At 38.4% G+C, this 288,358-nt stretch overlaps 8 protein-coding genes across 26 annotated transcripts in view; 4 read left to right on the forward strand and 4 right to left on the reverse strand.

The window, feature by feature from the left end:
* Positions 1-22,271: 22,271 nt before the first annotated feature.
* Positions 22,272-149,877, reverse strand: LOC127417387 (zinc finger protein ZFPM1-like). 8 transcript variants are annotated; one of them, XM_051657395.1, is made up of 10 exons: positions 149,467-149,877; positions 83,248-83,391; positions 77,418-77,549; positions 61,619-61,684; positions 47,031-47,164; positions 29,916-30,018; positions 29,604-29,822; positions 27,757-27,987; positions 27,383-27,610; positions 22,272-26,770 (listed from the first exon to the last, which is right to left on the reverse strand). In XM_051657395.1, exons 1-10 carry the CDS (start codon positions 149,504-149,506, stop codon positions 24,381-24,383), a joined length of 3,687 nt encoding a protein of 1,228 aa, XP_051513355.1. In that variant the 5' UTR covers positions 149,507-149,877; the 3' UTR covers positions 22,272-24,380. The 8 variants fall into 8 exon arrangements, with proteins under 8 accessions (XP_051513355.1, XP_051513358.1, XP_051513359.1 ...); XM_051657398.1 differs by lacking the exon at positions 61,619-61,684 and adding an exon at positions 87,644-87,872; XM_051657399.1 differs by lacking the exons at positions 83,248-83,391; positions 149,467-149,877 and adding an exon at positions 58,957-60,553 and having other exon boundaries at positions 77,418-77,468.
* Positions 149,878-153,321: 3,444 nt separating this feature from the next.
* On the forward strand, positions 153,322-162,212 carry LOC127417393 (carboxylesterase 5A-like). The gene is made up of 13 exons (XM_051657419.1): positions 153,322-153,500; positions 153,779-153,974; positions 158,425-158,563; positions 158,768-158,901; positions 159,017-159,170; positions 159,332-159,436; positions 159,619-159,720; positions 159,851-159,991; positions 160,082-160,162; positions 160,408-160,549; positions 160,648-160,797; positions 161,258-161,330; positions 161,998-162,212. Exons 1-13 carry the CDS (start codon positions 153,431-153,433, stop codon positions 162,161-162,163), a joined length of 1,653 nt encoding a protein of 550 aa, XP_051513379.1. The 5' UTR covers positions 153,322-153,430; the 3' UTR covers positions 162,164-162,212.
* Positions 162,213-163,031: 819 nt separating this feature from the next.
* On the forward strand, positions 163,032-195,096 carry LOC127417396 (uncharacterized protein KIAA0513-like). 2 transcript variants are annotated; one of them, XM_051657425.1, is made up of 13 exons: positions 163,032-163,113; positions 180,217-180,709; positions 181,527-181,626; positions 181,812-181,885; positions 182,056-182,126; positions 182,876-183,080; positions 183,175-183,215; positions 183,576-183,654; positions 188,006-188,083; positions 188,574-188,603; positions 192,684-192,764; positions 193,166-193,260; positions 193,420-195,096. In XM_051657425.1, the coding sequence occupies exons 2-13, from the start codon at positions 180,333-180,335 to the stop codon at positions 193,467-193,469; spliced, it is 1,281 nt and encodes a 426-aa protein (XP_051513385.1). In that variant the 5' UTR covers positions 163,032-163,113; positions 180,217-180,332; the 3' UTR covers positions 193,470-195,096. The 2 variants fall into 2 exon arrangements, with proteins under 2 accessions (XP_051513385.1, XP_051513386.1); XM_051657426.1 differs by lacking the exon at positions 188,574-188,603.
* Positions 195,097-202,288: 7,192 nt separating this feature from the next.
* On the reverse strand, positions 202,289-206,352 carry LOC127417400 (forkhead box protein L1-like). Its single transcript, XM_051657431.1, has one exon. It carries the CDS (start codon positions 206,138-206,140, stop codon positions 205,016-205,018), a length of 1,125 nt encoding a protein of 374 aa, XP_051513391.1. The 5' UTR covers positions 206,141-206,352; the 3' UTR covers positions 202,289-205,015.
* Positions 206,353-213,817: 7,465 nt separating this feature from the next.
* LOC127417397 (phagosome assembly factor 1) lies at positions 213,818-232,699 on the forward strand. Of its 3 annotated transcripts, none has more exons than XM_051657429.1 (16): positions 213,818-214,833; positions 215,412-215,494; positions 217,698-217,781; positions 217,906-217,949; positions 219,217-219,296; positions 219,396-219,490; positions 220,207-220,304; positions 220,599-220,711; positions 226,881-227,014; positions 228,272-228,355; positions 228,532-228,614; positions 228,856-228,899; positions 229,026-229,075; positions 229,245-229,303; positions 230,559-230,631; positions 232,564-232,699. In XM_051657429.1, the coding sequence occupies exons 1-16, from the start codon at positions 214,770-214,772 to the stop codon at positions 232,597-232,599; spliced, it is 1,224 nt and encodes a 407-aa protein (XP_051513389.1). In that variant the 5' UTR covers positions 213,818-214,769; the 3' UTR covers positions 232,600-232,699. The 3 variants fall into 3 exon arrangements, with proteins under 3 accessions (XP_051513389.1, XP_051513387.1, XP_051513388.1); XM_051657427.1 differs by lacking the exon at positions 232,564-232,699 and adding an exon at positions 230,872-231,018; XM_051657428.1 differs by lacking the exon at positions 232,564-232,699 and adding an exon at positions 230,872-231,018 and having other exon boundaries at positions 220,240-220,304.
* A 2,170-nt stretch (positions 232,700-234,869) lies between these two features.
* LOC127417395 (UDP-GlcNAc:betaGal beta-1,3-N-acetylglucosaminyltransferase 9-like) lies at positions 234,870-239,076 on the reverse strand. 3 transcript variants are annotated; one of them, XM_051657423.1, is made up of 3 exons: positions 238,768-239,076; positions 237,867-237,958; positions 234,870-236,330 (listed from the first exon to the last, which is right to left on the reverse strand). In XM_051657423.1, exon 3 carries the CDS (start codon positions 236,252-236,254, stop codon positions 234,872-234,874), a length of 1,383 nt encoding a protein of 460 aa, XP_051513383.1. In that variant the 5' UTR covers positions 236,255-236,330; positions 237,867-237,958; positions 238,768-239,076; the 3' UTR covers positions 234,870-234,871. The 3 variants fall into 3 exon arrangements, with proteins under 3 accessions (XP_051513383.1, XP_051513382.1, XP_051513384.1); XM_051657422.1 differs by having other exon boundaries at positions 234,870-236,333; XM_051657424.1 differs by having other exon boundaries at positions 234,870-236,333; positions 237,867-239,076.
* Positions 239,077-239,325: 249 nt separating this feature from the next.
* On the reverse strand, positions 239,326-258,591 carry LOC127417391 (Bardet-Biedl syndrome 2 protein homolog). 6 transcript variants are annotated; one of them, XM_051657418.1, is made up of 18 exons: positions 248,181-248,303; positions 247,350-247,518; positions 246,026-246,253; positions 245,682-245,807; positions 245,528-245,590; positions 245,319-245,396; positions 245,115-245,219; positions 244,906-244,992; positions 244,172-244,307; positions 243,948-244,087; positions 243,716-243,854; positions 243,333-243,504; positions 242,570-242,699; positions 242,315-242,434; positions 240,385-240,522; positions 240,163-240,275; positions 239,926-240,074; positions 239,326-239,752 (listed from the first exon to the last, which is right to left on the reverse strand). In XM_051657418.1, exons 2-18 carry the CDS (start codon positions 247,464-247,466, stop codon positions 239,646-239,648), a joined length of 2,148 nt encoding a protein of 715 aa, XP_051513378.1. In that variant the 5' UTR covers positions 247,467-247,518; positions 248,181-248,303; the 3' UTR covers positions 239,326-239,645. The 6 variants fall into 6 exon arrangements, with proteins under 6 accessions (XP_051513378.1, XP_051513374.1, XP_051513376.1 ...); XM_051657414.1 differs by lacking the exon at positions 248,181-248,303 and adding an exon at positions 258,486-258,591 and having other exon boundaries at positions 243,716-244,087; XM_051657416.1 differs by lacking the exon at positions 248,181-248,303 and adding an exon at positions 248,895-248,956 and having other exon boundaries at positions 243,716-244,087.
* Positions 256,441-288,358, forward strand: part of LOC127417390 (nuclear pore complex protein Nup93) — a 45,663-nt gene continuing 13,745 nt past the window's right edge. Inside the window, exons 1-6 of one of the 2 annotated variants that reach the window (XM_051657412.1) lie at positions 256,441-256,573; positions 257,190-257,379; positions 258,507-258,624; positions 282,490-282,552; positions 285,757-285,885; positions 287,841-287,915. In XM_051657412.1, the coding sequence (XP_051513372.1) occupies positions 257,213-257,379; positions 258,507-258,624; positions 282,490-282,552; positions 285,757-285,885; positions 287,841-287,915 (552 nt within the window). In that variant the 5' untranslated portion in view covers positions 256,441-256,573; positions 257,190-257,212. Of the gene's footprint in view, positions 256,574-257,189; positions 257,388-258,506; positions 258,625-282,489; positions 282,553-285,756; positions 285,886-287,840; positions 287,916-288,358 lie in introns of both variants that reach the window. The other variant, XM_051657411.1, reaches the window with a different exon arrangement.

Raw genomic sequence — 288,358 nt, forward strand, 5'->3', positions numbered from 1 at the left:
GCAGCGTTTTTGTCCTTTACCAAGGTGAAATGGATACCGCTGAACCTGGGCGGACACCTGGTGAATTGAATCGCGTAGCCGAGTCGGACGGTCCGGACCAGCCACCGTGACGGATTGGAAAGCGCAAGCCATGCATACAAGTTCCACGTGAGGGGAACCAAAGGGACAACGCCGTCGGACATACCAGCAGGTGGGGCCTCGCGGAGGGGCCTCGCTCGAGGTGCCACACCCTGTTGTGGCCGTGCTGAGTCTAGGGACATCGAAGCACTCACTTGGCTCCTTGTGACCACCCCTGGAACAGCCTGGGACGGGGAGGAAGAGGCCTGTTCTCGCAACCCGTGGAGACTGTCACATCGCCGCTGGAGCGCCAATCCTGCAAGGGAAAAAAGGTGGACGGTGGTCGTGATGACAACCGTGCACACTGGGTATGTGACCCAGGGAAGGAGGAAACTGCTCTTTTGCTGAACTGTTGGGTACCACAGCCTCTTGGGCATGCGGCGAAATCAAATGAAAAGGCAACAAAAGATTCTCCACCCGGCCCTCCACCGGGGGATGGAGTGGTCTTCTTACCAGCTCCAAGGCAGAGAGTTTCGTCGACCCTGGGTCGCCCGTCTCAGGGGCGCTTTAAAGCCTTTCCTGGGTTCTTGGTGGCCGGCCGTGAGACGGGTGGCGTCTGCTTCCTGCGGTGGGCTTCACGCCGGTGCCGGGCCAAAGGGTGGGCTGCAGCAGAGCTGGTGCAGTCACTGCAGGGGGACGCCCTTGGCGACGAGCAGACGGGGTGTGGGATCTTGAGCCACACCGGGGCAGGATATGCCGGATAGCCTCCGTCTGCTGCTTCACCGTCGAGAACTGCTGGGCAAAGTCCTCGACGGTGTCGCCGAATAGGCCAGCCTGGGAGATAGGGGCAGCAACAAACCGTGTCTTGTGTGGCGCTCCTGGACCACTAATGTGGACATCATCCGATCGGAGACTGCACCATAACCTTCATCATTCGGTCGCCGAGTGCAGTTCCTGCATCAGATCTGGGGCGTAACTACCCTCGTGCAGTTCTTTTAGCGCCTTGGCTTGGTGGATCTGCAGGAGAGCCGTGGCATGCAGGGCAGAGGCGGCTTGTCCAGCAGCGCTGTAGGCTTTGGCCATCAGGGACGATGTGAACCTACAGGGCTTGGACGGGAGCTTTGGGCGTCTGCACCAGGTGGCGGTGCTCTGCGGGCATAGGTGCACCGCGGGCGCCTTATCCACTGGGGGAATCGCCGTATAGCCCCTGGCCGCCCCGCCATCGAGGGTAGTGAGGGAGGGGGAACTGAGAAATCGGGACCGGGCAGTAAAAGGTGCCTCCCACGATTTTGTCAGCTCCTTGTTCACTTCCGGGAAGAAAGGCACTGGAGTGGGGCGGCGCCACGAGCCCAGGAACCAAAAGGAGGAGCCCAGCTGAGGATTCTGCGTCTGACTGGACAAGCTCGCTCACTGATGCTGCGCTCGAGAGCTCATCAGCTTTGCGGGCTCCGAACAAGAGGTCGAACTTGCCGTGAGACGAGCCGGCGGACTCATCTGGAAGCCCGATCGGGGCAGACGAGCATGCTGGGGAATGGGAGGTCCGCGGGGGGATACCCAGCGGAGGCGGTCCCATTGGGATACCCAAATTGCCCCCAGTGCTTGCCGTGCTGGCCTCAAACCCGTAGGTAGAAGGACCGAGGCGGGGAGCTGCTGGGGTGGCTTCTTACGAAAGCAAACTGCGACCACAACGTTGCCATGGTCATGTTCTTGCAGTGAGAACATGAACCATCCACGAACGCTGCCTCCGTGTGGGTCGCGCCCAGACTCGAAAGACAGCGATCATGACCGTCTGAAGTTGAGAGGTAACGACCGCAACCAGGAATAACACACAATCGGAAAGGCATCGTTAAAAAGACGTTCCGTGTGTGCCGCTCTTTTAGAGAAATATACTCTTTCAGGAAAATATACTCTTATTTTTTCTGCCGAAGCGCCCAGGGGCATTCTCTGCAGTGCACCAGTGTAGAGGAGGGAGAAGCTGCTGAAATGCACCATCAGATCCAGCAGAGGTGAATGAACAGTCGTGAGAATTCAGCTCAGTGAGCATGACCGTTCGGCTCCGAAGAGAAAATCTGAATGAGTGGTTGCATTCCAGCTCCTTTTATACCCATATGTCCGGGGGAGTGGCATGCAAATACCACTCGCCAATTTTCATTGGCCTTTTATCAAAGACCAGAGGTGTCTCGGGCTCCCAAGAGTGACCCCTAGTGTCACTACATTGACACAACGTCAAGTGAGTGACAGATAGGGAACCAGTTATAATTTTACTGAAAAAATCATTGATTGGCAAAAGAAACAAGGTAACATCTAATTGATGTTCTCGCAGAGTGATAGAAAAATGAGTACAGGTGCATCTCAATAAATTAGAATGTCGTGGAAAAGTTCATTTATTTCAGTAATTCAACTCAAATTGTGAAACTCGTGTATTAAATAAATTCAATGCACACAGACTGAAGTAGTTTAAGTCTTTGGTTCTTTTAATTGTGATGATTTTGGCTCACATTTAACAAAAACCCACCAATTCACTATCTCAAAAAATTAGAATACATCATAAGACCAATAAAAAAAACATTTTTAGTGAATTGTTGGCCTTCTGGAAAGTATGTTAATTTACTGTATATGTACTCAATACTTGTTAGGGGCTCCTTTTGCTTTAATTACTTAATTATTAAATAGGTGATCAGTTTGTGGCACTGCTGTGGTGGTATGGAAGCCCAGGTTTCTTTGACAGTGACCTTCAGCTCATCTGCATTTTTTGGTCTCTTGTTTCTCATTTTCTTCTTGACAATACCCCATAGATTCTCTATGGGGTTCAGGTAAGGTGAGTTTGCTGGCCAGTCAAGCATACCAACACCATGGTCATTTAACCAACTTTTGGTGCTTTTGGCAGTGTGGGCAGGTGCCAAATCCTGCTGGAAAATGAAATCAGCATCTTTAAAAAGCTGGTCAGCAGAAGGAAGCATGAAGTGCTCCAAAATTTATTGGTAAACGGGTGCAGTGACTTTGCTTTTCAAAAAACACAATGGACCAACACCAGCAAATGACACTGCACCCCAAATCATCACAGACTGTGGAAACTTAACACTGGACTTCAAGCAACTTGCTATGAGCTTCTCCACCCTTCCTCCAGACTCTAGGACCTTGGTTTCCAAATGAAATACAAAACTTGCTCTCATCTGAAAAGAGGACTTTGGAACACTGGGCAACAGTCCAGTTCTTCTTCTCCTTAGCCCAGGTAAGACGCCTCTGACATTGTCTGTGGTTCAGGAGTGGCTTAACAAGAGGAATACGACAACTGTAGCCAAATTCCTTGACATGTCTGTGTGTGGTGGCTCTTGATGCCTTGACCCCAGCCTCAGTCCATTCCTTGTGAAGTTCACCCAAATTCTTGAATCGATTTTGCTTGACAATCACAAGGCTGTGGTTCTCTCGGTTGGTTGTGCATCTTTTTCTTCCACACTTTTTCCTTCCACTCAACTTTCTGTTAACATGCTTGGATACAGCACTCTGTGAACAGCCAGCTTCTTTGGCAATGAATGTTTGTGGCTTACCCTCCTTGTGAAGGGTGTCAATGATTGTCTTCTGGACAACTGTCAGATCAGCAGTCTTCCCCATGATTGTGTAGCCTAGTGAACCAAACTGAGAGACCATTTTGAAGGCTCAGGAAACCTTTGCAGGTGTTTTGAGTTGATTAGCTGATTGGCATGTCACCATATTCTAATTTTTTGAGATAGTGAATTGGTGGGTTTTTGTTAAATGTGAGCCAAAATCATCACAATTAAAAGAACCAAAGACTTAAACTACTTCAGTCTGTGTGCACTGAATTTATTTAATACACGAGTTTCACAATTTGAGTTGAATTACTGAAATAAATGAACTTTTCCACGACATTCTAATTTATTGAGATGCACCTGTACATTATTGTATCATACAATTGCAACATGATCTCATAGAATCATGTTGCTATTTCAACATTTTTGCAAAATAGTGGTGGCCTTTTTACCTTTAAAGGTGCAGTTTAGTATTTTTTTTTTTTTCTGTGAGTGTAGGCGAGCGCAGTGTGTCAAGATGTTGAATCTTCTTCCATTTTGTTTCACTGTTGACAGCCAGCCCAGCCTTTCAGGGAATAGTTCAACCAAACACGAAAATGTTATCATTTACTCACCCTTGTTTCATTCTAAACACATATCACTTTCTGTCTTCTGTGGAACACAAAAGGGGACATTTTGAAGAATGTGTACTGGTATATACTGTATATATACATGTACATTTCCATGCAATTCCAAAAAATGTATGTGGTTCACAAAACCAGTATGAATGAGTTACTCACAAGTTGGACATTGCTACTTTTGTTCTCTAGAAAAGCTAGAGTAGATGTCAAGATCTTCAGGGAATAACAACTTACGTTTAAGTCAGTTACTCACCAAAGCAATCGAAATTAATTAAAAAAAAATCAGAAGACATGTAATACAGTGCACTAGTCATATGGACGACTTTTGTGATACTTATATGGTGCTACTATGCCCTTTGGCATAGAATAGAGCTACCAGAACATTCTTCAAAATGTCTCCTTTTGTGTTCTACTGAAGAATTACAGTACATAAGAGTGTCAGTAAATTACAATTTTATTTATGGGTGAAATATTCTTTAAGCCTCTGCCAGAGGCCCAAAGACCAGCAAAAGCAGACTCATCTGACTGCCCCATTGTCTGAGGTTGACAAGATCTGGTTGTCTTTTGTCCCTTTATGCACTCTTTCAAGCAAACACATACGCTTGGACTGACAGCCAGACTGCAGTTTCTTGCAAATGCCTGACTCCATGTATAGCACATAAACTTACAGTGACCTTTAGAGTTCAGATAGTGGTAACTGAAGCAGTGAAGTATAACAGACAAAATGACCAGCCACCAGCAGCTGCCTGCAGGGCCACTGAGCTGTTACCACCAAGTCATTGGGGAAATATTGAATGACAAACCAGAGGGTTTAAACATAAAAACAAAACTTGAAACACGTCCGGATGATAACAAAACACATTAGTGATATTGCTGTCTTAGAGCATTCAACAGCGAGGATCAATAAAGCCAAGTCGAGAACAATTAGGGCATAAAGAGACTTTACTATCTAATAACTCATTAAGATCATTAATTACCACACAATTAGGATTTATAGTTATGCTGCTATAGATAGGTTTAATTTATTGTGTGTGCAAGGAATCCAAGACATGGACATTCAATATGCTTAGCTAATTTTGTTATTAATATGCTTTTGCATTATACTGTATAGCTGTTGATATATAATTGATATAAAACCTTTTATGGTATTTACTGTACATGACCACACACATCGTCTGCTTATTAGACATAATTGATTTTAAAAAGTGCAGGTAAATGCGCTCACCTTGAATGGGAACTACAGTTATAATCAGAATACAATAATCAAAACAAGCAAGTAAAACACCCCATTATTTATACCATGATCAATGGAAACATGCAAATGCTTCATGCTGCAAATCTACGCCCTTGTGTGTGATATTCTCAAATCGTCTCCTAATAATGTCTCGTAAGGCAGCGTTGATGGGCTGCAAATAGGCAGAAGATCAATAGAGAAATTCCAGAGATGGAAACAGGGATAAAACTTTCACACGGGTCCGTTCCCAGATTACATGTCACTCTGCGCCTAATGAAAATGAGTTTTTATCTGGTAAGAGCCTGGTCGCCATTAACTCTTTTTTCTCTCTCTCCTTTATGTTGTTAATTAGATATTCCACCGACAGACTGCGGAGATGTCATTCCTAACGCCCAGTTTAACATGCTGGTGAGATATTGCTCATGATTGTGACTCAATATATTGCAACTGTAAGGCTGCAGAATTAGACCGAAAAACATTAATTATGATATGAGTCTTTCAGTGAAAATCTAAGTCACTGATAAAATTTATTATCTGAGACCAGCCTGCTGGGCTGCCAGTGAGTTTTTAATAAATGCTGTATTTTAAAATAAAACTGTTTTAATTTAAAATGTACCAACCACTTCAATAAGGAGTATATAAAAACACACTACGGTCTTGACTTGGGAAGAGATATATGATTTTACAAAGAATTGCACCTGCTGATAGTGTTGTTTATGTGGACACGCTGTATGCATTGTTTTAAAAGTGTGCTCAAATGCACAGTATGAAAGCGTACTCAACTTCACGATGTGTCTTCTCTATCATTTGATTATTAATTAATACATTTCTGCTGCCATGTAAAGAGTAAAAAAATACAAATATCTTTTTTTATTAAAATTCAGTTTGCTGCATGCTTCTGGTGGAAGTATGGCAAGCAAATAGTGAAAAACATTTCTGTTAAAAACCTAATTTGAGTGCATTGAGCGCTATTTAAGTGCATTAAGCACCTGGTTACACTGAATTGGTGGTGGCTAATGAATAAGAGTTGTGAGATACTGTTTAGTGAATTTGTCCCATATAACTTCATAAATGTATGAAACCTATACTAAATGTTTTTCCTATATATATATATGATATATGATAAAGGCAATAACTTTGTGGAAACGTTTAATCTTTTCTGCACAGTTACCAGAACTGATAATTTCACTGTCTTCCAAAAGAACTTAGGAAGAGCATGGCAAAATCATGCCTGCTAACAAACAACTTCTGCATCTGACCTGAGGTCACTGTGAACAAATATAACTTAGAGGGGGGTGAGAGAGAGACTGTAGGGGAAAATGAAATACATTTCTAGAGAAAGAGAGGAGACATCTGTCACGTTTGTCAGCCAAAAATTTATTTTAATGCTAAGCTCCATTTTCAGGATTCCTGGTGAATTGCTCACCCGCCCAGAACTGACAGCACATAGTTTTCAAGCATCATCATCCTTGGAGGCCAGTGCAGTTTACCATCAGCAAAATCTACTGTTGAAGTACTGATGGCACTTATGGCTGACTCTTCTCTCCACAATCAATCTCACACATCTACACTCATCCAAGTTTCTCTTTAAACCAATTCCAGACAGTAAGGGTTCTTGTGGTGCAATTTAGCACTGATTTATGTCAAATTCACATCACATTCAGCGTTTTTCGGCTGGTGCATATAATGTAGATTCAGAACGAAGGAGACAAAATTGAGTCAGCAAGTGGATGAGTACTTTATTGCCCTTTGATGTCCAAAAAGGGCAATGGCCATTGGGGTCGTAATGGATTTTTTTTTTTTTTTTTTTTGAGGGGACACCAGAAGCAGTTCTGGCTCACTTGGGGCCATAGGTGAGATAAGGATGACTAAACAACACTTTTAACACAATATGTCCTGGGTTCAAATCCTCATCTATTTTTCATTTTTATTTTATATATATATATATATATATATATATATATATATATATATATATATTTTTTTTTTTTGTTTTTTTTTTGTAGTAGTAGTAGTAGAAAAACAAGCAAAATTACAACTGAACTTGACAGCCAGTGGTATCCATGCATTTCCAGTAACTCTTATTTAGAAAGTGCATACAAAAATACATACAGTTCCGTTCCAAATCCACATTGTTCAAAAATGCTTTGAATGAGTTTGAGTATTATGCCTCTGATAGCCATTCAGCACAACCTTGAATAGACTTTCATTTTTTAACTTTTTATGTTCTTTATGCCTTAATTATAAAAAAATAAAAAAAATAGTTTAAATATTGAAAAAAATCTCTACATACTTATGCTACATGGATATTGATACATTTATGAATGTTACATAAATAGTTAGTTTTTAGTAGCTATACGACATCAAATTAGAACAGTATTTGCATTGGTTCTGTTTGTCTAAACTGATAGACAACATTTACTAATGGCAAGAACAGGTTAAAAGCAAGTAGAGCTTCAAGGTATGTTACAGTTACTATACAACACATCTGAAGCACAACTGAACATACTGTCAAGGTATGGCGCATCATGAGTCACTGCCATGGCAACAAATAGAGGAGAGAGAAAGAGCAGATTTGATGACTGGTTACTCATTTTCTGTAATGGAAAGGGTAACTTACTGATGCTACCACAGGTGATCTCATCAGTTTCAGCACAGAGCAGTTAAAGCAGGTACTGGTTAATGAAAACAGACAATCCAGGTAATAAATGTAGGCACTGTGTGTAGGAGTTAGAGTTTATTCTGCCTTACCTCCCCAATAATGAGACATGCTATAACATGAGTCACAGCTGTCAAAGAACACAAATTTACAATGAAATCACTCTTAGATCAAACAATCTCTTTGAAAACTTCAGTGATATTGCTAAAGCACTTTTTGAAATATTGCGTGTACCAATGTTTGTCAGAGACACTCTACCCCAAGGATATTAAAATGTGTTTGTGTGTGCATGTGTTCGCATATTAGGGTTGTATTGCATAGCAAATGGTTAAAGAGGGAAAATCTAATTCCATCCAATTCCATTTCATTCTCCTCTCAATAAATGGTGTCCCCAGGAAACTTACTGTAACATCTGTTAACTCATAGTTGTTCTATCAGGAAGACTCGCAGACATGAGTGAAATTTAAGATGACATTTATTTGATGAATATAAAACAGAAATGTAATGTCTCTCTTTGGCGTAAGCCCCATCTGGCGGTCTGAAGAAGTTGTACTCGGAACCGTCATATCCTGCCGGAGATAGGAGGCAGGGGCTAGGAGCCTACCCCTGTGCAGGATGGGACTCAACTGGTGATGGTGGGGTGGTGGAGGTTGCCGTGTTTCCACACTGAAACAGCAATGTGATAGATCGTGAGCAAACTTATAAAGCAATGGCTTACATGTGATTGGCTAGGAGTTACCTAGCTAATGGTGCAATGATGTACAGCTGCTAGTCTTTCTGCTAGAACTATACTGCGCTTACATTTCCGTGCATGCAGTTTGTAATATCAAATAATGTTCACTTTTATTCATTCTGCACCTGCTTATATCCAAAGAGGCATACAAATGTAAAAACATACCAACACAAGCAATTAATCTTAATTTATAATTTTAAAGCAATATTTCACCCAAAAAGGAACATTTTGTCATCATTTACTTGTTCCAAAACTAAATAACTTTCTCTTCCAAAGGTCCACAAAAGGAGGTGTTAGGCAGAATGCCCTGGCCGCTCTTTTCCATACAGTGGAAAGGGATGGTTACAATCAAGCTACAAAAATGACAAAAACACCATACCAGTTTGACCATCAGTCACGAGACACACAAGGGCCAATCATGTCATTGATGTCAAACCTGGTACGATACATCTTGACACGCTGTATTTGAATGTACAGTACGCAAACTCAAATGAGATATGATGGCTACAGCAGAGGGGAACATTTTCAGTGAATAATGATTTAAATTTTGCTCTGTTCCTCACAAGAAGCTTTTGCATGGCTTCAGAAGACTTGGAATGTAGCACAAAAGTCTTATAGACCACTTTTTTGTCAATTGTTGGTGCTTGACAGCCCCATTCCCCCTCATTGTATGGCCATTTTAAGGAACTGCCATGACTTTCTGCAAAATAACTCATTTTGTGTTTCACAGAAGAAAGAAAATCATACAGGTTTAAAACAATATGAGGGTGACTAAATGATAACAGATTTTCCTTTAAAAACACAGCACTGTTAATTTTGAATGAAATACTGGAGGTGGGGTGCAAAGGGAAGTTGCTATGATCAGTGAGGTTCAACATACATTTTCAAATTCTGTATTTATAAGTGAAGACTGAACAAAGACTTCAGAGACTAGTCGTCATCATATTTCTAACCACTATGTTACTGAATATAGCATGTAAAAATGTAATATAAAGCGAGGAAATAAGATAAAACACAGCTAATTGCATTGTTCATGTAAGTTAATTGCGTTGTTCATTTTCAGTCACGGCCATTTTAGAGTATTGAGACAGCAACACTTCACTCTCCAGGCTGTGAGTTTGTATTTGACCCAGACCACTCGCTCTGAAGAGACTTCCTCTCTTTAAGACGCTCTCATCTAATGTACAGACCCCTGAGGTCTACAGAGTCCAGGAAGCTCAGTGGGTATTGCTTAAGGCTGATCATTTTCCAATCAAGCAGTTGAAAGTAAGCCATCTTCTGAAGCTCACAGCTCTATTTGGCTCAGGATATAACAATAGTTATATCCCCCAGCTTTCCCATGTTTCTATGGAGACGTTTAACCCCCCCCCCCCACCCCAAATCTATGCTCTTGTTAACAACCAACAGTAATTGCTTAAAAATGTCTTCACTCTTGCTATAACATTATAAACCAGATACATTTTGTTTAACTCTGTCTTGTAAAGAACACAATAAAGACTGTGCAAAGACATCTGTCAAAAATCGTCATTCTACCAGCTCTAACTAGTGTGGCTGCCATGATATAATTTATGTGCAATTATTAATCAGTTATGATTTTCATTAAGAAAAATAAGGAATGTGAATAATTTGTTAACCTTTCAAAAATCATCCTGCCAGCTATCAGATTTGGAAAGGCCCGTTCCTTCCCAAATCTGATGGATGGCAGGATGATTTTTGAAAGGTTAACGATACGCATAAATTAGATCAGGGGAGAAGCCTAGAGAACATCTTTCCCTTTACATAATAATTATATATATATTATAATAATATAATGTGTCTGAGTGCATCGTAAGATGTATCTTTTACTATTAAAAAATTTGGCCTTTTAAGGGTGCTGCCCCAGTGACAAGCACTTTGTACCTTATGAATGGCAAATTTGTACTCAATAAAACATATTAAAATCTGCCAACTTGATGTTTAATCACAGTTATTTATTAACAGGAAACATTCAACAATTTCAAATTTCTCACATTTTGTTCGCAGTGTTCGAGAATTAACACTTTATACATCTCAAAATCACAATTTGTCATCAAATACAGTAGGATACATACCACATTTTTTAGCCGTTTCGCTTTAAAAATATTACTACACATTTCATTTTAACTTAAGTACCCTTAAATACTCACCCAAAAATAAATTTTAGGAGCACATAAAAAGGAGAGGTTTCAATGTACGTCACAGGCTATGTTTTCAACACAATGGCAGTTGACATTACCACACTTTAAAGCTTAAAATATAAAAAAAGAACAAAACGAACATGTGAACACACAAACCACTTCGAAGGAGCTTCTCTCATTTCAGGTTGTTTCTCACGAAAAGAAACTATTATCGTATGCCTTCAGACGACTCGAAATTAGACCCACAAGTTACATGGACTATTTTATGACATCTCTTGGGTCCTCTAAGCTTTAAATTGAAAGGGTGGGCTGTGATATTCATTACAAATATCTCCTTTTTTGTCCCCACATAAGAAAAGTCATACAGGTTTGAAACATCATGAGGGTGAGTAAAATATAAAATTTTTGTGCTCATAGTCTCTTCTAGAACACAGGTCGTCTTTGAATGATTCTTTACTCATATCTTTGCAATAGCACGATGCAGGAAGTGAGCATATTTAAAAAAAAAAAAAAAAATACTGTTAAAAAAAGAAAGTATGCAGTTTTCAAATGTTTTGGATTGGAGATGACTTTATTAAAATTATTAATTCTTTATATTTAATGCCTACAGTGAGAGTTCAAATAAATGGTAGCATCTCTGATTGCATAATTTTGGAAAGGGGTTGCCAACAAGGATGCCCTTTAAGTCCTACTCTCTTCGCATTATTTATTGAACCACTGGCACAATTAATTAGAGATGACATGGAGATAAGAGGAATGGTAATAAAAGATACAGAACATAAAATGTTTATATGCTGACGATGTTTTGTTATTCCTCACACAGCCTGAATCTAGTCTTCCCAAAGTGATGTATTCCCTTGAAAAATTTGGATCACACTCAGGATATACATTAAATGTATATAAAACCCAAACTCTATTGTTTAATTATAGACCAAGTAATAACATTCTCAAAAATATAATTTTAAATGGTATTCAACTTCTGTTAAAGCTACACTATGTAACTTTTTTTTTGTTAAAATATAACAAAATGTTATTAATGAGAGAGTGCAACAAAAATCCATCTTCCAAACCATGTCTTTACCCAAATACACTTTGATAAACCTATAATAATGATATTATATTATAAATATTTTAGAGCAGTCAGGATGGATGTTGACGTCATTTCCATACACAGAGAAAATATGATCCAGCTACTGTAGTGCGTGTGTGGGAGTAGCTGAAGTTGAAATTTGTTGTCACAACAAAAGAGAAAAATTGACTATGGATCATTCAAAATGGCAAACCTCCAGGGAACCACTTTGTAAAAACAAAAACACCAAACAGAGTAAAGTATACATGCAAAAAGGGAAAGAGTCAGAGTCCGTAATAAAACCCGAATCAACATCGGCCTGGCTTTTCAGAGGTGCCGACAATTCCAAGATCTGAAAGGATTTAAAAGTGACCCAGAGATGGCTTTTTTCTTACTCAACATGTAAGATATTTTATTGATTTGATTTATGTGTGTAATCACACACACGTCTGTCTGTGTGTGTGTGTGTGTGTGTGTGTGTAGTGAAATACAATAATTGTACTGTAATTGGTGCAGAACTTTTCACTTGCTAGCACACATGTGTATTGTTCTTTATAATGGCAATAATTTAGTCCTAGGCTTGCCAAGGATATGTGAGTCTTGAAATGATGTTGACCACTGGTTGGTAACAATGACAATCTATAAATTAGTTACTACCGTGGTCCATTTGGCCAGAATATCCTGCAGTTATACAAACTTTACAACGTTTGACCTTATCATTCTAGCAATCATTGTGTCTCATGTTAACAAATGTTGCCTAACTTTTGTAATGTCATTTATTTCAAAACATCAATGTTTCCAATAAGTCAAAACAACAGCATAAGATGTGGCACACACTTACCTGCTCAGATGACAGGTTTTCGGATATCCGTCTTTTCCTTTCTTTTGTTATTTATTTGTCCATTCGCTCTGGTAAGATGCCCTGTATCCATGTGTACACCTCGAAACACATTCATCCGCGCAGAGGAGCAGAGCCGAACCACAACCAAACAACGTTCTTCTGCAAGACACATGCAGTTTTATTTTTAACTGCTAGAGGTCCAAAAGTTACATAGTGTAGCTTTAAATATCTAGGGGTCCAAATTCCTTCTGACCTAACTAACATTTACAAAAATAATTACAGTTCTATTACTGACTTATAAAAGCGGACCTGAACAGATGGTGTCTTTTGCCCTTAGATATGTATAATCGAATAGAGATAATAAAAATGAACATTTTACCAAGATTACTCTTTTTCAAGCGTTACCAGTAGAGGTACCAACATTTTTTTTGATGAGTAGCAAAGATTGACATCAGGTTTGTTTGAAAAGGCAAATAACCTAGAGTACAACTTAACACCTTACAACTCCCCAAGGATCAGTGTGGCAGATGTCTCCCATCATTGGAAGACTACTATAAGGCAGCGCAACTGACATTTAGTATGCTGGTGTAATGATGAATATGATGATAAATGAGTTTGAACAAACGCAACTTGAGATACCCCTCCAATCACTATTAGGAGATAGAACTTTTCAGCAGACACATTCAGAGATTAAATTGTTGGACAAAAGCCAACGCTTGTTAATGCTTACTGGAAAGCCATAAATGTAGAAATAAATGCAATAATGGGATTAAACATTGAGTGTAGTTTTAAAGCAATGTACTTTGGCATTTCCCCTACAAACATAACAAGGAATGACAGATACCTTTTTAACATTTTACTTGCAGCCAGTAAACAAGAATAACTAAGAAGTGGTTGAAGGAAGAACCTCCAACAAAATTCAAATGGCAAGCAATTGTAGACAATGTTTACAACATGGAAGCACTAACTTTTTCATTGAGACAGTGTACTGATAGAATTTCAACACATCCACAAGGGAAAATGGATGTTAAGAGACAAAAGGAGTAATTCAAGTGTATGATTTTATACAATACAGAGGAAGATGGAAATAATTTAAGTGATATCTGTTTTGTTTAATTTTTTTGGACCAAATGCAAAAAATGCTTTATTATGGGATCTGTGTGGCTTAAAAATGGAGGAACCATGGCTCTTTATGATCTATGCGATTAGTCTGATACCTGTATGTAACCCTTAACACAACTTGGACTGACACTGAATTCTAAACATACATGAATGTAAGATAAACAATGAATAAGGTATTTTTAGGGTGACCCTTTGTTCTTTGTTCGTTTTGTGTTTTTTTTTTTTTTTTTTTTGGTAATCTTGGTAATCATTATAAAAAATAAAGTATGCACCGAAGGCTGCAATTACCCCCCTCTTTGATTCTTATTCCCCTGCACACCATCCATTTGATCAGGACCTTAACCATCCTGGTGAAAGCCATTTTCATATGGTGAAACAGCATCACGCTGTAAGAGGAAAACATTATATTAGAACACTATTAAAACCGAGCAACATCTGTAGTGTTGGGTAAGTTACTCTAAAAAAGTAATTAATTACTAACTACTAATTACATCTTCTACAGTGTAATTAGATTAAACGTGAACGTGCGGGGAGCCAAAGACAGAATGAAATGAAGGACATTAAATGATACACAGTTCCCTCAAACGCAAATCTAAAAATCCGCCTGTAATGCAGTGTAATTGGTACATGAAGTAGGCGTCTTTCAGATCTATTGACGCAAATCAGTCCTGAGGACAGATGAGTGACAAGATCTGTTTCTGAGTTAACATTTGAATGGGCGTGTCGCGAGCATGCGATTCAAGCGTCTCAGAACTAGAATGGGCCAAAGCCTGCCAGCCTTCACCAGAACGAGGAATTAATGGCTGTAAATCCCGCTGTGTGTGTCGCAGTCTGTGCACACAACACCAGCATATTGTGTGATCAGACCACAGATTGTGCTCGATCGTTGTAAACACCAGCTATGACACATCCGTGAGGACTTGCCACGCTTTTGCATAGTGGGACAGCAGGCTTATTAATTCATACGTTATTAGAGGTATTAGGGAGTCCAGCAGGGGGTGCTCACCCTGTGGACTGTGTAGGTCCTAACGCCCCAGCATAGTGATGGGGACACTATACTGTATAAAGGCACCGTCCTTCAGATAAGACATTAAACTGAGGTCCTGACTCTCTGTGGTCATTAAAAATCCCAGGACACTTCTCGAAAAGAGGGGTGTAACCCCGGTGTCCTGGCCAAATTTCCCCCATTGGCCCTTATCAATCATGGTATTCTAATAATCCACATCCATTAATTGGCTGTATCACTCCACTCTCTCCTCTCCACCAATAGCTGGTGTGTGGTGAGTGTACTGGCGCACTATGGTTGCTGTCGCATCATCCATGTGGATACTGCACACTGATGGTGGTTGAGGAGAGTGCCCTGTTCACTGTGTAAAGCGCTTTGAGTGTGGTGTCAGATTAGCGCTATATAAATGTAACGTTCCTTCATTCATTCATATGAAACAACCTCCATTGCGTTCTTTGTGATAAGATTGTGTATTTTGGCTCATAACACCAGCGCGTCTTCGGACGGAACTGTGCAAACTGGATTATATAACCATGTTTGATCATTTTTTAGCACCCAGTCAGAATGCCAGTAAGAGCTCGCCATGCGTCCGCGTTACGGGACAGAGGGCAATTTGGTATGTTCATAACATGATATAATGCGCTGCTCACCATTGGGAAGTGGATGCGCATAAAGTGTGGGCTTTGAAGTGGGAAAGCGCTTTATTGAAAAAGTGTGAGCATCTCGTACATGCGCATGAGTGATGAGGCGGCTGCTTTTGCTTGGGCTACAACTTGCTTTAGCAGCGGCTCTGCGGCGACATTTGGCGGCGCTGAGGCAGCTGGTGTGGGGTTTTTAGCCGGGCGCTGGCCCGAGACAAAAGACTTTTTGGCATAAAATGTATCATAGCCTGTGAGTGTTGCTGAGTCGTGACGTAGGGCTAGGACTGTCACAATAACTACTTTTGTTGGACAATATATTGTCCCAGAAATAATTACGATAAACGATATAGTTGTCATTTTAGGACCATTTTATGCCACTGATATAATGATAATATAATAGTATAATAATGCAAGTACACCCTTTCAAAGACCAATGAACTTTTAATTCTTAAGAATATTCAGACATTGGGATTGGAATGTAAAACAAAATTAAAGTCAGGAAGGCCGACTGCTCCAACTGTGGTTTTTGTTCCCAGCTCGGAAAACTGGATGGGATGGTTATGTTTTATATTAGTTGTACTGCCACCTTTCATTGCCACTGTTTTTAAACAAAGTCGACATACCAGCTCGTTCACATTAATGGGCTCTCCTCTCTCATTCAGCTTAAAGCCAAAATGTTCCCACACCGGAGCTGTGGAATGCAGCTTTGAAACCAAGTCCATTTGGACTTATTCTTCCAAACTTTCTGACTGGAATTATGCAGTTGTTGGGAAAAACGTTATGACGCGACACATAGCGATGACACAGCAGAGCACTAATCCACTGTGAACCACCCAGCATGTGTAAAATATATATTTATTTAATTAAAATCACAGCATTTGCGCTTTAATCTCAACTCAGCTTTATTTATATCACATTTAAAACAACAGAGTTGACCAAAGTGCTTCACAGTAAAAATTTTCAGGAAAGTTTTGGAAAATAATACTAATTATTAAACTATAAGTATTAAAATAATTAAATAATTCTAAATAACTAAACTGGTGTGTTCAATAGCACATTATAATATTAGCATATTTTTGCTGTGGTATCGAACCGTCTAGTATCGGTACCGACTACTGAAATTTGGTACCGGACAACACTAGTGCCAAGTATGCAAACAAAAACAGAGACACAAAAGCATGATCAAGGATTACAGGCAACAAATGTTATAATACTTGGATTTATTGTTACAATACTATAGCTGGGGAAGCAAAAGTGTAATAAATCAACGTTTTTGTATATTTTAGGCATTCGGAATGAACGCTGGCATCTTTCCAACTGTAATTGCGCATATTAAAAATGATATTATTGCTCGTGGAAGGAGAACAATCATAGCCGATACACACTTGCTGTACACCGGCCCAAAGCGAGCCGGTTGCACCAGCTTTACGTAAGTTTCAGCTTAGCCTAGTTGTGGCGTAAATGGGCACTAAGTTACAATTTACGCACTACTAAATATGTGAGCGTTGCACCATTAAGCTTAGGTAGGACGTAACCCTACGAATAAACTAAATACACAGTAAACAGATTTTCAGTTGCATGTTTATTGAATTGTTGAGATCACGTTTGGGACAATGAAGTTAATTTCATGCACTTGAAGAGTTTGACTTTGGCAGCTATGAACCACCCCATACCCCAACAGGTAAATATTTGATCACAGTATTTTGTACCTCTTTTAGGGGAATGATGGACATAAATGTATTTGTACCTAATCTATCCCTAAAGGGTACATATTAATACCTAAAGGTGTAACTTTTGACTCAGTGAAGGTACAACCACATAAGCTGTACCCTGTGTGATCACAAATGGACACCGACCATACCCTTTTTTCTGACAATGTAATACTGTATATAATAAGCTTATTAATGTTAGAAAATATATCAGATGTCACAAACAAAAAAAGAGTAAATTCACTACAGGGATATTTTTTGCCCCTACATTTTGAACTTCAGGGGCATTTTTTGTCACATTCAGTGCATTTTTGCCCCAAGCCCCTATTCATTTCTGATCTTGCTTGCCAGTGACAAAATGCTCAATTGAACTGACATTTTCCCCTTTTAGACAGAATAAAAAATAAGCTTCAGAGTAGCATGTGCCAAACACATCTCAGCTTATTGTCACTTACAATGTGTTCAGTCTCAGACATGGTCAGTCAGCTAGATTTTGAGAAACTAGAGGAAGGCAAGAAAGACACCCATATAGGGCCTGGACATAAAAGTCAACATAAGAAGCAGGACTCTCCCTTCCTGATTGTCATTAGTGTTTTTCATTTTTATAATGACTCTAGAGCTGTCAACAATAGTGGTGATGAGCAGTCATGTCCATGCCAATGGACAAATGTAATGTTTTTTTCATATTACAACATGTGAACAGGTGCAGAACCTAGTGGCAGACCCCTTATCCTACAAGCAAAGGAAATGTGTGTTTTAGTGGGCTAACATTAGATAACTTCCTACATTAGGTAACTTGTAGCCTACAGAAATCTTAATCATGCAAATGTGGATGTTTGCTGTAATACTGTCATGGTTTTATGTGTTTTTGTTCATGTTTTGTGTTTATGTCTTTTATTTTGGAAGTTTAGTTCCTGTTTTATAGTCATGTGTTCCATGTCATGTTATTTCCTGTTTCCCTGCCAGGTCATGTGATTCCCAGTTTCATGTCATGTGGTCCCCTGGTCATGTGATTTCATGTTTCCCTTCATGTTCATGTGTCTTGCTTTCATTGGTTTATTGTCTTGTTACCTTGTTATTAGTTCTTTTATTAGTTATCATTGTCATGTTTCTCCCTTGCCCATGTATTTAAGCCTCATGTTTGCCATTGTTCATTGTCAGGTATTGTAATTGTAACATTGTTGGACTGGTCAAGTCAAGTCAAGTCAAGTTTTATGTTTTGTTTCACGTTTGGATTTACAGTTGTTGGATTTCACTTATGTAAATAAACTGCACCTGGGTTTTAACTTCATCATCGTCTTCGTCAGCCTGTCTTTGCCAGCAATGTTACAAATACACTGAACATTTAAAAAGAATTGACAAAAGTATTCTAAAACTCCCAGCCCTGACCTTTGATTTTAAAGGGATGTAAAATATGAGATGTAGGGTAACTCAAATATGTGCATGAAGTGATGGAACCAAGCCTTATACTTTAGTCCTATATATATATATATATATATATATATATATATATATATATTTCCCAGACCAGTCATTATGAAAACCAGTATGAGCTCAAAACCATCATATCTGCCACAGGCATTTTTTGTAATAAAACAAAATGGTGCCAAAGCAGGCAAAGATGAGCTCAGTGTAGATCAAGGGAGTCACAGGAAATCTGACACTTTATGTGTATTGAGGAAGCCAAAGTGGACAGCTATCTGTTTCAGATAATTCAGATAATACACCGCCTGACTTGGATCGTTGTTACTAAAACCACTCAAAACAGCACCTTCATTTTGATGTCATTTTTTGGAAGGTTTAGGATAAGCAACAGACAGGTGGTGGCAGACAGAGACACAGCAACATTATAACACACGATTGGAAAGCCATTCAGAAATGTTTTAAATATGCTAGAAAATACACAGCATCTGAAATTGCATTCATTGACTTTATCTGCGTTGCCAGCTGTCACAGTAAAGGCTGTGCCATTTTGCAGCATTCAGAGAACTCTTCTCTAAATCTGGTGGGAGGATAGAAAGAACCCAAACATAAGCAGTCAGATTCTAAAAGCGTAAATAATGACCACCTAAAGATAACCTGACCTTCATAAATCTGTTTAATTACATGTGACAGCCACACTTGATTATAATGATCACTGTCTATTACATGCTGTGCTAAATTCTGCTCTTGCACTACAGGTGAGAGCAGATAGTTTTTATTTTTATATTGATTGAATTCTGTTGTATTTTGCACTCTATTTTCCTATACATGGGAGATCTGCATGAGTCAGAATTATGATGCCTCTCTTATAAACGGCTAATACGTTAAATTAGTCTTAAAGAGGTACAAAGGAAAAGGTACAAAGAGAAATATGTCAGGCTTTGTTATTGTCCCTAAAGAGGAGACCTCTGGGTCACAGCTCTGTAACCCACTTGTCTTCAATTATTAGTTGCACTTGACCAAAGGTGAAATGAGTTCAGTATGTAATAGCAGTTGAAAATGGTTGAATTAATGATTGTATAGTGCAGCAAAGATTCACATGCGTGTTAATACCCACCTTTGGTGCATTCAGTCACTTTATTGACTGACATTAGGAAACAAGGGCTCACCTCGGCTTCAGACTAAAACACTCAGCAATTAGTGATTGGTAGCTTTACTGTAGCACATTTTAACCCATGAGAATGTGTGATTTTAGAGGTTGGGAGGTAAAGTGCCAAGCCCATCCCTTCTCAGATTTGGGAGCCAAGTGCAACTTCAAAAAACAAATTAGATTTTCAGGTTGCACAATTATTGAAGGTAAATAAATAAATAAATAAATAACTTTGTTTAAAGCAAGTCAACTATATTTAAGTCATTTGTAGGTTGATTTCACCTCAAAGTATAACTGTGGCTCTGTGGTGATTTCAAAACATGCCTGATTATTTGAATGGTTCATTCAGCTCGACACATCAACACTGGCTCGACAAAATGGTGTGAATTTGGCATGGGACTATTTGTTTGTGCAAAAAATAGAAGATGAAGAATTTGAAAACTGTGATTATTTTTTTGCAATTCCGTTTGGAGATGCTAGTGGCTCAGACATTGAACAATTCAGCTTTAAGTTGCATGATTATTGTAGGGGGAAAAATATTTTTTGCTTAAAGTGACATGGCAGAAATCACTTATTCACGTCAAAACTTGGCGAGTCCAATTAAGTCACAATTTCCACAGATCATTTACTATAAATTGAAAATGTTGTCAATATCTACCCACCTACCCCCATGTTGCTCAAAACCAGTGACTTTTCCATTTATTGTTAAGGGGAAAAATTATCAAAATGTAATTTTTCATACAATGAAAATGCATGGTGATCACTGGCTGTCAAGTTCAGGTGCAGTTTAATTGGTTTCAGGGTTAGGGCAGGATTTGAGGCCGGGTCTTGCACATTAAACAAAAACTTTACCACTAGACTAACACTTGTGCAGAACCAATGTTTTTAAAAAGTGTTTTTCTTATCTTATTATTTTATGTATTTTATTGTCCAGGGCATCAAGTGAGCCAAGATTGCCTCCCTTAAAAATAATAGGTGCATGATGCCCCTGGGTTCTCTCAGGACACAACCCACTGTATTATTTAAATCCAAAAGAAAGAGTTAAGCTGTTTATTGCCAAAACCTCATTTGATGTGAAACAGTGATTCATTTCATGAAATATAACTCTTTTTTTCCAAAACTTTCTTCCTTTCTCCCCACATATCATTATAAAAACCAGCTAAATAGCTTTCTTTGGTCTAAACTGATAATATAAAAGCATAAAGCCTTGAATTATTAAGAGATGTCAAAAGGACACAGAAAAACATTAGTTTTTTTAAGAATTATCATTAGCAATAAAGTATGGGTAACAAAGTCATGATGAAGAACACTTCACAGGTACAGGCACCCAACAGTGTTTTGAAAGAGTGGGGTGGAATAGCCTTGATACTTAAGGCAAGAAAGCTTCGCTTTATTACGATAATTACAGGTAAGGCTTAGCAAGTGTGCTGTAAAAGCAGGCTGTCTCTGAAAGGATGAGTGAGTAATACTTATATAACTCAAAAAGGCTTGAGGAAATGCACAATAACCACCAAAGAGGAGACACAAGTCACAACATAAACTTGATATTGAATGTAAATATCGATGTAAGCTTGTTTTTTTGAGTTGTCAGTACAGAACATGATTACAGCACTGATGAGAGGAATGAATACATCTGAAATTCCATAATTATCACATCTTTCCCTTACAAACAATCTTTTGTGAATGGAAAATCTTCATTAAAAAATTTGAGGTGGGATGTATGGAAACGTTTTATGTATTATTGATTTTTTTCTTCAGTGAAACAACATTTCATCAGAATGTCTAAGCTGCTCTTTTCCATAAAGAATGTAGATTTTACCTTCAAGCTCCAACAAGAATAAAAAAGCACCATGAAAGGCAAGTATAATTACTTAAATTTCAGTCTGTCCCTTACTAAAGGTGTCTTTATGTAAAGCTACATAATGTATTTTCAGAAGGCTTGGAATGAAGTAGCTATATGGACTACATTTGTAGTGCCTTTTTTGTCCTTTTTAGAACTTGACAGTATAAAATCAACCACTTTTGAAAACCAGATCTCCTTTTTTGATCCACTGAAGGAGAAAACAAAACATAAAAGTTTTCAAATGACATGTGAATGAGTAGATAATTTTTGGGCAAACTATCCCTTTAATTCTGCTTCTTACACACGAGCATAAAAGTAAACATATGCATCAAACAAAGTGTGTGAAACTGCAAGAGAAAAATAAATAATTTCAAAACAATGTTATGCAAAGTTCCTAGAACTCAGCATGTTGCATTGAAGTTTAAAAACTACTAGATAGAAGAGTAAGACAAGTTCTCTCGCACTTTGAATGTCCTTCTGGACTCTTTATTTCCCATGCATAGTTCAAACAAGTGTGTAGTGGAACTTTTTGTAGCTGAAAAAAAAGAAAAAAGAAAAAGAAAAAGTTTGACATTCATTATTTTCCATCAACATTTTAAATTATTCCACAAAGCATTTTAATTAACTTTTGTTAGAATGTTTTAAGTTCTTGAGTAAGTCCTTGGGGATAGGTATGATTAAGCAAAAGTGCTATAAAAACATAAATACATTACAAAAAACCTTCTAAAACTAAAACATTCACCATTTTTTGTACAACACAGTGCAATAGAAAAGGGATCTGGAAAGGTCAAAATTGGGGTTCAGCACAGGGCTTTTGGACTTAGGACAGTCTCTAATTGATAAAACGATTGTAAACGCCTCTGTGTGAATTTATGATGAGTACAGCACCATTTCAAACCCACAACAGCAGAGAGAATTTAAAACTGTTCTCATTTGCAGACAGTTTTATGTGTTCCTGTTTTTACCGCAGAGACGACTGAGGCTTTTTGTAACACAGGAAATGGGAAACACCACTGGTAACATATACAAAGTCCACTTGGCAGGGGAGAGTGAGGAGTATTGTGGAAGTGACCCATTGTTTCAGATATATTGACATATTGAGAGACATTGTTTAGGCTTTGACAAGGTAGCCTGCTTAGGACAGATTGCATGACGCTGTTCTTTTCAACATACACACACACACACGTACAGAGGATAATAAAACATCACTGAGTCAGAGAATACAAAATTCAAAGAAAGAGAGAAATCAAGTGAAAGAGAAAGAGAAGAGGGGCACTGAGTTGCCAGTGGAATTTAAGAAGCAATGCAAATTTATGAGTCAGTTATAAATTCTCTGCTTTTAGTGGCCTTCAACATCACTCACCAGTGTGCAAGACATTGATATGCATAATTTCTATGCTATACTTCATTTCCAGGTTTAAAAAAGGGGAACTAAAAAGAGCCGAACAAACATGACTTCCTAAGCATTTCCATGAATGTAAAGATTTGTAGAGTATCTTACAGATGACACGCTTTCAGCAGGTCAAAGGATATTCAGATTTTAAGTAATGAGTGAAAGTTTTGTGTTAGGAGCAGAGACAGAGTGAGCTGGTGACCAAAGAAAAAAAAAATCTTCTTACACTGTTCACAATCCAGTCCCTAAAACCCTATGACAGTCCTTTAAAAAGATCCATCCAAAGAGACACCTGATTTCTAGGAGCCATGACCAAATAGTAAGACAGTGCCTTCTCCTTATACTTGAACTACACTTACAGATCTATGTCCCAATTATCAATGTGAAAAGTCAAATATGACAAATTTTCATATTAAAGAACCAAGAAAACATATCACACCAAGATTGAAATGGTTCCTTTTGACAGTATGAAAAAAAAAACAACAAAAAAAACAACATTCTTTATAAAGACACTAGGTAGTATTTCTCAGACATGAAATGCATGGGGACTCAAATGATAAATAGCTTCAAATTTGTATCATTTTTTAATCTTTCATCTTGAACTAGTAACCTGCCGATACCAATTTCAACTGGGTTTTTTATTCTATTTTTGAGTCAGTGTTTTGACCAAAATTTGCAGGTCAAGTTATACAGTGACCTCCACTAAGGGTTTGAATTCACCCCAAATCAGTGATTTAAAACAAAATCAAAAAAAAATATGGCTCAGGAGAACAAACTTTTACCAATATACGATACCATTGATTATTAAAATCAAGGTCATACACATAGGAGTGATTAAAACAGCATTTTCAAAGCTAATTAAAGGGAAAAATGCAAAATAATTAGGTTCCATCATATGAAGGGTGAAAGAAGAACTTTGCAGGGATTATGGAAATAGGTCAGTTGGGCACGTTCTGTGTGCAGGTAGTCTCATCTCTTAGTGTAATACAAACTTGACCCATAACGTGTAATAAGTTACCATAGTAACAACACCAGAAACACTGGGGTCGGCACGGAGACCCTCCGTGTCTGGCTAGTAACAGTCCCGCTATCGTACTCTGTCCGGATCAGGTTGGGCAGTGCCGTGGTTGGCACTTCTATGCATGATTGGAATGGCAGAATTGACTAGTTAGAGGGTTCACTTGACATGTTCGGCACTGTGGGAGGAACAGTAGTATTTTTTGTGTGCAATGAAGGTGGAGAGGCTGCTAAATTTGATGTTGCACAGCCGGCAATAGCGCGTGTTCCCGTTCTGCACAGGGGAGGCGAGGGAAGTTTTGGGCATGGCTGGAGATGGATGGGCATGGCTAAGAACAAGGGCCACTTTTTCAGGGAGGGGTAAGGGCATGGGGGTGTAACCCATCTGCCCCACCTCTCTTACAGCTTCAGGCATAGGTGACACAGTTAGAGAATCTCCTGTGGGGGAGATGCTGCCATGGGGTGTGTTTTTTGGAGAACCAGCCCCTACAGATTGGGGTTCAAGTGGGCTTCCATTGAGCACAGGTGAGGATGGAGAGGTTGCCTCCAATTTGATACTCCGGCCATTGACACTGTCTCTACGTGGACAGGGGCTCGGTTTAGGAGGACTGAGTGGGGCTCCATCACGTGGACTAAGGCTAGGACTGGGACTGACTCCAGCTGACTGTGTCTCAGGATGTTGCTTTAGTGCAAGCACCAGACCATGAACTGTTTTGAAATGCTCCACCAGATCACAGGTCGGCAGTCTATTGGGAGGACAGTAGGGACACACCACTGGGGAGGTGCTGGGGGTCTTTGCTCCATGTGCAGAGTTAGGAGAGGTTGACTCTGGGCCTGGTAAGGCAGATGGGTGTGCAACAGCTTCAGTTATACCCGTCTGATGCCCCTTTACGTCAGGGTGCAGGTCCACAGCTCGGTTCTTGGGGGAGGTGGAGGCAGGTCTTTTCAGCCGGTTCAGCTGTTCTAGTGTATGAGGCTGCAGAGTAGTTGCAGGGCAGTAGTAGGTTTTGTGGGCCAAGTAGTTCTCAATGCTGTTGAAGCTAATGCTGCAGGCAGTACATTTGTGGTAGTCAGTAAGTGGCAGATCGGCAATGCTACTCCTTCTCTGATTTTCTCTTATTCGCGGTCTTTTGCTCAAGTCAATAGGGCCATCACCTTCAGGACTGGAGCCACGTGTTGGAGTGGACACCTGGGACAGCGAAGGAATGGAAGGGCCTCCAGTTCCCTCCTGCTTCACACCCAGACTTGTTGCCGATGTTAAAGCAGTAGCATTAGCAAGAGCCTCACTTTGAGCCATGTGGATCTCATACATTTTCTTGCGCTTGCGAGTGCGTATTGGTTGGGGCAAGAAGGCAGCCTTGCCAGAATGAGAGCGCTGGTTGGTGGGGTCATGTCTTGAAGCGCAGTAGAACCTCTTGTGCACGATATAGTTATCGTGACGGCTGAAGTGGATGTTGCAGGCCTGGCAGAAGGTACGATTGGGATCATCATCTGCATCTTCAGCTGAACCACTAGGACTCTGGCTACCCTCGCTGACTTGTCCTCCCCCAGCCCCCTCTCCCTCTGAGGAAGAGGAGCAAGTAGTCTCCTTCAGCCCTGGATCCTCGCTTTTCACTTCAACTAACTTGGGCTCTGAGGCTGTGCTTCCTGTTGCAGGATCAGAGTAGTTAGGAGATGCAGAGGCTGCACGGCTTACTGGCCTGGCCTGTGGTGAAGCAGCATGGGCAGCGGGGGGTGCAGCTGTAGCAGCTGCCCCTTCCTTCAACAGGCCTGCTGCCTCGCCTTGCTGATGCCTGCTAGAGCAGTAAAGCCTTTTATGAACATAGAAGTTATTGATGTTATTGAAGGTGATGTCACATTCAAAGCAAGTGGCTCCCTTGGGAACACTGGCAGAAGAACCAGGTGGGAAGAAACCCTGCTGTCCAGCTGCTGGTCCCTGTCCCTGTTTAAGCCTACTGTGAACCATCTCAGACATCTTAGCCAGAATCTCAGATGCTTGCGGCATTATGGCAGCCTCAGAATTGAACATGTACTGCGGCAAGAACAAAGCACCTCCAGGAAGAACTGAACCCCCTGTTTCTGGGTGTACGGGACTGGAACCTGGGGTGGGACTGGTCGGCTCTGCCTTAACTGCCACCACCAAGGGGCTTTTATGTGAAGTGGACTGAGACGAGCTCGCCTCCACTGCATGTCTTTGAGGGCTACCTACTTGTTTTTCTTCTTCCTTGGAGTCGTTTTCATAGTCGGAGCGTGGCTCCTCTTTGATGTTGAGTGGGTTAGAGGGACTGCAGCCATGAGAGGTGGCTGAGCTGCCATTGGCTCCAGGACTGGAAGAGTCAGGTCTGGGCACACAGGCAGCAGGCTCTCTGTTTTGCATCTCCGGGAGCTCAGTGGAGAAAGGACTGCTCTGGCGAGGTGTGGGGCTCCTTTCTGCTGGAACCCTCACTTCCAGGTGTGTGTGGACATGCTGCTGGAGTAGGGCAGGTGTATCTGCAGAGTAGCCACAAACCTGACATTTTAGAACAATGCCAGAGTCTCCTGGACTCAAGCCTGTCACAAAGAGAAGACAGACAAGATGACTCACTTAAGTCCCTCAAATTGGAATACTTCTGTAATTTATTATATAATAATTAGACATTAATAAATATAATCTCTCATATTTCTATTGCTACATCACTATATCTGAACTAAACTATATGCGAGTACAGAGAATATGATTAGATATATACAGTATATGAGTACACAAGTTATTTTACCATTTTGCCTAAAAAATTTGACTTATAAGAGTATTTAAAAGAAATTTCATAAACAATAAATTGTATTAGCAGATGTACCAAAATTCTTTTCTTCTTATGCCAATTCCATGTTTTTTTTTCTTCTTCAGAACTGATTGGTTTTATCATTAAAGCTAAAAATGAATTCTATTGGGGGGACATGCCAATATTTTAGCCTCTGATAGTGTTTTGAGCATTATATGTCAGAATATTACTTTGGAAAGCGAAAAGACCTATTCAAGTTTGGATACAGTTAGATTAGCATTGAAAGACTAACTAAAGTACTTAAGTATTAAATAGTAAATCAGCTTTGAGACTAATCTACACTGGGTAAAGTTTGATCTGGATTTGTCTGTGATCTACAGAACTCAGATAGCCAAGCAGTTACCTTTAGCCAGAGGGAGTTTGGGTGAGTACACTTCGCTGCGAGAGCCAGGTTGGCAAACCATGTGGCTGATGACCAGGTGGCTGTACAGTATGTCTCGCGTTGTGGAGATGAAACCACAGCCGTGACACACCCCATTGAGTGAGTCCGTGTGCACCTTTAAGTGTCGCTCACAGTTCGCCTTAGTGGTGAAAGCCGACAGGCAAATCAAACACACAAATGGACGCTCTCCTGGAATACAGACACAACCATCATAAGAAAAATGATTACTCACAATAAAGACATTACAGAGCACATCATTGAAACAATTAACAGAAGTGTGCTTGATAAGCATTTTTGCAAGAATGTAAAAAGAAACCTTCAGGGAAAATTCTCACCGCTGTGTGTTCTCATGTGGATTTCCAGGGAGCTTGCACTGGGGCAGCTTTTGTTGCAATGTGGGAAGTGACACAGCCTCTCATTAGGGTACGAGTCTTTGGGCTTGTCCTGTGGAGGTGAGGCTCCAGTCTGCTGCTTCTGTCGGCTTGCACAGTAGTACATAAGATGGGCCTGGAGATTTCGCTCACTTCTGTACCAGATCCCACAGTCTTTGCATGGGAAAATGTCTTCTGCAAACACAAAAACAAAATATGGCCATTTAGAACAAAGGCAACAACCACAACTAATTATCTTTCAAAATAAAAAGAGTTTTCTGTGAAAATGTTTAAAGGAGGATATCCGCTCATGGTGAGGGAACCATTTCTTGGTGCTGAGTGTTCTTTGTATGTGGTGGTAAGCAATGAAGCTTTGCAGCGTACAAAGGCCAAAACATGTATTATAAGAAGGATATTCAGAATCTAAATTCTAATTGGATGAGCCACCTTCGATGCTACTGAAATGATCACAAATGCGCACCTGTGACCACATTTGGTATCAATGTGCCAAGTTGCTATATGCCAAGTTGCTATGTCAAACTACAACAGACAGGATAATTAAGTACCGTATATTACTTGGCAGAATAATTGTTTATTTAGAATTATTAATAATACATCTGTTTACTGAACATTGGTGTCTTTTATCTTATTGCTGTTGCCCACATTTTATAAAATGCATGCTTTATCATAAGCTGCATAATCTTGTTTCTCATTTTCTTGTCCAAACTTTAGTTAGAAAAGTATGACTTGGACTTTAGACTTTTCTAACCATGACAAGTATGGCTTGCATAACCAAACACAATGTCTTTCTGATATGCTGTTTATCGCATTTAATCTACACATATAACTGATGTATTTCATGCATTTAATCATATGTGGGATGATGTATATATATATATATATAGTAATGTGCCTAAAGTAGATTTAAACACACTCACACACAATTATAAATAATTTCAAAAAAGCATCAGAATTGTTCCGTCATCTCCAAGGCAACGGGCACAGTGAGTTTGTGAGATGTGCAAGAGTGTGCTTGTAATCGGGCCGATCTGGTGTAAGGGCAAATGTTGAACAGGGCATATTTGATAACAACTGCTGCTTTCCTTGTATTCTTTTCCTCATTGCCCAGCTAATGCAGCTGGAACTGCGGAGTTGAGCTGGTCATGTTTTACCCTTATTTACAGTGAATATTCATGTGCTCATCGTTGCATGTCTGTCCATTCCCACTCTTCATACATTTTAACTGACATAGCCAGGTGAGGGAAAGAGAGCGCTGCACTGTACCAGCCAATTAACTCCAGGTTATTGTCTGAACTGATATAACACTGCCACCTACTGGTGGCATGAAAGGACAGGCAACTTGATGGGAAACATCATGGGCAGGGGGTTTGTGTGTGTGTGTGTGGGGGGGGATTACACACTTCAACTCTAAGAAACATACAGATCAACTGATTGTTCTGGTAGGGCCAAAAATATTGTGGTAATACCATGGCACTTTGATATATACTATGGTACTGAATGAACACCCTATTCATATACTATGGAATAACACGGTACTACCATGGTACATGTCCGAAATGCCATGGTACAGTACTTTCTGGTCCCTTTTTCATGGGATTAAGAGCTTTCCTTTTAAAACTCCTTTTAAAAAACAATTCCAACCATTGATTTTACTATATTACTCATTATGTTGCATGATATATATATATAGCACACACTATATACAGTATAAAATAAATGTGGCCCAACATCTTATATCACATGCAGGAAACTTCAAAACATGTTGTGTTTATCAGCAAGCTATGACTCACTATTAATGACAGCAGTTGCCAAGATGGCAGCCATGCCAGCCTGTTGTGGAAGGAGCTGGATCTCAGAGTGCAGAGCTGCGGGGTACTCAGGCTCCTCCTTCACAAGCACACTGGGGGTCTGAGTCGCCATCGACTGATCCACATTGGAGGAGGACAGCATTGCAAGAAGTGCATCTCCACTCGACAGCTCCTGTGTGAGCTTACAGAATAATGCTCCTTCTGTAAAATAAACAGCCATAGTTAGACCCTCCATTAAGCAGTTCTTAGACAGCTTTGTGAATCTGAGAGGTACATGTGGTGGTGTTTTGGTACCTTGAATGTAGATGGTGCAGTTTGAATCTGTGGCGCAAGAGGTCACAGGAACCTTTCTGAGCCAGCAGTCTGCATCCTCACACTCAAGAGAAATTACAGGGTTCTATAACACACACACACACACACACACACACACACACACACACACACACACACAAAGAAAAACAAGGTCAGCTTTACAATTTTAAAAGAACACAGACAGATTTGGGACAAGACTCAGTGGACACTTCTGGTAGGAACAAAACTTTAAATTGTATTAAAAAGAAAGACATTTATAATGTCATAAAAATTCTCATAAATTCACATAAACAAACAAATCTCCCATTGCCCTCAAAAAGTTTAAAATGGGTTCACTGATATGTCTATAATGACTTGGGGGCCGTTAACACCTAACATGTTTTTGCACCTGTCAGCGCTGTTTTTAAAATGTTTTTTTATGTAAATGTGTGCAAGATGTCTTTGGCCGTTCCGCCACATCTCATTCCGTTTTTTTTTCAGCATCTCGCCAGTAGCATTGTGTTTTTAGATGCCCTGTCAAGTGAAAAGTTAAAGTAAAAAACCCATCTCGATACTGTGTCTAGCTTTTTTTAATGGAAGGACCAATCAGTGTACCAAGTTAAATCCATTATATCTAAAATACACTACTTTCTAATCAAATATTTTTCACTTATATATCAAATAATTTCTCTTAAAATGGGCTAACAGCTAATTTTGTGAACGTAAAGGAGCAATTTACAGCAAAAAATACAAAAATAACACACCGGTTTCACGTTTTCGCCCATTAATCTAAACTCCTGAAGTACAAAAATATCACTTGCACGAGAAAATATGGGTCTATAAAATAACATCCCATAGAGCTGTTGAAACTTGACCTTAAAGCTGACATCTACACTTATATCTGAAATGTTTACTTCCTTGAAATACATTTGCTTTGCATGATATTAATTTTTTAAGTCATTCTTACTGGTCATATGAAGACCATTCCTGTAAGATAACCATTGCCCAGGTGAACTGACAGAACTAGCAATAGACTGGCTAAAACCTATTAAAAATGTTCCAAGCAACATTCTCACACTGTTTATTTATTACACTTAACTTGTTAAAATAGTCTACAGCATAGTGCCATGAAGAATACACTCCATTTCCCCTACCGCCCTTTTTTCAGCAGTCCATTCATAAAACTGTTTATATTTTTAACTGCTCTCAAATTGCACCCTCCAAGAAACAAGCACTTAATTCTGTGAGAGACAAATTTAGACAGTTCTGCTGAATTCATTGCTGCAGTTTCCTAAAACCACTATGACAGTTTTTTAGCCTGAGTCTTAAGAAATGTTATAATTAGGGAAATACAAAAGCACATTCACATGCCTTCTTGATAATAAGCCATTAAAATTCAGCATCTTCTGCCTCTTATGTTTTAATATCATACTGCACAACCTAATCTTGAACTACTGATGACCAATCAGTTGTTTAAAAATGTATAATGGTTTAACTTACAAAAAAGGCAAGTTTGTTTTCAAGTTTCATTTACTCCTTAAGGTTACATAGTAATTTAGAGGTCTGACAGACCAAAAACAGTCAAAACAGAAAATAAGTTTTAAGGGTGTCCTCTATACAGAGATAGCCCAAAAACACAAAAACATGGGGAAGGTGACACTAGGATCACAAAGATAAATTGCTACAGGGAAGTGAACAGGGATGCCATGACAAGTGAGAAGGGGATAAAAAGGAAAACAGTCCTAGGGAAAGCACAGCAGCAGTTGGAAAGGTGATACAATGCGAGTACACGACATCTGATTTAAGTAAACAGTCTTGTAAAGTAACCAGAGTATGCAAAGGTGTGCCAGCAACTGCCAAATAACACCTGGAGTCATCTACGCAATCATTTCTTTGTTCAGCTGAGGAAATGAACTTCTTTGGATCTAATAAAATTATGAAGAACACCATATCCACCCGAGCATACACACATTTATAACTTTAATGGGAAATGAAGCACTTTCAATGACACATTTTATGTTTCTTGATAAAAGGCTTGCCATAACGTTAAAAATGGTAAAACTGTTAAATGACTCGATCCCTATCCAACTTTGATAAAGGCATTATACAGTGATCATGGAGTATAGGATGTACATAAACTCTCTGAAATTCCCCAAAATGCACTAACATCTTGTTTTAGACCAGATTTTGCATCCTCTATTAAGTGAGACTGACCCATTCCACTAGGTGGCAGCATATCTACAGGGACAGTCAATTAATAGCCTCATATTTAAGAAAAGCTTCACAGGACTTCATTGACTCTACTACACTAAGACTTGCCCTCGGGGAGACTAGTCCTTATATCCCGACATGCTCCCAAATCAACTTTAAAGACAGAAGAAAATGAAAACACATTAGTTCAACAGTGTAATGGAGGATAAAAAGCCACCTGTCATGAGGCTGAGGGGAAGAGATGGGCAGCAGAGGACGACAACTGAAGGGTTTCTTTCTATTTCTGTCTGTTCTTGCCTGAAGATACGGTCCGTATTGTATTTCATGAGGAACTAGTGCTGATAAGGAGATAGGGCTCCTTTTGTTTTAATTTGAAACCCAATGCTGGAGCCGTCTGTGCCATAAGTGCTACGTGCTTCTGCTAATTTGTTTCAGACTCATTTAACATGACTCAACTTTAAGCTTCACAAAAGGAGAGGGCATCATGGTCAGCCCTCGCCTTTGACAAAACACTTCAAGACAAATGCGCTCTCTAATTAAACACACGCACACATATTGACACACAGTCATATTCGCACGTGCAGATGCGCACGGAGAGCAGGTGAAGATGTAAATTGTTATGACCCACTGTGAAAAATGAAAAAGAACAGGTTCATGGCCATTAATGTCCTCCAGTATTCTTCTGTACCTAATGGTATTCATTATTCTGTTATCTTTATGAGCTTTCCAGTTGTTGCTGTAGAGAAGCTAGATGCAGCACCATAGCAATTTACAGTGGGAATATTATCTTAGGCTTGCGCCAATAATAGTGCTTAGCATCGAGTCCCAAAATTCTGGTCACATCACAGCATAGAATATTCGTCTAAATTGTTTCTTACATTCACACCCAGGTCCAATGTAAATGTTTTTTTTTTTTGTCTTGTCGTTATGTACAAACCAAATATAGGCAGTCGGAGTGCTTGTGTTTCCCATGTAGTTTCCTACATCTCTATCATGGACTTTACAGATGTCATTGCCTCTTGGTGGTCTCATGCTTATTTCAGCATTTCTTTCTTACATACTCAATTTCGGTGGACAGCCAAGACTGAATTTTTAATTTGACGCTATAGAACACTTTGTATTTCTGAACACAAATTCTTAGTTAAATGCATCATGGTTTCACATTAATACAGAATGAACATTCAATTTACTGTATTTATCATAAAATACAATTTATAAATCTTGTTTGGGTTGAAACCAAGGATGTAACCACATGTTCAAGATTACTAATTGAAAAAGTGTATAAAAAAAATAGGACTTATGCAAAAATGTAAGAACTTGCCATTGATGAACCCATATTTTTCAACCACTAATCTGAACATGGGCGAGAGGCATATCTGTGGTGTTTAGGACCTGGTTGAAACCCTCTTCTGTGGGGATGAAACTGCCCTCCTTCCATGCCCGGTCATAAAAAAGGCAGAATGATCATCACTCTTAAAGATAAACTTGCATTTGTTTTGTGACAGGCCTAAAAATGTAGGTGACATATGATGCCAGTCCAATGTGGGTTGCTGAAAGAAAGACTGGTTTAAAGAGTTGAAAAAGAGACTTTTGTGGGTGAATATACCCCCAACCCCTCAAACATAGGGCACTGGGGCATTATGAGTACACTGCTTTGAGTCCCACAGAGTGCCGAGCTTTGAGGAACAGTCTAAGCCCCCTCGTCCAAGCCCTGCTCCCTCATGAATATTAATGATGACGGCCGTGCTTTAATCTGCCTGATCCCCGCACTGCTGCCGCCGCCCTGATAGCGAATCTAATTATTTGGTCTGATATTAACCAGCAGCCCCCCTTCACTTTCCTCCTACTTACATCCGCACGCCATCAGGAAAAGAGGTAGCTGCATCTTTCTAAATCAGACGTACACAAACACACACTTTTGCACAACTGTCATACCACCTTAAACACATTCCCACAAGCTTAGAATGCGTGCCACTGATGCTTTTATCGTTCATAAAAACACCCTCCTCTCACACTGATAAAAGTTGAATGCAAATTATTATTGGCCGATTTCATTTCTCATTTCGCACATCTCCTTTCTCCTTTGGCAGAGGTGGAGAAACTAGAAAAACATTCTTTCACTGTCTCCTTTGAAGGCCCTATCTTTCTGTGACCCTATAGTATGACCCCCAAGTCAAATACATACAGGTTTACAGAAACACTTAAAACCCATCAAACTGACTGAAGTCACTGGCTCATAGTCAAAGGACAGACCACTCTTTTTGACATTCTTAGAAATCATGTATGCGTTTGTGGAATGCACACTCCATATGCACTACATGTAAATGTTTAACACAGTGGAAAGCCATTAAACAGTGTGTGCAAATACAGTAAAACTGATGCTCATTATGATAGTGTGGAACAAGGTTTTAAAAGGTGTTTGCTCAAGATATGAGAGCATGTAGCTATCTCACGATGTCTAATCCTGCAGTGTTCCGGGAGGCAACACTTTTTGAATAGAAAAAAAAAGGTATGACATTATATACAGGGCAACGGTAGAAATGTGCCGATGCTGCTATACTGTTTATACTGTGGCATATCTGCAGCATGATTTAAAAATCCAAGACACAGTGTATGTTGTTTGGTTGTTTTTCCAGCAAAAATAGCTTTATTGTGATATAATGTATACCAGTGGCGAATTCTCAGTGCCAGCATGCCTAATAAATATTTTTTTTTCATCCTTTCATTCTCATTCATGTATTTTCAAATCGCTTTCCACTCCTAATTCATCTACAAATGAATAGCAAAAAATGAAAAGTTTATCCAATCAGAATTTATTCCTTGATGCTTACAAGCAAAGAATGATGGCTGTTTCACAAATCGCATGCCCGAAGCAGCACGTGAGTCTGAGCTCCACCCTGTTAGGCCTTCAGAATTTCTACAGAATCCCTCAACACTGCAAATGAATTGGCATCTAAATTCAGATTGTCAGATTCATCAGCCAATCAGATTGATTTATTTGTTCTTGGTGGGTGTGGTCTTTAGGAAGTGTCCTGGTCAAAACCTTCTAGCTGGCCTTGAGTGACACAATCACGCATTTAAGTGATATACATTATTCAAAAGCAAAGAGCGAGATCAAGCTTACCAGTCAGCTACCACTGCCGCTATCACCATTGAGAAAGAGATCCTTATGGTTTAAAAAAACCTAAGATGTTCTGCATGATCGTGTGATTATTTAATTTTTTAAACAGGAAAGGAGGACTGATTTTCACTTCAAGTAAATTGGTAAGTGGTTTTTGCATTGTTATAGCAACATCTGAAGTGTAAAGTGTGCTGCTTGAGCATTCAGTGTCGTTTCAAGTTTTGAAAAGTAATCGTGTACCCTGAAGAAACAAAATTTATTGCAAGCATCATTTAAATTGCAAATATTATTAGACAGCTTTTTCCAGGTATTATAGACCTCCTTGGTCTTTTTTGAATGTCAGTTTGGGAGACGTTCATTTTTGCAGTTAAAATTAGGCTTGCTTGAGCATTCAGTGTCGATTCAAGTTTTGGCTTTCATGTGTGGACGTGTTTTAAAAATGCCGATTGGTATTATTAGTTTGAATGTATGACGTCCATAGGCACAGGGTGTCTTATTCATTGTGAAACGGTATTTTCTTAAATGGCATCAATCGCACTGAAGTCCTAGACTTAAAATGCACAGGCTGCCACTGCTGTATACTGATACAGTGATATAAATTACTCATAATGTGACAAGACTTTAGTCAGACTAACCACCCCTTATAAGCAAGACATTTTTAGGTTGATTTCGATAAGAAGTGTTAAGCCCAAAGTATACTTCGATTTTAGTCGAACACACACCCTTTCAAAGTATACTTCATTTGACTGAGAGTGCATACACAAGCGGTTGCCGCATGCGCACTATGACTGCTACGAGATACTACTAGATACTAAGACTATTTCTCTTCAGGAGCTTAGGCCCACAAATGTCTAAATAGTCTTTTAAACTCAAGTTATACACATGCAGGTATCTCCTGACCCCCTCGCATATGCACTCTTGATGTGCACGTTGTTGTTTAGCGGCGATTACATGTTCTTCTAGAGCTTCTTCGTGACAGCAACGGCTCAACTGTGAGTGTTGTCACCTTGTGGACCACTAATTACTGCAACTAACTCCAGGTGCATGAGCATACTCCACGTTCAGAGTATGCATGGTTAGAAAACTCGGGCCACAGACCTTAAGCGCTCGAGCACTCTGCTAATGACAAAATTTGCGTCATGCGCAAGTTATTTATTTTTTACATTTATTGGTTATGCATTTGTGTCTGATTGAAGTATACTTTGGGCTTGAGGCTCTGTGGTGCTATCACAACATTTTTCTATCTGTGTGAGCATACTGACCAACCCAACACAGTAACACTGTCTCAACCAATGGTGTGAGTTTAACCCTGGCTCAACCTAGCATGTACGGACACCATGGATCATAAAAAAAACCTTTGTAAAGAGAGGCACCCCTTTGTGTGTTCCTTCAGTACTCTGTGTCCTCTCTCCCTCATTTTTCAGCATTTTACTCCACCGTTATCTTCTTCTATTCCTGCTTCTCCATCTCCTCCTTTATCCCTCTCCTCATCTGTCCATATCCCTCTTGTCATGCTCTGTCACACTCTTTGTCTCCATCTCCTTCTTGCTATCTATTCCTCTCCATATCTCTCCACACATCCCTTTCTCACTTTTCCATCCCCTTCTCCCAATCCTATCCCTGCGTCTGCCCCACTCTCTATCTCCTCACCACAGGAAATGGTTTCTTTCCCAAAAGGGGGTGGGGGGTGTAAAAGGGGTTCATACTGTCCCAAACAAAGAGGTCAGTGTGTGAATCCTCCAAAAATACAGCAAAGAAAAGGAAGGGCGATAACAATCAGAAACCTTCTCTCATCCGCCTCTCTCTCACACACATTCCCTTTTATCCCCTCTCCGTTACTCCATCGTTTTTTTTTTCTTCAGGTCTCGCTCCCTCAGAGAACCGGACACACCTACATTCATGTATGTGTATTTTAACAAGGCACAGTTCAGGATGGCGGATTAGACTAGTCAATTAGTTGAAGAGTTCCAAGAGTTTCTTGATTTTATTATTATTTTTCATTTTTGTCTTACCTTCAATATTTTTTAGTTAGTAGGTGCTTTAAAGGAATAATTCACCTTAAAATTTAAACTCTCTCATCATTTACTCACCCTCATGCCATGCCAGATGTGTATGACTTTGTTTCTTCTGCTGTGCACAAACCAAGGTTTTTAGAAGATTTCAGCTCTGTAGGTCCATACATTGCAAGTGAACACACATTTAAGCTCCAAAAAGGCACATAAAAGTAATCCATAAGACTCAAGGGTTTTAATCCATACCTTCAGAAGCAATATGATAAGTGTGGGTGAGAAAGAGATCAATATTTAAGTCATTTTTTACTATGAATCCTCCTCCCTGCCCAGTAGGTGGCGATATGCACAAAGAATGCAAATCGCCAAAAAACCAAAGAAGCAGCATGTGAGAAAAAAAAGGGGAGATTTATAGTAAAAAAGGACTTATATATTGATCTGATTCTCAAACACACTTATCCTATCGCTTCAAAAGACATGGATTTAACCATCGGAATCATATGGATTACTTTAATGCTGCCTTTACGTGCTACAAGCTTCAAAATGTTGGTACCCATTCACTTGCATTGTGAGGACCTACAGAGCTGAGATATTCTTCTAAAAATCTTCATTTGTGTTCTGCAGAGGAAAGAAAGTCATACAGATACATTCAATTTAGAGATGCAGGGTTTTAGTGTGCTGACAGTGTGCTGTGTTTAGACTACCAAATTAACCTTCTTTAGAGAAGTTGTGTATCCAAATTTATTCCCTTTTAAACACTGTCAAACAGCCATCAAAACATTGCATGTGTACCAAATTACCACATTCAAGAATACATTTCATGACAATTACTGTGTGATTTCAAATTTTACTGTCTACTATGATTGCGAGCAATGTTCCCTTATACATCGTTATACATAATCCAAAGATTTTGTTTTTTTCAAGGACTATTTAGTTTTGTGCAATAAAATATTATAGATATTTAGCCAGATGTTGGATACATGTGGCATGTGGACAGATGTCTTTGGCTGTTGTGCCACATCTAACAGTTTTTTCTTTTTTTTTTTTCTTTTTTTTCAGCATCTAGTGCCACAAGTGCTGTAATTTTAAGATGATGCATGAAGTTAAAACTATTCCTAGAGTATTTAGAAAACATGTCTCGAGACCCCCTGTGTATTATTCAACTCTGTTGAGCAGTTTTTGAATGCAAGAATGTGACTTGTGTGAATGGCCAATAAGAAACGTGTCTGATCGAACATGATCCTACATCATTCAAATTACACAGGGCTTCCTTAAAGGGATAGTTCACCCCCCAAAAATAAAATTTGTCATCATTTAGTCACCCTCGTGTTGTTCTGTTTAGCACAAAAGTTGTTAGGCAAAATGTTTGGAAATTAAAGCCTCAGTCACTGTCCACTTTCATTGCATCTTTTTTTCCATGCAATGAAAGTGAATGGTGACTGAGCCTGACCGTCCTTAACACTCTGCCTAACTTTTCCTTTTGTGTTCTACTGAAGAGAGAAAGTCATCATTTTGAAAGGGTGAGTAAATAACTAAATAATTTTCATTTTTGGGTGAACTAACCATTTAAGTCAGACTAGTCGACCGGTCGTCTGGACAACCCATCGCCTAGTCGATTATGAAAATATTTTGTTTTTGCACCTCCTTATACACATGAACCCAACGATGCGCACGCACACACGTGCACACACACACACACACACACACACACACGTGTGCAGATAGCAGCACATCTCTACATTCACATCCCTCCAAGAAAACAGTATTCAGGTGAGATGAGCGGCATGCAAATGACATGTAAAAACGGGAAACTGCGATACTTAAAACGTGCGAGATAAGAGATTTGAAAATGAAGCACTCTTGGAAAGTGTGCTTCTGATCTGCCGGTGATCGGGCTCAGAGATAGATGAAGGTTGCCTCTCTCTCCTCTCCCCACTCTTTCTCTCTGTCACTCTCACTTTGTCTTCCTCTCCACCATAAATGCTCCAAATCCAAGTATGAATGGCAAACAGATGTTCACCGCACGCCTACATATACACTACATGGCCAAAAGTTTGAGGGCACCCTATTATCACACCCAAGTGTGCTTGATGAACATTTAATTTTAAAACTATATCCATTAATAGGGAGTTGGTCCTCCCTTTGCTGCTATAACAACTTACACTATTCTGTGAAAGCTTTACACTAGATGTTGGAACATGGCTGAAGGGATTTGCTCCCATTCAGACACAAGAGGCCATCAGTGAGGATGGGCGATGAGGCCTGGCTTGCAATGGGTGTTTTATTTCATCCCAAAGAGTTATGATTTGGGTTTTGTGCAGACTAGTCAAGTTCTTCCACACCTCAGTAAATTATTTCTTTATATACATTGTTTTGTGCATAAAGGAATTGTCATGCTGGAACAGAAAAGTATGCTCTATTCTACTAAAAATGTGTGTCTAAAGAGATTGCTTGGCTATATGCTTGATTTTGGGTATGGCTAAAATAGACAAATGTGTTAAGGGGGTTTATACTTACTTTTGCCCATGTAGCTCAAGTGATCGAGTTTTAAGTCTCTTTGTCGTTTCTTGTTACTTTTACCCTATTGCCTTTTCATTGTGTTTGTTATTGACCCATTGCTCCACAACTGTTGTTTAATTTTGCATTATTTTCCACCAACACCTCCTTTTGATGTGTCAAACATGTCCCCAACATTTTAGTGCATCCATGGGCTGAGAGCAGAGTATAGTCCAAAGAGAGGCTACAGGTGCCAATGTGTGATGCTCCCAATTGGACTCCTATTTGAAGCTTGACTTGCTTCCCCTTTTATCATTCTGCAGATAATTGAGAGGGGCAATAATTAAATGTATTCATGCATTCCTTTCAGGGAAAAGCATGTGTAGCGAGGGGTGACTCTGTGAGATCACTCTACTGACAGATGTAGATAAACCAGAGATTGGAATAAGGGTAAACAAACCCTGTTGGAGCGAGAAAGAAGGATGAGTGTGAGAAAAAGAGAGAAGATGAAGAGCACTCACCTTCACGTGTCCTTTGTAGGGTGGTAGAGAGGGAAGGGGGGGCAGGGTACTACCCCCAAAAAAGTGTGATGGAGAGCACTGGGTGGCGGGGCTTATCGGAGCAGTTCTCCTGGAGAGATTATTGGGGGATTAGCTGGGACGCTTGTTTCTAAAACACGATGAAAAGGCACTTGGTGCATGATAACGCTTTGAACTCCCCACCCGCTCCCGCTACCATCGTGCCTTAAGGTAGCATTCCACGAAACTAAGTGGAAAGAACAATAGCAATGTAGAAGTGGGAGATTTTTGCACTTGCTCGTGTCTAGTGTACACTTTTTTTTTCCAGCACCAAAGTATGACTGACTGTTGTGCTCATATCAGTATGAAAACTAGGCTATTCATGGTATCAATGGCATGTATACATTCCAATGAATGGTCCATCAAGCTGTCAGATAGAAATATGCAAAATATCAATAGAAATTAGATTGCCTGCAAAGATCAATAATACGGGAGATGATATGAGATGATAATGTGCCTAACAAAATCTCACACCGTGTCTTCAAGGAATAGTTCACCTAAGAATGATAATTCTGTCATCATTTGCCCTGAGGTTTCGAAAGTAACCAAAGTTTCCAGCGACAAGCAATTTGTCAGTCCTCACTGAATGCTGCTATGCAAACTGACACAATTACAGCCAATGAGAACATGCAGTTGAAGTCAGAAGTTTACATACACCTTAGCCAAATACATTTAAACTCAGTTTTTCACAATTCCTGATATTTAATCGTAGAAAACATTCCCTGTCTTAGGTCAGTTAGGACCACTACTTTATTTTAAGAATGTGAAATGTCAGAATAATAGTAGAGAGAATGATTTATTTCAGTTTTTATTTCTTTCATCACATTCCCAGTAGGTCAGAAGTTGACATACACTTCGTTATTATTTGGTAGCATTCCCTTTATATTGTTTAACTTGGGTCAAATGTTTTGGGTAGCCTTCCACAAGCTTCTCACAACAAGTTGCTGGAATTTTGGCCAATTCCTCCAGACAGAACTGGTGTAACCAAGTCAGGTTTGTAGGCCTCCTTACTTGTACATGCTTTTTCAGTTCTGCCCACAAATTTTCTATCGGATTGAGGTCAGGGCTTTGTGATGGCCACTCCAATACCTTGACTTTGTTGTCCTTCAGCCATTTTGCAACAACTTGAGGTATTCTTGGGGTCATTGTCCATTTGGAACACCCATTTGCAACTGAGCTTTTACTTTCTGGCTGATGTCTTGAGATTTTGCTTCAATATATCCACATCAATTTCCTTCCTCATGATGCCATCTATTTTGTGAAGTGCACCAGTCCCTCCAGCAGCAAAGCACCCCCACAACATGATGCTGCCATCCCCATGCTTCACGGTTGGGATGGTGTTCTTCGGCTTGCAAGCCTCACCCTTTTTCTTCCAAACATAAGGATGGTCAAACAGTAAAATTTTTGTTTCATCAGACATTTCTCCAAAAAGTAAGATCTTTGTCCCCATGTGCACTTGCAAACTGTAGTCTGGTTATTTTATGGCGGTTTTGGAGCAGTGGTTTCTTCCTTGCTGAGCGGCCTTTCAGGTTATGTCGATATAGGACTTGTTTTATTGTGGATATAGATACTTGTCTACCTGTTTCCTCCAGCATCTTCACAAGACCCTTTGCTGCTGTTCTGGGATTGATTTGCACTTTTCACACCAAACTACATTCATCTCTAGGAGATAGAATGCGTCTCCTTCCTGAGTGGTATGATGATGCGTGGTCCCATGGTGTTTATACTTGTGTACTATTGTTTGTACAGATGAACGTGGTACCTTCAGTCATTTGGAAATTACTCCCAAGGATGAACCAGACTTGTGGAGGTCCACAATTGTTTTCTGAGGTCTTGGCTGATTTCTTTTGATTTTCCCATGATGTCAAGCAAAGAGGCGCTGAGTTTGAAGGTAGGCCTTAAAATACATCCACAGGTATACCTCCAATTGACTCTAATAAGCCTATCAGAAGCTAAATTAGGCTTGACATAATTTTCTGGATTTTCCAAGCTGCTTAAAGGCACAGTTAACTTTCTGGCCCACTGGAACTGTAATATAGCCAATTAAAAGTGAAACAATCTGTGTGTAAACAATTGTTGGAAAAATTACTGGTGTCATGCACAAATTAGATGTCCTAAACAACTTTAGTTTAGCCAAAACTATAGTTTGCTAATATGAAATCTGAAAATATGAAAATGAGTTTTAATGACTCCAACCTAAGTGTATGTAAACTTCTGACTTCAACTGTATTTGAGGTTTAATGTACAGTAGGGATGCACCAATATGAAATTTTTTGGCTGATAAAGATACAGATTTTAACAAAAAACGATATGCAAATACTGATATTTTGGCACTTACCTTGTATTGTCATTAGATCACTGTTTTGCTCAGGAATTATGCTTTAAAAATGTACAAATATATATATATATTTTTTTACTGCTCTAACAATAAATAATTCCCGCTGAACATGGATTGGATCTGTTGAACACATGACAGGAGACATTTTTAAAGACAGCCAGCCACAATGAAAGATAAAAATACGATAAAAAGATAAAAAAAAAAAAAAAAAAAAAAACTGTGGTTGTGTCTCGTTTGGAAGGATGCGTCCTCCGGAGGTCACATTTGTCGATCGCATACGTCATCAAGACTGTCTTTTTCTTATTTTTTATCTATTGTCAATGCCTTTTATGTATATGCACTTACATTTATACAACTGTTAACCTTTTTTGCATTCCCAATAAAAAAAAAATAAAAAAAATGAAACGAGACAGCCTCGATGACGTATGCGGCCGACAAATACGACCTCCGGAGCACGCATACTTCCAAACGAGACACAGCCACTGTAATGGATAATGGATATTGCCATCCAGACTGGTAGAGGGCACCACTTGCTCATACAGCGCTGACTGAAGCCCTGAATGAAGCACTGAAATGCATTCTATATTTTAAAACAAAGCCTTTTAAGGTTGAGTAATCGGGCAAGAAGACCATATTGCGATTTTAATCTTAACTAAATCAATTATGCAGCCTAAATGGATACCATACCAATATCTCAGAACTCAAAGGAAGCAAAAGCGTTTTGGATGGTTTCCCTCATTATGTATAGGTAAGTGCCACTTTCAAAACTGTCATGTCTCAATAATGTGAGAATGAGAAAGTATAAAAATTTAATATGACATGTTCTTAGGAGTGCCAATACTTCTAAATTTTTTAGCTATCATTATTTCTGGATTGTGCATTTGAATTTACAGAGTTTTTACAAAGTGTGCTGATAATTAATTATAATTAAACCATGAGTTTTTTATATTGGTGTTTTGATGCTTATAACCGATATGCCAGTGGTTTTAATTTGGTCAATAATTGTCTGATAAATATCAGCGGCCGATACATCGATGCATCCCAAATGTACAGTTATGAGGAGTGTGATTTTGGACCAGTGAGATTTCACACCCAGTGTGGCGCCACAGAAATATAATCCACGTGATCGACAAAATGTCTGGTCGCTCATCAAAATTTACGCCTGGTTAGAACACAGTACAGGGGCCATGAAAGGCCATTGGTAGTCTGTCCTCAGTAAAAGGGTTGTGTTAAGCACGGTACAACAAAATGCGAAAAATGCCTACAATAACAATAAGATAAACAACACCAAAGTTATGCCAAGAAATATAGCTTTAGTGTGACTGTAAACTGTTTACAGTAAATTAATCAAGGCTTGCATATGAATAACAGGCATGCATATATTGGCTATTTTACAACAGTTTCAAATATGGCTTGTCCAATCATATTACAGAGCTGGAACTATCCATTTTATCAAACAATAATCTGAGACTAAACCGAAGATTAACAAAGCAGCAAATTTAATGATGACACCTGGGCACACTGAGATGTGTGATCATACTGTATAACCATATGACATCTTTAGGTTATCAAGAAAGTATTCAAATAGATAGGACATGTTATGGGTTTTCAGTAAAAATGCAAATAGTATGATTTACATAAAACACAACCTGGTGAAAGTGATAATCAATACAAAAGGATCTGTGAAAACAAGGAAGTTTCATGATCAGGTTTTATTTCCCTAAACATCTTAACGCCTACGAAAACCTCATGGCCCATACATGCATTAAAGAATAAACAAATAATGAAACAGACTTGACATATGTACTTCTGGCCAAAACCGTTAAAACAGATTAGGTGGGGAAAACAAGTAATGTTGTGTCTCAGTGTGTTTCCATACATGCTCCAGTAGTCTCTGTGTTTTTGGCTTATCTAGGCAGGCCAATTTGCAGAGTGAGGACAAAGCATACATGTGTGGCAGGTGTGCCAGGCCTGCCTGTTGGGTATCTTATGCCACAAGATCAAAGAGCCAAAGAGTGGCAAACCTAAGGGGTGTTCAAACTAAAAACGATTTGCGACGGGAAATCCTTCATTTTCAGTGAAAGTTGGTGATTTCAGACGGTGGTTTGAGAAGCTTGCATAATCCATAACCTGACACAGATACAGCAGTCGAGTAGGAAAGCTTACCATAGAGCGGTTCAGCGACCTTCAGACTTTTTACTACTGTGCCTTAAGAAAAAGCTGCCTTGTATTTAAAGTATTTTTCCCATTCATTTCTTCCATAGGGACTTCAAAGCCAAGAACCAAAACAACCAACTCCAAGGTGAATCACTACATTAATGCAAACTTGATTTGAAGCAAAAAAGGTTTTGAAAATCAGACAAATAGACAAAGGTACAAGGCTGTACTTCATGTATTTCATGAGGGAATGAACTGCAATCCTATGAAGCATTGCAATGACAATCAAATTCAAAACTAAGTTTTTTGAAAACGTAAAAGACTCAAATGTTCACAAACATCCCAATCTGCCTTGACGCAACACATTTCAAACCTAAAAGCCTCTACGATCAAGTCCTTTAAAGTCTCTTTAGGACAGGGAGACTAAAACATACACAAGCACAGCCATGACAGGACGGACCCTGTTGCCCGGTGACCCCAGCAGCTCCAGACTCAGGAGGATGTAAAGGGATGGTGAGAGATGCCATAGGTATGTGAGATTCAACACACTATCTCCGTCAGATACATACTCCTTCGGTGAAGGGATAGCGGCACGAGAGCAAACGTGATAGAATGTGAATGTGAAAGTTCTGAGCCTAAAATCATCAACAAAGCCCAGTCTCGATAACAAGATTTATAAAAAAAAAATAAATAAATAAATTAAAAAAAAAAGAGGGAGAGAGAGAGAGAGAGAGAGAGAGGAAGGGAGAGAGATTAGGAGGAGGTGAAGGAAAGGTGCAGGGAGGGGAGGGAGCGCAGACAGCGCGGCCTTAGAAATTCTCATAATAAATGAAATCTTAGAAATGAGAGCCTATCAAGTAGAAATCAATCACTGGGGGTTTGTTGTCCAGGAGGATGGCGCCATGCTGATATAAAAGAGAAGTGTCCGTCTGGAGGGTTGGGGAAGCAGCCAATCTCATGCCGGAAAGGCTGAGCGCAGTTTAGGGGAAAAAGATGACACTTGCTCAAGACATGAACGGCCATTTGCATACACCCATACTCCCGTAGATTATTCCTCATTTTGAACAGACGAGAAGAGAGCAGACGTCCAGCCATTTATCCTCAATTTAATAGGTTAGCCAAGGGGGGTGAGTGATAAATGCTTGCGTTTCCATTTCCCTTCACACTAAACATGTATTTCATAAACTACACATGCTGTCTTGATCCCAATCGGTTTATAATGACTGGCAAAAAAATTTGGTTATTTACCCACCTTCATGTTTTTCTAAACCCATATGACTTTCTTTCTTCTGTGGAACACAAAAGAACAGATTAGGCACAATTTTTGATCTCAGACATAATTCACATTAATTGGATCTTTTTTTCATCACAATGAAAGTGAACGGTGATTGAAACTAAACATGCTGACTAACACCTTTTGTGTTCAAGTAAGTCAAGGTTTGGAACAACATGATGTTGCGTAAGTGATGGCAGAATATAATTTTATGGGTGAACTATCCCTTTAAAGCTTGCATTTGTTTTGAAAGTGTACCATGAGCAACATTTTGGACGCATCAATCTTCTGTGAAAATCAGCCAAGCTCTGATGGGTCTGTGTGTTAGCGAGTGTTATCTTTGAAATGTCCGAAAACATGGCCTTAGCCAGGAAACCTCTCCCAGAGCTCACATCACATGATCAGACTGACCTCCAGCACATGCCTGAAGGAAGAGCGTATGTCTTCCTGATGGACTTATACGATGATATAACACAAAGCTCTTTACACAAATACAGTGACCCTGGCAAAGTGATCACTACAACTCAAGAGTTATCAGTGTTACATTTAAAAAAACAGAACAAAGGAAAACAGAGTACCCTTACAAAAAAAATACTGTGGTGGTACCATGGTATAGTGATGGTATCAGATGGGAATACCATGGTACTTAGATATATAACTGAATATCATGGCACTACTGATTACTTCTATCACATCCATTCTCATATGAATGATATTCACATACGATGGTATTTGCATGGTACTTCAAAGAATACAATGGTATTGCCACAATGGTAGTATCCAAAATCCACTGTATTCCCATGGTACCATGTCTAAAAAAAAAGATGTTAATTCCGTAACAGCTTTTTGTAAGCGTAATGTAAGAACTAAGATAGGAATCTAAACCAAATGTCCCCATAACTTGATCACTGACCCCCATGTATTCTCCCGCTTACCTCACTGGCTAGTCCATCAGTGGGCTCCTCTGATTGGATGCTGCCAGAAAACGGACCCCACACAGTGTCAGCTGACAGGTCCCTGAGGGCCAGGACCTTGAGGTCATCAGCACCCTTACTCAGCATCAGATCATCTATTTACACACAGACACAAAGAGGGTGAAATGGTGTAAATATATCATAACATATCAGAAAAACAATGATATATTTCTTATAACTTCCAACCACAAGTATTAAACTCTGGCACGCAATCCACCCAGCACCATCTGTGCAGAGGAGGTTTGCTATTACTTTTCAAAGCATTTGAAATTATACATTTTGTTTAGTGGATGATAAAACAGGTAAAAAATAAATAAATAAATCAATCAATCAATCAATCAATCATCTAAAGTTTTCATCTATTAAACAAAGAAAAGCAAAACATATACAAACAGAATCAACATTTAACCCCCACTATAATAGATCCTTTTCTCGACGTCCGACACTCTTGTAACCAACTCCAACCTCCAAGTCAGTTACGACCTTCGCCAGCATAGCCGACATACTCGACAGTTGACGCTGAATCTCTCCCGCCGCACCATCCAAACTGAGTCCCTGGTCCACGGCCCCGTCAGGGGTATCAGCCTGAGCACGTAAGTGTCTCTTAATGTCTCCAGAGCCTGAGGATTTTGAATTCTTTGGCATATTGTCTTCATAGAACTGTTATGGAACAGGGTGTATAGAATCTCACCGGTTTATGACACAAAAAGTATTAAAAACTAGCAAAGTGCGCAGAGCTCGCCGTTCATACATCCAACCCTCGCATGGCGCCACGCAACTCCCATCTAAACTTACACTGAACAAGGGACCCAAGCCATATCTAGGGACCAGGACATCATAGAGATATAAAGGTGGACTCTTTTCAGTAAGCAACCAGCCAGAACACCCTGGCAACCACATAGCAACATGCTAAGACCACTCAGAATACCTAAGTATCCGCAAAGCAACACTCTGGCAACCATGCACACCATTCTAGCATTGTGGCGGCACTCACATTTTCTTTCGAAAATGTAAAAATCTAGTTCAGTCTAACAACAATTTGTTTCAACACCACTAGAGGGAGTTTGCTGCTGACTGAGCATTGACACTGAACTAAAACATGGAGAACTTTTGTACTTCCTATGAGAGATAAGTGCAGAACAGTGATGGGGGGTCAAGGCTTTGGAAAGTCGCAGGCCTGACACAGGAACAAACACAGGCTCCACAAATAAAGATATCACACAGCTGACACAGAACCCAGCCATTCACTAAACATAATGTGTAAGACATAGAGTACACGTGACTCTCACAATATTGTGAACCTATATTTGTGCATTTTGTGAATTTATGTTTTTTTATTAGAGATCTTAGTTAAGGTTAAAAAATTAGAATGAAAACAAGGTGGTGAGGGACAGACGTACAGTCTTTTCAATGGGATGTACTCTGTAATACCTTGGTGTTGATTGCTCAGCTGACAAAATATTAAAATTAAGCAATGACAAAAAAATTCCAGTAAACAAAAATCCTTCACGAGTCACAACCTTTTTTTTCCCAAATAAATAAATAAATCATGATATGCCATCTTCTGCACTTCTACATCCTCACAACAATAGGTAATTATCCCAGAAGGGGCTCTATTGGGGCTTTTCCACTGCACGGTACAGCTCGACTTGCTTTTTGGGGGTTTTCCACTGTGGATAGTACCTGGTACTGGTACTTTTTTTAGTACCACCTCGGTCGAGGTTCCAAGCGAGCCGAGCCGATACTAAATGAGATGTCAAAACCCTGCAGATCACTGATTGGTCACAGAGAATCATCACTACCAGCATCACTGGATTTGTGACACGGGACATCAACCCACCAGTTTTAAAGTTAGCAACATTGACAGCAATATCATTTGTTCACGTGACTTTCGAATTGTAAAAAGAAATGGCTGTGCGCAAAACCACGCCGTGGTCAATAAACGAGGTGCAGACATTCTTCTCGTTAGCGACGAATGAAACAACACAGAACGAAAAAGTCTTTCAGGAAGTGTCTTAGCTGTTGGCCGCACATGGCTACCACCGGACCTACCATCAGTGTAGGGAAAAGTTTTAAAAAACTTAAGTGACTACAGAACCATCGAGGACCACAACAGCCGGAGTGGTTCAAACAGAAGTGGAAGTGGTTCGACCAAATGGACGGTATCTATGGCAATAGACCGGCGAGCAATGGAAGGGAAAGTGCCCTGGACTCAGCGTTGTTGGAGGCCATGATGAAGGATGGTACGTTTTGTTACATTAACTTTATATTCTGCTTGAAAGCTTCACTTTATTTAGTTGACCAGCTACTGGAAAGCTTGCTTCCAAAACAACCAGGCCAATTTAACTGTTTCACTTGTGCAAAATCACCATGCAACAACTGCTTTATGCAGTGTTATTGTTTATGGTCAGTAATGTTTGTGTCGCGTTTAAGATGATGTCACCGCAGTAGAGGCGGCGAAACTATGACGATCAGCCTATAATCCCACCCACGTTGAGGCGGCACTAAAATGCAGTGGAAAAGCAAGCTCAGAAAAGTAATGCGAACAGAGTCGAGTCGAACCGTAACGTGCAGTGGAAAAGTGCCATATGTTGATGTTGACCTGCAGTGGAGCTCTAGTCAGTTCCTACATCTCCATCCCAATGCAGTTCTGCTTAACTACTCCCTTACTGCCCACCCCCCCAGCCTCGCTTTTGGGGGTCGGGCTTAAGTGCTGGGACAGTTAAGTGTTTGTCTAACACTCTCCATGTCAAAACACTCATCTATCTTCTCTATATCTATCCCCACCAGAGAACAAGAGACAGACGCTGATAAAATGGCTTTCCCACAGCCAAGACGCGGAGTGGGGGAGGGCGTGAGGGAGAAAGCGAGGGCAGAAAGAGAAGGGTACAAAGGTGCAATGGGAAAGCTCAACAAGGGGACATATACTGAATGGAAACCCGGCACAAAGACTGAAAGAGGCTCAACAGTAAACATTTTGAAATGGTCTTCATAGCTCCATGAAAGTATTAGTTATAAGCAAACAGGGAGAAAAAAATATTACTTTTTGCCACACCTACAAATTTTGCCGGTGTCATGATAAATTGAGTCTGCCTGCTAAATAGAGTCCCCATGGGGGTAACAGGTTGTAATGCCTGAGTAAAAACCTATCATGTTATTGTGATAGCATGTCTAGGCAAACTGAAAACCACAAACAACGACACATCTTTAATTTCACAATCTATAACTTCAGTTATATACTATTATGTGTAACTTAAGGTTTAAAAGACATTAAATGTAGTATTTACAAAGTATCGACATACATCATAAAACGATTTTAAAAGATTTTTACTCAAGCAGTGAATATAGTACCCATTAATAAGTCCATCAGCCAACAGAATTGCTGTGATGTCAGAGGGAGACCCGATTTTCAGGGGGGACTCGATTTCTCACGACATCGGCCATAAATATTTCTAAGCAGCCATTAAACAGTATTTTGCACTATAATTAATATTTTCTAATCCATTTTGTCTCTATGACAATGGAACTGTTTAGCTATTAAATATTTGCATATTGCATATATCCTTAGATATATGTGACAAACAGCGCTGGTCATTGTGTCACTCGCAGTATCATATATAAATGTATATCACATTTGAGTTTCAGTGCACCTGTCACAAATATAAAGAAACACTGTGATTTCTGTTTTGACTAAATGCAAGGAAAATGCCAAATACAGTGCATTCAGAAAGTATTCAGACCCTTCATTTTTTTTTTCACATTTTGTTATGTTGCAGCCTTATGCTAAAATGCTTTAAATTATCTTTTTTTTTCACATCAATCTACACAACAAAGCAAAAACCAGATTTTTATAACTTTAACATTTAAATATCACATTGACATGAACATTCAGACCCTTTACTGTGACACTTGAAATTTAGGTGCATCCCATTTCTCTGGATCATCTTTGAGATGTTTCTACACTTTAATTGGAGCTCACCAGTGGCAAATTCAATTGATTGGACATGATTTGGAAAGGCACATACCTGTCTATATAAGGTCTTCACAGCTGAAAATGCATATCAGAGCAAAAACCAAGCCATGAGGTCAAAGGAATTGCCTGCCTAGCTTAGAGACAGGATTGTGTCGAGGCACAGATCTGGGGAAGGCTACAAAAAATTAAGGCTGCATTGAAGGTTCCAAAGAGCACAGTGGCCTCTATAATTCTTAAATGGAAGAAGTCTGGAACAACCAGGACTCTACCTAGAGCTGGCCACCCGGCCAAACTGAGCAATCGGGAGAGAAGGGCCTTGTAAGAGAGGTGACTAAGAACCCGATGGGCACTCTGGTTGAGCTCCAGAGATCATGTGTGGAGATGGGAGAAACTTGCTGAAGGACAACCATCACTGCAACACTCCACCGATCTGGGCTTTATGGCAGAGTGGCCAGACAGAAGCCTCTCCTCAGTGCAAGACACAAAAAAAGCACCTAAAGGACCTCAATTCCAAGAATCATGTCTGGAGGAAACCAGGCACCGCTCATCATCTGCGCAATACCATCCCAACGGTGAAGCATGGTGGTGGTAGCATCATGCTGTGGGGGTGTTTTTCAGTGGCAGGGACTGGGGGACTGGTCAGGGTTGAAGGAAAGCTGAACGCAACAAAATATAGAGATATTCTTAATGAAAACCTGGTCCAGAGCACTCAGGACCTCAAACTTGGCCAAAGGTTCGCCTTCCAACAGGACAATGATCCTAACCACACAGCCAAGACAACGCAAGAGTGGCTTAGGGACAACTTTGTGAATGTCCCTGAGTGGCCCAGCCAGAGCCCGGACATGAACCCAATCGAACATCTCTGGAGAGACCTGAAAATGGCTGTCCACTGACGGTCCCCATCCAACCTGACAGAGCTTGAGAGGATCTGCAGAGAAGAATGGCAGAAAATCCCCAAATCCAGGTGTGCAAAGCTTGTCGTATCATACCCCAAAAGACATGAGGCTGTAATCGCTGTCGAAGGTGCTTCAACTACGTACCGAGTTAAGAGTCTGAATACTTATGTCAATGTGATATTTCAGTTTTTATTTTTAATAAATTATCAAAAATCTGGTTTTTGCTTTGTTATTAGTTCTAGTTCTAGAGAGAAAAAAAATATCAGAATAACTTTTTTCTTCCGTGTAAGATGTTAGACAGAATGTTAGCTTCAGTCACCATTTACTTTCATTGCTCTTTTTTTCCATACAATTCATATGGGTTTGAAACAAATGGCGTGAGTGTGAGTAAATGGTGTTTTTACACAGAATTTTCTTTTTTTGGGGGTGAACTATACCTTATATGTTGCAGTTCACAATAAATGTACTAATAAGTTTTAATTTACTCACCAAAGCCACATTTTGGACCCTGTAGTCCAATTTTGGACCCTGTAGTTAGTCAGTGATGGGTCAGATTTGTCATTAGTAAAAAGAAGCTGGGCTCCTATCAGTGGTCTGAAGTCCAGCGTGCGTTCTGCCTCTGTCTCTCCACAGCAAAGAGCCGATGACTCTGTGTCCCCTAATCTAAGCCAAACATCTGTACCCAGCCTGGCCCCTCACATGACCCAAACTTACCAATACAGCAGCCATTATTACCAATAAACAACTGTAAAATAGCATTGAAATAATTCCTACCTAAGCAATTCCATCTGCTGAGTAGTTATATTACTGTTAACAGGTAGATGTCTTCGAAAGTAAAATCTCAGATGTTTTGACAAGTTAACAATGAAATCTTAATGGGGAATCTTGTGAAAACATGTCTAATTTGCTTTTCACTCTAAAATCTAATTTTTTTTAATTGCTATTATTAAAAAAACAGTATTGTAACACAATGATTAAAAAGAAATCTGCATAAATTAAATGCAGTACTGCAAATACTACCATGATTTATAATTACTTAATTTAAATAATATATTTTTTCCTTTTTTTCTCTCTTTCATTCTGTTAATGAGAATGGGGTATTTTCTTATAAAGCATATCCTTCTTATTATTTCCCATTTTTCATAATGATTTTGGATGAAATTTGACCCAGACTTATTGTTTGAAAGTTTTGTGAGGTTTACCCAAATGTGGCCATTCCCAACATAAAGTGGTCAAAGTATGTAACTACTGACACATTTTACCTTACCAATGAGCTAAATTGTTTTCAGGGCCTCTGGCAGACAATTCACAATTCCGGCCCTCGCGAATGACCCAAAAACCTACTCTCCAAAAACCAACAAGTCTTATCTTTAAAATCCCACCATTTTCCCACACAATACACCAACAACAACTCTGACGCTGCCCTTGTGTTAGGCCACAGCAACTCCCCTACAATAAGGCCATCAGCGTTATAGATAGCACTGCGTGACTGGTTCCCAAAAATGTACGCCAGTCTTATCGATAGTGATGAGTCCACACAGCTCTTATCAATACCACTCCACACTGGCAATGTCTACACAGTGTCTTATCAATATGCCTGCCTCCGCAGACATCAATGCAGTCACCAGTCTGCTTTATAAAAAAGAAAATCACCCCATCATTAAAGCGGCACCATTAGCCAATACACAAGCATGAAGGAAGAAAGAAAGAAAAACCTGACTTGCAACTTGTCACAAATATGCAAGAAAACAAAAACAGCTAAACAATCACATTTTAAAAGGGACAAATTACATTTAAAAAATAATAATTTGAAATATATGGCCAGTAAATTTTTTCAATTCAACCACCATTTGCAGTTGTGGCAAAAAGTTAAATTTCCACCCTGTGGACATAAACTGTAAGAGAATAGAGAGAGTAGATGAGTAACATGGTAAGAGTAGAGAAACGGTAGGGAAGCTGTTTTCAACTGTATTTAAGATTTAAAGGAACAGTTAGGTAAACACCCTGAAGGCAACACAAATCACTTCCTGGTGGGAGTTGCGAGAAGTTATTTCCCCAATTCATGTCCACACGCTTGCCTCTGCGAAGGGATCTCCTCAACTCAGCTAAACCCAACAAAAAAACCTTGTGGGATCCAAAATTTCCATTTTATAACGGCCAGTTTTTTTATGATCGTATTTGTGCGTGCGTCACTTACTCCTTCATGCATCACTTAAATTATCTTCCACTTTGCATGATGGTATAAGGATGTTGTGGCTGAAAGAGGTTTTGGAATACTATGACAGGTCTGTTCGTTAGGCCTATGATGAGTGAGACAAAGGCATGTTGGTGGTTATAAAACCAGATTAGCTCTACTACCAAATTGCCAGATGAGAGAAAAATAAATAATTATATGCTGCTTCCAGTCAAAAGCAGTTTCAGTGATGGGTTGTTGCTCTTAAAATTTTCCTCAGGGAGAAGTGTCTATAATGCAGCCACACTCCGGAAAAAAGGAAATTTGCTAAACCAGGCACTGTGCACTTAGAGCTGTGCCATGTGTATTTAAAAAAAGGAATTGTCATACTTTTTACTACAAATACATTTAGTGCAAAAACATTTTATAGAATGTGCCAGATTGAAAAAAACTTCAGTGCTATTTGCATTGTTCTATTAAAGTGGGGCTATTGCTGTCCATGGTAAGTATAGCATACATTTTTTATTTATACACTGATATTATGCAAACTGCCTCGTGCTGCAGTCATGTTTAAGCCATTACCTAATTTGTATAATTCTTTGACTCTTTAACTTTTGTTAACGCAACAGTCCATGCAAATAAACAATGCAATTTGCCTCCCCAAATTATTATTAAATGTGACAGGTAACAGCCTCATACTTAATTACCCTTTTAGCTGTACAACCTTATCGGACACGTTTCTGAAAATACACTCAAAATCAGTTTAACATGATAATGGTTAACAATAATCTTTGTATTCTCATAACAACAAAACTTAGGAGTGATTGTCGTTTGAGGAAGAACTTCCTCCAGTGACAGCTCCTCACTGGCTAAGTGGAGCATGTAGTTACCTAGTTGGCCCCTCCCCAGGGTTCTGTGGCTCTTTGGGCTTCTCGATCAGGACTAATTGATTTTTAAAAAGACTATTGTTGATATCAAATGAGCAGATCGCTCTGCAGCCATTGATTTTTTGACACAGTACAACAGGAAATCTTTATCTGAGTCACACTCCGACCCTTCGCTAATAGGTGGGGTTTAACCTCTGCTGAATGACAAATCCCGCACTTTCCAAACACTTACACGGTGGAAATAGAGCGTCAGGGAGACGTGAATGTTTGTGAGGGGGCTGCAAACTTGGCTGGTTGTGATGTCTTCACCACAACATTCCGAGGTCAATATGGCCAGTTTATACCAAACCAGCTTCCAAGATTGTCAAAATCACAGCGACTGACTAGTTATTTATCTACAAAAATATTAGTCAAAAACGTCTCCTTACACAGTTCAAATGCTGACATAATCAAACTAAAGAGATTCAAATCTGCTTCCATGCCACTAGCACAGAGAGAGACTGGCTATACACTTGTCATTATATTCACAGTTCACACATACCTTTGATGAGGCAGTGGACTTCGGTTTTGGATACTTCTGGAACACTGGTTTATTGGTTTAACTGTATGTTCTTGTGTATGGGTCCCTCTAGTTAATGTGTATATTAAATCATTTGATAGTCTTTTATTGTTTGTGTCTGAATTCAACAATATTGCGCAAGCACAATATTCCCTGTGTTTTATACCGTTTTTAAAGCATTTAATTGCATTCAACACTGTGTGACTTGAAGATGCAAAGGATAAAGTTATGTCCTCATCCCCAATAATAGGATATAAAGCAATATTTTTTCATTATCCTACTTTGTTTAATGCTGATGACTTTATGACTGATCTTCGATATCAATCTTGTCTTACTGTGAATAAAGATAAATTTCACATAGAATATAAAACACTGCTTGATAAAATTTTGCAAACAGTTTAGCTTGATACCATTGTTCAAACAGTACATGGTGGTCATTCGACGACAATCACATAAGTCATTTCACGTAAGTTCTAACTACTTACATAAACATCTGGACTTGTGTATAATAAACATCTCCTTATGGTTCTACATGCATCTACAATCAACATAGAATGGCAGTGACTGCTTGCCAGCGCTCTCATCCACTTTCATTCATTTCTGGATTTTTTTCATTCATGGTCCAGGGCTTTTGTAGATCAGTGGTTAGATGGACTGATCAGACGTCTGCATTTATTTGGATTTTGTCACTTTTCTTAGTGCAAAGGGCAAAATGGCACATTTACCTATTTAAATGAATGTCAGCCTGGTGATACAATATTATATCGTCAAGACACAACATTATTATTAGTCTTTGTTAAGTGTATTGTGATTAAAAATTTGAAAACATTTACTCACTAAATGTTTCTCATTCATCTTTATTGAACTTCAGTGCTTTGCACAATAAGTGTGCAACTTCCTGCTTTAATTAATCATGGAACCATAAAGAAGCATAAAGCACAAGCATGTCAGAAAAAAAAAAACCTTTGTGTGGAAATAACGTACTTGGTTCCAGCGTGTTTATCATTCTATAAAAACCCTTGCAGTCTAGCTGTATGCAGGATCTATACGGACATTCTTACAAATAAAATAGGGGTGCTATTCGATCGATTGGCCACCAATCTAAATCGGCCGATCTTTGTCTTAAGTCTGTGATCTGCTGATCGTGCCTAGAATCAGGGCTGATATTTTTTGCAGCACAAGGGAATCACACATACACTGATACTCTAATGAATGCCCTTGATGCATGACAGAGTGGCCTTTGGAGGGTGCAATTCTAAGTATTGACGAATTTAAACTTTCAGACATGCTGTTATTCAGATGAATATGCAGGTTTGTTTTTTAAAATATGTATGAATTACAGGTGTATGAATATTAAGTTGCCCATTTTCTAGAGTCATTACGGTAGTAATTCTGACTTGCTGCACTGTGAGCACGGAGAGGATAAAGAGATGGCAAACGGGTAAAAAACAAATTAAACAACAAATAAACAGGTGTATACAAATCTGAGTATACGTGATGTATAATCTAGAGGTACGCGAGTCTTGACAATCAGACATTGTGTTGAGCGACAGAGACCGTTTGAGCGATCATGAGCACTTTCAGCTTCAATCCCTTCAATATGCTCACTTGCGGTGTCAATCAAACATGTACGATCTCCAGTTGCTCTCAATATCTCATCAGTCACTCATCTCAGTGCTATGCTGTGAGGATCCAATTTAAATCAGATTAATGTTGGTCACATTACCACTTATCACAGCAATTACATTTTAACCATAACGGCACCGCGTCTTCACGCATTTGCTTAATAATTAGTGATTTGTGTTACAACAAGACACCAAAGACAGTAAACAAATCATAGATATTAATGATTTCTCACTGGAGCAGTTTTAGAGCTTGTAATGGGATATACAGTATTTTCTTATTTTTGAATGGATCTCTGCTGTGTGTGATGCTCTCATGGTTTTTACTGCTTGCCAGTATGTCACAATGACCTTTTGATATTGACAACAGAACTATTCATAACTGTTTCAAAACAAACAAATGTTAGACAATCACAATTAAATGTAATTTTGGTAACTTTATAAAAAGGTTCCATTCGTTAACATTAGTTAATGCATTAGGTATCATGAACAAACAATGAACAATATATTTTTACAGCATTTATTAATCATAATGTTAGTTAATAAAATACAGTTGTTCATTGTTAGTTCACGTTAGTTCATAGTGCATTAACTAATGTTAACTAATACAACTTTTGATTTTAAAAATGTAATTGTATATGTTGTAACTAACATTAAATTAATTAGTTCATGTTAACTACAGTAATGTTGTTAAATAATGTTAACAAATGGAACCTTTTTTTAAAGTGTTCCCATAATTTGACTGTGTGGTGCATAAACATATAACTGCACAATATAACTTGCAAAAGTGTGGCAAAGGGCATTTAAAAAAAAAAAAATCGGTTCCTGACTGATCAGTAAAATAAAAAAATACAAATACAATCGGAGACTGGTATCGGCCTCAAATTTCCTGATCTGTGCATCACTAAAATAAAACTAATTTATTCTTAGCTCGTTCTGAGTTTGCCCGAGTTCTGATTTTGGTAGAATATAAATACTACAGATCTTATATTCCTAAAAATATTCATGTAAATTTTTTTTTAACTAAAAATAACAATTGTTGGCGTTAGAATATAAACATAGTATTATGAGGTAAAATACTGTGATACTTTGAAAAATAAAATTTCCCCCACCTCAAGCTTTTGTGTTAGTGAATGTGTGAGACTGTTTCTTTCAAATGAAACCTGTTGCAATGCTAGAAGCTTTCACTAATGGAGGAGTGGTTATTGTATAGTTCATCAGCAGTGATCAACTAATACGCATGCACACCAACACACATGGAGTCCCTGACAGCTAAACTCACCCAATCATCCATGGGTCAAAATAGTTAGTTTGAGAAGATACAAATTTCTGGGATATACGCATCACATTCAACACGGCATCATTTCCATTTTACCCTTCTTTTGCTGGGTAGAGATAAGACACCTGCGTCGCCACTCTCATCAGATGAGCTTCTACAGAACTTTATCATTGACATTTACTACTGTTTACACAGCTAATTTTTCTTAACTGTACTTCTGAACTTTTATCTGACCAACACAAGACCCGGAGAAGAGCAGATGCCGAACAGCAAATATGCAAAAGGGTAGAGAAGATGAACTATGCTCAAAAGTGTTCCACAGTGCTCCAAAGATGTGCCTTTGAAGAAACAAATAAAAGACTTAACATGCTGTATGTTTTATTTAAACACAGATATATATTTAAAGCATTTATTTTCTGGTATTAGGTTTTTAACAGGAATGAGAGAAATGCAGGTGAGATTGGCACAAAGGTTAACACATTTAAAGGGATAGCTCACCCATTTAATTCTGGCATCATCTAGATCAGTTAGACATCCCCAGTCCCTATTCATTTTCATTATGTGGAGGGAAAAAAAATCAGCAATCAATCAATCCTCTCCAAAATTTCTCCACAAAAGTCAATGTTTTGGAATGACAAGAGGGTGAATAAATTACAACAGAATTTTTTGTTTTGAGGTGGACTACCACTTTAAATGTAGGTAATCTTTAATCATGATAAAATAACAAGAAACCAAGGACTTGAGAAATAATTTGTGGAAAGTGAAGGGGATAACTACCGGCAGAACTAACTAAATAAACCATTTTATAATCAGATAATGAGCTGTACTAGATTATCCCACTTTTACCCATTAACTCAAACCGACAGGGGGTAATTTCAACAGGAAAAAATCGTACAGTAGGGTTTGTTTTTAGATTGTGACTATGAGATTTAAAAATAAGCTGCAGCAAAACTTACTCTGGGCCACAAACACTAAAATCCTTCTTACATTTATCTTAATGACAAGATTAATTAAAATAGACAATTTTTAAAGGAATATTCCAGGTTCAATTCAAGTTAAGCTCAAACGACCTCATTTGTGGCATAATGTTGATTACCACAAAAATTTATTTAAAAAAAAAACAAAAAAAAAAACCTGGGGTACAGAAAGGGGCCAATCCGTAAACATTACAATTAGGGCTGCAACAAACAATTATTTTGATAACTGACTAATCTAACGATTATTAGAACGATTATTCGACTATTCAGGTGATTATTGCAACGATTAATCGTTGGCTCTTAATCGACAATTCAGCTTCTGCCTTGACTTAAAATGTTGTATTAAACGTGCTTACTAATAATAAAGAGGATAAAATCATATTTTAAAAATACCTCTAAATGACATTCACTGAATTCACACACACACACATACAAAAAAAATCAAAAATCACTGCAAACAATTCTATGGTTAAAGTGTTTTTGTCTTGATTTCCATTTAAAAATAACTAAATCCTTAAAACAAGATACATTTACATGAGAAGCAACATATAAGATATTAAGAATTGCTTTCAGAGAATGTATGTTGAATATAAGTCTATTTCATATATAAGTATTATTTAACTTGTTTATACTTCTGTCAGTGCAGAAAAGTCAAAATATACTTATATTCAAGATATATATATGATGTTATGTAATATGTTGCTTCTTGGGTAAATGTATTTTGTTTTAAGGAATTTTAGATATTTTAAAATAATTAAATATTTAATATTAGGGGGCCTTTGTAGCTCAACGAGTATTGACACTGACTACCACCCCTGGAGTCGCGAGTTCGAATCCAGGGCGTGCTGAGTGACTCCAGCCAGGTCTCTTAAGCAACCAAATTGGCCCGGTTGCTAGGGAGGGTAGAGTCACATGAGGTAATATCCTCGTGGTTGCAATTAGGGGTTCTTGCTCTCAATGGGGTACGTGGTAAGTTGTGCGTGGATCGCGGAGAGTAGTATGAGCCTCCACATGCTGTGAGTCTCCAAGGTGTCATGCACAGTGAACCACGTGATAAGATGCACGGACTGACGGTCTCTGAAGCGGAGGCAACTGAGACTTGTCCTCCACCACCTGGACTGAGTTGAGTAACCACACCAACACGAGTGGGAATTGGGCATTCCAAATTGGGAGAAAAGGGGATAAAAAAACAAAACATTTAATATTATATTCTCAGTTAAAAAAAAAATGTATTCTGCAGTATAGCTCCTAAAGTAAATGTACATTGTTTTAAAAGGAGTTTTAAATATTTATATTGGTAAACAAGCCAAAACAAAAAAAATAAAATAAAAAAAAATATTTTGTTGCAGTGTATAATGAGGCGAAGACTACCCTCTCTCACTTTTTTGTTCACTTCGATCCATCTTTAACTCCAAAAAACAAACTCTCTATTCTTAATAAAACTGTGTATTGTCGATTTTCTTTATGATAAGATACACACTGTGACAGATATATTATGATTCAATAGGCTGCGAGCCATCACGTTTTCATCTAGCTGCATCAAGCGCGTGCGAGGAATAAGCGTCCCTGCGTCAAAGTGTGCATCAGCCGGGTGCAGTTTCAATTTCTCCCCCTTAGATTGAGTCACTTCACGCGACTCATAGAAGAGGCACTGACTGCACAGAGAAATGCCAGTTTCGGAGTTTGTACTTATTTACATGACCTGCTACCTTATTATTTGAACTTTAATAAAGGATGCATTAAAGATATAATGCAGACTCGCCGAGGTGTTTCCTTTAAAGACACTCTGAAGCACACAAGTTTTGCTTAAGTGGAACTGCAGCTCCGCTTTATTTCACAACAATAGTGCTTCTGTATTTACTTTTGTATTTTTTTTTTTTATAATTTCCTAATACTTTGCGATCTACATCACCTGAAGCTGTTTGGAAAGTCTGGACTGTGAGCTGTGTTTTCTTACTGTCCTCAATCAGGCGCAAGCTGTGGTTGGTGCTCCTCTCACATGCCCTTATTAGAGTTTAATGTGATCTCATTGGAATATAAATGAGATCAAACGACTATGGTGACAATTTTTTATTGTTATCGTTTCAGCCCTACTTAAAATACTCACTCTTTCAAAAGTAAAGCCACAAGATAAACAATATGCATGTTAATGTGATTTTAGTGTGATACAAATGCTTACTAACCTTTTCTGTGTAAAGTTATATCCAATTTTACAACTCTATTGCCATGATGATGCAACACTGTAAACCCTAAAATGACAGTTCAAACTATGATTTAAATAGCTTTACAGCACAAATAATACACAATTTTTAACAGAAGAAACAATGCAACTACTTTTATAACATTTTAAGCTTCACATTTCTGCCTTAAAACCCTCCAAAAATTGGCCACATTCATTTCCATTGCAAGTGCCTCACTGTATCCTTGATTTTCTTTTCTTTTTTCTTTTCTTTTTTTTAAAGAAAAGGACGGACAAGTCGAAATAATGTTTTGTGATAACCAATATTATGCTACAAATGCAGCCGATTGAGCTTAACAAATGAACCTGAAATATTCTTTTAAGGTATCCTTTTTTGTGAGCATTATAAAAATGTGAAATTGATTAATGATGCATTACTTTTGTTATGGTAATAAACAGGTGGTATGTTGCTTTGGGAGAATATTTTTGCATTTAATTCTGCCCCTTAATGCTGCTATTGTAGTTAATTCATATATTTGAATGTCTTTTGATGAACTATAATCTTTCATATAACTCCAGGCCTGAGCTTGTGTGTGTGTGCGTTCTGATTTCCTTGTCTTCCACCACCATTACCCTTTCACAAATTGAAAGTGAGGACCTTCCAGAAACTTGTCCTGATAATCACACATAAATTAATTAGAAAATGTTTCTTGACATTCTCGCTGCATAGACAGGGGAAAAGACTCCGGGAAAAGCCATCAAATTAATTGTACGGTATGTGACTTCGATAATTAATTCAGTAATTATTTCATGTCTACTTTAGCAACTCCTTCTGGTAGGAAAAAGGACATTTTTTATGATAGTGGCATAAAGATTCAGAACTGAAAAAAATATGAGAAATTAAATACGGGAGTGGGAGAATTTTAACACTAAAAACATAACGTGTTGTAACGTGTATTCAAATATATTTAGAAGTGGAAAATGTGTTTGCAGTTCTTTATATACAAACTGAAAATGGAAACTATGACTGCAAGAAATTGTCTAAACATTAAACCAAGCAATTATTTAATCAAATTATTAATCAAACATCAATCCACTGCAATCAGGCTGACATGACAAACAGCCCTTTGTTGCACTTTTCCTCAAATAAAATGGCAAAAAAAAAAAAAAAAATCTCACAATTCCTCTGAATGGCCCATCCACCACCAATCTAGACAAAGACTCAATATACAAATTACAGTATCTCCCACTCACACTTTGAAGTGCACAATTTCTACCCCACTAGCATCACCAAATGGAATTGCAAAATAATGGACACTTCCCCCATCAGCCATTTGTCAAAGAACTCACGGCATTGATTTAGCCAATGTTGCTATGTATGGCTGGTCAAGATACTCAAACAAACAGAGCAATGAATAAAAACTTTTCAGGGAAATCAGCCAAAGAATGGCCTTTTTTTAGTTGGCTCTGCATAATAAACTATAATAGGAGAAAGTATTTTAACAATGCAAATATTACACACTTCGTTTTTTTTTTTTTTTTACAGTTTTCAGTCTGCAAATTACATTTGTAAACAGCATATAGAAAGCACACAATGAGTGCAGGTCTGCGAGAGACACAGTGGAAGGCAGGCGAGAGCCTGGAGGAGGGAAGACAGACAGCAAGAGGGAGGAAAGACCAACCGAAATGCGAGTTAGTGAGAGAGACAGGAAGCGGCAGAAAAGCCCAGGCATCTGATAGGGCTGGTAATCGCCGTGCCAGTGTCCTGGCTGCAGCCACCAGTTTGTGGGCCTCATGGAACAGCTGGAGAGATATCAACGGGGACGGCAGTGAGAAATGTTACTCTAGATTAAAGCCCACACCTCTCAATCATCAGCAGAGGAAAAGAGTGACAGATAGAGAAGGAAGAGTATGTTCTTAATTACAGATAAATGGACTTTCCTACACAGTCAATCATCATTGTGTGGAATGGGAACGCTCGCTCCTTCACACGTCAATCATTCTAAACATAAATTGTTTCAGCCGGAGATACAAGCAAAAGCAGTTTTTCATGTGACGTACAGTATCACAGATTGCCGTTGAGCTCCGTTTAACCACAAGTGTGGGATGATTGTGCCGCAGCCCACTGTTCGAAATAAAGTTCCAGCATTATGCAGGTGTGTGTTGGACACATGCCAAGACAAAAAAAAAAAAAAAAAAAAACCCACAAGAGATACAACTCTCAGAATCAGTGAGAATGTGAACAGACAAACTAAGACTCTTTGGGGGGGGGGGGGGTTTGAATTATTTCAATTCAACCAGTTCAGAACAAGTTCTAACTTGTTACATTTGTAAGGATCTCTATCCATACAGTGTGATAGACCGCAAGGGTTTTCGTGTAATGATAAATATGCTGGAACCGAGGTGTGCTATCCCCTTATGTTGTTACTGTAGTGACACTACCACGCCTATCCTCTATGCTATTTCTGCGGCTCTACAATGAAGCTGAAAGTTCTCGTTGTGCAAAGTTCAATGTAAATGAATGGAAAACAAGCAAGTAAAAGATCACAATGTTCACATTTCACTAAACAAAGAATTATAATATTATCATATTGTGACCCAGTTATCAATTTAACAACGTAACGCAAGGTCCCTACTGATTCCCACCCCTACTCTTTTGTTGTAACCCATAAAGGGATAGTTCTTCTCTTTTTTTCCATACAGAGAAAGTGAAAGGAGACTGACACTGTCAGTCCTTAAAATTCATCTGAACTTCTCCTTTTGTTTTCCACTAGGGCAGAGTACTTGTTACAATGCAGATTTCCCAATTCCATTCCATTCACAAGTTCTCGTTTCGATTCCGATTTCGATTCAATATCAATTCAAATGGGTATATTTCAGTTATAATGTCTACTTTGCTTACATATGAAAGAAATTTCCCAGATAATGCTGTTAATTATACTTGGGACCAGGGTTGGGGAGTAACGAAATACAAGTAACGGGAATAAGTATTTAAAATACAAAATATAAGTAACTGTATTCCACTACAGTTACAATTTAAATCATTGGTAATTAGAATACAGTTACATTCAAAAAGTATTTTGATTACTGAAGAGATTACTTTGCATTTTATTGTCATTTGTTTCATTTAATATTTAGTCCTTTCAGATGGAAAAAGTTATTTGAACAGCAGTGAAACACTTTCTTATCATGTGTTACATTCCTACGAGCAGACAGAGAAGTAAGTTTGAAGTAAGTTTGGAGCACAAGAAATAGAAATAAACCTTGTGTAAATTGTCAGCTTTACGCTAAGCTAAAATGCTATTTCTAGCCATTTTACATGCACGTTACCAGGCACAATCATATTGTTTTATCAAGAAAATTCCCGCTAGATCATAATTTCTATTTTTCTAGTAAGACCTTTGATATTAGGGCAAAAATCATATTCTTGATAATAATTTTTGTATTGTTTTCTTGTAAACAATATCTAAAAATCCTTAAAACAAGATCAATTTGATTTATCTTGTTTTAGAAACAACACTGCATAATATATTTAGGTTTTTCAGAGAATGTAATTTTAACATGTGTATTTTGTCTTACTGTACTGGCAGAGTTTTTATAGTCAAAACAAGTGAAAAAATCTACCAGTGCTGAAGAAGTAATCCAAAGTGTTTAGAATACATTACTGACCTTGAGTAATCTAACGGAATATGTTACAAATTACATTTTACAGCATGTATTCTGTAATCTGTAGTGGAATACATTTCAAAAGTAACCCTCCCAACCCTGCTTGGGACCTTCTTACTAGGTAAATTATGAAAATATTAATTTTACTAATTATATTTTATTAGTTTTTCATCATTTTGGTTACATTTTAGCTTTTTAAAAAGGAAAAAATCCATGTATTCAATCAATAAATATATTGCTCATATTATATTTTGTTTTCATGCATAATTTGTACAATTTACAAGCATTTACACTGATTTGTTGAACATGTGATTAAAAACCTACCGTCTCTAAGAAAACCGGCATTTCTGTAAAGAGCGTCTGTAAATGAGTACGTTAACGAGAGAGGACTCATATGGCTTTACCTCATCCGTGCTATGCATGATTAGAATGAAATGTTTCTTTTTTGTTGTTTTTGATCAATAACTGACTGTAAAGAACAGAAACAGTATTAAAAGAGACATAATTCAATGACAAATGGATTGTGTGGATCTCATCTTTGGACATACATTACATGGAACGAGTCAAACTAAAATTTTACTCTCGACACGGTGATGAACTTCTTCCTCACTATACTACACAAATCACTGATTAGTAAAATCTGAACATTTACCAGCCATTGGCTGATAACAGACATATTAGTCGCACAGCATGAAATCTGGTAGCAAATGCAAGTGATTTTCACTAATTGTAATAGAGGGTTGCACATAGAGTAAAAGAACAAGGGATTTAAGGATCAATATCGAGATTGTTCAAATTAAGATTGCAATGCATTGGAAAAAAAAATCTATATTTTTACCCAGTCCTATTTTGCACAGATGAAAAAAAGAAAAAAGTCATAAAGGTTTAGAACAACATAAGGGTTTGTTAAAGATGAGAGAATTTTCATTTTGGGGTGAGCTATCCCTTTAAATGAACCTATAATAGTGCATCAGATAATTAGATTCTTGGAAACACAACAGAGCTGAATTGTGTTTCTATTCTCTTTTTGAAATTTTAAATAAGCATACATGCCGAAATAGTAGGGATCAAGATGACAACCAATGAGAGAGGCGAGAAAGAAGAAAGGTTGATTCCCACATGTCAGGTAAGGAATCTGGGGAACATGTTGTGCTGTTATAACAGGGTAGCGTGGGGAAGTAAGAGAGAGTGAGAATGGAAGTTAACGGTCTGACACTGGTGCCGCTCTGCTCAGCCTCAGATAACAGCTCCGCCTGAGTCCCTCATAGAGCAGAACAACCACAGCCTGATCTCAGGAAGAAATAATGAAAGATTGCAAAAGAAAGCAAGATAATCAGAATAACTGAAAACCATCGACTTTGCAGGGTGTCAGGCTGTCATTCTGACGTGTCTGTTCTGCCAAAACATTCTTGCTATATGAAAAAAATAAAATAAAATAAACATTCAAGTTTGGCACCTTGGCAAGATATCAGGTGCTATTTTTCAGTGCCACTTCCTGTAACATTCTCTATATTCTCAAAGCATCTGCTATAATGCTGCTTTTTCCCATGAACCTGTTACAACAAATAGCTTTTTGGGTTTTGCACAGTCTTCTCCCCCTATATATAGTATACTATTCTGAACGATAAAAAAAATACAATAAAATCAGAATTTCCTTTACTACGCAAAAGGGTTTGAAGAAGAAGTAATAGTAGCCAAAATGATTGCAGATCTGGGCTGTAAATGAAAAGGTTGCAGGTTCAGCTCCAAATCTATAGATTATCATCTTAAAATGACACTTTTATGTTTATTTACATTAATGCATTTGGCAAGCGCATTTAACAAAAGTTAGCTTTTTATATATATATATATATATATATATATATATCCCTGATAATCGAACCTAGCATCATGCTCTACCAGTTGAACTACTAATGAACTATACAGTATTTTATAACCAAAACAACACAGGATCAGCTTCACCACACTGACCACATAACTGATAAGTCTGACAGCATGTCAATATTATCAACACTTGGGCAGTCCCACCAGGATTTTGCGGCACTTTTTCCTGATTTTTGCGGCCCAAAATGACTGAATTTGCTGCGGCTTTTCTCAAATTTTCAAAGCAACCTGCAGCATTTTTTTGGGATTCTTTTGCAGCGATAACTCAAAAATCATCATTATATACCTCTGTAATTGTGTTGATTACATTGTAAATGCAATTTCATGTAAATATTTTAGTAAACAATAACTGAATATGCAGTCTTTGCAAAAAAACACAAATTACACACAAAAATACCATACATTTAGGTGGAACCTGTGGGTATTGGAAGACCATTAATTATTTACTATTACTTTATTACTTTGTCTGATATTGAAATTTGATATATGGCCATATACAAACAAATACAATTAGAGTTCATGTTTTTGAGCATTTATGTACAAATTTAAATTCCACAAGTGCTTTGAAAAATTATGTTACATATATGAAAATGGCAAATTTTGTCATTTTTAAATATACTGTATGTTGCATATACTCTATGAATACAAGTGACCTTTTTATATCATTAAAAAACTTTTATGAACATTTATTTTCAGCATTTAAGTGTTCTGCATAAATTGCCATTTTCATATTCGTAGCCTACTGTATTAAGAAATTCAAATTCTAATTACATTTTACTACACAACTAATTGGGATTTTAAGTGAATGCTAGGGATTCTTTGTATAAACGCAGGTTTTTGTGTCTCATTCGCAGCACTCAGGATGAAGATTAAATGCTAGAAGTGATGTATGTGTGCTGTCTGCAGTCACGCGAAATTTTAGACAAGGATTTTGATAGTGAACACACAACGAGGAGGAGACGAGGCAGAGACCTTTATACCGTTACTATGGAGATGATACATTGGCAGCTGTGCATTTGGATATGCTGCGACTACATCAAGCTTTTCAAGCATTTGTTTTGCTGCTGTCAAACAAAGGAAAGCGATGGGATTCCCTCAGAAAATTTGTGGAAATTATAAAAAAATTGCAAGCTACCGCAAATAATGCAGAGATTGGTTGAATTTGCAAGAATTCTTGCGATCGCAAGATTGCAAACTCCTGGAGGGACTGCTTGGGTAACAGGTTGAGCTGAATTTGTTTGGACAGATTCCACCATTTGTGATTGAAGGTCTCCACTAAATTATTAAGCATACACAGTAACAGCAGAGCTGTTACCAAAAGACATTCAAGAAATGAGAATGAGAAAGAAAAAGAGAACAAAAGAAAGAAGCTTTGTGCGGTAGGATATAGATAGATCATCAAAGTCTAGGAAAGCATCAGTGGCACCGATATCCTTGCAGTGAGAGTGACAGCAGATCAAAATAAACTTGTGAATGAATCTTTTTAATTCACTTTGAAATGTGAAGCAGAATTGGATATAATATCCATACACTGCGGCACTCTGATCTAAGGTTCCTCATTCAGTGGCGAAACAATGGGTCCAGTGCTGAGATTGAATGACTCGGCAGAGCATTTCACTCATGCAGTCGGGTGTTATAGACACGTCTGATAAAGCCAAAGACTGCAGGCGCTTTTATCTCCCTGAGAACAATATAAATATGTTCAACAAGGACTACCACATGCCACTCTGTGTAATAAAATTCAAAAGAACCTCAATTAATTGAGCAGTTATTTTCTTTCTTTTTTTTTCATTTAATTTAAAGCTGAAGTGTGTAATTGTTTTGCAGCATAAAAGCATTCCATAAGACTTCAGAGTCTTAAGAATAAGAAACATATTAAGAATAAGATAAGAATCCATGTCGTCAGAAGCAATCTAATACATTTTGGATGAGAACAGACTAAAATATAACTCCTTTTTCACTATAAATCTTGACATCGGCAGTCTCTTTGGCTATCATGATTTCGAGCTCGATTACACTTCCTAGCACTTCCTAGTGCTCTGCGCATGCATCAAGCACTAGGAAGTGTAAATGAGCTTGAAATTATGATCGTGCTTTGAGATTGCAATGGCAAGATGTACAGTGAAAAAAGGAGTTACATTTTTACGTTTGTTCTCACCCAAAACCAATTAGATTGCTTCGGTTCAACCACTGGAGTCTTACGGATCACTTTAATGTTGCCTTTTTCTCCTTTTTGGAGCTACAAAGGTCTGATCAACATTCACTTGCATTGTGTGGACCTGCAGAGCTGAAATATTCTTCTAAAAATCTTTGTTTGTTTTCTGCTGAAGAAAGAAAGTCATAAACATCTGGGATGGCATGAGGGTGAGTAAATGATGAGAGAATTTTACATTTTGTGAGAACTATCCCTTTAATATGCAGACAAATATAAATAAGTAAGCCATTTGTAGGTTGATTTTTACGAGAGGTGTTAACACTGTGGCACCTTCAAAACATGCATCCTCGACAGCCCGACACAGCAACATTGGCTCAGCCAATGGCCTGCGTTTAGGGCAGGACTATCTGCTTGTCCAACCAATTACAGACAGGGGAGTGTTTAGAAAATGTTTTTTTTTTTTTTTCAATTGAGTTTGGTGTTGCTTGAGGCTTAGAAATTGCACACTTCATTTTTAAAAACAATGTATAAATACACCATTAGCATAGGGGGAAAAAAAAAAAAAAGAAGAAAGAAATAGAAGATTTAGAAAAATTCCAGGTTCTAGGCCTAAAACTACCTGTATCCAAGGTTGGGAGGGTAACAGATTACTGATTACATAACAATAAATGTAATCAGTAATCAATTACAACAATATAAAAGTAATGTAATTGGATTACTTTTAATTACTTAAGGGCACATATGTAAACAAAGTCTAGATAAAATCAATATGATCTCTAAACGTTATGTCTTGAATGCAAACAGAACATATTTGATTAATATTATGAGTACTGTTGTAACTTATTATATCTAAGGAAAAGAAACATGGACACTGACCCTACCAAGAAAACAGAAAATGAGCTGTTAATGTAGAACGACTCAGTATTTTTTAAGAAATCAGGTGAGATCTCTTGTCTGCTACAGAAAAAGAAAATTCTCATAAAGCAGATATAATCAGAACGGATGCACTGAATTATGTCTTGGTTAACATTAAACTAAATCTGACAGGATATACCTCAGATTCAAAAACACTGTAATGTGTAATTCTACCATGTACTGCAGTTAGTGTGTATAGGCAATTGTAATTTGCACTATTCATTAATTTCAGACTGTATTCAATAGGTAGATCACACGTTATCATCATTATCATTATTGTCATAATGTCTCCCTCAGCCAGACATTTGAACTGCTCTCAACAATAATTTATCAAAATCAGATAAATTCTTCACTGAACTTTCTTTCCTAAGAACTTAAAACTCATTTTCAATTAATTTTGTATTTGTGTGTACAATCTGGTTTTGTTAATAATGATCAAGGATGCAAAATTTTGAGAGGTGATTAGGAGAGAAAGTCATAGCAGATTTTCCAGGGGTATTTTTTTTCAGTTGATTTTTGTATTGTTGTTGTATTCAAAAAATGTTCTTAAATGATGAAGGTTTAAGTACCGTTCACCTAGGGGAGGGGTCATTTTTTTCAGCTTCAATATGGAATGGAACAACATACAGGACGTCCCGGCTAATACAGTACAGTTCGCATTTGCAACCATGCAAACCAGGGGATTTTTATGCTGTACCTGCAATGATGCGCAAATCGTGCCAGTATTGGCAGCTATTCATGCTTCCACCGAACGATGAGGGCCACTGATTTCTTTTAGCACAAGGCTAACTCATTTTAACACATTTTAATATTAACTAATTTTAGCTAACCTAGCTAATGTGATTTCTGTGTGGCTCCTATTACCTTCAAATTCTCAGGTCCTTGGATAGTAAGAGCATCTTCACAGCTGGAAGGCATAAATTCCACTGAACTTAAATGTTGTTCCGCTTTTCCCTTTTAAAGAGCGAATAATGTCGAAATTTCCAAGAAAATAATGCATGTTCTTCCGTGGCCATTGCGATGAAGCAGCTGATTGCCTCGAGAGCAGAGTGCTGATGTGAGACAGGTGTTATTTGCGCATGCGACAGTAGGAGGCTCACCTGACTCAAATGAGTCATGAGAGAGAACCCGAAGAGAACGTGCATCTAAACCATCTCTCACTCTAAACTAACAGCTGTCTGTATCGTTTTATGTCAGGAAAATGCACTATTTCTTTTGTCAAAAATTAAAACTCGTAATCTGACAGTAATCCCATTTTTTATATAATTGTAATCTGATTACCATGGGTTTTTATGTAACTGTAACGGATTAGTTACAAGTTTTGTATCCTGATTACCTAATGCTGTTACAAGTAATATGTTACTCCCCAAGCCTGGCCGTGTCTAATTCGTCTTTTTCTCAAAAATAAAATAAAATCACATTTCAACAAATCATGACATTTAAATGTAGTTTTAGTTGAACATTTGTGGCACCACTTTTCTCTAGCTGAGCTGTGCTGATATGTTTTTAATTTTCCAGTGCTCAGGACTCTTCAGGAGGTATATGCATATTTTCATGCTTCTCTGCTGACGCTGTAAAACCTGGCCAACACCTCGGCACCTATCAAAAAAATATCATTTGACTCTCGATGGATGTACTGTTACATCGTCTTCTACAGCAAAGAACACAGATGTTATATTTGATACCAATCTGTCCTTTGAAAAACAAATTTCCAATGTTTGTAGAAAAGCATTCTTCCACCTCATAAATATTGCTAAGTTACACATGCTCTCTGTTGCAGATGCCGAAAAACTAATTAATGCATTCATGACCTCAAGACTAGATTATTGTAATGCATTACTGGGAGGATGTCCAGCAAGTTCAATAAATAAACTTCAATTGGTTCAAAATGCAGCAGACAAAGTGCTGACTAGAACCAAGAAATATGAACATATAAACATACAAAACTTTTGAATGGTCTATCTACGCAGTACTTAAGTGACCTTCCACCATGCACGTTCATTACGATCGCAAAATTCTGGCCTGTTAATAGTTCCTAGAATATCAAAATCCACAAAAGGAGGTAGATCCTTTTCCTATTTGGCTCCTAAACTATGGAATATTCTCCTTAACACTGTTCGGGATGCAGACACACTCACTCAGTTTAAGTCTAGACTAAAGACTCATCTGTTCAGCCAGGCATACACATAATTTATCCATCAACTTACAATTAGGTTGCTTTAGTTAGGTCTGCTGGAACCAGAAACATTTATCATGCTCTATAACTCTGCAAAAAATTTAAATGGCATCTACATTAATATTATTAAATTTGTTTCCCTGTCTCTACCTCTGGATTCTTATCCCGAGGTTACCAGAGCCGGCCAGATCCAGCTCCGTTCCTGCTTGGTGTCGGACTCCACTGCTACGTGTCTCTGAATGATGATGACTAACTGCTACAGGTGCCAGCCAGACATCACTTCAGTCTGTTACGATGGACTTCAGAGGATGAACTAATGCCAACTCCAACATAAAACTTGGACTTTAGGATGGACCCCACCGAACCTCACCGAAATTACCTGCCGGTTGAACTGTGATGCACCTCACTGATCTCTGCCTGCATCACCTTGGTCTAATGATGGATTACACTCTTGAAATGGAATACATAGAATATCAATTAATTGCCAACAAAAGCCTTCATCAGCAAACTAACAAAGGACAATGCATCAATGTGAACTTTTGCAGTTAATCCAGGCTGAACTTCAAAGACATTAGTCACTAACCTTACAGTTCATAAAAAATCTTTGTTTAAACACTGGCTCTTAACACTTACTCAGCTTACTAATTTTAAACCATGACTTGCACTGCACACAAATAACTAATATTGGCATTATATTCATGCTGCTAGCCAGAGGGTAACTGGCCCCCACAGTGAGCCGGGTTTCTCCCAAGGTTATTTTTCTCCATTAACCAACATCTTATGGAGTTTTGTGTTCCTTGCCACAGTCGCCTTCAGCTTGCTCACAGGGGTTCTAATACAATTATTATTAAATTATTTATTTTATACACAATTTGCAATCATTTTTTTCTCCCAATTTGGAATGACCAATTCCCACTACTTAGTATGTCCTCGTGGTGGCACGGTCACCTCAATCCGGGTGGCAGAGGACAAGTCTCAGTTGCCTCCGCTTCTGAGACAGTCAATCCGCGCATCTCATCACGTGGCTCGCTGTGCATGACACCGCGGAGACTCACAGCATGTGGAGGCTCATGCTATTCTCCGCGATCCACGCACAACTTACCATTGAGAGTGAGAACCCCTAATTGCGACCACGAGGAGGTTACACCATGTGACTCTACCTTCCCTAGCAAACGGGCTGGAGTCACTCAGCAGGAGACCTGGCTGGAGTCACTCGGCACACCCTGGATTCAAACTTGCGGCTCCAGGGGTGGTAGTCTGCGTCAATACTCGCTGAGCTACCCAGGCCCCATTTACAATCATTTTTAATCAAACTTTATAGATATTACAGTTTCATTTTCTGTAAATGCCTGATATTCTGTAAAGCTGCTTTAAAACTATGTGTGTGAAAAGCGCTACACAAATAAAAATGACTTGACTATCAGCGTCCCTGCAGCCCCCTCATCAATGCCAGCTCCTGCTCCCACAAATAATTTATCAGCATTTAAATGCCACTGATAATATGCACACAGTGCTCCCACCGATCCATTATAATTAAATATGATAAAATCCCACCACACCGGGTAAATAATAATAATCATCATTATCATTGCCATTATAATGTTTTATTGGAGTAATTTGAATAACTTGCATGGATAAGGAATGCTAGTGGGGAAAGAATGCTGGCTAGGCAATAACATTATAATGCGGGAGCTAGTTTAGTCAAGGTCTAATTCCATCCTGTTAAACTCTACAACAGAAAGAGAGAGAGCGCAGAAGAAAGAGGGGGAGAAGGGGAGAACGAAGGAGCAATGGTCCGCCAGCTAGAAAGGATTACTGTGACGGCCATTTGCATATCAAGAATTTTAAGCAGAGAGGAAAATATCAAACCCTCCAGCCAGCAAGGTCATTTTGAAGATAATTTTTTTTTCATGATAATTTATTTTGCATATCATGCAGCAGGACACGCTACAGATTAAAAGGCTGCTTCGCTATATCAACCCATTCCTGACACTTCAGCCACACCACTGCCTATCAATTCATTCAACAGAACCCCACCCTGAAAAATATTTTATAAAGCCATGGTAGCAATTAACAAACAACAAGCAATAGTTTTCCACAAATGTTAGACTTGGACGCTTCTGAGCATGGATAGACTATCCGTGCAATTTAAGCAGTGGAAAGTGTCGGATTGCGACATCCCCTATCCTTTGATGATAAAAAAAAAAGTTCAATTTTCAAAGAATCATTGTAGCCCTATTTTTGAGCAACAGTTCTAAATAGATATATATGGAGAAGGAAAGGCATTTTAAATTTACAATTGTACCTTTTCAAATGCTTTGTTCTTTTACATTTAGAATACAAAAGTAAATTGTACCTACTTTCATGCTAAACTAAATAACTATTTCTTAAAAATGTGAATTTTACAGCTTCATAACTGATAAAGGAATTTATAAGCAAGCATACTCTTTCATTTATTGCATGTGTTCTTTTTTTATGGCCTATATCACTTTATCTATGTGTTTGTGTATGCATGGACAGTAAATCTTTAAATAAACTGTTAAAAAATGCCTGAGCACTTGTCAGCTGAGAACAAAAACAATAGAGCATTTGGGCAACATTAGACTAACATTTTAGATGGACATAAGCACTCACAAACAGAAATATCTAGCCTTTAAATGAAACATTTGACAGCAGAACAAGTTAGAAAAAAATATGATTAATTATTAATTATATAATATTCACAAAAATTATTATTATTATTATTTTACTAATTTCTATGACTTTTTCAGGCCTGGAAATCACAATATGTACAATGTTGTGATATTTCCAGGTTCTCCCATGACTGTGGGAACCATGCATGTACAGAATGAGTAAAAACTGATATAGCAAATAAAGAACAAGAAAGACTGATAAATATGCAGACAGCCACAAGACCTCTATCGGATCATCCAAAGCCCTCAAGTAAGAAGAACCAAGGTAAAAGAGGATGTGACATCATATATTTCCCAAACCTCTCTGGATGGTCCTTAATAGAACTCTGCAAAGTGATAGTGAGAAATGAGTGGAATGAAAACACTAGCTGATAAAAAGCTTTTCCATACAGCCAAATTTAAAATGGCTAATAAACACCAATCGTACAAATGAATAAGCACTTGCCACTGCAACTCCACTTCTGACACTGAAAAGAAAAAGAAGAAAGGAAAAGTAAACATCTGCATTCGGTAGGGGCTGTGTTAGTAGTGATGGAGAGACCGGTGGTGGTGGGATGTGTGTGAGTGTGTTGGGGGTCATGATGATAAGGGGAAAATTCAGACCAGTCAAAGTTTCCCTTTTGCCAATCGTGCTCCTGATAAAGGCAGCGCCTGCTCCAGTACTGATAGAAGGCCTATCTCTCTCCTGCCACCCACACCCCCCCATTCTTTCTCTCTTTCTCTTCCTCTCTCCCTCATTCTCCTGGCAGTTAGTTTGCAAAAAATGCCTATCGCACTCACATCGTCAGTGCTGTCATCAAGCGGCAACCGCACAGCAATTAATATCACTCCAATTACTGTTAAAAGGACAGGCTGGAACAGAACGATAATAAACACATCCTTGACATGAAAAATTAAAACATACACACAGAGACACATATTTAGGCAATTTCTAAATATTCCAGATAAAGAAAATGCCTTGCATATTAAATCATGTCATACTCTACTAGATCTGCACTATCACTATGCTGTGTTGCTCAGGCGTGTGGTCCTGAGAGAAAAAGATTAGGAGAAAGATAGCGAAACCCCTATTATGTTATCCAGACAGATATAAAAGATTGCCAATTTGTTGTTTACCGAACGGCAGTCAGTAAAAACAGCATCTTTCTGTCGACACAAGTCCTTAGGGTGTTTTAGATTGTATACAACTGGTTTAGGGGCAGGAATGCAAACCTAACTAACACACAGTGATTGATGCATGCTTATTCCCATATGGAGTCTTTTCTACTGGGACTAGGGATGTTGTTGGGGGTGGGTGGGGGGTTTGAAACATTGTCCAGTTGCAAAAAATCATCAATTTTCTTTTTTCATACAGGTTCCCCAAACACTTCCCGCCATCTGCTATTGGTCGACAAACAGATATTCCCGCCAAAAAAAAAAAAAAAAAAAAAAACGGCATTGGTTGAGACAATGGTGCAGCGTTGGGTTAGTTGGGATGTGTATTGAGCAATATTTTGACAACGCCACTGTCAAAGTATTAATACTTTTCGGGAAATCAACTTACAAATTGCTTACCTACGGTTGTATCTACATATTAAGCTGGAACAGGTTAAAGTATTTTAATACAGAAAAAAAAAAAACAGATTTCAAATTTAAACTGGACTAATTGTGCCTCTGTGACGCTGTTAGCTCCTTTGTACCACAAATTGAAAAAAATTAAGTGATCAATGGTACAATGGCTAAGTGTGCATCCATTTGCACTGATTATCTTACTGCAGATCAGTCTCTTTTTCTGAGAGAATGTAAATGAAAAGACTTTCTGAGTCATTGTGTGGGCAATACATGCACTGGAGTCTTTTTCAGTTAACCATCAATTTACATGATAACTTTGTTATTTGACTCTGAAGTTAAGGTATTGTGTTCAACAAGGCACCATATCAGAAAGTTTATCTAAACTGGCTGAATTGTGCATGCCACAGACATGATGTCATAGGGTTGTGGTGGACCATCTCAGAAAGCATTTTTTTTTTTTTTTTTGTCTGATAACTGTGAAAAATTATGTGTCAGGAAGTGTAGCTTTACCAAGCAAAAGAGGTCCAGTAGATTCAATTTCTTCTTTACACGGCCTCATATGAGTAGGACAGTGCTTTCTTCGAAATGTATGAACAGCTGAGGCCTTATCGAGCATTACATTCAAAACAGAAATGATTAAGTCATGGCCTGTATTGTTTTATGGCTGGTAGCTGACCGTTTGGCTATTGCTGTTCCTTCCTGAGGAGCTAGTGACTCATGCATCAGTTAAACACTTGTAAAGGAGGGACAGATAGAGACTGACCTGGTCCGTTCCACTGGGGTTCCTCTTCCCTTTCTCCATCTTCCTCCTCCTCATCTTTAGTACAGCGTTTATGTCCTTTCTCATCTTCCTCAACCTCCTCCGGCCCTGCCAGAGACTCGTGCGTTCTTGGTTCTGTGGGAGGCCAGAGGAAGAATGCGACAGCTGGGAATTAATATTTAAATATTTTATATGTTTATTAATCATGTTTTGAGCCCATATTTGTAATATTTCTATTTCTGTGCTATATTATCTTGAATTGCACAGCTCTCTGGAATACTTAATTGGCTAATCGTGGCACTCTATGGTCAAATATTTACTGCTATAATTACTGCTTAACTAAATAATTGACTGTTGTCCCAGGCAACTGATTTCCTACATAGCTGTGCTAGTTTCAGGTCTCTCATAGCACGCCACAGTTTCTTCTCACATAATAAAATTATTTCAACTCAAATCAATATTTTATGTCAATTTCCTTATTTGTAAAACAGCTGTTTAATAACCAGAATACATTTACATTTATTCATATAGCAGACACTTATCCAAAGCGACTTACAAAATGAGGAAGAAATAAACGATTCATCTTAAGGAGACAGCAGTACAAAAAGCGCAGCATTACAAAGTTTCAATTACATCAGAAAAGTATTATCCAAGACAGAGATTAGAGTGCAAAAAGAATGTTTTATTTATCTATTTATTTTATGGTCAAGTGCTCACGAAAAAGATGTGTCTTTAGCCATTTGTTGAAGACAGAGAGGTAATCTGCTTCACAGATGGAGTTGGGAAGTTCATTCCACCACCGAGATACAGGGCGCGTGGTGAGTTGAGCGTGGATGCCGCGGTGGATGGCGTGGATGGCAACGCGCTCAACAAGCCACACTATAAGATGCGTGGGTTGATGGTCTCAGACGCGGAGGCAACTGGGATTCATCCTCTGCCACCCGGATTGAGGCAAATCACTACGCAACCACGAGGACTTAAAAGCACACTGGGAATTGGCCATTCCAAATTGGGTGAAAAAGGAGAAAAATCAATAAATCAGAAGTTGTTTGTTAACATTAATGCACTATAAACTTCTGTAAGATGAACGAACAATGAATGATTGTATTGTTATTAACTAACATTAACAAACATTAATAAATGCTGTAAAAAAATATATTTGTTATTGTTTGTTCATGATACCTAATGCATTTACTAATGTTAATGAATAGAAACTTATTGTAAAGTGTTTCTATGACTTTCATGTTACATTGCCACAGAAAAATTCTTTATATCAAGTTTGGGTTCTTCATGTAATTCTTATCACACAGGGATGGTTAATGTAAGCGGTGGTCCCACTCTGGCGATCAAAGGCAGTTGAAAGAGAGGCCCATGTACTTTAGCAACATACGCCCCTTTGATTTACCAAGCAGGAATTGGAAACAAAAAACCCTGCCAACAGATGGTGAGCATCTTCCTTTTATAAAGGCCGATCTGTTTCATCAGTGTGAAAGGCAGTGTGCAGATCTCCCAGGCACTGATGCCAATGATTAGCAATTCCCTTTGATCAAAGTTTTCACCTTGCTTTTAGCCATGTCTCTTTATCGCTCAGTTGGCTGAGTGACACTATAGCATGTAGATGAGTAAAGTGACAAATGTTTTTTTTTAAAGGGATAGTTTGCCCAAATATGAAACCTCTTGTTGTTCTAAATCCATATGACTTACTTTCTTCTGTGGAACACAAAAGATAATGTTAGGCAGAATGTTAGCCTCAGTCACCATTCACTTTTTCCATACAATGAAAGTGAATGGTGACTGAGTGAGTCTGTAACATTCTGTCTAACCTCTCCTTTTGGGTTCCATTGAAGAAAGAAGGTAAAATGAGTTTGAAACAACATGAAGGTCAGTAAATAATGACAGATTTTCATTTTTGGGTGAACTCTCCTTTTAAGATGGAATGGCGGGAACGGTCCCTCTTCATGTCCCCTACACTCCCACACTTTTCATAATTCTCCTTCTCCCCTTCCCCATCACCCCACCTAGATTACAACTCATCTGTGGTACACAAAGGGCATGTTTACCCTTGCATTCCCGTGGCGATAAACAGTGATAGCTGCCGATCAATACCAGCCATAAATCTCAGTCCGCATGATGCAGTCAGAGTTGCTGTTATTAATTTAACAGGTTGGAGATTAGATCTTAATCATCAAATAAATCACAAACGCACACACCCCTATCGTCAGCCCCACTTCCACCTAGGCTAAACCGCCATTCTCGGTCTGTCCCAGTGCATGCCGTCCTGTGATGCGCCCCCCTCCCTGCCGAAGAAGCCCTATTATTTTCAGCTATAAATCACATTGAATGGCACATTGATTTTATCCTGCAGCGCTCAGCGTGGGGAGAGGAGCTGGAGCCACAGTTATTGCATTTAATATTATCAATATAATCTCCCATATCATCTGAGCAGAGATGGCAGGTATCAGGATTGGAGGGCGGGGTGGGGTGGGGTGGGGGGGTTTTCCCACCAGCCTGGCTCCTCGGTAGTCTCTTTACTCTACAAGTGCACGTAAACACACATACACACTCACGCACACCCCTTCCCCAACCCAACAACCTCCCTTCATCTGATAACAGCAACTTCCCTTGTCACACCTGGAGGGCAAAGTCACCCAACTTGCTCCATTCTTCCTGGCTGGCCTCATTTTTTATAAAGTCATTTTCTTAGAATTTTTCTCTCTTTTTCGCATTCTCACAAATAAGTGGTTGTGGGAGGGTCAAGATCTTTTCTTGTAAGGTACACAAGGCTAAAGCGTATCATCTCTGATTGTGCCCCCGAGTGTCTGATGGACCACTAAGTCCAAAGTTGTGACTTAAATAGGTCACTTGAAACTTGCCAGTATTAAGGCCAAAGTATAATTCTGTTGTCCGCATTGGTGATTGCTCCATGACACAAATTTTGTCATCAGCACAGCCTGGACCATCCAAGACCCAGATTTTCTCGACACGCGGACTATCCCTCGACTGTCAGCATGCGCCTGTGGTTGAATGTACTAAAAGAGTATCGCAAAGCAGACGTAGCGTGCATGCGTTGAACGTGTTAGTATTTATTTGTGGTCAGAAAAGTATACTTTGAAAAGCAACGCGATCAAATGGGCGCAATTTGATCTGTAATGCACAAAAACGAAGTATACCCGAGCCTTTACATGCCAAGATATTTGCACTGATATGATATTTGAAAACCGAAAACAAAATACGTTTTTTGCAGAATGTTACCAAAAATGAGAACAAGTCATTTTCAAGTGTCCCAGAGTGAAAATGTTATTTTGTTAAATGCTGGTAATCGGTTAAACAAGTTAATTTTCATTCCGATAATTTTTTCCTAAGGCCAAAGGGTTTATCACAGTACATTTTTGGAATTACACCACTTCATGTAGCCTTAAAAAATGAAATGCGCTTTGATCCTGAAGGAAACTGCTGCATCACACATTTCTTTGTCTAATTGCCCATTGTGGATGTCGCATTCTGTGAATGAAGACCTTTTTAACAACTATGTATAATTACTACATATATACTTGCATGGCTAATCCAGATACAAGGAAAACATTATTAGAGGTAAAACGTATATTTCTTAGTTGTTTCCAAGTCTTCACTAAATTATTGTTAGATTAATACAGATTTGATGCTGCTGGGCTTTGACTGAGAAGCAGATCTTTAATTAAAATTATACTTGAATAAACTGTATGCTTGTTACGATTTCTATGCCGATAAATCCACCACACAGGGAAAAAATTTTAATTGCTTATTTTCACTTATTTTGAAGAGGCAAGTGGCTTATTTTTCCAGACCAGGTCGCTTGTTTCTCTTGCGAAATCTGGCAACACTGGCACTGGTATTTCACCCACCCCTTAGTGCAGAGTACAGTCATTTTAAAAAGAACTTTATTAACTGTTCTTTTATTTTGTTCTAACCGGTAATCATTCAGAAAAGGAGGCTGTGGAATGGCCGAACCAGAATGAAAAAAAAATACTGTTTCTGTTCAGAATGAACCGAAATAAAAACTGTTAGTGACTACGTTAGTATCAGTCACATTCACTTGCATTGCATCATCTTCTTATACAATGAAAGTGAAAGGTTAATGAGGATGCAATCTACCTAATATCCCAATCATACAGATTCAGAAAAACATAAGGGTGAGTAAATGATGACAGAATGTACATTTTTGGGTAAACTATCCCTTTAATCACATGTCGGCTAACTATTTTGGCCCTGGTTAAATCGTAAGCAAGATCAGGCCCAGATCAGACCTCCTCACCAGCTCTGCCATGGTGTGACGTGTTTGCTGATATGGACAAGGACTTCAATTCCAGGGTTTCACCATCAGATATTCCCTAAATCACTGAAAGATCTCACACTGTATACATGACTTCGGACTGACTTTTTAACATGGATTTCAGTGCTTTCTTTATAAAGTTATAAAGCATGGTATTTTAGTTTATATTTAGATTTTACAGGTGGTTATCAGTAGTGTGTGTCCTGTGACTGGTTGAGTGTTTTTCTGAGGCAGTTATCAGTTGGTTATCGCCTGTGTCTTTCTCTCCCAGATGGTGGATAAGGGGAGCTTGCCTTTATTAGCCAGTGCTGGCCTGATAAAGACCTGGTATTGATCGGAGGTTGAAAGAGCAGGTTCATCAAACATGGCTGATTTACAGAGGCTGATAATAGCAGCACCGGGCAACGGTGAAGCCCAAAGAGGTGGGGGTGAGAGAAATTGAGAGAAAAATACAGCTGACAAATGTTGACGTAGACCCTCTTTTCACATAGGAATATAGTATAATAAAACAATGACCAAAATCATACTCAAAAACGAACAAACACTCTAAACTAAGTATGTGAGGTAAATATGCATTCTCACATCTGTGTCTAGACACACACACACACACACACACACACACACACACACACGTACACACAAACAAACCAGGACAATCTCCAAACTAGTCACGATTAGCACCTGACAGAATTTCTGTGCATTTATCAAAACCAGCCAACAAACCCGCTCTTATCTCTTCAGTCCCAAAATTCACAAGAACAGGAATTTTCCAGATAAAAAAAAGGGGGAAAAACAAAGATGCTCTTTGGAACATTCAAAAATCATGTTGGGATAACATGGGTCATCCAGTTTTGCACAAATGTACATCCATACCAGCTTGAGTGCATGCATGAAGATTTTTATGAAATTGTTATGCTGTTATTATAATTTGTCATGAAAAACAAATTATGAATGCAAAATAGAACTGATATCTAACAATAGAAGTGGTCTCAGACTTTTGTACCCAACCGTATATACAGTAACACAATATATGCAAGAACCAAAAACAATTATTGCACCTTATTTAAATTAGCAAGAAAAATGAGCTCTCCCTCTTCATTAATCCCAATAAAAAAAACATAATGAAACTGTACAACTGGTCTGTTTATTGAAGTCTACAAAAGATATAAAAGATAATATATAACACTTCCAGGAACTAAACCAGGTATCAAAACAATCTAATCTTGAGTTATCTGGAATCTCTTCAGAGGACACCCGATTAAACAAAGCTTTATCCAGTGAGCATTTCCTTTCCCTGAACAGCACATATATTTCATTTAAGCCAAAGAGCAAAAGGAACCTATTTTACAGAAGTCAGATGATCACATGTGAGCGAGATGTCTAAGACTCCTGTTATCAACAGACATCAGTGTTAAAACTGTTTCATCACAAAACAATACAAGTTATTTCAGACTGCATACTGACTAAAGGGAATTTTCAGACAGTTTTAATATGACAGTCATGTTTTAGTGTGTGTCTTTTCACCTTCATTATAAAGTGGTGTGCATGAAGGCGGACTTGAACCGTCACACTCGGCAGAGTCTTCCTGGTCTGAAGCTCCGCCTTCCTCTCCTGATATGCTTACATCATCAGATGGATCTTCACTCCCATTAAGGTCCCCAATAGATCCTACACAGAAAGAGAGAAAGAGTTTCTGAGTATAAAACACACCACTTTATTAAATCTGACAGTTTACAAAAAAATTTGTATCTATTCAGATCTTTTCAAGTCTATACACAAAACAAAAGAAAAAACTAAAAAACAAAACAAAACCACTTTAAACAGATGTCATTATAATAAGAAAGAGAGAGAGAGGAGTCATTCAAATGGAATATGTTATTCTACATACCTGTAATAGATTACACTGTATAAGCATTAAAAAAAATAAAAGACTTCTAATATTAATGGCCTTTTTTAAAGATCTCATATCATGCTAAAGCCTCAATCTAGAAAGGCCACTATGAGGGATTCAGATTGTGTGAATATTCCCCGTTTTTTCTAAAAGGATTTGGGTGTTCTGTGAATACAGAATGATACAGTCTATTATTAAGAGGACATTTCAGATTCATTTCAAACATCTAGTTTTGCTACACGCTTTTGAAAGATTTAATTGGTTGGAAATCCCAGAGCTTCCAAACACAAGGAAGTAAATGAACAGCAGGGTGTATGTGTTGTATCAGTGAGCAGGGTGATTAACTCATTTGTATAACTCAATACATTCCCAGTTGGCAGGCGATGAACAAAACCGTACACTTTCCAACCATGAGGAGGAAACTAAGATAAGTTCCAGTGATGTTTAAAAAAAATCTCCAGAGGTTTAAGTTTTGAATTACATTGTAATAAAATGTTTAAAAATATTTCTTTTAATATAAAGTGATGTTTAGCTTACGTCTTGACATAAAAACAGACACTGCATCAACTAACAGTTATTTTGAAGTATGATGAGCCATTTTAATTTCATTACTTTTAAAGAAAACAAACATTACAATATTTTCCGAACAAGCTCTCTAAGAATATTGTCCTTTGTTTAACATCATAATGCAATGCGTGACAGAAAAGTCTGGGCTGTTGTGGACACCACTGTGGTTTGCATGTTAATTCAACCCTTGCCATCTGCATTGTTATTCTAATGAGGTTTAAGATGAAGAAAACTACAATGTGTTAAAGAGAGTCGAACAAATTCACCACATTACATTCTCACTGCGCTTAACTAAACGAGGAGACCCACTATTTTATGCATCTGCATCTAAGGCAAATTACCAGGGGTTGGAAAATCGGATTTTACCACAGTTTTTTCGTAAATTGATTTTCATTAAGTTGTGATGAACAGAGAGGCGATTGTTCGGAGCTAAAGCCGTGACTGGAGGCGTATATATTTACACTTCCTAGAACAAAGGGGCTTATAATCTATACAAAGCACACAACAATACCCATGAATAAAGAGCCTTGTAGAAAAAGGCAAAGGCAATTTTTCTAATTCTGTTAATTTCACTTCCAAAGCAATTAAAACGAGGCGGAGATAATGCTCGGAAACAATCGCTCCCTGACAAAGTGTTTCTGTCTTTGTAAATGAAACATCTTTAGGCTAATTTCGACTTCCACGGCTGCATGGTTCACTGTAATTTCAGATAAAATTAACACACTTAGATTTGGACCTTAGTAATAAAGGATGCGAGAGAAAAAAGTAAAAAGATCGATCACACATGCCATATTTTTAGAATGTAGACCGGGCCCTGCTAGATCTAATTTTCTATATCTGTGGCGACATTTTCATACAATTAATTTTCCTTTAATCATAATTGTACAAAAGGACTTCTCCGTTTAAAATTCCAATTACATTTCGCAAACTTGTTTAAATGCAAGTTTAAATTAATGATTTTCTTTCCTATTACAGCTCTGGTTAAATGAATAAATCACCGCATCACTGCTTTCAGACATCAAAAGTGCAGAAAAAAAAACTTTTTGCCCTCTTTCACTCACTTTCTCGTCATCTTATTGGAGGAATAATATATGCATTTCACAGAACTGAACATAGATAAAGAGTTATGTTCAAAATGTCAGCAGACAACTTGTTTGCCATAAATGGATGCATTTTTCCAAAATGTTTTAAACAACATATTACGAAATGTGAGAGTTTTCTGCTATATATTTGGAGTCAACTTTTTGCTTCCTTACCCAAGTTTAGAGACTAAAACACCTTCAACTTGCAAAAACTCTGTCTGTACAGACAGGTTTCACTATAAAAAAATCAAATAAAAAAAAAAAGAGGCAGAAGACGGACTGAAAGAAAGAGAGATGGACACTTTTGAGTCCTAACTGGCACTTGAACATGCAGAACAAAGTGAAAAGGCTGATGAAGGCGGAGGAGATAGGGCTTTATTAAGCAGACAAGTCCACATCAAACCAGTGTGCTTAGCGGCAGTGATTAAACTGAAGAGACAACACATCAAACCTGAGCCCTGATTAAACTAACAGACTCTCTCACCCTTACGTTAATCAGCCCCAATTCAGCAGAAGAAAGAACAGCACTTGTATCAGGAAATCAGGGACTTGAAGTAAGATACTTCGAGGAGAGCAGGGAGAACTTGGTGAGACTCTGCATGTGTGTGCATTCAGGCAACTGTGGTACCTGAATTGAACTGTGGTGAAAATTCATGCACAATAGGCTATACATATTGATCAGAGCTGAGGGCATTAAAACGCTCTTATTAATTTTAATTGGCAAGATCCAAGAAAAGCATAGCATCCCCATCACTCCAATCAAGTCGTACGAGTTTGTAACAACATGAGGGTGAGTAAATGATTACAGAATTTTCAGTTTGCATGAAGAATGTGAATCACCAAAAACACAAGAAGAAGAATGTGAAAGTCGACACCGAGTGAGCAGGGAGGAGAATTTATAATTAAAAAGGACTTAAATATTGATCTGTTTCTCACCCACACCTATCATTTCGCTTCTGAAGACATGGATTTAACCACTGAAGTCTTATGGATTACTTTTATGCTGACTCTTTGTGATTTTTGGAGCTTCAAAATGTTGCCACCCATTCACTTGCATTGTATGGACCTACAGAGCTGAAATATTCTTCTAAAAATCTTCATTTCAGTTCAGCAGAGGAAAGAAAGTCACACATCTGGGATGGCATGAGGGTGAGTAAATGATGAGAGAATTTTCAGTTTTGGGTGAACTATTCCTTTAAGGTGTTTTCTTTGCCACTGTTGCCTTTGGCTTGCTCACTGAGGGGAGTTTGTAAAGCACTGCTCTTTGTAAAGCCTCTCTGGAGCAATGTGCACTGTGAAAAGCACCGGACAAATACAATTGAAAATTAAAAAACAGTATTGATCTGAGAGCTGAAAATGTGCTGAAATGACTGATGAGCCAGTGTAGTGCTCAGACACAGGCCTGGATGTATGTCAGTATTTTGCTGGAGTTGCAGATAAGCTGGGAGCCTCAGGGCTTGTGCGATTCACTGGCAGAAAGGCACGACCTCTGCGGACACCGGCATACACAAGTGGACTTTCACTTGATTTGCCAATACTCACACCATCTTTGTTTCCACCATCCAGAGCAGGAGGCTTACAACGATGTACTGACTAGCATTCTTGTGTTCACTCGCAAAACTGGAGCACTATGACTTCACCTACATAGGGCTAAAGACTCTCTTCTTTTCTTTGCACTATTCACAATAAGAAACAGGCCTTTGAACAGTGTATGAAATTGAGGCAGAACTTAAAAAAAACAAATTGTAATAATTTTTCTTAATTTTACTGTGGAATCTCCAACCCATACAATATCAATCAACTGTAAAACAAACTTATTTAAAATGAAAAAGTAGAAAATAATAATGACTTATACCACAGTTTGTAAAAAGAAACATTAAATGTGTCGACAGTTATGCATTTACAATGGAATTCTATGGGGTGTGTGTACAGCGCATGCTTTTTACATTCGTTATTCTCTTGATAGAGCTTTGAGGTGAGCAATCTTTTCGTATTTTTATTAAACTACTGTCCCCTATCCTGGTTTAATGAGCAAATACAACTATAAGCAAGTAATTTGTAGGTTGATTCCCCTAGAAAAAGTATGAACACTTTGGGGGAATTCACTAAACAGTTGCAACACTTCAGCGTAAATACCTGCATCTTATTCACTAACCAATCCAAAATTTCACTGCGTCTTCAGTATTGAAATTAAGTCACTGTCATTCCTTTCTGCCTAAACATGCTTCCTTACTATGTATATTACTATGCTTATTACAGATTACGCGTCATTTGCAAAAAAATGCCCGCCACAATCAGATTGCACTATTACCGCCAAATGAAAGCAGTTCAGCAGTTATTCTTCAAATAATGATCAAATGATGGAGTAAAGCGCTATAACCTGGCATGTATCCTGATGTGTGGTGTAGTGAAGCGCACTTTCGCATGTTGAAGAAATGATTCAGGTGCCATCTTATATCACAATGATGCTGTACATTCCCAGCAGGGTGTTTCAGATCACGGTGGTTTGCTGCATCCTCCGCTATACTGTATAGTGCTCAGAACAGGCCCGTGACTTCAGAATTGTGCGTAGCAATGATTTTGTGGCTCCGTTTGCACTGTCGCCTGATCTGCATAAATAGTGAACAAGGGGCTAAATCAGCGGAGACAGTGTGTGCAAACATTTTCACTTTTACCAGGTGCAATTAATTCTAAGTGAATTCTCCCCGGTGGCACTATCAAATTGCAATCATATTTGTTTGATCATCCTGACCAGTCCAACATAGTGACATTATCTTAACCAATGGAAATGGGTTTAAGGTGGGACTATCTGCTTAACCAATGGCAGACCAGGAGAATGATTTCTGCAATCCTGTTAGGTGTTGCTAATGGCACAGAAATGCCACACTTTACATTCAATTTGTATTAAACCCAGAATATTCCTGTAGAATTATTATTATTATTATTATTATTATTATTTAGTTTTAAAATAAACTGCTGGGACCACAGTATATTTATTAAAAACCTTGAAAGCGTGAATGCAAAGAGTAAGAACTTCAGCCAAACAATGAAGCACAATTAATCAAAAACTCTTAAGACGTGAACACAGAACAAACAGTATAGTTATACTCGACAAGTCTTCTTAATAACGAAATAAAAAGAGTAAGCAGAGCAGGAAGACACTGTTCTAATTCTCATCAGTCAAATCACACGAGTCAGTGATTATAATACTTATGATAATGACTGATTATTGTAAGGTGATAATGTGTGGTGCTGATGATATTCACGTGTGCTGGGCATCCAAGCACTTCAAACAGGCCTGAGCCCAGGCCACTGCAACGAGGCACATTTTAAAGACATCCCTCTATTCCCTTATCTGCCTTTTTCTCTCTATCCTTCCTTTTCTGCTTTACCTTTTACCTCCCTCCATCACTTTACTGTCTGTTCGCTCTTTCCCCAGTACTCTCTGCTTTCTTTCACTCTTCCCTCTCTCTCTCTCTCTCTCTCTCTCTCTCTCTCTGACTGGGAACGTCACTCTGTGTGGATAGCTGCAAGCCGTTCCCGGTTATCGGCTTCTGCAGACTCTCTCTACCGGTCTGATCTGTCTCCTCTTCATTAAGCAAATACGCCGATGTGGAAATGAAAACATAATAGCTATTTGATTTCCAGCGAGATATTTTGCATATTGGTTCGGAGCTGATAGTGGAATTTCATCAAGTCGTTTTTTTTTTGTTTTTTTTTTTTCATGCTTTAAAAACTGAATTACTGAGCTGGGCGGCTTTTGCAGGATTTCTTTACATTGCTGGGAAGAGATGGGAGGGAAAAAAATAGAACGGCAGTTCCCCAGGAAGACTACTTAAATGATTAAATATCCCCCATTCCCCTTTTTCTCTTTTTGATAACAGTGAGGGAAAATTTAAGGAATTCACAGTGCTTTAGGTTCACTATACTAATCACAGATAGAGAGGAGAAAATTAACTCCTTAATGAGCAGGAGCTGTCTGCCAGATAATGGTCAAGGAGAGGCGATAAGCTTGGAGACAGAATGAGAGAGAAAGAAAGAACGAACGAATGAATAAAAACAGTGAGATGGATTCACCCGGAACAGGGAAAAATCAGATTTCCAGACCCCCGCTGGAAATTGTTCTTTGTGTCCACAGAGGACAGGTGCGATTGTTGGCAACGATATCTCTAAGGTTACAAGCTAGCCTGGTCGCCATAGAGATAAATGGAACATCTGAAGGTATTTCTCATGCCCATCTGAAAGAAAAACTACCCCGGCAAGTGCAGATCAACAAACCTGCTCCCACCCATTTATCAGACCCCTCCTTCAGAGAAAAAAGCCCAGCTAAAATACGTCTGATGACTATTTTCCCAGTTGGAACACTTGTACTGATAGGGACCTGCTGTCTATATCACAACACCATACACTTCACATTCTGTTAGAAAAAAAAAAAAAAAAAAGAATACTGTAGAGGAATGTTACAGGCTCAATACAAGTTAAGCTCAATCAACAGCATTCGTGGGATAATGTTGATTACTACAAAAACTTACTCCGACTTGTCCCTTGTTTACTAAAAAAAAAAAAAAAAAAAAGTGACAATTGCGGTTACACTAAGGCACTTACAATTGAACTGAATGTCCATAAATGTTCAAATACTCACTGTTTCAAAAGTGTAGCCACAAAATACAAACATAATACATGTTAACATAATTTAAGTGTGATGCATCAGGGATTTACTGGCATTACAGCGTTTACCAGATTACAGGGTTTACCAGATTACAGGGTTTACCAGCATTATGTCTTCAGGACAATGCAGTTGCACTTTATTAATCTTACACTGGACTGTCATAAATTATATTCTCTCTCAACAACACACTGGAAATTGACTATCAACCGACAGCCTGAATGTCAATTCAGCACAATACAACCTACTGTATATTTTATATATACTATTTTTATTGTATACTGTATATTCTATATTGTGTGTATTGTATACTGTACATTGTATATTATTATTTGTATATTGTGTTGTGTGTAATTATGTGTACATTAGATATGTAAATTGTGCTGTGTTAATCTGATGTTTATTGTAGATTGGTATATGTCTCATCACTGTCACAACTGCTATGTTGACTGGAACTGCACCCAAGAATTTCATACACTATTGCACTTGTGTATATGGTTGTGTGACAATAAAAGTGATTTGATTTTGATTTGATTTGCATAATTGGACATGCCTTTCCACGATTTTAACACACTCAAATTATGTCAACAACATGTATAATGCTTGTGGCAAAACTTTTAAAACTTTCAAGTGTGCGTTTTAGTGTTTATGTTCTGGCCCAATTCACTAATGCCTCACTGTATAATAAATAATAAACGAAGGATGAGCCAAAATTATTTTCGGTGGTAATCAACATTATGCCACAAATGCTGTCGATTGAGCTTACAGTAACTTGTGTTGAACCTGGAACATTTCTTTAAAGTTTTCGCATGACAATGTTGACACTTAAAACCTCCACATGACTACATGCAAGGTTCCCACAACTTTCAATATAATAAGGATTTTAGGAATTAAATGAATAGGAATTCAGTTATAGCATAGTTTGTATTTTTTATTTTTGCATCATTTTATAGAGATCACAGAGGAATTTCTGAAATTATAATTTTTCTTTTTTAGAGCAGAGCATAACTAGAAAAATGTGTATTCACTATAGAAATTACCACGACTTTATTAATTTACATTACTTTTTTCCAGGGTTGGAAATCACAATGATAAAATTCCCTGATATTTACAGGTTTTCCATGATGGTGGAAACTCTGTACATGACAAGCTCGTCTTTACTAATTTTTTTATTTGCCACTTTCATTCATAGATCAGTGAAGAGAAGCCAGGAAACCCAAAAGGGAATGGGATCGAGAATTGTTTTGAGCCAGATTCGAACTCCCATTGCCCACATGAGCATCATGGCTGAATTTGTCAGATCTCTGAAAGCATTACTATGATGATATTTACTTCATAAATCTCAATAATCTAATAATATGACAATAGATAGATCTTTCAAACCCAAAAGCCACTAGACGCCCCACAGCTCTCGCTCTCTCTCTCTGAGAAATATAAGGACCAATTGGCCCCTATTTTCTGAAGAGCTGAGAAGACACATTTTCCCTCTTGAGAGACAGCGCTCAACACCCTACAGCTGGCATCTCATCACACACATATGTCCTGTTGAAAGACTAACGTTCTGCACTAAGCCACATCATCCTTCCGTCACACCCTCCAACTAGAGGTCTGCAACCCGACCCGGGCCCAACGGGACTCGAGAACCTGGCAGGTTTCGGGCCGGTTTCAGGTCAGTTTTTCAAGTAGGACTTCAGGTTCGGGTTGGGTTCGGCTTTGTAATTAATTAAAAAATAAACAAGCATACCAAACTTGTTTCGTGCATGTGCTCTCACTCAGACAAGCGCGAACAGATGAGTTAGTGGCTGTTCACACCAAACGTGTTTTTGCACGTCTGTTCTGTTCTCCCATTGTTTTCCTACGTAAACACATGTTGGACGAATGTCTATGACTGTTGCTTCAGTGTCTCGTGCAGAACCGGCACTGTTTAAACAACGCGTCAAGTTAAAAATAACTTTTTCAAAAATGCATGTCGAGACACCAAAAAAAAAATCTAAATCACTTTTGTCACACAGCCATATACACAAGTGCAATGGTGTGTGAAATTCTTGGGTGCAGTTCCGATCAACATAGCAGTCGTGACAGTGATGAGACATATACCAATTTACAATAAACATCAAATTAACACAACACAATTTAAAGTCTAATATACACATAATTACACACACTGTACAATATACAATACACACAATATAGATACACATTATTCAATAAAAATAAAAAAAGTATATATAGTAGATATAGAATGTACAGTAGGTTGTATTGTACTGTATTGACATTCAGGCTGTCGGTTGATAGTAAGTTGTTAAGAGAGAATATAATATAATAATAATATAATTTATGACAGTCCGGTGTGAGATATAAGAGTAAGGAGTCTTTAACGAAGTTGTCACAAAGATTCAACATTCTGAACAAGTTCAGGCTGCATAGAGGGAACTGTTGCATTGTTTCATATTATTTCAGATTGTTCTGCTCCAAGCAAAGTTTCAGTGCATAAACGGTAAATCAATGCTTTTTTCTGTTCTGCTCTAGTGTACTGAGGTGCTGCCGTGCCTTGTTAAAACTGTATGTTTGCTGTTTCAAACCTGTTATGAATGTTGCCTAAATACTTTCATAAAATACAGCCTATTGCAACAGTACTTGCTAAGAGGAGAAATTATAAAGATAGTGAGCGATTTCGGGTCAGGTTCGGGCTTATAATCTGACGGTATCATTCGGGCCGGGTAGGGTCTCGGGTATGGGTCAGGTTTCACTTTAAGGCCTGTGCAGATTTCTACCTCCAACCTTCCTCCCACTACCAAGACAGCAAGAATAGACTAAACAGATCATATGTGTGAGTACATGGACTCATATCTGTACATGTGCGCCTATGTTTGTTTGCAGAGTGAGAAAGATACGATTAGAAGGGAGGAAAGTGTGAGAGAATGATAGAAAACTGAGCAGGTTTTATATGGTGCCCCCCATTTTTCAGATCATTCTTACACCTCTTGACAAAAAGAGCATCTGAGGCTGAATGAGAGAAATGGAGCAATAAAAGGAAGAAAAAAGGAAGCACGTAGTTGCATGTGCATTGCGAGAAACTTTGTGCGGAATTTGTGTGCAAGAAAAATGATTTCTTGTTCAGTATGGAATGCAGAGAAGCCTTTTCTCCTGAAGGTCAAGAAAGATGTTGGCAGTCTGGAACCGTGTGTATGCATTACGTATGAAATGCCCATCGTTGAAATTAAATGTGTGTGTATGTGTGCCGTCTCAATAGACTTGTAAGTTGTTTGTGGGGAGAGACAGATACAGATGGATGAAATAAGTAGTTGATTCAGCCACCCCTTCTCCCCATGGATCTTGGATAGTGGGAAAGTTGAAATCTGCTGCTATTTTCTATCTTTTATCAGACAGCTTATCTGCTGGCTCTTGTCTGCATGCCTGGCTTCGATAGTCCAGGGTCTCCACTCTGGCTGCCTGGCAACTTCGCTCCCCCCTAGTTCAATCTCTCCTCCTCTCTCCTCAAGCCACACTCACCCCACCCAACAGCAAGTGCAGCCCATAGGGAAAAAAAAAAAAAAAAAATCACTGGTACTGATACATTTGCGATGATTTTGCTGCCAATATATACTGTAACTAAGCAGCATTGTGAATATTGTAACGATTTTAATGCGCTTTAGGGCTGCAACTAGTCGATTATCAAAATAATTGTAAATCTAATGTTTATTAGAACGATTATTTAACTATTCGGTGATTATTGCAATGATTAATCATTAGCTCTTAACCGACTATTCAGCTTGTGCCTCGACTTAAAAGGTTGTATTAAATATGCTTGCTAACAATAAAGAGGACAAAATCATCTTTTAAAAATACCTCTAAATGGCATTCGCTGAATTAAAGGAAAAAAAAAAACTTGTTTAATTCAGTAAAAAAAAAATTCACTGCAAAAAATCCTATTGTTATCAAGTGTTTTTGTCTTGTTTCCCATTTAAAATGGTCTAAAAATCCTTAAAAGAAGATACATTTACTTGAGAAGCAACAAGAAAGATATTTAGACTTGTTTTAAGAGAATGTATCTTAAATATAAGTGTATTTTGTATGTAAGTGTATTCATTCCTCTGCAAGTGCAGTAGACAAAATATACTTATATTCAAGATCTATTCTCTAAAAGAAGTCTAAATATCTTATATGCTGCTTCTCAATCTTTTTTTCAGATACATTCTCAGATAACAATTTTTTCTTCTGCAGTATAGCCGCTAAAGTAAATGTACGTTGTTTTAAAGGGGTTTTAATATTATTTTTGGAAAACAAGCCAAAACAAAAACTTATTTTGTTGCAGTGTATAATGAGGTGAAGACTACCCTTTCTCACTTTTCTGTTTACTTAAATCCATCTTTAACTCACAAAAAAACAAACTCTCTCTTATTAATAAAGCTGCGTATTGCCAATTTTCTTCATGATAAGAAATGGACAGTGACACATATATTATCATGTCACGTTACAATCTAGCTGCAGCAAGTGTGCGCTCGAGGGATGAGAGTCCCCGCAACAGAGTGTGCATCAGCCGGGTGCAGTTTCAATCTCTCCCCCTTAGATCGGGACACTTCGCGCAACTCATAGAAAAGGTGCTGACCGCACAGAGAAATGCCAGTTTCAGAGTTTGTAGTTATTTACATGACCTGCTTCCTTATTTTAACTTTATTAAAGCTATAACGCATTAAATATAACTGCATTATAGATTTAACGCCAAGGTGTTTCCTTTAAAGAGGCCCTATTATGCTTTTTGGGATTTTACCTTTCCTTTAGTGTGTAATATAGCTGTTTGTGCATGTAAAAGGTCTGCAAAGTTACAAAGCACAAAGTCCACACCAAAGGGAGTTACTCTCTCCCACAGAAAACACTGCTCCTGAACTGCCAGAAATGCCTGTTTTGCAGTCCAGTCCAACAAATTCTCTCAGCGAAATCGTCAGGATTCGTACGACTTTTCTAAATTTGTCTAATTCGTATGATATCGTGCGACTGCACTCATTTGAATGATGTCGCTGGACATCGTTTCCATCTAATACGCGACAGTTACTTGCTTCTGTCACACACAACAGCTTCCTATCATGTTTACACACTCTACTGATTGGTTAAGTTTAGATAAGGGGTTTGGGTAAGGGCATAATATTAACAAGTATGTCCTTAACGCCTCGTGCACAAAACTCGCTTACTTCTGCATTAGACATCCGGGAATTTGCACATGAAAGTCTTAGGAGTTTGTGCAAACAAAATGGTGCGACATCACACGAAATAACCACCTCATAAATTATTTACGACTTTTCATGAGATCGGGTTGGTCCAGCCATTACTTCCGTGACTTAGCGATGTCACTATGTAAAACATTTGCATAATGCCAGCCTAACGGCTACTTTAAGCTGAAACTCGGTTATGGTAAGGGCCGTTACATTTCCGACACACGCTCTAAGCCAGGGGTGTCAAACTCAGTTCCTGGAGGGTCGCAGCCCTGCAGAGTTTATTTCCAGTCCTGCTCCAAAATGCCTCCTTGTAATCTTCAAGCACTCCTGAAGACCTTGATTAGCTGCTTCAGGTGTGTTTAATTAGGGTTGGAGCTAAACTCTGCTGGACTGTGGCCCTCCAGGAACCGAGTTTGACACCCCTGCTCTAAGCGGTTGACCAATCACAACAGACTGGGCCAGCTGACCAATCAGAGCAGACTGGGCTTTTTGGAAAGGGGGTCTTTAAAGAGACAGGCGCTAAAACAGAGCGTTTCAGACAGAGATTGAAAAGAGGTGCTGTAGCAATGTACAGTATGAGAAAAATAATGTGTTTTTTGAACATTAAAGCATGTAAACCTATTCTAGTAGACCCCCAAAATAAAATTATGAACCTGTAAATGAGCATAATATGGGCTTCAGCGGAGCAGCAGTTCCAGCTCCGCTTATTTCACAATGAGAGTGCTTCCGTATTTACTTATTATGTATTATTCCCTCATACTTTGCGATCTACATCACCTGAAGCAGTGAAAGTTTAGAGTGCATCTGGACTGTGAGCTGTGTTTTCTACCTCTCCTCAGTCAGGCGCGAGCTGCAGTGCTGCTCTCGCGCCATCATTAGAGTTTCATATGATCTCGTGTTACGTTACATGACATCAAACGACTATTTGATAAAGGAAATTGTCAATTTATTTTTTATTGTCGACGTTATCGATAATGCCAACTATTCATTTCAGCTCTAATGTGCTTAATATTTGACTATTAAGTTTCCTGAAGTTTTCATATATGTAGGTATATAATGCTGTTTATTACCATGTAAAGTTAAATAAATGCATAAATGAATAAAGGAAAATATCATAAATATCATTCTTCCTTCAATTCATGTCTTGAAAAACATGCCTTTAAATTATTTTTAAACAAAATTTTTACTTTATTTTACTTATTTAAATGTCTCTGTTTGGAGAAAAATAAACATAAGCCATCTCAGGGCAAATACGTTAATATTGAGATGTATATTAAATATCAGCTAAATGCTGACAAATAATGAGATACATTTATATTTGTTTTGCAATATCACCCTGTTTACCACGAAATTAGAAAATGTTCCTATGAACTGCAGAACAGAGAAAGAAACAGAGGAGAAAGTGTGCAAAATTGTGGTCATGTGACACTGACAAAAGAAATTACCATTAAAAAGAATCTGATAAGCATATTGACACAAAGCATTGTCATGTTTAATCATCTTGACACACATTTTGACAGTTCTTTTGACTGTTTTTTATGAAGTACCCCTTGTTCTTTTCCACCATCCTACCACTGAAATGTGGTCCAGTGTATGTGTGTTTAGATAACGTCTTTAAGCAGCATCAGGCTCTCCCTCTATGAAAAGGGGCGGGACAACAGCTGCTGAGATGCGTCTAACTGAATATTGAGCATCAGAGCAAACAGCAGTGTGGGGTTAAATGGGGGTCACAACCTGTTAATATACATACAAGTGTAATACACACAGGCTCACAGGCACTCTGGTCTGTAAATGCTAGCATACATTCATGTTTCAACTGAAATTTGCATCCATTTTAAGGGATAGTTCACCCAAAAATAAAAAATTCTCTCATCATTTACTCACCCTTATGCCGTCCCAGATGTGTATGACTTTCTTTCTTCTGAAGAACACAACTCTGTTGGTCCATTCAATGTAAGTGAATGGTGGCCAGAACTTCGAAGATCCAAAAAGCACTTCAAGGCATCATAAAAGTAATCCGTAAGACTCCATTGATTAAATCCATGTCTTCAGAAGCGATATGATAGGTTTTGGAGATAAAAAGATCAATATTTAAGTCCTTTTTTTTCCTATAAATCTCCACTTTCACATTATTCTTTTGTTTTTGACAATTTGCATTCTTTGTGCATATCGCCACCTACTGGGCAGGGAGGAGAATTTATAGTAAAAAAAAAAAAAAAAGGAATTAATTACTGATCCAAATTTGTCCTTTGTGGTCTACAAAAGAAAAAAAAAAGTCATACAGGTTTGGAGCGACATGAGGATGAATAAATGCTGACAAAATTTTCATTTTGGGGAGAAATATTCCTTAAATGACCTTATCAAATTCAGAACAAGGTAAAACAGCCTCCCAAAAGGACTGGCGAACAGCCTCTCAAAGTTGCATTTGCTATCAGGCCTTAACTTGATTGATATGAGCTGTCCTTGGATAAGCCTGAAGCAATATTCAGACACATTCTTTTCCCATGAAAACTTCTTCAATTAAAGGAGCGGAGCCAACAAAAGAAGCGAACACAGATTAAATTAATATCAAAAGTATACATTAATATCAAGGCAGCCGTAACCTCTAAGACACTTTTGCATGTTTGCACATACTCATCTCTTGCAATTTGTTTGTTTTATACAATATCTAATGACAAAAATGTGCCAGGGAGAGAATTCATCAGTGAATCGGAGGGGTTGAAAGAGTAGAGGAAGGATAAGAATGATCCCCCTGAAAATTCTGTCATCATTTACTCACCCTTTTGTTGCAAACCTGTATGACTTTCTTAGTTCCTTGGAATACAAAAGGAGATGTTAGGCAGAATGTTAAGGACTGACAGCTTCAGTCTCCATTCACTTTAATTGTATGGAAAAAGGAGCAATGAAAAAGTGAATGGTGACTAAGGCCGTCATTCCCTAACATCTCCATTTCTGTTTTATAGAAGAAAGCAAGTCATATGGGTTTGGAAAAATACTGAGTAATGAGCAAGTAAATTATATTTTTATTTTTGGATGAACTATCCCTTTAAGGACTCATCTTCACCCAGAACGGCTCTGAGATGCTTCAGAAGAAAGGGAGAGGTGGTCATCGGTACGGTATGTGGAGGAGAGGTCTCTCATCCTTCTTTACCTCCCTCTTTTCATCATTCCATCATGCCATTCACTTTCCACCCTGACAGAATTCAGCAGATCCATCGTCATCCACCTACTATAACTGATTCGCACACACACTCTCTCACACACACACACACACACACACACACACACACACACACACACACACGCATGCGGCCTTCATTGCTTATCCAGACTATGACCCTGAGATCAGAGCTTCATGAAGACAAAGGGTTGTGCAGATCTTCCAGCTCCCCCGTGCAGACATCCCCAGCTGTGCTTGCCCAGACTAAAGACTAAACACAGAAGATCACACAAACATGCCGACTGGGGCACTAGAGCACCAGGTGCCCCCTAGAAGCAGAGGGTGGTGCCTAGACTAAGGCCTTTTGGGACTTTAAAATATGGGCCGATTTGTTTTATTTGAATTGTTTTTTGCCACTTTTTAGTGATAGTACAGAGGGGATAAGACCCTCTGTCCTCCATATAAGCACCATGACTTAATGTACCTGGAATGCATGTGGTAACCGCACTGCCCTTTTACTTTATTGCATCATAATTGCAGATTCGAACCTGTGTTTTTCATATGATCGCCACAGCTCAGTGTGTCTGACACTAGGCCACAACTCTGTTGTGTAATTAGTTTTTTACTAAATTGTAATGTCAAATGTGTACAAAGAACTAATGTGCTAAAGACATTAATGCATGCATTTCTTTTCTCCTTGTCAAGAGGTAGTGAAAAGCCCTTTATGGCTCTAGTATAATTGTTATGACTTAATCACCATAAAAGCACATAAAATAGACAACACAGTGAGCTACTGCCCAGGAGCCGACTCAAATGCACAGAGGTTATACACACACACACACACTAAAACACTTCAGCTGTCTTCCTCAGCCAGCCCAGCACTGCCTCAAAACAATACAGTATGACAATATCATTCAGTCCTCTCCCTGATAAAATTTCCAGTAAACTATTACAAACATACAGTACTGAATATTCATTCACCTTACTTTTAAATTTCTAAAAACAAGCTAGATAAGATATCGGAGAGTATTAAATTAAATGGTCTCAGGAGAATGTCTAGAAAACCTCAATTCAATTATAACACAACCCTTGTAAAAAACGACTTATTTGCAGCCAATTTTGAGACAAATTTGTGACCATGTTCATCACAGTTTGCTAAATGATAATTTTGGAAGTCTATATTTTTGTTAGGGAAGAGATGCTACCAATTACAATTTAAAAATGGTGAATATTACTTATCTATGTATGGAATAAATTACTTTTTTATTATTTAAAATCATTTAAAAGGCTGTAGTTCAAGTCACCTCAGGTTGTTCACATCCACCACAACCATTGCTGACAGAAACCTTGTTCGAAAGAATTCACAAGCCAAAGAAAGAACTTATGTATGTGCCACATCTGAGGTACAGGCACACAAGAGAGGGAAAGAGAGGGAATAAGGCAGGAACTTGATGGGAAAATGGCGGTTGAAATGTTATCTGTCACCATTGTAGCACAGGCAAAAACATTATAAAGTAAGTAAAAATACAATCGATGTGTGAGAGTGAAAGAGATAAGTGTGGAGAACATAGGGTGGGGGTGGTGAGGGCAAATGGAGTAGGCATGTTAGCCACCATACAGCTGGCAGCGGGAAAGAAAGGGGGTATTTTCAAGAGGCAGGGCATCACCAGAGCCCTAACTGTTTCTGATAACATCCATGTTGAGAAGTAAAGAAGGTGAGTGAGAGTGCGTGAATAGGTGGGGGCAGGGGGTGAGAAAGAAGAAGAGGACTGGGGGGAGATGAGGGAACGCAGCCCGGAAAAGATACACACAGAGATGCCGTTTGCAAGGAAGTATCAGCACCCCTCGAACGCAAAAGTCACAGCAGGATTTCTGATGGGAAAAACGTGTTCTTTTCAGATGAGAGGAAGATAGGGAGAGCACAGCCAAATGTCAAAGATGATAAATGAAGGAGTGCATGGAAACACCAGCACACTCTGATGTGCATGTCTAAGATGCGAACAAACAGAACATGTCTGTTTGCTCTTTTTTACAAAAACGTACAACTGCAAGCTAGGATTAAAGGAATAGTTCACCCAAAATAGAAAATTCGGCCATCATTTATTTACCCTATATGTCATTCTGACCAGAGTTGATTCAGATCAGTCCGATTTGTAAATTAATCCTTTGACCATTTTTGTGAACTGGGTCAAAAGATTCATTGAAAGATCCGACTCAAAAGAAGGATTCGTTCACAGATCTGGCATCTCCAATTCTCTCATGAACATGCAAAGGAAAGCTATGGGTGGATGTTTATATTTTCAGTGAATAATATATCATATGTCTTCAGAAAGAAGAGTTGTATGGACCACTTTTGCTTTATGTCATTATGGAGGCCCCAGTTCTTATTCACTTTCATATATATGGAAAAAGTGGCCTGGATATTTTTTTTTAAAAAAATCATCTTTTGTGGTCAAAGGTAGAAAGTAAGTCAAACAGGTTTGGAATAAAATGAGGAGGAGTAAAGAATTTCAGACAGAATTTCCTTATTCAATTAACTAATCCTTTAAAGTTACACACAAAGAACAAAAGCACAAACAAAGACATCCGCATTGACACATTTAACATTATGTGTGCCAATGCACGTACACAAACACCTTCCATTAATTAGTGCTGTTATCTCCGCAGCCTCACTAAATCTAATTACAAATGGTTTGTCATTAAGGCGAATGATGCTAAGGAAACATTAGTGAGTCAACTCACTGCGGAGGAAGACCGGTGAACCAACTAAAAGAAACACTCTTGCTTTAGTTTGGGTCAATAGTTCAGTGGTTACAAAAGCCAGTTTAGTAGGCTGGGGAACAGAACATCTTGTCACTGGTGAACAGTATTCTGTTGTCAGGATGTTAGGTATTAGTTTTACAGCAATTATACTAATAAAGCAAATATTTGACAATGGTTTATTTGAACTGATAAAGGTTTTACCATTAGTGTGGGACATTAACAGTATCTATGTGAGGTCTTGTCATAAATCAAGACAATCTGTGTGATAACGTAAAGATTGAGCCATTGTCCAGCGAACAGAATTTGTTTAGGTAAGGGGTGGGGAAAAATTATATATCAAAGTATTGCGAAGTTTTATCTGATGATACTGTATTTACATTCTCAAGCCAAAAATCAATATTTTGTATAAAAAAATTTTTACATTGATATTTGAAGACCGACCATCACTCAGAATAAGTGTGTGTGCGTGCACGCAGAGGTAGTATTATTTCTAATACATTGCATCACACTCAAAAATTTGTGTTCGATAAAACTCAAAACGAGCAAAAAAATTATGTGCAAAGCACCAAAGTCCAATACAGATGAAAGACTAACCAGTGAGCAAAAGATCACAATAACTATACACAGAATGTAATGAATCATAATAATATTATAATTCTAATTTTATCATAATCGTATCGCTGCTGATTTCCAGCCCTAGCGTAAAATGTCATAGCAGTTTTTTAATTGGTAGTATTAACTGTAATTTGCGAGTTAGTTGTGTTAACTAACATTAGAGAAAGCTAAGGCCCACATCATCCAATGTGTGCCAGGATGAGGTGTGTCTGTGTGTGTGTGAATGTGGATGACTGTAGATAATTTTAATATCAGGCTGGTGTGGATTGCTGATAGTATTTTAAGGCAGGGCCCTGTGGACTGAGCACTGGTAGTACCTATCTGTAATTAGTAACCATACTCTATCGCTGATAAGATAAACTCACCCTGACCTTTTCCATTTGGTCGCCATGGTAACAGGCCCTCTACCCCCCTCTTGATATTATTTTAGTGATTAAACAGCAAATAGCAGGGAGATGGAAGAAACCGATAGGGATGATTAATAATGGTGTTTGGTTGAAGTGAATGTATGTGAGTGTTGGGGGGGCCTCAGTGTCAGAGAGGAATGTGAATAGGCTTGGCTTTTTTGCAGTGAATAATGGAAATTTAAGATGAGGCAATAGGAAATAAAAGCGCGGGGTGAGATGTCTCGTTTCTTTCTTTTCCCTTTTATCTGTGAAGGACTTTCAAGGGAGAGAGAATATTAATGCTTCTGTCTCTCTCTCCTCCCCCCAAGCCAAGCCCTCTACTCACAATCCCCTCATTCACCTCTTAAAGACTTATCGCTGTTCCGAATAATATGAACTCCAGCACTTCAGCACCCCAATGACTGTAATAGTTTTTCCTGCTAATATGAGAACATGGCATAATCATAACAGCAGTTTGGAACATACATGTGTAATTCATTTAGCATGTAACCCCATCATAAATGGATTTTGAACACATCTGCATGGCGACAGTAGGATGAGGGGCCTTTGGGTTCTTTTTGAAAGACATTTTATCAACAAGATTTTAGGTTATAATTTGAATTAATGTATTAGTGAAAGTATGTATTTTAGAGCCTGTAAGGGTTGGGGTTAGGTTAGGGTGGCGTTAGGTAAATTAAGCTCAAATGACAGAATTTGTGCCATAATGTTGATTACATTCAACTTGTCCCTCCTAAATCTAGCTGAAAGTGAGACACTTACAATGGAAGTGAATGGGGCCAATTTTTGGAAGGTTTAAAAGCAGAAATGTGAAGATTAATACTTTATTTAAAAGCACTTACATTAATTCTTCTGTTAAAAGTCATTGAGCTGTAAAGTTGTTTAAATTGTCATTTTTACAGTCACTTTAGGGTTGACATTGCATCGTCAGGCCAACAAAGTTTTAAAATTGGATATAACTTTATATAGTAAAGTGTAAGAAAAGTAAGTGATTTTATCACACTAAAATCAAGTTAACATGCATATTGTTTATGTCTTGTGGCTATACTTTTGAGTATTTTAAAGTTCAAAAATTGGCCCCCATTCACTCCCACTGTACCTTGATTTTTGACTTTTTTTATTTTTGTAATCAATATTATGCCACAAACGCTGTCAATTGAGCATAACTTGTGTTGAAAATGGAATATTCCTTTAAATATAAGTGCTTGCTTTGGTAATCTTAAATATATCAGCAGAAATGTGTGAGAATAAGAATAAAATATAGAATAGATGCAAGAGTAAGGTATGATTTAGTAGTTTGTTCTGCGATAAAGGCAGATGCAAATTTGTGAGGCCAATATCACTTTCAATTCTAATTGAGTTTCTGGTCAGTTAGCAGATAGTAATCAACAATGAACTTCACGAAAAGGAAAGGAAAACAAAAACATAGGCTTTCCAAAATGTATATTTTCATCTTCTGTGTTTTATTTGTCTTTATTGAGAAACTTAAATCTTCACCATTTAACTTCAGGTCCATTCTGAAACAAATACACCCTTCAGTTTCCATGCAGCAACCTCTGACAGTATATTTGCATAAAAAGGAAAAAGAGCAACAGTGCTTGCAAACTGGGCCCAGTTGACTGAAAGGTCACAGGTTGAACAAGAGCAGGGTTTGACAGCTGGTATCAGGCTGATCTTCGCTCTGACAGAGACATAGGGACACCTTCCCAAACTACGGCCAAGGGAGAGCTCCTGTCCACATGTGGACCTCACACAAACTCTGACAATCTCATGACATGTCGTAGATTAATATGATACCATGCATTTCTTCAGATACAAGTCTGGAAAATGACTACACAAAAAAACAAAGCAGGTCAGTGTAAGATTTAAAAAAAAATCAAATAAAAAATAAAAAGAGAGATGCTTTTGTCAAAACGTTTCCCCATTCACTAGGTTGCTACTCTTCTGAAAAGAAAGCAAAGGAGACCTGAACAAGTCTTTGAAATGTGGCTGCCATCAAGGATTTGGGCAATCTGATGAGGGTTAGCTATTCTAAGATATTTCAAAGATAGAAGTTCCCCCCATATGTATACAGAAAGGAATGCCCAGCATCTCCAAAGGGGTAATGAATCCCATACTTTAAATGATTTGAGATTTGGCAGGGGTGGGCAAAATAAAGACTCCACATGAATAAATGAAGATTTCTTTTAAAAAAATGCCCAAGGTGATGCATGTAATACAGTATTTTGGATGATAGAACACTTTCTCCTACCCAACCTAATCTGCAGAGACAACTAAAAGTAAACCATTTGTAGTCTGATTCCTCCAAAGACTGTAATTGCTGTGGCGATATAAAAAATTGCTACGTTTGAGCATCCCATTGCAACATTGGCTCAACCAATGGAGTTTGGGGTGGGACTATCTGTTTGTTCGATGCTAGTGGCGCAGAAATTAGACACTTACGCACCACATTGCACACTTTCAGACACTTTTAGTGTAAAGTCAGATGTCATACTACAGTGCTAGGGTAAGCATTTTGTAAGTCTGCTCTATTGCTTGAGTAAGCGAATTCGCTACAGTGATGGCTGAGGAGGCAATAAGGCGACAGAAAAAAAAGGATAATCTTTTATCTCTCAACACTCCCCAATGATTTTTATAGTCCATATCACGTCCCTGACAGTTGATGTTCCACTTTTCTTTTTCATTATTTATTTATCTATTTTTGCTTTGTGTGAATTCAGCTAAAATACTTCTAAAGCCCTTAATGATGCTATCGAAAGCTGAGATCTTCTGCCACACGCTGCTTTCAATTGGAGATATTTTGCCGGGCCAACCCTAAATAAACGGGACATTATCAAAAGTCTGACGAGACTGACATGGCCAATTATTGACAAATTATTCATTCAGAGCACTCCCGACTCCCTTGATGAGCAAAGAGTTCCTTGATGAACACGTGGTCCTCATTCTGTCCTCTGGGCCCGGGGACTGACGCCTATCAGATTCTATTAAAAGCTCTGCACTTCTGCGAACAAAGCTACCCGCGCTCTGCATCACATTAGCTGCCATTATACGCTCATGAACTCTGTCATGATCACAATGGTACTGACGTCTTTTAAGAGCTTTTAAGACTTATATTTATCAGAGAAGACCTAAAAATGACTGGGGAGCATGGGGAGCGGATGTGGGGGGGCTGTTCTTATGGGCTTGCTCCTAAGAAGGCCGGTCTAATTCAGAGGATTTTGGGGGTAATTCACGAAGGATTAATTGTGCCCACTGATTTGCATGTGTTGCCTGCGCTGTTTCTATATCTTTGTTTCTGATGAATCTATAATAAGCCAAATTAACACAGAAAGGAGGTGTTTGCACTAAAAAGAATGTCAGTGAGAGTTTACATACTCATGGTGCAGTGCATTTAGTGCTTGGTTAAACTGGATTGCAGGTGGTTAGTGAATAAGACACAGATTTACGCGCTGAAATACCATGCGCAAAAGTGACAAAGGTTTAGTGAATTCGACCCTGTGTGTATCACTCTCAAGACTGAGCTATTCTGGTTACACCACAACAAATCTTGAGTAAAGACTCAGAAAAGCTATCAGCCTGAAATTTGAACTCTAAGCACTTAATATCGGTCAGGAATATAATGCGTTATCGGCTATTTGCACTGTGCACTTCTGAGTACTGTTCTCTTATCAAAAGCATCGTCATCAGGGGACTCTGAGGCATGACACACAGGCTGATAGATTTGAGCAGCTGATGTGCTGGCTTCAGGCAGAGAGGTCACTGGAAAGATGGGACAGAGGACAGCAAATGGGCCAAGACACACTATATGCTTGGTCTGGGTGCAGTTCTGCAGTTTTCTAGGGGGATGCAGTCTGCAAGAAGCTGGGTCTTAACAAACACAGAATAATGACATAGAGGATAATACAGCTGTTATTATGGACAACACCCAACTGTCCCCTGTAAACTTTCTCCTGAGGAAAATTATTGCTTTATTAGATACTAGTTTATTAGAGATTCTACAAACTTCCTATCTTCAGCTGACAGCAAGATGGTAGAAATAAAGGGAACTTTATCATCAAGATAAAGTTTGGAGACACTTGACTGAACTGATGTTTCTCAAGATACTCAAAACCGTTTGATCTAAAGGCTTATGCTTAAATGCTTTAAATAAATTTTGTAGACAAATATAAATTGTGCCTATGTAAGAATTTCTATGCAAAACAAGTTTAGACCAGATAAAGAATGAAAGGCAGCCAACAAGTATCCAGCATACATGGGAATAGGGCTGAAATGATTAGTCGACATTATCGACATCGTCGACAATAAAGAAATTGTCCAAAAAAAATTATCTTTGTCAAATGGTCATTTGATCTCATTTAACTTATATATATTATATTCATACATACATACATACATACATACATACATACATACATACATACATATACATATAGGGTTACCACATCATTTAACCAATGAATTTCCATGACATTTGTTATTACTGGATAAGGATTGGGGACAAAAAAAATGTTTTTTTATCGAGATGGCACTCAAGCATTAGAGCATTAAAAATTCTAATAGAAATAGATATTGCTATACGTTTCCATGATTTTTTTTATATTTTACTGATTTCCATTACTTTTTTAGGCATAGAATTTATGTTTCCATTCAGTTTACAAAATGTTCATCATAGTTTTTGACATTAGATGAATTTTTACAATCTAAAATGTTGACCATAGTAAAAATAAGAATGACTGGGTGTGTCCAAGCTTATGACTGGCATTCTAGGTGATAAAGCTGAAGGTGTTTTTTTTTTTTTTTTTTTTTACCAAAATAGACAATTAAGAAGGTGAAATTGTCTGTGCAATAACAGGGTCTTGACCTTTGACCTGGTGACTGGTGCGGGTGCCAACCTTTTCTGTTCTCTCTGCTCTTTCATGTGCGGCCCCCTTCATGGTCCCTGCCAAGTCCACATCCTCTCTAACGAGGGTGTAGTTTCTTAACATTTATCATCGCTGAACTCTTGAAACTTTATCAGCTCGGAGCACGGCGCCATGGCCCCGGCCCGGCTCACTCCAGCTCTCAGATAGGGCTGATAACACACTGATAGATTACAGCAGATTGTTTTACTTCAGGGGACACTGCTGCCTCTAATACTAATACTTAGTCAAGACTCACTGTATATGGAGGCAGAACAGAGAGAGAGAATGAGCACAAAGAGGAAAGGGCAAAGGAGCCAAGTGTGTGTGTGTGTGTGTGTAAGGGATATTCAAGAAGAGATTGTTATCAAAATAGGCTTTAACAGTAGCACAGGTTTAAAATGACAGTTTTCTTAGAGATTATACATTCCTTTCACTTCACAATCTGATTTAATAATGCTCAGTATCACAGAAACTCAAAAGTTGCATATTGCCTTTGTTTGCGATTTATAAATCTCAACATTAAAAGTGTTGAAGCATGTTTCAGGTGTATAAGCTTAATCTAGCATACATTTTAAGTAAGTAAAGTACAGGCAAAAACTGTAGACTGCAATTACACAGCTTACAGTTATACTATAAAGATAAAGAGGCATAAACATTAGCTTAGAACAGGGGTCAGGAACCTTTCTTCCACTAAGGAGCCAATTTTTTTTATTTTTGGTTGATGCATTTTTTCGAAAGAGCCATACCACAAACTAATAATTTACTATTTTCAAAAACAAAGTTTTTCTATAAAATAAAATGTTTATATTGCCCATAGACTACTCAAAAACCAACAAATATGCAAAAAAATAATAGGTAACATGTTGCAATACGGAATTGAGTACACATGTTTGTGCGGGTCTCCATAAAATTACTTAATTTTACAATTGTTCATGAAAAATTTAACTTCCATTTTGGGCTGGGCGATATGTAAAAAATATTTTAATTATAATCACATTTAAAATATCACGATATCCGATTATATGGTCAACCCCCAAGGTCGGTGAATATTTTTGCTTTATTGATTTTGCTTTGCTTTTAAATAAATTTATTGAAACACGAAAAACGTAAAAAGACATTTCTAAATTCAAATTGCACTTTAAACTAAATTAAAAAAGCAATTAAAATAACGAAGTGATTAAAAAATCTTATATATAACCACCTCCCCAAATCCAAACATTTACCGTCTCCAACGGCCCCATTCGCAATCACGCAAGTATCAGTATGCGGCAACAGGTGAAAAATTATTGATAGCATACAAATTAAGAACTAAAAGACAATTATAAATGTAAAGATAATTATAATAATCATCATAACAAATTCCCTTGTGTTCCCAAAAAATGCTGCAAAATGTGTGTTCTTATCGAATGTGTTTGTAATACAGTTTATGCTGCCTAAAGAAAATATAACAAAATTTTAGGTTCAAGGTGAACGTGTCTTGTATCACTTTATGACTGAATCACTTTCGTCTTTGTTTCTTTAATACAAAGATACCTGTATATATTACTGAACCTGCAGGGTTGCGTTCACAATGTGTAAGAGTGAACTGCTCCGTGGAAATAAAGCGAAACTCACAGTTCCTCATGAGATGATCAGAGATCATTTGCAGCATTCTCATAGATGACATTATTCTTCCAAACAGTTTTCAGTCGAATGAAACAGAGAAAAAGGATTGATAACTTTTTACATGCGCTTGTTCCACGAGACAGGGTCCCGCTGCACGCCTCTGATCAAACAGCGAATCAGACACAAGCACTGACGGCTTTTCTTTTGTCTGTTCTTAAAAATATAATAAAGTGTGTTTCTTCAAGCACATCTTTTTGACTCGCAGCATTTCTTGTCATGTGTCACTCCATTACGTCTTACAGGTCACCCACCTGTTGCGGGTAGATGAGCAAAATTACTTGTGCATGAAATACATTTGGACGAGGAGCTTGCGAACTGGATTGAGCCTCGTCACATTTTGTGGGTGGCGGATGCCATATCACACCCTGGGTGCACATAAAAAATAACAAACGTTCATAAAATCTCTCATAGAAAATGCTCTTAACAGCTAAGATCAATAGTTATTGGGAAAATGAGGCCCAGAACTCTATGCATGTGCGTGTCTAGGAGAAGCGCTTTCATTGGACTTGTGAACAGTGGAGCTCACTGCGCACATATAAAATCAGACGCGCGTCGGCTGCTTTTCTTTCGTCTGTTCTTCAAAATAGAATCACGTTTCATCAAACACACGTCTTTGTGTCTAATTTCTTGTAATATATCACTCCGAGAAGTCTTACAGGTTGCCTTCCACAGTGGCTGGTACATCAGCAAAATACTCCGCATGAAAAATCCTCATTTGGCAGGTGTTCATTTCAAACCTTGTTCACCAGGAGTAGGCTGTACGACACATGACTGTGTGGCAACACATAACTCCAATGCCATCAAGTTTGCTGATGATACGGTGGTGGTAGGCCTGATCACTGACAGTGATGATACAGCCTACAGAGAGGAGGTGCACACTCTGACACACTGGTGTCAGGAGCACAACCTCTCCCTCAACGTCAGTAAGACAAAGGAGCTTGTGGTGGACTTCAGAAGAAAAGACAGAGAACACAGTCCCATCACCATCAATGGAGCACCAGTGGAGAGAGTCAGCAGCTTCAAGTTCCTGGGTGTCCACATCACTGAGGAACTCACATGGTCCATCCACACTGAAGTCGTTGTGAAGAAGGCTCATCAGCGCCTCTTCTTCCTGAGACGGCTGAGGAAGTTTGGATTGAACCGCCACATCCTCACACGGTTCTACACCTTCACTGTAGAGAGCATCCTGACTGGCTGCATCACTGCCTGGTACGGCAACAGCACCGCCCTCAAACGCAAAGCCCTGCAAAGGGTGGTGCGAACTGTCAGACACATCATTGGAGGTGAGCTTCCCTCCCTCCAGGACATATATACCAGGTGGTATGTGAAAAAAGCTCGGAGGATCAAAGACTCCAGCCACCCGACCCCATGGGCTGCTCTCACTGCTACCATCAGGCAGGTGGTATCGCAGCATCAGGACCCGCACCAGCCAACTTCATGACAGCTTCTTCCCCCAAGCAATCAGACTTAACTATTTTTTTTGTAATTAACATTTTTTATTGATTCAAAGAAAAAAACACAGAGAAAAACACAACATATACACACCGGATCATCATTTAACTTTTAACCCTCATTAAAATCCCTCCCCAAACACCAACCCCACCCTACCCCAAAGAACACCCCTGTGGTCACATAAATTAATACACACACACACACAGAAATACAAATAAATAAAAATTAAAATATATAATAAACATGCATAATTCAACTAAACGTCTCCCTCCTCATCCCTTCCCCTAGAGTCTTCCAAAACTGCCAAATACCTACCCCACTTCCTGAAAAACAAGTCCTCCAGCCTCAGCCTTCCATCTATCATCTTCTCATAAGCCGCCAACCTCCCCATCTCCGCACACCACTCTGGAAATGGTGGCGCTTCATCTGACTTCCATCCCCTTAAAATAATTTGTCTGCCAATCATCACGCCAGTCAGAACCCAATTTTTTATATATTTGTCCCCCGAATTTATAACTTCCCCATCGCCCAAAATGCAAAGTCTGGGGCCCAGAATGTCACGCAAATAATTCTGAATCTTTAACCAAAAATCTTGGATCTTAACGCATCCCCAAAAAACATGGGTTGTGTCTCCAATTTCTGATTGGCATCGCCAGCAGGTGGGTGTGTCTTTAAGACCAAGCCTATATAATCTAGAGGGGGTCCAATAAAATCTTTGTAAAATCTTAAATTGCATAAGGCGAACCCTTGAATCTCTAGATGCAGACTTGACATTTTTCAGAATCTTAGTCCACACTCCATCCTCCAATAGCAAATTAAAATCTTTCTCCCATAATCTCTTAATAGAAGTTAAAGCTCCATCCCACATACTCTGAAATAACAGGGAGTAGTACACTGATGCCTCATGACCTTTTCCAAAAGCCGCAATCACCTCTCCCAAAGCATCTGCCTCCTTAGGGGGGTGTGTGCTACTCCCAAAAATAGTACAAAGCAGGTGGCACTATTGTAAATACCTATAAAACTGAGGTCTGGGGATCTCAAAATGCTGGACCAAGTTTTCAAACGATCTCAACACTTCACTTTCATATAGATCACCGAGTGTAGCAACCCCCCTCACAATCCACTCTGGCCAGCAGAAAGGGGACTTGCCAATACATATTCTTGGGTTCTGCCATATGCTCGAGGCAACATTTAAATAAGTGTCCAATCTGAACAATCTGGACACTTTAGTCCATACTGAGTGTAAATGCGAAATAACGGGGTGTATCTTAACTTTTCCGATTAGTTTGATAGAGATGCTTTGTAATGGCGAAATAGGGGCAAGAACTGCCTGTTCAATAACAAACCAGGGAGGGGCTCTCTCAGGTGGAAGTGACCAATGAGCCAAATGTCTGAGACTGAAAGCATAGTAATAAAACAAAATCTTGGGTAGGCCTAGCCCTCCTTTGTCAATCGGCCCATGTAACTTATTAAAATGCAATCTGGGACATTTACCTCCAAATGAAGGACTTCGCTATGCTATCAAATTGCTTGAAATAAGAGAGGGGGACATCTACAGGGAGAGATTGTAGCAGGTAGTTAAATTTTGGAATACAATTCATTTTAATAACATTAACCTTCCCAATCATCGATAAATGTAATGAAGCCCACATCGCTCAAAAATCTTTTTATTAAAGGGTCAAAATGAACACTAACTAATAACAGACAAATTTGCTGGGAATAAAATCCCCAAATACTTCATGCCCTGTTTGGGCCATTGGAAGGCACCTGGCTGGAAAGCCATTACTGGGTAGTACACTGTCAGAGCCAAAGCTTTGGATTTAGACCAATTAACTTTGTATCCTGAGAACTTGGAAAAGGAATTAATAATTCTGTGGAGGCAAAGCATAGATTTAGTAGGTTCAGAGACAAATAATAAAATATAATCTGCATAAAGCAGAAGCTTATGCGCCACACCTCCTGCCACCACCCCTGGAAAATCATCCTCCTCCCTTATCGCGGCTGCTAATGGTTCCAGGGCAAGACAGAACAATAAAGGGGAAAGAGGGCAGCCCTGCCGAGTGCCCCTATCCAGAGTAAAATAATCTGAAATTAATCCATTTGTTTGTATCGCTGCTACAGGGTGTCTATAAAGTAACTTAATCCAACCAATAAATGTACTCCCGAACCCATATATTTCCAAAATCTTAAAAAGATAATCCCATTCTACCATATCAAACGCCTTTTCAGCGTCAAGTGAGATGGCAGCGACCGGAGATTGATCATTCGCTACTGACCACATGATATTGATGAGACACCTGATGTTATCAGAAGAGCTACGGCCCCAAATAAATCCCACCTGATCTATAAGAGATGTCATAACCTTGCTTAATCGGTTAGCCAAAATTTTTGACAATATTTTTACATCTAGATGGATCAGGGAGATTGGACGGTAACTTTTACACTTGCTTGGATCTTTGTCCTTTTTAAGAATCAGACTGATCCGGGCTTGTGTCATGGTTGGAGGAAGCTTTCCATTCTTTAATAATTTCGTTTAAACTTCTAACAAAAGTGGAGCCAGTTCTGTAGCATAGGATCTAAAAAATTCTGCGGCAAAACCATCTGGCCCCAAAGCCTTGCCAGTAGGTAGGGACTTTATTACCTCTTCAAGCTCCTCCAAGGTCATCTCATATCTTCATCAGTAGACGAAGATGTGGAACTATAAAGATCAAGATAGAACTCTTTAAAGGCATTATTAATATCAATGGCTGAGGTAAAAATTTCACCACCAGCAGATTTCACTGAGGGAATGATAGAAAGAGACTCTCTCTGCTTTATATATCTAGCCAAAAGCTTCCCTGCTTTGTCCCCCGACTCAAAGTATGACTGTCTTGCCCTGAATAACCACAACTCCACTTTCCGCGACAAAATAGTATTATATCTATATTTCAATCGGGTCAATTCTCTGAGGCCATCAGCTGACATACGGCGCTTCAGCTCTGCCTCCGCACTTTTAATATTCCCTTCCAACTCCACGAGTTCTCGTGCTTTGGATTTTTTTGATGAATGAGGCATACTGTGACCCCTAAGAACTGCCTTAAGTGCCTCCTAAGCCACACCCACAGAGGATACCGAGGAACAGTTGGTTTCCATATAAACATTGATTTCAGACTTTAACATTTGTTGGAAATCAGGATTTTGAAGGCACACATTAAGGCACCAACTATCTGATTTCTTTTTCTCTGTATATGGCAACACCTCTTAACTCACCAGGGCGTGATCTGAGACTAAGCTATTTCCAACTGGGCAATCAACAACAGATGAAATGAGGGATTTGGATATCAAAAAAAAAAAAAAAAAATCTATTCTAGAATAAATCTTATGGACTGATGAAAAAAAAAAAAATGTATAGTCCCTACCAGATGGGTTCAAATATCCATAAGACCAAGATTTTTACACATCCTGTGAAGCGTCAATGTTGCTCTAGGGGGTTTACACACTTTTGCTTCACTGTGATCAAGGACTGAGTCCATCAAAATATTAAAGTCTCCTCCCAATATTATATCATGAGGGATGCCAGCGGTTTGCAGAATCCCTTCAAGATCTATAAAAAAGTCCTGATCATCAGCGTTAGGTGTGTAAATATTAGCCAAAATCAACCTTTGCCCTTGAATTTCAGCTAAAACAATAATGACTCTCCCTTATTTATCTTTTGTCTGTTTGAGACATTTGAATTGTAGATGTTTATTAATCAATATAATGACTCCCTTGCTCTTACTTGAACCAGCACTAAAAAAAACATGTCAACCCCATATCTTCTCAAATTTTTCAGCTTCCTGTGGGGAGAGATGCGTTTCTTGAAGAAACACTACATCATATTTCTTATATTTAAGAAAAGTAATAACCTTCCTTCTTTTTATGGGGTGCCCCAACCCATTTACATTCCATGTGGAGAGAGATAGTACACTCATATTAACATTTGACATTTTGATATAGTAGAAAAAATTAATTGTGTGTCAAAAACAAAATTATACAGACCACATTCCATGACATCTTTGCCATTGGATTGCTAAATTTTGCCTCACAAATTTGTAACAGAAAATACTTTGTAAAATAAACCCCAGCCAATAGGAAGAATGAACACAAAGAATGTGTAGACTCATTCACAGAACTGTCTCAAAGGTGTGATCTTCCACAAAACAAATTCCAGCTGATAAAAAAACCATTCAGATTCCTCGGACAGACAAACGAATGTTCAGTGAGCCGGCTGTTATGAGTTCAGCGGATGACTTAATCATTCCAATGTCCTGTAAAAATACTAAACAAAACAAACTCCAGCCAGCAGAAGGAATAAGCACGAAGAACGAACAGATTAATCCACAGCTGTTACAAAGGAGTGTTATTCAATAGAACAAGCTCCAGCCGCTAGGCAGAACCAATACAAAAAGAAACAAAACCGGCATCCCGGTTCCCCGGATGGTCGAGTCAATTCACTCAGAGGCCGCATAAAAGTATATACCATGACTTACACAATCCGTCAACTTTATAAAAGGCATCCTTTGTGTGAGCATGTAGATATTTTGCGGTCATCCGTAGTGTCCACTCTCAAACTGGCCGGGAACTTCAATGCAAAAGTAAGCTTTCGTCAATGCAAAAGTTTCTTTAAGGAAAAGTGTTATATACAAAACAAACTCCAGCCGCTTGGCGGAACCAACGCAAAAAGAAAAAAAGAAACCAAAATGACGCTCAGCTTCCTCAAAAGCCAAAGTACAGCGAGTCGACCCACTCATATGAGAAACACCCCATGGTTTACTCACCCATTGATTCAATAAAAGTCATTGCCTGATTGGGACATTAAATACTTTGCGACCGTCCTTCGTTTCTATTCTCAGTTTGGCCGGAAACAGAGCAAAAGTGATCTTTCACTGATGTATGAGTTTCTTACATTCCTTGAACCAATCGTGTTTCTCTCTCGTCGAACTCGCAAAGTCCGGGAACAAGAAAATATTATGGTTCTTCCAAGAAAGCTTCCCTTTGCTCCTCGCCTGGCGCAACACAAGATCTATATCGGATGATCTCATAAATCTGGCCAGAATCGATCGGGCCTATCTCCCTCAGCAAATCTGTGAGCTGGGACTCTGCAAGCTCGCTCAATTTCCAGCTTGTGGCCTGTTATGTCGAGCAGACTTGGGAAAAGCTCGTCTAGTAATTTCACCATATCTCTGTCCTCCTCATGCTCAGGAATTCCAACAATTCGAACGTTATTCCTGCAGCTTCTATTCCCAAGATCTTCAAGCTTTTCAAGATGTTCCAAAGCAACTTTGGTTGCGGGCAGATTAGCGGTTAATTCCCTCTCCGAAGATTCCAGACAATCAATTCGTCTCTCAACATCTGTCACTCTTGTGACTAGCTCAGAGAATTTTATTTCCATCGCCGTAATCAATCGACGCATTACGGCGAGATCCTCCAAGTCAGCAAGAACCTTCATCAACATCACAGACATGTTGGGCAACTGACGCTGGATCTCCTCTGCCGCCGCACCATCCAAATCGAGTCCCCGGTCCGTAGGCCTGTCGGGGCTTTCATCCTGAACACGCAAGTGTCTTTTAATGTCTCCAGAGCCCTAGGATTTTGACTTCATTGCCATGTTTTGCCTCAAAGAGCAAATGTGTAACTGGGTGTATAAAATTTCACCAGATTATAACATGAAAATAATTAAAAATTATGCGCAGAGCTCATCGCTCACACTTCTGCTTCTTGCATAGCGTCACGTGACCTCCAGACTTTTGAACTCTTGATCGCTCACGATACATATATCAGTACCGCATTAGCCTCAGACTGGACTCACATTTTATACAACTGACAGCTGAATATCAACACAACACTTCATATTTATTTCCACTGATTACATAGGGGGAGGGGGGTACAGTGTATTTTTATTGTATACAGTCTTCTTATTTTGTGAATACTGTATATTGTATATTATTAGGTGTATATTGTGTTGTGTAACAAGATGTGTAAACTGTGTTATGTGTAAATCAGATATTTATTGTAACTGTCATACTGCTATGTTGCTTGGAACTGCACCCAAGACTTTCACCCACTTGGGATTTGATTTGATATGAAATTTAAGAATGATATTACTGTGAAAGAAGCACTTTGATTTTACTAAGAAAAGAGTGATCTACAACACATTAAATGAATATTCCAGGCTAATTATAACTTTTGCTTGATATAGCTAGGGCTGGGCGATATATCGAATATTAACGTTACAATCTAGATAATTTTGCTGATGATGTAAAACTGACCAATATCATCAATATCGCGATGATTTTAATGTGCTTTCATTTGGCCATTTAGTTTTATGAAGAGAGCATCAGTAGACTAATTTCATAATCCTTCAGGGCTGCACAATTAAACAAAATAACATCAATATGGCAAGTTGGTGATTCAGAACAAACCAGTGACGTGCTAATCTGTGTGCACATGCATGGGCGCCACCCTGCCATGCCATCTCAGATCAGTTTACGTGCATTGTGAAATCAAAGTAATGCTGGTTCAAGCACTCGTGCAATTACAAACATTAGTAACCGCTACAAGTTATTATACAAATCTACAAACGCGGCACAGAATAACAGAAAAGGAGGAGATTACAGTGTTTCAGGAAATGCAGAACATTGTAAACTGTCAAATACACATAGACCTTTTTCACAGACTATGATGATGTTTCCACCTTATTTAGCAGCATAAATCTTGCAAACGTTTTTATATGATAATTCTTTTAAATATTGAGAGTAAATTATGCTTTGTGTTATATTACCCTGGAATCAGTTTTAAAAAACAAATTATTACAGCTGCACTGGGGTATCGATTACAATTGCTGAGAGATGCTGCATCCGAATATCCATACTACCTTACTATATAGTATGCCCAAAACAGTATGTCAATGGAGTAGTATGTCCGAATCCACAGTATTCATGAAGCAGTAAGCAAGAAGTACCCGGAATGGATGACCTACTATTTCCGGTGAGATTCTGAAGTGCAGATCGACTGGACACTTTACGATTCCATAATCCCTCAGGAGCTGAGGCAACGTCACGTTCAAAACGCTGGATTTAAAAGAACGGCGGTGAATCGCAAGTCAAACAGCTCTTCTCAACTGTAAGTGCTACATATACCAAGATAACTGTTCCCTGTGCTTAAATGGTGCTTGTTTAACAAAACCTGATCAGATAGTTTGCACAGTTGTTGTTCTTACATCATATATGCAGGTTACGAGACAATGCCCACGTACCCAAATTAAGTATATCAAAAATCTATTCATACTACTTGCATGCATACCTAAAAGAACGTACTATTTTGCCAGCAGATAAGTGCGTCCTTCAAATACAGTACATACTGTGACAGTAAATGGTTTTGGATGCAGCAAGTGTGACAGTAAATTTGGCATCTTCTCCCGTCTTAACCCACCGCTCTCTATTTTTTTTTCTGGAAAGTCATTCAAATGCAATAGTGGATTTTTTCTTTTGTTCTTGGAGCAAATGGGTAAGTGAAAATAATATTTGCTATGGTCTCCCATTCACTGCTGTCGAAGTTTACCCTGCAATCATTTACTTATGCATTCCAAAACCTGGAGTGTGAAAAAGATCTATTGCCTTTTCTGTGTCAAAATAAAAGCTCCTTGTGAAGTTAATACAGCAGTACTTTCAATGTCAAAATAAAAGCCCCCAGGTGAAGATGAAGTAAACAGGACAGAAATATATTACTTTTGTATAACGCAAATCTAATAATCAGAATAATAATGATAATTCAGGAGCTTATGGCTTAACCCCAAACCATGCATTAACAAGTCCCCTTTCTGCTGGTCAGAGTGGATTGTGAGGGAGGTTAATACACTCGGTGACCTATATGAGAGTAGTATGTTGACATCTTCTGAAAATTTGGTTCAATATTTTGGGATCCCCAGATCTCAGTTTTTTTTAGGTATCTACAACTGCACCACTTGCTCTGTCTTATTTTTGAGAATAGCATACACCCCCCTAAAGCAGCAGATACTATGAGAGTGGTGATTATTGCTTTTGGAAAAGGTCATGAGGCATCAGTGTATTACTCCTTCTTAATTCAGAGTCTGGGGGACGGAGCCTCAACCACTCTCAAGAGAGTGTGGGAGAAAGATTTAAACTTGGAATTTGAGGAGGGAGAGTGGGCTAGGATTCTAAAAAAACATCAAAACTGCATCTAGAAACGCAAGGGTGCGCCTTATACAATTTAAGATTTCACATCGGTTCTATTGGACCCCCTCTAAATTGTATAGGCTTGGTCTTAAAGACACACCCACCTGCTGGCGATGCCAATTAGAGGACGGAGACATAACCCACGTCTTTTGGGGGTGTGTTGAGATACAGAAGTTTTGGTTAAGGGTTCAGAGTCTGGTGTGCGATGTGTTGGACACTCGGGTATCATTTTGCCCCAGACTCTATTTTGGGCGATGGGGCGGTCATCGATGTTGAAAATGGACACATCCTTTCAGGTGTGGTGCTCGGAGATGGGAAGGGTGGTGGCCTTTGAGGAAGGGGCATTTAGAAGAATGGGGCAGTACAACATGTTCGTGGAGAAATGGGGTGGGTATATGTTATTTATGGATATGTGATTATACATATATTATATATATATTATATATATAAATTTATTTTATTTTTTTTTGTGCGTGTTTGTGTCTATATCATTTGAGACCACTGTGATGTTGTTGGGGTAAGGGTGGGACTGGGAGGGGTAATAGTGGGGGTTAAGATTGATTCTGTGTATATATGTTTTGTTTTACAGTGTTCATTTATGTGAATAAAAAATTGTTAATCTGAAAAAATAATGATAACTCAGCATTATATTATATCAATCAACCTGACGTGCCCCACCATAATAATTTAGTATTATGCAATGTTCAACTGGGGTTTCAAAAATAAGTCAGTGAAGTAGCTTTGCACAGTAAAAACATTGAAGGTAAATAATGCTTTTTATTAAGCTACTATATATCATTATGTATGAAATATAAATATAAAAGTGTATATCAGTGAAAATTATTGAATTTCATTTTCCCTTGTGTTTATTTAATGAAAAATTAATTATTAAATTTTTATTTAATGTCTTTAAAATATTTAATCTACTTGGCTACAATGGCTGTTTGGATGAAATGATGGTTCCTCTGATTAAAAAAAACAAACAAAAAAAAACATTTTTGAGCCATTTTAAAGCAAATATATAATTATCGAGATATATATTGAATATTGTCAATAGGCTGAAAAATATCAAGATATAATTTAATACATATCACCCAGCCTTAGATATAGCATCTGTGACATGCTGTCGATTACCACTGAAAAAAACTGACTTGCCCCAAAGTTCATAAAAAAAGAAAAAAAAAAGAAAAAGGAAAAAAACACACATTTACAGTAATGACGGAAACTGAGGGACAAGTTGAAATTATTCTCTGTGGTAATCAACAGCAAACCTCAGATTCTGTTGAAAGAGCATAAGTTACAGTATATTTAAACTGTTTACATACACAGTCTAATTCTGAATTCAACTTTCAAACTCGTCAAGGAGATGTACAAAAACAATGTCAACACTGACAACACTCTCTAGCCTTTTTACCCTTCTGTTTCTTCTCTTCCTCTCCTTTCTGCTATCTTTAATCTCTGATTGGTTCATACATCCAACCTTCTGCTCTCTAAACTTCGCTCAAACAAAGTACAGTCTCCTAGAATCTAGCAAAATCAGTTTCCTCCCTGAAAATGTCTCTACGTGTACATACTGTATACAGTACATATACACTACCGGTCAAAAGTTTTGAAACACTTCACCGAAATGTTTCCCATGATCTTAAAAATCTTTTGATCTGAAGGCGTATGCTTAAATGTTTGAAATTAGTTTTGTAGACAAAAATATAATTGTGCCACCATATGAATTTATTTCATTATAAATCTAAAATGTATTTAAAAAAAAAAGTTTTTGAAATTGATGACTTGGACCGAATAATAAAGAAAAGCAGCCAATAAGTGCCCAACATAGATGGGAACTCCTTCAATACTGTTTAAAAAGCATCCCAGGGTGATATCTCAAGAAGCTGGTTGAGAAAATTTCAAGAGTACATGTCTGCAAATTCTAGGCAAAGGGTGAGTACTTTGAAGATGCTAAAATATAACACAGTTTTGATTTATTTTGGATTTTGTTTAGTCACAACATAATTCCCATAGTTCCATTTATGTTATTTCATAGTTTTAATGACTTTACTATTATTCTAAAATGTGAAAAAAAAAATTATAATAAAGAATGAGTAAGTGTTTCAAAACTTTTGACCGGTAGTGTACAAAAGCACGCAAACTCAGATACACAAATGCAGGTGTGTAAATATACAAGCACATTTTCAATCAGTTCTGTTCACATTTCATTATACACACATGTGCCTTCACACGGTCAAATAAACTAAAATACACATGAACTTTCTCATACACAGATCTCTCACTCTCACTCTCACACACACACACTCACTCTCACACACACACACTCACTCTCACTCTCACACACACACACTCACTCACTCTCTCACACACACACACTCACTCACTCTCTCACACACACACACTCACTCACTCTCTCACACACACACACTCACTCACTCTCTCACACACACACACTCACTCACTCTCTCACACACACACACTCACTCACTCTCTCACACACACACACTCACTCACTCTCTCACACACACACACTCACTCACTCTCTCACACACACACACTCACTCACTCTCTCACACACACACACTCACTCACTCTCTCACACACACACACACACACGCACACACACACACACACCAGCCCGAGGAACAAAAACAATAGGAAATCTGAAGTAGCGTCAGGGTGCAGGACTGGAGTGCCAGATGACCTTTGGCTAAAAAAAACAGGATCAAGTGTAAATCACAAGGAGTTAACAAATAATAAGCACCTGTCTGGATCACACTTACACAGAAATATTGAACCCATGGCATAAATGAATAACTTGTTGTTTTCAATTCTTTTACATTACATAACATTTACGCATTTGGCATACACTTTTATCCAAAGCGACTAATTATCCATAGTGCATTCATGGTATATAATTACTGTATATCAGTTTGTATGTTCCCTGGGAATCGAACCCATGACCTTAATGTTTCTAGTACCATGCTCTACCAGTTGAGCTATACAAAAATTGGACATAAAGAAATCTTAAAGTCTGTGATTGCAGAACACACAAACTGTGACAAACACAACAAACAGCCGATCAGAATGCTAGAAACACCCAGGTGCTTAATTTCTCTGAGCCATAATAATGCAACAGTCTATGTATTATAAGTTAATTATTAGTCAAGTAATATATTAAAATTAAGCCATTGAACTGAGCCCCCCAAAATGAGTTTAAATTGTAAAACGAGGTCAATTTTACATCCATTAACCCATTCCTTCTCTTTTTCTGCACCCTAACGATCATCCAATCAGCTGTCGTCAACAGCAACAGACTCCTGTCGACCACTGCAACATGCCTGTCCACTGTGTTCGGCCTCTTTATTTGGGTCAGTCTGAAGTTAGCCTTATCAGAGGCCAGCAGCTCTAAAAATGCCCTGAAGTGTGTGTGCGTGAGGATGTAGGGGAGGGTGAGGGAAATTAATGTCATTTGAGAAACACAGCAGAAAGGGTTAAGTCTGGCCCAGTCACTCACTCTTTGAGAGAGATAGAGAGAAAACAGCCAGACAAACTGATATTTCCACGCTTTTCCTTTCAAAAACAATAATCCTGCAAAACAACTGCCATCGGAAGAAGCCTAATAGCTTTGCATATTCTTAATTGCAGCATCACCTGCTTTATCAGCAGGCCCCATGAATAATCCGTACGGTAATTTCTTTTATTTCTCCCTTTTTGTTCCTGGCATTTTGGTAGCGTGAGATAAGGCATAAAAAAACAATAGAATGGCTAAGAGAGTGAAAAAGAGAGATGGATCAAATTGATATCAACTCCTACACAGAGCAGTCATTCTCTTATCAGGGCTTTCTATCATGCTTTCGTTTTATTTATTTTTTATTTTCTTCGCCTCCACTCCCTGTTCTTTGTAGCCCAACTGAAAAAGGTCTACTGCCCTTAAAAACCTAGGCAAGGTTTTGGGATCAAATTAACCTTATGCAGGGTTTTCACAGGCTGCTAATGTGAATAATTCAGCACGCGGGGACACGCGGCTGGAGAGATTGCGTGAGCATAGCTCAGTCAGAGGGAGTGTCAAGATTTTTGAGCAAATGCCTATTCACAAACATTTTAGAAGCAGAATACCATTCAAATAAAACATTGTTTCCTATTCCAAAAGCTGGTGGGAAAAAAAAACAAATGAGCTTCAGACGCAAACGAATAATTCCTGCCTTATGCACTCATACTCCCACAGAATGTAAAAAGGGCTTTGTAATCTATCAAGGTCAGTTACAGTGCCCCGAACAAATACTGCGTTGTTTAAGTAAGCTCTCTATGTAAGCAGAGAACCAACGCTTAGACAGAAAGATAGAAGGACAGATAGATGGTTTTATAACGGTAAAACAGACAGAGAGACAGAATTTCTCTGATGATCAGTCAAAAACTTCTGCCGCTGAAAGTGCTGAAACTAGCTATTGTTTTTGGAATACCACACATAAAATATCCCTATTACCAGATAGATCTCACTGAAATAGGTGTCATAACAAAATCATACCAATCATATTTTTTTAAAAATTATTGAAGAAGATAGAGCTAGGCAACATATCAAATATTCACAATATTTTTGCGATGACTGCCTGGCGATACAAAAATATTGTGAATATTGTGATGATGTTAATTTAATTTTTATTTGGCCACTATGTTTCCTAACCAGCACATCATTACACTAATTTCACTATCCTTCAGGGCTACAATTAACCTAAATAACATCCAAATGACTATATGGTCATACTGTATGTGATTATTAAATTTAAATTAGATTATTGTGCTTTTTTTATTTCTGTACTGTTCTATTTGTGCATATAAATCATATTTATTATATTATAAATTAAATACCATTCTTTCTTGTGTTCATTTAGTTAATTAAACATTTTTCAACTGAATCTACTTGGCTACAATTACTGTTTAGATGAATTAAAAGATTCTTATGTTTAAAAAAAAAGTTTGTTATTTCTGAGCAAACGCAATTATCGAGATTTGAGATTTCTGTAATAGATTTCAATAGTTTCTAAATAAAGTGGACTACCTCAGCTCAGTAAAGCAAATGGTGTGTACAGTGGATTATGTCGATAATGGCAGCTCAGTTATACTATATTGCATAATTATACTTCATTATATTATATAGAAAATGTCCTTTAAACTTAGTCAATATTTCATCAAGTCATATTCTTTATATTTTAGTACATTTTGACTAAAATGCCATTTTTAACTGAGCTGCCATTATCGACATGATCCACTGTACACACCATTTGCTTATAAAAAATAACATTTTAGTTGAGGATAATGCGCAAAATGACAAAAACATGCGTCAAACTTTAATGGATCCAATTTGAACCAAATATTAAAATATTCTGAAAAATGTATGAACTACTTAAAATTATTTAAACATGAATAAAACATATTTATGATAATATGTACGATTAAATAACATGAGTATACGGTCCTGAAAATCTGAGCTCCTGAAATAATAGAATATAATGAATATACTGAACTATTAGCTACTTTAAGAAGTTACTTGGTTGTGATTTGACATTTAGACAGTTTAAATACTGCATTTAAGGAATTAGTGTTTTCACAAGTTACGCATTCTGACTAGCATGTAACTTGGATAAAGTTGCCAAGTTTATTTGCATCATTGTCTGTGCAAATGTAAGTTGTAATATTAAGATTATGTTGTGGATATAGCAGATTAATCTTACATAGGATGTGTTTGAGTGAGGTAATAGTCTCTTAGTAAAAGTTCACTGTACAGATGTTTAGCTCTTTCAGCTAACACAGCTCAAGCGGGGAAATCCCCAATATACCATGACTAGATTATTTGAATCATCAATTATTGGAAAATTAAACCATAAATAAAAAAAAAATGTTAAAAAACACTGCCTCTGACATCAGCAATGTGATCCAGGAAGATCCATTCCAAACAGGAAATTCCCATTGGAAAGAAGTTTACGACTGGATGAAAGGAAGAAACAGGTGAGAAAAGAGAACACTAAGGAGGGAAAGAGAGAGAGAGAGAAGGTAGACATGGTTTATTGTACAAACAGGACTTGATTTGATCAGTACGGTATCACAATGGGGCCATCAGTGATAAAAAATGCACCCTGGAAGAGCGTGTTATTGCAGATGGGAGGTCATAGGCAGTGATAGGGCTGCCCACGCACTGCTCGGCTGCTTCCTCTGGTCTCTGTGGGAAATCACAGGTCAGATGGCTACTAGCGTTGCCAATCCCTGCCCGTTTCCAATAACACTAAACTTGTCTGAAATATCGCAATCAAACAATATCGGGTGATCCAGTGTTTCCACGAGAGAGATACAGAGAGGAAAGTAAGTGTTTAGGCAGTGCTTGTTTATGCAGATGGTGATGTGATTGCACGTAGTAAGAGTGTCAGTCGACATGATTTCAAATGTAATAGTCCCTGAGAGGCACTTAAATGGAGTCATTCCCCCATCTCACCCCGAGCACTCTCCCCCGCCCTCTTAAACTTTCTTATTAACTGCACCATCTCCCAATCTCTCCCACGTAACCCCCCCTCCATTCCTACTCTCTCCTTCTCAAATAAACTTAAAAAGAGATATTAATGGAGAACACGTTTTTCTCCCTGCCGCCCCTCTCTCCTTTCTAGATAGCAGAGGAAGGAGTGAAAGAAATAGAGGGAGAAGGAGAGGGAATGAGAGATAGAGACAGAGGAAAGGAGCAAAAGAGAAAGAAGAAAAAATAATAATTTATCTGTGTATTATCAAGAAAGGCATACACTTTAATCAGTCAGCTATGAAGTCAGTATTTCCATTCTTATCTGTTGCAGGAGTGGAAATGGAGAGCAGATAGTGTGCTGGGAGCCCATCGGTGGGCAGGAATGATAATGGGAGAGAGAGGGCTGGCTATTGGACCACTGTGTCAGCTCTATCTGCACCCATTATCAAGGGCTTTATCGGCTCTGCCATCAGCCAAGCTGTAATGGGGCCAGTTCAACTTTCCACATTATCATACCGCTAAGACCTGGTTCAGTGAGCCTAGAGGTCTGACCGGGGGGGAGGGGCTGTCCGCCGATATGGTACAGAGAGAGGAAGAGTGGATCGGGGGAGAAAAAGAGTGAGATAGCAGTGGATATCGGGGACGAGAAAGAGCTAGGGTAAATGGAAAGAGGACCAGAAATGGAGGGGATGAGAGCAGAAAACCAGAGTGGGACAATGAAAGGGAGGGGCTTAGAGAAAAGGGTGGGAGTAGGACAGGTTGTCAGGACTTTGACTGACAGAGTGAGAAGTACCCTGGACATTCAAGACCAGAGACTCAGAATGCATTCTAGGTAAGAAAAGAGATAAGCAAGGCCAAAAAGACTAAAGTCCAAATCACAACCATCAAACTATTACCGCCGCTGTTTTAATACTACCTGCCTTATCACAGTGTTTCCCATTAATTACCGCCACAGTCTTATTTGTCAGTCTAAAGCAACTGCCAGTTTTATTTTCTCTCTTCCAAATACATGTTTTCAATGTTTATTGTGCATATCTCCTGCTTTCTCATGTGGAAAACTCGTAAAATCGCCCCTCCATGACACTTTCAACAATGCTTGTCATGTGAAGGGCAATGTGGCGCTTGATGCTGGCGTTGAATGGAGCATTGACGCTTTGACTCAACTCATGTAAAATGTGCTTTACAATGACAAAAGAACATTACTGAAACACAAAATTATTATTATTTGGCTATTATTGTGGTCTTTTCTGATAAAAGTCATGCTCCGCAGTTTAAATACTATAGGAAAATGATACAGTACACCTGCTTTGTGATTATAATTCTTAAACATTCTACTGAAGTCAGTAGATTTGAAGTCATGCAAGTTTTAATGAAGGAGAAGCTAAGGTCGTTGTTAATACTCATTAATAGTATTAGACTATTATTGTTGTCTTTCTGGATGAAAATTCATACTTAATTCAATGCATGAACACTATAAAGTCTCATGGTAGATTTCAGTCGTGAACAACTCAAAATTATTCAATGACTCACTCTCTTATAGCATATAAGACGCTCATTTGTCGCCACCTAGTACAGAAGGGGTCACTGAACTAATCAGTTAATAAGGTTGAACAAATTTGTGAAACAGAAGCAAGCCACACCAAAATAAATAAAATAATTTTTGCAGCTAATTCTGAAAAATTGTGCCGTTAATTAGAAATATCTGAATCACTAAAATAGCTGGAATTGGTGCTTTTAGCTTAATCTTTAAATATAAAAAAAAATATCCCCAAGGAGTCACGTGACGCCATGCGAGGTTCAGATGTGTGAACGGTGAGCTCTGCACACTTTTTTGCTAGTTTTAACAATATTAATGTCATATCAGACCAGTGAGATTCGATACACTCTGTTCCATAACTGTTCTAGGAGGGCAATATGTCAAAGAATTCAAAATCCTCGAACTCTGGAGACATTAAAAAAAAACACGTAAGTGTCTACAGAGCCCGAGGATTTTGAATACTTTGACAAGGTGGATTTGGAGCGTGTCTGGGAGAAGTTGGAGACTTTGAGAACTGTAGCCAGAATAACTTCCATATTGTTGGAATTCCTGAGGCCGAAGAGGGTGAGGATATGGTGAAATTCCTGGACGGGCTCTTTCCGAGTCTCCTCGACATAACAGGCCATAAGCTTGAAATCGAGCGAGCTCACAGGGTTCTGGCTCGGCGATCTGCTGAGGGAGACAGGCCCCGATCAATTCTGGCCATTCTGAGATCATCCAATAAAGATCTCATGTTACTTGAGGCAAGGTGTAAAGGAAGGCTTTCTTGGAAGAACCACAGCATTTTCTTGTTCCCAGACTTTGCAAATTTGACAAGAGAGAAACGTGATCAATTCAAGGAATGCAAGAAACTCTTACATCAACTGAAGGTCACTTTTGCACTGATGTTCCTGGCCAAAAATGGCTAAGGATGGCCGTAAAACATTCACATGTCCCCAGCAAGCGATGTCTTTCATAAAGTCAAATGGAGTGAGTAAGTTATTTTGTGGTACTCACGTTGCAGCCGAGTGGACCGACTCACAGAACATTCACTTGACTGTCCGAGGAAACGGAGCGCCTTTTGTGTTTCTTTTTGTGCTGGTTCCACCTAGCGGCTGGAGTTTATTTTGTGAAGAAACACTCCTTCGGGACAGTTATGTGGATGAATCTACATGTTCTTTGTGCTTATGCCTCCTATTGGCTGGAGTTTGTTTTGTGGAGTATTTCTTGTAAGTTATTAGGTCATTTGTTGCACTCATGTAACAGCTGAATGGGCCGGCTCACTGAACATTCATTTGACTGTCCAAGGAACTGAGCACCTTTTTTTTGTGCTGGTTCCACCTAGCGGTTGGAGTTTGTTTTGTGGAGGAACACACCTTCGGGACAGTTATGAGGATGAATCTACACGTTCTTTGTGTTTATTTCGCCTATTGGCTGGACTTTGTTTTATAGATTATCTTTTGTTGTGTAATTCTGTCTCACAAATTTGTATAGAAACACCGGACTTGAGCAGTTCGACCGCAAAGTTGTCATGGGGGCTCTCGTAGGCATACATGGACTGTTTGTGTTTAGAGGGATGGACGCCAGTTGGCACTGCCGTGCGCGGGGTTAATGCGCACGTTTTTTTGGTTCAGGGGGAAGTTTGGGGTTTGATAGTTGCACCAATGTTGGAATGTGGTCTTTATCATTTTGTTTTTGACACACAATCTTTTTTTATTATGTCAAAATGTCAAATGTTAATATGAGTGGATTGTCTCTCTTCACGTGGAATGTGAATGGGTTGGGGCACCTCATAAAAAGAAGGAAGGTTATTTCTCTTCTTAAGCATAAGAAATATGATAGAGTGTTTCTTCAAGAAACGCATCTTTCCCCGCAGGAAGCTGAAAAATTTGGGAAGATATGGGGTGGACATGTTTTCTTTAGTGCTGGCTCAAATAAGAGCAGGGGAGTCATTACAATGATAAGTAAGCATCTACAATTCAAATGTCTCAAACAGATTAAAGATAAATTAGGAAGAATCATTATAGTTTTAGCAGAAATTCAGGGGCAAAGTCTTATTTTGGCTAATATTTACACACCTAACGCTGATGATCAGGGCTTTTTATAGATCTTGAAGGGATGTTGCAAGCCACAGGCACCCCTCATGATATAATATTGGGAGGAGACTTTAATCTTTTGATGGACTCAGTCCTTGATCATAGGGAAGCAAAAGTGTGTAAGCCCCCTAGAGCAACATTGACGCTTCACAGGATGTGTATAACTCTTGGTCTTACAGATATTTGGAGACTTCTGAGCCCATCTGGTAGGGACTATACATTTTTTTCATCACTCCATAAGATTTATTCTAGAATAGATTTTTTTTATATATATCCAAATCCCTCATTTCATCTGTTGTTGATTGCTCAATTGGAAACATTTAGTCTGGTGAGTTTAGAGGTGTTGCCACATATGGAGAAAAGGAAATCATATAGTTAGGCTTTAATGCATCTCTTTTGCAAAATCCTGATTTCCAACAAATGTTAAAGACTGAAATCAGTGTTTATATGGAGACCAACTTGTCCTCAGTATCCTCTGTGGGCATTGCTTGGGAGGCACTAAAGGTGGTTCTTAGGGGTCGGATCATACAGTATGCCTCATTCACCAAAAAATCCAAAGCACGAGAACTCGTGGAGTTGGAAGGGAATATTAAAAGTGCCGAGGCAGAGTTGAAGTGCCCAATGTTGTCTGATGGCCTCTGAATTTGGTTGTCTGAATTTAGATGAAATACAGCTATAATGCTATTTTGTCGCGGAAGGTGGAGTTTTGGCTATTCAAGGCAAGATAGTCATACTCTGAGTCGGGGGACAATCAGGAAAAATTCTGGCTAGATATATAAAACAGAGAGAGTCTTTTTCTACCATTCCCTCACTGAAATCTACTGGTGGTGAAATATTTACCTCATCCATTGATATTAATAATGTTTTTAAAGAATTCTATCTTGATCTCTATAGTTCCACATCTTCGTCTATTGATGAGGATATTAGAAACTTTGTGGAACCATTAGAACTTCCTAAACTGACGGCTGAGCAAAACAATTCTCTTGGAGGAGCTTGGCAAGGTAATTAAGGCCTTGCCTACAGGCAAGGCTCCGGTGCCAGATGGTTTGCCAGATGGAGTTTTTTTTCGATCTTATGCTACAGAACTGGCTCCACTTTTACTGAAGATTATACAGAATCATTCAAGAATGGAAAGCTTCCACCAACCATGACGCAAGCCAAGATCAGTCTGATTCTTAAAAAGGACAAAGATCCAAGCGAGTGTAAGAGTTACTGTCGAATTAACCTGATCCAGCTAGACATTAAAATATTGTCAAAAATATTGGCTAACCGATTAAGTTATGACATCTCTTATACATATAGATCAGGTGGGGTTTATTCAGGGTCGTAGCTCTTCTGATAACATTAGGCATTTCATCAATATCCTGTGGTCAGTGGCGAATGATCAGACTCCAGTCGCTGCCATCTCACTTGACACCGAAAAGGCATTTGATATGATAGAATGGTATTATCTTTTTAAGATTTTGGGTTTGGGAATACTTTTATTGGTTGGATTAAGTTACTTTATAGACACCCATTGATGGCGGTACAAACGACTGGATTAATTTCAGATTATTTTACTCTGGATAGGGGCACCCGGCAGGGTTGCCCTCTTTCCCCATTATTGTTCTGTCTTGCCCTGGAACCACAGCAGCCACGATAAGAAAGGAGGATGGATTTCCAGGGGTGGTGGCAGGAGGTGTGGCGCATAAGCTTTTGCTTTACGCAGATGATATTTTATTATTTGTCTCCGACCCTAACAGATCTATGCCTTGCCTCCACAGAATTATTAATTCCTTTTCTAAATTCTCATGATACAGAGTTAACTGGTCTAAATCCAAAGCTTTGGCTCTGACAGCGTACTACCCGGTAACGGCTTCTCAGCCAGGTGCCTTCCAGTGGCCCAAACAGGGCATTAAGTATTTGGGTATTTTATTCCCAGCAAATTTGTGTGATTTATTTAGAGTTAATTTTGACCCTTTAATAAAAAGGTTTGAGCGATGTGGGCAGGTGGGCTTCATTACATTTATCTATGATTGGGAAGGTTAATGTTATTAAAATGAATTGCATTCCAAAATTCAACTACCTGCTACAGTATCTCCCTATATATGTCCCCCTCTCTTATAGCAATTTGATAGCATAGCAAAGTCCTTCATTTGGAATGGTAAACATCCCAGATTACATTTCAGTAAATTGCATAGGCCGATTGACAAAAGGTGGGCTGGGCCTACCCAAGATTTTGTTTTATTATCATGCATTCTGACTCAGACATTTGGCTCATTGGTCACTTCCACCTGAAAGAGCCCCTCCCTGGTTTTGTATTGAACAGGAAGTTCTTGCCTCTATTTTGCCATTGCAAAGCCTATCAAACTAAACAGAGAAGTTAAGTTACACCCCGTTATTTCGCATTTGCACTCGGTATGGACAAAAGTGTTCAGAGTGTTTAATTCGGACATTTATTTAAAATGTTGCCTCGAGCATATGGCTGAACCGTTGAACCCAAAATTTTATATTAATAAGTCCTCTTTCTGCTGGTAAGAGTGGATTGTGTGGGAGGTTAATACACTCGGTGACCTATATGAGAGTGGATTGTTGAGATCTTTTGAAAATTTGGTTCAACATTTTAAGATTCCTAGATCTCAGTTTTTTAGGTATTTACAGCTGCGCCACCTGCGCTGTATTATTTTGGGGAGTAGCATACACCCCCCTAAAGTGACAGATACTCTGGGAGTGGTGATTACTGCTTTTTGAAAAGGTTATGAAGAATCAGTGTATTACTCCTTGTTAATTCAGAGTCTGGGGGACGGAGCTTTAACTTCTATCAAGAGATTATGGGAGAATTATTTAAATTTAGTATTGGAGGAGGAAGTGTGGGCTAGGATTAAAAAAAACATGAAGTCTGCATCTAGAGATGCAAGGGTGCGCCTTATGCAATTCAAGATTTTACATTGGTTCTATTGGACCACCTCTAGATTGTTTAGGCTTGGTCTTAAAGACATACCCAGCTGTTGGTGATGCCAATCAGAAGATGGAGACACAACCCATGCTTTTTTGGTGGTGTGTTAAGATCCAAGAATTTTGTTTGAAGGTTCAGAGTTTTATGTGTGAGGCATTGGGCATTCAAATTTCATATTGCCCCAGACTCTGTATTTTAGGTGATGGGGCGGTCATCAATATAGGGGATAAACACAAAAAATTAGGGTTCTGACCAGTGTAATGATCGGCAGGCAAATTATTTTAAGGGGATGGGGGTCGGCTGGGGTGCCCCCTTTCAGGAGTGGTGCACGGAGATGAAGAGGGTGGCGGCTTTTGAGGAAGTGTCATTTAGAAGACTGGGTAACTTAGATATATTTGTTGGGAAATGGGGCAACTATTTGGGGTTTTTGGAGGGCTCTCAGGGAGGGGCAGTGGAGAGAGATGTAGAGGTATAAATGTGTGTGATTATTATATATATATATATTTTTTTTTTTTTGCTTTTTTGTGTGCATATGTTTGTTGAGGGTCAGGGCGGGGTTGGGGATTGGGAGGGGGAGGGGTAATTGGGAGGTTTAAATGTTGATTCTATGTTTATATGTTTTATTTACTGTAGGAATCAATAAAAAAAATTTTAATTACAAAAAAAAAAAAAAAATACTGATTGACAGAGAATGGAGTACCTTCAACGTTCAAGACAAGAGACTCAGGAAGGCCAAAAATACAAGGCTAAATCATCCACAGTCATGAAATCACAACCATCAAACTTAGACCACTAATGATTTAATACCACCAGTCTTATTGTAAAATCATCTACAAAAAAATTTATATTTTCATTGTGATTTTCTAAGAAGATAACAACCTATGGATGATGACCTTTGATAGGCAAGATTTAATTCAAGATACTGTTAAGAGACTGATACTATGCACTGGAATTAGAGCAACACAAAGATTACACATGGAATAAAATGGATGGCAAGCTTAGGCCAAACAATACATTCCTAAACAACACAGCAATGTCCTCATTTACCCATTTCAATTCAGCAGATATATAAAGACAATCCTCATGACCTTCTTGTAGGTGTGTGACCGTATGCTTTTCTGGAAAAGGCATGACATTATTTTAGTCTCTCCACGCTAGGGCTGGGCAATATGGCCAAAAATATTATCACAATATACAGATATATATATATATATATATATATATATATATATATATATATATATATATATATATATATATATATATATATATATACAAAATACAGTACATTTCATAAAATTAATGGGAAAGGAAATGCATTCCACATGTTTGTTAGACCACAAGAATGAATGTAAACAACTTGTTTCTTTATAAGTAAACTCCACAGGGTAAGCTACCTTTTAATTTGAAGTTCAAGAAGTACACTCGGTGTAGGATTTAATCCTACATAAGGTGTGTGACCTGTTTTCACAACAATTTCTTCACCTTCAGCAGATTTATGTCTCTGCTCATGGTCATTAATTTTTACGTCTCCAACAATGTTCTTATTCCTGGTTTTGGCCCAAAATGTGTCAGCTATGTAACCTGTACATAATCAACCTAGTCTCATAGAATGAAAGTTACTATAACTACATTTTTGCAAACTGACCTTTATGCCAAATTCTACAGTTCATTGCAGTTTGCTGGTGAAATTAACACTAGAGGCCCAACGACAATTGTAAGCTTTCATCACTTTCACACAAATCACGAGTATAATGGCTTATTGTGACTTTACAAACAATTATTTTTCACTCTAATACTCACACACTGCTATGTTATGATATCAAAGCACTTTTACTATAACGCATCATTTGAAAAACAATACATTTTAACGCTTGTATTTCAGACTCACCACATTTACACATTTATTCCAATGTGATTAGCTTCCGTGGTAGCTCACCTCATGGAGTGTTAGACTTTGGACTCTGAAGAACGCAGTTCAAGGCCAGTCAAGCAAGCAAGCTGACACGTTAGATGAGAGTGTCATAGAAGCGACACGAGATGTCAATGAATATGTGCTTTTCATTTCTCATTTTGTTTCTCATTGTTGTTGGACAATTTTGGTTAAGTTTAAGCATTAGTTAAGGGTAAGGATGTCTGTTTTGTGTCAACCTCTCATTTGATTTTAGATCACTATTGGTTAGGTTTAGGTTAGGGAGATACGTTTTACTCATTAAAACCTCCATCTAATATTCACCTTAAAAACCTCATCTGATTCACTCACTTTTCGCCCCCCGCTGGACATTTCACTGGGAAACTGCAACCAAATGTGTAATAATGCACGCAATTTCATTTTGCAAAAAAGTTGCCATGGTAACATAATGTTTATGAGACCAGGTCGGATGTAACTGCTGTAGCTTAAAAGTCATTACATCCACTGAAGGATTAAAAATTAGCAGACGTGGAAGCGCTATAGATTATGAAAACACGTTTAACTAAATAGCACATAAATAAACAGCAATGACGCTGATGCCAGAGTTGCTGTTCTTTTTTAGTCCATAGCTGTATTACATTGTCAGTCCTGCCTTGTTCGGTACACAACGATATCATATTAGTGGGATAGCTAGTGGCTACCTTGCTTCATTACTGATTTACAAGACTGCAGGTCTAGGTAGCTGCTAGCCAGCTAACACTTCCTAACCTGCTGATTTCATGACTGTGATTCAGTAAGCTATTTGTCTGTATAAACTTTGCAAAACTGCTTATATTTTAGCAACACGCATCTGGTCGTCTAGATGTACAACATAGGCTAAATATCGAAAATTATTTTAGAGATTGTTTCATAGCCTAGCACTACTCCATGCTACCTACACCAATGTGGAAAATGCAAAATGAGTTTGCGTTTTAGTCTTAGGTGTTAGTTTTAGGTGTACCTGAAGCTCAACTGTTAGAGTATGGTACTAGCAATGCCAAGATCATGGGTTCTATTCCCAGGGAACAAACAAATTGATCAAATGTATAACTTGAATGCACTGTATGTCAATCCAAACATGAAACAATTTACACTTTCCCTACAAATACCTATGAATGAGATTAAGCAGGACAATTAGGTCAGCTACCAATCAATGATTTGCATGGCTTACACAAATGCTAACCAATCCCGAGGCTCATTTACACCACACACACACATCTCTCAGAAAGAGGGTGGAAGGGTTGATTTCTAGCAGTCTCCCTTGTCTTTCTAGAGCCGGCCAAGTGGAGTGTGTGAGAGCAGAGAGCAGAGAGCAGAGCCACTCTGGTCTTGACCACCTCTGTTCAGAGGTGGCTCCCTGGAGGCGGTCTAACCTCTCCTCTTTCTAAGGCCTTTGTCCCAGCTGCCCTTCTGTTCTTATCTCCTCTCTTTCCGCCTCTCCTTATGAAACATGCCCGGTGTTCCCTTCCCACAAGAGCCTCCTGTCTGCCATATAACACCCAAGACTGAGCTCTCTTAACTCAAAGAGAGTTAATTGTGTTCTTTAGTCTTATTATCTTTCACATTGTCATAGGTACAATGCAAGCTTATGGTATGGATGACTACATCCAAAACTACATATTTTACCTGACTAGTCAGCTGATGGACAAGTCGACCATCCTGATTCCTGACCCATCCCTAGTTTATATTGCTATGAGTGAAAATGTAGCACTAACATTAAAGAAATAAAAATAACCTGACTTTGTGCACTTGGATACAGTCAGCTAAGGATTTTGCTGTGAAGCAACTCCTGACAGCCATAACAAGTAAGCCAGTTGGGATGTAACGGTATATCGTGGCACAATACATTGTGGTTAAAAAATGTGACTATACGCATCGTGGAGACTGGACTTTTTTTTCTTTTTTTTTAATCATTTTACAAGCGTCTGTATCCAATACGTGCAATGTCCTAAGCATACATGGCACGGGCATTCACATGGAAATCGCTTCATGCACACAAGGATCTCTAAAATGCTATTTTTAGCTGAATCCATGAAAACTGAAAGTGAAACCATGTAAGCGAATGTAATACTGGGAGTGGGAGAGAAGCGCCTTTTTAGGCAGGAGGGATCTGAATATCCATTTGATGCACAAGAGTGACCTGCTCTGACTGCGCAAGAGAAAATGAAAGTTTACAGAGGTTTAATGATAGTACCATATTAATCTACTATATACATATTATGCTGAATATGTATAATAATGCTATGCTGTCAAATGTCTGATGTCATGTCTGATTTGATTTCATCAGTACATTTCAGCAGGGTTTTAAATAGGGACATTATTTAACTGGATAAGCATGCACTTCCATTAAATACGTATTTCTGAAAATAATATTTAGAAGTAATCAGAAACAATATTATTTTAGAAAAATACAGCTTTAATTTAAAATATTTTAAATGTAAACAGTGACAGTGTGTAAGCAGTAGAGGTCGACCGATAGTGGATTTTACAGATACCGATAACTAAGTTGGGCAGTACCTGCCGATAATCGACTAATCAACTTATTGTATTAAAATTGATACTGAATTAAAAAATAACACTCAAAATAAAATAGTGCTTTAACTTTATTACAAAAATAAACAGTACTGACTGAACCATGAAAATGTATTGTTCTTTTTTAAATAAAATAAACATAAAATATTAATATATATATTAACTAATATTCAAATTTTAAAGTCAGCTGATTTTTAAATTGAAGTTTTTTCCTTAGGCCACAAGAGGGTGCAATAAATATATAAACCATTCAGCACCATTATATTATTGCATAGAACATTCCTATCCTGGCTGTTAAAAAAAAAAAAAAAAAAAGAGCATTCCATTTTATTGCAACAACATTTTTTTATTGATTCTTATATACACAACAAAGAAAAACCCAACACATACAACAAATCAACATTTCACATTCAAACCCCACTAATATCCCTCCCCATTCACCAACCCCACCCTGATCCCCAACGAACACCCCTTTGGTACCATTTCCACACACCACTCCAAAAAGGAGGGTGCTCAATCCGACTTCCATCCCCTTAAAATTATTTGCCTGCCAATCATGAGACTGGTCAGAACCCAATTTTTTATATGATTATCCCCCAAATTTATGACCACCCCATCACCCAAAATACAGAGTCTGGGACAAAGTAAAATTTGAGTGCTCAAAACATCACACATACAACCAAAATTCCTGGATCTCAACACACCCCCAAAAAACATGGATTGTGTCTCCATCTTCTGATTGGCATTGCCAGCAGGTGGGTGTGTATTTTAGACCAAGCCTATACAATCTAGAGGGGGTCCAATAGAATTTATGTAATATCTTGAATTGCATAAGGCGCATGCTTGCATCTCTAGATGCAGACTTGACATTTTTTAGAATCCTATCCCACACTTCCTCCTCCAATACAAAGTTTTAATCTTTCTCCCATAATCTCTTGATAGAATTTAAAGCTCCGTCCCCCAGACTCTGAATTAGCAGGGAGTAATACACTGATGCCTCATAACCTTTTCCAAAAGCAGTAATCACCTCTCCTAGAGTATCAGCCATTTTAGGGGGGTGTGAGCTACTCCCAAAAATAGCACAGAGCAGGTGGCACAGCTGTAAATACCTACAGAACTGGGAATCTCAAAGTGTTGAACCAAATTTTCAAAAGATCTCAATACTCCACTCTCATATAGGTCACCGAGTGTAGTAACCCCCCCTCACAATCCACTCTGACCAGCAGAAAAGGGACCTTTCAATACATAATTTAGGGTTCAGCCATAGGCTCGAGGCAACATTTAAATAAATGTCCGAATTAAACACTCTGGGCACTTTTGTCCATACCGCATGCAAATGCGAGATAAAGGGGTGTGACTTAACTTCTCAGGTTAGTTTAATAGAAAGGCTTTTGTAATGGCAAAATAGGGGCAAGAACTTCCTATTCAATACAAAACCAGGAAGGGGCTCTCTCAGGTGGAAGCAACCAATGAGCCAAATGTCTGAGACCGAATACATAATAATAAAACAAAATCTTGCGTAGGCCTAGCCCACCTTTGTCAATGGGCCTATGTAACTTATTAAATTGTAATCTGGGACGTTTACCATTCCAAATGAAGGACCTCGCTATACTATCAAATTGCTTGAAATAAGAGAGGGTGACATCTACAGGGAGAGATGTAACAAGTAGACACATTTTGGAATACAATTCATTTTAATAAAATTAACCTTCCCAAACATAGATAAATGTAATGAAGCCCACCTGCCCACATCACTCGAAAACCTTTTTATCAATGGGTCAAAATTAACTAACTAAATCAGACAAATTTGCTGGGAATAAAATGCCCAAATACTTAATACCCTGTTTGGGCCACTGGAAAGCGCCCGGCTGGAAAGATGTTACTGGGCAGTACGCTGTCAGAGCCAAAGCTTCGGATTTACACCAAGTGACTCTGTATCCTGAGAACTTAGAAAAGGAATGAATAATTCTGTGGAGGCAAAGCATAGATCTAGCAGGGTCGGAGACAAATAATAAAATATCATCTGCGTAAAGCAAAAGCTTATGCGCCATACCTCCCGCCATCACCCCTGGAAAATCATCCTCCTTTCTTATCGTGGCTGCTAATTGTTCCAGGGCAAGACAGAACAATAATGGGGAAAGAGGACAGCCCTGCCGGGTGCTCCTATCCAGAGTAAAATAATCTGAAATTAATCCATTTTGTACCGCCGCTACCGGGTGTCTATAAAAGTAACTTAATCCATCCAATAAAAGTTTTCCCAAACCCGTATATTTCCAAAATCTTAAAAAGATAATCCCATTCTACCATATCAAATGCCTTTTCGGCGCCAAGTGAGATGGCAGTGACCAGAGTCTGATCATTCGCCATTTACCACATGATATTGATGAAACGCCTAATGTTGTCAGAAGAGCTACGACCCCGAATAAACCCCACCTGATCTATATATATATATAAGAGATGTTATAACTTTTCTTAATCGGTTAGCCAGAATTTTTGACAATATTTTTACGTCTAGCTGGATCAGGGAAATTACATTACACATCGCTTGGATCGTTGTCCTTTTTAATAATCAGACTTATCCGGGCTTGCGTCATGGTCGGCAGAAGCTTTCCATTCTTTAATGATTCTGTATAAACTTCTAACAAAAGTGGAGCCAGTTCTGTAGCATAAGAAATATGCTACAGAACTACAGAATTCAGCGGCAAAGCCATCTAGCCCCAGAGCCTTGCCTGTAGGTAAGGCCTTAATTACCTCGTCAAGCTCCTCCAAGTTTATCTCAGAATCAAGATAATTTTTTTTAGCTCAGTCGTCAATTTAGGGAGATCTAATGGTTCCACAAAGTTTCTAATATCTTCATCAGTAGACAAAGACGTGGAACTATAAAGATCAAGATAGAATTCTTTAAAAGCATTATTAATAACAAAGGTAAAAATTTCACCACCAGCAGATTTCACTGAGGGAATGGTAGAAAAGACTCCCTCTGCTTTATATATCTAGCCAAAAGCTTCCCTGCTGTGTCCTCCGACTCAAAATATGACTGTCTTGCCTTGAATAACCAAAACTCCACCTTCTGCGACAAAATAGTATTATATCTGTATTTCAATCGGGTCAATTCTCTAAGGCCATCAGATGACATTCGGCGCTTCAGCTCTGCCTCGGCACTTTTAATATTCCCTTCCAACTCCACGAGTTCTCGTGCTTTGGATTTTTTGATGAATAAGGCATACTGTATGATCTGACCCCTAAGAACCACCTTAAGTGCCTCCCAAGCCACGCCCACAGAGGATACCGAGGACCAGTTGGTCTCCATATAAACACTGATTTAGGCCTTTAACATTTATTGGAAATCAGGATTTTGCAAAAGGGATACATTAAAGCTCCAACTATATGATTTCTTTTTCTCTGTATATGGCATCACCTCTAAACTCACCAGGGCGTGGTCTGAGACTAAGATGTTTCCAACTGAGCAATCAACAACAGATGAAATGAGGGACATAAAAAATAAAAATCTATTCTAGAATAAATCTTATGGACTGATGAAAAAAAAGTATAGACTCTACAAGATGCATTTAAAAGTCTCCAAATATCTGTAAGACCAAGATTTTTACACATCCTGTGAAGCCTCAATGTTGCTTTGGGAGCTGTAGCACGGAGGAGGGCGGGGCGGGGCCGGGCCGGAATGACGTGCGCCCGGACCCCAATCAGCCTGATGAGGCAAGCGAGGGATAAAGGCAACCGGAGAGGGCAGCTTGAGAGAGAGATAACTATGGGCAGCTGCCCTGCATGTGTTTATGTTTGTGTGTTTTTGTTTAAGTTTATTATTAAACGGCATCCATCCCTCTAAACTCAAACAGTCCATGTACGCTTACGAGAGGCCCCGCGACAACTTTACCATCGGATTACTCAAGTCCATTGATTCTATACAAATTTTGTGAGACAGAATTACATAACAGAAAATAATCTGTAAAACAAACTCCAACCAACAGGCAGAATAAACACAAAGAACTTGTTGATTCATTCAGAAAACTGAAGAAAAATAAATAAATAAAAATAAAATGAAATAAAATAATATCATATAAAAACATTCAGTTTCCTCAGGCAGTCAAACGAATGTTCAGTGAGCCGGCTGTTCGTGAGTGCAGCAGATGACCTAATCCTTCCAATGTCCTGCAAAAAATACTCCACAAAACAAACTCCAGCCAATAGGAGGTATAAATACAAGGCACGTGTAGATTCATCCACAACTGTCCCGAAGGAGTGTTATTCCACAAAACAGACTCCAGCCGCTAGGCGGAACCAGCACAAAAAGAAACAAAACAGGCGCCCTGTTTCCTCAGACGGTCAAGTGAATGTTCAGTGAGTCAGGCCCACTTGGGAGCAACGTGAGAAACACACCATGACTTCCTCAGTCCATTGATTTTATGAAAGACCTCGCTTGTTGTTGGCATGTAAATATTTTGTGGCCATCCTTGGTATCTATTCTCAATTTGGCCTTGAACATCAGTGCAAAAGTGATCCATTAATGCAAAAGTTTCTTGAAGGAGTGTTATTCCACAAAACAAACTCCAGCCGCTAGGCGGAACCAACACAAAAAGAAACAAAAAGGCACCCAGCTTCCTCAGACAGTCAAGTGTATGTACAACGAGTCAAGTTCACTTGGGAGCAACATGAAAAATCACCAAATGGCTTACTCACCCCATTGTCTCTATGAAAGACATCACTTGCTGTGGACATGTAAATATTTTCTGGCCATCCTTAGTATCAATTCTCAATTTGGCTGGGAACATCAGTGCAAAAGCGACCTTCCGTTGATGTAAGAGTTTCTTGCATTCCTTGAATCGATCACCTTTCTCTAGTCGAATTTGCAAAGTCTGGGAACAAGAAAATGCTGTGGTTCTTCCAAGAACGCCTTCCTTTACTCCTCAAGAGCTCTTCTAGAAATTTCACCATATCTCGGCCTTCCTCATACTAAAGAATTCCAACAATTCAGACGTTGTTTCGCCGATTGCGATTCTCAAGGTCTTCCAACTTTTCCCAGACGTGCCCCAAGTTTGTCTTAGTCACTAGCGTATTAGCAGCTAAATCCCTCTCCGATGACTCCAGATAATCGATTAGTCTCTCGATATCCCTGATTCTTGTAACCAACTCAGAGAATTTCGCTTCCATGGCCGTAATCGATCAACGTATTGTAGCTAGATCCTCCAGGTCCGCTACAACCTTCACCAGCATCACAGACATGCTCACCAGTTGCCACTGAATTTTTCTCACCGCACCGTCCAAACTGAGTCCCTGGTCTGCGGCCCTGTCCAGGGTATCAGCTTGAGCACATAAGTGTCTTTTAATATCTCCAGAGCCCAAAGATTTTGAATTCTTTGACATGTTGACTTCTTAGAACGTTATGTAGCAGGATGTATAGAATCTCACCGGTTTAAGACACAAAAATAATTAAAAACTAGCAAAGTACTCAAAGTTCGCCATTCACACGTCTGACCCCAACATGGCGCCACGCAACTCAGAGCATTCCATTTTCAACTATTGTGCATAAAATAAATAAAGTTTTAGTTGGTCCATATTCTCAAATATTAAGTCAAAAGTCAAATGAGGGGGGAAAACACTTCATTAGACAGTTCAAATTGTGTTACACTTGCTACTACTCAAGACTCAAGCTTCATAATAACAGCGAAATACCACATTGTTTTTTATTCAGTACTGTTGTATGTAGAGTAGCAATATTTACAGATTGCAGTGGCATTCGGCTGAACTCGGTGGTGAAGCAGCTCAGACTATGAGCCCAGGCCAGGGGCTGTTCAAACAGATGGAACACAACAGACTGGAACCGAACGAGAGGATCTCGAGACACACATTTCCAAGTTGAACATATTTCCTAACAAAGCATTTAAACAACTCATTGCTTAATCTGAGAAACGCTTATAAGAGAGCAAGACGCAACAGCCAAAGACCTCCACCAACTGTAAGGGGCTGTTCACACCGAACACTTTTGCAATCATCCATTTGTTTTTCTATGTAAACGTGCACTAGACGAATGTCTTTGCTTCCCTTTGTTTTTGTTTATTCAGTGTCTCGTGCAGGAGCGCTGTTTTTTTAGATGCTGTGTCTAATTACAAATTTTTTTTTTAAAAGCATCTTGAGACAACTGCTTTCTGTTAAACTGTATTTGTTGAGCTGTGTCTAGCCTTTTTTAGCGCAAGAATGTGATCGATCTGAAGTCATCGTATTACAGTGAGGATAAATTTTTTTTTAATGGAAATCAGATGCATTTCTGATTTGTTTATACGTTTCTCTCATCTGCATGAAGATATTAATTTGCTTTCCCATGTCACTAGCTTTAAATATGCAACTTAGCTGGCTAACGAATGCATAAATGTGACCAGCTGGATATAGACTAACGCAAATAGATGGTAATAGATGGTAACAATCGTGACATTTAAACATTTGAGTAGGACTTGCGTGTATTTTTGTCACATTGTTCTAACCGCTTGAGGTTAGCTTTAATGTTAGCATCCTCTCAGCCTTGTCGGCAAACATACTGCTGTTCTCTACTGTTGCAGCATCTAGTCAACAAATTAATTACTTTATAATGATATGACAACATGTACTGTATTGTACTAATATATATATATATATATATATATATATATATATATATATATATATATATACACACACACACACAACTTTTCATTGTTGATGTTTTAAATCCGCATCTGAAGTGTTCCACTCCTTGCAGAGTGTAGTCTCACGTGTAAAAACAAACACCACAAGGCATCAGTGAAGTGATAGTTTTAATTTCACCTCTAGAGGCCACTCTCATACTGTATAATGACAGCAGACCCTTCCTAGGCGCTCCAGCACCAGACACAACGGGGAATAACTATTGGTGTGGATTTTTGCCGATAACCTATAGTTCCAGAAATCTGTTATCAGTGCATATTAATCAGCAAATCCGATATATCGGTCAACCTCTAGTAAGCAGCATATGTATCTAACATAATTATGTATTTTCAGTAAGCAGAATTATTAGCTAATATTTCCATTTGGTTTCACCATCACCATTGCCCTGTCCTGGTCTGATTGTTAATCCCAGTACATCTCTAATGGATCATTTAGCACTTTTAATAACAGTGCTAAATTTTGGGGGGCCTGGGTAGCTCAGTAGTAAAAGACGCTGGCTACCACCCCTGGAATTCACATCCCAGGGCGTGCTAAGTGACTCCAGCCAGGTCTCCTAAGCAACCAAATTGGCCCGGTTGCTAAGGAGGGTAGAGTCACATGGGGTAAACTCCTCATGGTCGCTATAACGTGGTTCGTTCTTGGTGGGGTGCGTAGTGAGTTGAGCGTTGATGCCGCGGTGGATGGCGTATAGCCTCCACACGCACTATGTCTCCGTGGCGACACGCTCAACAAGTCACGTGATAAGATACGCAGGTTGACGGTCTCAGATGCGGAGGCAGCTGGGATACGTCCTCTGCCACCCGGATTGAGGCGAATCACTACGCGACCACGAGGACTTTAAAAATAAAAAAAGCTTTGGGTACTGGGCATTCCAAATTGGGTAAAAAAGGTGGAAAAAAAAAAAAAGTGCTAAATTTTAAATATGTCTGTAAGGTAATAATAATAAAACTTTCAATCTTAACTTTTGTTGATTCAGGCTTAGTTTAAAGAATCGTAAACTGAACCGAACCGTGAGTTCAGTATCGTGAACTGAACCGAATCGTGAGATGAGTGAACCATTACCCTATAAGCCAGTGAAGGCTGTTTGTGCAGTTAGTTATATTTTACACTCTGTGAAAGAAACTTACCTTAATGCCATTGCAAAGTGTCCTAAAGATTTTATCTATGGCCTTATGGATAAGACAAGTGCACCCAGTTCAACTGTTTGCATAAAATCCCCCTTGAGATATTTCCCTCAAGATCCTTTTTAAGAAAAGAATAGAGTCTGAGCTGTGGCCTTATAGTCAGTGCAGATGCTCTGACATACCGAGCGGTCATGTGGGAGACCCGGGGTTTGAGTCTGTCCTGGGTCATGTTCTCATCCCATTCTCTATCCTCGATTTCCTTTACTATCTCAACTTGGTCTAACAAAATGTTTTGGCTAAAAGCCTAAAACAAGAAAGGAACATATTAAACACATCAAATATGGCTCCTTCACATCAGACAAATTATCATATCTCTATTCCCCTTAAGAAGCAACTCATTAACTCAAAAGCACAGAAAACTATTACAACAGCTTTCAAGGGGGGAAAAAAATCTCCCTCCTGCAATGGCAAATCTCACCTTCGTTCCAATCAGCACATAAGAATAAGTCCTCTCCATAAGATACTGTGATAACAGTGCATTAAAAGATTACTGCCTTGTTCCCATCTTGTTTTTAATTGCATTGGGCCAGAGGCTACAGGATCCTTAATAACATGTTAATATTTTATTCTCATCCACTACTGTACAATCACATACAGCTGCATTTAAGAGTGTCTGCCAGTCAACAATTGGCAGGGATGTGGTTGGTAGGGGTGAAAGAGTGTCTCACAACTTCTGTGGAAGTGATGTGAGATTTGAACATACAGACGTTTGGAACAGATAAACCCAGACAGCAGTTCAAGGTGAAATCATACTCAAAAGTGATTTACATACACACAACAGATGAACTTTAAAATAAATTGTGGTTTGCTTGATAGTTGCACAAGCGATGCAGAACTGCGATGACAAAAGATCATGATGATTTACTCCTTGATCAGTGGCATCACCTTTTAATCTGACTCAAAAGAATTTTGGCTGAATTTGTTGGCTGAGCTCAAACTAGTGTGATTTTAACAAAACTAATCAAATTAAATTTGCCTGGCAGATGATGAATGGGGTAAAACAAATCCCATAGACTTGCATTAAAGTTGGGACCCAAGCCATATCTAGGGCCATCCCGAATAACCTAGCAACCACTTAGCAACTCCCTAGCAAATAACCAGAATACCCTAGCAAGTTAGCAATCACAAAGCAACATTGTAAAATCTAATCAGAACACCTTAACATCATAGCAACGCCCTGGCAACCACCCACAACATCACTCACATGTTCTATAGAAAATATAAACATCTAGTTATACTTTTGTTTACAAATTAAAATAGGGGTTTATGATGTGGTTTAATCACCCCCCGCTATAAGTACATTTTTAAAAAGCAAAAAGCAATTTCTACACTGAATATATTTGTCTCTGCTTTTCATATTCATCTTAGATAAAACTTTATTAATGTAGTCTGTTTGTCACTCAAGCTTTTTATGGCCCTACATAACAAAGGAAGTGAGGATTTAGAAGTGCTAATGGGTCAATGAGGGTTCAGTCATCATTAGTCACTCTGACTTCCCTTTGCGCAAACATTAGGAAAGAGCAATAATTCATCAAAACAGCTAAAAGTTTTTCCGTTAACCCTAGCAACAAGCAGGCTCTTCCTACACAGTAATTCTAATCCACCGTTACAGCTTTATGACATCATTTCCAGCTCACACAGCCCAAGCTGTCTCATCCAATCTGGAGAGCTTTCTGACTGAACAACCAATCGGCCCTTCAACCAGCACTTCAACTTTTAATAAGAAAGAAATAACTGGACAAGGTGTACACCTAAACAGGTTTTAAATTTTAGAATAAAACTAAAACTTGTTTCAGCAAATTGATTGTCAGAGATTGACTGCAGAAAGCAACAAAACAAAAAGATATAAAAATCCTTACATCAACAGATTATGAGATGTCTGTTGGCTATACATAAACCATACAGTGCCATCAGAGCAGAGTCTATCCTGTTGAGTTATTGAGAGTTATTAACCACAACATATTAATTACAAGTTCTTGTTTAATAATATCAGATCATCATACACTTGTCTATTCAATGCTTTCACAAACAGTGTAGGTCAGATAAAAACTTACACCTCATCACCTCTTATACAACAATATAAAAATCTCAGAGATGGTGGATGACTACCTGTCAAATTCTGCAAAAATTATTTAAAATTTTGACTTCTCATTTTTTATTCTTATGTATAAGCACAATTATAAATCATAATTAAATAATTATTAAAATTAGGAAAGACTCTATTTTGAAGGCCTTAACAACCTTCCTTTAAAAATGATCAGATCCTAGAAAAATTCTCATTTTTTATCAAATTTACAAAAGCCGTCCTTGGCTTTGCAATAGGTTATAAAAAAAACGTAATAATTTTCTCACAGTGTTCAGTGCACGCACTATCACTCAGTATCTAATATCTCACTGCAAATCAACATTTCAGCCATACTGCTGACGTGACATTCTTGTTTCCTTTCGAAAGGCAAAGAGCTGAATGCTTTATTTCCACTGTTTTTTACCAAAATGCACTCCACAGATTATCATCAAGGAACAAAAAAACCTTGCATCTCAAAGCTATCTAACGCAAGATCTACAGTGAGTAATATGAGGAATTAGTTTTAATTAAATTAATCAACTACAATGGTTGTTAGAAGAAAAACAAGGGTGGGAAAAGGGAGCCGGGGGGAATAAGAGGAAAAAAATGCATTCACACCTATCATCTAATTATACAACAACATTAATCACATTAGGGCTGGAACTGATTGCCAGGGTCCAGGGCCCTGCTGTTCTTTCGTGTAGCTTTGTTATTGCAGCAAAGCCTCAGCTCCTGCCTGCTCTGTACTGATAACAACTCTTATCACACTTGGCAATCTCTATCTGTACCGGAGATCAGGCCCCAGGCTTTATCAGAAGTTCACATCGAGCTAAATGCAGAACAAAGAGGAAAAACACACAAGCGAAAACCACCAAGACGCAATGGTGTGAGTGTGTTTGTGCAAACGTGTGAAAATATGTGTGAGCAAGCCTGTGATCTCTAATTCTTTTCATTCTGTGCAATACTTTTGGCTGAGTATTAAACTATCCCTCAGGTCAAATGACCCTGAGAAGCTGAACCTGACAGCAGCAAACCTCTGAGAACAGTTTCAACAAAAACAGGAAGAGATCCCATCAGTTATCCACACTTTCAAAAGTGCAGCCCCAAGGTACAGGAGGTGGTAACTCAAACAAGTGCATTGTCTGGAGCGCAGTGGCCCCTGCTTCTCAAACATCCAAGGGCTGCTTTCGCCAAATTTTGGGACCTCGTGAATAATTCACGCTGACCTCTGAGTAGTTTGAATGATGTCACTCGCAGCAGAGCTACCGTTATCTCGGAGATCTCTTCTCTTGTTATCTACCAATCATCTCAACGGCTGCCTTATCAGCCTCCACTATCTCACTGAGGCTGCTGCTTTTAAAACGCAGAATACATCCATCTACCATTTCTGTATTCCTTTGCCTCTCTTCCCTAGCCCTTATCAGCCCTGCTATCCCTTATCTGCTTTTCTCTCTCTCTCTTTTAAACTTATCTAGAGATACACCCAGCCAGTCCCAAACAACAATGACACAAACATGACAAAGATGGGAATGCTTCTGCCAAATGTAATTATAATCCCAATCTCTCCCCCCAAACCCCACCCCTAATGCTGGCACTATCTGCAGAGCGATCACTACCTCTCACCTATCTTGTCTCCCATCTCAACCGCCAAAATTTAAGCTCTGGGATGTGGCCTCACTAGGCCATGAGCTAATCTCTACATCAGGGAGGGATGGATAATCTATCAGAGAGATCTTCACCATTGGGAGAGTGACGCACAAAAGACAAAAAAAATATTTCCTCCCAACACAGACTTCCATGATACCGGATCCTTCTTTTAGAGGGGCCAGGACTGTAATCCTTCCAGTAAGAGTGTAGCAAAACAATACAAGCACACCCATATTATACACAGTTGTCTGGACGTTTACATATGCAAGAGATAAGAGAGTGAGTTAACATTCCTACGCAAACATCTGAGAGCACCTCTAGGGACCTCCACTGTTTTACATGTTGGTGTAAGCAGAGGCTTTAACTAGTGCTGAATCTAAGATTCTTTTCCACCATCTTCATTAGTCTAATGGGGCATCAATGCCAGGTGACGTATTGTATGAAACTCTGAAGTTGTAACAACGTGTGCTTCAAAAGCCACCAGATATGACATCTTCACAGGGTTCAAAATTTTAAGGAAAGATAAGAAATGTTTATTCTGGACTGTTCAAAACATCAGCTATGAATGCAGTGTGTCCGGATGATTTGACAACACGTGGGCCTGAAGTAGTAATGCTGGTTCTCCCATCAACAGCTGACACTGGGTGAGAAAATGAGGAGCGCTACAGAAACAAGAGATTGATAACAGATAAGCCTTAAATATCTCAATTAAGAAGACGACTTCATGGGTCATCAGATCTCGGGCATTACTGCCCAATGTGCTCATATAACTCTGCAGTCACTTAAAACCTTGATAGGGCCCTTTTACACTCAGTGGTATATGCTAATACTGCCTTATCATTTCTCCTTTCTATTCAAGAGTCGCTTTCTGCCTTCGAAACGCATTAATATTTATTTTTTTGAGCAGCCCTTTCAAACTCAACCTCCAAGATATTGCTACTGCGCTTATCGGCTCAAAGCATCTCTTCTGGATGAAGAACTGAAACAGCGCCTGGCACCAGAGCAAAACGACTTTTCAGCACTGTTGGTTCTTTTGAGAGAGAGAGAGAGAGAGAGAGAGAGAGAGAGAGAGAGAGAGAGAGAGAGATGGGGGGTAAATGTTTTGTATTTTAATTAATTTGAACTACAACAGAATGTTAAAACGTCTAGTAGGGCGTGCATGTAGTCAGTAGAAATGTCATTTTTAAGTCAAACTAATATATGGATGCATAAGGTCTGCTTTGAGAGGTGCCTGAACATTCTAGAGATTATAAAGATCCAATTGTAATCCACTATCTTTCGGAGAGATCAGCTGGGCGCGCTATCTGACGCTCCATCTCTGGAAAGAGAACTGAAAAGCCGGAGGAAAATGCAACACCAGCCTCGGTGCAGCCACTGACAGAAAACAAATAAAAGATCCAATTTTAATCCTTATCTCGACTGGGATCGGATCGCTGTTTATCTGAACTCATATCGTCTTTTCAGAGAACAGTGACGTTTCCACAACAGTATTAAACAGGAAGCCACGGTTACACCTCAGTTAGCTTATGGAGCAGGCGAAAACACTTTTTTACAAATAAAAAGAAAAACTCAATAAAAGCAGTTTGAACAGCTCGTTTATCATACACAACTATCGCCATTGAATTAGAAAAAGGAAGCGCGCAAGTTTGAGACAGTGGTGCTTAAATGTGTCTCGCGTGCCATTACATTGTAACTGTTTAAATTAACTGCGCGTTCTAAAAGCTACTTGTTACTATGGCAACTGTAACAAAATGTAAAAAAGTATAACCATACTTAATCTTCTACTCGGAACTGCCTAATGATAATATTAATAATACAAAATAAAAAAACGGATAAAATGCAAGGATTGTTTTAACTGTGCGCACTCACACAACGCGTCATTTCTACGAAATCGTTCAATGGCATAATTACACTGCGTTTAAACGACACTTATATCCTGTCTTATGAATAATGTCACGAACTTTTTACAAGGTGTCACCATTCATTACAACAGCACTGTGACCAGTGAAACTTTAAACACTTACGCTTGATCTGGCGGGGTTTGCTCTGTTTTCTTCGGGACATAATTATTCCGTCGTTCCTGCTCAGCTCGCGGCAAAAGCGATCAGTCCACCGGGGCGACTAGCAGCAGCACTGGATCACAGTTCTCTTCCTGTCCGAACACACCCGCATGACCTGTACTTTGATGTTCAGGGTTGAGCTACCCGTGGCCGAGTGAGCCTTTTAAGTACTTTTCGTTGTCTTCCCAGATGAGCGATCTATCCTCTCCGTTTGCCACAATGTGCACGTGTCTCATAAACACTGTCGGCCTAAACCTGACAGCGCATATGCTGTTGAAGAAAACGAAATATTTAGCTTTTAATGATTTGTTTAAGTCTACTCCGTTGAAGCACAGAGACACACGGCAGTTATCAACAGAGCTCGATCGACACATGAAACAGCGGCGCTGATATGTTATGACACGCCTCCGTCACGCCCCTTGCGTATGATGCCATGCCGCACGCTCCTCATTGCGCCCGCGCTCTCAACAAGCTCCGAGATCCCTCCTGACGTCACATTTCCAATTATGCAAGGCATGAAATTTATACCTGGTTTGCATGTCCAATAATTTTCTCTGTGATGGGCATAAACGGGAAATTCTATAAGGTCTCAATTGAATATAATATAAATATTTATGCAGTTTTAATAATAATAATAATAATAATAATAATAACATAATAGTGATAATAATAATTATTATTATTGTTATTAATAATGATTATTATTGTTAATAATAATAATAATAATAATACAAGTAAATTACGTTAGTAGTTATATAATTAGTAAATGTAGTGTTTCATCTTGTATAGCCTACTGTATATATTTCTGCACATTGTATGTGCAAATTGTAATGTATCAATTTTACACCCTTATTAACCAGGATAAATAAAAGTTACTCTACTCTAGAGTGTTATTAATTAAAAAATATTTATATTTATTTAAATAAATATATTTAATTACATTAATTTATTTGATTTTTTTATTATGTTTTATTATTTATTCATTTCAACATTGAAATGTCTGTGTATGTGTTTATGTGTAAATTGTCATGGAAACTGGTAGGTGGTGTTTTTCTGAAATGCAGAAGTCATATAATTACAGCTATTAGTCAAAGTGTAATGATTACCAAACAATGGCGAGAGAATAGTGCCACGGTAACTCTTCTGTGGTATAAAAGTGCTGGGTCTGTGACCTTTCTAAAAAAACTCACTACTTCCATCTAGTGACAAATAAAATCACTCACAAAAGAGGCCGGCATGGTTATAATGAGATGACTTAATAGTGACATTCCTCTCAGACCACAAAAATTGAATATGAGTCAAGTAAATCGACCATGTCCAATACAGCAGCAAGTAAACAGGTTGTGGTGGAGCAACCGCAAATATCAGCAAAAATGGTGCTCTACACTTAGTGTTGTGTCCACATGATTTTGTCAACATTCATAGTCATAGAAGGTTCATAGCAAACTCTTGTGGTTGCTTTATCTGAATGTTTGATCTAGCTATTCTTGATGGTGGAGGAACAGTGTTCATCCTGTCATGATGAATGAATAAAATCAAGAATTAAAGCGAAAAAAGTGATGCACTAATACTGACAATAAATAATGAAATACTTTAATAAAACAATAAACATGGCCTACATGAAATTAACAGCCATCAGTAAAACACCTGTTCCCAAAATGCATGTTTACTCTATAGTGTACGCTGCATTTATAGAAGGTTATCCAGTTTTTACAGGAAAACATTTGCAGGAGAAAGTCCATGGTTTGTAATATTTTGCCTTTTGGATGCTGATCATGCTTATATTGAAAAACATTTTAGGACGTTGTCACCTCAGATTAGATTTTGTAGTCATTCTAGGAGTCAGTACCAAAACAAGCCTAGACTGTTCATGTTGACTGTATGCAGAATGACCACATCCAGTAGATTCACTGTAAAGCCCCTCAACAATGATAGCCACCCTGATAACACAAAAACAGAAATAAATTTGTGCTGCGCCAAATAAATAAATAAATAAATAAAATACAAAGAGTAAATAGTAATTAATATATAAGAAACAAAAAGGAATCTGCACACCTAATTAAAAATTACAGACATAATTTGATTTGATAAAAAAAAATGAAATAATTGGACTGAAACAGTGTAGATTAGCGGAAACATGAGCCATGGCTTTAAATTAAAAAAATTAAAAGTTTATTATTTTCACGAAAGGTGGAACTGTATAAGGGTCAAATATACTTAGATAGAAAAAAAAAGAGTGGTGGAAAGAATTGTGACTAAATAATATTTACAGCAATTTATGACATCAATATTGTTATTATTATTATCATTATTATTATAAATTGATAATATAATTATTAGAGTGAAGATTGTTTATGTGAGGCTTGGGTAGGATAAGTCAATTTATGTAATAAAGTGTGATGTAAAAACTAAAATTAAGTTCATATGTAAGTAAACTGACAGCATTTATTCTACTTATTCATTGGAAATGAAGTGGCATTTGAAAGACAAAAGCAATAGCCACATTTTTCCTCATAATTTTGAATTTCATGATGGGGAAAAAGAAAAGACTGGGATGTTAATACCACCGCTGTTTCTAGGCTACTCCCTCTTGACATTGAATTTGCAACCTTTGTATTAGCAACCTAGATCTTGTTAAACAAGTTCTTAAAGAGAATGGCTGCGAAGTGGGTTCATTCATTGGATACAGCTTTTAACTCTGCCTTGTAATCTTCAAGCTTTTCTTGCCAGCACTCTGTTCAATAAAACTGCCAATAGTGAAAGAGCATGAAATATTAACCTACCTGTAAAGAATCTGAGCCCCTAAGACACTCTTACTGTATATAAGCAGCATTGTGGGGGGGGGTTCAGTTTTGAGAAGAATTTACTGTGACGCCTTGTTAAATTTGTGTTAATTATACAGAAACACTGAGGATCAAATATCATTTTATTTGGGTTAGAGGAGCCGAACCCCAATTTAGAATTGGTGAACTTACTTTGAATCATTCAGAAAATAATTAGAGGTCTCAACATCTATAAAGTTTATGATTTTAGATGGCGTAATGATATTTTCATGTTTGATTCACTGTATTCGTATATTCTTGATAACAGTATCTTTAGTCCTCTTCAATCTATCACATTGTTTACAAAGATGCTATTAAAAATGACATCGCAGACCACAAATATACAATAAAACTAACGTAAAGCTCTGCACAATTTTGCAACAAAAGTGCTATATATTTGTTGGAATATATTATAAACTCTATCACAGTCATTTTTTATCTTAACATGTTGAGGTTCAAATGGCTGGAACCACATTGAAAATCTGGGTTTCAAAATCTAATTAAAAGCTTGAAATAAAAAGAAAATTTTAGGATTTTGAATAATAATAAAAATAAATATTATGATATGAAGGAATAAGAAATATTCAAGATTCTGCAGTTTTTCTGAGAAAATAATCAAGCAGATTTACCATATGAACACCTTACAGAAGGTGAGATTTATTTGCTTTCATTGAAGCACACAAGGCACTTGAAGCAACAAATAGGTTACTTAAAAATTCTGAAATTTCAATTGAAAATACATTTTCAATTCAATGTTACACTCTAACTGTTTTGCTGATGATATAATTTGTAATTTAAAAAAAGTAATTAAATTCGAAAAATGGTCTCGGGCTTTTAAGAATATATAACGAGTGGTTAACAGAATAAAAACAGAATGAGTTCAGTGTTTCAAAATACTCCCTTTCAGTATGGATTTTGCTCTTCTCTCTATAGGGATTGGACTGTGTACACAGATAACAACTGGTTTGCTTTTTGGGGCAGTGTAGGGTCAGACTAAAGGGCAATGCTTTGTAAGTGAGCCTGTGTGATTGATTTTGTGAGGTTTTATTGCGTTAGAATTTTGCTTTAGAATTCAGTCTATATGAGCCTTTTCCTGAAGAACAGCTATGATAAAAGGAGTTTTGCTCTGCCTTTGCTTGGTGCTGGCCCTGGTTTGGACAGCCCCCACACAGACAGGCAAGTATTTGTTCTTTTTACAAGGCTCTTTTACTTAATGGTTATAATGCTATTTTGTTCATTTTTGGAGTCGAGGGGTTTGATTGTTTTGTTTTACAGTTTTTCAGAATGAGCAATACAATAAGAATGCAATAGGTGATTTGTGATCAATTGACATGTAGCCCTCTTTTGACTGTTATGTGCAGTATATTTATAAATTCCATTATATAATGCTGTCATATGTCTGTTTCTGCATGAAAGTGCATGTTTTTAAGTCATTTTTCTCTTATTTCTCGTAGACTCTGGACCTGTGGTTGTTCTGAAGCATGGCAGTGTCCGTGGGCAATATATAAAAGTTAAAGGCTCAGACAAGGTGGTGGAGGAATACTTGGGGATCCCTTTTGCCCAGCCACCCATTGGCCCTCTCCGTCTAGCTGCACCCAATCCCATAGAGGGATGGGAGGGCATAAGAAATGCCACCCAACAGCCTGTCATGTGAGTATGGCAATATAGTCAAGTAGCTTTAATTTTGGGCACTTTTAGCACTGTGGACTTTTATACAGTAAAATCTCATTATAACTTTGTTCACACTGTCAATACTTCTTTTTTGTTTGTCTTCTAACAATGTCTAATAGTGTATGTACGGTAGATAGTAAATGCACCAAAGAAGATTTGTCATTTTTGCCATTTTTTCCATGAAAGTCATGAAAATTCCCACCACAGTGTCCTTTTCACCACATCTCAAATTCTTATTGTATTTAATAGAATTCTGTGATGTCATTGACTGTGATGGAAACGTCTCGGTTACTGTCGTAACCTCCGTTCCCTGATGGAGGGAATGAGACGTTGTGTCGATGTAGTGACACTAGGGCTTGATCTTGAGAGACCGAGACACCTTCAGATCTTTGAGAAAAGGCCACTGAGAATTGGCGAGTAGAATTTGCATGGCACTCCCCCTGACATATGGGTATAAAAGGGAGGCTGGAATGCGGATTCATTCAGGTTTTTGCACTGAGGAGCCGAGACAAGGTCCCAGCCATTACAGCGGTGTAGATCAGCCTGTGGCAAGAGGAACACAATGTCTCGTTCCCTCCATCAGGGAACGGAGGTTACGACAGTAACCGAGACATTCCCCTTCTGTCATTCACTCGACGTTGTGTCGATGTAGTGACACTAGGGGTCCCTATACGAAACGCCACAATGGCTGAACTGTGTTACGTGAACTGCCGATGCAGGTGTAGGCAAGCTACTGTGAGCGTAGGAACAGATGCACTCGGACTGCACGTAGCCTCCCCAGATGCCACAAAACGTCATGTAATTCCCAACAACCTTGAAGGAGATGTATCTAGTATGGAAGTATGGGAATTTTTCTCTCTAAGTTTTTCTCTCCACAGAAAATTTGATTCGGCTGGGGCCTTTAAATGCTCATAAAATGCACCAGGGAAGGCATTCTTTTCCGTTCCTATCCTTTCAGGGGGAAAAAGACCCTGCGGAGGCCACAACCTGCCCTGAAAGGGAGGGTAAAAAAGTGGGGAATACGTCATATGGGCCTAAGGCCACACATGGAAGAGGCGCGGCGGTAGGTCGTGCCCTTCATAGGGGAGGAGCTCTACAAACGCAGCAACCGGGGCAGAGAGGGCTCTGCCAAGAGAGACACAGGTCTACCAAAAAAGGGAGACCATACCGCGGAAGATACATCACAGGAGGTTACCGGGGTAACCGAGACCTGTGGAGCACTTACCCCAGTACAGGGCACGTTAGCACAGGTACTGGGTCTGACTACAAATTCCTCCGCTGAATTCGTGAGCCAGAAGGCTAGGAGGAAGGACATCCAGGGTTCACAGGTCGTGAACACGCATGGGAGAGAAGAACGCATGGCTTCACCTCGTGGAGGGGAAAGGCACTATACACAAGCGGTACACCCGGCCAGTTGCCCTGCGTAACGAAACTTACCTGTTCGTACCTGAAAGAATACGGGATGAAACGTGCTCAACCCGGAGATTGTAAAATCTCGCGAAGGTATTGGTTGTTGCCCAGCCCACTGCTCTACAGATGTCTGCTAGAGAGGTGCCATTGGCCAGTGCCCACGACGATGCCACACTCCTTGTGGAGTGTGCTCGAACCCTCAAGGGGGCGGGCACAGACTGAGTCTGGTAGGCCAAAGCGATGGCGTCCACGATCCAGTGGGCAAGCCTCTGTTTGGAGACAGCATTCCCTTTCTGCTGTCCGCCGAAGCAGACAAAGAGCTGTTCAGAGCGTCTAAAGCTCTGCGTGCAATCCAAGTATATCCGCAAAGCACGCACCAGACACAGCAACGATAAGGCTGGGTCTGCCTCCTCCGGGGGCAGCGCTTGCAGGCTCACCACCTGATCCCTAAAGAGGTCGTGGGAACCTTGGGCACATAACCCAGTCGGGGTCTCAGGATCACGTGAGAGTCATCCGGACCGAACTCTAGGCACTCTTCGCTGACAGAGAACTCTTGCAGGTCCCCGACCCTTTTGATGGAAGTGAGCGCAGTCAGGAGGGCAGTCTTCAATGAGACAGCCTTTAACTCGACTGACTCTAGGGGCTCAAACGGGGCTCTCCGTAGGCCTAAAAGGACCACGGAGAGGTCCCATGAGGGAAAGAGGCACGGCCTAGGAGGGTTAAACCTCCTGGTGCCTCTCAGGAACCTGATGATCAGGTCGTGCTTACCGAGCGACTTACCTTCAACAGCATTGTGGTGTGCTGCTATAGCAGCTACATAGACCTTGAGAGTGGAGGGGGACAGCCACCCATCCAACTTCTCTTGCAGGAAGGAAAGCACTGACCCGACTGTGCACCTCTGGGGGTCTTCACTATGGGAAGAACACCACTTAGTGAAGATACGCCACTTCAGGGAATACAGCTGCCTTGTAGAAGGAGCTCTGGCCTGAGTGATCGTGTTAACCACTGCGGGCGGTAGACAAGTTAGGTCTTTCGCGTCCCATCCAGGTACCAGACATGGAGATTCCAGAGGTCTGGGCGTGGTCGTCGTCCTACAGGCTTGGGAAGGGAGTGCCAGGCGACTCCGCCAGGTGGTGGCGCTCAGCGTGTACAGGTGTGCCGCGATCACCTTATCCACCTGGGGTATCACAGCATAACCCTCGGGCAGCGTAAGGTGCCCTCCACGATTGCGTCAGCTCGTCGTGCACTTCCGGGAAGAAGGGGACTGGAGGGGGTGTGGCCGCAAGTGGCGCGCCGAACCCAGAAACCAGTCGTCAAACCGCGAGTGCTCAGGGGCGTTTGGAGGGTTCCACTCAAGCCCAACACTCGCGGCCGCCCGGGCAAGCATGGCGGTCAGCTCCGCGTCGGCCTCAGACCAGGCTGCCGCCTTTGGTTGTGGGCTTGAGTGGAACCCTCCACCCGATGTCAAGTCCTCGGCGTCCGACATCACCAAGGCACTCTCCGATGCAGCGATCGACATCTCATCCGGCTCATGAGCTCCGACAGAGACATTAGGCTGGCACTGAGGCGAGCTGCCTGTCTCATCCTAGAACTGGATGGTTGCAAACGAGCGTACCGGGGAGTGGGCGGTCCGTGGGGGTTTACCCGACAGAAACGTACCCATTGAAGCCCCCGAATCGTCTTCAGCATCAACCAGGGCGGCCTCGTAACCATAGGTAGAAGGACCAGAGGGGGGGACAACTGAAGTGTCTTTCCCTCGAAAGAAGGAAAGCCGCGACTGCAACGTTGCCATGGTCATGTTCTCACAATGAGAACATGAACCATCCACGAATGCTTCCTCAACATGATTTTGGCCCAGGCACGTGAGGCAGTGATCGTGACCGTCAGAGGCAGAGAGGTAACGACCGCATCCAGGAACTGCACAGAGACGGAAGGGCATCTTTAAAAAGACGCATCTTAAAAAAACGTTCAACGTCACTGTGCCTGCTCTAATAGAGGAAATATACCCTCTAGAGGAAATAAACTCTTTTAAAGCACTTTCAAAGCGCCCAGGGGCATAGTCTGCAGTGGAGTGCAGAGTGGAGAGAAAGCCGCTGGAATGTATATCCAACAGCACACATTTCTGAAGAGGTGAATGGATCATTAGTAGTATTTAGCTTGCTGAAATACAACCACTCGGCTCCGAAGAAAAAATCTGAATGAATCTGCATTCCAGCCTCCCTTTTATACCCGTATGTCGGGGGGAGTGGCATGCAAATTCTACTCGCCAATTCTCATTGGCCTTTTCTCAAAGATCTGAAGGTGTCTCGGGCTCTCAAGATCGACCCCTAGTGTCACTACATCGACACAACTTCGAGTGAGTGACAGAAGCGGAACAAGAAGTGTACTTTTTTTTTTTTTTTTAAAGGCACACTCCTTTGTTTTTCTAAGACTAATTTAATAGCTAACATTTTATGTTTTCTAAATTCACACAAATAATATTTTCACACTTTTTGCTCAATTTGGCAAAATTGGCTTGATTGGAAATGACGACAAACTCTGCTTCTTTGTTTTCTTCAAACATCACGTGTCATATTTCATCTCAAGCATGGTATTCACTGACACTTTTGCGATAATTTTTATTTTTGTAAAGGATTTTCATAGTTTTATATGGAAAGTATGGGTCTTGGACTAGACTAAAACAACCAAATCTATACAAACAAGGCATTTGAAAAGTACCAAAAATAAATTATGAAGGCCTTTTCTATTCAGTTTTAATGAGATCTTCATATAACAAGCTGACATCTCGTTTTAATAAAAATCATCTCCTGGGACATGAAATTACACTAAGCTGAAGAAACATTACTATATGAATATCCTATATGTTTACCCTATATACACTCTAGTACTCAAGATCACCATTTCTATAGTCAGGTTTGGTCAGGTCCCTATAACACTTTGGGTTCAATGATTGCATGTTCACAAGAAATCTGTCTTATTTTAACCTATTAATGAATACACCTTTTCTTGTGGCGTATAGGTGCATTCAAGACCCAGACACTGTGGTTTTCATATCAAAAGCCCTGTCTTTGGATTTAACTGCCACTGGTGTCTCAGAAGACTGTTTGTATCTAAATGTTTACACCCCTTCTCAAAGATCAGAATCAGAAAATCTTCCAGTGAGTATATAATAATGGCTACTCTCCCTGCCTCTTTGATACTCTACACTTTGACATGCAAATTCAAGAAATTACTTAAACCAAATGATAATTTTCTTGTAAATTATTTATTCTATACTTTTAGGAGATAATCTATTATAGTTGATTTATTTAATCCCCAACTCCTTCTGACAAAACCATTTAGAAATCTTTGCAATCTAACAGGTCATGGTTTGGATTCATGGAGGTGGCCTAATCATAGGTGGAGCTTGCATGTTTGATGGATCCCCATTGGCGGCTTATGAGAACATAGTTGTGGTTGTTATACAATACCGACTTGGAATCTTAGGATACTTCAGGTATTCATTTATGGTGCAGAAAGACAATTATGTGCAATTATGTGCAATTTCACCCATCAGATTTGTAATTTACTGAAGACACTTCTTTTGCTTTAACTAGTGTTTCTGATTTTAGCACTGGAGATAAGCATGCCCAGGGAAACTGGGGCTTCCTGGACCAGATTGCAGCTTTACAATGGGTACAGCAAAACATTGAGGGTTTTGGAGGAGACCCTCAATCTGTCACCATAGCTGGGGAGTCTGCAGGTGGAATCAGTGCCTCTTTGCTGGTCAGTCCCAGTCAGAAATAGCTTATAATCTACTGTAGTGTAATTATAAGTGAACTGCTGAAACTCAAATATTTATACAACATACGATCTTATGCATTTATTAATCTGATTAGGTGGAATTAAATGATATTCTTATGCTATGAAATCTTATACTCTGCTAGACATTGTCACAAATGGCCAAGGGTTTGTTTCACCGGGCCATCTTTCAGAGTGGGGTTGCAACTGTGGCAAGTTTCTCCACCAAAGAACCTCTGGTGTATGCCAAGGTATTTAGACCAAATAAAACAAACTTTATTGTAAAACTACACTGTATACTCTTTTGAACTTCAAGAAGTGTGCATTTTATCAAGTGACTATTGCATCGTTTAACATCAATCAATGTTGAATATGCATAATTGGCGTAATTAAATTATCTGATGTATCATTATTTTGTATTATGTTTGACCAGATGGTGGCAAATTTTACTGAGTGTGACTTCAGCTCTACTGAAGTGCTGGTCAAATGCATGAAAGAACTGACTCAGGAACAGCTCATTAATGCATCTGTTAAGGTATAGGAGCAGATCATTTGTGGATGAAATTAGATGCTCTTCTGTAGTTAATATAAACAATCCAAAGATCTGTTGATGATATTTTTGTAAACAAAAATAATCAATTTCTTTGACTGAATGATTTCTTCAGCAAAAGATCTACTTTGGAGCAACAGTTGATGGGGAATTTCTTAAAGATACAGCAGAGGAAGTGCTGAAGAGCAAAGACTTTCACAAAGTTCCAGTTCTTCTGGGTATGACAAACCATGAATTTGGATGGATACTCACTCAGGTAAGTCACATAAAATCTGTAACCTATGGAACATTCATGTTACATTCTTGGATTTCTATGCCCTGTAAAATGTGCTAATTTGTGTTTCAGGCCTTTGCCTCTCCAGGATGGGAAAAAGGGATGAACAGACAATCAGTGATAGCAGTGCTGAGCATGTTAAATATAAATGGAGTAAATGTCAATTTTCAGACTTTCTTTTCACATTGTTTTAGATTAATTCTGACTGAAATATGCGTAGAAGCTTTGAAAACACTTATTTATTTTAGACTCAGTGCAGTTGGGAAAATATGTTAGTATTTGTCTACATCTAGTGGACATAGCATATAAAATCAAGTAAGGAAATTCATTTGAAGTAAAATTCAAGCTGTTGTCCTGATGTCTGTGTGTAATTAACCGGGTGTTTACGTTAATTCTAGTCTTCGGGAGCCAATGAAGTCATAGCAGATAAATACTTAGAAGATGCTAAAACTCCAGAGGACATTCGTAACGCATTTACTGAGATGCTGGGAGATCTTTTTATGGTGTTCCCCATTATTAAAACTGCAGCTTACCACAGAGGTTGTTTGCAAAGTTCTCTTCACTTATAGTCTGAATTTGTGAGTTTTATTGTTGGTTGGCTTTATAATTTTCCATTACCCAATGTTATAATTTCACAGATGCTGGAGTGCCTGTGTATATGTATGAGTTCCAGCATAGGCCAAGTATATTTAAAGATCTCAGACCCAGCTTTGTAAAGGCTGACCATGCAGATGATGTTGGTTATGTGTTTGGGGCCTGCTTTTGGAACGGCCATATCAAAATCATAGGTATGCAGATCTGAGAATGTATTTCTAAACACTGACAAAACAATCATTTGGTACAGGAGAATTATTCTAGACAGTTAAAGAAATAGTTTACCTAAAAATCATCATTTACATACCCTGTCTTTCCTAACCTGTATGACTTTCTTTTCTCTGGAACACATAAGGAGAAATTTTGAAGAACGTTGACACAGCTCTTTATAATACAGTGAGGTTGTCAGTCACTAACATTCTGCATAACATCTCCTTTTGTGTTTCACTAAAAAAGAAAGTCTTACGGGTTTGAAACAACAAGCAAGTGGGTAAATAATTTTTGGTTTAAACTATAGTATTTGAAGTGGATTGAAGTGCTCATGTCTTGCGAGATTTCAACTGAGAACATGTGATTATCCAATTGACAATCATCACATATGACGATGCAAATGATGTGCAGCATTACTTATCTTTAACTCTTTATCATCCACAGGCACCTTCAGTGAGGAAGAAAACCAACTGTGCAAAACAGTCATGGGATACTGGGCAAACTTTATTCGAAATGGGTGAGCACATTAGAGCACTAGGATCTTTTACTGATCCTTCAGTCCTTGAATTATATTCAGTTTCTGTACGTAATGTAGCATAATGTATAAAATATATTCATAAATGTAAATGATTTATAGAGCACATAATCTGGCAGCACAACAGTCTGTATCCAAGGGATGCAACTAAAGATCCTTTTATCAGTTCCAAATAGAGTCCATTTTGACCCATTAACAAACGTAATAATAATAATAATAAAAAAATTTAAAAAAAACATCAACTGGAGAGACCAGTCTACACTCTTAAAAATGTTACTCTTAAAATAAGGCTCTTTGCAGCTCATCTTCTTAGCAAGAACCATTTTTGGCTGTATCATAAAACTTGTGTTGGTTGTATGGTTCTTTGGAGACTAAAAGTTCCTAATGTTATATTTTAGGTTCTTTAGATCAGCGTATTGGTTTCTGGATTCTTTAAATCATCAGTACATAGATGGATATTCCAAAGAACTAGTACATAAAAAAGTTATTTGTGGAACTTAAAAAGAATGATTAAAAGGCATCAGGGTGTAAAACCTTTTTTGATTCTAACTTGAACCTTTATTTTAAGAGTGTAAGAACTGATTTGATGAGGGAGAGCCAGTTCTCCAAAAATGAATTCTTCTGTCAAATAATTATTTCATTTCTGCAGTTCACCAAATGGACCTGGCCTAGTACATTGGCCTGTGTATGACCAGTCTAATAAATACTTGAACCTGGGATTGCAGCAAACAGAGGGACAAGGTCTAAAGATGGACAAACTGCACTTCATCAGTGTAGAAGTACCTCAAAAGATTGCCGCACTCAGCACAGCCTAACGAGCCATTACACCAATAAACATAATGCTTCTACAATACATTTATCAAACACACATCTATGCTTGAATTATTACCTTTTTTTCCCAGAGTCCAGTTATATTGCATGCATGCTTGAATGACAGTTGGTGTGAATGTGTGTTGGAAAAATGTTGAGAGAGAGAGAGAGAGAGTATAAACACTTTTTTGTGTGTTCACGTAAATACAGTAAGGAATACACTGGTTGCCTACATTACATAGACTACATATATATATATATATATATTAGACTATTTCAATATATAACAAAATTCCATCCAGTTGAATTAAGTGAACTAAATTAAATTAATAAAACTTTAAGTGATATTAATTACATTTTGTTAAAGATTACACAATTCAGTTTGTTGTAATTTTGTTATGAAATGTAAATGTGTAAATCTTAAAATAGGCTGAAATGCTTTTTTAGTGTTTATAAGATATTATATTATACTGTTTTATATTATACTGTTTTATATTCTATTGTTAAAAAGCCTTAAATTATACAAATAATTTTAGAATTTTGCATTACTTTTCCATTTGAAAGATTGCAGTCTATGTGAAATCAAAAAAGGTTTCCTTGTGTATAACATATTTACAATTCAGTTTCAACAGAAAGAAAAATAAATACAGTACTCAAATCTCATTCACAAGGATTCTGCCTGATCAAATGCATAAAACAAATGCAAGCTTTCTTTCTAAACGTTAAAACACTCATAAATCGGACACATCAGAAAAAGTAGCAACTATTCACTGTAAAATGTTGTGAACCCTAAAAAAAAATGCGCAGTGTGCAGTCACGTGTTTGCTAAGTTACGTCATTGGATTCCCCCATCCAACTCCAGCTATCGTATTGCGCATGCGCACACTTGGACTACTTCAGAGCAGCCTGGAAAACGAAACGCACTAAAGACGCAGCTGTACCTGGAACATCCATGGTAAGTATCAATCTAACACGATTTATTCAGGGAACCTGACATTTACAGTCGGAACATATGCGCCCTGATTCCATCACGTTACTTTCTTTAGTGCAAATGCGGATGAACATATGGTGTCAATAAAAATGTATCATTATTGATATTCATTGCGTGGCAGGCGGATACCCAGTGTAAGTATAGTATGCAATTACAACCCATAGCTCCATGCCAAAAGATGCATTTAGTGAACGGGACTCACGCACTTATTTCATGCGTGTTTTTCCGCCTTCTTTTCCGCAGCAAAGTCATCTGTGTGCCATATGATTACACATTGTTGTTTACAGTAGGAAGGTGGAGGAAAGGTTACATTTTGCACGAGTAAAGTAACCGTAGAGTGCTGGTATGAATAAATTATGAATGATAAAGGGCCCTTAGAATACTGTATGGAACAATGTAACCATACATTATGGTTAAATAGTCTGATAAATAGACTCGAATACATTGGCTGTGCCTCAACCTAGTGAGCTGCCTACCTAGAAAGCATTTTTGGACCTATCTCGCGCTCAGGATTCCAAAACATGCTGTCTTGGTATAGAGCTTTCTAAGTTTCAAGGCACAGACACTGTGTCAGATTAATATTTGTCTGTGCTTCTCTAAGTCAATCACTGACAAGCAAGAGATGCAGCCTAAATCATTTGGGTAATTAAATAAGAGCTAAAGTTAATATGCAGTTTTTCTTTGGGGTCCAGTTATAAGAGATTATAGAGGAAAGGTTTCTGGCAGGGCCTGTGGGTTGTCTTTTGTTTAGCCTGGTGTTTTATCAGGTGTTATTTTAAGACAGTGGCTTGAAGAAAGGGCCTAAATCATTAGAGCAGAATGGTTTCACCAGGAACTGCACATGGAATGTATTGTAGTTCCTTTTCAGATTCTTAAGGTTTGCATTTCCTTTTACTGTCTGGTACTGCATTATAAGGTTTGGGTCTTGACTAAATTATTGTTGAGATATAATTAGAAGTGTCTTGCAGGAAACATCTTGGTCTCAGATCACGCCCTGGTGTGTTTAGAGGTGTTGCCACATATGCAGAAAAAGAAATCATATAGTTGGCACTTTAATATATCCATTTTGCAAAATCCTGATTTCCAACTAATGTTAAAAGCTGAAATCAATGTTTATATGTAGATCAACTGGTTCTCAGTATCCTCTGTGAGGCACTTAAAGTGGTTCTTAGGGATCAGATCAGACAGTATGCCTCATTCACCAAACAATCCAAAGCACGAGGACTCGTGGAGTTGGAAGGGAATATTAAAAGTGCCGAGGCAGAGCTGAAGCACCGAATGTCGTCTGATGGCCTCAGAGAATATACAGATATAATACCATTTTTTCGCGGAAATGTGGAGTTTTGGTTGTTCAGGGCAAGACAGTCATACTTTGAGTTGGGGGACAAAGCAGGGAAGCTTTTGGCTAGATATATAAAGCAGAGAGAGTCTTTTTCTACCATTCCCTTAGTGAAATCTGCTGGTGGTGAAATTTTTACCTTGGCCATTGATATTAATAATGCTTTTAAAGAATTCTATCTTGATCTCTATAGTTCCACATCTTCGTCTACTGATGAATATATGAGAAATTTTGTGGAACCTTTAGAACTTCCTAAACTGACGACTGAGCAAAAAAATTCTCTTGATTCTGAGATAACCTTGGAGGAGCTTGGCGAGGTAATTAAGGCCTTGCCAACAGGCAAGGCTCCGGGGCCAGATGGCATTGCTGCTGAGTTTTTTTTAGATCTTATTCCATTAAAGAATGGAAAGCTTCCGCCAACCATGACACAAGCCCGGATCAGTCTGATTCTTAAAAAGGACAAAGATCTTGGGGCCTGGGTAGCTCAGTGAGTATTGACGCTGACTACCAACCCTGGAGTAGCGAGTTCGAATCCAGAGTGTGTTGAGTGACTCCAGCCAGGTCTCCTAAGCAACCAAATTGGCCCGGTTGCTAGGGAGGGTAGAGTCACATGGGGTAACCTCCTCATGGTCATGATTAGTGGTTCTCGCTCTCAATGGGGTGTGTGGTAAATTGTGCGTGGATCGCCTTCACATGCTGTGAGTCTCCGCGGTGTCATGCACAGTGAGCCACATGATAAGATGCACAGATTGACGGTCTAAGAAGCAGAGGCAACTGAGACTTGTCCCCCACCACCCGGATTGAGGTGAGTAACCGCGCCACCACGAGGACCTACTAAGTAGTGGGAATTGGGCATTTTGAATTGGGCAAATTGGGGAGAAAAGGGGATAAAAAAAAGACAAAGATCCAAGCAAGTGTAAGAGTTACCATCCAATTTCCCTGATCCAGCTAGACATTAAAATATTGTCAAAAATTCTGACTAACCAATTAAGTAAAGTTATGACATCTCTTATTCATATAGATCAGGTGGGGTTTATTCGGGGCCACAGCTCTTCTGACAACATTAGGCGTTTCATCACTATCATGTGGTCAGTGGCAAATGATCAGTCTCCGGTCGCTGCCATCTCACTTGACGCCGAAAAGGCATTTGATATGGTAGAATGGGAATATCTTTTTAAGATTTTGGAAATGTATAGGTTTGGGATTACATTTATTGGATGGATTAAGTTACTTTATAGACACCCGTTAGCGGCGGTACAAACAAATTTATTAATTTCAGATTATTTTACTCTGGATAGGGGCACCCGGCAGGGTTGCCCTCTTACCCCATTATTGTTCTGTCTTTCCCTGGAACCATTAGCAGCCGCGATAAGAAAGGAGGTTTTTCCAGGGGTGGTGGCGGGAGGTGTAGCGCATAAGCTTTTGTTTTAAGCAGATGATACTTTATTATTCAGGGCATTAAGTATTTGGGCATTTTATTCCCAGCAAATTTGTCTGATTTAGTTAGGGTTAATTTTGACCCTTAATAAGAAGGGGCATAACATTTATCTATGAATGGGAAAGTTAATGTTATTAAAATGAATTGTATTCCAAAATTTAACTACCTGCTACAATCTCTCCCTGTAGATGTACTTCTCTCTTATGTCAAGCAATTTGATAACATAGCGAAGTCCTTTATTTGGAATGGTAAACGTCCCAGATTACATTTCAGTAAGTTACATAGGCCGATTGTCAAAGATGGGCTAGGCCTACCCAAGATTTTGTTTTATTACTATGCATTCGATCTCAGACATTTGGCTCATTGGTCGCTTCCACCTGAGAGAGCCCCTCCCTTGTTTTGTATTGAACAGGAAGTCCTTGCCCCTATTTCGCCATTGCAAGGCCTTTCTATCAAACTAACTGGAGAAGTTAAGTTACACCCTGTTATCTCGCATTTGCACTCGGTATGGACAAAAGTGTCCAGAGTGTTTAATTCGGACATTTATTTAAATGTAGCCTAGAGCATATAGCTGAACCCAAAATTATGTATTAATAAGTCCCCTTTCTGCTGGTCAGAGTGGATTGTGAGGGAGGTTAATATGCTCAGTGACCTATATGACAGTGGAGTGTTGAGATCTTTAAATGTTGATAATTTAGTTCAGCATTTTGGGATTCTCAGATCTCAGTTTTTTAGGTATTTACAGCTGCGCCACCTGCTCTGTACTATTTTGGGGAGTAGCATACACCCCCCTAAAGTGGCAGATACTCTGGGAGTGGTGATTAGTGCTTTTGGAAAAGGTCATGAGGCATCAGTGTTGTGGGGTTTAAATGTTGATTGTATGTATATATGTTTTTGCTTTTCTTTATTAATGTAAGGATTAATAAGAAAATGTTAAAAAAAAAAAAATTAATAAAAAAAAAGAAGTGTCTTGCAGCATTTTGAGTGAAACCATTAATATCAGTATATTCTGGGAATATGCATTACCTGGTAAAATAACTGTGTTATTTTCCCTCCTAATTGTGCTATATTGGCCTATGATCTACAGTTGTTGTTGTTTTTTCTGTATTCTAAAATGTATTCAACCTGCCATCCATTCATAAGTAATTATATTCTTGAGACTATGATAATTACATTAAGTTAATTAGATGCAACTTTTTATATGGGATTTCCTTTTTATCTTAAAGTAACTTTGCCCAATAACCTTACATGGGCAGTCATTAGCATAGTGCATTTTGGCCATTTGCTTGCTATTGAACAGCATTCTTGATTACGTTAGTCGTCTTCTCTGATAAACTTGGAATCCTGGCTCTTGAACATGGCTACATATTTGTAAACTCTAAAGGCTGCAGAAAAGAGTGCCCTTGTTCTCAAATAAGCAGAGGATCATTTGTCTAGTCCTATTCAGCTGCAGGCCTTTGATGAAAAGCTCACTGTTAGCAGCAATTCTCAGTCTGTGGACTTATTGTAATGTCTCAATAAAAGAGTCATTTACTTGATTTTATTGAAACTGATGCACTCTGGTTAAGAGCATTGATTCATTTAGGCTTTGTTTATGTGTCTTGCGATAGGGAGCATCAGTCAATGGCTAGCTAATCATGCTCTGTGTTGTGTTTTATTGTACAAAATGACAGGGATAGCTCACTCCAAAATGAAAATTCTCTCATCATTTACTCACCTTCATGCCATCCTAGATGTGTATGACTTTCTATCTTCTGCAGAACACAGAGTTTTTGTAGAATATCTCAGCTCTGTAGGTCCATACAATGCATGAGAATGGTTACCAGAACTTTGAAGCTCCGAAAAGCAAATAAAGGCAGCATTAAAGTAATCCACACGACTCTAGAGATTAAATCCATGTCTACTAGGGGTGAGAATCACTAGGTAACTGGCGATACGATATTATATCAATATCTAGGTCACGATACAATATAATTACGATTCTTTTTTTTTTCTCTCTCTCTTTTTAAAATTTTTAAACTATTTTTTAGTGTATTGTGAATACTGCGATATATTGTGATATTTATCATATTTTACTCACTGTTTTTCATTCTTATTCATAGGAATCAATATAAAAGTGCTTTAAATAATTTGAACATAAACCATTTATTTGTGAAGATAAACAATACTGACCCTCAAATAAGTCTGTAGATACTTTAGTGGATCTCTTTTGTGTTCAATTTATTTTTGAGATGATATAACATTACTATATTATTCTAATTTGTAACCCTCTGGTTTTTATTTTTGCATAACACTGCAACATTTCTTGAGTTTTTAATGTAGGCTAGTTTACAGTACTTATAATCTGCTTCTTGTTTTGTGTGCTCTGTGTGTGTGTCTCAACAACAGAGCATCTGTCATTCCCTGAAATGCGCTGCACATGCAGACTGTATTTTTCCCTTAAATGCATCCTTTTGGGATTCACAAAACTATTGTATGGCTTCAAGAGACTTTGAATATAATGCACGAGTCATATGGACTACTTTAATGGTGCTTTTATGTTTCTTTAATGTCATATTGGAGCTTGACTGTAACAACGACACACAATAACACACAGTACCGGAGCACTGGAAAATGCGCTAATGCACTATGACCAAAAGAGCGATCACTTCTGGTAATGTGGACTTTAACGTGCAACATAAACAACATTTTTTCCAGATCTTTGACAAACCAAAATGCTGCCAAACTCTGGATTTGAAAGAGGAAGGCGGATTTTGAATAGTCTTCGAAACGTTCATGCTGTCAGCAGCTTTTCCGTGTTGTGAGTGACGTCAAAGGAGTTCCGTTCTGTCTCAGCAGTAAAGCATAAAAACTGCACCATCTAAGGGACTGTTGTACAATAAAAAAATTTTAATAATATCGATTTTTGGCATGTGAATATCAATTCAATATTGTGAGGAACAATATCGCAATATTATAACATATCGATTCCCCCCCCCCACCTCTAATATCTGATATAACAGGTGTGAGTGAGAAACAAATCAATATTTAAGTCATTTTTTACTATAAATCTCACTTTCTCTTACACATTCTTATTTTGTTTTTTTGATGATTCACATTCTTCGATCACAGATGGCCCGCTGTGGCGACCCCTAAAGGGAGCTGCCGAAAGAAGCAGTAGATGATTCACATTCTTCGTGCATATCGTCATCTACTGGTCGGGGCTGGTAAAAACATATAAAAAACTTTTTGTAAAGTGCATGAAAAAAAACAGTATAAAAACTATTTGTAGTAAAAAAAAGGACGTAAATATCAATCTGTTTCTCACCCACATCTATCAAATCGCTTCAGAAGACATGAATTAAAAACATGGAGTCGTATGGATTACTTTTTAAGCTGCCTTCATATGATTTTTGGAGCTTCAAAGTTTTGGTCACCATTCACTTGTATTTAATGAACCTACAGAACTGAGATATTCTTCTAAAAATCCTTATTTTTGTTCTGCAGAAGAAATAAAGTCATACACATCTGGGATGGCATGAGGGTGAGTGAATGATGAGAGTATTTTTGGGTGAACTATTCCTTTAAGTTCACAGTGTCTGATTATGTTGTGAGAAATACGAGTGGTTTCCCTGGAGTAAAAGGGATGGCATGTTGCGTAACAATGCACAGGAAGCAGCTGTAAATGAACCTCTTTGTGCCCTTATATTCACATCAGAAATGTAAAGACTCTAACACTCGTTATTCAGAGTGCAATAACCTTTCACACCTGATAGATTTGTGATCTATCTTCAGATCTGATCTGGATGTTTTTTTAAAGCAATAAGTCATGAGAGGCTGTGCAAAAACCAGATTTGCGTGGCTTAGGCCTAATTCTTTTATAATATGGTGGCAAAAACAATATGTTAAAAGACACCAATGTTCAATAAACAGTTAAATTTATTATTAATAATAATTGGTAATACAGTTCATTATCCTAACTGTAGAAGTTTGCGGTTGCAAAGCAACACAGCAACTGGGCTGTGGGCACATAAGTATAAAATGTGCGGTCACTGGTACAGTAAAACCACTACAAACACAGCTCATCCAATCAGAATTTAGCATCAGAACTATCTGGTTTTACACTAGAATTTGATGCAGTCTCTGTATTACAGACATTGCTTGGAAATACAGTGAAAAAAGGGTTCTAACTCACTAGTTTTACATGGTTAGATCCCCTTTCGACCAGCTTGACCTTGCACACGGTCCAACCTACCATCTGCCTTCCTGAGACATTTATCACACATTTAATTGTTTTTCTCTCTGCACTGCTGACACTGAATTTACCGCAGTCTGTAACCCTAACCCACTCTTACTTTCTTAAACCAGTGGACTCACTCAATCTAGCTCTCATGTGTCATTCTGACAGCAGATCCTCTCTGCTGGTCCTGAGGTTCACAGTGAGGGGGCATTTGATGGATGGGTGGAGTACAGTAGGAGGAGGGGGGTCCTGCTTCTGCTCATGGAATCAGGAATATTGCAGCTTTGGCATTCTCTCTGCTGAATGCTGAGATTTACACAACACAAGGGGCTGTGTTCTTTGAGAGGCAGTCATGTGTTAGAGATTGGTATCTTCTAGATGGGATCCCAAAGGTGGCATTGAGTTATTAGTAGGCCCAGACAGAATCTGTAGACTTTTTCATGTTTTTTGTGCTGATTTTGGGGGAAATCTGTGTAATTCTGCCAAATGAATTTAAACATGGTAAAATGTGTTAAACTGAGCTGTGTATGCTGGTGATGTGCTAGTGATAGACCAAATATATATCTGCCAGGCCGATTAACTGCCCCTTATTTGCTTATTTTTTATTTTGTTAATTAATCAGTTTCAAAATCTACCAATTGTCAACAGATAAATAAACAATAAAACAATAGCCTAATAAACAATTTCTGATTTTGTTCAAATGTAAAACTGTATGGTTAAATCCCAGAGATATGGGCTCCCAATGTGGCTCCATGCATAAATATACTGTATAGCAAATGTTACACATTTTTAATGGTCAAAAACCGAATGTAGATCACATACACTATATTGCCAAAAGTATTCGCTCACCCATCCAAATAATTGAATTCAGGTGTTCCAATCACTTCCATGGCCACAGGTGTATAAAATGAAGCACCTAGGCATGCAGACTGCTTCTACAAACATTTGTGAAAGAATGGGCCGCTCTCAGGAGCTCAGTGAATTCCAGCGTGGTACTGTGATAGGATGCCACCTGTGCAACAAGTCCAGTCGTGAAATTTCCTCGCTACTAAATATTCCACAGTCAACTGTCAGTGGTATTATAACAAAGTGGAAGCGATTGGGAATGACAGCAACTCAGCCACGAAGTGGTAGGCCATGTAAAATGACAGAGCAGGGTCAGCGGATGCTGAGGCACATAGTGCGCAGAGGTCGCCAACTTTCTGCAGAGTCAATCGCTACAGACCTCCAAAGTTCATGTGGCCTTCAGATTAGCTCAAGAACAGTGCGTAGAGAGCTTCATGGAATGGGTTTCCATGGCCGAGCAGCTGCATCCAAGCCATACATCACCAAGTGCAATGCAAAGCGTCGGATGCAGTGGTGTAAAGCACGCCGCCACTGGACTCTAGAGCAGTGGGGACGCGTTCTCTGGAGTGACGAATCACGCTTCTCCATCTGGCAATCTGATGGACGAGTCTGGGTTTGGCGGTTGCCAGGAGAACGGTACTTGTCTGACTGCATTGTGCCAACTGTGAAGTTTGGTGGAGGGGGGATTATGGTGTGGGGTTGTTTTTCAGGAGCTGGGCTTGGCCCCTTAGTTCCAGTGAAAGGAACTCTGAATGCTTCAGCATACCAAGAGATTTTGGACAATTCCATGCTCCCAACTTTGTGGGAACAGTTTGGGGATGGCCCCTTCCTGTTCCAACATGACTGCGCACCAGTGCACAAAGCAAGGTCCATAAAGACATGGATGAGCGAGTTTGGTGTGGAAGAACTTGACTGGCCTGCACAGAGTCCTGACCTCAACCTGATAGAGCACCTTTGGGATGAATTAGAGCGAAGACTGCGAGCCAGGCCTTCTCGTCCAACATCAGGGTCTGACCTCACAAATGCGCTTCTGGAAGAATGGTCAAAAATTCCCATAAACACACTCCTAAACCTTGTGGAAAGCCTTCCCAGAAGAGTTGAAGCTGTTATAGCTGCAAAGGGTGGGCCAACGTCATATTAAACCCTATGGATTAAGAATGGGATGTCACTTAATTTCATATGCGTCTAAAGGCAGATGAGCGAATACTTTTGGCAATATAGTGTATAATTGTTTTATTTGTCCAACAAAACAAAGTTCTGAAGTAGAATGTTAGACTTGAAATGTACCTTTTTTTTATTCACAAAAAAACAACAATATCCAAAAATATACTATTATTAAGAATAAGCAACACAGGAGGTCACATGATGCCATGCAAGGGGCAGACGTGTGAGCGACTGGCTCTGCGCACTTTGCTAGTTTTTTAATTATTTTCATGTTTAATTCTGTGAGATTTGATATACCCAGTTACATATTTGCTCTTTGAGGTAAACATGGCAAAGAAGTCAAAATCCTCAGACTCTGGAGACATTAAAAGACACTTACGTGTTCAAGCTGAAACCTCTGGAGGGCCTGCAAGCCGGGGACTCAATTTGGACGGCACGTCGGGAGAAGAAATCCAGCATCAACTGTCCAACATCTCGGTGGTGCTGATGAAGGTTGTTGCTGACTTGGAAGATCTCGCTGTAATACGTCGATCGATTATGGCGATGGAAACAAAATTCTCTGATTTGGTCACAAGAGTGGCAGAAGTTGAAAGACGCATCGATTATCTTGAGTCATTGGAAAGGGAATTATCTGCTAATCTGCCCGCGTCAAAAACAGGTTTGGAATCCATTTTGGAAAAATTGGAAGATCTCGAAAATAGGTATAGAAGGAACAATATTCGAATTGTTGGAATTCTTGAGCATAAAGAGGGCAGAGATATGGTGAAATTCCTGGACAAGCTCTTCCCGAGTCTGCTCGACATAACAGGCCATAAACTGGAAATCGAGCGAGCTTACAGAGTCCCTGCTCGCAGATCTGCTGATGGAGACAGGCCCCGATAAATTCTGGCCAAATTTCTGAGATCATCCGATAAAGATCTTGTGGTATGTGAGGCGAGGGGCAAAGGAAAGCTTTCTTGGAAGAATCACAATATTTTCTTGTTCCCGGACTTTGTGAATTCGATGAGAGAAACACGATCGGTTCAAGGAATTTAAGAAACTCTTACTGTACTGATGTTTCCGGCCAGACTGAGAATAGACACGAAGGATGGTTGCAGGGTATTTATGTGTCCAAAGCAAGCACTGTCTTTTATAAAAACAATGGGTGAGTAAGCCATTTGGGGTTTTTCATGTAGCTGAGTGGATTAACTTATTGTACTTACTCTGGCTGTCTGAGGAAGCTGGGCGCCATTTTTGTTTCTTTTTGCGCTGGCTCATTCTAGCGGATGGAGATTGTTCTGTGGAATGACTCCTTCAAGAAACGTTTGCATGGACGGAAGATCGCCTTTACACTGAAGTTCCCAGACAGATTGAGAATGGATACTGAGAACGACTGCAAAATATCTTCATGCCTACACAAGGATGTCTTTTATAAAGTTGACGGACTGAGTAAGTCATGGCGTATTTTTTTTATGCAGCCTTCGAGTGAATTTGCCTCTCTGAATACACACTTGACCATTCGAGAACTGGGGCGCCTGTTCTATTTTTTTTTGTGCTGGTTCCACCTAGCGGCTGGAGCTTGTTTTGTTGAATAACACTCCTTCGGGACAGTTGTAGTTGAATCTGTTTGTTCCTTGTGCTTATGCCTCCTGTTGGCTGGAGTTTGTTTTTGTGGAATATTTTTAAGGGACATTAGAATGATTACGTCATCTGCCGAACTCCTAATAACTGGTTCACTGTCTGTCTGTCTGTCTGAGGAAACTGAACGGCTTTATATCAGCTAGAATTTGTTTTGTGGAGGAACACACCTTCGAGTCAGTTCTGTGAATGAATCTGTATGTTCTTTGTGTTTATTCTGCCTATTGGCTGGGGTCTGTTTTACAAAGTATTTTCTGTTATGTAATTTTGCCTTACAAAATTTGTGCAGAAGCACCGGACTTGAGCAATCCGATGGCAATGTTGTCGCGGGGGCTCACGTATACGTACATGGACCTTTTGAGTTTAGAGGGATTGACGCTGGTTGGCGCTGTCCTGCGTGGGGTTAATGCACACGTTTTTCCTTTTTCTGTTTGTTTGGTTCGGGGGGGAGTTCGGGGTTTGATTGTTGCAGTAATGGGGAATGTGGTTTGTATAATCTTGTTTTTGACACACGATTTATTTTGTCTATTATACCAATATGTCAGATGTTAATATGAGTGGATTGTCTCTCTACACATGGAATGTGAATGGGTTGGGGCACCCCATAAAAAGAAGTTATTTCTTTTCTAAAGCGTAAGGAATATGATATAGTGTTTCTTCAAGAAACGCATCTTTCCCAGCAGGAAGCTGAAAAATTTGGGAAGATATGGGGTTGACATGTTTTCTTTAGTGCTGGCTCAAGTAAGAGTAGGGGAGTCATTATACTGATAAATAAACTTTTACAATTCAGATGTCTCAAACAGATTAAAGATAAATTAGGAAGAGTCATTATTGTTTCAGCAGAAATTCAGGGGCAAAGTCTTATTTTGGCTAATATTTATGCACCTAATGCTGATGATCAGGGCTTTTTTATAGATCTTGAAGGGATGTTGCAAGCCACTGGCACCCCTCATGATATAATATTGGGAGGAGACTTTAATCTTTTGATGGAATCAGTCCTTGATCATAGTGAAGCAAAAGTGTGCAAGCCCCCTAGAGCAACATTGACGCTTCTCAGGATGTGTAAAAATCTTGGTCTTGCAGATTTTTGCTGACTTTTGAACCCATCTGGTAGACACTATACATTTTTTTCTATAAGTCCATAAGATTTATTCTAGAATAGATTTTTTTTATATATATTTTAGTCCCTCATTTCATCTGTTGTGGATTGCTCAATTGGAAACTTAGTCTCAGATCACACCCTGGTGAGTTTAGAGGTGCTGCCACATAAGGAGAAAAAGAAATCCTATAGTTGGTGCTTTAATGTATCCCTTTTGCAAAATCCTGATTACCAACAAATGTTAAAGACTGAAATCAATGTTTATATGGAAACCAACTGGTCCTCAGTGTCTTCTGTGGGCATGGCTTGGGAGGCACTTAAGGTGGTTCTTAGGGGTCGGATCGTACAGTATGCTTCATTTACCAAAAAATCCAAAGCAGGAGAACTCATGGAGTTGGAAAGGAATATTAAAAGTGCAGAGGCAGAGCTGAAGCACCAAATGTCGTCTGATGGCCTCAGAGAATTGACTCGTTTGAAATACAGATATAATACTATTTTATCGCGGAAGGTGTAGTTTTGGTTATTCAGGGCAAGATAGTCATACTTTGAGTCGGGGGACAAAGCAGGGAAGCTTTTGGCTAGATATATAAAGCAGAGAGAGTCTTTTTCTACCATTCCCTCAGTGAAATCTGCTGTTGGTGAAATTTTTACCTTGGCCATGTATATTAATAATGCTTTTAAAGAGTTCTATCTTGATCTCTATAGTTCCACGTCTTCGTCTACTGATGAAGATATTAGACATTTTGTGGAACCATTAGAACTCCCTAAATTGACGACTGAGCAAAAACATTCTCTTGATTATGAGATAACCTTGGAGGAGCTTGACGAGGTAATTAAGGCCTTACCTAGAGGCAAGGCTCCGGGGCCAGATGGTTTTGCCGCTGAATTTTTTAGATCCTATGCTACGGAATTGGCTCCACTTTTACTAGAAGTTTATACGGAATCATTAAAGAATGGAAAGCTCCCACCAACCATGACACAAGCCAGGATCAGTCTGATTCTTAAAAAAGACAAAGATCCAAGCGAGTGTAAGAGTTACCGTCCAATTTCCCTGATCCAGCTAGATGTAAAGATTTTGGCTAACCGATTATGACATCTCTTATACATACAGATCAAGCGGGGTTTATTCAGGGCCGTAGCTCTTCTGACAACATTAGGCATTCAATCAATATCATGTGGTCAGTAGCAAATGATTAGACTCCGGTCGCTGCCATCTCACTTGACGCCAAAAAGGCATTTGATATGGTAGAATGGGATTATCTTTTTAAGATTTTGGAAATGTATGGGTTCGGGAGTACATTTATTGGTTGGATTAAGTTACTTTATAGACACCCTGTAGCAGTGGTACAAACGAATGGAATAATTTCAGATTATTTTACTCTGGATAGGGGCACCCGGCAGGGTTGCCCTCTTTCCCCATTATTGTTCTGTCTTGCTCTGGAACCATTAGCAGCCGCGATAAGAAAGGAGAATGATTTTCCAGGGGAGATGGCAAGAGGTGTGGCGCGTAAGCTTTTGCTCTACGCAGATGATATTTTATTATTAATTTCTGACCCCACTAGATCTATGCGTTTCCTCCACAGAATGATTAATTCCTTCTCTAAATTTTTGGGATACAGAGTTAATTGGTCTGTATCCGAAGCTCTGGCTCTGACAGCGTTCTGCCCGGTAACTGCTTTTCAGCCAGGAACCTTTCAGTGGCCCAAACAGGGCATTATGTATTTGGGTATTTTATTCCCAGCAAATGTATTTGATTGAGTTAATTTTGACCCTTTAATAAAAATGTTTGAGTGATGTGGAAAGGTGGGCTTCATTACATTTATCTGTGATTGGGAAGGTTAATGTTATAAAAATATTCCAAAATTTAACTACCTATTACAGTCTCTCCCCATTGAAGTTCCCCTCTTTTATTTTAAACAATTTGATAGTATTGCTAAATCTTTTATCTGGAATGGTAAGCGCCCTCGAATGCATTCTAACAAGTTACACAGGCCAATTGACAAAGGTGGGTTAGTTTTCCCCAAAATATTGTTTTACTATTATGCTTTTGGTCTCAGACATTTGGCGCATTGGTCGCTTCCACCTGAAAGAGCTCCTCCCTCGCTCTTTATTGAACAGGAGGTCCTTGTCCCTATCTTGCCATTGCAATGTCTTTTTACCAAGCTGCATGGAGAAGTAAAGACACATCCCGTTATCTCACACATGCAGTTAGTGTGGACAAAAGTTTCCCGCGTGCTCAATTCGGACATTAAGTATTTGGTTAAACCCTAAATTGTGTAATAACAAGTCTCCTTTTTGCTGGACAGAATGGATTGAGAAGGGAGTTGCTACGCTGCATTGAGATCCTTTGAAAATATTACACAGCAGTTTGGGATTCCCAGATCTCAATTCTTCAGGTACTTACAGCTGCGCCATCTACTTTGTACCATCTTTGGGTGTAGTACGCATCCCCCTAAAGCTGTGGACACTCTTGAGATCATACTAGCGGCTTTGGAAAGGGTCACAAGGCTTCAGCGTACTATTCCTGGCTAATTCAGAGTCTAGGGGACGGGGTTTTGACATCTCTCAAGAAGTTATGGGAAAAAGACTTGAATTTAGTACTGAAGGATGACGAATGGGGTAGGATTTAAAAAAATGTCATGTCTGTGTCTAGGGATGCAAGGATGCACCTCATTCAGTTTAAGATTCTGCATCGTTTTTATTGGACACCCTCTAGATTGCATAGGCTTGGTCTTAAAGATACACCCACATGTTGGTGATGCCAATCAGAGGATGGGGACATAGCCCACGTTTTTTGGTATTGTACTAAGATTCAATTAGAGTTTTGGTCAAGGGTTCAGAGTTGTGTCTGTGAGATCCTGAGCACTCAGATTTTATTCTGCCCCAGACTTTGTATTTTGGGTGATGAGGCGAGGATTTTTTTAATTTTTTTTATGTCTGTGTATTTTCTTTGGACTGTCTGCTTGTATGTGTGTCTGTTATTATTCGTGTCTGACCACTGGGATGTATGTTGGGGGGAGGGAGGGGGGGTATATTTTGTTGAAAGTTGATTCTGTTTTCATGTGCTGTTTGTGTTGATTTGAGTGTGGAATCAATAAAAATTATTAATGACAAAAGAATAAGCAACATGTTGCTGTTCAGTTAGTGCAATACCTACCTATATCAAGCCCCCCTCACGAAATAATGGAGTAATCAGTAAATATTGATTAATGGCATTTCATATTTTGGCTTTCATCATCATTAATGTATATCTTTCACCTGTTTAAAAAAAAAAAAAAAAAAAAAAAAAAATCACAGATAACATTTTGAGCCGGGGACCTCTGATTGGGTTGACACAAGTATTGAGATGAGTGGTATTGATTTTAGCACTTCATATTTACTGTAATTTTCCTTTTTTCTGTTAGAAATTTGAAAATGGATAAACAATAACAATAACATAAATTTTTCCCCACATTGTGCCTCTCATCGATTAGTATGAAAAGAAGCAGGCATCATTTTTCACAGAGCACAGAGTCCAGCCCAGAGTATATGTGTGTGTGCGTTAGTGCGCCAGCCAAGTCACGCTCTTCCAACACTGCATTACATAACTGTCCTATCAATCTAAATGCATTTATCAGGGTTTTGATGTAACATGCCTAGTTTCAGGGCTTTTCTGAGCAAGAATTGTGTTACAGTGCAGGTATAACATTAATGACTACATGCAGAATTTATATAGGCTTTTTTTATTATTCATTTTGACTTCCCAAAGCTGCAATTCAAGTCATGGTAGAAATGTGAGTTCTAACCACTTGTTGGAGTAGGGTGGAAATTTAGCGACGTGTCCACCTGGAGTCATTACACTGACGTAAACACTACAACACACACAGAACAGCGATTCCTTGTCATTGATCAAATGATGGAGAAAGGACCTCTTAACGCTATTTGTTGTACAAAACAAGCCCTGATGGGACTTTACAGCTCCTGTAAGGTGCTATTTAATTACCACAGATTCATGTTAAATCTTTACTATCACTAAAATGCAGAATAAGACGTTGTCTGCAAGCGCTTTTCATGTGGAGTTCAAAGCGACACTTGATGCAGGTGATGCCGTGATGTGAATCGTGAATGCAGCTTACGATTACTGTAACAAAGCAGATAGCCACAGTCTGCCAGCCAATTAATATTGTGGAGGATTAGCATTTAAGAGATTTAATGCCCATTGCACACAACCCATGGGGACTAGTTCTTTTAATTAGTCAACCTCCCACTTAGATTTTGGGTAACATTAAAAGGGATAGTTCACCCAAAATAAAAATTCTCAGCTCAGTAGGTCCTCAAAATGCAAGTGGATGGTGATCTGACATTTGAAGCTCCAAAAAGAACAGATAATCAGCATAAACGTCATCCATACGACTCCATCGGATTACATAAATGTCTTCTAAAGTGATACGATCGCTTTTGGTGTGACAAAAGATTAAGTACTTTTTAACTATAAACCATCACTTCCGGTAAGCTTCACGAGAGCACTGAGTTCACGCGTTCTCTCGTGTGATGTATTCGCGTTGGCATGTTACAGACTTAATCTCATGTTCTCTCAGTTGAGACATCCAGGATACGCACACAGATGCACTATTGTGAGTAAAGAAACCGATACAAATACAGATCTAAACCAGAACCAACGAAGTTTCTGTGCAGCATTCCTTCTACTCGGTTGTAAACAGTGCTGCTCTTCCGGATGTGTCGCACATGCCAATGCGATTACGTCACACGCGCATACCGCTGCTGACCGGAAGCGATTATTTAGAGTTAAAAAGTACTTAAATATTGATCTTTTTCACACCAAAAATGATTGTGTCGCTTTAGAAGACATTAATTTAGCCGCTGGAGTCGTATGGATGACGTTTATGCTGGCTGTCTGTTCTTTTTGGAGCTTCTAAAGTCGGATCACCATCTCCTTGCATTTTAAGGACCTACTGAGCTAAGATATTTTTCAATTTTTCTGGTTCTGGTGAAGAAAGTCATACACACCTGGGATATCATGAGGGTGAGTAAGTGATGAGAATTTTCATTTTTAGGTAAACTAACCCTTTAATGTTACTTGAGTTGGTGTTATTTTAGTAAATCTCTATTTTATACTGTGGAAGGCTTTGTTTGAAAAATGTTAATCATGAAATCACGAAAAAATTATGCAATTAATCATGATTAAACATTTTAATTGACTGTCAGCATTACTAAAATCATAAGTGAACCTCAAGAAACATATTAAATTAATAAAAAAGGGGCATGTTGTGACCCCTTTAAATGATATAATTTTGTTTGTATTTTCCTAAACATAATTTCTTTCAAAGAAAACCTTTTAATTTCAGGTCCAGCTACTGTGAAGAGATTCTGGAGCTACTGTAGAAACATAGGTTCTCTCTGTGGGTTTTTGTACTGACATCACCATAGCTCATCCTAGTGACTGTAATACCCCCATAACACAATGGAGGGGGCTATGGTAAGCAACCTCATAGACTTTGACTCACCCTCAGAAGGCACAGCACCCTCTTATGTTGGTCCTGGGGCAGACTTTTTCTCAGCTGAGCCTCTCGTACCTGAGCCTGTGAGTGGCACCACCATGGAGCCCCTTCTACCAGAGCCTATGGTCCCCACACACACCAGCCACGGAGGAGAAGATGAAGGAAATGACAGTGACACTACCGAGTCTGCCGACAGTGAGAACGAGGGCACAGAATCGCCATCGCACGTCTCAAGCACGCGGTGTTCCTCATCCTGCTCTAGTCACAGTGCAGAGGACACAGAGGAGACAGAAATTCGAGCATTCATGAAAACTTATGTGCAAAGGCTCTTCCATGGAAGGTAATGTGCACCACAAACTACAGCTAAAGTGAATAGTTCATCCACGCACACAAAAGGAGATTTTGCTGCTTGTTTCCAACACAGCGACCAGTGGTGACCAGAGGCTGTCATGCACCAAAAAGGATAAAACCAAGGATACACTCCATAAATGCACCGTATAAGTAGTCCATATTACTCATGCACTATATTCCAAATCTTCTGAAGCTCTACAATAACTTTGTGTGAGGAACAGACCAAAATTTAAGACATTCTCTGCTGAAAACGTTCCCTTTTGCCACAGATCTCAAATCTTTAGATCTCAAATCGCTTGTGCATATTCAAACCTGGCCTGTCTTTATCGTTCACGAGATACGTACATGCAAACCAATGACATTTGATGTCATCGACATGAATAACAACTTAAATTTATGTTTGTTCCTCCCACAAAGCAATCATAGGCTTCAGCAGACTTGAAAATAGCACACAAGTCATTTGGACTACTTTTATGGTACTTTTTTTTTTTTTTGTCCTTTTTCGAGCATGAACGCCTCTGTCATTGTCTACTTTCATTGTATGGAAACAAGCAACTTGAACATTCTGGAAAATATCTCATTTTCTGTTCAACTGAAGACAGTTTTAAGCAAATTTAGGATATCATTTTCGTTTTTGGATTAACTATCTTTTTAAATGAAATTTAATCTGAACTGAATTCCTGTGTGTGGGGTAGTGTGTTCTTAAAAGTAAGTTCATGTTGCTTTTTTATCTCTCTCCTTTCCTCTCCATATCTCCCTGCCACTACTTCTTGTTCCATTTTTTGTTTATTTTTTCTCTCTCACAGAGAGGACTTTGATCAGGAGGAGAAGGCTCGCTTTGGAGAGTTGTGCACTGGAGAGAATGGGAAGGGCAGGGAGTGGTTTGCCAAATATGTCAGTGCACAGGTAAAAAAAAGCAATAACCAACCTCAATAGACATCAAGCACATTTTAAACAGTCCATATAGACTCTACTGTGTATACTGTACCAGATCATTCAGTTTGTCCAAAGATGAAAAGAATTCCTGTATAATAACACATATATGCTAATATACACACAGTTGTGATGATAACAGTGCATTGTGTTTGCAGCGCTGTCACTCCAAATGTGTGAGCGAACAGACGTTCTACAGGCTGGTGCAGTCCTTTGCTGTTGTCTTGTTTGAGTAAGTACATCAACGATGACATCGCTGCTGTTTATATTTGATGTTACTTGGAAGCTACTCCAAACAGTCTGACTGAGAGCTGCTCCACCAATTTTCTGTAGACTTCGTGGAGAGTCAGGTTTAATGCCGTTTTTATGCTCGCATGTGACCCAGATTTAATTGATTGACAGATGTTACCAGATGGATGATTATAGCCCCGCCAAACATCTCATGACCATGTGCTTCACATATTACTACATGGGTAAGTCTGTCCACAAAGTTAAGCAAGCATGCTGTGATATTGTGTGCAATTTAATAATCTGATGAAAAAATGTCCTGACCTCCTCCCAGTTCCTGTTACAAATGATGACTCAGATGTAACTTGCAGGGTTTGATGCCTCTTGGTGTTTCTATAGCAGCCAATTAGGCAATTGCAATTACAATATGCTTTCAAGGGAAGTTTGATTGTGTCAGCACAGTGACCTGGTATATATTCTAGGAATGGGAGGAAAATATTTTCACCAATGCATTGTGATTCTTCCTCAAATGACTCTGTATCAATCCACAAAAATTCTTAATTAGAATTTTAAATTAATTATCAAAAGCATACACAATACAAAACATGATGTATCAAATATTTAAAACCTTGAAAACAAAACAAGTGCTTATTGGCAATTCTGCAATTCCGCAATTTAAAGCCACTTTGATACAGCATTTAATTCACACAGAATTATTTCTGTGAGTTGGTCATCATAAACATTTTAGTTAGGCTTTATTGTGAAATTTTTGGACAAAATGGCAACGAGACAACTTAAATCACCAAGGATTTTCACCTCTGTGTTGCTTAAAAATTTAAATACATCTAGAATCGTTTTGGAATCAGTTTGTGACTCCTTCCCCTTTAGGAACCTAAAGATTCACACTCCTAATGTACACAGTGTTTGTATGCCCAGTATGACTTTGTAATTAATTCTATTTTCAATTTCTCATTAAAATGTGTGTGTGTGACAGGTAAGTCCCAGCTGTCTCCCACAGAGCTACTGGAGAGGCCCAGCGGGGGGGTTGACTCGTACCTGCGCAGTGGAAAGGTCTGGCTCTCTGGGAAGAAGGATATCGCAGAGCGGCTTCTCAAAAACACCTCAGCTAAGACCGATGTTAAAGGATTCTTTGGGGGTCTTGAGAGCAAACTGAGAGGACCCATAGGCCGAAAGAATGAGTTAGCATCATCTACTCTGTCCTAATCATTTTGTCTAATTTATGAAGGCACTGTTCCTTACTAACTCATCTTGTTCTCATTATGTTCTCCTCAGGGACACAGACAGAGCAGCTGTGCAGAAGACCAAAACTCCAGGTAGTTTATTCCATTAGTTTAGTTTACTAATGCCTTTTTGATTTTACTGATTCTATTTGTACATGTTCTTTTGGACAAAGTCTCATCCTGTGTATACCAGTCTAAATGTCTTAATCAAAGTTATAGTGTGTATAGTGGAGGTGTGGCTTAGTGGTTAAGAAAATGGGCTGGTAACCCTAAGGTTGTGGGTTCATGTGCTACCTCACTTGTGCCCTTGAACAAGATACTTAAGCCTAGGTTGCTTCACAGGGATTGTGTCGGGTGTAAAAAAAAATGCACTTTAGAAATGCAATAATGTTTACAGGTGTGTGAATGAAATAAGTTGTTAACTGTGCTTTTCTCTGCTTGTGTACACTGTAGTTTCTCCCCCACTTTCCCCAGAGAGGAAGGAAGAAGAGAAGATTTACCTGTACACACACCTCAAACAGCAGCCTATTTGGTTGGTTGTCAAAAATCTTTTGTTTTTCCAAAAGTTACTGAAAGGAACAGCTTAAGTTGTTACAAATGTATTCATTTCCATTTAAGTAATCCATATTTTAAATAAGTATTTACAACTTAATTTCTATGGACAGCATTTGTGACTCGCTGTCAATTGCGACGGAAAATGATTTGATCTTGTCTCTCAGTTTGGATGAATGCTGGTAGCAACATTAATACATTTTTACAGAATGTTTACAAAAGTCACGCTGTTTCAAATGTATAAATGGGTGAATCTCTCAAAGAAAAGTCTAGGTCATATTTCACCTCAAAATCAAAAGAAAAAAATATGTATTTTTATATTAGTAAGTATTTTGCATAAACAAAATGAAGCCTGTTTTGAAAGGGATAGTTCACCATAAATTTAAATGCTCTCATCATTCACTCGCTCTCATGCCATCCCAGATGTGTATGACTTTCTCTCTTCCACAGAACACAAACAAAGATTTTTAAAAGAATATCTCAGCTCTGTAGGTCCATACAATGCAAATGAATGGTGATCAGACATTTGTTGGTACAAAAATCACATAAAGGTAACACAGAAGTAATCCGTAAGACTCCAGTGTTAAAATCCATATCTTCAGAAGCGATATAATAGGTCTGGGTGAGAAACGTAACAAAATTTAAGTCTTTTTTTACTCTAAATCTCCACTTTAACTTTCACATTCAGATGTGAAAGTGAAACTAAACAGGCACAACACAACAGATTTAGAGTAAAAAATGATTTAAATGTTGTTCTGTTTCTCACCCACACCTCATATTCATATTGCTCATAAGAGCATTTTCATTTTTTGGTGAACTTCCCTTTAAGACCTTTTTGAAAGTGTATTCTGATTTAAATTTGTATAATTATTTATGAAAAATACAGTAAGTACACCCTACCCTCATTCTTATTACTATAATGCAAAAAAATTATAAAGTAATGAAAATCCTGGTCAGACACTTTTTTATGATTAAAATCAGCATAAATTACATTTAGTACAATGAATGTAATAATATTAAAGGAATAGTTCACCCAAAAATTCAAAATTCTCTCATTATTCACTTACCCTAATACCATCTTAGATGTGTATGGCTGTCTTTCTTCAGCAGAACACAAGTAAAGATTTTTAGAAGAAGATCAATCACTGTCAGGTCCTTATAATGCAAGTGTCCAAAAGTCACATTTAGGCAGCATAAAAGTCATCCACATGACTCCAGTCGATCAATGAATGTCTTCTGAAGCGAATCGAAATATTTATGTAAGAAACAAGTTGATAATTACAATGTTTTTAACTTAAAATCTGTGCGTCCGTCCAGGGCTCAGATGCTGTTTGAAATGGCCGAACTCTCGTGACAGCTACATGATGCGTCAGCTGCTGGCAGGATGCGCTTTTTTAAAAGTTAATACAATTTTAATTTTAGATTATTTTTTTTTTACACAAACAACATATTGATTTGCTTCAGAAGACATTCATTGATCGACTGGATTACTTTTATGCTGCCTAAATGTGACTTTTGGACTGTCAAAGTGCTGGCACCCGTTTACTTGAATTATAAGGACCTGACAGAACTCTATCTTCTTCTAAAAATCTTTATTTGTGTTCTGCAGAAGAAAGAAAGTCATACACATCTGGGATGGAATCAGGGTAAGTGAAAAATTAGAGAATTTTCATGTTTGGGTGGACTCTACCCTCTCTTTTAAAAACTTGACAATTTTTTATTCTTTTGGCCCAAACAATAGACGTGCCTCTGGGTAACAGCTATTTTAATTAGAAATGATGTGATACACAGTTGCATCACACTAAATAGCAACCTCCTTTTACCAGAATTTTAATAATTTCCATAGCTAACAATACCATCCCATAAACATCAGGAAATACAAAATGCAAACGGCTGCCATGGTTTAATGACAACTGCAGTAAGGCTATAAAAGAGCAAAAGAAAGCTGAAAGAAGATTCTTCAGAAGTCTATCAACCAAAAACCTCATTAAAGTCAAAATAAATAGTGCTAAAGCACGTAGAGTAATAAATGAGGCAAAGAAACAAAGTTGGAGATAATTTGTGTCTAGTTTAAAATCAAATACTCCAGCGAAAAAGGTCTGGAATCTCATTCAAAGAATGAAGGGTTGGAATAGTGGACCTCAAATTCAACATATTAAATACCAAGGCTCAGTGTTAAAAACAAAACAAGAAATTGCAAATATTCTAGCAGAAACTTTTGAAAAGAACTCATCTATTGAGAATTGTCTTCCTGCCCTTCAAACGTATCAAGCTCCGAAAGAAAAGAAAGAAGTTAACTTTTCATCTAATAATATGGAACCTTCTAATAAACTTTTCACTATGGAAGAGCTGTGGCAGGCCATAAACAGATTACATGATACTGCCACTGGACTGAACAATATTCACTATCAATTTTTTAAGAATTTTCCTCATTTTATCCTGTCCTTGCTTTAAATTTTTTTTAACTCCATATAGGTATCGGGGTATGTTCCATATTCCTGGAAGGAAAAATAAATTATTCTTATTTCGAAAGCAGGAAAGGATCATAATGATCCTGCCAACTACTGGCCTATGGCCTTGATGAGTTGTTTATGTAAAACCATGGAGAGAATGGTCAATGAACGTCTGGTATAGATGCTGGAATCACAACATCTTCTAAGTAATGAGCAAGGTGGATTTAGAAAAGGAAGAAGCACTATATATCACCTTATCAGCCTTGAAAGCTATGTTCGTGATGCTTTTATCAAAAAAGAACATGCTGTTGCTGTCTTCTTTGACTTGGAAAAAGCTTACGATACAACGTAATATGGTATGGTATTTTTGGTATTTTTAAAGATTTACATCAACTTGGTTTTAGAGGACATTTACTGCCAATATTTTATCAAATAGACATTTTAAAGTCAGGGTAGGTAATACCCTATCTGACTCACACAAACAAAAGTTTTGAGAGTTCCTCAAGGAAGCATTTTATCAGTGACCCTTTTTAGCATCAAAATAAACAGCATTACGAAAATCATTGGATCTGAAGTTCACTGTATTGATTGAAAAATCCAGCTTGCAGTTAATAGAGTCCAGGCTTGGTCAGTGTCCAACGGACTCAAGTTTTCAAAGACCAAAACAGTCTGTATGCATTTTTGCCAATTACGCTCTCTTCATCCTTGCCCAGAGTTATTTATGGATAGAGATCCCATCAAAGTTATCAAGGAGACCAAATTACTTGGAGAAAGCTCAGTTCTGCTAAACCTTTACAGAACGCTGATAAGATCACGTTTGGACTGGAAGTATAGTGTATGGCTCAGCCAGGAAATCATATATCCAGCTTTTGGACACAGTCCACCATAAAGGCATATGTTTAGCACTGGGGGCCTTCAGAACATCTCCAATACAAAGTCTGTATATAGAGGCTAATGGACTTTCTCTGGAGAACAGACACCTCAAATGAGCCCTACAATACACATCAAAGTTGAAGACTAACAAAGAAAATCCAGCCTATCTTGCAATCTTTTCACCCAAATATTAATGTCTGTATGAGAGTAAACCAAGGTATATTCAACCTCCTGGATTATGGATTAAACCTCATCTAGATCCTCCCTGGAACCTCAGAAAAATCAATGCTATTATCTTAGCTCTGGATTACATTAAGACCACACAACAGAGGCATTTCTTAATAATAACAGATTCAAAATCATGTCTTCAAGCTCTCACATCACTAAAAATGACCATCTAGCTCTTGTAAAGATTTTAATCAAACTGTCAGCTCTGGAGGCTCCGAATTTTTATATATACTTTTTTTGGGTACCTGGCCATTGTGGAATCCCTGGAAATGAACAAGCAGACTCTGTTGCTAAAGAAGCGCTCTCGACAGATCTTAAATGCTCCATACCACATTAAGACCTCAAACCAACCAACCACTATACCTTTAATGACAATACAATTATGTATAAATAATGTATAATTTAAATGTTATACAGTGTGTGTGTGTGTGTGTGTGTGTATATATATATATATATATATATATATATATATATATATATATATATATATATATTATTTTTTTTTTTTTTTTTTTTTGCATTACGGTAATGAGAGTGACCTTTTTTCTTATTATGGTAATGAGAATGGTAGGGGGGGTGATTAATTGTCATGAAAATAATGACACAATGCAAAAAAAAAAAATGTATGGTCCTTAAAACAGGAAAGCAGGCTTGAGAGTTTAATGTATAGTGTAGTATAGTATAGTTTAGTGTAGAGTTTGTCTGCATATTAAAGCTAAAAATCTCTGAAGCAGCTGTTTTGTGGTCTGATTATATCTGTTTTATCTCTTTCTAAAGGCACACTTTGAGGTTTTGGAATGCTGCATTTTTTGATGCCGTCCATTGTGAGAGAAATAAAAGATCTCCCACCACCAGGTGAGCAAATGCAACGTTTTTCAAATTATTTACTGTAATTATATTTATAAAGCTCTCCTTTTCTCGCTCCTAATATATTGTGCTATTAAATAAAATAGGCTTTGCACGGCACCTAATGAACATGATAAATTGTGTGTTTGTTTAGACTGTGTTTGTTTAGACTGTGTTTGTGAGTCTGTTAAAGCCAGAGGGGGAGATTCAGCATTTACTGTAAATTGTTTGTGATTAGATGAATGACGACGTTAATGATGTTGCAATAAACTGCTAAGACATTTCAGCTGAGGTGCGTGACTGCGTGCCTGGTCCGCATGACAGTGTTACGGAGGATTTGTATTGGAAATATCTGCAGCTTTACACTGTGATGTGGTTTACACTTCCACACTGCTCATCATCCCTATTGCCTTTCTGTTTCTCTGTGACTCTCTCTTTCTGTCTCTCTGTACATGTGACTTTAACCCTTTATCTCCCTGTGCCTTGCTGCCTCACGCAGGCGGACGGCTGAGGAAGAGAAAGATGAAAGGTCTGTCTTTCATTCGGTCTGCTGACACTGCTAGACAGGGATGGGAATGGCAAGAAAGAGGAAGATAAAAAAGAAGGAGAGATGTAGAAAGTTAGATGACTTGGAACTAAATGGAGAGTAAAAGTGTAAAGAATGAACTGGATAAATGGGGTGGAAGTTTAGAGATTATAAAGTGACAGAATTGGGCCAGTGTTTCATATTCACACACTGTGGGATGTGATGCATTTCACTTGAAAGTCACAATGACCAGTATTAGAGCAGTATACAGACAGGAAGCAGTGTAATATTCTGATAATATTTTCATCACTATGCAAAGGAAACCTCAGGTCATGAAGGGTTAACCAAAAAAGCACTGACTCATGTTGGTTACATTTGACTTTGGTGCAATTCTTTGAGTCCATTTTATGTCTACATAACACTAATTTCTGTTCTGATCTCAAAGGCATTGTGGAATTTTTACTCAAGCCTACACGTCATGCATGACTGCAAGTTCAATATGAAGTACTTGTGTCTATGTACAAGCTCAAAATTTAAATGGGGCAGTTAGATGGAAACATCATATTTAGTTGTCACCTAATGAACCCCATAGCAATGACCTTGCAACCACCCACATCATTCTAGCATCGTGGCCGTGAGTTTTGCATGGACAAGCATCACTCACATTTTCTTCACTAAAAATCCTTTTCATGATGTTAAGCAGCCCTTATGTTGCTGTCCAGAGGCAGTCTCTAGCAAGCACTTTGCAGATGAAAAATTTAAGTTCGGAAGCATGGATCTTTCCTCTATTCTACAAATATTGCAATTAAATATGTAAAATCAAAATAAAGTAAAATATCACTGAAGTCTTAGTATGGACTTTTAAAATAGAGGAATATTGTAACATTTATTTATTAGAGTATGACATTTGGGGCCCTATTTTAAGAGCGCTAAGCACAGCGCTATGATAAATCATAAGCGCAAAGTCAAAGGGCATGACGACCATGAAGTTTTGGTATTTTTTTCAAGCATATGCTAAGTCTAGGCGCAAGTGGGTTTGGCGAATTGGTGTGCGCAGAGCGCAAATGGACTGGGTCAATTGCAGTTTAATTCTGAGGTTTTTCTCTGTTTATTTTACCATCTGCATCCTATTATATTGTCCATTCCCTCAAGCACCAACAATATAAACAAAGACTGCACATTCATATGAAGTTAGTAGTGTAAATTAATTCTGTATACAATTAATTCGAAGAATCGAAATATGGGCTTACATTCTTTTGTGCATTAACTGCGTCCTTTAGTTGAATGTCAGGTATTTTTATACGCATGGAAAATGTGGTTCTCGTCAGGTTTTGGTTGTAGGCTCTGTTAAACTATAGAGAATGTAAGTGTTATTAATCATATTGGTGAAGTGACAGAAATCATGGCTAGTATTAACAGTGATTGTATCGACCTTCCAAGTTAGGCTGGGGATCGATAGATCATTTTATTTATTTATTTTTTATTTATTTTTTTTTGCTCAAAGTTGATTTTTCTTTAAAAAAAAAATTATTCATTTATTGAAATACGAAAAACTTAAAACCAAAAATATTTATTCAAATTACATTTGAAACTAAATGAAAATGTAATTAAGATGACAAAGTGGTCAAAAAACATCTAATATAATAACCTCCCCAAATCCAAACATTTTACCCTCTCCAACTTCTTCCACTGGCCACTTTTGCAGTAACTTAAAAATCACTCTAAGACAACAGGTGGAAAAATATGAATACAAATTAGATAATTAATACAACTATAAATATAAACATCAAATTAGATCATTAATACAATTATAAATTAAAACATCAAATTAGATCATTAATACAACTATAAATAAAAACATTAAATTAGATCATTAATACAACTATAAATAAAAACATTAAATTAGATCATTAATACAACTATAAATAAAAACATTAAATTAGATCATTAATACAATTGTAAATAAAAACATTAAATTAGATCATTAATACAATTATAAATAAAATTTCAAATTAGATCATTAATACAATTATAAATAAAAACATTAAATTAGATCATTAATACAACTATAAATAAAAACATTAAATTAGATCATTAATACAATTATAAATAAAATTTCAAATTAGATCATTAATACAATTATAAATAAAAACATTAAATTAGATCATTAATACAATTATAAATTAAAACATCAAATTAGATCATTAATACAACTATAAATAAAAACATTAAATTAGATCATTAATACAACTATAAATAAAAACATTAAATTAGATCATTAATACAACTATAAATAAAAACATTAAATTAGATCATTAATACAATTGTAAATAAAAACATTAAATTAGATCATTAATACAATTATAAATAAAATTTCAAATTAGATCATTAATACAATTATAAATAAAAACATTAAATTAGATCATTAATACAACTATAAATAAAAACATTAAATTAGATCATTAATACAATTATAAATAAAATTTCAAATTAGATCATTAATACAATTATAAATAAAAACATTAAATTAGATCATTAATACAATTATAAATAAAAACGTCAAATTAGATCATTAATACAATTATAAATAAAAACGTCAAATTAGATCATTAATACAACTATAAATAAAAACATCAAATTAGATCATTAATACAACTATAAATAAAAACATTAAATTAGATCATTAATACAATTATAAATAAAAACATTAAATTAGATCATTAATACAACTATAAATAAAAACATTAAATTAGATCATTAATACAATTATAAATAAAAACATTAAATTAGATCATTAATACAACTATAAATAAAAACATTAAATTAGATCATTAATACAACTATAAATAAAAACATTAAATTAGATCATTAATACAACTATAAATAAAAACATCAAATTAGATCATTAATACAACTATAAATAAAAACATCAAATTAGATCATTAATACAACTATAAATAAAAACATCAAATTAGATCATTAATACAATTATAAATTAAAACATTAAATTAGATCATTAATACAATTATAAATTAAAACATTAAATTAGATCATTAATACAATTATAAATTAAAACATCAAATTAGATCATTAATACAATTATAAATAAAAACATTAAATTAGATCATTAATACAACTATAAATAAAAACATTAAATTAGATCATTAATACAACTATAAATAAAAACATTAAATTAGATCATTAATACAATTATAAATAAAAACGTCAAATTAGATCATTAATACAATTATAAATAAAAATAATAATAATAATAATAATAATAATAATAATTGAAAAATGTACCATGTCCTCTAGAAATTTGTACTCAAATCTTATACATTTTTGTTTCCTAAAACAGCTACAACAGTGATTGTCAGGGACATAATTTGATGTTCCATTATATTTTCAAAATTTGAACATGAACTATATTACCACCAGCTGGTGGAACCTCCAAATTGCAGTTGTAGGAACTGAATTTAGACTTTGCTCTGAAAACAGACGTGCTTCTCAAAACATCTAAAAATAGGCAATTGCGCTTTGCGCCACTTCATTAACATACGAAACCCCCAAGTTTGCGTGCATACACCCATAGATAGCGCAAACACTCACGCCCACTTGCGTTTTGCACTGAATGCTTTGTACATTGAAATAAAAAACATACTGGTTAGTTTGCCTGAGCATTTTGTCCTGTTCGTGAACTGAACAATGCTGTGGTTATGTGTTGCTCCTATGCTTTTTATTATTACATTTTTGTCTCTTTTGTTTTGTTTTATTGTGAACCTTTGCTACAGCTGACTAATCACTAAACCCTATTCTGACATGTTAGTTGCAATATGCATGAGCACTAATGTTTGGTGAATACACACGTCCTTTGTATGATTGTTTTTACACCCTTTTAACCCCATAAACCTCCCAGTTTTTGTAGTAATGTGTTTTAAGATGCTTTAAATCTAAATATGTTAACATTAAAAGTGATGTATCATGTTGTCCTTGGTTCTTGATTGTTTCTCATATGCCTAATGAAAGAAAACAAGTGACAGTGTGAGTGACCCCTGACCTTGACCTCTTCTTTTGTACCTGCAGAGAAAAATGGCATCATATGACCCAGGAAGAGAAAGAGGATAGCTCCAGATTTGATGAAAACATTACATTTGGTCAGCTGGGGTGAGTCGCATGGCATTGGTTTCACAATATTCGCTGATATAAATGTCTGGTTTCAGATTGTGTTTTAACATGTTTAAAAATGTCAAAGTGTTTTTTTTGTTTGTTTGTTTTTTTTTTTTTTGCTATTAACATTTTTATTGATTCTTATGTGAAATATGGAATAAACAAAACATATACACACAGAATCAACTTAACTCCCATTATTTCCCCCTCCCCAACCCCACCCTGTCCCTCAACAATTATCCCTGTGGTCAAAGCCTAAAATACACCATGCAAAACATTTTTTTTTTAAGTTTTAAAAGTTCAAATTTCTTTTGTACCTTTCATGTATGTTTGTTTGTTTACATTTGCTTCTGTATAGATTTATGTTTATTACCATACATTTGTTTCTGTTTGTCTAGGACATTCACTCATAACATGGTTGCTTTTGGACTGAGCAAGAAACTCTGCAATGACTTCTTAAAGAAACAGGCAGTCATTGGAAATCTCAATGAAGGTAAATTGTCATTTGCATAAAAAAATAAACAATAAAATACTTCTTAAATATTCTTAGTGATTTTCTGCACCAAATTGAAAAGAGTTACATTAAGTTATAGGTTGTACCGTAACTAGTTCCTTGTAGATATGATTCACACATTTTGTCTTTCTCATTCAGAGCAATACAAGCTGCTGTGCGATCATATTGAGCAAATGGCTGCGGAGTGAACAGAAAATCAAAGACAGATGCAATCCAAACTCTACCATCCACATCAGTTCAGCTTTAACCATTCAGTCTCTAATGATCAGTATTCCTCAAATGCCAACACGGCTTCACCTCTATTATCACCCTTCTACCAAACAGTTTAGAAACTTATGATACACAAACTGGTGACATAGATCAGCCACAATCCATGATGCGTCAGTGCACAGTTGCAGTGTGGACAGTTCATTGTTGTCCAAACAGTTACAGTTTATTCTAATGTTACGGAATATGCACATAAACTGGAATAGCAATATAGCTAAACTTTGTATCATCTTAAGTCCTCATGCATCATTGCAATTCAGTATCTCAGTCATATTATATAATATGGAGTTATATTGTGTGCTGTGATCTTGATGTTACAAGTTAGTGTTGTTATTTTCTCAAATAGATATACCATAGACAATGTGGTTCTGTTTAACAGATCCCATATACCCACAGACCCAGGTGGTTAGAATACACTCTTAGCTCTGTCACAATTCTCTGGTTTACTTTTATGTAGTCTAATGTACATTTACAGAACTACAGAAGTGTAGTACTAAAGTGTTCTTTGAGCAAATACACTAAACAATACTGAACAAAAAGGTCAAAGGCCAATTTGTCTTTTTTCCTTCAAATAAATTAGCCCATCTGATCTGTAAAGTACTATACTAGGCCTGTTCCTGTCATACTGTATGTTCTTAGCTTTCGCACCTTGCTGGTTTTGTGTTCTTCCAGTATGGATAGATTCAGTATAAACAGTGTTTTTGAAAGCCTAATACATAAGGAAAAGGACTTGTCTGTTCCCTTCCGTTCAAAGTGCCTTTGGTCAATTACTAAGCAGTGATCTTCCCTGGTCCAGTTTAGTGCAAACAAAAACCCATGTCAGCATGCTGTTATCCTCCTTTGAATCTCCACAAGACACGTTGTGTTACTGGCATAGTGCTCATATGTAGATGTGTTTGTGTTTGCATAATGTTTGCAGTTTTGTATTGAGAGTCAGTTATTGAAAAGTATCATGTGGCTCTCTAAGCAGAGCTGTTTTGGTGTTGTCTGTTGTGAATGCATGTACATTGTTTACCATTAACGTATGCTGTTGTGCAATTGTATTTCAAGCCAATAGAGGGCAATCAGAAACCTCAGCTTTGACTGGAGATCAGTGGAGGTGAATGTCAACCACCAAGTGGGGCATTCAAGAGCTTGTATTAATTTATTTGTCCTCCATGTGAGGAAGCAAAAATTCATATATTTGGTTTGTAAATACAGAGTGTTTTGATAAATCCCATGCTAAATATAGGCTGGTTTAAAGGGATCGTCAGATTTCCAGGTAGTTATGTATTTGATGTCTGTGTATGTTGCTGTTTATGAGTGCATGTCATATCAGGAATGTGCTGGATCCAATTTGATTTGGTCTGGTATTTGCATTTCAAATTATGTTGTTACTGTTGTGCTGACTATGTAAATGTATGTTAATAGTTAGCTCTGTGGTCTGCATTATATTTTTCCCCAAGTGCCCTGAATTTCCTGTTGGAACGTACCTGAAAAACAATGAGAGAGGTGGTTTCCTGTCTCTAATGTGTAAATTGTTTATAATAAAAATAAATACAAATGTAACTTGTTTTCTTGTCTCATTATGTGCATTTCTATGAGGTCCTCTCCATTCTAGGATCAAAATAAGTGTGGAGTGTGAAAGCATCCTTAACATCTGTACGTCATAGATTGACATCCTCACAACAAGAACATTGAACATCTTCCACATGTACAGTAGTCAACCTTAATGCGCAATACATGTGGAAGATGTTCAGTGTTCTTGTTGTGAGGATGTCAATCTATATGTACAGATGTTAAGGAAAAAAATTTAATATATTATTTATTAACATACTCCTAAAGGTACATTTACATTACACTTTAATTTTACTTAATACATTTGAATGTGGTAGGGACAGTGAAACATTTAAAAGCATAGTTTACCCAAAAATGAAAATTCTCTCATTATTTATTCACCCTCATGCCATCCCAGATGTGTATGACTTTCTTTCTTTAGCAGAAAACAAAGATTTTTAGATGGATTTCTTAGCTATGTAGGTCCATTCAATGCAAGTGAATGGTGACCAGAACTTTGAAGGTCCAAAAAGCACTTAATGTCAGCATAAAAGTAATCTATAAGACTCCAGTGGTTAAATCCACGTCTTCTGAAGCAATATGATAGGTGTGGGTGAGAAACAGATCAATAGTCAAGTTATTTTTTACTTTAAATCTACACTTTCACTTCCACATTCTGGTGTGTAAGTGACTTTCACATTCAGCCCCCTACTGGTTGAGGCTGGTCAAAGGTGGAGATTTATAGTAAAACAAAAGGTCTCAAATATTGGAGAGAGTTTCTCACCCACATATTGCTTCTGAAGATATGGACTTAACCACTGGAGTTGTATGTATTACTTTTATGCTGCCTTTATGTCCTTTTTGGACCTTATGAGTTCTGATCACCATTCACTTGCATTGTAAGGACCAACAGAGCTGAGATATTCTTCTAAAAATCTTTGTTTGTGTTCTGTAGAACAAAGAAAGTCATACACATCTGGGATGGCATGAGGTGAGTAAACGAAGAGAGAATTTTCAATTTTAGGTGAACTATCCTTGACTAAATAAACTGAACATGAGAATCTTAACGTTAGCTTTGGTTCAAATTAACTTGATATTACTTACCTTACTGTCCCCTGGCCTAAAGTAACCTAATGGCACAGTGGCCAATTAAGTGCAAATTAAAAGCTTTAAGTACTCTAGAAATAAACAGACATGATCACGGATATGCACTTTTAATGTATGGTAAATGTGTTGAGGTACACCTTTTAGACTTGTGTGTTTGGGGGGTTAACATAAGTGATGGTGTGCTTTCTCCAAGCATGTCTGATAATGTGTTTCTGAATATGTCTGTGCAGATTCAGCTCAATGTGGGAGTATTTAAGGGTCCCTGGTGGAGAAAGCTGCCAAATGGCTGCCATGGCTGGCTGTGTGTGTAAATAAACAGCAGTCACACTGGCCTGCACTGATTGGACACACAGTAATGAGCTGTGAAAGGCCAAGCACTGGTGTCACACAATGAGAGCTCTACTACTGCTAATTAGTGCCAGATCCCGTACAACAATTGGGAAACTCTTATCTCAACCAGTAACTAAATGATTGCATCCTTCTTGTGTACTTTCATCTTTCTTTCTTTCTTTCTTTCTTTCTTTGGTTTTAAAATTAACTTTTCTTGTCTCTCGCTCTAACTATCTAACTATTTCTCTATCTGTCTCCATTTATAGGTCAGTCTCAGGTCATTTACACCAGAAATTTCAGGGTTATTATTGTTGTTGTCCTCATCATAATTATTCATTTGAAATGTTAAAGTATGATGAACTTTCAAAAAAACATATTGTGACAAGGAGGAGGGTGGGGCCGGGCCGTGAGTGCTCACGCCCGGCCCCCAATCGGACTAATCAGACAAGGAGAGGGATAAAGATGAGCCGGATGCGGCAGTTCGGGAGAGAGAGAGCCACATGTAGCTGCCGTGTGTGTGTTTATGTTTGTGTCTTTTTGTTTAAATTAAATATTACTTTGATGGTTCGTCCGGTTCCCGCCTCCTCCTTTCCCATTTTAACCCCCGTTACATTGGTGCCAAAACCCGGGAAGGAGGAGGGATGTGCTGTTGTGGAGTTAAAATGGGCCCGGCCCGGCCCCACCCTCCTCCTCGTCACACATATTTTCCCACCTCAGACCACCTGTACCAGGGCTACAGCTTCCATAAACATTGGAGAACCACCATATATTCAGATTAGTGGTCAAAATATGGGTTTTTCAATTGCCAATTTTTAAACTCTTACCAGCAATCCTAAATATGTGGTTACAGCCTTGCAAGTAATATTCATTATTTATTATTCATAACACTAAGCCTAAAGCACTACACTATAAAAAGATGTAACCTGCAATTGTGACCATAAGAAGCTATTTCTACTTGATCTAACCCTTAAAATTCATTTTGTTGGTGTAATCTAATGTATTAAGATTGACTCGGTTATGTTTAATAATATTTTTGACTTTTATCAAGCCAGTTCATTTAGATGTTACCACATGAAGCACATTCTTTTGCTCAACATTTTTTCAGTGTACTTCATTTCAACCCCTTTACATGAGCTTAAAATTTGAACAGACTAATTTCTGGTAGGGTCACTCAGTTTTTATGTGCCTTGTAAATCACCACACATTATAATTTAAATAAAGGCAGCAATAACCCTTGATGTATCTCTTTCATAAAAACATGTTGTGTTGACAACCCTGTAACATTTAACATTTTTCAGGGTTTATTTTAGTGCCACAAATGGGACACAAATACAGAAGCACAGTAGTTTTCTGAGAATATTCCCAAACATATATCCTCTCTCACATTCATAAAGATGGTCAGCTTCTCTCTTTGAACCCCTATCTTATTCACTCTTTGTTATACTCACCCTCTCCGTTACTGTGTCTGTGTGTGATGCTTGGCTGGTCGTCTACAGACAGTTTGCTATAGTCGGTCATTTGGAGTGGACCTCTGAGTCCAGTGCACTTTTCAAGCCCTCTTTGGGAGGCTAAACGAGAGTCAAGTTTCTCTCCCTGTATTAAGTGTGAACCAGACAGATGGGTGGTCTTTGACAGGGGCAACAAACCCACGCTAATGGGTCTTGGGAGCTTTCACAGACACGTACACACTCAACTGTAAAGGTATGTGTAGACATGCATAGACACTTTCATTCAGACAACATTTGGCCAGCACAGCTGGCTTTTAGAACTTGAACTGTTTGTTTGAGGATATCTTATGTTGCTTGAAAAGATCCCTCATTATAGGAAGTGTGTGTAACACATAGGTCTTTGTGATAATCCCATCAGTGAATAATCTCTTTAAATCTTCTCCTTTAATGTGCTGTGGCTTTTGAGGTCTGATTTCATAGCTAGATTTACACAGTGGTCTTAATGTAGTTACACAGTGGCCTCAAATAATATGATTTTACAAGCACTAGTAATTAAATAAGTTGAAGCATCACATATTTTTTAGTTGTTTTGATCATATATCATGATCTCCACCATATACAGTATGGTCCAAAAGTTTCAGACCACTACAGATGTTTTCATTACAAATTATATTTTCAGCATAAACAACTGAGTGAAAAGTTGAATTGAAAAAAATAAATGTAAGAATTGCTTTGCATTTGGTATGTTGCCCTTTTTTCTTTAGTAACAGCATGCACTCAAGCTGACACGGACTCCACAAGTTCTGGCAAAGCCTGATGATCCACATTATCCCAGCATGATTTGAGAATGTTCCAAAGAGCATCTTGCGGGCTTCAATGGATGCAAGAATATCTGACCTTTTCTACAAAGCATTAACATAGTAAATGTCACATTTATGCCTATTTAATTATTTTTCTAGGATCCTAAAATTGCAAAATCATAAATATTTCATTTTATGAATTTTACATTTTACTTATTTAACTTAGTTTTTTTAGAAACCTAAAATTTCTGTTTATTCACAAGTTTAAATTAGATTTTGAATCACAGATTTTTAATGTGGTCTCTGACTTTTGGATCCGAGACTTTTGGATCTATATCATACTGAAAACTCAATTCAAATTCCTGTGCATAATTGTGTGTCTGTGAATTTTATGATAAAACAAAATCATTTGTGTAGCTGGTAGTAAATCATAGTTACCCAGTACCTCAGAGAATATAACGGAGGACAGCAAATTAACAATTTGTTTTCCACTCTAAAAAAATCCACTCCATTCATTTTAAAAACACAGGTGCAATCAGGCATTGACATAGGAAGCACCTGAAATACTGTAGTTCTATGACTGGCCCTTAATTTAGTTTAGTTTTAAATGATTGGAATTTTGAAGGATAAGGGTGGGCTTTAGGAAATTTGGTATTAAAAGTGCTCATTCAGCAGCTGTTAGTCAATTTAAATTCCTTGGTTTGTGTGAGCTAAACTGGAGGAAAATGACTATAGCCAAGCCAGCTGGTGCATAATCCACTGGAATGTTGATTTTGTGTAATATTTAGTTTGGCCCGTAGAACAACACTTGAAAGTTTATTTCTAAATGGCTCTGTGTTATTCCCTCAAAAATTGTATTTTCACGGTATGAGTCACATGAGTAATCATGTCAATTACTGTGCTCTGTCATTTGTGCAGGTGAGAGAGATATTTATTGTGCTAACCTCCTATTACAGCTTCTCAGCCAGGGATCTGAAAAGATATGTAAACACACAATCATCAGTGAATGCTTCATGATGCTGTTCCATTTCAATGAGCAAATTTTACATTTAATTCAAGAGCAGCGGGTCACATGTGCATCCATCTGTGTTTTGCATGCATCATGTGCAAATTTGGTTGACATGAGCATTACTTAGTATCCCTCGTCAGGCTATTAAAGGGTAAGTTTAGGTAAGTTTTTACTCACCCTTATGTTGTTCTAAACCAGTACTTTCTTCTTTGGAACACCAAAGGAGATGTTGGGCAGTATGTTAGTCTCAGTCACCATTCACTTTCACTGAAACAATAAAAAACAATGAAAGTGAATGGTGACTGAGACTGTCTGCCTAACATCTCCTATTGTGTCCCATGGAAGAAAGAAAGTCGTATGGGTTTGGAACAACATGAGGGTGACTAAACGATGACAGAATTTACATTTTGGGGTAAACTGCTGTATACCTTTAATGAGAGAGCTTGAATTCAGTGTACGGTTCTGCTGAATCTCACCTTTAAAATGGTCGTATGGAGCATTGAGGCTCCCTGGACATTCCAAATGAATGCCAATATAACCTCATATTCCCAAAATATGCCTGAAACACTGAACAGCATCACAAACAAGTGCTTGTGGTAAAACTGTGCATATGAAATGAGGGGTAGCCTGGTTTACCTCAAGACCAGTTTATTTGCATGTGGGTGTGGATGTTGGTGAGCATTAGGCAGAAAAGGAGAGTGAGAGAGAAGGGAAAAGAAACAGAAACATATTCTAACAGCACTGACAGCCCTGCAATATAATAATCATATACTAAATTGCACTACAGCAAATTTATGCTTTTCATATTAGACACAGTGACTAGTTTATTCACCAAAGCAGCTCCTAATACTGGTATGAGTGTTAACCTACTATTGCTAACAAAAACTAAAACTAAACTAATTAACTGAAACTAAACAAAATACATTTCCATGACACTAAAACTGACTAAAATAAAATATAAATTGCTACTAATTCATTTCAGTTAAAGGGATAGTTCTCCCAAAAATGAAAATACTCTCATCACTTACTCACCCTCATGCCATCCCAGATGTGTATGACTTTCTTTCTTCTGCAGAACACAAACAAATAATTTTAGAAGAATATTTCAGCTCTGTTGGTCCATACAATGCAAGTGAATGGCGACCAGAACTTTGAAGCTCCAAAAAGCTGGTAAAGGTAGCATATAAGCAATCCATAAGACTCCAGTGGTTAAATCCATGTCTTCAGAAGCACTATGATAGGTGTGGGTGAGAAACAAATCAATATTTAAGTCCTTTTTGACAATAAATCTACACTTTTACCAGCCCTACTATGCACATTCATGAAAGGACCGCGTTCTTCTGCTTCTGTTTCTTTGCTGATTCGTATTCTTCGCACATATCACCACCTCCTGGGCAAGGAGGAGAAAGAAAAAAGGGAGGAATAAAGCAAAGAAAAAAATTTATAAATCATATTTGCACAAAAAAAATTCGATTTGCAAGAAGAATGTGAATCATACGAATGCGAATCAACTATACAAAAACTAAAAGTAACAGCTGTTGAGCAAAAGCAAAACTAAATTGAAAGGACAATTTGAAAATTGAATAGAAATAAAAACTAAATTAAAAAATCTAAACTATATTAACCATGACTGGATGGACAGAATTGTGTGTGAGTGTGTTTCATGAGCAAACCTGATGGCAAACATGGGTCTTGTGCTCTCTGCATGCAAATGACTATGAATAAAACGGAGCGGTAGGAAACATAACTTGATTAGGAGCTAATGTTCCTCCCAGAGAGACCATCAATCTTCATCAAAGCCCCACCCCTCCCGCAGCGCTGAGAGCATATTTGGACAACTGAGTTTGGTTTACGCTAGGAGTGAAAACATATAATAAACACAAAGATTAAAACTCTTTTGATGCAAGCAGTTTGAGATGGCATGATTAAATGTTGCCTGGAGTTTGATTGCACATGAAACAAGGGTGATGACACGTCTGCATTCTGGCTCCATTTCTCTCATTCTTGATTTGACTCCTATCAGACCTATCAGGCCTTGTCAACTCTGTCTCAGATGAGTCATTAGAGGAGATGCAAGTTTTGAACCATGGACCTCTACATGACCGGACCGATGGTAAATTCTTTATTATGGTGAAACATAGGTCTGAAGCACATTGGGACATGAGAGGGTGGCAAAGTGCTGTTTGTTGACTTGAATCAATGAAAGTTTTTGTCAGTTTGATTAAACAACAAAATAGAATTGACTCAGAAGTCAGAAATGACTTCAAGTGAGCCAAACGATATGTTTTTGTTCATGCAACAGAAATGTGGTCTTTTTAGTCAGACAACTGCTTTTATCCAAATTTGCTCTACATTCAAGGCAACATCTCTCATGGTAGAGCACTTATGGTTGTGACCACAGAAAGTGTGCTCTATTTCCAGTTAAAATAAATGAAAATGAGGCAACGTTTCCCTGTTAGACTTGAGTGCAGATTTGTTTTACACTTATGAAGATCATTTTTCCAGTTTGTTTATTTTAATATAATGCTTGAGAAGGACAGAACAGAACACAAACTCTGTTGTCCATCTGCTGCAAGCCTGTGAGAAAACATTTGCCATGTGTGAAATTGTATTGTGGTTACAAAAAAAAAAAAGGAAAGATCTAAAAGATACTACAGTATGGTCTGTCCAACTCTCTTGTTCTTAAATAATTAGCAATACATCTTTATAACATAATTGTATTACATAATCTTAATGTAACTTAACTTAAAATGTAAATCAATCAAAATGTATTATCTTAATCATGTCTTTTAAAAGTACATGTGTATGTTAAGGCCTGCATGCGTGTACTTTCTCTTGTTTTTATTCACTGCAGAGTATTGTACTAAAGGACAACACTAGAGGGCACAATGCTCTTTGTTGCAGTTTTCTTTAGTACTGTGTTTAAATGGACTATGATATATCTATTTTGAGGACATTTTGACATCACAAGTCCCAAGTGTGAGAATATAGTGCAAAAACATCTATAAATTAAATATACCGAATAAACCTTTGAGTTGAAAGGAAAAAAGGCTGAAACTAACAAGTTAGACTTTAAAAATGAGTCTTAATAATACAAAATAAAGTTCTAATTATGGAATAATTCTGCTGATTTCAAGTGATGAAAAATAAATTATGATATTGAGGACTCCTGTTGAATATGAGAGATGGTTGATATTTAAGCATAAAATTAACCAATGGGATCATAATGTTTTGTTATAATCATGGATGGCAAGTACAGGGCTGTGGTCCAGTCCAATGGAAATGCAGACTGCTCCATCTAAGGAGTCCATCTGTGAAGAGGAGGACAGATGGAGGCAGTAGATTGAGAGATGTAGTCTCTTTCTCTCTACAAACCTTCGGATGGATGACGTTCTATTTACACTTCTGACCAAAAGAATCCTATACACAGGAAATGCTTGTGGATGTGAGTTCCTCTTCTCGAATGTGGGGAAGCTTATTTATTTCCACAAGCATTCCTGATTTGCACTCACTGAGACTTAAACCTTTCAGTTCAAAAACCACTTATGGCTATATATGGTGGCAAGCAATACATGTGGGACACTAGTTTCAAAGTTCAGCATTATTCTTAGTTCTATGCTGTTAGAATGGTTATACTGTATATTTATCAGTTAGTCATATTTAGCCAGATGTACTGAGATTCAGGTACATACTGTATATACGGTTAGTGGGGTTTTTAGTGTATCTCTCAGACTTTTAGCAAATCTCAAAGAAATCTCAAAACTCAGAATTCCACATGCCCAAGCATTTATTCATTAATCAAAATGAAAAGAAAACTTATGAGACTCATAAGGAAATCAAAATGTATTAAACAGCATTCCTTGAGGTTTTAAAGTTTCAGTTAATAGGCTCAGAATGATTGAAAAACACAACTCAAGCTGTTTTGAGATTAAAGGAATTTGAATATTTGAAGAAATTTGTTGAATATTTTTCTTACACATGCTTGTTTATTTAAGGAATTGTGTTTTCAATTCAACCCCATATTTACTGGGTTGGGGAAGTGAATGGTCATATGTCCACGGTACAAATCGGGTTTTGTTTTACCCCAATGTGAATCTGTTTGAGTATCTACAGCATGGCCGTCACTTTGTTTTAAAAAGCGGTGGGGACAGTTGGAGGCTGGGACATTGCGAAGTGGCGAAACTCATTAATATTAATTAGGTTATGTGCAGATAATATCAAATAATATTTTACTGTTTTGATAAATAGTCATTCTTAATGAACAATTCAAGCACTCCAATAAATATTTCGCATAATTAATTTGATAACTTGAACCGTGCATTTAACACTGTCAGTACTGGGATTTTTTTTGTCGGTAAATAAATACATGCAGGTCCATTTCTAGCTATAAGCGCTATAAGCAGCCGCTTAGGGCCCTCGAGCCACCAAGGAGCCCTCAAAGCGAGGTCCTTTTTTATTTTATTTTACTAAAAGCTGCGAGTAAGACTCAGGCAGCTGTAGCGGCTCAATGAGACAGTTATAGGGGGCCCCCTTGTGGCCCGAAAGGGAAGGGAGAAATTCTGTTGAGAGATGACATGGAGAGAACATCACAGCCTGCTGCCACAGTTTCTTCTGCATAATACACTTACCTGACTAAAGTGTATTTTTATTTATTTATTTTTTTTAAATGGTGGGGACAAAATTAGCAAAGGCAAAAAGTGGAAGGGCCATGTCCCACCTGTCCCACCCGTAAATGACGCCTTTGATCTACAGTATAAATTTGTTAAAGAACGTTCAAAACAACAGTACAGTCTATAGTAGTTTGTCTGTCTTTGTCTTTCTCAAATGTGTAGGGAGGAGTATATACAGTATAACCATAGTTCAGATAAACATTAACATTTAGCAAAGTCAGACATCTGTGCTATGGATTGTTTGCAAAGAGTCCCATCTTGATAATAGTATAGCCTACGTCATAAGAATGAACTACTGTTACTCTTCAGTATGTGGGCCACCCATGTTGAATCCCATGAGGACAACAACCATAATAATAACAACGGTAATACAATAATAACAACAGTTTTATTCTTAATCCCTCATAAATGTTTTATAAACTGTAGGCTATTTTATTTCCCATTAACAAGAATGGTGAATGTTACTAGACTGAATTTACTGTAGCCTATCTTGTCTAAACATAACAATGCCTCTTTGATTAATTTATTTGCGTCAGTGTGATGTCATGCCATAAAAGCCTCGAGCAGTCAAAAGAAAAATCTGTCGCCTGTTTTCTCACTAAAGTTCAGCATTTTCTCAGGACAGGTGAGAGACAGGTACGAGCAGAGCGGGAATCCGCGTGGATACAGCTGTGGGTGCGCGTGCGCGATCAGTGAGGACGTGAGCGCGTAACCGCGCGACTCCAGAAGAGCCACCGGCGCTCCCGCAGCAGCACCGCACCTCCGTTGGTGGTGATTCTCCTTTTTCGATAGAATACTGTCAATGCTAAACTCCTTCGATTTGTCTGTCGTTTTTCTAGGGTGCGTTTCGGCATGCGTGTCTTCTGATCTGGCGTCTCCAGTTCGCGCGCTCCCAATTGCAGCTGGCAAAACGCCGTCCGGTCGCTCCATGGTTACCAGCACTCGAGGGTCGGTCTGTGTGTCGGTGCGATTTATCGGGTTCAGCGACTCGGGTGTCGGGCATCGTGGATTAGGGCGCGTCAAACACCAGTCTTTCGTAGAGTCGGATGACGCGCAAAACTCGGTGCGCGTGGCCACACTTGGAGTTGCATTGTGTGACTGCTCTCTTTCAAGGTGTTTTTTGTCCGTATTCGTTTGCTTCGCTACTAAACGTGAGTCCTCTTTTTCCAAGTGAATGCTGTGGTGATGTGTCGCACCTCGGGTTCTCTTAGGACTCGTTTTGGTCACGCGCGTCTCTTGAATTTTGCACTTTCTCTTGCGTCGCCGGTAGTTCCCGTTCTCGAACATGTCCAGGCATTTGGTGTCCAGCGTCCAGTAGCTGCCCTTGCCCGGGCGCCCTTTCTCTCGGGGCACTTTGATGAAGCAGTCGTTCAGCGAGAGGTTGTGGCGGATTGAGTTCTGCCAGCCCTGCTTGTTGTCATGGTAAAAGGGGAAGCGGTCCATGATGAACTGATAGATCCCGCTGAGCGTCGCGCGCTTGTCTGGCGCGTTCTTAATTGCCATGGCGATGAGCGCGATGTAGCTGTAGGGAGGTTTCTGCGGAAGCTCCTGTCGGGTGGACGCGAATCCCAAAGTGGGGATAATGCCCCCAACTTCGCCCCCGTAGACGTAGATTAGGGAGGAATTCGATAAGCCTAGAGTTGAAGAAGACACGCCGGTCGGCTGGGACACTTGACTGCGGTGTAAACTCATGACTGCAGCGAGGACAGTTTCGGTCTGTGGAGATCACCGGCAGGCCTGAGCAGATACTGAGCGCTCCATGAGTCTAAAATGTTAAATAATTGTTGTCCGTTTTGCTGTTTTATGTTGGCTTAGCGCTGGAAAATAAACGGTCTATGATAAACACTCGTTGTGTTCTCTCAGCCCACCCACATTAATTAAATGTTCATTTGCCGAAATCCCCGACTCTCTCTCTCCCTCTGCGTGTCCCCTGCCTACCAGCCAATGGTGTGCTCGCTTATTTCTTCATTTGTTTATAGAATTAGTCTGTTGATAAGTCTGCCCACCCAAGTTGAATCAAGCTGTGTTTATTTGGAAAAATTTCCGGGCACCCAATACATAAACGCACTGATCTGATGTTTGAAATATCACGTCCACCCTTAACGCTGAAAGTTGCTCGCACAGAGAGAACAAGCAAACATGACAGAGCCCTTTCTGGGAGTTGCTTTGGGTTACTAGAAAAGAACACAAAGCGGGCGATGTAAAGGGGAGATAACTTACACAATTTCTTTGTAATTCAGTTTGTGTCAGATTACCCTCCCCTTGCAGCCGAAAGTATTGCTAAAACATAACAAATCCCATTCACACTTTTTTTTTTTTTTTTTGCCCAATATATAGCCTATATATATATACATATACACACACACACACACACACACACACACACAGTACTGTGCAAACGTTTTAGGCACTTGTGAAAAATGTTGCATAGTGAGGATTTCTTCAAAAATAATGCCATAAATAGTTTTCATTTATCACTTAATGTCATATAAATTAAACATAAAAAAGCTAACTCAATATTTAGATAATCTTTGCCATCAAAATAGCACCAATTCCCCTAGGTACACCAGGACACAGTTTTTCTTGGTTGTTGGCAGACAGGATGTTCCAAGCTTCTTGGAGAATTCACCACAGTTCTTCTATCTATTTAGGCTGTCTCAATTGCTTCTGTCTCTATATGTAATCCCAGACTGACTCGATGTTCAGTTTGGGGGGTTGTGGGGGCCATGACATCTGTTGCAGGGCTCCCTGTTCTTCTATTTTATTCTAATCTATTTGCAAAAGGACTGTTTGTTTAAAATTGTATTTCCCATTGACACACTAAAGCTGAAGATATAAATAACCATCTTAGGACAAATGTTTTTGTGAAACATATTATGTGCCTAAGACTTTTGCACAGTACTGTATATATATATATATATATATATATATTTCAAATGAATCTTTAATAAGAAAGTCAAACAGTGGTTGTCTGTACACAAATGATGGCTGTGTATGTTCTTGACTTCTGTACACTGTAAAAAAAAAAATGTCCATAATTTGATAACGAAAAAAGAATGTAAAAATGCTACAGTGAAAATGGCTAAACCTGCAAAAATTGCCTATAATGTTTTATTCTTCTTTACAAAAGAAAGAGTGTAGCTTATTTGGTCTACAGTAGATTTAATGCATTTGTTTTTCCATATTACATGTTATTACCTTTATTAGCAGCTTTCAAAATGATTAACAGCAATTAAACTTCAAATACACTCTGATGTAAACAGTTTGCTCCAGTTGTCTTAATGCAACATTAATTTGTCATCAATGAATTAGTCTGTAGACCTCAGAACAAGAACACAAATGTGCTTTAAGATTGTTTGTATAAGTAGACAGATTTTTCTGTTATTTTTAACCATTAGCAACATGCTACAGTAAAAATGGCTAAACAGGTAGTTACCTTAACATATACATTAAAAAAGAATAGTATATTTAACAAGACAATAAAAGTAATTTTACAGTAAAATATTGTTAAAAAAATAAATTATGATTTTACCACATAATTAACAAGAAAAATCCCGTTAATGGTAAACCCTTCTTAAAATTACGGTAAAAACTGTAATCGGCGTTCAAGTCCATGCGTGACCTATCACATTTCATTATATTTGATGCTTCTTTTTATTTTTCAATATCAGTTATGTACATTAGGGTGTTCTGTGTTATATTTTATGTAGTTTAGCTAATGTTTATTGCATTATTTTAGTGTCACCCTGTCCCTGATGGTGTTTTGTGTTTGGGTGAGTGACACTGTGCACTCATTGTGTCTCTACATGTGTATTACTTATTGCTCCTGGAAGGGAAAATCTTGATAAACTTTAAGTCATCATGTGACCTTTTGTAGTTACCACGCTGATTTCTGGCAATCACAGCAGCTGGTATTTTGCCATAAATGTAACTGATTTTACAGTGTAGCCTGTTTATTGTATGACATAAAAAATTAACCAGTTTGCTGACAATAGACGAAAGAGCAGGACTATCCAAAAAAGGCAAACTTGGCAGGATGTTAGGATAAACTGTATTATTTGTGGATGCACGCATGATGCTTTATATTATGTATTTTCCTGTTTATAGGGACGAGAGGGATTATAACAACTTTACAAGTGCACACAGCTGGCCTGTGATTACATTACCCATTTGGAGGTTTCTGTGGATAATCTTAAAAGTTGTTCTGAGTTTGTCCTTTCCCTCTAAAGATGGTGATTCATAAAGTTTCTGACAACTGCCAGCATGAGACTGTGTTAAAGTAGTTTCTTCTGTTGATGTAGGCTAATACACCAACAGAGGCTGTTTATTCCCACCAATGTTTTGCCCTTTTCTTTGAGTGTCTCTTACCTTCGGGCAATGTTTTATTCTCCTTAACAAGAAAAAGAGTATGACTTATTTGGTCTGTATGTGTTAAAATAGATTAAATGCATTTGTTTTTCCATATTACATGTTATTACCTTTATTAGCAGCTTTCAAAATGATTAACAGCAATTAAACTTCAAATACACTCTGATGTAAACAGTTTGCTCCAGTTGTCTTAATGCAACATGAATTTGTCATCAATGAATTGGTCTCTAGAACTCTAGAGAAATGTGCTTTAAGAATGTTTGTATAAGTAGACACAGATTTTTCTGTTATTTTTAACCATGAGCAACATCCCTTAAAATTCCTTACTCTTTGACTTATCCATCATGTTCCCATCTGAAGGATAAAAACAAACAAAATACCCAGTGAAACAGACTGGCAATGTTTGTTACCAAACACAATAAATAAAATCAAGTCCAACAATGTTTCCACAAACAAAGTAATTGGAGTTTTGATCGGGGTTCTTGATGCAAAGAAAGTCAAATCATTCACAGAGCTTTGCAAATCATGCACTGGGCTTTGCACTGTTTGCTACTGACTTATCAATTTATGTCAAAAGCGAATATATATTATTAAGAAGCAGATGTTTGTAGAAGAATTAATTTTGGTCATTCTATTTGGACAATTGCTGTTTGCCAGGAATTTTTTATCTGAAAGTACCATTAATTGCATAAGAAAGACCCACTGGAGCAACATGGGTAAAATGTTTACCCATAGATAGCGTATTGCATATATTAAAAGGAAAATAGTTTGTTACACAAATTCACCAAGAACATGCTACCGTATTATACTGCAGCCATGTGATCAACATTATCAAAATCCAGGAGGAGCTACAACCTTCAAGACAAGTCATCTAGATCTTCAATGTTGCCAAGGACCAGCAAAAGCCTTACAAAAGCCTAGCTACACAAATATTTGGCTATTATCATTGCACAGTTATCTTATCATACTTCCATACTTCCAATTATTTCACTTTCCACCTTTTCAACATACTGTTATATTAATATTATGATTTATGATCTCTGTAACATTAAATAAAGTTGTGTTGCAGTAAATTCTGTTCTATTCTATTCTATTCGCATGCACCTGCCCAACAGATATTTATCATAAAGTATTTTTTTATGTTGAATATAAAACCACAGATGGTGTTCTTAATCCCAGTGCCATTTACTACACATTCCATCTGTTGTGTCATCACCACTGTTGATGCAAGTCCTCTAATAAATCCCGCCATCTGGTGGTTTTTATTCAGTATTCTTGTTCAACAGTCATTTCAAGTTGCTATGTTCACTGGTGTGGCTCTTCCTGTGTGCGACCACAAGCTGATTTCGTTTACTTAGTTGTCACGTATAGTCTCAGGCTGGACTGAACATATAAAGTAAAGAGCTCCATATCTTTCGAGTGCCCATAACAAATCATCAGCATCTTCATTTTTCTCTGTATAACACACTGTATGTATAGCCTACCGTACTGTGTACAAACAATATATACACAAACACAGTTTTGTGGATATTTCTTAGTAGGCCCAGTGATAAGTCAACTAAGCTAAAAAGTAAACTTTCTTATTAAGGCTCTTACCCTGACATTCAAGGTTTAGGATTAAGATATATTTTTTTCCTAGTTCATTCTGAAATTCTCAGCCTAACCGGTTTGGTTAAAAAAAATAAATAAAAAAAAAAGTTTTTTTTTATTGCTAATATTTGTATTTACTCCAAAACCATAATTACAATAATGCATTAGGCTACGACATGGTTTCAACAATAAACATGAGTTCCCAAAAAAAGTAGAAAGACCCTATATTATATATACTGTATATATTATTATATACATATATTTTTTCATTGTATTTAACCTTTATTTAACCGGTTTAGTCCCATTGAGATTTGAATCTCTTATACAAGAGAGACCTGGACAAGAAAGTCAGCAACCAGATCTATACAGCATACCAAATAAATACATAAATTAACATCATATTAAATGACATAGAAAAATCACAATCATTAACAACAGTTACAATGAAAGGATTGTAATTTCTTGGACTTAACCATCACTTAAAATTCACTAAGAGTAATAAGATCTTGAAATTTAAGGACAGATTGCAAACTGTTCTAAGAAAATGGTGCTGAAAACTTAAAAGCCTTTTTACCCATTTCAGAGTGAGCTTTATGAACAGTCATCATGAGTACAATATCCTGAGACCGTAGTCCATAAACACCACATTTCCACATCATGAAAACAGATAAATAACTAGGTAATATTCCAAAACTTGCCTTGTATATAAATGCATACCAGTGACTAAGTCTACGCATTAAACATGATGGCCAACCGACTTTGAAGTATAATATAAAGTGGTGAGTAAGGTTTGAGCAATAAGTAATAAACCTTATGGTCCCATCCAGCATATGATGACAGTGCACTGATGCATTCATACAACAGGTCACCATAGTCAAGAATAGGTAAAAATGTTGCTTCAACCAATCCTTTTCTCACATCAAGTGAAAAACTTGATTTGTTCCTAAAATAGAAAGCTATAGTTTCAATTTAAGCTTACTCACTAACCGATGTATATGAGGCTTAAAAGACAATTTGTCATCCATTACAAAACCCAAGTATAAAACCACTTACATTTTTTGACCTTGCGGAGTGAAAATACTTTCAGTCCATTTAACTTTCCTTGAATTTGTAAAAATTATAAGCTTAGTTTTATCCTCATTTAACACTAGCTTCATTTGATAAAGCTGAGCCTGTATAAAGTCTTTCTAGCTGGTCAGTCCACTGTCGGCCATTTTTGGGACGCTCTCAAGAGGCTATTTCCAGTCATGACAGTGTAGCTCCCATCTACTTGAATGGAGAAAGACCAAAGTCTCAAAAACGGTTGGTCAAAATTACGATAAAAGAACAAATTTCAAATCAGCAGTAAAATCTGACAACATTGGTATCATAAATTGTGCTTCTTTACCTCAGATTACGTTAAAATACGCAATTTTCCCGGCTTATATAGCTAATACGCATGCGTGTTTTCGAGTTGATTGACAGGCGATTTCAGTAACTAAAAAGTGATTAGTTCCTTTAACTGTAAGGCGGGACTTCCTTTCTACGTACATCCGTTGACCGTTGGGCTCCCTTGGTTGAGCGTTCCGATGTCTCCCACTCATTTTAATAGAAGTCTCTGCTAAATAATCTCTGCCTTGAATCGCATCAAAAGCATTTTGCAAACACTTAAAAGCTTTTAGTGGATTCACAGCAATAGATTGCAATATCATCTGTATAAAAATGAACTTTTTGAATATTTTCCCCCAAACAATTGATATGTGTGTGTGTGTGTGTGTGTATATATATATATATATATATATATATATATATATATATATATATATATATATATATATATATATATATATATATCAGTTCTTGGTCCTCTTTTATTATATATATATATATATGGAACCCCTTTACACACCCTCAAAGCATAGGTTAACATCAACCTTAACGGCCTGGGTTCTGTGAATAAGATAGCTAGTAAACCAGCCTACAGCATTAACATAATAATAATAGCCTATTAATAAAATAATAATAATCAATATTTTATAGGGTCTTCTTTCACATTAAATTATTTAATTAAAGTACCAAATCTTCTTATATTTTTTCTTCTAACTTATTTTAAGGATTTAAGAGTAACTCCAGAATTCGTTTTGAAATAAAGATAATGTTTTTGCTTTAAAGGAATATTCTGGGTTCAATACAAATTAAGATCAATCGACAGCATTTACTGCACAGTATTAATTACCACAAAAATGTATTTTAACTTGCCCCTCCTTTCTTTAAAAAAATAAAATAAATAAATAAAAAATGTGGGCCAATTTCTTAACGTTAAAATACTCATTTTTTCAAAAGTATAGCCACAAGACATAAACAATATGCATGTAAACATGCTTTTAGTGTGATAAAATAACTTACTGACATTTTCTGTGTAAAGTCACATATTATTTAGCAGAGATGGGCCACTTCTATTAAAATGAATGAGAGAAATTGGAACGCTCAACCAAGAAGCTCGCGCCCAACGGTCAACGGATGTAGAAAGGAAGTCCCGCCTCACAGGTTAAAGAGCCAATCACCTTTTAGATACAGACATTGCCTGTCAATCAACTCCAGAACGCGCATGCGCATTAGCTATACAAGCCGGGAAATTTGAAAAAAAAGAAGCACAATTTATGATACCAGTGTTGTCAGATTTTACTGCTGATTTAAAATACGTTCTTTTATCGTAATTTTGACCAACCGTTTTTGAGATTTTGGTCTTTCTCCATTCAAGTACATAGGAGCTGCACTGTCATGACTGGAAATAGCCTCCCGAGAGCGTTCCAAAAATGGCCGACAGTGGACTGACCAGCTAGAAAGAAAGTTATAGCCATTTTTAATAACTTCGTTGCCATGACGATGTAATGTAAACAAACTCTTAAATGACTGTAAAAATGACAATTTAAACAACTTTACAGCTCAAATAATACATTATTTTTAACAGAAGAATGAATGTAAGTGATTTTATAACATTTTAAGCTTCACATTTCTGTGTTTAAACCCTCCAAAACTTGGCCTCATTCACTTCCATTGTAAGTGCCCCACTGTAACCTGATTTTTATGGACGAGTAAAAATAAATTTTTGAGGTAATCAGTATAATGCCACAAATGCTGTCGATTGAGCTTAACCCGGAATATTCCTTTAAGACACATATATAATATATAGGATGTATAAATAAATAAATAAAAATGTAATTAAAATTTTATATATATATATATATATATATATATATATATATATATATATATATATATATATATATATATATATATACATACACACACACAACACACATAGGGTTTTCTGTTCAAGGTTTGCGCTCAGTCTGAGTCTTTTATTTTGAAAGTAGCATTCAGGAAGTGCTGTTCGTTCGCATAGGAAGTTGAATTATCAGCTGATTCTGGTGTTTTGGATGGAAGTTGCTGTTGGCAAGGAGGGTGCTCTTTCTTTATCATCTTAAGCAAGCGTATCATCTGAAAGACACCGGAAAACAAGGCTTCATGAAACCGAGCGTCATCTCCGACGAACGAAACGGTGGAACCCGGAGAAATCCGCGCGATTAGGAATAGAAAAGGATCATAATCGGTGATCTGTTTGCCTGCAGTTGAATCATCGCAAAGAAAGAAAACAGCGTCAGGCGAGGCTCGTACGAGTCGGTGATAGTCTGATATGTGTGTATTGGCTCATCTCGCCTTGACTTTGGCATAAATCGCTCTTTAATGATGCATGTAATGTAACTGGCAGGACAAGAAATAATCTTCGTTAGTTGTAATAAACGGTAGTTTATGTGTCTTATGCCATTCAGGAGTAAGTTAAATGTCTGATCAAAGTGTTTGCTTTTTAATTTGTTAAAGTTAGCAGTAGAAAAATAGTTTCTTGTCTGGACATCTGCATATGGATTGCATGATATTTAAACATCTTTAATTAGTCATGTTTATTGAAGTGTGTGAAAGTGCAGCAACCTGTAACCTGACATTAGTGTGCTGTGACTGACATAGTTTACTTGTAATTTATTTGAGCTTTGTCAAGCTTATATAAGCTTTTTGATTTGTGTGTTTGTGTGTATTCATCGTTTTATGTTATTATTTATAAGCATGGTGACAGTGGAATGCATAGATAGCTGGATTGCATCACTTGTGTTTTGACATATCTGACGTCACGAGGGTCGCGTGTCACTCAAACTGTGAAGAACTTTTAAGTGTGTGGGCTTTGTAAGCATACTACTTTGTTGAAGTCGGGCTACATTGAGGCAGGCCTGCTGATTTAACGGTGGATTGTTCAAGATTCTTCGAGAGAGACGATCCCGATCTGGCGCGGTCAGAGATCCTCGTTGATATTCCCAATTTCTCCCCGCCAATGCTGGATCTGGAGGTCGTTCCTGAGCGATCTTTGGGAAATGAACAATGGGAATTCGCATTAGGTGAGTGTTTGTGTGAGAGAAGTTAAGGGAAAGTAACCATTACATATAGGGCAAGGGTTGAATTAGCTAATGTCACTCTATTTGTACTCGGATGACAGGATGTTTCCTGCCCTTCTGAACTGGAGCAACAAATTTACTATAATAGTCAGTTACCATGCGGATTTCACAATTTCATCACATGTTGTTTGACTTGTTCAAGACTGAGGTTCAGGAGACCTGGGATTGGTCTCTGTTACACTCTTATTATTTGCCCCTCCAGCAACTGCTAGTGGAATATTCTACATAAACTTGCTATTATTTTAATTGGCAGTCTATAAATATTTACAATGACAAGCCATTCTTTATTGCATAACTTACACGTTCATGTGTTTTTTTATTTATTTATTTATTATTTTTTGTTTTTGCTCTGGAATTACCATGTTAATGTGTTATTACTGCAGCAGTCACTGCATAACTACGGATGGCCTTCTAAATAACCCTTGTGTTGTTGTTTGTACACCACTTTGTATTTGTCATCATGTAAATGTGAACTGAATACAGGGCTAACTGGCTATTTGTTTCACCTGATTTGATTCCAGGGATGCCATTGGCCCAGGCCATTTCCATATTGCAGAAACATTGCAGAATCATCAAAAATGTCCAGGTGCTCTACAGCGAACAAGTAAGGATCTGCCATATGTGTAATGTTTGTGTATACAACTCTGACTATAGAATAATCAGCAGTCAGGAAGAAGTAGACCGATATATCGGTTTTACCAATTAATCGGTGCCGATAGTTGCATTTTGAAACTAACTGTTATCTGCAAAAATCTGTGCAGATAGTTGGTGATATATATATATATATATATATATATATATATATATATATATATATATATATACACACACACACTGGCAGCCAAAAGTTTGGAATAATGTACATATTTTGCTGTTTCGGAAGGAAATTGGTACTTTAATTCACCAAAGTGGCATTCAACTGATCACAAAGTATAGTCAGGACATTACTGATGTAAAAAACAGCACCATCACTATTTGAAAAAGTCATTTTTGATCAAATCTAGACAGGCTCTATTTCCAGCAGCCATCACTCCAACACCTTATCCTTGAGTAATCATGCTAAACTGCTAATTTGGTACTAGAAAATCACTTGCCATTATATCAAACAGCTGAAATCTATTTGGTTCATTAAATGAAGTTTAACATTGTCTTTGTGTTTGTTTTTGAGTTGCCACAGTGTGCAATAGACTGGCATGTCTTAAGGTCAATGTTAGGTCAAAAATGGCAAAAAAAGAAACAGCTTTCTCTAGAAACCTGTCAGTCAATCATTGTTTTGAGGAATGAAGGCTATACAATGCTTGAAATTGCCAAAAAAACTGAAGATTTCATACAAAGGTGTACACTACAGTCTTCAAAGACAAAGGACAACTGGCTCTAACAAGGACAGAAAGAGATGTGGAAGGCCTGATGTACAACTAAACAAGAGGATAAGTACATCAGAGTCTGTAGTTTGAGAAATAGACACCTCACATGTCCTCGGCTGATAGCTTCATTGAATTCTACCCGCTCAACACCAGTTTCATGTACAACAGTAAAGAGAAGACTCAGGGGTGCAGGCCTTATGGGAAGAATTGCAAAAAAAAAGCCACTTTTGAAACAGAAAAACAAAAAGAAAAGGTTAGAGTGGGCAAAGAAACACAGACATTGAACAACAGATAATTGGAAAAGAGTGTAATGGATCTTAACTCCATTGAGCTTTTGTGGGATCAGCTAGACTATAAAGTGCGTGAGAAGTGCCCGACAAGACATCCACATCTATGGCAAGTGCTACAGGAAGCGAGGGGTGAAATGTCACCTGAGTATCTGGACAAACTGACAGCTAGAATACCAAGGATCTGCAAAGCTGTCATTGCTGCACATGGAGGATTTTTTGATGAGAACTCTTTGAAGTAGTTTAAGAAGTTCTGAAAAAAATAATTAAAAAAAAAATCTAATTGTAATAGTAATTTTTCACATTGTTATTGTCCTGATCAGTTGAATGCTACTTTGGTGAATAAAAGTACCAATTTCTTTCCAAAGAGCAAAATCTGTACATTATTCCAAACTTTTGGCCGCCTGTGTGTGTGTGTGTGTGTGTGTGTGTGTGCGTGTGTGTGTGTGTGTATGTATGTGTATGTATGTGTGCGCGTGTATGTGTGTGCACGTGTATGTGTGTGCGCGCATGCGTATGTGTGTATGTATGTATATGTATATATGTATATATATATGTAGTATATATATATATATATATATATATATATATATATATATATATATATATATTACATATATACAGGTATATTGTTTTGTTATTCCTTCATGTTCCTCTGTATTTCTTTGTGTTCCTCTGTGGCTGGCATCACAGAGGTGAATATGAATAAGCAAAAAAAAAAAAAAAAAAGGCTTAATTTGGAGTAAAAATTTAATTGAACAGAGCCATGTCTATGACATTTCAAAATAAGAGTTTATATTATAAATGATATATCTATGTTTATATTTAAAAGTCCCGTGCTGTCCACCAAATAATACATTTTTTTTATTATTCTGGTCATTATTGGTATTTTGGTCACACAACAAACTGCTTTTGGGATTTTATTCATTTGTACTCTTTTAGCCTCTATGTCTGTGCCCAATATAGTAAGGAAAGAATAAGAACATTTTTACCATTCTATAATTAGATTTTAAAAACTATCTACTGATTAATCAGTATTTTGATTATCTGCCTTTTCTAACACCTAAGTTACAGTATCAGCAAATCCACTATCAGTCGACCTCTACTGCATATGGATTTATTTGTGTCTGCCTGTCTGTTTCTCTACCTTAAATAGATGCCACTCTGCCACGACCTCATTCTCAACTTGACTCAGGATGGAATTAAACTGCTGTTTGATGCCTGTAATCAGAGACTGAAGGTGAGAGGTGACACTGGTTTTTGTAGGTTTGGACTAATGTGTTTAGATTTCCTGTTAAACTTGATACATTCTTGTTATATCACAATGCAAAGATATCTCTATTGAGTCAGTTTTGTTTTTGCAGGTAATTGAAGTGTACGATTTGATCAAAGTGAAACTGAAATACTGGTAAGTGATCTTATGGTTTACAACAATAGGTGTATAAGTGTCTGTGGATGATACTTAGATAAAGCCAGTTCTAGATTTTGTAGACATTGACATTAAAAGTTGCTTGAATGTGGCAGCACAAACTAAAATATGAAAATCCCTTTATTTATTTTTTGGTATTACCATGGTAATGAAACACCTTGGTGTACTATGTAAATATCTGCTGGTATATGTTAAAGGGATAGTTCACCCAAAAATGAAATCCTCTCATCATTTACTCACCCCCATGCTATCTCAGATGTGTATGACTTACTTTCTTCAGCAGAACACAAACGAAGATTTATTAGAAGAATATTTTAGCTCTGTTGGTCCATACAATGCAAGTGAATGGTGATCACAGCTTTGTAACTCAAAAAAATCACATTAAGGAAACGTAAAAGTAATCCATAAGACTCCAGTGTTTAAATCCATATCTTCAGAAGCGATATAATAAGTGAGGGTGAGAAACAGAACAATATTTAAGTCCTTTTTTATTCTAAATCTCCAGTTTAACTTTCACTTTTTTAAATCTGAAAGTTACATGTGGTGCCTGTTTAGTTTCACTTTCACATCTGAAAGTGAAAGTTAAAGTGGAGATTTAGAGTAAAAAAAAGGACTTAAATTTTGACCTGTTTCTCACCCACACCTATTATATCGCTTCTGAAGATATGGATTTAACCACTGGAGTCTTATGGATTACTTTTATGTTTCCTTTATGTGATTTTAGGAGCTAAAGGTCTGGTCACCATTCACTTGCATTGTATGGACCTACAGAGCTGAGATATTCTTCTAAAAATCTTAATTTGTGTTCTGCTGAAGAAAGAAAGTCATACACATCTGGGATGGCATGAGGGTGAGTGAATGATGAGAGAATTTCATTTTTGTGTGAACTATCCCTTTAATCACTTAGTACCATTGAATCAAAATACCATGTTATTACTTTCTGATACCACCACTATACCATGGTACCACTATAGAATTTCATTGTAAGAAACCCTCATGGGGTGCCTAATAATATTTAATAATAATAATAATAATAATAATAATTAACAATGATCAATAATTTCACTTAATAAGTACTTAATAAAAAGCTACTCCTACTGACAGGTATTTCATATTATGAAGAAAAGCTCTTGTATCTGTTGCTTTGTATTGAGCAATATTTATTAATTGTTTGTGCGCTAAACATTTCAATGTTAACAGTATGCCTCAGAAATACAAAATAACCCATTTTCTCTGTGCATTGCAGTGGAGTACATTTTAACTCTCAGGCAATAGCACCTACTATTGAACAGATTGATCAGTCTTTTGGCGCTACTCATCCAGGAGGTAAGATGCATTGTCAGTGACAGTTATATGTAAAAATATATAAAGCCTTTTTTTTATGTGTGTATTTAATGTGGTTTCATGCTCCCTCTCCGTGCCCAGTCTACAATGCTGCCGAGCAGCTTTTTCACCTGAACTTTCGTGGGCTTTCCTTCTCCTTCCAGCTGGACTCTTGGAGTGAAGCTCCTAAGTATGAGGTGAGACTTTGCCTGCTTCCCATGCTCATGGATTCTTACTTTTGCATAGTGTGTGAGTAAGATCCAAACAAGTAATAGAAATAGTTGAAAATGAATGCGTGTTTTGCATCATTAGATCTGATTGCTTTTAAACAAAAAAGACATTTAAAGGTGCCCTTAGTAATTTTAAGTTTCACTGTCGTCTTGGATTCACAGTACAGTGGATTTATATCATTTTTGAAAGCCCTTTACAGGCATATTTTTCACCCAATATTAATTTATTCTGCAAGTGAAAGTGTCTGATAAAAGGTGGGTAAAAGAGATTGAGAAAGTGAGTAGTATTTGGCTTGTCATGTAATCTCATATTCCAAGTGAGATAATGTAGATTAAAAAAGATTATTATTATTATTATTTTTTAAACTATTTTAAACTCGTTTTCCCAAAGGACTGTTCATTTTCTTAGGTTTAAAACTTTTTAATGTGGAAATAATAACTGAATGCACCTTTAAAGCCTCGTGGGCTGGCTAAAACATACAAAATTAGGAATTACTGCATGTAAAAAAAAAAATTTGGTTTGTTCCTAGATTGATTTTGTAAGATTATAGAGCCAATACTGCTTTGAAAAGAAGTTATTGTTAAATCTATAGCAGCAATGCATCCTTTCATACATCTGCTGGAATTGGAAGAGACACCTGCACAGACACCTCATTCTACTCCTAGTTATTTTGCTTTGACAGCCTAACTTTGCCCATGGCTTGGCCTCCCTGCAGATTCCCCATGGGGCCACTGTCAAACGGATGTACATTTACTCTGGAAACAACCTTCAAGAAACCAAGTAAGTGTTGGGCATGTGTTCGGACTGGTGTGTGTGGGTGTTTGTAACTGTGAAAATGCTGTGTCACGAATGTAAGTTTACAACTGCAAATGACTATTAAGCACAGATTTGTTTATTTACAAGGCCTAAAGTTTAAAGTTATTGTCTCATTATGTCCATTTGTAATTCTTGTGTGTCCTGAAGGCAGCTTTAATCTGCCTTAGTCTGAAACTTTGGGCATCTTTGATTGTTTAGGGTTGCATGTGATGCATTCCCTCTGACAGCAATCATTGTAAATTAAACATTCCTTCTCAGGGCTCCGGTGATGCCTCTGGCCTGTTTCCTTGGTAATGTTTATGCAGAGTGTGTGGAAGTTTTGAGGGATGGGGCAGGACCACTGGGTCTTAAAATTCGTCTCCTAACTGCAGGTATTACAGGCAGACCACATCCATGATGTTTCTTTTAAAAATGCATGTGACTAATAATTCTTTTTAACCATGCACACCTTCTAATACTCTAAAATGTTCCCTCCAGAGCAGAAATAAATTGCTCAAAATGTGGTAATCTCAAACAACAGAGAGTGACTGCTCAGTACAGAGAATGGAGAGTGTCAAGTACTCCTAGAATGCACAGTATACTGATGTATGAGATTTTTTTAGATGTCTTTAAGGAATAGCTGTGTGCTTTCGAGAGTAAACATGAAGCAGTTTTACACCTCTGATTTTGCTGTCACCATACAGCATATCACCCCTCACCCTGTTCTCTGTAAACCTCACAGAAATAAACATAAACAGACTTACTGTATAATGTACGTATTGTTTATTCAGTTCAAATTCATACCTGTCCAGACCAGGGGCGTCGCTGGACTTCAGTGTCATCCGAGGCTTAGCCTACAGACCATATTATAATGTAAAATTAAGAAGAATCCTTCCTTCCATGACTTAAAAAATGACCACCCTACCTGTCAAATAATAATTATATTAAGCGCAACACTGACACCAGTTCAGAACTTTATAAGCAAACATCAGGTGCATAATAAACGGATCAAACACGTTTTAATTTAAATTGCGGAGGATCAAAGTGAGAATTACAACTTGTTGGCTCATTGTGCAGAAATTAACGCTAACAATAAAATCAAAGTAATTTAAAAATTTCAATTTGCAATTGTCATTTATCATAATATTTTGCGAATAAAGTAAAAAATAACGAGAAGATAGTCGAAGCATTATGAGACTAAATGTTTAATATTTTGAGAATAAATCGAAAGGAAATTAACATCAAAGTGATGTGGTGGACAACAGCAAAGTGGAGCATCTGTGTCATTATATACAACACCACTAACCAGGGAGATAACTTGGCGAGCTGAATTTGTGGGAAGTTGAGCATGAATGAGGTGTGCATTAGTACATGGGTTTTCAACATGTGGGCTCCTGTCAAGGGAGGCACGAGATATAGGCTCGCACTCAGGTGAAGCGTAAAATAATTGGAACTGCTGTGAATTATATACAGTTGTGCTCAAAAGTTTGCATACCCTGGCAGAAATTGTGAAATTTTGGCATTGATTTTGAAAATATCAAAAAATGGTCTTTTATTTAAGGATAGTGATCATATGAAGCCATTTATTATCACATAGTTGTTTGGCTCCTTTTTAAATCATAATGATAACAGAAACCACCCAAATGGCCCTGATCAAAAGTTTACATACCCTTGAATGTTTGGCCTTGTTACAGACACACAAGCTGACACACACAGGTTTAAATGGCAATTAAAGGTTAATTTCCCACACCTGTGGCTTTTTAAATTGCAATTAGTGTCTGTGTATAAATAGTCAATGAGTTTGTTAGCTCTCACTTGGATGCACTGAGCAGGCTAGATACTGAGCCATGGAGAGCAGAAAAGAACTGTCAAAAGACCTGCGTAAAAAGATAAACCCACAGGTAACCTCAGGAGAAATACAGGCTGCTCTGGAAAAAGATGGTGTGGATGTTTCAAGGAGCACAATACTTGTTGACCCCTCTCCAAACATAGCGCTTATGGTTGTGACCATAAAGCTCTATTTTGGTCTCATCACTCCAAATTACAGTGTGCCAGAAGCTGTGAGGCGTGTCAAGGTGTTGTCGGGCATATTGTAACCGGGCTTTTTTGTGGCATTGGCTTCTTTCTGGCAACTCGACCATGCTGCTCATTTTTGTTCAAGTATCGTCGTATTGTGCTCCTTGAAACAACTGTACTGTCTTTTTCCGGAGCAGCCTGTATTTCTCCTGAGGTTACCTGTGGGGTTTTCTTTGTATCCTGAACAATTCTTTTGTCAGTTGTGGCTGAAATCTTTCTTGGTCTACCTGACCTTTGTTTGGTATCAAGAGATCCCCGAATTTTCCACTTCTTAATAAGTGATTGAACAGTACTGACTGGCATTTTCAAGGATTTGGATATCTTTTTATATCCTTTTCCATTTTTATAAAGTTCTATTACCTTGTTACGCAGGTCTTTTGACAGTTCTTTTCTGCTCTCCATGGCTCAGTATCTAGCCTGCTCAGTGCATCCAAGTGAGAGCTAACAAACTCATTGACTATTTATACACAGACACTAATTGCAATTTAAAAAGCCACAGGTGTGGGAAATTACCCTTTAATTGCCATTTAAACCTGTTTGTGTCACCTTGTTTGTCTGTAACAAGGCCAAACATTCAAGGGTATGTAAACCTTTTATCAGGGCCATTTGGGTGATTTCTGTTATCATTTTGCAAACTTTGGGTATGCAAACTTTTTAGCACAACTGTAGTTCCATTTCAAGATATTGTATGTGGTAACATCCCCTCAGTTACAGTATTGTTTAGAGAGGAAAACCCAATAACAACGGACTGCTCGAATCTGCCTGGTTCTTTCTCCTGAATAAATTAAATTTCCTACATAACCGCTGCAGTGTCCGGATACTAATAACTCTGTGCTGATGAACCAAAAGACCAAGGATTTCTTTATTGCTAAATCTTGTTCTAAATTATGATTTAACTACATCCTCCACATCCATCACTTGCATTAATGAAGCTGCTGGCTCGGCGTCCATACTATCGTTGTGATAATGACGCTCTGTTTAGCCTAATATTTCTACTTTATTCACACAATATACTACTTTATTCTCACAATGCTATGACTTTATTCTAATAATTTTTTACTTTTGTAACGGACTGGCCATGGAGATTGTGTTAGGATCCATGTGCAAGAAGTTTATTAAAGTACACAAGCAAACAATCCAAATCGGCAGGCAAATAGTGGTAGTTGTTAAGCAGTTGTAAAAAAAGAAAAGGATATAGGATAAAATGTTCATATCCGTTCCGGAGTGGAACTTCAATAAATTGCCCTTGAAGGTCTCTGCGTTGTTCTGTCTTTTCTGAGCGCTGAAGTAAATCAATTATTGTTAATTCACACATTTAATTCCGTTATTCATTTTATCTGACTCCAATTTTATATTAATCTGACTCCAATTTTAAGTTGACCTCTAATTTATATTTAAGCTCTAATTAATTTCTGATCATTCTTTTAATTTAATATTTTTAGGTTATTGATTACTCTAAATCCTCTTCTATTCATTGTCCTTTTAATCTTTGGAGACTTACGCCGGCCGTTATTAAATTACGTAAACCTCCCGAAAATGGATAGCCAGTTCCGTTCTTAGCCAGTGGTTGTAGGGTTAACTAATATCGTCTGGTTTGGCTTTTCTCATAACCAGACGATATTGCCACTTAGTCACGTACATACAACTTGCTAAGACGGGCGGTGAGCAGTGACAGAGTCTTTAAATGGCTTTCTCCTACCCGGTTGTCCTGAGTGGTTTCTCCTATATTAAAGCGCCAGTATGGTCTACCCTGGTCTATTGAAATTCAAATCCTACCCGGCTGTGCTAGGTGGTTGTCCTACCTGGTTGTCCTGAGTGGTTTAAATTCAAACTGAGAGTCTTTAAATGGCTTCCTCCTATATTAAAGCTCCAGTAATGATTTCAGAGGAATTCAGAATAAATCAAATAATAACAATTTATTTGTCAGGTAGGATATAAAACATTGTTGCAGAAATTCAAATCAAAGCCAATTTCACATGATCAGAATAAACAAGCATTACTAAAAATAAAAGACAAGTCAAAGAAACATACCTGACAAAACTACATGCAGCGGTACAGCATGGGAGATCTGTATACAGATTCCCAGAGCTTTGTACCAACTTTCCTTAAATATCTAGACAGAATAAACATTGTGTACCAAATGGTATTATCCTTTGGACAATGAGGATTTGGGGGTGAATGGGTTCTTGACTTCCTGGGGTTTAACCTTGTTAACATACAGGAGATCATTTCAATTGTACGTCAAGGAGGGGGAGCCACCTCCAGAATTATGCAGTATTTGGCAAAGACCTTATAACTTTGTTACCATTAGTTTTATCAACATGGGAAAGAGACCACTATACCAGTCGCACAGAGACCTCTTAAATGATATCAAACGCATACAGTTGCATTCTTTGTTTTCATGTTATTTGTTATATTTTTTACATATAAATCTTATGTCTTTGTGTTGGTCCAGAGCTGTTGAAGGGGAGAAGGGGAGAGAGAAGGGGGGGCAGCAAGGTGATTTGCAATTTATCACACTGTGGTGATATTCAGGTGTAGATTTCAGCAAAAGGCGATTTGCACTTTATCACACGTGGTGATATTAGGTGTAGATTTCAGCTTTTGTGAGAGAGTTCTATGACGTTGATTTACGCAGAGTTCTTTGACTTTTACCGGAAATGGCGCCTTTTGGTTGTAGACAATCTGGTGCCAGCCTTACAAAGGCGGTATAATCCAGTAAACCAAAAAGACAGTCCAACAAGGCAAACAAAACAACAGGGTATCCAAAGGCAGTAAATCCAGGAAAACAGGCAATGGTCATAACAAGAGAACAAACAGCAATGGCAATGGAATAACGCTTGGTAAGGCAGGGTAAACTGGTAATACTTTGCAAAGTCAAAATGGAACAGCATGGTATTTATATAGTTTAAACAGGAAGTCACTAAAACGGTACAGAGTTAGTATTCGGGAGAGGGCTCCCTCTGGTGGTTGGTAGGAGGGGTAACAACCTCGGATGTTACAACTTTATTCTAAAAAATATTATTAATATAATATCATAATGCTACGACTTTATTCTCAAACTATTACGACCTTAATCTCATAATGCTACAACTTTATTCTCGTAATTTTCACTTTTTTCGCAAAATATTACAACTTTATTATCGAAATCTTAATTATTTTATTTTTTTATGTAACGTGGCAATAAAATGCCATAGTGGGATCACAGAGTAAAGTTAAAAATAAATTACATTTTATAAGCACATCTCGAAACACCTGCGTTGGGTTTCATGACTGTTATTTTTATTTATTTTTCTCCCCTTTTCTCCCCAATTTGGAATGCCCAATTCCCAATGCGCTCTAGGACCTGGTGGTGGCGTTGTGACTCAATCCGGGTGGTGGAGGACAACTCTTAATTGCCTCCGCGTCTGAGACCGTCAATCCGTGCATCTTATCACGTGGTTTGTTGAGTGCATTACTGCGGAGATATAGCATGTGTGGAGGCTTCACGGTATTCTCTGCAGCATCCATGCACAACTCACCCCTCGCCCCACCGAGAGCGAGAACCACACATTATAGCGACCACGAGGAGGTTACCCCATGTGACTCTACCCTTCCTAGCAACCGGGCCAATTTGGTTGCTTAGGAAACCTGGCTGGAGTCACTCAGCACGCCCTGAATTCAAACTCGTGACTCCAGGGGTGGTAGTCAGCGACTTTACTTGCTGAGCTACCCAGGCCCCATCATGACTGTTACTAAACATGATTCCAGGTTATTTTTAACAAAGCAAAGTTTCAACGCTTGATAAACTGTAAGAGAGTGTTTTTGTTTATTCCTGCGTCCCGACTTCCGACTAAACCCGAATAACTGAACAAGATGACTGGCGCATGCATTAAAATCTACTTGGTGTATGGATTGATAAAAACAAATAAAGATTAGAAATGAGGCTTATAGATTAAATATTTAGGAATAAGGCTTGCATAATAAAACCTCAGTGCCTCTGATACAGAAAAGCTGCACACCTGTGAGAGAAACCAGAAAGCTTCCACTCAAGGCATTCATAACGTGTCTGATGAACTTGAGCACGAACAGCAGGTAAAAGTCAAAGTGCGAACTGTCAATTAATGCAAGTTGGGTTCATTGATCGGAATTAATTTACATTTGAAGCCAGAATTGAAGCCTTCCTTGTTGCATTTGTACACTGATATAATTAACATTAAGCCTTACTTTTTTTTTCTCATCACAAAAAAATCCAAACATTCGGTGCTATTAACAAAAGATCTGGGGCTTCAGCCCTATCAGCCAGAGTCTAACTATGTTGCTGGTCCAGACTAATTAAGTATCTTCATAACACTGCTCTCTGGGATGTTTGTGTATTTTGTGTAATTACATTGGTATTGCCTTTACTCCCTCCTCACAATAGGGATCCAGTGTGGTTTTCACAGTATTAAAATTTATAACTTCGAACACAGCTTTTTCACAGTGGGTGTTTTTGTACTTTCTCAGGATGTGGCCCAGGTGTGCTGGCTGATGCCAAATTACGGGCACTTGAGAGGAATATTTACTTCGGAGACTCTTGTCAAGATGTATTGAGTGCTCTTGGCTCTCCACATAAGGTTTTCTACAAGTCAGAGGACAAGGTAATAAGAACCTCTCATCATTTACTCACCTTCATGCAATCCAGATGTGCGTGACTTAAGGGCTTTTCACACTGCGCTTAACCCCGTGTTACCTTCATTCTAAATCCCGCTTTTAACCCCGGGTAAAGTGACGTTTCACACTTGTAATTTCGAAAGGAAGTTAGCACCGCTTTTTACCCAGGGTTATGAAATCCTGCTCCGGAGCAGGGCTAGCACTGCATTTGCGGGGTTAACCCCATATTGCGGTGCCAAAGGTATACACTGTGAAACGATGCAGTGTTAGAATGTTTTAGAAAGTTGTTTAGCAACTGACAACCAATCATATAATGCCTCAGTGCTTACCTCATTAAATATTAATGCACTTTGTACAGTCGCTGAAACTTTCATGCGCTGTTTACGTTCTCCATCTCAGAAAAACTGGTAGTGTCGAACAGTGGTGGCAAATGCGATAACTGCCATGATGAAAACACAGTATTCTGTGTTTTTGTGGCATATTTCCAAAGATGAAAGACCAACAGAGCTGATTTGCTTGGTGACATTTCCACAGAAGAGCGGCTCCATTTACAGGTTACGTGTCTGTCGCGAGCTGTATCTGTCCAATCATTGTTATTTACATTGCAAAATATGCAAATAGGAACATTTACCCGGGGTTTGCGAATCTACAGTGTGAAATATCGGAACATGAAAACCCAGGATTAATTATTAACCCAGGGTGAAGTATGAACTGTGTGAAACATGAAACAGGAAAACCCAGGACTCCATTTACCCAGGGTTTAGATTAACCCAGGGTTAACGATTTCAAGTGTGAAAAGCCCTTTTCTTTCATCTGCAGAACACTAATGTAGATTTTTAGAAGAATATTTCAGCACTGTAGGTCCATACAATGCAAGTGAATGGTGGCCATAACTTTGAAGCTCTGACTGGATTGCTTCAGAAGACATGGATTAAACCACTGGAGTCTTATGGATTACCTTTATGCTGATTTTATCTCCTTTTTGGAGCTTCAAAATTTTGGCCACCATTCACTTGCATTTTATGGACCTACAGAGCTGAGATATTCTTCTAAAAATCTTCGTTGTGTTCTACAGAAGAAAGAAAGTCATACACATCTGGGATGGCATGAGGGTGAGTAAATAATGAGAGAATTTTTATTTTTAGTTGATCTATCCCTTTAAGGTACATTTATTCTCAAGAGAAAATTCTCAATTAAAATCAACACATTCCCTTAGTCTCCGCATTTTCTTTGTTTTGTCTCAGATGAAGATCCATTCGCCCTCCCCTCACAAACAAGTCCCATCCAAATGTAATGACTACTTCTTTAACTACTATACTCTGGGAGTGGTGAGTTTCAACCTTACTCATTACATTATTCACATTACTTGTAACTGCTTTATGACTTTTCTGTTAGTTTGTATTTTTACTATGGAACCATGGCAAATTGCCAATATCAATAAACCCAATAAACTGTAAAAATGCATTTATTTCAGTTCTCTTTTTCCTCTCACACTCTCTTTCAGGATATACTGTTTGACTCTACAACCCATCTGGTGAAAAAATTTGTCCTTCACACCAATTTCCCAGGCCATTACAACTTCAACATGTGAGTCTCATTTCTATCGGCTCCCCTCTGCTGTTTTATGTATTGTAAATATATGGTTGAATAACTCTTTCCACTAGTCATTGCTATGTTGGGAAGGTTATTCTAGATGGTGGTGCACAGCAGCCTGTGCATATTGATTTAAAATTGATTTTCATTTAATTATGTTTAAGATGTTTAGAAATATGTGGTTTCAGTATACACGAACGAACAGCAGAATAACTGACACTCTCTCCCATCTCAGATATCATCGATGTGATTTCAAGATTCCACTTACCATTAAAAAAGGTCAGCATTGTCTGTATAAATTGTTACTCTTCTATCTTTGTGGTCTATTTATTTTCTGTTTGCATTGGCAGTTATAACTGAAGAATTTTTTTTTGTTCTGTTTTCTGATTTTGTATTCTGTTTCAGATGGAGCAGATGCTCAGAGTGAGGACTGCATCCTTACCACCTACAGCAAAGTGAGTACATGGGCTGTGCTGTAACAAACTTGTTATAGCCTACACATGCTTAACGGAAAAAATAGTTTCATTAGATTAGTGTTCTAAATATGTAGTAACATTTGTCATGACTGCACCATGTCTTTTAAGTGTTGCAAACTACTGGTAAATTGTGTGCTTTAATACTCAGTGGGAACAGATTCAAGAGTTACTTGGACACCCCATGGAAAAACCAGTTGTGCTTCACAGGTAAGAGCCATACAGGTAGAGAACTGGTCACATGACCATGGAGAGAGATTGAATGGCAGATAAAGAAAGAATGAGAGGTAGTTGAATAATAAAAGAAAGTAAAAAAAAAACAGTACTTTTAATTTTGGATCGCTCAGCAAAGGTATTCTTTTCATTCAATACTTAAAGGTATAGTTCACTCAAAAATTTTAATTCTGATGAACACAAACAAAGATTTTTAGAAGAATATCTCGGCTCTGTAGGTTCATACAATGTAAGTGAATGGTGACCAAAAATGTGAAATGACAAAAAGCACATAAAGGCAGCATGAAAATAATTAATACGACTCCAGTGGTTAAATCCATGTCTTCTGAAGCGATACGATATGTCTGGGTGAGAAACGCATATACATATATATATATATATATATATATAAGTCCTTTTTTACTATAAATACTCCTCCCTTCCCAGAAGGTGGCAATATGCACTATCAATACGAATCACCAAAAGCAAAAGAAGAAGAAAGTGAAAGTGGAGATTTATAGTAAAAAAGGTCTTGAACATGGATCTGTTTCTTACCCACATCATTTCTGGAGATATGGATTTAACCACTGGAGTGGTTAACCAATGGATTAATTTGTATGCTGCCTTTATGTGCTTTTTGGATCTTCAAAGTTCTGGCCACCATTCACTTACTATAAATTGTATGAACCTACAGAGCTGAGATATTCTTCTTAAAATCTTTATTTGTGTTCTGCATAAGAAAGAAAGTCATACACATCTGGGATGGCATGAGGGTGAGTAAATGATGAGAGCACTTTCATTTTTTGGGTGAACTATCCCTTTAATATCATTGCACAGAATCTAGTATGAGTGTGTAATAACCGTACTCACTAACATGCAAATGGATAAACTAAATAAGAGCATAACACTTAGTGATGCTTTGATCAAGAGAGCAATATTAAAGAGTTCAGCTAGACACCCCTGTTTAAACCAGCCTAATATGGTTTGCTGGTCTTAGCTGGTCTCCCAACGTGTTTTGGCTAGTCTATTTGATGTTTTAGAGGAGTTTTGGTCACTTTTCAGCTGGCCAGGCTCGAAGACCATCTAGACCAAAAGCTTGGATAGGCTTTGAGACCAGTTTAAACCATCTTAAGACCAGCAAACCAGCTTAGGCTGGTTTAAGATGTTTATTTCAACAGAAACAGGACTTTCTTTGAACGAAACCCTGTTTTAATCCATTTGATTAAGTGATTAATTGTGTTCTACACTCCAGGTCATCATCTGCGAACAACACCAACCCCTTTGGTTCCACGTTTTGTTTTGGATTGCAGAAGATGATATTTGAGGTATGTGACAGGCCAGCATCCATCTGTGTATATTTTTATTTGGCCAACATGTAAAAAGAGTTACTGTTTTATTAAAATGTAAATAAATAAATATCTCCAAAGGCAAAATTTGGTATTTACAAGGCAGTTGCAGCTGTGCCATGTCCACACTCGAGTGAGAACATAATTTGCTCATACACAACTAAGGACTTAGTTAACTACTGGATGCATCTCACCACCCCGTTGTTGCTACGGTTTCAGGTCATGCAGAATAACCACATAGCTTCAGTGACTCTGTACGGAGCACCTCGTCCCAGTAGCCTTGCCTGTGCCGAGCCAAGTGCCCACTGAGGAAGACGCCCACGTTGCCCGTCCAGCCTGGCAGAGCTTCCGAACTGACCAGTAGAGTGTGTCTTCACTCACTGCTGCATCACACAAGCTAAAGCAAAAAGCATGCTGGGAGTTTCTCTGGAGTTTCCTCAACTCATCCCCCCCACACCATGTTAGAGGCCCCAGTTCTGTCTTTTTAACAAGAGCACGGAAGCAGCCCTAAGCCTGCTAATTATCCCCAGTTACCATGCAACCCTGGCTCCGCCTTCAAAGCTTTAATTCAGACATTCATCAGTGTCTGCATCGATCCTTCTTGTGGATACACAGTGATCCATTTCCACTCACACACATATGCATACACATGCACATTTGTTTATTCATGCATAGTCAAATGTTGCCGGTGCATTTATTTTTAATATCAAAGAAGCCATTTTTTGCCTAACCTTCAAAATGTTCCATACCAGATGCACCAAAGGGCATATATTTGACCTCTGCACACTAAACACTTTAACAAAACACACATCCATTCAACTTAACTTGTTTTCCAACAGACGCAGAGGATGCATTCAGAACAAAGTCAAACATGGACATTGATTGCATAAATTAGAATGACGAGTGTGTTTTGTATGCATTTGATCTATGTAAGATTACAAGCACAAGCTAGCACAGTGTTAAAGCGCACTGGTGGATTCAGTGCTGTGAGCATGTTCTCTTGGCACAAGAGCAGGCTCGCACATACACATGGACTTACACTCATAAACATACATAAACTCATGCCATTTCATACCAAGTCAGTAGTACAGATTACCTCCCATTTGAATGCCGTACAGTGCAACCATCCGCACTAAACATTTGCACTAAAATACACCTAATTTACTTGATAATTGTCTCCTGTCCACTGAGGAATGTTTTAATTGTTGAGTCTCCGAGAGACAGAGGAAAGAGCGGGGGAGGGATTGACGACGTGCAATCTGCATTTCAGAGCTCTGAAAGTAGCACTCCTAACCGGAGAGAAAAGCCATCCATCCTTTTATTTCTCCATCCCTCTGGATCTCATGGCATCACGTCCATTAGCATCCTCCTTTGCACTTTCTTTTGTCCATGGTAGACAAACGTGAAGTTTATCTCTTACCTTATTCAGTATCTTAAAGTCTTAACTTCAGAATTTGGTTTCTGTCATTTGATTGCCAAAATGTAGCCAAAGAAGAAACAAGTCAGTTCTCTCGTCATTTTAAATATCTCATCATACCACAGCGTAAGAACATTCCCTCTTAAATTGGATTCAGACAGTCCCTAATTAGTTTTAGCATTCAATTTATTGATTGATTCTTGCATTTTGAATTGTTACTTTTTAATTGTCTCGCTTGCTTTCTACTCAACGGAGTTTGGTGGCAGTGTTTCTGTAGCAAGTAGATGTGGTGCTTCCTGCAACACTCTCTGCTGGTGTGTCCATGTCTGTACAGATCTGTAAATAGTGTGCAGTTTCTTTTGTCTCATTGGTTTAAGCTAACGGTACAATAGTGGATCAGCTAAAGTCTGGAACTTGCCTACACTGCAAACATGGTCATGAATATCTTAACTGACATTGGTGGGTGACTGATTTAAATGGTATTTCCTCCACAGCTGAGAGTTTCTGGACTTTCTTCTGAGTGCCCTTGAGGGACACCATAATAGCATCCCTCCACTGTTGAGCTGGATGGAGCTGCCTATGTTTGACCACTATTAGGAGAGGATAAGGACTTGTGATTTAACTGAGATAAAAACAGTGTTTAAGTTCACTAGATGGTTTATAGAGTTCACCTCAAATAGCTACTGTTCTTTGCTATGCTGCCCTGCTTTTGTGTTTTAAACATATGTCAAAGGGGCTTGTAATGTGTGCAGTGGCAGCATTGCCACCCATAGATGTCAACCTACTCTCACACCTTTGGTGACATTCCCACCTTCTTTCAGGCTTCTGCAGTGTGCAGTGCAGATTAATTTGTGCATTTAGATCTCTTTTACATTTACTTTTCTCATAAACTGTGCTGGAAAGGATTTAAAGATGTTTTGTTATATTTTATCCTTGGCTGTGGGTGATTTAAAAAAAAGGAAAATACGAATATCATTGTGCCTCATCTCCCACCGAGCCTATCTTGACTTTTCTCTGTAAATGAAATTGTTTTAACTGCTTTGTCTTTGTCTGAGCATGTAAAGCTAAACTGATAGACAGTCATTGTCCTTTTGTTCCAAAAATGTACCTAAACATGTAAGAAATTATCAAGAAAGAAACAGAAAAACAGACTCAAGGTTGGGTCTTGAACTCTTGTCATTAAGGGCTTGTTTACTGGATGTTCAAAATTTAACTTATCATCATTAAATCATCATTTAATTGATGATTTAACTCTGCCTTTTATGTACAAAAATAAAGTTATGAGCTGTTTTATAATGGCAGTCAATAAAGTCATGCTTAGTGGCTATGTTTTTTTATTGATCGTTACATGAAATTTGGATTTTATGGATTCAGAGCTATTGCGTCGAACATGCAGGTGGCCCTCCATGATTTGAGCTTCACACAGTGTTTGTGGTATTTCTAGAGAAATACAACTAGTACTTTGTTGAATCTCTATGAAGTTCGACTTTAATTACTTTAAGGTCAAGTAAATATGGTTAGATCTTTAAAAAACAAAACAAAATTAACACATATTTTAACTGTTCAGGGCTAAAGATCTAGTCTAGATGCACAATGGGAACCACAATTAAGAAATTGTCCATTGTTAATAAAGAGCAACACAACCACTGTTCTAGTGTCATTTAGGGAATGTTACTGTGGGGGAGTTCGGTCTGATGGGCTGATTGCCTGCCCAATCTCAGGTGGTTCTTTTTTAATGCCAGGAGCAAGTGAATGCTTTCATCAAATGGGTTTTGGCCGAATTGTTCCATTTTCAGACTTTCTCCTATTTTTGCATCGTAATGAATGAATGATTGATTGTCATGGGGGTTGTATTTAGAAATGGACAACCTCCATACAGTGTAATGCGCATATTGTTGCTATGTATTGTATTCCTCTATATTGTATGTATTTCCCCCATCCTCCAAAGTAATTATTTTTTTGTGGATTCATTACAGTTAACCCATTTCTGGAAATTTGACTTACCCTCAATTAAAAAAAAGTGTGTATCTAAATTTATTGCAACGTGGTGTTTTGTATCTCATATATTTTTTCTTCTGTAGATTAAAGAACATGCACACAGAAGATTGACATTATCAGACAATTATTTTTGTTTGTTTGTTTATTTTTGTTTTTTAAGCAATAACCATAGCACCGATGGATTGTAGATTGGAATGATCTGATATGCAGTATGTTCATAAAAAGCTCAGAAATGGTGCAAAAATGCTGTGACCATTGGATTTTTAGGTTTTCCTCACTGAATCTACTGAAAGCATTTTAGCAAAATTTGCAAAATCTGCATTTTGTGCATTAAAACTGTTACAGTGTGTTCAACATAAAATAATCAAAGAATGGATGTAATAAATATTGAGGAAAAAATGGAGTTGTCTTTACTATTGTCTTTTTTTTTCTTCTTTTTTTTTTTGTATTCTCTTTTCAAGACCAGCTCAAAGCGTAGTATGTTCATATTCACAGCAGTCTACATTCAGAAGTAAAGCATAGTTTTCTGAAATTCAGTTCAATTTGAATACAAAAAACAGCAGATGATCTAAAACGATGTAGCACATTAATAAAACAAAAGAGAAAAAAAAAAAAGTGTACTCTGTGTGATGAATAGTGACACTTATCTTACTCTGTAGAAAAGGACATGTAGTTGTATTTAGTATCTTTCAATGCATAAGAACACATTTACCATAACATTAGTTGTTTTGTTTTTTTGTTTGTTTTTTTTTTTAGGTCTTTTTCGTTTTATTTTCACAGTACAGTCATTTTGATTTGAAGGAGTCAATGTTCCACAAACACTTTCATTTCATAATCTTTGTTACTAAGCTCCCCTTTTGCCTGGTTCTTTATATTCTTGGGGACCTTGTTGCTCCACTTAAATGGAAAACTCCTGTGACCTTGACTGCTATGACAGTGAAGGTTAGGGTCATGCAGGAGGTTCCACATGAGCCAGATCTGTGGGACTGTCAAACTGTGAACCACCATTAGTTCTCTGTAGAAGCAGGGGTCAAAGACCTGCAGGTGGGGTGCGGCAGACGGTTTCACAATCCCAAAGGTGCGGAAGCCCTCATGGCGAGTCGGCTGAAGGCCAATCCTCAGGAGACACATTCCCAGAAAGACATCATCAATGGGGAACAGTTCCACCTCTTTGCAGGCAAGGTGCAGCCTCAATGCAGTATGTACCGACATGACAAAGCCCCCTCCGCCTGCATATGAAGGGTAGATCCCTTGGCCATAAATAAACTCAGGAACAAAGTATTTACTGTTGCGTCTGTGAATCGGTTTCGCATGGACAATGATGTCTCCAACAAAAAGATCCTTATCAATGTCTTTGCCATCAAGCATCTCCAGGATGTTGTCAACGTTCACGTACACATCTGCGTCACCCTTAAAAATGAACTTTGCTTTGGAGCAGCTCACATTGACCCACTGCAGGAAGTGGATTTCTTTTAGTGTCAGGTTAAAGAAAGTGTCTTCAAAGTCCCACAGGAGGATGTCACGATAAGTTTGGCTCTCATAAGCCAACAGCTTGTCCCATAGTGGGAGCGCTGTTTGATTCTGGGGCACGCCAAGAAGAAAAACTCTCCTGACATTCACTCCTTTCTGGAACACACCCTCTCGTCCCCAGGTGCGTCGAACCACTTGTCGTTTATCAAAGTCTATTGCAACTGATTTAATGGCAATAAGCATGTAGGGTGCACTTTCTGGTCCAGAACATTTGTCTGGTTGATCAATAAATAGCTTGAAGTGTCGCTGGTCTTTCTTTCGAAGGTAGTCCTCAAAGTCAAATGGTGCATGTGTAGGTAGGAGACCGGATGTTGCTGAGGCCTGGTGAGATTCATCCTTTTGCTTTAATTTAGACTTTGCTTTAGTCCTTGTTTTAAATTTACTCTGAGATTTTGACTTTGATTGTCCTTGGGCCTTAGGCTTAATCTGAACCTCAGACTTGCATGTGGGTATATCTTGAGGTTTAGAAGGTACTGGATTTGTTTGTTGTCCCATTGATGCTCCTCCAAGGAGGGTTCTGGAGCTGGTGGACCCCTGTTCAATGTGCAAAGTCGTGCATACAGGTGTCAGTCTTTGGTGGGCATAGAACAGCAGACAGAGCAGTATCAACAGAATCAAGGAGCAAAGTACATCTCCCTTTATATAGATCCTCCTCATGCTGTCACAGGTTTCACTAGTTTGTCTTTTTTCCAACCCAGCAGTTATTTGGATTTCTTCACAGCCATTAGGGGTTCTTCTAAGTAAAAGTACAAAATGAATTAAATAAACAGCACTTGCTTAAACTAAAGCAATTTTCAAGATGCCATCATTAATTTTTGCATGATCAGTTGTGCAATTTCTTTTGTACATTTTCTCCTAAGAATAAAATAAGACATTTCACACTACGCTTAATGCTGGACCAGGCATTTTCATACTTGTAATTTTAAAAAGGGGTTAGCACCAATTTAAACCCTGGTTTATGAAGCCTTGCTCCAGAGCATGGTTAGAACTGCCTTAACTGCATGGCCAAAGGTATACAGTGTGAATTACTAATTCAGGTTTAGGGACAGTGCCAGAGAACTTTGGTTGTTGGTGCTATGGGGATGCCAGATCATTGACGGGGAGCTGAGTTATGATCAATAAATAGGCACGGACACGCAATTTTAATATCTGTTTGCACGCTGTGACTAGAAATCGCTACTCTACTACCTGTCTGTCACTCAGTATAACAGCTAACACATTTCCAGAGGAAAATGTCCCGCATAAAGAAAATAGTGAACCATTATTGTCTAGGGGGTCCACAGGCAGGCTCCCCCGGGAGAATTTTTTATTTTGTTGTTGTTGTAAAAGCAGAACTAAGGCGTTTAATTCTGGTGACTTTGGGAGCAGCATTTGTACATATTCTTAAGTACCATTGTGTAGCATTAATGTATGGGTTAAGCATATCTAAAAGACTAACAAGACAGCACTAGTTGAAAGTTTCTCAAAATTTGCCTGCTATTGCAGTACCATGGTACAGTGATGGAATCAGATGGCAATCACGGTATTTATATAGTAACTCAAATGTAGGCCTACTTGTCCAAAAACCATGCTAAGATACTTTTTAGTACTTTAAGTGCTTTCATGCACTATTAATATTTTGATACTCTTTTCTTTGGAAAATGTTTACCTTGTGTTTTACAAAAGCTGCACAAGTATGTCTTGAACATAAAAAAAACAACTGGACGCATTCGCAGGTTGAGTTTCAATTTATTGTATGTAAATATCCAATTCATCCCGTGCTCTATTTGCTCTGTTTCGGTTATTCCATTGTATAAGTGAGTAAGAAACCAAACCACTCCTAATGTTTCCATGCATGAGGTGTCCAAGGGATTCACAGACTGAATTTGATTCTAAACAGCTCACAGAAATACGGTAGCCTACACAGGACAAGATCGTTGAAAAACGATCAGGGAAAATGTTTCTCATCTTTATGGATAAGCTAACAAAAAATTGTTGGGTGTGCTATGGGGGTGCTATGGACTTTCTTTGGGAGGCTGAAGCACCTGCAAGCCCCTCCTCAGCACCGCCCATGTTCAGGGTAAAGTATAAACAGTGTGAAACATGGACAAGTACTTCTTTAACACAGGATTAAATTAACCCAGGGATAAAAAATTACCTTGGGTCTAAATTGTGAACAAGTTTGAAAAGCCCAAAAAATCAACTGACAAGACTTCACCTTTTTGTGATGGAACCTTAAAATCAATTTCCTATTGTATAAGAAATGTGAAAGACCTCACATGCTCCTTACCACAGTACATCCAGGATATCATCAAAGAACGAGAGACACAGGATATTACTTGTCCAAAGTTACGCTCCAAGAACAGTCAGGACCGCATACCTCTATGAAATATGATTAACAAACAATTTATGACAGTATCCCCAACTGAGATTTACGACAAGCTTATGAAATAAAAAAATCACTTCTGGCACAAAGCAGGGGAGGACTGGGAAGAGAAATCGGCCCTGGATTTGAAATAAAAACCGAAGACTGTTGATTGGGGGGAGGGGTTGGGGGGGGAGAGTCGGCCCACCGGGACAAGTCCCGGTTCTCCCGATGGCCAGTCCGCCCCTGCTTCAAAGTTAAAAACTGAAAGAAAAAAAGGAAGAAAGAAAAATCTCCACCTGTTGAGACTTACTATTGTGTATTATCCATTGAAATAAACCACATATAGGTGATCACGACAGTTGCTTTTCCAACTCCTCTGCCAGTAGATTTTAAAAGGAGCCAACAAAACAACAAAAATGCTGTCTAACAATGCTACATGCGGTTCCTGCTGGACATCCATCTTCCATTATGCAAACTTAAGTAATGTAGACTCGAGTCTACAGTAATTACGTTTATCTAAATGGAAGATGCAGCACTGCAGACATATATATTTACCTTTTAAAATGTCACTAGACCCTGCCTTGTGCAGACATGTCCATATGCAAACTATACCTTACACCCTGGAGCCAACAGTGGAGTATGTAACATAAAAAAGTGCGATGGATTTTGTTTTCGACTGAATTCATTCTCGAGTTTGTCTGGACTAATGTACATTTTGGTGTCTAACCAACTTGCTATAGGTGGTCTTTTACAAAGTTTGCCGATTCCATTCTGTCTTTAAATAATTTCTAACTGTCTCAATCAAAACAACTACAAGACTTACCCAGATGAAAGCATACCCCGATAGCATGACACCGTTAAAGCCAGTTCTAAACATCTGCTTCCACTATTAAAGTTGCTGTACGCTCAGGGTTCTGCGTGCATGGAAAAACTTCCAACCCTCGCAGACTTGTTCAAAAGCGCTACGCTACTGAATTCATTGCGTTTCCGTTAAATATTAGCCATTTTGCGTTTACTTGAACATCAGTTACAGCTTACAAGCGCTAGAGATTGTTTTTAGATGCAAATGTTAAAGAATATTTTTTTTTCTTCTGTCACGTGACAGCATGGAGATCGGTGGATGCGTCTCGCGCCAGATGCCAGCGCAGCAACTGAGACTCCCGAGCGCCTGGAGCGAGAACGCGCAAGTCAATTACGAATTCAGTGGACTCATATCCCTTGTACTAATGCATCACATGTGCTCACTGACCTTTGCTATTCTCGTCTATGGAAGCTCATAATGGAAGAAAGAGCTGCAGTAATATGCTATGTTCACCGTCAAAGGGAGGCATGAATACAGACACATATTATATAATAATTTAATTAAATCCAAGATCTTGCTCATATACAGTTGATATCAGTGAATTTACACACATTTCCTTTGTAGACAAAAAAAAAAAAATGCAAAAAAAAAATTGGGCTATCACTTAAGACATACAGTTGTCGAGAGACCCACTTAGTTATTCCTCTACGCAAAACTTCTGCCAATATGAGGTAGGGATTAAAAACATCCCTTCATGCAGGCTTTTCCATTTCCCAACAGACTACTGGACTCTGTCTCTTTCTCTGCCAGTTTTTTGGAGTCTCCCCCAGGGGCATTGTCTCAGCTGATCTTGCAGACTTCTCTGCTTGAAGGTAATTTAGGCTCAGAACATAGATTCCTCAGGACGATGCAGTCCCTGCTTTCATGATCTTGAAAAGAGCATTTATGTTGTTGTTCTTGATGGCATCCCGACAGGCAGTGATGACCTGATTTTTTGGCTTTCCCACTGAGAGACAAGAAAATATTGCAAATTAATTATGACTAATTTTAACAATTAAATGCAAAAAAAAAAAGAAAAAAAAAAAAAAAAAAAAGAAGACCATGTAATACACCAATACATCTATTCCATTGATGGCCATGGATAGATCACTAGATTCACTCTCATTATAATTCACCCACCTCTTAATCTCCCTGCTCTTTGGATGGCTTGGTTAACTGATTTTAGGCATGCAAGGAGGGCATTGTGATTATTGGACCTGATTTTATATTCGTTTATCAAATCTCTGTTGAGGTCGTACAGCTCAATGTAACGCTTCTTCATGGTTCTCCTAGAAAAAACAATATCATTTAGGTAAGTACTTGTGTGTTAAGAGAAAGAGAGAGGTCTGGACTGATTAATCATAACAAGATACTAACCAATCACCCATGAGTCTGGCATCTTCTGCCTGCACAAGCATATTTCTTATGTAGTTGGAATGATCTGCCATTGCTGCTGTAAGCTTTTGATGCACAGAATGAAACTCATCCACCTAAGACAAACATGGAAGGTTATATACAATGAATAGATGTGCTATAAAAGATAATGTGACCATTTTCAGATTTTATAATGAATCTATTGGCGATGCTTTTATTGCTAACCTCAGTGAGAGTGGCTCGCAGCTCTTTGAAGTAGGCGGGAAAATCTGCATCAGCTTGTAAATCTTCTATGGCCAGAAAAGAGGCAAGCGACTGGACCAGATCTCCAGCTAGATCAATGTCATTTGTGCTCAGTGTGATCTAATGAGACAGAACAAAGTTAGAGATTTTTTTTATGAATGTATAAAGAATGTTAATTCTTGACAAAAAGAAAAGAGCAACAGGTAGCTCTAAAATAACTTAATATTATCTCTGAAAATAAACACACGTGCATGTGCACATACAGTGCATACGGAAAGTATTCACAGCGCTTCACTTTTTCCACATTTTGTTATGTTACAGCCTTATTCCAAAATTGATTAAATTCATTATTTTCCTCAAATTCTACAAACAATATCCCATAATGACAACGTGAAAGAAGTTTGTATGAAATCTTTGCAAATTTATTAAAAAAAAAAAAAAAAAAACCACACACATGTACACAAGTATTCACAGCCTTTGCTCAATACTTTGTTGAAGCACCTTTGGCACCAATTACAGCCTCAAGTCTTTTTGAGTATGATGCTACAAGCTTGGCACACCTATTTTTGGGCAGTTTCTCCCATTCTTCTTTGCAGGACCTCTCAAGCTCCATCAGGTTGGATGGGGAGTGTTGTGCACAGCCATTTTCAGATCTCTCCAGAGATGTTCAGTCGGGTTCAAGTCTGGGCTCTGGCTGGGCCACTCAAGGACATTCACAGAGTTGTCCTGTAGCCACTCCTTTGTTATCTTGGCTCTGAGCTTAGGGTCGTTGTCCTGTTGGAAGATGAACCTTCGCCCCAGTCTGAGGTCCAGAGCACTCTGGAGCAGGTTTTCATCAAGGATGTCTCTGTACATTGCTGCATTCATCTTTCCCTCAATCCTGACTAGTCTCCCAGTTCCTGCTGCTGAAAAACATCCCCACAGCATGATGCTGCCACCGCCATGCTTTACTGTAGGGATGGTATTTGCCAAGTGATGAGCGGTGCCTGGTTTCCTCCGGACATGACGCTTGCCAATCAGGCCAAAGAGTTCAATCTTTGTTTCATCAGACCAGAGAATTTTGTTTCTCATGGTCTGAGAGTCCTTCAGGTACCTTTTGGCAAACTCCAGGCGAGCTGTCATGTGCCTTTTACTGAGGAGTGGCTTCCGTCTGGCCACTCTACCATACAGGCCTGATTGGTGGAGTGCTGCAGAGATGGTTGTTCTTCTGGAAGTTTCTCCTCTCTCCACAGAGAAACGCTGGAGCTCTGTCAGAGTGACCATCGGGTTCTTGGTCACCTCCCTGACTAAGGCCCTTCTCCCCCGACTGCTCAGTTTGGCCGGGCGGCCAGCTCTAGGAAGAGTCCTGGTGGTTCCAAACTTCTTCCATTTATGGATGGAGGCCACTGTGCTCATTGGGACCTTCAATGCTGCAGACATTTTTCTGTACCCTTCCCCAGATCTGTGCCTCGATACAATCCTGTCTCGGAGGTCTACAGACAATTCCTTGGACTTCATGGCTTGGTTTGTGCTTTGACATGCACTGTTAACTGTGGGACCTTATATAGACAGGTGTGTGCCTTTCCAAATCATGTCCAATCAACTGAATTTACCACAGGTGGACTCCAATCAAGTTGTAGAAACATCTCAAGGATGATCAGTGGAAACAGGATGCACCTGAGCTCAATTTTGAGTGTCATGGCAAAGTCTGTGAATACTTACGTACATGTGATTTTTTTCCGTTTTTTTATTTTTAATAAATTTGCAAAGATTTCAAACAAACTTCTTTCATGTTGTCATTATGGGGTATTGTTTGTAGAATTTTGAGGAAAATAATGAATTTAATCCATTTTGGAATAAGGCTGTAACATAACAAAATGTGGAAAAAGTGAAGCGCTGTGAATACTTTCTGGATGCACAGTAATGGAAGCACCTCTCCACTGGGTTGCATGTTGATCCTTAAGAGACCTCCACTACGCTGTGCAGTGAAAGTGATGTCTGGACTATCAATGCCCTCGGGTAGCAGAAAGGTTTGGTTTAGCCACATGACCACCTGCAGACATAGAAGGCGCTGCTTTATGCATGTCTTTTTGTTTATGTACTGTAGTATTGTGACGAGAGGGTGAATCATTCGCATCACGTGGTAGTAATTACAAACGTAATTGTGTATGTATTTGTGTTGTTTTACCCTCTGAGGCCTGTCATTGATGCTGAATGTGACTCTTCCAGTGGGTTGAGCAGCCGAGGGGTCAACATTAAGGTCATACATGGAGAAGCGAGGCAGCTGACGTGTAATCTCAAACACATGAAACTGTGTACTGCGGAATAAGGGGAAGAAGAGAGAAAATACTCATGACCATTGATTCGAAATTCTTCCACTCTACTACTGCTTGTCCATGACAACTTAAGTGCTTTTTGGAGCTTCAAAATTTTGGTCACCATTCACTTGCATTGTGTGGATCTACAGCTCTGAGATATTCTTCTTTGTTTGTGTTCTGCAGAAGTTATACACATCTGGGATGGCAAGAGGGTGAGTAAATTATGAGAAAATTTTCATTTTTGGGTGAACTATCCCTTTAAAGGAATGTTCTGGGTTCAATACAAGTTAAGCTTAATCGACATCATTTGCGACATAATTCTGATTACCACAAAAATGTATTTAGAGTTGTTCCTCCTTTTCAGAGTAAGTGAGGCACTTACAATGAAAGTGATTTTAGCTTTTTTTTTAAAGGAAAAGGAGGAATGAGTCGAAATTAATTTTTGTGGCAATCAACATTATGCCACAAATGCTTTTGATTGAGCTTAACTTGTATTAAACCCAGAACATTCCTTTAATAACCATCATTTTTCTAAGTCTTTCTCCAGAGACATTCTGTCAAATTAATCCTCAAAAAAATAAAAAAAAATAAAATGTTTTGCAATAGTTATGATGATATTCTGCAGATGTGTACCTTGTCTTCCCTCCCACAAAAGCTTTGATGTGAAGGTCCACTGGAATGTCTTTTGGAGGAATGATGGGGACACGGACACAGCCAGAGAGGTTTTGAGCACTAGGGTGAACCACGTGACTCTCGCCTTCAAAAATTCCTTCAGCAAATATCAGCACAGCTCTAATGATTGTTTCTGAAGGAGGACAGCACAAATAATGTGATGATACTACAGTATGAGACAGCCAGTCTGAAGACTTTGTCAAGACTATTTTTAACAACTTTATTAAATGCTACATAAACAGAGGCAATGGTAATGCATATGCTTATACCAGACTGTCATTTTTAAGAAATGGACTGAGAAAGCCTGTACTACTGAATCAGTTGTAATTTTCTAAGGTTTATACCGTTTGGGGTGGAGATGTTGAGCTCTATATGTGCTCTCTGGCTCTCTGTGGCTCTTCGCACAGACAAGGCTGTCTGGAGCTGTGTGTTGGCTGGAATTACACCCATCTTAGCCTCCCCCTCCGAGACACTAGGAGCAGCCTGTGTCAAACAAATATTAATGGTCATCCAATGACATCCAAAAGCATCAACAACTGCAAAAGTGTGGCACTGTGTTACATCTCCATATACAACCTTGTCTTTTTCCTCATAGTTTCGTAATTCCAGCAACAGGTTTTGTTTTCGTTGGCTCAGCTCCCTGATCAGGTCTTGTTCCACACTTGCGTCCATCAGGTTTCCCTTCATCTCCTTGCTGGCAGGCAGGTAGCCACGCACTGTGAGACGATACACATAATATTATGAGCCAATTATGAAAGACAATAGTCATGAATTTACAAAAAAAAACCTCTTCATATCACCTTCTCCCTCCACAGAGGTGCAAATTAGCTGGATCTGTCCATCCATGCGATAGTCTCCCTCCACCACGCCAGCCACAGAGGAGGAGAAGTTATCCTTGAAGATCACCTCACCTGTGCGATCACTGCGTGCATCAATCTAGACATGGAATCACAGGGAATATGCTTATGGAAATTTTACCAGTAATCTTTGATTGTCATTGCTACTACATCCAGTTGCCCCAAAACATTTTTAAACACTTGATTTCACACTTAAAAATGTCATTAGTCATGTCAAACATTAGTCATTACATTAGATACAAAATATCAAAACAATTGGGATCTGCAATAAATGATGCTAGACCTTTTCTCAGAAATAACTTCACCTTTATAAGCCCCTTTTCAAGTACTTATACCCAACAGCCCTCAAGGTCATTTTTAGTGGATGTATGAAATCAGTTCCCCTCAAGATCACACAGACTAACCACAGGTGCAATTCATCACATCAACTATGAACATGTTCCACAAAATTTGACAACCAGAAAGTGTGCAAAGTATGTACTTTTTGTCTTAATTTTGAACAACATATATATTAACTTCTTTTTATGAACTGTTTAGCTGGAAAAGTGTGTTTGTGCTACATTTCTTTAAAATAAATGACACTTGGTTTGATTTTCTGTTACATAGTGTAAATACATTCATACACTTCTATATGTGGCTAAAGTGTCCAATACTTTCAAGGGGCACTGTACACTCACCTTTCCATTGGACCACCCAGTTATTAGTTCTACAACACCATCGGCATTAAGATCAAAGGCATGGATGCTCATGGCGTGGTTTTTAGACTGTGAGAAAAAGAGAACAAAGTAAGAAGAGAGGAACATGAATAGCCCTGTTTTAAACTTATTAATAATGATGAGTAATCATGTTCTCAGAGGATGAATTGATTCATTTTCGATTGTACTACCTTGATCCTCCAGTAGCGGGCAGTGCGGTCATATACTCCAACTGTTCCATTAGCCAATGCATAACCAAATCTGCTTCCATGCATGTGACAAAGTGATGTGACTGTCTGAGAGTAACAGAAACTGCATAGATAAGAATGAATTTGGCCCCCCAAAACTTTCCCTGCCTAACTATTAAACAGTTCTGTTATTGTCATACCTCATACCTCATTTTCTGCCATCTCGGTCACTAGTTCATCTTCTCTGAACACCCTGATATCAAAGTCCTCTGACCCAACAAGAAGCTGCATCAGGAAAAATAGAATATGAGGTGGATAAAAAAATATGTATATATATTATTATAATAACTGACAAATTAATTTTATAATTTCGGTTATTATGAAGTGGACATGAAAAGTACAATTCTTCACCAAACCTCATTTTTGCCATCTCCAGTAAAGTCGCAGAGCACAAGTGATCGTACATTATCTCCTGTGACCTTTAAAAAAATGAAGTCATACATAAAAACCTTTTTGTCTTTTCATTATTAAATCTGAATGCAGCAAACCAATAGAACTAAATGATCTTACTGTCCAGAACTGGTCATTTCCCTCATAGTCAAAGCCTTGCAGAGCGCAGTTTCCTCCAATGATGGCGAGGGGGGACTGGTTATCTCCTAGTTTTCCGAGGACAATGGCATTGGCCCCGTCGGTCACCTGTTATGTAAAAAAGCATTAGACAAACATTTCAGTCTCATCTGAAGGAGACCCATTCATAAATAAACTTTCCACTGATCTCTGATGTCTATGACATACTAAACCTTGTACCCTTTAAAATTCTCGTATGAATAAAGGTCTTAAAGATTAAAAAAAAAAAAAAAAAAAAAAACATGTCAGAGCTTTCATGCATATACTGTAAGACAACCCAGTCTTACCTCCTTGTAGAAAATATCAGCGTTGTCATGCACATCATATGCCAGCAGGTTGGTTTGAGAGCCCACGAGCAGTGTGTGTCCTGTGGTGTTGGGTCCCAGAGTACCAGCCGTAAGGCAACTGACTGCCTGGTTGATATTGAGGAGTGATATATCAGAGTCCTGGGTACTTTGACTCAGCCGGTGGGCCACTGGCCTCTGACCTCGAGTGTGAGGGTTATGGATAAACACCTGGATGGATTTAGAAGTGGATATTAATATGTGAAAAAACACAACGGATAAATAGGTCTTCTTCTGTAGAGGATACTTCATTAATGCACCATATGTGTTTAATATTATATTACCCCTTAAATAAAATAATTACCCCTTTGTTGTTTAAAAATAGTGAGTTTTTTTTATCTAAAATGATTTAATCATCTAAAAGGCCTTGCTAAATGTGTCAACAAGATTTCAATTGCTATATTGCACAAAAAATATCAACAACTTAGCAACAAAAACAGCACATCAAATCAGTCCTGCTCTCATGAACACTATCTGACTGTGGAACATGAGATTAAATTGTTGAGATACAATTATTGGGGGAAAAACAGGTTAGAAAAAAACAGTTCAAAGTTCAAGGAACGAAAACAAAAACTGAAAACAAACACATTTTTCTTTTTTTTTTTTTTTTGCAGAACGTAACTGAAAGCAAGAACGAAATCCCTTTTAATTGTTCCAGAATGAAAACAGTATTTTTAAATGCTGGTAACGGGTTAATAACCGGTTAATTTTTTTCTGATACATTTTTCATGAAACCAAAGACCAAAGAGGCTTCTAATTTTAGTAGAACATCAGCAGCAAACCCTTAGTTAAAAAAAAACAATGTTGAAAAAAATAAAAAATCATGCCGCCCGCAAAAGTTGACATTTATTCCAAACACACCCATGCAGTGTTTGCGTGCAAGCAGGAGAGAGAGAATTAGGCTATTAATTGATTTTAGGTGGCCAAATAAATATTTGTAATATTTTTGGGGATGTACAGTATTTAACATGAAAAATATATTTATTTAAAAGACATTATTTTATATAGGCTGCTGTATACTATGCTCATGATTTCTATCCTAAAAATTTCCCCACATGGGAATTTTTTTTTTTTTTTTATTTTTTTATTTTGGGCGAGGAAAGTCCCTAATATTTTAATAAAATACAACAAACAAGGCACTAAAGATCAGGCTGTCCTGTCAAGCTGAGCATAAAACATTGCCAGCTGAAAAAATAAATGGCAAAAACTGTCTGAGTAGTGACCAAGAATGCAACTTCAACAATGACACTGTTTTGAATTAATATACCTTCCCTGCTTGTGTGGCTGCAGTGAGGCATGGATGAATCCCATCATACTTTCCGACAGCAACCATTCGAGGATTAATCTTATGGTTCAGTTTAAGGGTGAAGATCGGCACTAACATAGTGACACAGCTCAACAGCAAGGGCTGGTCTGTTATGTTTCTGAATGACAACCTGTGAAAACACCACAAACATAAATGTTACAGCAATGACTTGGTGAGCATTCACAAAACATACTAGAGATCCTTTCAGTCTTTTAAGAGGCTATTAGAAAAACACAAGGCAGTTATCAACTACATATCAATAGATCAATAGATTTAGACCAGCTGACTGTATGTAGGGTTTAGCAGTGCTGTCTATAGCCCCTCTAACCACCGCTTCTGTCTGGGTAATCGAATAAACAGCTTACTGTGCTTCTCGCCCGCTAGGGAATCGTTGCCTAGCAACAATGGGGGGCTTGTTACGGCATTATCAAGCCACCTTTGCTGGCATGCTATTCTGCTAATCCTTTCGGTTTACACTTCTGCTCGCCTCGTTTTTAACAAAATAAAGATTTACGGTGCATTTCTGATTTTACAGAGTGTCTATACGACGCCTTTTCGATTCCAAAAGAAGCAATGTATACTTAATACTACTGAGGAAATGTGTTAGCCTGAGATGCTACAGAAAACTAAATGTATTCTCTATGAGCTGGCAGGGCGTGCTAACTCTGCTTAGCTGAATGGAAAAAGTGCAGAACCACTTTATACAGTGTTTGCAGATGATTAAGAAAAAAAATCACTTTGGGATATTTCCTTAACTGCAATAAATGCTATTCTAAAAATGCAGTGTCTTACCGCAATCACTGGTTTGTTCCCTGCCAGTTGGTGTGTTCAAGCTGTTACCTAGCTGGAAAGACTGATAACTGGAAGAGGATTGTTTTGTGGTGAGCAATGAGCAAGCACAGAAGTCCTGATTACTGAAGAACCATTACTGAAGTGAACGGCTGACGGTAAAAATGACTAATGATTTATATAAATAATAATAATAATAATAATAATAATAATAAAGTCGTGGTTATAGTAAGGCACTTACAATGGAAGGAAACTCAAAGTATTGCCACAATACGTAAACATTATGTGTTAACGTGATTGCAGTGTGAAAAAAATTGTCTATTAACCTTATCTGTGTATTACTTCATATCCAACATTACAGCTTTGTCGTAATATAAATATGGTGGTAAACCCTGTTCCCTTACGACACAGTATACTTGACATTGCGTTTATTAACGCATATGGGGAGTGCCTTCTTACACGACCTAGTTGAAACCTCTCTACAATAACGCCAATATTCTAACATTGGCTATGGTGTTTGAGCCCCGCCTGTTTTGGCGCGAAACTGTAGATGTTGTTCTGTAAGTGTTCCTTGTGCCAGAGGCACATCCTGCCATCAGATCAGCATGAGAGCTGCATTTACTGTCTGGGCCGCACCCACGCAGAGACAGCTCTCATGCAGACAGACTGTCCTCACTGTGAGGGCATGAGTCTCAAGACACTTCGCTTGCGAATCACCTTCATTCTGAGGGATGATTCAGCCTCACGCACCCTCCCACCCGCCTCTTCTGTGATACGCGAGGATTCACACGAGGAGGCACAGCAGGGCCGCGAGGTCAAGCAGGATGACTTTGAGGTGGTCATCATGGCGGCACACACTCCACGAGCCCCTCAATCTCTACGAAGCGCGTTTTCCGATACACTATGTGCGAGATGATCTCCGGCCTTCTGAAAGAGCGGGCGGCCTTGTCTCGTTCAGCGGTTCTGATGCTGGGGATAATAATGATGATGTCATGTCTCTCGCTGCATCATGTGAGTGGTCAGTGGATGGTGCTGCCGCCCCACCCCCCAGCGAGGGCGAGAAACGCCCCATTCTTTCCCGAAGTTCATAACGAACTGTCCAAGTCCTGGAACGCACCCTTCTCGGCGCGGTCGTGCAGTGATGCCATCCTTTCTAATGTGGATCACTGGGAAGAAAACGGTTATGCCCAACTACCCCATGTGGAGGAGGCGGTAGCGGCACACCTCTGCCCAGTGAGTAACAGGCCATGGAAATCACTCCCTATACATCCTTCCAAACCATGTCGACAAATGTCTGCACTGGTGCGAAAAGCTTACTCAGCGGCAGGACAAGCTGGATCAGCACTCCACGCAATGCGCCAAAACAGGCGGGGCTCACACACCATAGCCAATGTTAGAATATTGGCGTTATTGTAGAGAGGTTTCAACTAGGTCGTGTAAGAAGGCACTCCCCATATGCTCCAGGTATTTCAAGCCAAGCTCCTCAAGCAAATGGACAAGCATAGCTTCGATCCAGAGACATTCAAAGAGATCTGCACTGCTACAGACTTGGCGCTGCATGCCACAAAAGTCACTGCGCAGGACATCGGCAAGTCCATGGGCAACCTGGCAGTTCTGGATCGACATATATGGCTGAACCTCACAGAAATGAGTGATAAGGAAAAAGCCACTCTGTTGGATGCTCCAGTGTATCCAGTTTGCTGAGCGTTACGTCGCGACTTAGCAGCAGTCACAGGCTATGAGACACTTTATGCCCAAACATAAAAGCCCCATACCTGCTGCCTCACCGGCACCTGTGTATCAGCACGCACAGCAAAAGCGCTCCTGATGGGCACAACCCTTTGAAGTGGAAAGCAGAGCTCGCGGTTCTCTTCGGGTCCGCTCCAAAGCAGGCTCGTTTGGAGATACAAAACACTGTTCCCCATCTCCCCACATATTGTTGTTCACAATATTGTTTAAAATGTTGTTCCTGTGTCTTGCACTCAAATAAATGCAATAAAAAATGCAACAAGTACAAAAAAGAATACAGCATTCGTTGCAAATGAACGAGATGCTCACACATTCTCAATAAAGAGCCCTTTTCCTCTTCAAAGCACACACATTATGCGCAGCTGCTTCCCTATAGTGAGTGACACATTATATCATACGGTAAACAAACCAAATTGCCCTCTGTCCCGTTACGCGGATGCGTGGCAAGCCCTAATTGGTATTTCAGAATGGGTGCAAAAAACGATCAAACGTGGTTATATGATCCAATTTGCACTCCGGCCACCCCGTTTCAACGGCATTCTGTCTTCCACGGTTTTGTTCGAAGACGCGCCAGTGTTACGAGCCGAAATACACAATCTCCTCGTGAAAAGCGTGATAATGACTGTGCCAAATTGTCAAGACCAAAAAGGGTTTTATAGCCGTTATTTTCTTGTCCCAAAGAAAGATGGCGGGCTTCGGCCAATCCTGTTTCTGAGACATTAAATTTGCGTACTCACAAAGTGCCCGTTCAAAATGATTACTCAGAAACAGATCTTATCACATGTACGCCCACACGATTGGTTTGCATCGATAGGTCTGAAGGATGCGTACTTTCATATCCAAATTGTACAACATCACAGGATGTTTTTGAGATTTGCTTTCGAGGGAACAGCGTATCAATTCAAAGTCCTGCCCTTCGGACTGTCTCTGGCTCCTCGCACATTCACAAAGTGCATCGATGCGGTTCTCGACCCTCTGAGACTGAGCAGCATGCATATCTTGAACTACCTCGACGATTGGCTGTTACTGGCACAATCAGAGGCTCCGTTATTCCAGCACAGAGACTAACTGCTTCAGCATCTAAACAGCTTGGGCCTCAATGTGAACCGGGCGAAGAGCATGCTGTCCCCCAGCCAACAAATCTCCTTTTTGGGAGTCCGCCTCGACTCCACGAGCAGGAGCGAGCATCTCATAAGCGAGCGTGTTCACGCCATTCTACAGTGTCTGTCTCAGTTCAAACTGGGGAGAAAACTTCCACTGAAGCTGTTTCAGAAAGCACTGGGATTTATGGAGGCAGCATCCATGCTAGGCGCCAAGGGCGCATGCGCATCACTATATCCCGCCGCTGTATAGCTGCTTTAGCACCATGGACAGCTCCTGCATTTTACCAGTGAGGTGTCATGCTGGGGCAAGTTGTCAGGCAGAAAGTGGTGACTATGGATGCTTCCAACACAGGTTGGGGGGTGGTGTGCGATGGACGCCCGACTTTAGGCACCTGGACAGGGGCGAAGAAAGCGTGGCACATCAACTGCTTAGAGCTATCGGCTGTATTTCTAGCCTTAAAGGCTTTTCAGTCAGAAATAGCGAACTGTCATGTCTTGGTTCGCTCAGACAACATGACAGTTGTGGCATATATAAACCGCCAAGGCGGAATTCATTCACCGCCACTGTTGAGACTGACGTGTCGCCTCCTCCTATGGAGCGAGCGTCATCTCATCTCCCTGAGAGCGACATATGTCCCAGGCCGCCTGAATTATGGTGCGGACCTATTGTCATGCCAAGGGGTGATACCAGGCGAATGGAGACTTCATCCTCAAACTGTATTAAGGATTTGGGAAATATTCGGCAAAGCAGAAATCTATCTATTTGCCTTAGTGGGGAATACTCACTGTCCCCCTGGTACTCGAAGTCACAAGCCCCACTGGGAGCTGACGCAATGCAGCATACTCATGTCGGTTGCCGTCCCACGAGACTGCGGCTTCGTGCTTTCTTTCTGGGAGGTAATGCTGTGTAGATTCTGTTCCCCATATGTGTTAATAAACGCAATGTCAAGTGTACCAAGTCGTAAGGGAACGTCTTGGTTACATACGTAACCTCGGTTCCCTGAGACGAAGGGAACGAGACATTGTGAACGCTAGGCACACTACAAGACTCAGAGTTCTTGAGGCACGAAAGATGCGCTCCTTGTTCTCAGTCAGATATTCTGAGGAAATGGTGTTTGTGCACCTGTATTTATAGCGGACAGTTTTGCGCCAAAACAGGCAGGGCTGAAACACCATAGCCAATATTAGAATATTGGCACTATTGTAGAGAGGTTCAACTAGGTCGTGTAAGAAGGCACTCCCCATATGCACTAATAAACGCAGTGTCTCGTTCCCTTCATCTCAGGGAACCAAGGTTACGTACGTAACCGAGACGTTCTCTGGTAAACACAGTAACACCTGTAATTCCCTAATTTTGTCACACTAAAATCATGTTAACGTGCATAATGTTTACTTTTTTAGGCCATACTTTTTTCAATAGTATTTTAACATTTATAGACTTGCCCCAGTCTATTTTTGCTTCTTCTTTTTTTATTATTATTTATTTATTTTTTTTATAAACATAGGAGGCGTCGAAATTATTTATTTAATTATTGTGATATTCAACAATATGCCACACTTGCTGTCAATTAAATTTAAAGGAACAATTCACCCAAAAAATGTAAAATGTTTTATCAGATGTTTATGATTTTCTTTCTTCTGCAGAACACAAAGATTTTTAGAAGAATATCTCAGCTCTGTAGGTCCATACAATGCCTCGTGAATGATTGCAAGAACTTTGAAGCTCCAAAAAGCACATAAAGGAAACATAAAGGTAATCTATAAGACTCCAGTGGTTTAATCCATGTCTTTTAAAGCAATCTTATTGGTTTGGGGTGAGAACAGACCAAAATGTAACTCCTTTTATCACTGTACATCTTATCATTGCAGTCTCTAGGCACAATCATGATTTCAAGCTCGAATACACTTCCTAGTGCTTCACCCATGCAAAAAGCACTAGATGGCGCTAGGAAGTGTAATCGAGCTTGAAATCATGATCACCAAGCAGACTGCTGATGTCAAGATCTATAGTGAAAAGGGAGTTATATATTGGTCTGTTCACACCCAAAACAGATTGCTTTGGAAGACATGGATTAAACCACTTAAGTATTATGGGCTACTTTTATGCTGTCTTTATGTACTTTTTGGAGCTTCAAAGTTTTGGTCACTATTGCCTTGCTTTGTGTGGACCTACAGAGCTAAAATATTCTTCAAAACAATCGGTTTGTGTTCTGCAGGAGAAAAAAGTTGTACACCTTGGATGGCATGAGGGTGAGTAAATGAGAATTTTCTTTTTGGGGTGAATGATCCCATTTACTATAAATTAATTTGCATCCTTTTTGTTTCCTTTTGTTCTCTTTGAATTTGAGAATCAAACAAAAGCTTGGAAATATAGGTTACTAATGAGGAAAAGAAAAACTTTTTAACGTTTAACCTTGTCAAGAAGTCCACTTGTTGAGTAGGCATATACATTCGTGTTCAAATGAATGCCAATTAATAATTTATGAGAATTTGTCTTTATCCCTAAAATGCCGACACTCTGCACTCGTCACACCAGTTGTGTTTCATTCTAGTGTTTTCACCAGGGTGACGCATAGTGGAAAAAACGCCACCGGTCAACAGTGAGTGAGGTACTGGACGGGTGCAAAACAAGTCTTTTATTTACTCTGTTCTCGCGCTCATCTTCGCCGAGTGCAGACAGGGGGAGCAAACAGCACAGTAGTTTAGTGCCGTGTGCAAAAGAGTTTCAAACTGGTGACAAACAATTGAAGGGGATTAGAATTGAAAGACAGAAAAAAGAGCTTTTATTAAATCAAATAAGTGCTTCAGATTCTTGGGGATGTCCACCTGCCTATAGCTGCTGAATAATACACCTATTTATTCTCACAAACTTTTTATTTCTTCAATATTTAATGTGGTTGTTCTACTTTCCTCACATCGATCTAAAACATTACTGCTAAGACACGCGAAATGTTTTAATAAGCTACTTTTATGGCGTTGGCTTTTACCAAATATGCACTTCATTATATAATCAAGTAAACAAACGAATCAATATTGAGCCTGTGAAGTGGAAATGTTAGTTATATAATCTTATAAACAAAACATTGATGTAGCAGGGTGGGAGGGGTAATTTCTGATTGTTTGATAGTTTGCACCCAGTTGCATTAATGAGTCACACCGCGTGCAGGCTGAGGAGGGCTTTGCACTCGTCTTTTGCACTCCCCCGAGCTATATAAAACCAGTGCGCGCGGAGTCTCCAGTAGGTTATCGACCATCCACATCAACTCATTCAGAGACTGAGTGAAGATATTCCTAAGAACCTTTCGTGAACCTAAAGGATATTTGAGGGAAAATGGATCCTTGTGATTGCTCAAAGAGTAAGAATTTTCGGCTATTTTAAAATTATATTTAGGTCAAGTTTGGCTGCTCGGAATGAAGTAACTACAAACATGCTGACATTTTTATTTATTTATTTTTTTCCCTCTACTATAAATTTCTCTCATTGCTCTCTTGTAGCTGGAACTTGCAACTGCGGTGCCACCTGCAAGTGCACTAATTGTGCGTGTACAACCTGCAAGAAGAGTATGTGGACTCGTTTGGCTTTGCGCATCATTTGTTTTGTCTGTCCGATTGAGACCCTGTCTATGATCAGTATTAAACTCATTTGTTTTCCTTCCCTGCCGTAGGTTGCTGTTCCTGCTGCCCATCTGGTTGCAGCAAGTGTGCTTCTGGCTGCATATGTAAGGGCAATTCCTGCGACTCCAGCTGCTGTCAATGAGGTTGCCTCTACGTTTGCTACAACAATGTGAATTAAAAGTGATCTTTGTTATGCATAGCATGAATGTTGTTTTTTACGAAATAAGTGACCTTCAGTTGTTAAATCTTGACTGTTTCATGTTGCATATGTCTTTGTGACCAGGCTAAAGAGGAAATGCACTGATTTGTATTGTTGCAAAAGATTATCACATGTTTGTTCTTTATAATTGACACTTGCTGTTTTTCTACAATCTGTAATGTCTACAATACAAAGTGTCAGCAGTTCTTGCTGTGTATCTTCATTTCAACTTTCGTGTCCTTCACTGTCTGCTGTTCCTGACGTGTAGAGCAATTACTAGACCTACACAATGAAGTCTAAAGTTTTATTCAAGAAATAAACCTGTTAATCATGCTACCATAGTACTGTCTTTGACCTGTACATTGGACATTACCACATGGTACTTTCTACCATAGTAGGGTACAATGGGGCTAAAGGCACAATACAACTCTGGTTGCAGTGTATTTAAGATTTGGGGGGGGGGGGTAGTTTTTTTTTATTAAATACTGATGGAGTAACATTTTGAAAAGAAATTGGATTGTTTTGATTGAAATTCAGTGTTTGAAAAGTGGAGTAAAGGGCCCCCAGGGGGTTAGTAGATATTGTGTAGTAAGGAGCAATAGTTATAGGGCACAACTTAACCAATGCAAATCATTTTAAGGCAGCAAGATGCTTGTTCTGAGTAACAGGTGATGCTTCTTCAAAATAACTAATTTTAACCCCAAATACTACCCTTTTGCTTATTGGACAGTTGATTTTTATCAACTTAATAGTTTTTAAAAGATTTAGGGATTTTTGACCTACATTTGCAACTAATTGGATCAAATTGCCTTCAAATCAACCTTTAAACATTTCATGCAATGATCTCGTAGGCTAGATCAGGAATATTTTGTAGTGCATAGTGACAAACAGGTGTTTAGAAAAGTGCTGTGGTAGTTTGTTGCATTTAGTGTTTTGAGAGAAAATCTAATGTGCCTTTTACCCCTGGGGGCCATTAGCCCCTTTGTACCCTACTTTAAATGTATTTTACACATACATTGTACATTACCACTATGGTAGCCTCCTTATTTGTTAATGCTGAGTCAATGTTTGAGATGGCATACTACCATATTTACTATTTCTGCAGTGCAGTGGTTCGCAACCTTTTTGACCCCAAAGACATTGTCAAAGAAAATAGAAGACCCTCATCCTATGGAAACTAGTAGATGAATATAATACATTTTGTGATCCCAAAAGTTTCAGAAACTATCAGTTTATAAGTTGTAGGCTTCTAAATTTTTTTTTTTTTTAGCACTTCTAAGTTAATTTCATTAAGTCAAAATTAAATTTAAAAAAAATTACAAAATGTGTCAATATGCAGTTTGCAACAGTGCACACTGCAATGTAACTACTGATTTGAACGTTTATCATTGCATAATGCGTTCTGTTTAAAAATAGCATGCAGTGTACATACTGCGCAGTATTCGGCTAATTAGTATTCCATTACTAACTAATGTGTTTTCCAGTGATCTTACGGAAATTCTGTCTGACCTGATGTGCTCAGTAGTGAACTCTCTCTGATCTTTGAACTCATATAATAAATATTTGAATAAAGTTCTCTGGACGCCCGAGCGCCTCTGGGAAGACCGCTTTGAACCAATGAGCGCTCGCTCTGAGTGGAACCCGGGAGTTCACGAGGAGAATGTGTTTAGCATAGCGGCTAACTGGAATCCATCATCTCACAGCTGCTGTAAGGACTCACATTCAGCGAGGTGAGTTGTCACATGTGCGCTTACTAATAACTAGTTAATAGATACTTAATTGTTGCTGCATTTGACAAGTGTCTGTTCGGGACGCGTTTGCCCACAGCACCTCATGTCATATTAGCTTGTTAGCATGTCACATTCAGTTCTATGGACTCACAAGCAAAACAGTCTTGATATTCTTCACATTTAGTACCGTCACCGTATTCAATATTATATGAATGAAACTGTCGATAATGATTTAAGTCGTTATACAGCGCATAAATACGTTTTTCATGGGCTTTCTCCATGTCATAATTTTCTGTCATCCCAATTATCGTGATAATTGTATTTTTCTGCCAAAATACCATAGTCACTACAATTATTGTTACTATTGCCAAATAATATTAACTTAATGTAGGATCTTCAAACAGTGTGAGATGCTTTTTTAATCCTGTTATTTTAGTTTTTTTTTGTTGTTTTGTTTTGTTGAAAACAGTGAAGAATTTATTGCACTAACAAAACCAATAGTCATTATGGAAGTCTGGTGGAAACTATGGTGACTGTGGTAGGGAAGGACATACTGAACACAAATGATGTGCGCTGCACCATGTAAAATAACACGCCACTCCTGTGTTGCTGTCAGGTGGAACAGGTTGCTGGACATGGATGCTGAGGGCTTTGGGGAACTCCTGCAGCAAGCCGAACAGCTTGCAGCAGAGACAGAGGCAGTGTCTGAGTTGCCCCATGTCGAGCGAAACCTACAGGAGATCCAGCAGGCAGGAGAGCGACTACGTTCCCGCACTCTCACAAGAACCTCTCAAGACACAGCTGATGTAAAAGCGTACGTTTTTATATGTCAACCCCTTGTGTCTCCATGTCTCTGTGTGTTGTTGCAGTGGAGATTTTGTTGTTGTTGACCATGCAGTTGGGCATTACTTTCAAGGTGCATTCAGTAATTTTTGGTTTATGTGGTCTTGTGGTGCGTTCAAGTCCTTCTGGGAAGTTCGGACTTATGAGGTCAGAAATCGTAAGTATGATGTGATGTGCGTTCAAATGATTTTAGTTGGAAAGAATGGACCCATTTTGCAATTTCATATTTCTATCTCTCTTTTTCCACTTACAAGTGAAGACAGGAAACATTTTTAGCACCAATGCAACAAAATGAAGAGCGAAGCAATGCATTAGGTGTGTAATTAATGGTTTATCTATCTATTTTATCAAAGTAGTGCAGCCACATATGATGATGGGAAATGTAGTTTTCTTGCAAACACTTATGGCTGCATAAACCAGCTAAATGAGTCAATTTTTTTATCATGATTCTTCCATAACAGTACGAAAACTGCACACAAACTAAACTTCACAGTCAAAATCCTCAATTCAAACTAATGTATTACCAATAACAATTAGCTTCCGCTCAGAAAGTCTGGGCTCAAAGAAAATTCAGTAAGACTTCTTGGTGGCATTCATGTACACTCAACTTGTAAATACGATCCTTTCAATATGACTTGAACGCACCACTGGACTTGGACACTGACACCTAGGGGCATTGATACAGCATCATTCAAACACAATAGTTTTCAGTTACTGATGCTGCTGTAGAAATTCACAATTCACAGTCAGCCACCCATGATTAATTTTACTTAACATGAGTTTGCAATAACACAGCAGTTACAGAGAGCAAGTAGTATTCGGCTGGTCACGTGTTCCTAGCGTGGCATTCCCCAATGAGGGGACCCTATCCATATAGATTTAAACAGTTTTTATAACATGACTTATATGATTGGAGTCCTCTGGAGACCTCTGAGTGGTCTTGATTTTAACCATGTTTTTTTAATTACTTTTTCTTGCTTTAGAAGTAAAACTTTAATGAAGAAAAATTACGGAGTGCATCTTCAATTCTCCCTTATTTTGAAGGTATTTGAGTCAGCACGCTGCTTACTGCTTGTATTGTCCTCTTCAGCTCCATCCTCTTGGGCTCTCGGGGTCTGGACATCTTCCATATCTCCCAACGTCTGGAGAGCCTCAGTGCAGCCACTACATTTGAGCCTCTAGAGCCAGTCAAAGACACTGATATTCAGGTTAGTACATGCTTTGTTTGTGTGGAATATGGAAAGCATGGCAAACTGGTTGCTCTTGATTTGATGTGCCTCCCATCTTCATGCCTCAACCTGGTGCCTCATACATTACACTTTTTTGTTTTGTTTATGTTTTTTGCATTTTCTACTTTGATTTTTGGTGGAAACATGCAGGATTTTTATTCTTGATTTTAAACCGAGCATAGTTAGAACTGGTTGAAATGAATGGAAAAGAAGCCATATCATTAATATTGCCTTTCAGTGGACTGTTTACAATTTTGGGATTGGATTGGAGTTAAGTGGTTATTTGGTTCAAAGTGCAGTAAGACCTGTTTTATAGTAGTTTACCTTACATAGGCATTAGTTTTAATTTGCATTCAGCAATTTTTGTTTTGACTGCTTCTGTTTTACTTTGTCTTTCACTTTTTAAATTTTATTAGACATTTATTGGCTCAGGCTGTATGGTAAAATATAATATAGGCAAGCTTTACAACACATTAACAAGTGTGCTTGTCAAACAAGTCTAAGCTTATTTTGCAAGCTTGCTTTTTGGATAATGCACCTTGATATGTTCATTTGTTCTAGATTTCAGAATGCTTTGTTAATGAATATTTGCCATGGATTTTAGGGAAAAACTAGAAGCTGAAGTGTGTAAATTCTACGCCACTAGCCTCATAAAAAGGAACTACAAAAATTAGACTAACATTGTTTTAAAAGAGCTTTACCTGAATACTCAGAAAATACCCAAAATATAATCCTGCCCCAAATTTACGTCATTGGTTAAATCAAAGCTGCTGGGTCTGGTTGGTCTGATGCTCTAACAAGCACTCACCGAGCGAGCACTTTATTAGGAACACTATGGTCCTAACATAGTGCCCGACATGGTCTTCTGCTGTTGTAGCCCATCCGCCTCAAGGTTCGACAAGTTGTACGTTCCGAGATCCTATTCTTTCTGTTCACTACAATAGGTACAGTTAGTTATCTGAGTTACCGTAGCCTTTCTGACAGTTTATCTCTTAACTAATCTGGCCATTCTCCGTTGACCTCTTGTGGTGGAAATTCACCTGTAAAATGAATCAGGCCACTCCAGTGGAAAAGCTTAAGCAAAGAAAATCTTTATTCACGAGCCCGGGCAGCCTCTCCTACTACCAAGTGTACCTCAGAGAGCTACAAAGATTAATTCCAAAATACAGAATATTTATCCAACACAATCATACATATTCATTTTTCCAGAAGACAAAGAATCAACTAAATGATTGGCTAAATATAAAAAGTAATTACCATAGAACCTCCTATATTTCTTCACCTTACAAGGACAGGTTCCTGTCCTGAAATGCTCTCTTCATCCACATTAGTCTTCCTCAGCACATTCCATAATAATAAGATGTTTTTCCACTCTTCGGCTGTGTCCTCTGATAAGACTGTTCTCTGCCTCTCTTTTGCTATCTGACCTTGCCAGAGATGGCTGTACAAAGAAACTTCAGTCAACTTAGCTGCAAAAAGAGAAACTATTTATCTAAGCATTTGAACATGTTTGATTCATTTACAGAAAGCAATTTACAATTAATAAGAAATAATAGAAAAGAAACAAAGCATAATGAAGATTAATAACATTTTAATTTCTCTCATCAACAAGGTGTTTCCGTCTGCAGAACTGCCGCTCAATGGATGGTTTTTGTTTTTGGCACCATTCGGAGTAAATTCTAGAGTCTGTTGCGTGTGAAAATCCCAGGAGATCAGCAGTTACAGAAATACTCAAACCAGCCCATCTGGCACCAACAATCATGCCATGGTCCAAATCACTGAGATCACATTTTTTCTCCATTCTGATGGTTGATATGAACATTAACTGAAGCTCCTGATCCTTATCTGCATGATTTTAAGCATTGCACTGCTGCAACATGATTGGCTGATTAGAGATAATCGCATGAAAAAGTAGGTGTAGAGGTGTTCTTAATAAAGTGCTCAGTAAGTGTGTATGTCAAAGCAGGCAGCAACATCCCCAGCAAATGGTAATGGCAATTTTTATTACAATGAGTGATATTACATAAAGCTGTTGTCACTGCATATTTAATTGAGCAAAGGCATTTGTGGAGGAATCAATGTGTAGCTATTGAATTCAACTATAAGTGCATTTGTAAGAGAGAGACAGGCCTGATGGCCAAGAAAAGTGACGTGGCAAAATTTGAGCCAGGCAAAGAGTCGTGTGATACATGACTCGGGTTGTTTGTTTCTCAAGCTGCGGTTTTAAAATCAAGCATTGCAATCACATAGTTAACAGCATTAAAAGTTCAGTGATTTTACAGAAAGCTGCCACAGTAAATTTAAAGAAGCAAACGGGCAAAATGAACAGGCGGAAATCTGCATTCAAAACGCATTGTTTATGACAAATTAAAGAAAGTAGTAACCACACCCCCCTGTGGTTGCTTTTGACTAAGAGGGCACAGATTGTTGAATAGGCTAAATAAATCTGCATTCATGAATTGCTAATGGCTGCTTTCAACTGTTTTTCTGTGCCAACTTTTCTGAGGCTTCAAGCAGTGGACATGGTTCAAAGGCACCAAAAGGCACATAAATGTCCAGCATGATAGTGATGATACCTCAGAGAGTGACAGAAGGGTGATAATTGTGATGATGGCATTATGATGCCATAAAGTTTGTGAGTTAAAGTGAGCTCACCACAGACAGGAATCAACAATGATTATAGCTGTAAATGCTGAACCTCACCCATCATCGGATGTCTCGAGATCTTGTATAACATTATCTTAAATTATTTCTACATGGCCTTTCTGATCAATCTAAACAATGCTGCACTTCCAGTTTTAGAGATTACCAAGATTTATTTTACAAATTCTTTTAAGCCTATAACGGGAGTTGTGTTGCTAACTTGCTACTAAAACCATTACCTCAGCAGAAAATAGAAACATTTTTAGCCATAGTGCTTGCATGTGAGAGAGAGGATAGATATAACACCTCGCTGACTATACATTTGGGCCAAAATATTGTACAGTTTTTGTGCTGCAGAGTGTCTTTACATTTTACAGATATATGACCTCCCATTTTAAAAGGCCATTTCTGTTGACTATGAAGTATGTCTAAGAAGATATACAGTACAACACCAGCTCTGATGGATCCTAGTGGCTTTGGGCCTATTTACACTTCATTCATTTTTTACTGATCAGATTGCTGTCTGATTGAATAAGCACATTCCATTTACATTTGGCCACATCAATAACTTTGTTTCCATCCAAGGTTTTTTTTTTTTTTCAACAAAAGGTGTAGCGCATCAAAAAGTTTACCGATATAGCTGATGGAAACGCAAATTATCGCAAAAATTTCACAAGTGTCTACATAATATTTTTTCGTTTAACTCTAGCGCATAAACTCTATGTCGATATGGAAATACTTTTTGTTGAGAAGATTGGCATTAACGCAAAAATGTAGTGTCACTTGATAGAATTTACCCCAATCGTTATAGCCTGTGTTAATCATGACGACAAGGTGTACATCCTTGAAAGCCAGTTTATTGTACGTGAAGCATTACTCGCACTGTTATGGATTGGACTTAACGGCATACCTGCACAGATCCGATGCTGCAAACGCGTCTCATGACACTTCCAGGAGTGCCAACACAAATATCTTGTATCATGCACTTGTCATCGACCAGTGTACGGAGAACAAATTAATGACCACTTTTTGTGATTAATTTAATCGCGGTAGCCATCCGTTTATTCATTAAAGTTCCACACCATTCAAAATAATAGACGGCAGTCATGGAATTAGCCCACAATACAAAAAACATATAATTTCTGTGCACAAAGATGTTTTAAATTAAAAATAAATACACAATAATAGGAGAAAAGCTTCAGTGTGCTTGTTCGGAACACTAACATAGCCCAATTCTATTAAATTATTGTTTAGCTTACTTTTGAAAAAATGCTGGCAAAATTCCCTGTATTCAATTCAATTAAATTACTAAACGAATAAAGCATTAAATTAAAAAAAGAAATTACCAAATGAAAAAATAATATTGTTAGGTATATAATTGCCTTTTCTTTACATAAACTTAAATTAGCCTTACCCTGTTCTGTAGATGAAAAAAGTCGGCTGAATGACATTCTCAGAATGTTCTAGACTTTTTTTCAAGACCATAAACTATCAGAACTATTTGTCCAATGCTGAGTTCACTTTCAGAAAACGAGTTTTTGAACATTTTAAAACTTGTAAATATTTGAAATCTTACCCTCTTTTCCTCGGATCGCATTTGCTGAGCTTCTTCAGAAAATGTAAATTGCATTATGATGCTAAAATTAATTTTAGATGACAATCAAGTTCAGTTGGTTAATAGTTGCTGGACATATATGCTGTTCATAATGCAGTTGTGATGGCAATGCTTTAGATTAGATGATTGTTCAAAATAGCCTATTGAATATCAGGAATGTATCATATACACTACCGGTCAAAAGTTTTGAAACACACACTCTTTATTATAATTTTTTTTTCACATTTTAGAATAATAGTAAAGTCATTAAAACTATGGAATAACATAAATGGAACTATGGGAATTATGTTGTGACTAAACAAAATCCAAAATAAATCAAAATTGTGTTATATTTTAGCATCTTCAAAGTAGTCACCCTTTGCCTAGAATTTGCAGACATGTACTCTTGACATTTTCTCAACCAGCTTCTTGAGATATCACCCTGGGATGCTTTTTAAACAGTATTGAAGGAGTTCCCATCTATGTTGGGCACTTATTGGCTGCTTTTCTTTATTATTTGGTCCAAGTCATCAATTAAAAAAAAACAAAAACATTTTACATTAAATTTTAGTTTTATAATGAAATCAATTAATATGGTGGCACAATTATATTTTTGTTTACAAAACTAATTTCAAACATTTATGCATACACCTTCAGATCAAAAGATTTTTAAGATCATGAGAAACATTTCAGTCGTGTTTCAAAACTTTTGACCGGTAGTGTATTTAAACCCTGATATTACACCATCGATTTTTCTTTAATAGATATGTACACAGCATATACACATCAATGGATGGTCCTTATACTAAGACCAAAAGTTTCCCCACAACTTGGTGCAGGTTGCCGGCTTGAACAGGGCCATGACGATTCGCTTTTGGGTCGGAACTGGTGGCAACCTGCGATAGTCGAAACATCAGGACCAATATTACAGTCCTATCAGAAGGGCAACTGTTCCCTTTAGATTGCAGTTCATCCTCTTTTTGTGAATTTGTGAATTTTTATATATATATTGTTTTTATTTTCTCCCCTTTTCTCCCCAATTTGGCATGCCCGATTCCCAATGCACTCTAAGTCCTCGTGGTGGTGTAGTGACTCGCCTCAGTCCGGGTGGCGGATGACGAATCCCAGTTGCCTCCACGTCTGAGACCGTCAACCCACGCATCTTATCACGTGGCTTGTTGAGCGCATTACCGCGGAGACATAGCGCATGTGGAGGCTTCACACTATTCTCCACGGCATCTACTCACAACTCACCACGCGCCCCACCGAGAGCGAACCACATTATAGCGACCACGAGGAGGTTACCCCATGTGGCTCTACCCTCCCTAGCAACCGGGCCAATTTAGTTGCTTAGGAGTCCTGGCTGGAGTCACTCAGCATGCCCTGGATTTGAACTCGTGACTCCAGGGGTGGTAGTCAGAATGGATTTTTGATATTTTGAACAGTGTCGCCACGGCAAAGCAATACATTTCTGGTGAAAAATGGGAAACAGGAAGTTCCTTATGTCTTCTGTGTGCATTGTGTGATTTTGATCAAAATTGAGCTGTATGTTTGGTAATGAGGGCTGATCACATTGATGTGGCTATTATGGGTCACGGTCATAGCGCCACCAACTGTCAGCAGGAAATATGGCACTTTTAGCAGACTTTAAAGTATCCCTCTTATGTTTACATGAATTGCTTCAAAATTCTTTAGAATAATGTCATGACACTGCTGATGTAAAATTGTAAAGGAATATTTGATATCTTAAATACTGTTGCCATGGCAATGCATTCATTGTTATTATTCCTTTCTTCCTATATTTGGGTGTTTTTGAGGCACTTGGCATGCTTAAAATTGAATGAAATTTTGCACACACACATCATAGTCGTTGGCCATTAGGGCTGGACAAATGTTGCAAAGAGGGGGCATTCAGGGGGGGCTCTGTAGCACCCCCTTTAAAATGGGCATGTAAGACGGCCTCTGTAAAATTGGTACATATATAGTTCTCACCAAGCTGGACAACTTTCATTGTTATAGTCATTTGCTGCACCTAACAGGAAGTCTACCATTGTGGATTTTCTGAAAATCGCAATCTCTGAACTTTTAAATACTCCTCTTAGGGGATTCATGTGACTGGCACTAAATTTGTGCAACATCATGCCAAAACATTGTAGATACTTAATTGTGAACTGATTTTTTATATTTTCAACTGTGTCGCTATGGCGAAGCAATAAATGTAGTCAATAATTATAGTCATTAGGTCTGCCCAACAGGAAGTCGGCCATTTTGGATTTTTTGAATATTGCAGTCTTTCAAAAATTTTTTTAGAATAATGTCAAATGCCAAATGCATGTGTCCACCTTGCATTGTTTTCCGAAAGCCACCAGGTGGAAATGGACCCATGGTGCTTGGGCCCATCATTGCTGCTGCAGCTATATTTGTTTATTTTTAGTTCATTTATCTTTTTATGTCTTTTATTTTAAATTGTATAATTATGTATTGTTATACATTAATTTCATAACAACTGGCCCACAGGCATATTTATATGATAAGTAGACCTAAACAATTATGTTTATTTAAATATAAATAAAACGAAATTTAGCATAAAGTTTAAAAATCTCAAAATAAATGTAATAACTGTATTAAATTGAATGAAGTGTGATTTCGCAATTGTCCTGCAGGTGTCAGCATAAGTCTATTCCCTTACGATGCTCATAAGCACTCAGCGATAACTCCAGATCGCTCCTAGATGTAGTAAGGAGGCTACTATATACTGTAAGTTCCAATGTTTTTGGGAAACGGACCGTAATTCTAAGATTCATACGATAATTTCTACGTTCTACTTAGGCTTACGATGCTTTTGGGAAACGAGACCCAGTTTAGTCAATGTAGCAGCTGCTATTGCGTTAAACAACCCTGATTTTTGCAATCTCATTCCGTTATCAGTCCCAAAGAATGATTTCAATGTATGCTTCTGGATCTATTCTGCATTTAAGACTTTTCTGTTTTTATTTGCTTTTAAAGCTGTCTAATCACCGTGATGGTTAGTCAAAGCCAATAGAATGTTTTATGTTTGCGTATTAATAATAAAGATAATAATCATAATTATTATTATTATTATTAAATACTTTTTGTAGTCTTTCATATATCTTTTGTTATGAAATATAGCATGGTTATTGCTAAAGTATTCAATCATTATGATTTTAATATAAATAAATAGGCCTAATATGAGGCTACTTCTAATTACATAAACATTTTAATTTTATTTATTTACAGATGCTTTTATCCAAAGCTACTTACAAAATGAGGAAAGATATACAACATAAGCAATTCATCTTAAGGATACAGTAACAAAGTTATGCAATACAACGTTTTAATTGTATTAGAAAAGTAGTCAAGACATTAGATTGCAAACAATTGTTTTTAAGAATGTAGGGTTAAGCGCATATATCTAGCTTCTCATGACAAACCTCTGGATTTATTGATTCTTATAACTATTGCATCATGAATCATTATTGATTGCTTTTATTATTTTAAATACAGACTATTAAAAATGTGTTTATTAATTAAATGTGTTTTTATATGGTTTTTGTGTTGTATTTATATGAATTATTTATTTTACATATTCATTTAAACTTAAATTGCTGTAAAAAAAAAAAAAAAAAAAAAACTAAAGCAAACAAATACAAGTGTTATAAATCTGTGTTTGGAACGCCTAAAAGGTTATACTGTATGTGGGTCATTCTGCTGAATTGGGTCAAACTGTGGTCCCACAATGAAAAGAACTATAACAAAAAAGAATTCAGATATCAGATATGAATATGTTATGATTAGGGCTGTCAAACGATTCAAATATTTAATCGTGATTAATCATATTATTTTTTTTCAGTCATCCAACACTTGAACAGTTGAACAACAGAAAATGAACACAGCGCAACTCAATTCAAATTATGTACAAAATATGGTAGTTGTAAGTGTATTATGACAGGATTTATTTGCTTCTTTTTATGTAGTTTTGACAGACATGCAAAAAAGTCTGCACTGTCAATTGTTACATTGCAGATTACATTAAATACAGGTTATGTTTTTACTATGGTGGGTCGCCACTTGATTTCCAATGTAAAATCTGGGTCCTGAAGCAAAACCAGTTGAGAACTACTGAGTTAAAGATACAGACAGGAGCAGTCTGGCTGTGCTGTCGTGCACCTACAGTATATGTTTATTGTTAATAATCATAGGACATTACTTTAAAAGCTGAAGGAGCTGATGTTATTTTTCATTTAGTAGTTAATTTAACATGCTATGCTAACATGTAAACTATCATGCTTTAGTTATATAACGTGTTATAATTACATGCTATTTTTTTTTATCATGTTTATTATTATAATTCTGTTAGCGTTCTTATTTATTTTCAAAAGGGAGACTTTTTTTTACACAAACTTCCATAAAAAAACAAATGGTTACAAGTTTCAATTCAGGTTTCTCCTTTAAGGGTCATTGTAACTGATAATAATTGTGTAATACTGTGATACCGTGAAACCGTGATATTTTCTGAGACGGTTATCGTACTATGAACATCTCGTACCGTTGCAACCCTAATACTCGCTGAAATATCCAGGCCCCCCCTGTAGTGACAATTCTTAATGTTACTCACTGATTTTCAGACTTGAGTATTTACTTCATCATGGGATCTTATTACTCACCATATCGCCAAGATGGATAGGTATGCAGTCTCTTTTCCTGGTTTTATTTTTCTTTGACTTTTATTAGTTAACAAAAAGCCCAGAAAGTCAGACAGCTAAGACTTAATATTAATGTTATTGTTGAGCTTTTTTTTTTTTTAAACTGAAATCTGAAAGTTATTATTTTAAACTATTCCTCTCATCTGTATGGAAAACAAGCTGTACAACCAAGCATCATAAAACATTTGGGTTTGTAATATTTTCAACTTAAAACATTGTATGAGCTCATATAAGTCCAACAAATTGAGGGAATATGTTATAACCTTGCAAACAAAATATTATGGTCACTACCAAAACATTGCAGTCACTAGCGAAACAGTATTTGACAGAGAAAATTTGCATTTTGATTTTGATGAACATAATATACTGCATGTATAATAAAGTTTTTGTGGAAAAACATGAAAATTTGAAAATGTTTCCAACTCTGACATGTAGAACCTTTCAGAGGTTCCAAATATGAAGCAAAGGATAGAACTCCTTTGGGTTCTATACAGAATCGTTTCTTCTAAGAGTGTATATTATACAATAAATTCTCGCATTACTTAGAACGTTATTATAAGTTTGAGTTTTTTTTAAGAAAAATTGTTTTTTGTTATTACAATTGTTATAGTGGTTCTTGTGGCTATTACAAGTACTATTCCAACAATCTTGAGGTTGCAAAGGCCATCTCTGCCTGGAATCTATGGAACCCCTCCATCTTTCTGAGGATGTTTCAGGATGTTATCTTCAAACGAGAGAAAAAAAACACAAAACAAATACCATCACTTATTCTACACCGATCAGCCACAACATTAAAACCACCTGCCTAATATTGTGTAGGTCCCCCTCGTGCCACCAAAACAGCGTCAACCCACATCTCATGGTGTGTTCACACTTGGCAGGTTTGGTTCGATTAAAATGAACTCTGGTGCGATTGCTCTGTTAGTGCGGTTCATTTGAACAAGTGTGAATGCTGCTATCCGAACCTTGGTGCGCACCAAACGAGTGGACCAAGACCCCCTGAGTAGTGGGTCTCAGTCCGCTTCCAAACGAACTCTGGTGCGGTTCGACTGAAATATGAACACAGCATGGACCAAAGACATCTAAACGGATCAATAACAGGAAGTAATTTGCCTTTAATACTGATATCAAGCATACCTGGTTCTTCTCATCATAGGAGCTATGTTGCCCATTACAGTTTGGTACAGGCGTCAGAACCTCCATCTCCTTGCAGCATATCTTCGAATGTGTGTGCAACGGAGGACTTCCTGGCTCTGTTTTGACTCCTTTACACATTTTATTAGCTCTTTATTTGTTCTCAGCAGGTAAAATACCACCAGCAGTCAGCATTGTTTTGGATGTTTGGCAAGTTCCGTCGCAAAATATACATCATAAAAGCTGTCCAGTCAGGTTGTGACCTTATCCTTAGCCTTTTGTTTTGTATCTTTAGGTTCGGTGTTAAAAATGCCAGTGTGAATGCTAAGCGAACCAGGACTAAATATATAATTGTCTTTTTTGGTCCATACCAAGAGAACCGAACTACAAGTGTGAACACACCCTCAGAATAGCATTCTGAGATGATATCCTTCTCATCACAATTGTACAGAGCAGTTATCTGAGTTACCGTAGACTTTTTCAGTTCGAACCATTCTGGCCATTCTCTGTTGACCTCTCTCATCAACAAGGCATTTCTGTCCACAGAACTGCCCCTCACTGTATGTTTTTTTTTTTTTGTTTTTGGCACCATTCGGAATAAATTCTAGAGACTGTTGTGTGTGAAAATCCCAGGAGATCAGCAGTTACAGAAATACTCAAACCAGCCAGTCTGGCACCAAAAAACATCCATGCGATTATCTAATCAGCCAATAGTGTGGCAGCAGTGCAGCGCATAAAATCATGCAGATACGGGTCAGGAGCTTCAGTTAATGTTCACATCAGAATGTCGGCAGAAAGTGCAAATCAATCCCAGAACAACAGCAAAGGACCTTGTGAAGATCTTGGAAGAAACAGGTAGACAAGTATCTATATCCACAGAAAAACGAGTCCTATATTGACATAACCTGAAAGTCTGCTCAACAAAGAAGAAGCCACTGCTCCAAAACAGCCATAATAAGTCAGACTACACTTTGCAAGTGCACATGGGGACAAAGAAACAGCTGTTAGACCTAATTATCACCCAGGGATGAATCCTTACTGCTTCCCCTCTCCCCAGGCGGATGCTCAACAATGCCCTTGCCACAATGACAAAATTCAATCTTGCATAATATTGGCTTCAGTCTTGAGATATTAATTGCTTTAGCAATGTGTAGGCTATAACCCATATAGCCATACTGTAACTGAAAATGAGTAACTATAATCTGATTACAATAATTTTTATTCAAAAACATTATATTACAGTAACTAATTTGGCTACTTTGTAAAAGCATTACACCCAACATTTCCCATAATATATGAACAAGTTATAATAATAATAAATATCATTTATCACTCACCTATGACAGTGAAGATCTGGATTGGGATGAAGTGGTTCAGTAACAAAAGTATGAAGAACTTCATTACGGACAAAGATGAAATAATTTGTGGGGTAGTACAGTAAAATACTTCACATTGCAAGACATCAGGTGTATACAGTTCCAGGCAATAGTTTAAATTTACCTCCTACATCTTTGATCATGTTTCAAAAGGCACCACTTTAAGGGGGTGGGGCGACACTCTGTTGCTGCGGTCACTATTTTCTGCCAGTTGGGATTAGGTAAGCTCTTCCACTGCTTTAATGGCAAGTAAATTCCGTTAATGCTTGAATGCATAAGAATAGATGTAGAAGAAATTATTTTGTTCCTTGTGAGGGATGGTGGAAGGAAGAGCATAAAAATCTGTTGTTGTATTAAACGCAATAGCGGTGGGCTGAACTGTGACTAATCAGCACGAGCAGAAAATGTATGCCAGTTGAGATCACTGTCATTAGACAGCTTTAATAGCAAATAAATCCAGACAGGATGGCATTAATGGATAAGAGTAGATCCATACGAACAAATTGATATTATTCTTTGGGAGTTATAATGGAAGGAATACTACAAAAAAACAGGATGAACTGACTGACCAGTGTGAGCGGCTGTTTTCTACCAGTTGAGATCATGGACATTAGACAGCTCATATAGCAAATAAATTCCTTAAAGATGCTTTAATGTATAAGAATATATCCATAGGAATAAATTAATGTAATTCCTTTTAGTGAGAGTGGAAAGAGGAATGCAAAATTCTGAAAAAGCAATAGCGGCTGACTGAACTTAACCAGCGAGTAGGCTAAGAGCTATAGTTTTCTATTGCCCTTAGCCTACTGTCATTCGACTGCTTTTTGAAAATCTGATCTTTGTAAATAGATTTAAGAGATTAAATCCTCATATATCTGACAGTTGTCAAAGGTTCCAGCCATTTGCCGAAGTGGCTGGTCACGTGAACTGCCACCAGCTGGCTGCCGGCTGGTCACCTGACCTGCCACCAGCTGGTTGCTTCCTGCCTAGCAGGTGTTGTGAGCTGCCACTGTCTTCTCCCCACCTGCCAGCAGTTGGTGGCAGGTCACGTGATCCGCAAGTGGCGGCTCCTGCCAGCCAGTGAACGATTGAACCCCTACTGTACAATGTACTGTACCAAGGAGCAAATATTCATTGATATGAGTCTAATTAGCTACGTTTACATGTAACCAAATAATCTGTTTATATTCCGACTGATAGCTCAAGCTTAGATTGAAAAGCCTTCATGTAAACAACTCAGTCTGGAAAAAAATATCAGATTGAGCTGGATCTGAATGAAATTTCCATCCGATTGAAAGGGGTAGTGTAGATCAAGAATAATTAATTTAAAAGAAAAATATTAGCCATTTAAACATTTGCATCCGACTACTTTCTCAACCCGATTCTAAAATACCTTGCGCTCATGCGCAGAGCAGTAGTGCTTATGTATGTTTATACACTCGTCGCAGGAATCTAATTTATACAGTGACAACACGCATTATTAAGGTTAGGGGGGCTCGCACTGAATATTCTGCAGAGCACATATGTTCTATAATGACATCACATACAGCAAAAAATAACTTTGCTGTCTGATCCCATTACTGCATTTCTCTATCTTTTGTGTATTATTTTAATAATAACCCAATTTGTTGTATATTTTCCCATTATTTAGAAATTAATTTGTAGCTGTAATAATGACTTATTGATCAGGCAGACAAAGAGCTACTTCTGGTCAACTCCCACAAAGAAACATGAAAGCGAATCCTGTTCGAGGGAAATCTCTATATGCAGAATATGGTTCTTTTGTGGGGGGAAAAAAATACGGAATGTTTGGAGAAAAGCATGCAGACTGCAGTTAAAAAAGTGGAAAAGTGGGCAAATATTTGGGGTTTCTGACTTTGTTGGGAAAAAAAAAACTGCAAGTGATGTTTCTAAAAGATGAAGAAAACTCCCAAAATTACATTACAACTTTTCAACAAGCATTAGACCAAGTTTCAATGATTCGAAACTGAATTTTGCCTCAAACATAAAGAGAATATGAGACAAATGCAATAAAGGAATAAACATTTTAAGATGCTTTGCAGGGGTTGATTGGGGTGCATGTAGACAATTATTAAGGAGAATACAGGCCTACTGTGCAATGAATAGACCTACAATAGATTATGGCAGCAAATACCTCAGATATTACAATCACAAGATTTGAGAATAAGTTGTTTCGCATTTAGATACGCTAGATACTAGCATATATAGTCCTACTGTTGTAGTTGTCACGGAGATATTCCGGCTTGTGAAGGTTTTTAGAACCCAGTTGCAGAGACTTCTTTATTAAAAATAATCCAGAGCAAGAGGAACCACAAAAGAAACAAGACTAAGACTCACCAAACTCAACTAAATACAATTAACAATGCAAAACAAAAGACAGGGAGAACACGAGGGCTATATATACACAGAACTAAATGACACAAACTAGAAATACCTATAAAAAATTAGGAAGGGAAAATGAACAAAGACAAGGCAATAACAGGGAAATAAAATTTCAAAATAGAAGTCCAGCCCTCTAGCGACCCTTACTGGCTGCTAGGTAAAGTTATACGTGACAGAGTCCCCCTTTTAATGTGTGGCTCCTGACACCCAACATAAAAACAAAACAAGAAAGAATGGGTCCTGCGGTTTGGGTGGCGGCTCCAGAAAGGGGCAGGGTCCGGAGGCACACTGGTTAGACGGAGACCTGGAGAGGCCTTCAAGCCACAGTGTCTCGCACCCACTGTGAAATTTGGAGGAGGATCAGTGATGATCTGGGGGTGCTTCAGCAAGGCTGGAATTGGGCAGATTCGTCTTTGTGAAGGATGCATGAGTCAAGCCACGTACAAGGTTATCCTGGAAGAAAACTTGCTTCCTTGCTCTGACAGTGTTCTCCAACTCTGAGGATTGGTTTTTCCAGTGGGACAATGCTCCATGCCACACAGCCAGGTCAATCAAAGTGTGGATGGTGGACCACTGGATCAAGACCCTGTCATGGCCAGCCCAATCTCCAGACCTGAACCCCATTGACAACCTCTGGAATGTGATCAAAAGGAAGATGGATGGCCACAAGCCATCAAACAAAGCCGAGCTGCTTGAATTTTTGGCCCGGAGTGGCATAAAGTCACCCAACAGCAATGTGAAAGACTGGTAGAGAGCATGCCAAGACGCATGAAAGCTGTGATTGAAAATCTGAGTTATTCCACCAAATATTGATTTCTGAACTCTTCCCAAGTTAAAACATTAGTATTGTGTTGTTTAAAAATGAATATGAACATGTTTTCTTTGCATTATTCAAGGTCTGAAAACACTGCATCTTTTTTGTTATTTTGACCAGTTGTCTTTTTCTGCAAATAAATGCTCTAAATGACAATATTTTTATTTGGAATTTGGGAGAAATGTTTTCAGTACTTTACAGAATAAAACTAAAATGTTAATTTTACTCAAACACATACCTATAAATAGTAAATCCAGAGAAACTGTTAATTTTGCAGTGGTCACTTAATTTTTTTCCAGAGCTGCAAGTATATATATATATATATATATATATATATATATATATATATATATTTATTATTATTATAATACATTTTATTTATAAGCACCTTTCAAGACTCTCAAGGACACTTTACATACATAATCAAGTTTACAATAAGAACATAAAGATACAAATCTAAAATCACAAATAAAAATATGCATAATCATAAAAATGAATACATTCATAAATAAAGGTTATTTGTTGTATGCCAATTAAAAGAGGTGGGTTTTGAGGAGAGACCTGAAAGTGGTAAGACAGTCACAATTACGGATATCTGGCGGTAAAGAGTTCCAGAGTCGTGGAGCAGCACTGGATCTGGACCCCATAGAAGTCAGACGAACCGAAGGTATCACGAGAGAGAGAGGAGCAGGATCTAAGAGTATGGTAGGAGAATATATATGAAGAAGATCTAGAAGATAGGAAGGTGCTAGGCTATGAAGAGCCTTAAAAGTCAGTAACAAAATCTTGTATTCGATACAAATTTAACAGGAAGCCAGATATATATATATATATATATATATACACACACACACACACACACACACACACACACACACGGTTGAAGTCAGAAGTTTACATACACCTTAGTCAAATACATGTAAACTCAGTTTTTCACAATTCCTGACATTTAATCATAGAAAACATCATTGTTTAATCATAGTCTTAGGTCAATTAGGATCACTACTTTATTTTAAGAATGTTATATGTCAGAATAATAGTAGAGAGAATGATTTATTTCATTTTTTATTTTATTTCTTTCATCACATTCCCAGTGGGTCAGAAGTTTACATACACTTTGTTAGTATTTGGTAGCATTCCCTTTATATTGTTTAACTTAGGTCAAACATTTTGGGTAGACTTCCACAAGCTTCTCACAATAAGTTGCTGGAATTTTGGCCCATTCCTCTAGACAGAACTGGTGTAACGGAGTCAGATTTGTAGGCCTCCTTGCTCACACACGCTTTTTCAGTTCTGCCCACAAATTTTCTATCTGACTGAGGGCAGGGCTTTGTGATGGTCACTCCAATTCCTTGACTTTGTTGTCCTTGAGCCATTTTGCCACAACTTTGGAGATAAGCTTGGGGTCATTATCCATTTGGAAGACCCATCTGTAACCGAGCTTTAACTTCTTGGCTGATGTTGCTGCAATATATCCACATAATCTTCCTTCCTCATGATGCCATCTATTTTGTGAAGTGCACCAGTCCCTCCTGCAGCAAAGCACCCCCACATCATGATGCTGCCACCCCCATGCTTCACGGTTGGGATGGTGTTCTTTGGCTTGAAAGCCTCACCCTTTTTCCTCCAAACATTACGATGATCATTATGGCCAAACTGTTAAATTTTGGTTTCATCAAACCAGAGGACATTTCTCCAAAAAGTAAGATCTTTGTCCCCATGTGCACTTGCAAATGAGCAGTGGCTTCTTCCTTTCAGATTTTACTGTGGATATAGATACTTGTCTACCTGTTTCCTCCAGCATCTTCACAAGGTCCTTTGCTGTTGTTCTGGGATTGATTTGCACTTTTCACACCAAATTACATTCACCTCTAGGAGACAGAATGCGTCTCCTTCCTGAGCGGTATGACGGCTGTGTGGTCCCATGGTGTCTATACTTGCATACTATTATTTATACAGATGAACGTGGTACCTTATGGTGTTTGGAAATTGCTGCCAAGGATGAAACAGACTTGTGGAGGTCCACAATTTTTTTTTTCTGAGGTCTTGGCTGATTTCTTTTGATTTTCCCATGATGTCAAGCAAAAAGGCGCTGAGTTTGAAGGTAGGCCTTAAAAATACATCCACTGGTACACCTCCAGTTCAGTACACCTCCTATCAGAAGCTAATTGGCCAATTGTCTAAAGGCTTGACATCATTTTCCATGCTGCTTAAAGAAACAGTTAACTTATTGTATGTAAACTTCTGACCCACTGGAATTGTGATATAGTCAATTAAAAGTGAAAAAATCTGTCTGTAAACAATTGTTGGAAAAAGTACTCATGTCATGCACAAAGTAGATGTCCTAAACGACTTGCCAAAACTATAGTTTGCTAATATGAAATCTGTGGAGTGGTTAAAAAATGAGTTTTAATGACTTCAACCTAAGTGTATGTAAACTTCTGACTTCAAGTGTGTGTGTGTGTATATATATATATATATATATATATATAACAGCAAGTTCCGGAGTTTCAGACAACGATCACCCCGATCTCTCCGCTCCAGTAGCAGGAACTTCAAGCGTCACGTGTGCCCGAGCGCCTGTGAACAAGGTGGCACAGCTCACGATCACCCATCTCCCAAAGCACATTCCAGCCATACGACACTCGGCTTATGTTGTATTGGAACACATTGCACGCCGGTGTGTCACATTACCAATCAACTCACCTGGCAATTAAAGGAGAGAAAGAAAAAGACAACACATACACAAACAAACATTACGGCCGAGAGCGCCGTGACACACCTGGCTGTTCCCAATGCCAATAGTTCATCTCCAGTTGCTTGGTAAGATAAATGAAAAGGTATAAGATATATTCAAAGGAATAGTTGTGAAACAGCATTGGTGCTTTGAGTTCTCCGACTAACGTAGTGAAATGGCATATGAAGACGACGCGTTCACGAGATGCAGACGTCGCGTTCATTTAGACAAGCAAGTGAAGCAGCAAATGCAGACGTCGCAATAAAGAGAGGCAGACGTGACGTTCAATGAGAGGAGTACATGATGCAAAGTCATATTTTTTAGCCTAAAGGGACACCATAATTAATTATGTGCCTCTTCTCTCTCCTGCCCACTCCCGTTATGAGCCTGGCTGAAGGATTTCCCTCAGAGGCGGGGCGACGAAGACAAGAGGGAGGGGCGGATCGTTCCGCCACAATAGCTGTGTCTTGTTTTGAAGACTGCGTCCTTCGGAGGTCGCATTTGTCAGCCGCATACATCATCGAGGCTGTCTCTTTCAGAAAAGCAAGTAGGACAGGCCGAATGCAGCCTTCAAATGCGACTTTCTTTCACGGGAGTTCGAAGGATGCATGAGGTGGATCCTTCGTGGGCACTCACAACCCACAGTTCTTTGCTTCAACGGAAATGCACGTCATTTGTCTAAAAAAAACATGAAGCCAATTTGCCCGAAAATATGATGTTCAAATGCAAGTACTGTTAATTCCCAAGTTGAAGCACCTTATTAGACGGGTGCAGAGTATATAATATGTATTATTATAGTAATATATAATTAAAATAAATTATTATAGACTAAAAGTACACCTGTAAAATCTATTTTCTTTTCTCTCTACATCATTATAACTCTCCTAAACTTTACCTCATACGTTCTCTTCCAAAGAGACTTTGTTCCCTTGTCACTCAAAGTTCTCGCGCTTTTTAAAGAGTGGCATGCTGTCATAGCAACCATGATAAGTTCTGTTTCTGTTTGTCCTATGAAGGCCGTCTCGTTTAAATGATGCTTGTTTGAAGGAGGATGCTCAGTATACCGCGGCCTTCAAAGGACGCGTCCTAGATAGCACGCAGCCTTTGAAATGAGACACAGACAATATCTATTGGTAGCAGCCATTATATTTCGCGTTTTCCATATGCTAACGTAGCGCTGTTTGGGCGGAGTAAAGTTTACATATGCATCTTGAACAGCCAGATGCATTTTCAATTGACCAAGTTATGAATGGAATGCATCTCAAACCACCTCCTGAAGTGGTTTGAGGGATCAGATTGCAATCTGTCTCAAATGCATTTCGAAGGGCATTTACACGTGGTCTCTTCATGGTCGGATAGCTATTAGATCAGTGAAAACACATGAAGTGGCCAAGTGTAAATAGGCCCTTTGTCATGCGTCACTTTTACTGATTTAAAGGGATCATTCATCCCAAAATAAAAATTCTATCATAATTTTCTCACCTTCATGTTGTGGCAAACCTGTATGACTGTATTTCTGCCATGCATCAAAAGAGGGGTTCTTTGGTAGAATGTTAGGGACTGATAGCCTCAGTCATCATTCACTTTCATAGCGTCTCTTTCCATACTTTTTTTGTTCCATAGAAAAAAGTCATACATCTTTGGAACAACATGAGGATGAGTAAATGACAGATATTTATTTATTTTTTATTGGGGGGGGGTACTATTTTCTGAGACTACACCACCCAAAAAAAATACATGCTTCACTTACTTTTAGCCATACTTCTAGCCTATGTGTTTTCCTTGCTTGACTGCTATGGATGCAGATTGGGTGTTGACTCATCAAATTGTGTAATGATCCACTTGGTTTTCATTTTCTGAAGGTTTGAAGAAGCCTACCCCCACCCATCTTTTCCTCTGCTTATTGCTTTCTCTCTCTCCTTCGCCCTCCTCTCCTTCGTTCTTTTTTAGATTTTCATCAGACATATTTTTGTGGTGGGCCTGCCAGAGTGCGTCTCACCTCTTACTGGAAGTGCATTTATGTACACTTTCCTCACCTCCCTCCCTGTCTGGGTGGGTGGGTGTGTGTGTGTGTGTGTGCGTGCATCTTTTTAACTATGATTGTCTCTACGGGTTCTGAGTTTTAATATGTTCCTTTCATTGTTTAACTTTTGTAGATGCTCTTTCATTCAGCATCATCTTCATTCTCATTATGTATCACCTGTGTCTGCATCACACCTCGCTCAGATCGGTCTTCTATTGATAAGACGTTCAGAATTATATGAAACCTGCTGTCGAATGAAACAAAGATGCTGCAGGTGCCGTGCTCACAAATACACTGTTACGATTGCTTGTATGTGTACACATAGACATCCATATGTGCCTAAACCCTGTGAGGCAGCTGTAGCATGTGTGTATATTGGATATTGTGCGTGCTCCATAAGGCTGCTGAGCTGCCTGCCTGAAGACAAAGGAAATGCACACTGCTGATGAGGCGTAGTCTCTCCTGCTTTTCTTTCGCTTTTTGCGTGTGCGTGTGTGGGCAAACGTGCAGCTTCATGCAGTTTCAAACTCGCATGTATACATTTTACATAAATAAAGCATGTATGTTTTTATTTTATCATCAATATAGTGAGACAAACAAAAACAGGAACCCTTCCTTTACTTTCCTCTTTCCTGGAGCTTAGAGAGACTGCAGACGAAAAGGCGAAATGCCTGAAATGATGGACGGACAGGAGGAGATGCACATGGGATCAACAGGGATCGAACTACCCTTTTTGTTGTGTAGGAAAATTGGGCATTGAATATTGTTTTACCGTCTTTTTTATTTTACTCGCACTTCTGCTTCCATCTATTTTGCTTTCCTGTTTTACAATGCTCCTACATCGTTCTTTCTCTATTTCATTCACACTTGTTTCTGTTTTAACAATGTGTTCTCAAAGCACATGCGATGGTAGGTGCACGATAATTGTAAATAGCTCTACATATGGAGTCTGTTCTCTGGTCAGTGCAATCGCCTCATTAACTAAACATGACTCTTAAGAGGATTATTAGCCCAGTTTCTGGACAGGATGTCGAAAGCCATCAGGAGAGTGGGGAAAAAAATCCATTACCATAATTGCATTGCGCCAGACGAAGAAGGAAGCAAAAAGGAAGGATGCAGAGATGTTTAAAAAAAAAAAATGAAGAAATGAGTGAGAGTGAAAGAGGAGGCTGGCAGGGATGCTGGAGGAGAGACAGTGGAGGAGGGGTGGTTGCCTGATGGTGCCCAGCACAAGGCTGAGGTTGAATAATGACTTCTCCTCAGATTCCCCCTGTGTCTGTGTGCTGACTTGGTATGCTCCTCCGATAATAAAGCAGCCCACAGTAACCCTGCTCGTGGCTCATATCTAGGTTCAGACTACTGGGCCACCATGAGGTAAAGAGTGAATGTGGCGGACACAGTGTGGGCCTCTGGTAAGGGAGGTCAGAATCGCCCTAGAAATGAACTGGCCCACTTCTGCAGAAGAAGAAGATGAAGGCGGCACAAGCAGGGGACAGGCACACTGTTCCCAGATACTTTCACCTCCTGGCAGCACTTTGCCAGCAGGTTAAGCAGCAGCATGAGTGAGTATCACCTACACACACTGGCACACACATGCATTTGCACATGCATTCGACATGCTCGCATATACATGCGTGAAATGTACGAACACGCCTTTGCCAATCAGTTTATCTCAGAAGATGAGACTGTCGTCTTCGCCAAGGGGATGATGAAGATGGCGAGGATGAGGAGGAGGAAGGCTTGTCTGTCACACAGGAAGTGGTGGGGTTAGGGTGGGGTTCCGTCACTCCTTCTCATTGTTCACAAGTAAAGGGAATGAAAAAGAAAAGGAAGTCTATAGAATTTAACCGCTGTTTTGTTGTGTCAGATCTGGAAAGACTTATTTTATTACAAATCGAATGCCATTTATTCAGTTAATTTTTTGTCCAGCTTGTGCATTCGATGCCAATCTGTGTCATATTTCTAGTTTTATATTGCATTACATTCACCTTATGTTACATGAACTGTGACTGCCATTATGTGTGCATTGCATTGAACCTAAAACAATTGCTAAGAGGAGTTCAAAATGTGAGTATATACCCAAGAAAGTGTATGCATTATAAACGTATAAACAAATGAAATGTACTCTTTTGTAAAATATTGCATGTATATGTGCACTACACTATAAGATCTACATTGAATATATATGTTGAATTCTAGAAGTTTTATTGTAATGAGTTATGTCTTTTGTTCACCTTGATGTGGTTTGCACACAATTTTAATCCAAATCAAACTCAATATTGGCTGTGCATTGAATCTTCCAGAAATCCATGGCACTTACGTCTATGTGTTACAGTAACCCCCCTTTCAACCTATGTGATCTGTTCTTTGTCTAGCCGCTTTCATGGCAGTCTAGTCTTTTTTCCATCTTTCTTCCTTCAGTCATGCATTTGTATTTCAGCATGGTCAGATGATAATGATTTTGACGTAGACATAGAGATTCAGATCTGCATGTTTCTTGGTACAGATGAAACGTATCATCTCTTTTGACTAATTATTTTCTCCCGATGTAACTGATAATGTGTGAAAATGGCACATGTAGTGGTGATACAGTTCACGGTGTGTTGTAAGCATGTACCTACCTAAGGCATGACCCAAATCCCTCCATGTAAAATGTGTCCCTTTTGTCAGATGGGTAGAATGGTTCATGGAGCCCTCAAGTGTCTGAAGGGGGCACTGTTCTCTTCTGTAACTAGGGGTTGGAGAATAGAGGCACAGTGACTGTGCAAGAAATATGATGGGCAAAAATTCAGCTAGAGATTGTTTAAATTTGTTTAGTATTTGCTAAGTGTGAAACATTGGCAAAATCGTCAGCAGTTGGTCATGCAAAGCTCCATTGCTCCCACAGCCCAACCCCCTCAATGCCGCCTCCACTTTTTATCTCTGTATCCATCAGCTCCACTCGTTCATTTAGATGTGGTATTTAGACGTTCTGTTCCTCAAATCAGAATAAATCGATCCTAATTTACAGCTGTCAGTCAGCGTGGATGGTGATGGGGGTTGTACGGAGGAAGATCACTGGGGGGAGGGGTGAGCAGACTTTAACTCAGTCCTGAACACTTAGAGAAGAGGAGGGTGTGAATGGAGATAGGTGGCTGTATTGCTAAAACGTAATTATTTAAAGATTTTGTCAAGGAAACATCTCGAAAGAAAATCTTGAGACATCTGTGGTTTAAGATGAGGATGACAGACATTGTGGCGTTGTTTTTTTTTTTTTTTTTTTTTTTTTACAGGGGCGTGGTGTTTGAATATGCGACCATTTTTAGTAAAAATCTAACGAGAGATGGGAGAAATATAAGGAATAGACTCAGTCACTGATGTTAAACGTTAGTAAAAACATGGATGTTCCAACAGATCTTCCATACTTCGACATTGGGTTTTCAGTGGTTTGATGATCCTCCAAACCCACTAGAACCAGCTTCCCCTATTCTTCTATCATGTACCACTCCCTATCCCAACCCCCATTCGGAGTGTGTGTGTGTGTGTGTGTGTGTGCTGCGTATCATTCCAGTGACTTCTCTGTCCTCAGGATCAGCTGCTGGAATTTTTCTGCTCTGTTTGATCAAAATAAATACAAGTGTGTGTCTTTTACTCAGCTGCATCTGTACATCAAGTACAAGTGTTCGTGGCACATCTATACAGGGTGCCATAGCTGCACACTCTAAATGTAGTCAGATATTACTAAACGTAGTTCCTCGATCATTGGAGGCTACTGATGTTTGCATTTTCCATCTGTGATCGAACAAAGATGACGTTCTAGGCAAAACCGTGCCGATATTTTACCAAGATGTGAAGACTGATGGCCCGTAATTAGATTGCCTCATAATTTGTAATGGATAACATTCTACCCAGGGTTTAGGCTTGTTTGATGTTTAACTGGGTTTGTCAGGGTAATATGAGGTCGTAGCAGGTGTTCCAAAAAGTCGGATAGTGTCTCGCAGATTTTCTTCTCTGCACATGTAATTGAGATTTATACATGTTTTCCAAATCCACCAGGAGCCCTATGTAAACTACTTTGTATATTTGCATCAAGCTGGGTTGTCTCACATGCGCAGCACTTTTCAAACTTTCCAGAACGTAGTGTAGATCCACAGCTTTGCTGAACCAGCTCTGACCAGTTGAGAGCCGCCATTTTGGGCAAGCGATCTGACAGTGTTTCACAGGGTTGATTCGAAGCTCGTTTTTAGCAGTGATTGTGATAATGATGGCAATTCTACATCTTCTGGCCTGTGGCACTTTTGTCTTGGAAGAAGTATGGAGGGAAAGAGAGAGAGAAAGGGAGAGAGGGCGTGTGCTCTGAATGCAGAAAAAGTAGGTTGCAGTACGTTTAACTTCCATGCCTTGTCTGTTGTTCCAGGGCTTTCTGAAGAACGAGAGAGACAATGCACTGCTGTCTGCCATCGAGGAGTCACGCCGCAGGGTGAGTGTCTTTCCTCAACACATCTATCTATATCCATCTATATCCATTTATTCATGTACCACTTAATCTATAAAACACCATCTCTCTCTCTATCCAGTGTATTTCTTCATGCACAAACTCAGCCCAGAACCTATGGACACCTTCTTTTAGTAATCAGGGTTCCCATGGTCATGGAAAACCTCAAAACACTGGGAATTTAAAAATTGTGATTTCCAGACCTGGAAAAGTCATGGAAACTGATACAATCATAAAAAGCCATGGAATTTTTCTAGTTATGCTTAGATTTCAAATGTTATCTTAAGTATGTTGCTAGCATGAGCTCCTGTGAGTGCAATCTCTATAAAAATATTTTTAAAAGTCTTTATCTAGTAATCACAAACCGCAAAATTAGGCTAATTGGTAGCAAGGTGTTGGAGAAATTTTAAGTGCACTACATCCTATATTTTCCAGACATTTCCGTTCTTCCCAATTCTGTCAGCTCCCATAAAAGCTGACTTCTTTTTCTTCGTAGACAGGCTAAGGGTTGCCAGAGGTTGTAGCTCTCTCTGATTCAGGTCAATGCCTCTTTAGCCACTCTAAGAGAGGTAAAAACAGGCCCTTTCACCTGTTATTATCCCACTCTCAGCAAAAGAGGGCTGCCTTCTGCCAGGTCAATATCCCCTATATCTGTCCTCTCAGTCTAGTCATCAAACCTCTTACTGAGGAGGTATGTCAGTGTACAGATGAACCGAGGACAATTTCCTCACAGAGGAAAGAGGTGTTAACCTAAAGACACAGATGGCCCCTGTTTGACAAAATGTCTGTGGTGAATTTTTTGGTTCATGAAGAGTTTCCAAGCACTTCAGCAAGATTAATTTATATAGCAGACAGGGTCCAAAATGTTTGCCACACCTGTTTATTGTGCGTGAGTTGAGAAAATTTGTCAAACATAAATCTTTCCTATTAGCTATGTTTTTTTATATAAAGAAAAAAAAAACATACATTTTTCATGATGACAGAACTATTTAGCTGTTTTCCTTGCATATTTGTGACAAATGGCTCAGGTTGTTGTGTCACTCGCAGAGCTGCAACATACAATACACAAGATATACAAAATGAACCGGTCTCCAACTCTCTGTAAAATGGCAGCTGTCAGGTGAACATAAAGACGCATTGTGATTTTATTCCTATGTTTTAGTTTTGTTGGATTAAAGTGAGGAATATTCCATAAAACTATCACAACAAAACAAAGAAACCTTCAGGTGTCCTCAAAATGATGTCTGATGGTAAATTTTCCACTGAGGAAAAAATTGTTAGACGTGTGAGTTGCAACAGAAGGTTCTTATGAGACCGTTTATGTGTCTTTGAATATGTCCCTTACTTCAGCGAGAATCAGATAATAATTCTAACCATTCAACTTCAGTTATGTAATGTAGCAGTTCCTAATTCTGGCGATTAATTTATTTACTAGCCAAAGCCAATTTTTATTGCATTTGGCACTTGGTGAGTGTTCATTTTAGACTCTGAGCAAGAATTAAGTAAACTGCTGGATGATTAAATAGCTTCTTTTTTTGTTGTTGTTTTTTTGTTGACCCAGCAAAATAATTCAGGGTAAATTTAGTTCCTTAAGTAATTGATAAAGCTGTGCAATAGTTTTTTTTTATTATTATTTTTTTTGTTTTATTTTTAACAAGAAGCCTCTGCAGTCTTTTCCTCTAAAATGTTTTACCTGATTCGCATTAACTTCAGCACATCATGCTATTATCTCACTCCATTACATTTTGTTCCAAAGTCTCTTCCTCCAGAGTTCATAAGCCTTTTTAATTAGAGCGCTCGCAATTATCACGCGTTGATCCATTGGGACATTGTAAAATAGACTAAAGGTCTTTAGATTCAATCAGGGTATGGACTAAATCGGTGGTAGGCGTAAAGGCAGACCCAGATAACGGCATAGTTCCATTAGCACAGCCTTCACGCAACCAGGCTTTAGAGGCCCAGACCCAGTTTGTGCTCCCTAGGCCCAGCTTTTGTTCCGTTCCCCTCGGAGCGATGGCTGGAGTGGGACTGGGGGGGTAGGGTGGAAATTATAGTGCCCGTTAGCTCTTATTTTGCATAGCCTGCTCCCAAATCCAGCCTGCTCTCTTCTTACTCCACCAGCTATTTTGAATGCGTCACATGTTGGGTATCCTGTATATTCACTTATAGGTTTGTAGTTTCTGTCTTTTACATATAGTATTTACTCTTTATTCTGTGTGTGTGAAATGAGATATAATATTGATATGTGGGTCACAATATGATAATATTGTGATCTTCTTGGTTAGTAGGCATGTGCCAGTATCAGATTTTCATATGCTGACTATTGCTGAAGCTTTTATCACGGTATATGGTATTATCGTGATGTACTGTATTACCGAATACCGGCACATGTGTAATGTTTAGTGTATAGTTATTCAAAAATGTGATGTTGTGATCTATTACTACATTTTATTCTCTTTTATCTCCATTCACTTTCAGTGCTTTGCACAGTTTCATTCTTTGCATGTTCTGAGTATGGATTTTGGTGAATATTAATAATTAGCTTAAGTGTGTGTTGACCTAATGCTTCAGTACATTTTGCTTCTCATAAACTTACTCTAAATAGTTGATCTCCTTTTCCCTAAAAACATTTGAAAAATATGATATGAATAATTTAACTAAAAAAGAGATTCTTGGCATGAGAATATCACTACAGTATGGTAAGGTAAAATGTCGCAATACTTTTATATACCCCCCCATAACCCCTTCTTCTGTGACGAGACAGGAGGGGAATGAGTATCTAAATGCGGCCTTTTTTTAATAAAACAAAAGAAAACCAGGTAACTCGGAACATAATGAAACAAAACACAGGGAACAAAGCACAGCATAATACAGATGTAAAGACTGACAAAGAAACCAGGGGAAAACAAGGGTTTAAATACATGGGGGCAAACAAGGGAATGAGGAACACATGTGGAAACAATCAGGGGAAAATCAATCATAAAATGAAACTACAAAAGGACTACAAACTAACAGGAAACGGGAACTAAACAAGAATTTCAACATAAAAGTCAATACAAAAACAGGGAATATGTGACCTCTTCATTCTGTCGTTTTTGCAGAATTGCAGAATTGTTTGTTGTTTTCTTGTGATTCCAAACCCTGTTCTCTATCTTTCCATCTCACTGTTTCATTCGGTTTCTATCACAGACATTTCTGTTGGCGGAGGAGTACCACAGAGACTCCATGTTGGTGCAGTGGGAGCAGGTGAAACAGAGAGTGTTGCACACCCTGCTGGGAGCTGGAGAGGATGCACTGGACTTCAGCCAGGATGTGGAGGTCTGAGGAGCAACACACTACATAAAACACAACATACATACAGGGCAGAAATTATCTGCATCACTTGTATGATAGACGATATGATAGCAAACAATTACCTCATACATGTAATGTTGTGCAGTGAAGTACAAATGTTCTCATTTTGCGTATAAGCAGCTTGTGTTCAGATCTCTTGGCGTGTTATAAGCAGCCTGTGGCTACGTGTGGCCTGGATCTTGGCGTCAGTGAAATCTTATCTGGCAACAGCTTTCCTTTTCTTTTTTTTTTTTCTTCTTTTTTTCAAACACGAGGGGCAGAATAGGAAATTTACTCATTTGTAAATGCATACTTACCTACAAAGCCAAAACACAGTAACTACGCTATCGCTAAACCTGAGGAGAAATTTTGTTTCTGAGGAGAAATTTATGTCTAGTCAAATGTGGATTATAAAACAGTTTTACTCTGTTTTCTCTTAATGTGAGCATAGTTGAGTCAAACCCGTCTGTCATAGTCTGAAACCTGATTTCGGTTCTCAGTTTTATGTAGCTACTGCATTCAATTATGTGGGTATTTGCATTTTATTGTTTGCATTTACACATTATTTTTAGTAGTTCTAATAGATGGAAAACAACTAGATATAGAGGTTTTCAAAGGACCTTAAAGAGAAACAGACAGAATGTTACAGACGTAGCATGCAGAAAAGAAAAAGTCAGTTAGTCATGCAACAGTAGGATGAGATGACATTGGCTGCTTTTAGATGGTATTATTCATAAAAAAAAGCTTCTTGTGGCAGCTTTGCTCTGATCTTCGCTGTCAAAAATGGAGAGGTGAGCAAAAGAGAAGGATGAAGAAAACATCAAACACTGAAGATGACAAGTACTCCTCCTCTGAATAATATATACACATGTTTCTCTTTTGTGTGAATCAATAGTGTGTCTACCCAAAAAAATTACAATCTTTTTGAAAACGCAAAAAAAAAAATATGAATATCTTTAGTCTTTACGCCTGCCTTGTCTTTTGTTGTCTTAGAAAGGAAACAAGACAAATGTTGGTGTGTGTGTATTTGGGCACACATGCATGCATGTTTGCATGCTCTAGGAGATTTTTGACTGCTGTCCTGCTGCTTTAATTATTAAACAGCAGTTAAATTTTCCATGTGTGACCTGCTGTTCACTTTCTATGCCAGAAGCTTACTCTTCACTGTACCACCAGCCTGAGTCACTCCTCCCCGCCATATAGTCACACAAACTACAACGCCTCAATGGCTTTCTTGCCAGGCTATTCATGGAATTTGCCTACCTGTGTGTGTGTGTGTGTGTGTGTGTGTGTGTGTGTGTGTGTGTGTGTGTGTGTGTGTGTGTGTGTGTATATAGCATGCATGAGTGGGTGTGTGCGCATTAGGTTTTACCTACATTGTGGGGACCAATTTTCCTCAAAAGGATAGTAAAACCTAAAATCACTTGCATTTTGGTGACCAGTCAGCAGTCTCCACTTGGAAAATGACTTAATAAACATGTTAAATAATGTATTAAATGTAAAATTCAAAAAGGTTCCTGTGATGTTTAGGTTTAGGGGTAGGTTTAGGGGATAGAAAATAAGCTCAGAATTTCAATTAAAGAACCAAAGGCTTTATTTAAAAAAAAAAAAAAACATTTTCAGTAAATATGTTTTCTTTAGAAAGTCTAAGTTCATGTTCATATACAAGAGTTTAGGTGTGTACAGACACATGCAATACTAAACTATGTGCTCTCAAGCGCAAGTTATGTTCTTGACAATAGCTTCATGCTACATTGGTCACTGTGTTGGATTAAAAACAACTCTCGGCGATAAACGCAGACTTGTGCACTTGTCAAACCCAAGCTTTTAAAGGCGTACATATGCACACCTACACTCAAAGAGAATATTACTACTGTATTGTTGTGTAGACATCCATGTTTGCGTGTTAGCAAAACTGTTGCTCTTTGTTCACCTTACAGCCCAGTTTTGTAAGTGAGGTCAGAGTTCCTGGACGCAGTGCGCTGGACAGTGTGGAAGTTGCCTATAGCAGACAGGTTTGTAGATAGCCATAAGTAAACAACATATACACACACATATTATTTATTTATTTATTTATTTATTTTGCATTTATCCCTTTGCCTGTGAAATTCAGTCTCAAAGCTCCATGGTAATTTTAAGATTTCTTGTTGAGTATACTGTATATGTCTTGGTATAAAAGTGTTTCCACTGAAAATGTAGCTTAATTCAAAATATCTGTACAACATTAAGTATAAATCAGTATAGAAATTCTGGCTGATACAGCCTGTAAATACTTTTATGCTATGGCCAGTAACAAATATCTTGGCCGATATTATGAATCTAATTTTTTTTTCATAAATTAAGATAATTTTGAATAAATCGAAAATTAATTCGAAATAAATTTGTACAGAAATAAGTTCTGTAAAATGATGCATGCTCTGGCATCAGAACAATATATTGTACAGTAGAAAAAATGGAT

This window comes from Myxocyprinus asiaticus, chromosome 26, assembly GCF_019703515.2.
Source record: "Myxocyprinus asiaticus isolate MX2 ecotype Aquarium Trade chromosome 26, UBuf_Myxa_2, whole genome shotgun sequence".
In the NCBI taxonomy this organism is placed as follows: Eukaryota; Metazoa; Chordata; class Actinopteri; order Cypriniformes; family Catostomidae; genus Myxocyprinus; species Myxocyprinus asiaticus.

Excerpts from the sequence above, each read along its gene's own strand:
- LOC127417387 (XM_051657395.1), bottom strand. The coding sequence starts at position 149,506 with ATGTCCCGAAGAAAACAGAGCAAACCCCGCCAGATCAAGC. Across the intron at positions 61,685-77,417 it reads ACCCCAGTGGAACGGACCAG|GGTTTACAGTGTTGCATCAT; the intron begins GTCAGTCTCTAT and ends CTGTCATTTTAG. Across the intron at positions 47,165-61,618 it reads TATAACTTTACACAGAAAAG|ATGATCTGATGCTGAGTAAG; the intron begins GTTAGTAAGCAT and ends GTGTGTAAATAG.
- LOC127417400 (XM_051657431.1), bottom strand. The coding sequence starts at position 206,140 with ATGAGTTTACACCGCAGTCAAGTGTCCCAGCCGACCGGCGTGTCTTCT.
- LOC127417391 (XM_051657414.1), bottom strand. The coding sequence starts at position 247,466 with ATGTTAGTGCCGATCTTCACCCTTAAACTGAACCATAAGATTAATCCT. Across the intron at positions 245,808-246,025 it reads CTGATATTTTCTACAAGGAG|GTGACCGACGGGGCCAATGC; the intron begins GTAAGACTGGGT and ends TTTACATAACAG. Across the intron at positions 245,220-245,318 it reads CCGAGATGGCAGAAAATGAG|ACAGTCACATCACTTTGTCA; the intron begins GTATGAGGTATG and ends TGTTACTCTCAG.
- LOC127417395 (XM_051657423.1), bottom strand. The coding sequence starts at position 236,254 with ATGAGGAGGATCTATATAAAGGGAGATGTACTTTGCTCCTTGATTCTG.
- LOC127417396 (XM_051657425.1), top strand. The coding sequence starts at position 180,333 with ATGGAGGGGGCTATGGTAAGCAACCTCATAGACTTTGACTCACCCTCA. Across the intron at positions 182,127-182,875 it reads CTTCACATATTACTACATGG|GTAAGTCCCAGCTGTCTCCC; the intron begins GTAAGTCTGTCC and ends TGTGTGTGACAG. Across the intron at positions 183,216-183,575 it reads GCAGAAGACCAAAACTCCAG|TTTCTCCCCCACTTTCCCCA; the intron begins GTAGTTTATTCC and ends TGTACACTGTAG.
- LOC127417393 (XM_051657419.1), top strand. The coding sequence starts at position 153,431 with ATGATAAAAGGAGTTTTGCTCTGCCTTTGCTTGGTGCTGGCCCTGGTT. Across the intron at positions 153,975-158,424 it reads GCCACCCAACAGCCTGTCAT|GTGCATTCAAGACCCAGACA; the intron begins GTGAGTATGGCA and ends TGTGGCGTATAG. Across the intron at positions 161,331-161,997 it reads GCAAACTTTATTCGAAATGG|TTCACCAAATGGACCTGGCC; the intron begins GTGAGCACATTA and ends TCATTTCTGCAG.
- LOC127417397 (XM_051657427.1), top strand. The coding sequence starts at position 214,770 with ATGCTGGATCTGGAGGTCGTTCCTGAGCGATCTTTGGGAAATGAACAA. Across the intron at positions 228,356-228,531 it reads ACTACTATACTCTGGGAGTG|GATATACTGTTTGACTCTAC; the intron begins GTGAGTTTCAAC and ends ACTCTCTTTCAG. Across the intron at positions 228,900-229,025 it reads TCCACTTACCATTAAAAAAG|ATGGAGCAGATGCTCAGAGT; the intron begins GTCAGCATTGTC and ends ATTCTGTTTCAG.